General features: G+C 41.7%; 3 non-coding genes and 1 pseudogene across 3 annotated transcripts; 1 reads left to right on the top strand and 3 right to left on the bottom strand.

Moving 5' to 3' along the window:
* Positions 1-47,398: 47,398 nt before the first annotated feature.
* On the bottom strand, positions 47,399-47,470 carry TRNAE-UUC. Its single transcript has one exon. It is a non-coding gene; the product is annotated as a tRNA-Glu (tRNA).
* Positions 47,471-81,891: 34,421 nt separating this feature from the next.
* Positions 81,892-198,985, bottom strand: LOC120871634 (annotated as a pseudogene).
* Positions 190,627-190,699, bottom strand: TRNAS-UGA. The gene has a single exon. It is a non-coding gene; the product is annotated as a tRNA-Ser (tRNA).
* Positions 196,603-196,712, top strand: LOC120871674. The gene has a single exon (XR_005723097.1). It is a non-coding gene; the product is annotated as a U6 spliceosomal RNA (small nuclear RNA).
* Positions 198,986-288,358: the final 89,373 nt, after the last annotated feature.

Raw genomic sequence — 288,358 nt, 5'->3', positions numbered from 1 at the left:
AGGAGCTGCTTGATCTGCAAGCAATGAGGCCACTGTGGCCAGAGTGGGCGAAAACAAGGGTAAGAATGGACACAGGTGGCGAGGGCGAGCCTCACCCAGCCCCTGTGGGACACTGCAAGGATTCAGGCTTTTACTCAGAATGAGATGGGATGGCGTTGGAGGGTCTGGACTAGGGGGTGATGTTATAACTTCTCAGAATCACTCCAGCTTCCACACAAATACTAGAGTCTCCCGGAAGTAAGACAACTTGCCGGGGCTATTGCACAAATCCAGATGAGAGACGATAGTGATAGCGTGTGATAGCAGTGGAGGCCCATGTGATAGCAAGGACCTGGACGTCTGAGCAATGAGGCAAAGGAGGCATCAAGGTTTTTGGCAATGGAAAGGATGAAGTAACTTAACTGTGATGGGAAAGCTGCGAATGAAGCAGGCTTAGATATTAATGTGTGTGTGTGTATTAGTTGCTCACTTGTGTCCAACTCTGCAACGCTATGGACTGTAGCCTGCCAGGCTCCTCTGCCCATGGAATTTTCCAGGCAAGAATACTGGAGTGGGTTGCCATTCTCTACTCCAGGGGATCTTCCCAACTCAGGGATTGAACCCAGGTCTCCCACATTTGCTGGCAGATTCTTTACCATCTGAGCTAATATTAATAGTAAGAATCTAAGTGGGATGTAAAATAGTCAGCTGTATGTATGAAGTACATTCCCATGGTCTCTTCCATTTCTGAACTGGAGATAGAACCACCAGCATAGAGTGGAATTTAAAGCCATGAGGCTGAGTGAGATTACCAAAAGATGGGCAAAGATTAAGAATATTGACAATACCAAATATTGACAGATTCCTAAGAAAACACACATTCTCATATGCTCTCCATCTAAATCAAGATACACCATTCTGGAAAGCAGTTAGCAACATGTATCAAAATTCAAACATGCATATCTTTTTTTTTTTTTTTTTTTTTATTTTTAATTTTTACTTTACAATTCTGTATTGGTTTTGGCATAGATTGACATGAATCCACCACAGGTGTACATGCGTTCCCAAACATGAACCCCCCTCCCACCCCCCTCCCCACAACATCTCTCTGGGTCATCCCCGCGCGTCAGCCCCAAGCGTGTCATATCCTGCATCAGACATAGACTGGCATTTCGATTCTTACATGATATTATACATGTTTCAATGCCATTCTCCCAAATCATCACACCCTCTCCCTCTCCCTCTGAGTCCAAAAGTCTGCTATACACATCTGTGTCTTTTTTGCTGTCTTGCATACAGGGTCATCATTGCCAATTGAAGTATAGTTGGTTTACTATGTAGTGTTGGTTTCTGCTGAACAACAAAGTGATTCAGTTATATATCTGTTGTTTAGTCGCTAAGTCATGTCAGACTCTTTTGCAATCCCGTGGAGCTCCCATGGAGCTCGCCAGGCTCCTCTATCCATGGGGTCTTCCAGGCAAGAATACTAGAATGGATTGTCATTTCCTTCTCCAGGGAATCTTCTTGACCCAGGGATCAAACCTACATCTCCAGCATTGGCAGGCAGATTCTTTACCACGGAGCCACCTGGGAAGCCCTCAGTTTTATGTTTGTGTTTGTGTGTGTGTATATATATACATACATATAGATATAGTTTTATCTGTTTATGTATATATAAAACTATATATAGTATATATATACTTAAACAGATAAAACTATATCTATACATATGTATATACATACATACACACAAACATATATATATGAAAACATATATATATGAAAATATATATACATTCTTTTTTAGATTATTTTCCATTATAGGTTATTACAAGGTATTAAATACAGTTCCCTGTACCATACAGTAGGAACTTGTTGTTTGTCAATTTTACATATACCAGTTTACATCTAAATATGCATACTTTTGACCCATCAATTCCAGTTTTTAGGAGTTCATTTTAAGGAAGAAACCAAACAGGTAAGTAAAAGTAAGGATGCACCAACCTAAATGTCCAAACAACAGGGAATTCATTATTGTGGCACACACATGATCAATACTCTACAGAAAAACATAAAATATAAAGATTTATATTTATACACATGAGCTATCATACCCATAATTACTAAATATAGACTACTTTAGTGAATTTAGTATAGTACAGATATGCATGGGAAGGTCCTTTATAGTTTAGGCTACACCCCAGGAGGAGACAGTTATTCTAATCAGGAATACACACCCTGATGTCAGCTAGCATCTTATCAGAAAGGCCACACTCCAGAGGCGATTATTAAAAGCCCTTCTGTAATCCATGTCTCTAATGAACAAGAAATGGTTCTGCTAATTAGCATACTGAATTTCAGAAATGGATTTTCATAGGGGAAATTAATGGCTTATTAATGAGCATAATGGATATTAGAAATGGGCAATCACTGGTGAAATTTGTAGAATTCAAATTTGTGAATTGGCTAAAATGTTTTAGAAACACCTCCTCTCTTCACACAGAGTAAAAAGTAACTAGAGTGGCCTAAGGCTAGATTTTCAGGGATGTTTCCTGAGTCTTGATTCTTAAATACTCCTGCATCCAGCTACCAGTTTAAAGATTTCAAGGTGCCTACTCAGACAGTAAAGCATCTGCCTGCAATGTGGGAGACCTGGGTTCGATCCCTGGGTCGGGAAGATACTCTGGAGAAGGAAATGGCAACCCACTCCAGTAACTTTGCCTGAAAAATCCCATGGACAGAGGAGCTTGGTACGCTACAGTCCGTGGGGTCGCAAAGAGTTGGACATGACTGAGCGACTTCACTTTCACTTTCACTGATGAAATTAAGGGTGAGAGAAGGTTGTCTCGAGAATTCAATGGGGTGTCAAGTGAACTTTCTATGGAAGTATTGGTTGGTGACCCTCAAAGAAGAAATTACAGGACTTCAGTGAATTTATAGGTTAGATGTATTCTGTGGGTTGTTTTTTTTTTTTTTTTCCCTGCTTGCTAACAAGCAGGAAAGATCTTATTTGCAGAAGATCTTCATATTTGGTAGAATTAGCTCTGAGATACACTTTCATAGATAACATGAGATCCAAATCATGAGATGTAACTAATGCTCACCCCTCTCACTTTTCAGATGGTCACTCTTTTTCACCCAGAAAAACCCAAGGGTGGTGCATGGTTCAGACAAACAGATGCCAGGGTCACAATTCAGAAAGGGATATGACACACACACCATCTGCCCCAAGACTACAGAACTGGGATCCCTGGGACAGGAAAGAAAAAGGCTGATTCTTGGATTATAGTATTGTAATCAGGTAAAAACATAAAGCTCAAATTGTCTTTGAAAATAAGAGGTCAAAACAAAATGTTCAAAGACAAAGAGAAGGGTGAGAAAACAGCCAGGAAATTCCATCAGCTTAGTTCAGTTCAGTTCAGTCACTCAGTCGTGTCCGACTCTTTGTGACCCCATGGACTGCAGCACACTAGGCTTCCCTGTCCACCATCAACTCCCGGATATTACTCAAACTCATGTCCATCGAGTCAGTGATGCCATCCAACCATCTCATCCTCTGTCTTCCCCTTCTCCTCCTGCCTTCAATCTTTCCCAGCATCAGGGTCTTTTTCAAAGAGTCAGTTCTTCACATCAGATGGCCAAAGTATTGGAGCTTCAGCTTCAGCATCAGTCCTTCCAAGGAATATTCAGGACTGATTTCCTTTAGGATTGACTGGTTTGACCTCCTTGCAGTCCAAGGGACTCTCAAAGTCTTCTCCAACACCACAGTTCAAAAGCATCAATTCTTCAGTGCTCAGCTTTCTTTATGGTCCAACTCACATCCATACATGACTATTGGAAAAACCACAGTTTTGACTAGATGGACCTTTGTTGGCAATGTCTCTGCTTTTTAATATGCTATCTAGGTTGGTCATAACTTTTCTTCCAAGGAGCAAGCATCTTTGAATTTCATGGCTGCAGTCACCATCTGCAGTGATTTGGAAGCCCAAGAAAATAAAGACTGTTACTGATTGCATTGTTTCCCCATCTGTCTGCCACAAAGTGATGGGACCGGATGCCATGATCTTTGTTTTCTGAATGTTGAGTTTTAAGCCAACTTCTTCTCTCTCCTCTTTCACTTTCATCAAGAGGCTCTTTAATTATTCTTCACTTTCTGCCATAAGGCTGGTGTCATCTTCATATCTGAGGTTATTGATATTTCTCCCAGCAATCTTGTTTCCTGCTTGTGCTTCATCCAGCCTGGCATTTCACATGAAATATACTCTGCATAGAAGTTAAATAAGCAGGCTGACAATAAACAGCCTTGACATACTCCTTTCCCAGTTTGTAACCAGTCTGTTGTTCCATGTCCAGTTCTAACTGTTGATTCATGACCTGCATACAGATTTCTCAGGAGGCAGTAAGCTGGTCTGGTATTCCCATCTCTTGAAGAATTTTCCAGTTTGTTGTTTTTTTTGTTTGTTTGTTTGTTTGTTTTTTTATTTTTTCTCAAGAAAAATATTTATTATTCTTATGTTTTGACTTGTTCTATAGATTCTTTTGGATTTTTTTCTTTATCTTTCCCCCCCTGTGTTGTAGTTATTGATTTTATTGGCAGTATGAAATCTAATTAAGATTTTGAACTTTTTTTTTCTCAGTCACATTTTTTATTGTGGTTATAAACCTTTGCCTCTAGGTTGGGCTTTTGCAGCTCTGTTTTGTGATCCACATAGTCAAAGGCTTTGGTGTAGTCAATAAAGCAGCAGCAGATGCTTTTCTGGAACTCTCTTACTTTTTTGATAATCCAACAGATGTTGGCAGTTTGATCTCTAGTTCCTCTGCCTTTTCTAAATCCAGGTTGAACATCTGGAAGTTCATGGTTCACATACTGTTGAAGCCTGTCTTGGAGAATTTGGGGCATTACTTTGCTAGCGTGGGAGATGAATGCAATTATTTGGTAGTTTGAACATTCTTTGGCACTGGAATGAAAACTGACCTTTTCCAGTCTTGTGGCCACTGCTGAGTTTTCCAAATTTGCTGGCATATTGAGTGCAGCACTTTAACAGCATCATCTTTTAGGATCTGAAATAGCGCAATTGGAATTCCATAACCTCCACAAGCTTTGTTCATAGTGATGCCTCCACTTGACTTGATTTCTCATTCCAGCCAGCTCTAGGTGAGTGATCACACCATTGTGATTATCTGGATCATGAAGATCTTTTTTTTAATACAGTTCTTCTGTGTATTCTTGCCACCTCTTCTTAATATCTTCTGCTTCTGTTAGCTCCATACCATTTCTATCCTTTATTGTGCCCATCTTTGCATGAAATGTTCCTTTGTTATCTCTCATTTTCTTGAAGATATCCCTAGTCTTTCCCATTCTATTGTTTTCCTCTATTTCTTTGCATTGATCACTGAGGAAGGGTTTCTTATCTCTCCTTGCTATTCTTTGGAACTCTGCGTTCAGATGGGTATATCTTTCCTTTTCTCCTTTGCCTTTAGCTTCTCTTCTTTTCTCAGCTATTTGAAAGGCCTCCACAGACAACCATTTTGCTTTTTGCATTTCTTTTTCTTGGGAATGGTCTTGATCACTGCCTCCTGTACAATGTCAGGAACCTCCATCCATAGTTCTTCAGGCACTCTGTCTATCAGATCTAATCCCTTAAATAGCCAGCTGGAACTGGACATTTCACCCCATTCCTATTTCTGTTGCTCCCCAATTTTTTTCAGTAGTAGCATTTAGGTATCAAATTACCTAGAAATTTTCTTCTCCATTTTTGCCCTGTCTCAGGAACAATCATTATGTCCTAAGTGACCAAATGCATTTGGATATTCATGAATCTGACGTATTTACTCTAGCTCTCCTACTCTGACTCTCCTCCCATGGGTGGTCAGCAGTATTGATGAGTTGGTTACCTATCATTAATTTTAAGTAGCAAGCGTTATTCTTGGTTGTTCAAATTACTAACATTTTCCATCAGTTCTATTTTCCCTCCTTCCTCTCTTCCTTCATTAAGATATTCCTGATTTATTTCCCCTTTTATGCATCCTTTCCTTCCTCCCACTCTCTCTTCTTATTCCTAGTCTCTAGCGATCCCAGGTACCTCAAGAAAATAAAAGTAAGTTAAGAAGCAGCCTGGTGAGTACAGGTCCCCAAGAGAATTTCATGGGGTGGGTAATACACCCTCAACATTACAGAAAGGGAAAATTTTTATAAACCCACACTCAAAAACTTGTCCTCAGTGAAACTGGAAAAATAGTAATTAAATGATAAAAGTTTTCCAAAAGCTTTTCTCTGGCTTTCTAAAGGCAGAATAGAAACAGATATAGGTGAGAAGACAAAAATCACAAAACCAGAGAACGCAAGACTAAGAGCACTCTGATAAGAATCTCAAGAAACATTATTTCCTCTTCAGATGACATTTTAAAAAAAATACTATTTGATTTGAAACTCACCAATCTATGTCTGGATGAACATATGTTACCACACGATTATTCCCTTCTTAAGATCTCCACTGCCCAAAACCCAGCAGGAAAAGGGAATGTTCTGACAGTGGGTGGGCCACGACACATGAGCGGCCTGACCCTTTTAACTGCTTTAAGCGGCTGGCTGTTTCCTCTCTGTGTATCTTTTTTTTCCCCTTCTCCTGCTGCTACGACTATTGTTCCTGCTTTGCAAGGACATGTCATTTTCTTATCACTCTCTCTCCCCCTTCTTAATTGGCCTGCAGTAAAAATACAAATTGCACTACTGTACTTTATCGTGAGCCATTTGATGGGCCAAAAATGCCTCATAAGTACCGCCTAGAGGATATGAATCAGAACTGCTGACTCTTCCAAGCACCCACTTTTTATATCTTGACCCCCGGATGAGGCCAGGGGATGGTAATCATGCCCACTCCCCTGGGAACATTCAGTTAGTCACTGCCTCTCCATTAGCAAAGACAGCAAAAAGGTGTGGCCTCTGTCCGGCACAAGACGAGTCCACAGCTCAAATCTCTCCTGTCCGTTAGGTTTAATGCCTGTTGTACTTTATGAACATGAAAAGCCTGTCTCAATTTTTCCTCCCTCTCTCTAAGTAATAGTGCATGGAATGAATGTCTGGATCCTAAAATGGCAGCTAAGCTTGGTAATCTTCTTTAAAGTCTCATAGCCTGGCAAAGACAACCTCCTTTCTTGGAAGCAAAATCCAGGAAACCTGTAGTCTCAAAAAGGCTGAAAAAAAAAAAAAAAGTGAGGTTCTAGCTAGACAAGCATAAGAAGCTGTCTCATGAGGTATTGTCTGCTTCGCTGTTCCCACCCTGTATGTACAATTGTATGTTTCACCAGGGAATGCTTATTGAAAATCTGCTTATGTTATATGATGATACAGGTTTATTGTAAGATTTCTCAAAGCTTGATTCTTTGTGTAAATCTCACCACAACCTTCTTGCATCAGATACCTTGGAATTCAAATCACTGTGCATACACTGAAACATCAGAAAGGAAAAGTAGGTTAAAAAAAAAAAGTGTTCAATGTGATTAAAAAGCAAAATGATACAAAAAATAAACTGACTATGATCTAATAATCTCTGTCTTAACTTATTCACGCAGTAGCTAACTTACATACTGTAACTATGTTCCTCTAGGGCAGAAGCTATGTGCCAAAAACACATCTTTACTTACTACTATACCTAATAGTATATGCCTATATGCCCATAACTCAGAATGGATTATGCTAGGACTTCAACTTCATATTTTTCCTATTTTAATGCATTATTTATAATTTTCTCTAAGGTTCTGTTTCCTCTACCTCAAGGCCATTTCTTCAATATCTCTATTTCCTGTTTAGAAGTTTTCAAGAGTTCCAGTGTTTTGTAGCCATTGTGATTTTTTTAAAGGCATTCAGCTCCACAGGGAGATCTCAATGCATTCCAACAGTAATTATCAGAAGAGCTCCCAACATAGTCCTTGCTTTCTGATGTTATTGTGCTTTCTGTTTTTATGTCAGAAGCCAACACATCACTTATTGATGCCTCACTCTTCTGCCTTCATGATTCTTCCAGGTCAGTTAATGTTAAGTTTAGCAAACTGGAGGTTTCATGCTCAATTCCTCTCTAAAAAAAATCACCTCCTCTCAGACAATGAGTCCACAGGGAACAGGTCTGGGAACAGAACCCAGGAAACACTAACATTAACTCACAAAGAGAATGAGCAGGAGCAGTGAACAAGAGTGAGTGCAAAACAGGAGAAAATGGCATCACAGAAGCCAAAGAAAGAATTAAGGAGGAAGGGCGCCATGAGGAGGACGTGCAGAGGGCCAGGGGAAGATGAAAGAGGAGGCTCTCTCCAAGCCAAGGGAAATGCCACAGAAAACAGAGGGTGATGTTCAAGTCCATACATGAGGCAGTGTAGCTGATAAAGCACTTGTAGGGAAACACCATGACTATTATTTCCCTTATAACCTAACACCTAGCACAGCGGTGCCAGATAGAGGGTTCAGGTCAGTTCAGTCACTCAGTCATATCCGACTCTTTGCGACCCCATGAATCGCAGCACGCCAGGCCTCCCTGTCCATCACCATCTCCCGGAGTGCACTCAGACTCACGTCCATCGAGTCAGTGATGCCATCCAGCTATCTCATCCTCTGTCGTCCCCTTCTCCTCCTGCCCTCAATCCCTCCCAGCATCAGAGTCTTCTCCAACGAGTCAACTCTTCCCATGAGGTGGCCAAAGTACTGGAGTTTCAGCTTTAGCATCATTCCTTCCAAAGAAATCCCAGGGTTGATCTCCTTCAGAATGGACTGGTTGGATCTCCTTGCAGTCCAAGGGACTCTCAAGAGTCTTCTCCAACACCACAGTTCAAAAGCATCAATTCTTCGGTGCTCAGCCTTCTTCACAGTCCAACTCTCACATCCATACATGACCACTGGAAAAACCTTGACTAGATGGACCTTAGTCGGCAAAGTAATGTCTCTGCTTTTGAATATGCTATCTAGGTTGGTCATAACTTTTCTTCCAAGGAGTAAGTGTCTTTTAATTTCATGGCTGCAATCACCATCTGCAGTGATTTTGAAGCCCAAAAAAATAAAGTCTGACACTGTTTCCACTGTTTCCCCATCTATTTCCCATGAAGTGAAAAAAAAAACAAAAAGAGAGAGAGAATAGAGGCATAGATAAACTATATACAGTGAGCATTAAGTAGTTTCCAAGGATACATTCATATACTTTTCTGCCTGAAACACAGGAAAATATAATTCAAAATGTAACTCAGCCACTATGGAAAATAATATGGAGTTTCCTCAAAAAACTAAAACTACCATTATTGTTGTTGTTCAGTCACTAAGTCATGTCCAAATCTATCATATGACCCAGAAATTCTAATTCTGGGTACATATCCAAAACCAAGGCAAAAACACTAATCTGAAAAGACACTTATACCCCAATGTTCACAGCAGCACTATTTACAAGAGCCAAGATATGGACGCAACCCAAGTATCCATCAACAGATGAATGGACAAATAAGATTATATATTCAATTACATATTCAATGTATAATTGAATATTACATGGACATAAAACAGAGTGAAATTCTGCCATTTGCAACAATATGGATGCACCTAATATTATGCTTCGTGAAATAAGTCAGAGAAAGACAAATATTATGTATAACACTTATATGTGAAATTGAAAAAATAAAACAGATATATATAACTAAACAGAAACACCCAGAGATGTAGAAAACTAGAGGTTGCCTATGGTGAGAGGGAAAGTGGGGAGGGACAAGATAGGGGTAGGAGATTAAGACATACAAACTACTATGATTAAAACAGATAAGCAACAAGGATATATTGTACAGCACAGAAAAAGACAGCCATTATTTTTTAATAACTGTTAAATGGAATATAATCCATAGAAATATTGAATCATTATGCTGTACACCTGAAACTAATGTAATGTTATAAATCAACTATACTTCGATTTGAAAAAAAGAAGAAAAAAATTTAACTCATTCACAGAGTGATCCTGGTATTGCGGTTTATTCGCTTAGTAGTCTCTGACTCTGTGACCCCTTAGCAGACCGCCAGGCTCCGTGGGATTCTCCAGGCAAGAACACTGGAGTGGGTTGTCATTCCCTTCTCCAGGGGATCTTCCTGACCCAGGGATGATCAAGCCTGCATCTCCTGGTTGGCAGGTGGATTCTCTACATTGGGCGACCTGGGAAGCCCTTCTCACTGATTAGTGCCTCCCACTATACACTCTCTCCTTCTTTATTGGTTATTCCTTTGTTGTTCAGTCACTCATTTATTTCTGATTCTTTGCAACCCCATGGACAGTGGCACGCCAAGCTTCTCTGTCCTTCATCATCTCCCGGAGCTTGCTCAAACTCATGTCCAGCGAGTCGGTGATACCATTCAACCATTTCGTCCTCTGTCGTCCCCTTCTCCTCCTGCCTTGGATCTTTCCCAGCATCAGGGTCTTTTCCAATGAGTCAGCTCTTCACATAGGGTGACCAAAGTATTGGAGCTTCAGCTTCAGCATCAGTCCTTCCAGTGAATATTCAGGACTGATTTCTTTTATGACTGACTTGGTTTGATCTCCTTGCAATTCAATGGACTCTCAAGAGTCTTCTCCAGCACCACAGTTCGAAGGCTTAATTGTCCAGCTCTCATATCCGTAAATGACTAAAGGAAAAACCATAGCTTTGACTATATGGACCTTTGTAGGCAAAGTGATGTTTCTGCTTTTTAATACACTCTCTAGATTTGTCATAGCTTTTATTCCAAGGAGTAAGCGTCTTTTAATTTTATGGCTGCAGTCACCATCTGCAGTGATTTTGGAGCCCAAGAAAAGAAAGTCTGTCACTGTTTCCATTGTTTCCCCATCTATTTGCCTTGAGCTACCCTAATTTGAGAGTTTTATCTGTATCCTGTTATGTATTGCTGGGTTTGAGGGGCCAGGGGGAAGGAGTGTTTTTAAGCCAGCTTGTTTGATATAAACTAACATTAAGTTAGTAAAATGAGGCCTACTGTTGTGCTTTGATTTTTTTTTTTTTTTAAGGTTGAAGTTCATTATCTGCTGTGCTCATGGAGCAGTCCAGTATCTTACACTCACCTACAATGTCTGAAAGACTGTAATTCTTGGTCTACACCAATTCAAATCTTGATCAGATTTTATTTACTAGAATTAAAAACACAGCTAAAAGTCTAACATGACTTCAAGAATAATTTATCCAAATCATATGATTCCCCTAAAAACGCATGCCCTGTGGACATAGTATGTTTTGTTTACACCACTTATTTTGAATTGTTGCTTATCAGTGGCCCTCAAAGGGCTATTCTAATTTACCACTCAAGAGCATATCAAAGAGGGCAGCTTCAGACAATGTTACCAGATCTTCGTGAATTCGCAAAGAGGAATGACCAAACCAAGCAAAGAAGCAGCCCTCAGCCAGATGTATTCAACCATTCTCAGAATTTCTTTTTAGTATATTTGATTTATAATGTGGTATTAATTACTGCTGTACAGCAAAGTGATTCAATAATACATATATTATGTTCTTTTTCTCATATCCTTTTCTATTATGGTTTATCATAGGATACTGAATATAGTTCTCTGTGCTATACAGTAGGACCTTGTTAATGCATTCTAATATAAAAGCTTACATCTGCTAACCCCAAACTCCCAATCTATCATTCCCCAACCTCTCCCTCTTGGCAGCCACCAGTCTGTGCTCCATGTCCGTGATCTCAGAATATGTTCTAACTCCAAGAGCAGTAGCTTTCAAGGAAGTGACACCACCAGCTCGCTTGAAACATCCTTTTTATACTGTCTGTCTCAAAGGAATTTTTTCCTTGACCTGATTTTATAATCACTTTGCTTAGCAAGCCCCGTATTTGGAAGTATGAAGGTTTTGCTTTCACAGTAGCTCCTGAAAATAGAGATGTTCCTCTTATTCAGTTACAGCCAGTGTCTAATTCTTGCCTCTAAAGAGTCTAGGTTAATTGTCTCACTTTTAATTGTCTCACGTAATGCCCCACACCAGCAAATTCTACAGCCTAATTCTGTGTTACACTAGAGAAAATTCCCTTTGCCTGAAACTGGGCCTCTAAGTTAAACTAAATGGGGGAAGAAAACAGGTGTTAAGAATGTACCTTTCCCCCAAAATCAATGTTATCTCGGTTAGTGGTCTCTGGAGCAAAAGCAAGCGCATCTCATTCTCCATGAAGCCAATTCAGCGTGTACAGGCATGTACGATCGCTTCATTTGTGTCTGATTCTTTGTGACCCCACGGACTGTGGCCCACCAGGCTCCTCAGTCCATGGGATTCTGCAGGCAAGAATACTGGAGTGAGCTGTCATGCCCTCCTCCAGAGGATCTTCCTGACCCAGGGGATCGAATCCGCATCCCTTGTGTCTCCTGCATTGGAAGGCAGATTCTTTACCACCAGCACCACCTGGGAAGCCTCCAACATGCGCGTATCATCCAGTAAAAGCTGGCTCTGTCAAGCATATACAGAGAATCTTATATCTCTGTACATAAAGCACGTCTCTTCCGAGTGACAAGTTGTGTCCAGGCAAAGTTTATTACAAATTCTGTTTGAAATCTCAAGAAGAAATAGGAAAAAAATAACAACAGCTCCATGGAGCTATACTGAGGAAATGACTTGAACTCATCCCAATTTTAAAGTTCCATTCTAGACAGCAAGCAGCTCAAACCCCATTTTCTGAGGGAACTGCCCTTACAGGGAAGGTGTGGCAAAGCCATCTGCTGCTTTATAGTGATGGTTTGCAGCCTTGTTTTTCTGATCCAGCTATGAAATTGCACTAATCACAGAAACAGACTGTTTGGCCAGGAAGCAGTGAATGCCAGATACAAGTGAATTTAAGCCCACATGTACTGAAGCTGCAAGCTTAGTTTGCAATTTATGGGCAAGTGGTTTTATATTTATTGATCTGGACCAAGTGCAGGTCCTATAGGGGAAATATGACAGATTTCATCTGTCTGACAGCCAAGTCTAATTGTATTTTCAGTCTGAAATGACCAAAGACAAAAGTGCACACGTCGAGAGCCCTCACTCTGGTGCCATATGGAGTATTAGATTCAGGGCTGTGGTCCCTGTAAGTGTTCATTTTAATAACTAGTTGCATGCAGCATCCTGGACAGCTAAAACAGAGAGGTGAGAGTTTTTAATTCAAATCTGAATTAATAGACCATCTGATTCTGCCTGAATGTGGGTGAGCTGTGCAAGCATGCCTTTTATAGACCTGACTGGGGGGAACTGAAAAGATGTGTCATATATTATTGATTCATCTGGTCCAGGAAACTTCCGAGCCAAAAGTCAAATACTTCCCACAGTGGTTGTCACTAAAATTATAACCAGTACTTCTGGGAAGGCCTGGCATCTTAAAAATCAAAACATTTTCTATATGCTTACTTTCTAGTCAGGAAGACAAACTGTGCCTGTGAGAACGGTGAGCCGTCATTTCTCTTTTTCTGACTCTGTTTCCCTCTCTTGCCTCTCTCTGTCTCACACACACATACCATCATCATCACAGAATAGACACTTCACTGAAGCCCTTACACAACTGAAGAGACCACCGACAATGAAACCTACCTCAAAAGAGAACTGCCAATACCCAGTGGCTGGGTTCTAATGAAGCATCACTCGGTATTCTGAATCCTGATTGGCTAATCTTTTATGAGTAATATTTGACCTGCTTCTTGGCTTCTCCTAACTACGCACATGGTGTAGAAGAGGACTTACTGGCTCTTAGGTTATGGGATAGTTACTTACTTTCTCTGACTCTGTATTTATCATCTTCAAAAACAGTTCCAACACTATGTCACAATGGTTAAATGGGAGGCTGTTAAAAGTATTAAATTGTGTGTGTGTTAAGTCACTTCAGTAGTGTCCAACTCTTTGTGACTCTACCCAGGGACCGAACCTGCGTCTCTTACATTGAACTCTCCTGCGTTGGCAGGTGGGTTCTTTACCACTAGCTCCACCTGGGAAGCCCAGGTATTAAATTACTTAACATATATTTAAAAAAATAAAATATACTTCAATGCCTGATCAAATTAGGTGCTCGGTGAATGCTAGCTTACCTTCCCTCTTCTCTGACTGTCTCAAAGAAAATTTTTTTCTCTTCACTGCTTCCGCACCCATCTCAATCTTTGGATTTCCTTTGCAGCTCAGATAGTAAAGAATCTGCCTACAGTAGAGGAGACCTGGTTCAATCCCTGGGTGAGCAAGATCTCCTAGAGAAGGAAATGGCAACTCACTCCAGTATTCTTGCCTGGAGAATCCCATGGCCAAAGAAGCCTGGTGGGCTACAGCCCATGGGGTCGAAACTGAGTGACTAACACTTCCCACTTCAATCTTCATCCTCCAGAGACACATCTTCAATCCCAACTTTTCAGCCATTATTCACACTTTTAACATAATTATTATCTGTTTATCTCCAAGTTGCCCCAAATCCTAGTGCTCCAAGTTCAAGGGCTCTTCCAAGTTCATCATCAATAAAACCAAATTCACTTTTAATTCCACCCAACCATGCTGTCCTGCAGTCTGCTGTCCACTCAGCTCCCCTTTCTTTCTTCCTCTACTGTTGAATTGAATCACTATCCTCTCACTCTTTCAGCCTCAAAACCCTTAAATGGGGGACTCCCCTCATGGTCCAGTGGTTAAGAATCTGCCTCCAAATTCAGGGGATGCAGATGTGATCCATGGTTGGGGAACTAAAATTCTCATATGCTGTGGGGCAACTAAGCCCACACAGCAACTACTAAGCCTGCATTATGCAACCAAGACCCAATGCAGACAAAAATAAATAAATAAATATGGGGGGGTGTGAACTCTGTAATGTCCAAGTCTTTGCAGCCCCTTGGACTATAGCCCACAGGCTCCTCTGTCCACGGGATTTCCCAGGCAAGAATACTGGAGTGGGGTTGCCATTTCCTTCTCCAGGGGACCTTCCAGACCCAGGCATTGAACCCATGTCTCCTGTGTCTCCTTCATTGCATGTTGTGGGGAGTGGGGGACCTTAAATGATGGAGCTGCTTCTTTGTCCTTCACAACCAGCCAGTCACTGGAGCCTGCAGCTTCTCATGACCTCTCAGGTTCATCCCTTCTTCTCTTCCCAGTGTCACCCAGCCCCTACCCCGTCTATCAGGACGGCCACACTCACCCCAGCTGTTCCTTTACCTCTCATCACCCAGAGTGCACTCTAAGCAGGAGCACTTTTGACCTGCAAGAATGAGCTTTGATATTAGCTTCCATAGTAGTTTCCTGTTCTGTAGAACCACTTGCCACAAACTTAGTAGCATAAAAATGACATAAGTTTATTATCTCACAGTTCTGGGGTCAGAAGTCAGAAGTGAGTTTCAGAGGGCCAAGGTCAAGGAGTCAGCCAGGCTGCATTGCTTCTACAGGTGCTGGAGGATAATCTGTGTTTTCTTGCCTTTTCCAGAGTCTAGAAGTCACATGCATTCCTTGGCTCCTGGCTTCCTCCCTTCCTCTTCAAGTCCAGCAGTGTAGAATCTTTGGTATCTCTCTTCTGTTCCTTCTTCCTCTCTCTCTCTCTTTCCCTCTCTCTCGATAATCTATCATTTCTTCCACTGTATCTTCCCGGTCCTCCTCTCCCCTCGCCTCCCTCTCTCCTTTTTTCTCTCATTCTCATATTAATACATTATCTGACCCATCCACATAATCCAATCTCCCTTCTCAAGATCCCTAACCTTAATTACTTCTGCAAAGCCTCTTTGCTGTGTAAGGTTCCAGGAATTAGGACATGGATATCTCTGAAGTCATTATTCTACCTGCTGCACCAACTTTGCCACAATTATCTCATACAATTACCCCATATGCTTCTATGGGTTCCAGCCACAAATGCATGCATGCATGCTTAGTCACTCAGTCTTGTCCTATCTTTGCAGCCCCATAGACTAGAGCATGCCGGGCTCCTCTGTCCTCCACTGTCTCCCATAGTTTGCTCAAATTCATGTCCATTGAGTCAGTGATGGTTTCTCATCATCTCATCCTCCAGTGCCCCTTTTCCTTTCATCTTCAATCTTTCCCAGCATCAGAGTCTTTTCCAATGAGTTGGCTCTTTGCATCAGGTGGCCAAAGTATTGGAGCTTCAGCTTCAACATCAGTCCTTCCAATGAATATTCAAGGTTGATTTCCTTTAGGATTGACTGGTTTGATCTCCTTGCAGTCCAAGCGACTCTCAAGAGTCTTCTCCAGCACCACAATTTGAAAGTATTAATTCTTCAGTGCTCAGCCTTCTTATGGTCCAACTCTCACATCCACAAATGACTACGAAAAATCATAGCTTGGACTATACAGGCCTTTGTCAGCAAAGTGATGTCTCTGCTTTTAATATGCTGTCTAGGTTTGTCATAGCTGATCCTTTCACAACCTCTGTAAATTTTTAGCCAGAACGTTCTTTAATGCCACAAAGGGGAACTGTGAACCTCAGACAAGAGGAAAGGGGATTCTGAGGTATGAAACAGACTGCTGGCCTCCCCCGAGAGGAAAAGAGAACTCAGCAAAGGGCAGAGACCCTGCTAGGTCCCCTCTCTTCAACAGCACTTGGGAGTCAGTCCCTCTCCTCCCTACCCTCACCCCTGCATCCCAGGATAAAGAACAGTCAGCAGTCGTACTGGGTTGTAACCCTACTAATAACCCTACAGGATTGTTAGGTAACTTTTTAAACTGGGATGGTTAAGTCTTACCCAGACTGTGGTGATGTACAAACAAATGGGACAGCAGAAACTGGCACCAAAGAGTTTGCAGAGGCCTCGGGAGGTCTCTGAAAACTTAGGTGAGCTCAGCACAGGAGGTGGAAGAAGACAGAGAAGCTCTAAGGTAACTGTGCTGCTCTGGCCAAGAAACCAGATCAAGGGACTTAAGCAAGCCAAGATCTCAGCAAAGATAACCCAACATCTAGATGTATCTTCTAAGGAAGCAGACAGAGGAAGGGTAGGGGAACCCAGAACCCCAGCAGTGCTTCAGGAACCCCAGAAGTACCAACCCAGCTGCTTTAAGTCAGTTGCCTGTTTTAGAGCAGCAGCAGGAAATAATTAAGCAAATTATTTTTGGATTCACACAATGCCCAGTTCCTCCCTGCAGTGGGAAGAACCCAGAATACCTTCAGATCTCCTTCCAGTCTTTTCCCTTTAAGTCCACATCCCTGAGAGACCTCAAAGGGATTTTCAGAAGCGAAAAACCTACCTCTCTTCCAAAAAACAATCCCATTTACCAGCCAGGAAATGGAATGTGGAAGAATGAACCCCACTTTATCCTATGACAGTCCCAGGGACTCTTCAGAAATACTCTATTCAACTGCTCTATCAAAAGACCTAAGGTGGTACTGATGTTTAACTTGGAATTAGCCATAGAGGGAGTTTAGGAATCCTGCTTAATACTTATGTTCTTTACTATTTCAATTTCAGCCTATAGAGGTATATCCTTTACACATAGAAGTCACATAAACATTCTCTATAGGAATTCATTTAGATTGGAGAGAAAAAAATAAAATCATGGAAGAGATCAAGTTGAGCTTGAAGTTTGAAGGATGGGTATAAATTCAGAAATGGAAGGCAATATTCTAGGTTAGAACTTTGGTCCACACAAGTAACAGGAAGCATTGCCTCCAAGAAATCCTGCTGATGAGTTTGGAAGGTAGGTTCTTGATGGCCAGCTCAGGAATTTGGATATTTTCCTAGCGTGCAAGGAGAGCTAGCTGTAGATTTTTGAGCAGGAAATAGCTTGGAAATTTTTCTCTTACCACAAAGGAAATTTTTACCTCTAGCAAAGAGAAACAATACCAAATTTATAAAGCATATCTACACATCAAGGAAGAAACTGATTCTGAGCATTAATAGATAAAACTGTTTATAATTTGCATTTAACTTCATTGGATTTTTACCAGGTAGTCAAAGTTAGCCAGTCAAAATGCTCATAGTGGAATCAAGCATGACTTTAACAAACAATTTTAAATTAAAACACAGAACTCAAGGATCATTCATGAATGTGTTAGCTTTTCTTTCCAGAGCTATTGGCTGATTTTAGCCATAACATATCAATTTTCAAAGAAATGAATAGTACCTAGGACACTCCCTTGTGTCTGGGATTACCGTCAACTCATTGAAATAAATTCTAAGTTCTGCCTCTAATGCTTCTTTTCACAGATTGAAAGGATGCACTTTGGAGTTTTGCACTGTTGGACATCCAATTTATGTGGTTGTGAAGAACTGCTAAGCAGTTTATCTTCTATCCATTTTAACGATCAAAACTGAATTCCGATGAAGCCCTTCTACTATGACTACTGTACTATTCTGTACTGCCTGTTGTTGACAAAGTGACCATGTGACAAATTGACAGCCAGCTTTAATAAATGTGGTTGTAAGCAAACTATCCTGCATAAAGCCCTACAAGTTGAGTCAGGCTTTGGGGACAAAATATGATGAAGCATGAAACCAGACTGTCTAAGCACGGGTATCTTCCAAGAGATTCAAAACATCAGAATAAACAAGTGAGAATAGCCTCTTCCGATTCAACAAACCTAAGCCAGACTAAAGGAGGACGTGGGCATCATGTGAATTCAAAATTAATTGGCTTTATTATTTCCTGCTGCTGCAGGACAACAAACAGCTGACTCCTTTTTTCAGTTTCTAAAAGCAAAAAAGGTTGGTGCTGGTTGTCGCCATGAACATCCAATGACTGGTTCATTCTTGCACAAGTGGAACCCATGGGAAATGCTGCCAATAACTTGGTTTATTCCTTATCTTCTGTTCTCAGCAGACAACAGATTCGTCTATATTTTTGTGAAGAGGCATACGTTTTTCAGTTAGTATGCAAACAACAACACTATGTGATTCCTTTTGGTCTCAGTCCTCAGGGCTTTGGGGAAAGGAGAAGAAAACCAAAGCATCTGGAGCGTGAGCGTGGCTGGACCAAGCCACTCATAGCCTCCTGGGAAGGCCCACTGCTTGCGGGAAGTCCCGCTCAGAGACATGCATTGAGCCAGGTAACTCTGACGGTCTTTTCCCACCTCAAGGCTATCGCAAAGAACTGGGACACTTAGCTATGTTCGCCCACAAGGCTCTCTGAGGCCAAATGAACCCAGTGTGTGAGGAAGCCTGAATGTGTGTGTGTGTGTATCTCTTTCAATCTTGAGCAAATTACTTCACTCATATGTGATAATGGGGCTTCCCTTGTGGCTCAGCTGGTAAAGAATCCACCTGCAATGCAGGAGATCTGGGTTCGATCCCTGGGTTGGGAGGATCGCCTGGAGAAGGGATAGGCTACCCACCCCAGTATTCTGGCCTGGAGAATTCCATGGACTATATAGTCCATGGTGTCACAAACAGTTGGACACGACTGAGCAACTTTCACTTTCACTTATGTGATAATGAGAAAATACCTTCCAGGATTCTTGAGGTCAAATTATACACCAGTAAAAAATGCCTAACATATACTATATTTAAAATGGATAACCAACAAGGACCTACTGTATAGCACATGAAACTCTGTTCAATGTCATATAGCAGCCTGGATGGGAGGGAAGTTTGGGGAAGAATGGATACATGTGTATGTATGGCTGAGTCCTTCACTGTTCACCTGAAACTATCACAACATTGTTTGTTAATTGGCTACACCCCAATACAAAACAAAAAGTTGTTTTTTAAATATGCCTGGTGTAGCACTGTATCTAGGATATTCTCAACAAATGTCGTCTCTCAACCTGCTTTATATTTCCATGTGACAAGGATCTCATGGCAAGGCGAGCCTCCATTCTCCCCAGAGCACAAATGTAGGAGTTACCAGCATGCTTATCAAGTCCTGGTTTCAACCCTGATTTTGACCTAAATTCAATCCCAGTTAAGGCCATCCATACCAGCCATCCACAAACAGATGCATCTGAATTATAGAACACCAGCCTCAACCTTATTGAGATCCAGTGTAAATCCACCAAAGTGGCCAGAAAAATCTTCTCTATTATAGGGTTTCCCAAAGAGTAAAAAAACTGGGCCCTCTAACTTGGTAACCCTACAACGGGACTGGCTATGAATTAATGAGATGCCAACGAGAGCTTTGCAACTCCCCTTTGCTGTTAGGGAGCCATTATGAAGTATTCATAGAGGCAATACTTTTAAGCTTCCCCCACCCATCCAGACTGCAAAACCCAACTTCCTCTCCCTTGTATGCACGCATGCTAGGTTGCTTCAGTCGTGTTCTACTCTTTGTGACCCTATGTACTATAGCCCGCCAGGTTCTTCTGTCCATGGGATAGTCCAGACAAGAATACTGGAGTGGATTGCCATGCCCTCCTCCAGGAGATCTTCCCGACACAGGGATCGAAGCCACGTCGCTTATGTCTCCTACATTGGCAGGTGGGTTCTTTACCACTAGCGCCACCTGAGAAGCCCTACCTTACAACCTGCCTTACCGTGACTTTGCCCCCGAACCACTAAGAGAACAACACTTGAATTCACATGAGGACAATATCACCTGCTTTTCCCTCAGTCTTAAGGTTTAGAGCAAGTATACTTTCGGCAGCCACACTAAACCTCTCTCTCCAGACTATCTGCTCTCCAATCAACCTTTTCCCAGCATTACACGCATTTCAGTACTTTTTCCCTTCTCGAATGAAGAAAAGCATGCTTTCTGAGACACGTTTTTGAAGCAATAAACAGCTCACTTCTTTGTGGGAAAATAGGCAATTTTCAAGTAACCTTTGGAAGCATCTAAATAACCCACACATATTTATGGCTGAGTGACTCTTTGGATGGAAGAAACTTTAAGCCTGTATTTGCAAAGATTTCCATTAACATCTTTGAGCCACCTCTCATCTCATTTTAAAACAAATGGCTCACTCAACAGAAGAGAATCTGGGTTGTCGTTTTTTTTTTTTTTTTCCCCTCTCTCTCTCTCCTCCCTGGCTTCCTAAGCAGAGATTTGATGTGTGCACAAAACACATTTAAGTTCAATTGGCAAATCTTCACCCAGAGGTCTCAGGGTCCTGGGAGTGAAGACAGAAGCCTTCATGGCATCCAGGGTCAGCCTTTATGTCCCATTTTAGATGAACCTCCATTTCACCTCACCCTGCCCCCTACTCCTTCCTTCTCACAAGAAAAATTCCTCAAGGAAAAGGGAAAAGGCTCTCATTTTCCCACCACCCCCACACTGCAGCAGAAAGCCCTGTTTATAAAGGGTTTGTTCTCAGGAGAAAATGCCATAAGCTATATTTATCTCTAACTAATCCATTTCTCTCTACTCCAAGATTAAGGAATTAATGACTGCTACAGCTGCTGTCCTTAGCACATTAATTACTATAAATTGGCTACAGCCTCAAAAAAAAAAAAAAATCCACTCAATGACAATGGTGAGAGGGCAAGGTTTATGCATTAGATATGCATTAGATATCTAACCTAAATAGTAAATCAGTGTAGCATGGAGCCCAAGAAGTTATATACCAGCTTGGGCACTGGGTTTCCACCCGCAGGCTGTAAGCATGAAGAAGGGGTAGCGGTGGGCAAGAGAGGGAAAAAAATACATTGTATATACACAAACTTTCCTCAAGACAGATCAAATACTAAGGAAAATTGCTCTTGGATCCATAAAAGCCTGTATCATTACAAATTTCCTTAGGTCATTTTTTGATACATGGACTATTTTGACATTTCCTAAAATCCTTGCAGACAGGACGATGAGTATAGATGTTCAGAAAGACTTGTCTGTCCTGGTTTCCTTGAAAATCCCCATTCCAAGGCTCACACACTTTTGTCTTCAAAATCGTCTCATCTTCCATTTTCTCTCTCTGTGACACATCTTCCCCTTCTCTGCCCCTTCCCCATCCAACGTTTCACAGTTCTTAGCCTCAACTCAATGTCACCTCCTCCAGGAAGCTGTTGGAGTTCCTCTAGCTGTTACAACACACTTTCGTCCCCCAGACCCAAGGCCATGAGCACCCTGAGGGGACTTGGGTCATCTGTATTAACACACAGTTGCTCCTCTGCAAGTCTCAACATCCCCTTGCCCCGCCCCCCCAGCTCTCTTCCTTTTCTTCATAGTCAAACTCCACAAACGCCCACTCCTTTCCTACCTCACTCCTCTAGATTCTGGCTTCTTGAACCCATCACTCCAAAAAAAAAAAAAAAAAAACCAACAACTCTAATACCAGCTTGCTAAATCCCAAGGCACACCACAGACACCAACACCCCAAGTCATAAACCTAGTGTTAGGCGGCTTCAGTCATGTCAGACTCTTTGCAACACTGTTCATATGCTGTAGCCTGCCAGGCTCCTAGGTCCATGGGATTTCCCTGGCAAGAAGACTGGTGCTGTGTTTAGTCGCTCAGTCGTGTCTGACTCTTTGCAACCCCATGAACTGTAGCCTGCCAGGTTCCTCTGTCTGTGGGTTCTCCAGGCAAGAATACTAGAGTGGGTTGCCATGCCTTCCTCCAGGGAATCTTCCCCACCCAGGGATCTAACCCATGTCTTCCACACTGCAGGTGGATTCTTTACTGTCTGAGTCACCAGGGAAGCTCAAGAATACTGGAGTGGGTAGCCTATCACTTCTCCAGGGGAACTTCCCAACCCAGGAACTGAATTGGGGTCTCCTACATTTCAGGCAGATCCTTTACCAGCTGAGCTACCAGGGAGGCAAGAATACTGGTACTAAGTCACTTCAGTCATGTCTGACTCTTGCGACCTCATGGACTGTAGCCTGCCAGGCTGCTCTGTCCATGGGATTCTCCAGGCAAGAGTACTGGAGTGGGTTGCCATTTCCTTCTCCAGGGGATTCTCCTGACCCAGAGATCGAACCTGCGTCTCCTGTGCTCCTGCATCGGCAGGCAGAATTTTTACCTCTGAGCCACCTGGGAAGCTGCAGAGCGCATTCTTAACGTCATTGTCGCCTTATCCCCACTCTAAGTGACAACCAGGCTGACAGCTCTCCTTTCTGCAGAGCCGAGAGTCTGTTCCACTTCTCCCTACCCCTTCTGCCACCACCCTAATTTGAACCTCATTACCTCCTCACAGAACTGCAACACCCTCCCAGCTGGTCCTTAGCTTCCAACCTTGCCTCCCCCTACTACAGCCCCCAAGCAACCCCTATTATTGATGTCCTCTACTTAACATTCTGACATATTTCCCCCTTTGCCTCAGGATAAACTCCCAATTCCTTTAACATGATTTACTAGGGTTTTCATTGTCTTTCTCTTTAGTCTTCATCAATTTTAACTCTCTGTCTTCATTTCCTCACTATAGTGCTTAGTAACTGCCCAGCTTTTTGCTTTCTATTCCACTTTGTCTGCAAAGGGCAAAGATACCCTCAAGCCAAACCAAACTGGGTGGAATTTATTGTGAGGATGCAGGGTACCTCACACCAACTGACAACATGAGCTTCCCAGGAACTGGAACACAAACACCATCAGAAATTGAAGCCTTTATTGCCATCACCCCCTAAGAGACCCTAAGGTCACACATCTTTTCTCCTGTCTCTACCTCACTCCCATTCTCTCTCTTCCAGTCAGCTGCCCCTACTTCAGCTCAGCCCACAAGCCCACCCCAGCCTCACTATGGGACTTAACTCTTACAACATTGCCTTTCATCTTCCGCCTCTGGTGCTGGCAGCTGCCATCTCTCAGCTTTCCAGTTCCAAGTTCCTGAAGGAAAAATGTGATTGGTCCCTCTCATCTTGTAGTTCTGTGTCATGCATCTCTGTGGATGCGTGCCCTTGATTCACCTCTGGGACACCCCTCTTACGCTGTATCTCCTAGGAGGGAACCACACTTTCATTGTTACATACTCTATGCCTAGCAGAGAGTCAGACATGGGGAGTCTGCTGAGTAATGGCCTACTAAACATTCACCAGTACTCTCTATTTAGAAGACCTACCAGAAGTCTTTTTCCAGTTAGACCAGGCAAGGTAAGAAAATTCTGTTCCTTTAAGGGAGTTGCCCAGATAATAAATATTTTCTGACTCTTAACTTCCCTTAGCGTCCAACCTGCCACTTAGCTGATAACAGCCCCTAGTAGCTTTAACCAAAACAGCAATAATCTTTTGTAACTTCAGCCTGCTTGTTTGACCTCTTCTTAAAATAATTGCTGACTTGGGCTTTAGAAGTCTAGAAAGAAATCAGATAAAAAGAATAAACAGGATTAATGCAACATTTTAGCACTGGTATAATAACAATTGCCTCAAGATCTGACCAATTTGCAGTTCACCTCTAGACTCCAAAGATTTACAAGGCACTGGGTACTTAGTGTGGCTTCTAATGTAGGACAGATATGAAAAGCTCCATCTGAAGTCGGGTTTTGTTGTTTCTTTTTTTTTTTTTTCTTTAAACAATCTGGGTTTTCACTCCTTATTACACTTTGAGATTCCTGTTTCTCTTTCTCTGTATGTCTCCTCTGTATTCCTCTTCCTCTGCCCCTCCCTGTCTCTGTTTCTCTCTCTCTCTCCCAATCCTGCCTTTCACTACTCAAGCCTGTAAGCATCTGTTAGTCACTCAGTCGTGTTCAACTCTTTGAGCCATGGATGGATTGCACCCTACCGAGCTGTTGGGTAGTTAGAATAGGATAAAGGAGTCCATAATGGCAGTGGCTAAAAGACAAAGAAAGGAAAAAGGCCGCAAAAATAGCACAAAGGAAGGTCTGAAGCCCAGAGTGGGAACCTCAGGTGAAACAAACAGCTATCCTGGCTAGCCCAATTTAACAGTGCAGGCTCAGGGCAAGGAGAAAAAACATATGAAAAGAGGAGCCAAAATTGTAGCCTGGGGTTTCTCTTCTCTTCACATCTTTTGGGTCGGCCCACCCTCACACCACAAGGATGTATTTTCCTCTGCTTGCCAAATAAAACTGAGCTGTAACCCAGAACTGTAACACTAGTCCATCTGTGACTTCACATTTTTGCTGCCATGAGACAGAACCCAGGAAATTACAAACTCCCCTGATATAGCCATGGAATTCTCTAGGCAAGGACACTGCAATGGATTGCCATTTCCTTCTCCAGGGGATGGATTGTCATTTCCTTCTCCAGATCCCTTCCTGACCCAGGGATCAAACCCAGGTCTCTTGCATTGCAGACAGATTCTCTACCATCTGAGCCACCAGGGAAGTCTGCTACTCAAGACCAACCATTATTTCCAAAACTCTGTAGAAACCAATAATCTCCTAGAGACATAAAGGAAATAAGGAATGAGTTTATGAGGACTGAACACTCACAAAGTCTTTTTGGATGAATCTATTTCCTTGGCGGGGGGGAGGGGGGACAAAAAAAGAAACACCTTAGAGGTTTGTGAGCCTGCAAGGGACCAAAAACAGACCTTAGAGGCACTAAAGGTGAAACGAATGCTCAAGCGCTCTGGGCCCTGCCCACCAGCCTTTGCCTTTAAGGTCCTGCCACTGAAGAGCACAAAAGAGCAGAGTGTGCCTCAGACTTGCCTCAGCATAAACACCACCCAAAGGGATTGCTAAACAAACCTATTCCTGGAAACTCCTGCCCTGACTGAATCTCTAAGAATGATACTTGAGAATAAATAATTAATGAGCGCCTGGACAATCCTTATGAACTGACAGACTTGGAAACACTGGTCTGCATGATATCAGTGGGTCTTCCCAAAGTGTGTTCTGTTTAGGAAGGAGTTCTCATGCCCAGTGGAGTCACCCAGAGAACTTCTTACACTAGCCAACACCCTTACCCAGACAATTCAGTCAGAAGCTAGAGGGAGGAGAGCCTGGAGGTTTTAAGTCTCACCCACACACTGAACACATTCTTATTCAAATCGGCAGCCATAGATGAAAACTACTGGTACAGCACCAGCTACGCAAGATGCTCCATGAAACACAAGGGTTCTCAAAGGTAGGATAAGTAGAAAAGACTGTCATCCATCCCTCTTCTAGATTCCCAGTGCAATCAGTCACATCAAAGAATCTGGAAGTCCTACCACAAAAATTCCAATTTAATTTTATTTAAATTTGTTTAAATGTATTTAAATTGCTCTCAAATTTTAATTGGAGAAGGCAATGGCAACCCACTCCAGTATTCTTGCCTGAAGAATCCCATGGACGGAGGAGCCTGGTAGGCTACAGTCCATGGGGTCGCTAAGAGTCGGACACGACTGAGCGACTTTCACTTTCACTTTTCACTTTCATGCGTTGGAGAAGGAAATGGCAACCCACTCCAGTATTCTTGCTTGGAGAATCCCAGGGACAGAGAAGCCTGGCAGATCACAGTCCATGGGTTCGCAAGAGTCTGACATGACTTAGCCACTAAACAACTTGGTGTTACCTAGTAGATGCCATCCGCAAACCCCTCTCCCACATTGTGGCAATCAAAAATATCTCTGGATATTGCCAAATGTCCCTCAGAGGCAAAACTGCCCCAAGTTAAGAACCGCTGCTCCAAGGCATGATTCCTGTTTGTTAAACATTATGAAATCCAACCACAGAGTGGGAAATAAAAACTTAAATCACAAATGTTTTTTCTGGATTATTTCACTGGGATTAAATAAAATATATGAGTATTAATTTTTCTAAGAAATTTCCCAAGATTTTTGTTTCCTATAAAAGGTACCAACTACATTATTTTAAATCTTCAGTTGATTGGTGGAGGGTAATGATTTTGGGGAAATGGTAAATTTCTAAGCTCAACCTAGAATATTTTTAATTACCAAGAAAGTTGGGGAATTATGAACTTACTACAAAAAAGTTTACAAGGTTGTGTTTTAAGAAAAAAATAACCCAAGTAAAAAGGGAAACAACAGGCAAGAATTCAAAATACATGTAACAAAGATTAATGTCCAACATATGAAGAGTCTGCCAAATCAATTCTGTAAAAAATAGAAACCACTATGATTGTGATAAATAAGTAGCCAAAGATACATGCAAACAATTCAGAAAAGAGGACACTCAACAAATGAATAATGATGAGTGCTGGAAAATTATAAGCATCATTGGAAATCAGGGAAAACTAAATGAAACATAATTTTCACCTCTAAAACTAGTATCTTTGTAACTAGGAAGATTTTGCACTAATAAGGGTGAGATAAAAAAACATCCTCACATACTGACGGAAGAACTTTTTAAAATTAGTTTGGCAAAACTTAGTATGAGCTTTAAAAATATTCACCTTGCATAATCAATTCTAAGAAAATAATCTTAATTACTGGAAAAGCTTTAAAAATGCTCATTATAGTATTATCTAATAGAGTGAAAATTTGAATATCACCTAAATGTCCAACAAGTACATTGCAGAGGTTACTTGTGGTGATTGGCTGTAGCATTATGAAGCCACTTGGATCGCAAAGAGTCAGACAGACATGACTGAGCGACTAATAGACACAAAAGATATTTTACCTAAGAAGAAAACAGGCACAAAAATCATACTAAAAGTATGATTACAACTATATATATATTTCAAGGAGGTTGGGTAGATCCTAACTGAAAGGCTAACCCTGTTTACTCCTGGGTGTGGATTACACATGAGGCTTTTCACGCCCACTGTTTTCTTTCTGAAATTTTGGTAATGAGCATGTACTTCTTTCACAGTGGTGAACATGAACTTCACAGGAAACGATTAACTTTTCTGAAAATGCAGCTCAGTACAGTTTAGGTACTAAAAATAAACTGGCTTTCAGTCATGTTTTCTTCACATTGAGCTGTTTTGAAAACACTCCATTGTATGAAAGCTGACTGAAGCCAAGGAAACCTAATCTGTTGTGACTTCAGGGCAATCAGACCCAACCACATAAACAGTCAGGGTAAGATGGCTTCCGGGACAGCCTTAAAAAGCCTTAAGATACAGTTTTTCTTCCTTCGCTACTCACTTTTTTTTTTCAACTGAATACATCAAAGAGGCTCCTCTCCACACATCAATAGAAAAATCCTAAGCAGGGAAAAGTAATATTAAGTCAATTCATTCAGTGAGACAACAAAAATATAAGATAAAATAAATTGTGAATTCGCAATGTATCTTTCTCATCACTGAAGCCTGGTCAATGTTTATTGATTATTACTCTGTTCCCTTTATCACACCACATTCATGAGACATAAGAAAGAAGCAAAAGATATGAAAAGATCTCAACTATGAAATAAATATTAATAAAATAAGGAAGTAGAGAAAAGACATAGCTACATGCATATGTATTATATATACATATATATATACATATATATATATATATATACACAATTACTTATTTGCAGGTCAGAAATTCATAGAGTTTAGGATTGGAAGATACTTTAAATACAACTACTTCCACTAATTTATTTTGTATATGCTTTTGTGTTGAAATAAAGAAGACTGCTACAGGAGGTCATTGTAGACAGATATCAGAGCAGGCACAATGGTGGGAAGATCCTTAGAATCAGAATCTTAGATTAAATTAAGATACTAAATTAAATTAAGCAATTAAAATTGTTATATAATGCCTTTAGTTATCAAAAGCAGAATTCTTTTCTACATTCCCTAATGAGGTCGAAATCCTTTAAGAATTATCACTGATGCCTTTATCTCCATACCAAACTCCAGGTCATACGAATTTTAGTTTGCAAACATCTTTTCCATACAACTGCCCTCTCTACACTCATCAATTAGATGAACATAGTAAGAAGAGGATGGCATTGATCCAGGCAAGAAATGAAGATCTGGGCTGAAGTGGTGACAATGAGAACAAACAGAATAGGATAGACAAGATATACTTTAAAAGAAAGTGCAAAAAGAGATTGATGACTCATTCTATAAATATGGGGACCAATCGGACACGACTGAAGCGACTTAGCAGCAGCAGCATGTTTTCTGAACCAAAAATAATGGGCTACATGCCCTGACAATCCTGAGGGCACTTTTGAGATAAATGGGGCAAAATATTTGCTCTCAGCACCAACTCAGAAAATCCATAGAGGGATTTTTTTTTAATGAGTATGGCTGGGAGTTACAGAATGAAAGTCAGGATGAAAGAGTGGGGAGCCAGCAGAAAGAAGAAAAGGAAGCCCTCCGTAAACTTTAAGGACTGGAATATTTTCTTTTTCTATTCAAGCATGTTCTCTTCAGCTGAAAAATGCTGTGTTAAACGGATCCGAGGTCGTTTCCATCCTCATGAGAAATCCGATGCAGTATTTCATCCTAAACATTATAAAACTTGGCATTAAAAGCTTCCCAAAGTCTATTTTGCCCTGGAGTCAGGTACCGTTTGTCATAAGCTCACATTCCTTCTGGCAGACTGCTTTACGATGATTCCCATGGGCAGCTGAGGAGCTGGAGCATCCTTCACACATGACTTTCCACTGAGTCTAGAGGCCAATGGACCCAAGTAGGAAGCCAACTCACCCCAATATGGATGGCGCCTGCCACAGAGGGCACACGTGTGTTGTCTGCTCTCCTTATTGCCCACCTGGGTTTATAATGTGCCATCAGAAAACAGAAGCTGAAACCTGACAATAAGTTCTGTATTAAAGTGGTCCTCCCTAGGAAGCATTGTTCTTTTTGAGTGCTTGCCCAAGCCTATCCGGTCCAGAAAGACTGGGAGTAGAGAATATACTCTCAGGGTGAATATAGAAAGATGGTGGAAAAGGAATATGAGCAGTATTTTAACCAGAAATATGGTGACTGCATTTTCTGAGGAACAAAAAATGTGATTTATAGTCTGAAAAAACATTTTTATATTCAATACAAAGAAGGCCAAGAAAAAAATCATTTTGAAATTAAAATTGAAAAATCTAAGATGTTGGTCACTGTAGTGCCACAGACACATGGAGAGCAGTCTTTTTTTTTTTAACCTTTGATAAAAGAATTTTTTAAAATCTTAAGTTCTTAACTTTAGAAGGAATACAGGGAAGGAGGGCTTCCCTCGTGGCTCAGTGGTAAAGAATCCACCTGTCAGGGCAGGCGATGCAGGAGACAGAGGTTTGATCCCTGGTTGGGAAGATGCCCTGGAGGAGGGAGGGCATGGCAACCCACACCAGTATTCTTGCCTGGGAAATTCCATGGACAGACAGCCTGGTGGGCTGCAGCGCATGGGGTCGCAAAGAGGCGGACACAACTGGAGAGCCTGAGCACGCATACGGCGCAAGCGCGGGAGGTGGATATCAGAATATATAGGTATCATACAAATTAAATCAGCAAATCACTATTAAGTACGTAGTCTAAAAGAGGAATTTTTTGGTCCATAACACAGCTCTCTAAATATTTCTTATCTATAGCCTAAACAAGTCAGAATTTGTAGGAAGTGTATGCACTCATTTGCTTCAGTTGTATATGAGTCCTTGTGACCTTATGAACTGCAGCCCTCCAGGCTCCTCTGTCCATGGGGTTCTCTAGGCAAGAATACTGGAGTGGATTGCCATGCCTTCCTCCACAGGATGTTCTCCACCCAGGGATCAAATCTACATCTCCTGCACTGGGGTGGATTCTTTACCCATTGAGCCATTAGAAGATACATTTTATTCTTACCTTGTTGACAGGAAGGAGTATGGTGCAGAGAGACTCTAGGAATAAACCATCCTAAAATGGCAGCCTTTTGGTCCTGTGGCCTTGATGGTGGTCTGTTTTACCCTCAGAAGCCATTAAAGTTAATGACAGTTATAGAGACACAAGAAAACAGACCTCTAAGTGGGACTTTTCCGGTGGTGTCTCTGTGAATATGAGATGAAGTTTCTGGTATCTATTAATGTTATTGATTAAACCACATGCTTTTATGTATCCAGAATGTAGTCTGTGTTGAAAATCTTTCTTTGACATCTTTTCTCTACCTTCCAACTCCCCCATCTGTAGGGGAAATTTTTCTCCGCTCAAGGGGCAATCATGATGTAAAAATGCTCTCATCTCTGGATACAAAAGATGGGGGGACTCCTGAACCACAACAGCAGGCCTCCGTGGTAGTTAAAACCAGACCTACACCTATAACACAGGTCTCTCCCCAGGTAGCTCATTCTGTGGTGACAGACGTCCCCTGAAGAAGATGAGCTGGCAGCAAGGGCCCCACACCCACAGCCCTAACAGACCTCAGGAATGGCAAGGTCAGTGTTTGGGCGTGGGCTTGTGTACCACATGCTGCTGCTGCTGCTGCTGCTAAGTCGCGTCAGTCGTGTCCGACTCTGTGCATCCCCAGAGATGGCAACCCACCAGGCTCCCCCATCCCTGGGATTCTCCAGGCAAGAACACTGGAGTGGGTTGCCATTTCCTTCTCCAATGCATGAAAGTGGAAAGTGAAAAGTGAAAGTGAAGTCGCTCAGTCATGTCTGACTATTAGTGACCCCATGGACTGCAGCCCACCAGGCTCCTCCGCCCATGGGATTTTCCAGGCACTATGATCCCTGATTTCAAGGAAATGGAAAGAAACTCCCACCTGGGAGGGAGTGAGAAGAGAGAGAGAAAACAGGTTGTAGACTTAGAGTAATCCATTTTTAAGGGGAACTCCTGCCTCTTGTGAGGACTAAACAGATCCCACTGAGCCCCAGACAAAACCAGGCATATTCTCGAGGTCTCAAAATTCTAGGCAACCGACTTCTCTGGGAGTCCAGTGGCTAAGACTCTGCACTCCCAATGCAGGGGTCCCCAGTTTGATCCCAGGGAACTAGATCCCACATGCCACAACTAAAGATCCTAAGAGCCACAACTAAGACCTGGGGCACCCAAATAAATGAATAAATAATAATAAAGTTAAAAAAAAAAAACTCGGCAAGATCTAAGAGAAGGCTAGTATGACTCATTCAGAACCGTAGTCATCCGGGTTGTGTCCACACACAGACAGGTTTATGTTTCACCTGTTGAGTTCAAACAAGAGCTCATATAGATATTCTAGAAACTGTCATATAACTTAGATCTGTCTTTAAATGATCGCAAACATAACTATCAATAGCTTAACCTTTGTAGAGGGCAATTCGGCAATACCTTTCAAAAGCCTTTATAATGTATAATGTATAATGTATAATTACCTAGACTCAGCAATTTCTCATTCAGGAATTTGTCCTAAAAAAAAATATGGACTTATGCAAAGATATAGATATAAGGATATTCAATCTGTATTTGTTTATAATAGTAAAAAACTGAAACAACCAAATGTCCAGCATTAGGGGGCTGAATAAATTTTAGTATGCTGGTATGAAAGGCACCATTTAAAAATATTGCACCATTTAAAAGTAGTGTTTTAATGAGGAAATATGGTAAATGAAAAAAAAATTATAGAACAGTATCAATAGCATGGTTCTATTTTAGGAATGTATTATAAAAAATATGAGTAAGCAAAATTATGAAAATCAAAATCTCCATTGACTTGTTAATAGTTTGGTGTAGCTTCTAAAGTTTGTAGGAGTATGGGTTATTTAAAATAAAAAATAAAACAAAGTCTTTTAATTGCTACTTTTAAATTTCAAACAATTAAGTATGCCTCAATAATAATGATCAACCCAGCTGCTGGGAAAGAAAGAAAAGAGAACTAACGTGAGTTGTTTTTACATATGTTACTTTGTATTCAATATCATCCAAATGTAGGGTCAATCCAACTTGAATTGTCTCCTTCTGGTAGATGTAAGATAATTAGAATGTGTATTTTCTATAAGAGGAGGGAAATGCCTTACTTTTTCTTTGACTCCTTTATCATTAAAACGCTATCGTTATGATTGCTTCCTCTGTTTACTGAACTGGATGAGTTCTAAGGCTCTTTTTTCTGAGGTGAAGATGTTAATTTGCATTACCTCTGATTACTCATTTGAAAGAATGAGCCAGGTTGCATCTGCTATATATTATGCAATGAACTGTTGATTATCTGTGGAGACAAGAACAGCACAAATAATAAAAATCCACAGAGAATACCCAAACTTCATTTTAGCCAGAAGTGTCAACAGTTTGCCAGAGTTGTTAGCAAGGAACAAAGCTGATTTGAGTTTTATCTCCCAACTCCCTTCCATCTGCTAGAGGATTATGCTAATAAGAAGTGAAATGACCAGCAGCAGAGGCAGCCCTAGGTAATTCCTAGTCAGGAGAGTAGGTTTCTGATTAATCAAGATTTGGCTGAATTGGAGCAGGGACATACAACTCCCTCCCAATAAGGATCCTAAATATTCTTTAACTATTCATCATCTAAAAATTTCCATTTACTTGATAACATCTTTCTTTTTTACTAGAGCTACATAAAACTTGATTTTTATAATACCCTATTTCAGCCCTACCTGAACTCTACCTACATAGAATAAACAATGAACTCATTTCTCTTTGTTGTACTACCCTACTCAACTATCCAATTAAAATTTCTAAATAGGTGTTATTTATAGCAATTACCATTCTGTATTCCAGATCAGTCTATTTAGGCAAGATGCAATTACCCTAAAACTCAATAGCCTAAAATTATTAGTCGCTAAAACTTGGAAGAAAAATATGTCCTTCTGTGACCTTTCTTTAGTCAGTATCATCTACAGAAATTCTACACTCCTACATATTTACACATACATAAGCCCTAGCAATGTCCATAATTTGAATTAACAGATGCCTCTGACACTCCATATGTCCACGTATCTCGTTTTAAATTTGAAACTATGAAAGTTAAGATAGGCCTTTTTAGACCTTACGAGAAATACCATTTCTCCTAAACTGCTTTTCTTTGAGGGAGTATCATAAATTGACTGACAGGGACGTTAACTGCATTAACTTTTTAAGATTCTTTTAAGCCTCTGTCTTTTTCAAAGTGACTGTAAATTTAGATGAATGATTCAGATGGCTTTTCTCCCCCCACAACAAATAAGATAAATTGGACTAAAACTCTTTTATGCTTTATTGAATAACAGTCGGTAACAAGGCAACCTCAGAAAGAAGACTTTAATATCAGATGCATGGCATAGCTTTAAATATCTTCTATTGCACTAGATAACATATTAAAATCTGTCCCTTCAGGAGATTCAAAATGCCTCTTCTAGACTTTTCATCAAGAACATTTGGTCTTTCCTTTCTCAAAGTAGTAAGACATTTTTTTTCCCCAGCTGTGCCGTGTGGCATGCAGGATCTTATTTCCCCAACCAGGGATTGAACCCATGCCCCCAGCACTGGGAACTTAGAAGTCTTAACCACTGGACCGCCAGGCAAGTTCTGTTAAGACTTTTTTCACACAATTTGTGTGCCCCTCCGTCTTTACCACAACCTAAGAAAATACGAGGCATTCTGAAGAGAAACTGATTTAGACGGATTTATTGCCAGTTTTTAGCAATATAACATTCCCTTTGTTGGGAATACTGCAAGTCATTGTCACCAAGTTTAAAGACAAACCTGAGCAATCACCTGCAGGAATCCCTATTGCTTTTAAGTTCAAGAAGCTTCCCAGCTTCCTAAAAATATAAACAGGAATGTTTTTTAAAATAAAAATTCAGGAAAAAATTCCAATGTAAATCTTTCTTGGCTTGTATTATTTGCTTCTTGACTCAGACTTTTTTTCCTTTAAATAATTAAACATCCCCCTCAGAGTCTTGAGGAATAGTGGTTTTATTCTGTGTATGTGACTATTGCAAATCAAGTTCCCTAGTCACTTTCTCAGTGTTTTCCACATGAAGCAGCAGAAAGGAGAACCAACCCATTAAAATAACGCACAATGATTTCTGCACACTCATTTCCTGATTTGGGGGTAACTTTTCCCAAAATTTCATTAAAGTTTTAAAAAGATAAGTGTATACTTTCACAACGTGATCAAACTTCTTACAGTATTTTCACATCCCATAAAATTCAGCTTCAACATTTATTGAGCTTTTGGGACCTCAAAATGTCCCTGGTATTTTTCAAATATGAAAATTTCAAGAAGTAGGATTGAAAAAAATAGCATCCACCTAAATATGAATGAAGGCGCCATATATAGACCACATATTCATTCACCAGGCATTCAATAATTGCTTACATTAAGTAAAACAGATTCTAGTGGTAACGATAGGGAAAATTATGCCCTCTATGATAAAAATATGATGCCTTCTTTTATGACTCAAATTTTTCCAGAATTGGCAATGTGCTTTTTTTCATTTTTATTTTTAACACTTTCCTTACTCTTTTACCTCATTTCAACTCATTGGCAGTAGTCCTGGACACTGAAAGCTTAAACCCCACTGTGAACACATATGCTTATTCCAGAATCCACCTGAACTCAGTGTCAGATCAAGGACTGATTCCAGCCCACACACACACAGAAACCCAAGTCCCCAAATATTCCTCCCTTCCTCCCCCACCTTGTTCCAAAAATTAACTTCCGGTTATTTTTTCTCAATCATGAGGGGTGGGAGGAAGAGGTGAGTTAGAGAATGAAGAGCTGTGTTTATTCCCCTAACACAATCAGTGTTTGCAAAGTCATTTCATTGAGAACACTGAAAGTGCTATGCAGTTTAATAATAAAGGGAAAACAAACAAGCCAAAAATATGGAATATGTGGGTCTCATATCAACTTTCATATAGAAGCTGAAAATTGCTCTTTTAAAAAATGAACTAATCAAATGTGGTTTGTGAGTTTTAAAAAAATGCTTTATACAACTAAATGTTGCCTTAGGTTAAACATCTATTACGTCTTTAGCTATTATGTGATACTAAATTCGTTTGTATCACATACACTCATTTAACTAAGCCAGGTCCTTTATCTCAGTTATTTTTAAAAATTCAAAAAATGTCCAGAGTAAAGAAAAGATAATTTCACAAATTCCTGTGAGAAACAGTCCTAGGCTGTGTTACAAAGCCAAAGAGAAATTGGGAATTGAGCAACGTGCTTTATTGACTATGCCAAAGCCTTTGACTGTGTGGATCACAATAAACTGTGGAAAATTCTGAAAGAGATGGGAATACCAGACCACCTGACCTGCCTCTTGAGAAACCTGTATGCAGGTCAGGAAGCAACAGTTAGAACTGGACATGGAACAACAGACTGGTTCCAAATAGGAAAAGGAGTACGTCAAGGCTGTATATTGTCACCCTGCTTACTTAACTTATATGCAGAGCACATCATGAGAAACGCTGGACTGGAAGAAACACAAGCTGGACTCAAGATTGCTGGGAGCAATATCAATAACCTCAGATATGCAGATGACACCACCCTTATGGCAGAAAGGGAAGAAGAACTAAAGAGCCTCTTGTTGAAAGTGAAAGAGGAGAGTGAAAAAGTTGGCTTAAAGCTCAACATTCAGAAAATGAAGATCATGGCATCCGGTCCCATCACTTCATGGGAAATAGATGGGGAAACAGTGGAAACAGTGGCTAACTTTGTTTTGGGGGGCTCCAAAATCACTGCAGATGGTGATTGCAGCCATGAAATTAAAAGATGCTTACTCCTTGGAAGGAAAGTTATGACCAACCTAGACAGCGTATTAAAAAGCAGAGATGTTACTTTGCCCACAAAGGTCCGTCTAGTCAAGGCTATGGTTTTTCCAGTGGTCATATATGGATGTGAGAGTTGGACTGTGAAGAAAGCTTAGCGCCAAAGAATTGATGCTTTTGAACTGTGGTGTTGGAGGAGACTCTTGCGAGTCCCTTGGACTGCAAGGAGATCCAACCAGTCCATCTTAAAGGAGATCAGTCCTGGGTGTTCATTGGAGGGACTGATGTTGAAGCTGAAACTGCAATACTTTGGCCACCTCATGCGAAGAGCTGATTCATTTGAAAAGACAGTGATGCTGGGAAAGATTGAAGGCAGGTGGAGAAGGGGACGACAGAGGATGAGATGGTTGGATGGCATCACTGACTCAATGGACATGGGTTTGGGTGGACCCCAGGAGTTGGTGTGGACAGGGAGGCCTGGCATGCTGTGATTCATTGGGTTGCAAAGAGTTGGACACAACTGAGCGACTGAACTGAACTGAACTTCTGATTTTATTAATTGTATAAGCTATTTGAAAAATGCACACTAAATTAAGTCTGTTTTTTCTTTACTAGCAATACTTTGGGGCCTGAGATATCTAGATATCAAAATTTTGCTTTGCTTTTACATGCAAGCCTAGCCTGAAACACTATAATTAAAAACCTACCTTGCTCCTTTCCTCTGCAAATAAGTGTCTCTAAAAAATCCAAAGGATTTCCTTTCCTGCTGTTTCTCTCCTGTATTACACACTAGACAACCCACTTCTGCCCCTACCACTCCCTCCAGCTGCTCTCTCTGAGTTACCAGTGACCATCCAATTGCTAAACTTTTAAAAATACCTTCCAGTCCTTATCCTAGTTACATAGGTTGACTCTTTCCCCCATCACTCTTCCTTGGAAACTGCGTGAGTATGACTTCCTCCATGAAGCCTTACCCAACTCACACCCCAGAGCACCCGGGCACCCCACTCTCTGTGCTCCTGGATCAGCTTTTCACATTCTAAGTGATTTTCCATGCAGCTGAAACTGCAATACTTTGGCCACCTCATGCGAAGAGCTGATTCATTTGAAAATGAATTTTTTTGTCTCCTCCACCAACTGTACACAGGAGGGATTCAATTTATCTAGCTATATACCCACATCACCTACCTAGTGTCCAGACTTGGCTGGCAATCTATGCAACTTTTTCCACCTCAGGAAGTAGAGCAGAGAGCCCTGGCTACACAGCCTGGTAGCTCTCTCCCATGGCATTTAGATGGAGAGGTTTTCATAAATGCTGGAAAGAGTGTGAAGAAAAGGGAACCCTTCTGCACTGTTCATAGGAATATAAATTGATACAGCCACTATGGAGAACAGTATGGAGGTTCCTTAATAAACTAAAATTAGAGCTATCATATGATCCAGCAACTCCACTCTTGGGCATATATCCAGAGAAAATCATAATTTGAAAAGATACATGCACCCCAAAGTTCATTACAGTACTATTTAAAATAGCCAGGACATGGAAGCAATCTAAATATCCATTAACAGAGGAATAAAGATGATGTGGTACATGTTTACAATGGAATGTACTCAGCCATAAAAAAGGATGAAATAATGCCATGTAAAGCAACATGGACAGACCCAGAGATTGTCATAGTGAATGAAGTAAGACAGAAAAGGATAAATACCACACGATACTGCTTACATGTGGAATCTTGAAACATGGTACAAATGAACTTATTTACCAAACAGAAAGAGTCACAGATATAGAAAACAATCTTATGGTTACCAGGGAGAGAAGGAGGAAGGATACACTGGGAGACTGGGATTGACATATGCATACTATTATATATAAAATACAGCTTCCCTGGTGTCTCAGATGGCAAAGAATCTGCCTGCAATGCAGGAGACCCTAGTTCAATACGTGGGTCGGGAAGATACCCTGGAGAAGGAAATGGCTACCCACTCCAGTACTGGATAGCTAATAGAACCTATTGTATAGCACAGGGAATTCTACTTGATACACTGTAATGATCTATATGGGAAAAGAATGTAAAAAAAAAAAGTGGATATATTTGTATGTATAACTGATTCACTGTTTTACACAGCAGAATATAACACAAGATTGTAAATCAACTATACTCCAATAACAACATTTTTTAAGAATGGACAGATTTTGCCTAATTTCTTTCTAAGCACACTCCAGCAACGTTCTCATCTACTCATTCCTCATCCCAAGCAAAAAAGATGTTCTTTCAGCCCACCGTGTCATCTAGCATCTCAGGACTCCCTCTAACCCTGAAATGGAGCCTGAACAGAAGTGAGGTGCATGGTGGCAAGAGGGCAGGGAGGACAGCAGAAGCCTCAAAAGTTTTCAAAATGAACTCACTTTTTCTGCCTCCCTCGCTTCTTCTGCAGCTTCATCTCTTTCAGAAGCACTGACACCTCCCAGCCATCTAATCAAGACAAATCTTTCATGCGTTAATTAAAATACAGCTCATCTTCAAGGGGAACAGAAAAACAAAGGCTGAAACAATTAGCTGACTGTGCCGAACAGCATGGTTCACCCCCTCCCGCCCCGACCCTCTCCCCACTTCCTCCAATTGCTTGCTTTTAAGTATTTTCACTGGAAGGAAAATTTCATTCTGCTGAAAGGTAAGAAACTGCACAGACATTCAGACTCAGAGATAGTTTAATTGAATTTCATATGAAAAATGTTTAAGACTATTTAAGACGAATGTCAGGTTCCCTGCTTGGCTAAAAATGCCTTATGCAAGAAAAGGAGTCAGAGATACTCACTAATCTGTTATGCTCAGGTTAGAAGAGAATCTTGTATTAGCATGCAAAAGGACACAGTCTGGCAAGACAGGGAAAAGACAAGCTTCCCCAGAATGAAGACTGCAGAGGAGAGAGGTAATTTGTAATAACTCAGAAGGTGGAAAATGAACTTGTAAGACTCCTAAGTCTGTGTGCCTTGATTACGTAGCACTACTGCAATATTATACTGTATATTCATTTCTATTGTATTAGTTTTTGAATAGTCCAGTGTTTTACTTGTCTCTCTGAGCCACCTGTCTTTTCTGCAACATCCCCTACCAGCACATTCAAGCATTAGCATTCAGGTTTTCTAAAATCTTTTAACCATTGATGACTGCCAGCCATCAAATTAAATTCAAAGGATTCAGTGGAGCTCCAGCTTTTAGCTATATAATTTACTAAGAAGGCCCAAAGCACTTGCAACCTAATTTGCAGTTCAGCAATGAATACCATTTCCTAACAAAAATCTGCCTGAAATCTCTTTTTGAGGCTCCAGAAAAAAAATACACCTGTGACACCTGTGCATCTTCCTTCTGGCACCCACTCAAAAAAAAAAAAAAAAAAAAAAACAGAATGCCATACCTCATTTAAGATGGCAGAGGAAAAGTATCAAAAGCATGGATTTATTTTTATTGCCAGGCTATCTGGGCCAATATAGTCAAAGCTATGGTTTTTCCAGTAGTCATGTATGGAGTGAGAGTTGGACCATAAAGAAGGCTGAGCACCAAAGAATTGACGCTTTTGAACTGTGGGGCTGAGGAAGACTCTTGAGAGTCCCAGGACTGCAAGAAGATCAAACCAGTCAATCCTAAAGGAAATCAGTCCTGAATATTCATCAGAAGGACTGATGCTGACGCTGAAACTCCAATACTTTGACTACCTGATGCAAAGAGGCAACTCACTGGAAAAGATGCTGATGATGAAAAAGATTGAGGGCAGGAGGAGAAGGGGATGACAGGGGACAAGATGATTGGATGGCATCACCGACTCAACAGACATGAGTTTGAGCAAACTCTGGGAGATAGTGAAGAACAGGGAATCCTGGCTTGCTGTAGTCCATTGGGTCTCAGAAAGTTGGATATGACTGAGCGACTGAACAACAACAATCTGGGTCAATACAGTCACTCTATATTTCTTTTTTAAATTTAAATTTTTTTCTATATTTTCTAAGTCCAGTGTTAGCAGTATATTCATTACAGCTTAACTGGCAACCCACATGCATGCTAAGTCACTAAGTTGTGTCTGACTCTTTGCGACTCCACAGGCTGTAGCCCACCAGGCTCCTCTGTCCATGGGATTTTCTAGGCAAGAATACTGGAGTGGGTTGCCAGTTCTATCTCCAGGGGCCAACATAGGCTTAACCAAAGTCTTGGCCCTCTGATAAATAGATGGAAAGATACATGATAGATAATGATATGTAGATACCACTGCAGACAACCCCAGAGTCAATCGTTTCCTTATCTGTACGGAAGTAGATTTGACCTCTCTTCCAGAGCCGGGCCAGAGTATCAATTCCTAATACTGGTGCTAATTTCACTTCTATCGCCTAACCCTGAAGCACCACTGCTTGTGCCTCTATTTCACTCTTACAGAAGGGAAATAAAGCAGAATAACTTTAAACTGTTAAAAGTCTATAGCTAACTTATAATATTGTTTTGTCTTATAAAAAGATGGCCCTCTCTCACCTGAGGTTACGGCATGAGGAATCCTTGAAAACCATTGTGAATCTTCTGGGAAATTGAAAATACAAAATGTCATTTACCTTTGATTCTTAAACTTTATTTCTCTTCCTCTCCCTGTATTGAGGAATTCCAGTTCCTCGCCCTAATGACAAAGGAGCTAGGGGAAATGCAGCTAACTATCGCCAAGTAAAATCTGAAAGCTTTCAAGTTTTCCTATCACAGAGATGGTACTCACCACTAAAAGACGATCTAGAGATAAAATCATCAGGCTGATCTAATTTAATTAATAAATGGCATAATTTGGAAGCCCGTTAGAGAAGGCAGAATGGCCAGCTATACCCACAACAGTGTTAATCACCATCCAGCCAACTCAGTGAAACTCTAGACATTGAACCATTAAAGTACAAACTGGAAAAAGCCTAGTTCCTGATGACTCTAATAATCTAAATCTGGTTCTTGACCACTCTCCTTCCATTTCTCCCTCACCAGCCCCCATTATACTTTATAATAGCCAACTCATTGGAAAAGACCCTGATACTGGGAAAGATTGAGGGCAGGAGGAGAAGGGATGACAGAGGAGGAGATGGCTAGATGGCAAACTCAATGGACATGAGTTTGAGCAAACTCTAGGAGGTGGTGAAGGACAGGGAAGCCTGGCGTGCTACAGTCCATGGGATTGCAGAGTCGGACACGACTGAACAACTGAACAACAAAAGTTTATAAAATGTGAAAATACTAATGGAAAGCATTTGAAGTGTTTTTTAAGCCCACCAAAATACCAGCTTTTATTAAGGTTAAAAGAGGCACCTGAAGGCAAAAGGAGCTGAACTAGAGCGAGTGCTTCCAGCCGCGTCATGCTTCCCATCCCAAATGCTCACCCTCCCCAGACTTTGGAGGCTGCTTCCTGTCCAAAACTATGGCAGAAAATGAAACAAAAGTGAAGGCCGCAATATTTTGATGTTTGCATTTTTATTACAATGGAATAAAAAACATAACTAACCCACTTCATAAAAATGAAAATGAATCTGCTTTTCAAGCATCACCTTGCTCCTCGCTCCTGACAGCACCCATCTCCACCCACCTCAGCTCATAACAAGCAAGTGTGTTTGTTAGTGGCACACCAGACAGAAAATTAATGTAGTCAGCCATTCGCTTGCCAATTAATTTAGTGAAGCAGCAACTAAATAAATCCAATTCTCTCAAGTCTGAACATAAAAATATCAGCTGCATAGCTGATCCTAGACATAGGAGGAGGAAGAGAAGTAACTAGCATTTGTAAATATCCATACCTTCTACCTTTTAAATATCTTCAAACACATTGATAGGCCCTGACACGCATTCTTTCACGTCCAACCTTACAAGAACTCTGCAAGGAAAGAATTACTATCTCCATTTTACATAAACTCGCTTTACATAGGGAACTTAAATAACTTCGCCCAAATCACAGAACAAGTTTGTGGCAAAGGTGGGATGTACCCAAGGTCTTGCAGATGCCTTGAATTAAAACGAAAATGAATGAATGATAAAAAAAAATGATGGCACTTTATGTATACACTAGATGAGGGTTTGTACTTGGTACCTTTAATAATTCTGTTTGAGGTTTTTTTAACACATATATTTTTTCAGATTCTTTTCCATCATAGGTTATTACAAGATATTGAATATAGTTCCCTGTGCAATACAATAGGTCCTTGTTGCTTATCTATTTTACATATAGTAGTTTATATCTGCAGCGTACATCATGAGAAACGCTGAACTGGAAGAAACACAGCTGGACTCAAGATTGCTGGGAGAGATATCAATAACCTCAGATATGCAGATGACACCACCCTTATGGCAGAAAGTAAAGAGGAACTAAAAAGCCTCTTGATGAAAGTGAAAGAGGAGAGTGAAAAAGTTGACTTAAAGCTCAACATTCATAAAACGAAGATCACAGCATCCGGTCCCATCACTTCATGGCAAATAGATGGGGAAACAGTGGAAGCAGTGTCAGACTTTATTTTGGGGGGCTCCAAAATCACTGCAGATGATGACTGCAGCCATGAAATTAAAAGATGCTTACTCCTTGGAAGAAAAATTATGACCAACCTAGATAGTATATTCAAAAGCAGAGACATTACTTTGCCAACTAAGGTCCGTCTAGTCAAGGCTATGGTTTTTCCTGTGGTCATGTATGGATGTGAGAGTTGGACTGTGAAGAAGGCTGAGCACCGAAGAATTGATGCTTTTGAACTGTGGTGTTGGAGAAGACTCTTGAGAGTCCCTTGGACTGCAAGGAGATCCAACCAGTCCATTCCGAAGGAGATCAGCCCTGGGATTTCTTTGGAAGGAATGATGCTAAAACTGAAACTCCAGTACTTTGGCCACCTCATGAGAAGAGTTGACTCATTGGAAAAGACTCTGATGCTGGGAGGGATTGAGGGCAGGAGGAGAAGGGGACGACAGAGGATGAGATGGCTGGATGGCATCACGGACTCGATGGACGTGAGTCTGAGTGCACTCCGGGAGTTGGTGATGGACAGGGAGGCCTGGCGTGCTGCGGTTCATGGGGTCGCAAAGAGTCAGACACGACTGAGCGACTGAACTGAACTGAACTGAACTGAATCCAAAACTCCTAATTTATACTCCAGCCCATCCCCTTGCTGGTGGTTTAGTAGCTAAGTCGTGCCCGACTCTTGCAACCCCATGGACTGTAGCCCACCAGGATTTTCTATCCATGGGATTTTCCAGGCAAGGATACTGGAGTGGGTTGCCATTTTCTTCTCCAGGGGATCTTCCCAACCCAGGGGTCAAACCTGGGTCTCCTGCACTGCAGGCAGATTCTTTACTAGCTGAGCTACCAGGGAATTCCCCCCATCCCCTTCGGTAACCATAAATTTGTTTCCTGTATCTGTGAGTCAATTTCTGTTTTGTAAATAAGTTTATTATATCTTTTTTTTTAGATTCTACATATAAGCAATATAATATTTTTCAGTTTGGCTTTGCTGTTATCTTATTGTTAACTTATTCTTGTGCTGTGTTTAGTCACACAGTAGTGTCTGACTCTTTGTGACTCCATGGTCTATACCCCACCAGGCTCCTCTGTCTATGTAGATTCTCCAGGCAAGAATACTGGAGTGGCTGCCATGCCTTCCTCCCGGGGAGCTTCCCAACCTAAGGAACAAACCCAGGTCTCCCTCATTGTAGGTGGATTCTTTACTGTCTGAGCCGCCAGGAAACTTATTCTTAGATCTAATCATTTACTTCTTCGAGACAACTCCATCTGTATCCATTCCTTCCCTTGCTTCATTGTCATCTTTCCTTTCCTTGTTGACTTGTCTATATCTCCCAGAGATCCAGACAGGCAAGATGACTAGATGGGAAGTAACGAATTGTGTTTAATGTAAAATTAATTCTGAATACGGATTCTTTGTTACATTTTATGGACACTTCTCATGTGCATTTGGGATCGGAATAACTTTACAGAGGATTAAGGACCAATAAAATTGCACAAGATATACAGTGTGTGTGTCAGACATCTAAAAATTCTTGAGAAAGCAATTATACTGAGTGCTGTCTAATAATAAATCCAAATGGACAGCTATGATCTGAACATTTCCTAACAACACTACCCCCACCTGACTCTGCATTGCAATCTTTGCTCGACTTTCTGCAAAAGAACAGATGTTCTGCTTTGGGTTGAGAAATCAACAGTTACCATTCATATGTTCCAAAAATTCAAGGGCCTAGTGCTGCTGTTTTAAGGATGCTAATTAATTCCAGCCCTTATGCTCCAAAATTCTTGCAGTTTTAATCAATTGTATGCTCACAGGACCTTGGTCCCCAGATCTGCTTTGAAAGCCCCTGGGGATAAACAACTAGGAAATGGACACTTCACTGACCCAGGGGGAAGAAAGAGATTAATCTAACAGGCTCTGATTTTGTCTGTTTCTTTCAGTGTTATCATCACCATCCTCTCTGTTGAATCAATTTGAACAGGTAAGCAGAGCCCAGATGACAAATTTAATTGAAACAGTGCCTAGAGATGACTTTGGTCATATTTTTCCCCATTTATTTACCATTTAAACACAGACTAATTTTGAAACAAGCATAGCAAGATCTATTTCTGAATATGTTTCTGGTTTTTATACTGTTTGTTCATTTGTTTGTTTTTATATCTACTGTTGATTATACATAATATCCAGGTAGGAGCATGGGAGGAAAAGGAAATGGCAACCCACTCCAGTATTCTTGCCTGGAGAATCCCATGGACAGAGGAGCCCAGCAGGCTATAGTCCATGGGGTTGCAAAGAGCTGGACACACCTTAAAGACTAAACCACCACCACCAGGGACATGGTAAAAAAAATGCAAGTTCCTGAGCTTCAAAGTCCATAGATCAGTGGATCTGTGAAGGCACCAGGTCTTTAAATAAACGCTCTATTCTGAAGCAGATGGTCCAAGGACCTGATGAAATGCTGTGTTCAACCAAGTGCACTCCTGAACATGGATATTAACAATCTGTGTGACCTTTGCCCCAGATGAGAGCACTCAAGCAGAAAAAGAGCTGTGGTCAAGTGTGGTATAAAGTCCCATCGCATTTACACTAGCTCTGCTCCAGGCCCCGCAGACGTCCTTCATACCAGCCTTTCCCATCATCTACTATGCTTGTATAATCTGGAGAGATGACCACCGCTGGGTCCTGGGACTTGCTTTCTTAACAAGCACCCCAAGTGACTCTTACAAACCCTTAGGTTTGATGTGTGTGTGTGTGTGTGTGTGTGTGCTCAGTCGTGTCCAACTCTTTGCAGCCCCACAGACTGTAGCAAAGAGCCAACTCATTGGAAAAGACCCTGATGCTGGGACAAGAGGAGAAGGGGGCAACAGAGGATGAGATGGTTGGATGGCATCACCAACTCGATGGACATGGGTTTGAGCAAACTCAGGGAGACAGTGAAAGGCAGGGAAGCCTGGCATGCTGCAATTCATGGCATTTCAAAGAGTCGGACATGACTTAGTGGCTGAACAACAGACTGTAGCCCACCAGGCTCCTCTGTCCATGGAGTTTTCCAGGCAAGAATACTGGAGCATGTTGCCATTTTCCTACTCCAGGAGATCTTCCTGACCCAGGGATGAAACCCGTGTCTCTTACATCTCCTTCATTGGCAGGCAGGTTCTCTACCACTAGCACCACCTGGGAAGTCCAAAGTTTGATGAGCAATTACATAAGACCAAAGCCAAGGAGTCAGACAGACCTGGCTGGGAATCCAAGATATTTTGCTTATAACTGCTTGACTCCCAAATTTCTTAACTCTGACTTAGTCTCTCTGAGCTTTGGTTACCTCTCTCTAGTTTGGAACAATGATGTTAACCTTCAATTGTAGTGAGAATTAAATATGATAATGTATGTCAAAATATGTGCACAGGGTAGAAATTTGAAAACAGGAGGAACAAGCAGTTTCTCCTTTGGGTGTTGCCCACTTGTCCGAGGAGCAGGACCTGTTGTAACTGAGCAGGACTGAGGGAGCCTCCTGGGAACAGACTCCCTGCCATGTCCTTCAGCTGCCTCTTGTCTGTAGGAAAACTTTAGCCTCCCAGGCCTTCCCCAAGTTCCAAAGAGTAAATTTAATCAGAGAAGTGAGAAAATGCAGAAAGAAAGAAAAAGAAGAAGGACAAAATAATCATAGTTCAGCCATTCAACAAAGTCAAGGACCTTTAATATGTCTTCAAGGGTTATAGATAATATTCTGAGCCAAATCCTTTGACCTAGGGGTCCCCAACCTTCAGGACCTAATGCCTCATGGTCTGAGGTGGAGCTGATGTAATCGTAATAGAAATAAAGTGCACGGTACATGTAACGTGCTGAATCATCCTCAAACCATTCCCCTCTCCCCGCCTGCGGAAAACTTGTCTTCCACGAAACTAGTCCCTGGTGCCAAAAAGGTTGAGGACCACTGCCGTGAACCGTTTTACAGAAATTGAAACCCCCACCACGTGGAAGAAGTAACTGTGCAGTGGTCACAAGCATGCAGACCCCAGACGGGTTGGAACCAGAAGCTGGATGATGTTGACTCCCGATTACGTCACTGCCAACCCATCAGAAGAATGTCCATGAGCTGATCACAAACCCCACAACTGCCCTCCCTCACCCAGTCTTTAAAAACCTTTCTCTGAAAGCCTTCCAGGAGTTTTCAGGTCTTGAGCACTAGCTGCTCCTGCTCCGGACCCCTTGCTTGGCGCCCTGCACTAAACGCTGCACTTTTCTTCACCACCACCTGCTGTCAGTAGACTGGCCTTGCTGTGCACCACTGTGGCCCTTTCCCACAACCATCTGCAGGAGTTGATATACAGGATCCCTTTGGTGTTTTGCTGAAGGAGAGGAAGAAATGCTATTTTTTGTTATAGGGGACTTTGGGAGGGGGCTAGGGAAGAGGAGGAAGAAACACAGAGAGGGTGATCGTGGGACCTGTCTGGATTCTCACATATGACTTCAGACTGTCCCCAAGACAGGAGCAATTAGGGCTATGGTCTGAAGGAAACTCTTTCTTTCTTCCTTCCTTCTTTCCTCCTTTCTTCTTTCTTCCCTATTTCTTTCCTTCCTTCCTTCTTTCCTTCCTTTCTTTTTCTTCCTTTCTCTCTTTCTTTCTGAATTTTGGCCATGCCACACAACTTGTAGGATCTGTTCCCTGGCCAGGGATTGAACCTGGGCCACAGCAGTGAAAGTACCAAATCCTAACCACTAGGCCACCAGGGAACTTCTAGGAACTATTTTCTTAAGAGACATTTTGTGACTGCACACCCAGGTTACCCAGACTGGATGAGGGAGGGAGCTGTGGGGTGTGTGATCAGCTCATGGACATTCTTCTGATGGGTTGGTGGTGAGGTAATCGGGAGTCAGCATCATCCAACTTCTGGCTCCAACCCGTCTGGGGTCTACATGCTTGCAGGCAGTGCACAGTTACTTCTTCCACTTGGTGGGGGTTTCAATTTCTGTAAAACAATTCAAAGCAGCAGTCCCCAACTGTTTTGACACCAGGGACTGCTTTCATGGAAGACAATTTTTCCATGGACCAGGGCAGGGGGTGTTTTCAAGATGATTCAAGCACATAACATTTATTGTATTATTATTTGGTGTGCCCAAATCATAAAGTGAAGCTAAGAAACAGGGAGAGAGCCATTCTGCATTTCTGTGGGGATTTCAATGCCACACAGAAACCTAAAGATGGGGCATCGTTAGAAGAATCAAAAGACAGGACTTGACTTAAGTATCAGTGACTTCACAGCTGCCACCGTTCAAAACGGCAGTGGAGTGCTCCCCCAGATGGGGCAGAGGGCTGCATGTAAGGGATCATCACAGAAAGCAAGGAAAGCTTAATTTCTAAAACTGAAAATTCAGTTGTCAGCACATGCCAGGCTTCCCTTGGGAGCCCCACACACCTGGAAAGGTCTCTGGGGACAGTTCCATGCCCCGCAGAGCAGAGGAGGGACAGGAGCAGGAACCCAGGTCCTTGCCCTCCCCACACTTTGCTCTGCATCTACAGATGGATAAGAAGTCACAGTAACAATTTTCATCATAAATGCTAGTTGTTGGTCCCAAGGGGGACCAGCCAAGCAAGAGCAGAGAGAAATGAAGGCTTTTTTCTTTTCCAGGACTAAATGCCAAAGTAAAAGCTCAGAGAGCAGTAGGTAGCAATCATTTCTACATGGGTTTGTTTACTGCTGATCTCAAACTCTTCTAACACACCTGATGCTGTCTCCCCGTCCGTGTGATAGTCTACTTGACGGAGATTCCCAAAATTTTGATATATGAAGATCAAAAGAGCTCAATATGGTACAGAGAGCATATAAAAGCACACAAAAATGAAAGGTTTGGTCTATACCTGACGGTCAAATAGCACAGCCATCTGTGAGTTATACATTATTCAGACGGGTGGCAGAAAGAATGCAGTAACTCTTTGTGAATTTGCTAGGTCAATAACAAGCTGAGTGACCTTGAGCAAGTCTTTTAAACGCTGTAAGCCTCACTATCCACCTCAGTAAAGGGAAAGGGTCTGTAAGGTCTATTTCATGACCCTAGGGTTCCAGATAGAAGATGCCAGGTCTTGACAAGCATAGTTTAAAGTACCGTCTCCTTGGAATGCCAAGGGAGTTACATCACCCTGCGCTTACAAGCATCCAAATGTTGACTGAGATCTTCTGTAAGCAAAAAGAAACACTGAAAAGCCTTGTCAGGCATTTTGTAGTCATTTGGCAACGCAGATTTGAATGTGTCTATCTTGAGCATTCCCAGATGTTTATGCCATTTGGACGTGTGGTAAAAAGTTAATGTTTCACTTAATGAGATGCATCCAGGCCCCTTTCTGGCATTAGAGCTACAGTGAGAGGTGGAGGAACAGGGCAGCGGGCCTTCGTAGTGAGAATGACACACTGTAGTCACCAGTCAATTGATGACATTGGCTGTTTGAGTTTCCTCTGGGTTCATTCATTGGTTCATCAATCAACAGTGACTGTTTCACTCTCCTAAGCGAAGCGCTGTGCAAAGACGTGGGAAATGCAAAGGTGTTACCCCTGCCTTCCATGAATGTGAGATCTAATTTTGAAGAGTTAGGCAACTGATTATAAGAAAGATAATATACTGTGAGTGTCAGTCACATGATTCTAGGCAACACATGACGCTTATCTGGTGGATTTTAAATGTATTCTGTTTCTTTCTTCAGCTGAATAAGACATCAGTTCTAGATGGAGCGCGCCAAGGTTTTTCCAGTGGGAGTGGAATTTGAGCTGCACGTACTGGGGGGATGTACAGAAAGGAATGAATGGGAAAAGGCTCCCTCCCGGTAGGGAAATTAGCATAAACAAAGGCACTAAATGAGGAAGTCTCAGAAGCAAGCAGAATAGAGCAGATCAAATCCTGCACTGCTGCTCAGTATGACAACTACTTTCAGCTCGTCTTCACTCAAACTAATCCTTATACACAGCAACTTGACTTAGAGCACTTGTTTCTCTAACCAGAACTACTCATTTCATTAAATTAAATGGTTAGTTGCCGGACTCAAGTTTAGAGATCTGTAAATCCAATCTTTCCACTAACACAAGAAAAAAATACATATCTATAGACCTTCTCATTTTTGCTCTCATCCAGCAAGAATGGAGAAGGCAATGGCAACCCACTCCAGTCCTCTTGCCTGGAAAATCCCATGGACGGAGGAGCCTGGTGGGCTGCAGTCCATGGGGTCGCTAAGAGTCGGACACGACTGAGCGACTTCCCTTTCACTTTTCGCTTTCATGCATTGGGGAAGGAAATGGTAACCTACTCCAGCACTCTCGCCTGGAGAATCCCAGGGATGGCGGAGCCTGGTGGGCTGCCGTCTATGGGTTCGCACAGAGTCGGACACGACTGAAGCGACTTAGCAGCAGCAGCAAGAATAGACCAGCATGTAGTCCTCTCTGCCTTCTTAACTTTAGGTGGATCTTCCGTGTTTAGCGACTCCACTTGTTTTAATCCACAATAAAGCCGTTGGGACATGTCGGGAGCATAAGTGCCCAAAAGCCAAACCATGAGGCTTTCCAGTGGAAACCATGTTGATAAATACCCAGACATATCTGGGTTGAGCAGTATAACATCACTCCACTGAGCATGGAAGAAATCCTGTTAGCCATTAGCCATCAGGGATACCACAGCCCTACCATAAACTTTCTTTGCAAATCAGAAAGATCTAAAACACAACATCAGCACAGCTGGTGCTGGAAATAAACTCAGGACTAACACCAACTGGACACATAAACACTGGAAAATAAAATACCATCAACGAAAGAGACAGCCTTTATGTCACACACTTCACCATAACCTACCTCCCTCACAACTGAGTTGAATTCATCCTATTCAATAAGTATTAGCCTACAACAATCCTGATGATTTTTTGTATTTTTCAGCACTCTGAGTACTTTAAATTACAAAAGGCTTTTTACAAATAAATTATCTTCATTGCAAGATTTCTACATCAATTACCTCCTGTAACACAGCAGGTCTATTATTTTAAAGTTTGGTATTTGTTCTGTTACCTGATACATTCCACCTTTGACAAGTTTCTCTCCATCTGCAGTTTCTATTTATATTTCCACATATTAGTATAACAAATTTAAATAAAATCCTCCACTTGTATCATTAATTAGCATTTGGCAATGGGCCTAATTAAATGCCCTTGGCAGCCAAATGATTTAAGTATCTAAAAGGTTATTTTTATCATTTATTAAGAAAGCCTGTTAGAGAACTCTTACCACCAACTTCCCAGTAAGGGGAACTCTTCGGAGTCTAGAGCAGCTTTCAATGCCCGCGTCAGGGCTGTGATGAGTAACCGGCAGTCGGCATGTCCCAGTTTTTCCAACAGAGGAAAGTTTGTCTAAATGAGAGGAAGTGTAAATGATTTTAAACCATTTAAACTAATGACTAATAATTTCTCTGTTAATCTATGCTAGAACTTCAGGAAGCAAAGTTTTCTCCTCGTTAATGGTAATTTAGGGAAATGTGAATTGAGGTTTTTTTTTTTTTTTTGAAGTATAGTTGAGTTACAATGTTTCAGGTGTACGGCAGAGTGATTCAGTTACTGTAGAGCAAAGTGATTTAGATATACATATGTATTTCTTTTTCAAATTATTTTCCATAATGAGTTATTATAAGATATTCAATATAGTTCCCTGTTCTATACAGTAGGTCTTTGTTCTTTATCTTTATATAGTAATGTGTATCTGTTATCCCACACTTCAAATTTATCCCTCCCCACCCCACAACCCCTTTCCCTTTTTGTAAACCATAGCTTGTTTCCTATGAACCTATTTCTGTTTTGTAAATAAGTTCATTTGTATAATTTTTTTAGGTTCCATATAAAAGTAATACCATACCTGTCTTAGTCTGACTTGCTGCACTTAGTAAGATCATCTCTGGGTCCAGAGACCCACTTGCTGAAACTGGCTTTATTTCATTCTTTTTTATGGCTGGTAATTTATTTAACCAGAAGTCTTAATCCACACTCTTCTGTGAAGCCAGATGTACTTCTCCAAACAGCCTTATTGAAAACAGACTGCACTGGGCCTCCAACACCTTTGCTGTCTGACTGGGCTCTCATCCACAGGGCCCCTGTGCACTGCTGTGTCTCAAGCAACTAGCCCAGGGCCTGGCACATAAGTACTCCAGAAATACACGTTATGAAAACTACTAGTTTATATTACACCTTTTAAGAGAGGATGGCAAAAAAAAATAAAGTGGATTCCCTTTTTTTTTTTTTTTTTTTTTTTTTGCAGATGGGGGGCCGGCCCCAGGCTTTATTGAGCAGATTCGGGGGAAGGGTGGCCCGGCAGGCCCTCACCCCAGCCCTGGAGCCTCCTCTTCTTGCCTTTGCTGCCCCCCTCCCATTTATTTTTTCACTTGTTTGTGATTCCATTTAAACATCAGACATAGCTCTAAGAAGGGAATAATGTGGAAGAATATTTGAAGCAAGCAAAGCAGTAAATCTTGGAAAGTCAGCCACTGCAACAGTGTTATCTTCCCCCTTTCATGAAATGGTCTAGGTAACAAAGAAAGAAGGAGTAGGGGTAAGAAAAGAGGGAAAAAAGAAGAGAAATCCATTTTTACTTAGCATAGGAATATACAGTATTGTGCTTAAATATTATCACTTCAGTAATCTATTGGATCAAGATCCTCTGAAAATTAATATGTATTGTATAAAATGAGTGAAAATGTTCACTTGCTGTCAGTTTTCCAAGTACAGTGTTGCCTGGTTTTCTGACTCATCAGGAGAATTAGAAACAATATCCCATGATGAACAATGCTTTGGTGACTAGAATATAGACAGAACGCTGCAAATGGAGCAGTTGACTTACTAGAGAATTTCCTGGGCTTTTGCATATGAGTAAATATTTGCTGAGCAAAGAGATTTAAGATATAGAGACTTCTTTCAGAGAGCTTAAAATCTGGTTGTCTTCAGGAAGAATCTTAGGAGGAAAAAAAGAAAAAATATAAAGAGGAATCTGTGTTTCAAGAAAATCTTCAAGAATGGAATAAAAAAAAAAAAAAAACTAGAAACTTCCAGGATAGGATATGAGAGGAAACTACAAAATATAAGGCATATAGCACCTGAAAGAACCCCAAACTCTAGGAGAAAAAAAGCTCAGAAATGTAATCCACCACCACCTTCAGTCATAGGTGCCCTGTTATTCAATTTTAGCAAAAACTTTAAATAGACATATATATACATTTATAAATTATATATATATAATTTATATATATATATATAGGAGGAAATGAATATAAATCTAAGCTATATTGTGAATAAAATATTTAGCCATCAAACCAGTTCGTAATCAGAAGCTGGCTACTTTTCAAATACAATTTAATAGTGAATGAGGAGAATTTTAGATCATGTGTAAAAGAGGCTTGAAATAATTCTCTGAATAGCAATACTAAGTTTTATAAACACAGATAATACACTGTTCAGTAGACTGGGTCCTCTCCATCTTGGGAGACTTCCCCTGCATTATTTGCAGCCCCTTATTCTTCTTAAGTTTCCTTGGCACTACTAAAAAGTAAACAACCCCAAGAAGGGTCCCTACCCTTTTCCTTGGAACAGTTATGGCAAAAGCATCAGACCAATAGATTGACTGGTATAAGCTTACTCTCTGTTGGAAGAGAAAAAGATAAGAGTAGGGTTGAGGGTTTTCTACCTGCCAGGTACTAAATGAAGGATATTATTTGTATCCTCTCTTAATCCCTATGACAACCCTGCAAATTTGTGTTTATAGCAACATTATTTCTATTTTGAGATAAAATAATTAAGAATCAGAGATTTACTAGTTTCCACCATGCTAACCATTAGAGGAAGTAGGATCTGATCACAGGTCATTGGACTGAAAATATCTGTGTTCATCCCACTGACCCATGCAGCATCCTTTACTAGAGAAAGTTTTCCATAAAACCACCGCATCTCCATTCTGGGCTACAGGTGTGCATTCAATCCCGTCTGACCTCTATCACGCTTAACTGAATGACCACTACCAGTGACTTGTACTTGGTGGTTTCTACAACCTGTACTCTAGATACAGTCACACATCCACACATGCTTCTTGGGTGTACTTTTTAGGTAGCTCTCTGATGAAACTAACATTGCCTGTTTTATAGATATTACATTTGTTTACTTGTCTTACTCTGGCAGTCAGTTCCACCACCATCATCGACAATATCAGATTGTATCTGCAGCCCCCGACACAGTGCCTTGCAAATTACTGGCAGTAAATGGGTGCTGAAGTAACTGAAATCTACTGAACTGAGTTGGATTATTCTGAGTTATAAGATCAAGTTGTATAACCCACATTATATTTGATTCAAATAATTATTGAGCACCAACTCTGTGCCAGATGATATTGTATTTTGTAGCACTATCCATGGTATTTAGTTTTTCTACAGTATCTTTTAAATAGTAAGTGAGACCTCATTGATTGTGATATCATTATGGATCGCTGTGTCTTAGAGATATTCTGGTATTTGATATCTTCAAATTTTGCCATTCAGAGCTGTAGGTCAGTACTGTAAACAAGTCTTTCTATGTGACTTTCCCCTCCATGGGTAAAGCAAAAGCGTGAACATTTCACCCTAATTTTTTTATGAAAATTCTGTTCTTGAGTGAAGTGGGGGCACTGCAAATTTGAAGGAAGGTGAGGGACCTGAAACAATATCAAGATGCTTTTGTGATTTAGTCCCTCTCCTGCTCAGATTTCCCCTCCACCTTTTGTTAGAGTTCTGAGAACCACAGTCCCTGAGTAATGAAATCCACTGGTTCCTGATCCTTCTCACTTTTCTGTCTGGCCATTCTGATTGTTAAGATATGCCATTTTCTGCGTGGCCATTCTGATTGTTAAGATATGCGAATCCTTGGGGACGTAATTAAAGAGACCCTGAGATGCTTTCATCAAAGGACAGTCCGTCTGCTGCAGCTCTACTGCTGTTTGTGCAGGCTGACTACTTGGCAGTCCTTTCATGTCCTGGAGTCAATCTGTGTTTAAAGGATGGAGGTGAGTGGGCAGGACAGGGCAGTTTATCTTTGCTGCCTTCTCATTTATTATCACACGGCTCTCACATGGCACTACCTCAGCTGATCAAGATCAAGGACCACATATCACCAGAGTTGTTGGGATGAAAGGCAAAAGACATTCTTTGTTCAGTCTACATAAAGAGTATTTAAAATAATCATGGCAATAAATCTGATGGAAATACCCAAACATGAACATGGCTTATTCATGACAGGAATTCAAGAATACAGGAATTCCTGTATTCATTCAAGACAAGAATTACTGTCTTCCTTTATTTTATTTTATTTTTATTTTTTTTGCTTGCTTCCCATAGCACTCTCAGACACCTTTTCAATATATGAATATTCTCAATTATCAGATCAGCCTGAAAAATTGTGTCAGTCCGAACACTCTGGCTGCAGCCAGCACATGTGTGCCTGATTTCAAACAGGGAATGGCCAGTTAACAGCAGGAGAAGCTCATCTCTATTCTCCTTTCTGACATAAGGCCATAACCCTTTGAAAGACATCAGAATAAAGAGGTTCCACTAAAATAGCATTCATCCAAATTGTGCCTTCTCTCTCTCCCTTCTAAAATTCAACACAATCCAAATGTATTAGGTGCCTATCATGTTCCCATAAGGTCAAAGTGAGGAGCCAGGAAAATAAGAATGGAAGAGACAGAGGCAGATAAGAACTTAGAGAGATGAAAGAAAAGCGGCTGCAAGGAAATTCTGAGGATTCTTCAAAATACCAGCAATCAGACCACTGAAATCAAAGAACAAAATTACGAAAGCAGACATTTTTTTCCACCCATTGAAAAGCCATGAACAGTCAATCAGCATAAGTGTGACAGCTCAGGACCCTGAGCACAGAAAACTTGAAACCAAATTCTGTGCCAGGAAGACAGATGGAATTCATCATTCCTTTGCAGTTTGCTGAGAAAAATGCACAGGGGTCTGCATACTGCCCCTTTGAATTATGACAGTAACATCATTTAACACAGCCATTAAATGCAAGAGCTGTAACACGTATAATAACCGTGTGTAGGTGACGGAAGTCTGCTGAAAAATACCCAGGACATTACCAACTTAGCTGGCAGACTGAACCAAGAAAACCACACAGGCCTCCCCCGCAAAGCTGAAAACCTGTCAGTTCCAACTACGTCTATTGAGGAGACACTGCATACTCCAACTAGCATCATTCGATAAGCACGTGACCAGAAGTGTGAAGAGAGGCAATCCATGCGCCAAGTTCCCACTAGATAGCATAGGCGGTGGGTGTCAGAGGACAGTGGGGGAGGTTTGTGTGACCTATCCACTTTGAAAACAAGATACGGTTTTTCTAGGGGTCTCTGGCATAGAGCGTTTTTGCTGCAGTGAAATGTTATCTCCAAACAAGCCATTCCAGCACACAACAGCATGAGCTAACAAAGCCTGACGTCCAGTGGAGGCCACCTCCTCATTCTGTTATATTATCTGAGGCCAGTGGCCAGTGTTGCTATGACAACTTTTCAAAGTAGCCTTACCAGGGACCAAAAAATAAAAAACCACCTTCCAAGCACAGATTATGTCTACAGGACATGAAAGAGGAGGTCAATTCAGTGGAGGGTAAATAGTCAGGACATTTATTTAGAGAACCTCCACCCCCAGTTTTGAACATTGTCAGAAATCTTCACTTATGCTCTCAAGAAAAGTATGGAGAAATTTCTTTATAAACCTTAATAAAATAATTACATAGGACCCCAAAAGTTTGCCCTTTCTGATTCCTAGGATCAAATGTAATTTCCTCTGTTGCAGTACAAGCATCCCCCATTGCAGGAGACTTTTATAGCCCACTTGATATTTGAACCTCGTAAGAGAAGAACTCTGATGCAGAGAAGCAAATGGGAAAGGGAGACAAGAAAGTTCCTGGATCACAGTTCCTCCATGGACAAGGACAAGCAAAACAAGACAGAGAATGAAGGACTTTTTCTCTGTTTCTGATTCTATCAAGGAAAAAAATTACTTTCCTTGGTAATTATTTATTTTCCAGTTTCCACACGTGGTTTCTCGTGATAATTGCTAACTTGGTGAGATGTTAGAACACTGACAGTTCTGTAAAGCAAAGTGCCTTTTGACATTTATGAAGTGCTGATTCTCTATAAATATAGAAAAGTGGTAATCATCACAAGGACTACTCAATGGAAGAGATCAATAGTAAAGACGAATACTCCTTTCATTGAAATTCAGAAGGCAGGGGAAAAGTCTACTTTTTTATCTCTTTGATAAACTGGCACATTCTGTGACTTGCCAAATAAGATTTAAGATCAGAGCTATGACACAGGAAAATTATAGGAAAGGAATCACAGGTCAACTTGATCTATTTCCCGTCCTCATAGAGATCTATCTATAGATAGATGTATGTGAACACCTTTGGAGAGAAGATAGTGAACGCTATACTGTCACTCATGTTATGATCTTTATAAAAAAAAAATCAACAACTGTAGGTAGCTTGTAACAAAATAATCAGTGATATCTATCATAAAATTGCTGGAAAAGCAGATAAGCTGCCAAGAGTGATTTGAGGAATATTAAGTGTAAAATGTGCCTCCATTTTCAAGGGACGTTTCTTTTCCCTCAGAACCACAGGAGATTGCTGGAGAAGGTACAGTGAGGCTTGACACCTCCATGAAGAGCACACCAAGCCCAAGTCAGAAGCTTCTCAAAGGGCTGAAAGTGGACACTGCGGCGTACATGGCAGTCAAATCCCATTAGGCTTACCTGCAGGATGAGTGGAGACCTAATCTCTGCAAACCAGAGAGTAGGCACCACACCAGCACCAGTTGTGTCCATCTCCTGACCTCAATTTGAATGCTGGGTTAATTTTAGCATCCGACAAATCTAAGATGGCTCTCTGACCCCTCCCCGATCACACTGCTGCGGCTAAGTCGCTTCAGTCGTGTCCGACTCTGTGCGACCCCATAGACAGCAGCCCACTGGGCTCCCCTGTCCCTGAGATCCTCCCATCATATTTTAGTGTCTTAAAAGAATCAGGGATCTGATTGCTATCCAGGAATTCCAATTCCCACACTGGTGATATAAGTCTCTGAAAATAAACCACGTGGCATCATTCACTTATTAAACAAATAAATATTTGTGGAGCACCTCCTCTACAGAAGTGTGGGGGATAGCAGTCCAAAGCATGGACCATGGAGCCAGGCTGCCTCACACACTCAAATCCTGGCTCTGCTATTGGCTAGCCGGGATGGCCTTGGACAAGTTAGTACTTAACCATTCCATGACTTAATCTCTTTATCTGTAAAATGGGCATAATGATAGTGCCTGCTTCAGATGGATCCTAGGAGGCGGATCCTCCTAGGATACACGTAAAGCACCTCAACAGTGCCTGGCATACACTGCTGTCAGCTCTCAGGTCTTAGCAAGCACACGCTGGTGTCTGATAATGAGATGAATTAAGAGCCCCCAGTTTCATACATCTCATCCAGTCTGTTCTATTTGATCTACTTCTCATCACCAAAGAAATAAATCAAGTAAGACATTGTTCTATTTTTTTCCCACTTAGCCTAAGATATTCAACTAAGTGTTAAATTGTTAATTCTGCCTCAGTCTTTCCAAAACCATTTACTATAATTAATCTCATAATCCCTTAGGACGAACTGAAAAAACTAGTTTGTTTCAACTTCTAAAAGGAAACACTCTAACGTTTCTATTAGCATTGCAGGCAGATTCTTTACTGTCTGAGCCATCAGGGAAGCCCAACAATACTGGCGTGGGTAGCCTATTCCTTCTCCAGAGAATCTTCCCCACCCAGGAATTGAACCAGGGTCTCCTGCATTGCAGGCAGATTCTTTACCAGCTGATCTACCAGGGAAGCCCATTATTATTTATACCTACCATTTATTGTGTATTTACTGTATGCTAGGCAATACGTTAAACATTTTATAAACTTTACCTCTTTCAATCCTTACCAAAAAAGTTCCATTAAATGAGCATTAGTTGCCCCAGTTTATAGATGAGGAAAGTGGGGCTGACAGACTCACAGAAAACACACTAGTAGTTACCAGTGGGGAGAGGAGGGACAAGATTTGGGTAGAGGTTTAAGACTATTAAGTATAAAATGAGCTACAAGGATATACTGCACAACACAAAGAATAGAGCCAATATTTTGCAATAACTATAAATGGAGTATAACCTTTAGAAACTGTGAATCACTATACTGTACACCTGTAACAATATTATACAGCAAATACACTTCAATTTTTTAAAGCCTGAAAAAAAAAAAAAAACCAGCTAACAGAAACACACACAAAAAAGAAAGTAGATCTGATAAGGACCGTGTGTCTTGCCCAATATCTCACGTGTAATAGAGGAGTACTAGCTTCTCTAAAAGGCTACCTGGTGGTTCAGATGGTGAAGAATCCACCTGCAACGTAGAAGACCTGGGTTCAATCCCTGGGTTGGGAAGATCCTCTGGAGAAGGGAATGGCAACCCACTCCAGTGTTCCTGCCCGGAGAATCCCATGGACAGAGGCGCCTGGTGGGCTACAGTCCATAGAGCCACAAAGAGATGGACACGACTGAGTGATTAAGACATCACTTCACTTCAGCTGCTCTAGCAAACCCCCCAAATCTCAGGGGCCTGACAAAGCAAGACGCTCTTGCGCATGTCTCCACCCGATGTAGAAGACACTGTGGGGTGGGCGGGTAAGTAGGCAGCGCTGTAAGAAGCCATGCCAGGACCCAGGCAGCTTCCATTTTCTCAGCCATCCCACAACCCCCCAAGTCGCCATTCAGGTGGCAGAGGGGGAATGCAAGCGAGCGTCACAGAGGATGGAAGAGCGTACTTCTGGCCCAAGGCTGAAAGTCCCTCATTCTACTCCCAGTCTCTCCTTCCAGCAGTCAGAACTCAGCCACATGTCACACCTCAGCTGCAAGGGCGGCTTGGGAATGTGACTGGTCTGTCTCACCGGTGCTCACTCTCTTTGAGAAGCTGCCAGAGCCCACCGATCCAGGTCCTGAACCAGAGCCAATGGCTCCAAAGCCCCTACTCTTTTCTTTTTTAACCTTATGGTTTTTGTTGTTTGCTGAGCGACTGAACTGAACTGAACTGAACTGAAGTATAGTTACTTCAACATGTGCCACTTTCAAACATACAACAAAGTAATTCAGTTATGTGTGTGTGTGTGTACACATCCTTTTTCATATTCTTTTCCATTACTATATATTACAAGATATTGAGTAAACTTCCCTGTGCTATACAGTAGGTCCTTGCTGGTTACCTATTTTACATATATTTTATCAGTTCAGTTCAGTCACTCAGTCATGTCCGACTCTTTGAGACCCCATGAATCGCAGCACGCCAGGCCTCCCTGTCCATCACCAACTCCTGGAGTTCACTCAGACTCATGTCCATCGAGTCGGTGATGCCATCCAACCATCTCATCTTCTGTAATCCCTATCTCCTCCCTCCTTCAATCTTTCCCAGCATCGGGGTCTGTTCAAATGAGTCAGTTCTTCGCGTCAGGTGGCCAAAGTATTGGAGTTTCAGCTTCAACATCAGTCCTTCCAGTGAATATTCAGGACTCATCTCCTTTAGGATGGACTGGTTGGATCTCCCTGCAGTCCAAGGGACTCTCAAGAGTCTTCTCCAACACCACAGTTCAAAAGCATCAATTCTTCTGCACTTAACTTTCTTTATAATCCAACTCTCACATCCATACATGACTACTAGAAAAACCATATTTTATAGTAGTGTATATATGTTAATCTGAAACTCCTAATTTATCTCCCTCCACTCTGCCCCCCACCCCAACTACCTCCTTTGGTAACCATAAATTTGTTTTCTCTGTCTGTGGGTCTATTTCTGATTTGTAAATAAGTCCATTTATATCATTTTTTAGATTCCATATATGAATGATATCATATAATGTATGTCTTTTTCTGTCTTACTTAATAATATCTAGGTCCATCCATATTGCGGTAAATGGCATTATTTCAATCTTTTTTATGCAAAGCACTTATTCTTGCCAACAACACCATTTATGTCTGCACCAGCCTCTCACTTCCCCTGCCTCACTCTGCCAGCTGACTTCCCAACAGACTGGAAGGCCACCTCCCTCGATCTATAGTTATACTTGTGAAATTCCTTCTTAAATTTCACACATTTATCTAGCTGTAAACATATTTACTTAATATGGTTTAGTCAATTCATCATGAAAATAGTCAAGAATACTACATGACTTTTATCAACCCACCTCAGTCTCTCACCAGACTTTGATTCCATGACAGAAACCATCTCTGATTGAAAGAGTACAGCCTCCACAGGGATCCTGAATTATTGCTGTCTCTTCAAAGTCCATATCAAAATATCACTATTACTAAATTTGAATTTGTGACATATGAGATTCCAGCTCTGTGTATGACTTCTGTTTAATCATCCTCATGCACATATTCACTGGATTCTTGCTCTTGAACTAAGAAAATAAGACACATTGATGACCCACCTGCTCAATATGCAATAAACATTATGAAAAGCCTTTAAGAGCAATATCCAAATTGGATGTGTTGATGCTACACTCAAAAAATTTTGATGACATATTTTTATAGTCAATGCAGAGCTAAAAAATGATTAAACATCAGGGAAGGCTTGAGGTACATACTAAATAGCACCATTTAAGTCTTACATATAGCCTAAAGATAATCAGAGTCTTGAATCTGATTGGCTAACTCTGTTCCATGAGCTGCACACTAATGAAAATCAATTCAAGAAACCTATTAATTCCCAACAATAGAAGTCTTTATGGTCAACAATTGGAAATTTGTTATTAGCATCATTATTTCCATTCACCAAATACTTTCAGCCTTTTATCTTCTCAGCACAGTGTAGGGAGGCATTTCCCCACCGTCTTTGAAGATAGGCATGGCCATGTGACTTGGTTTACGAAATGTGAGTAGAAGTGACAACTGTCATATCCAAGGAAAAGATTTAAGAAGAACAGGCAGACCTAGTTTTATTGCTCTTCATTTCATTGCACTTCACAGAAGCTGCATAGTTTTACAAATTCAAGGTTTGGAGCAACACTGCATGCATTCTGTTTTACAAATCCAAGGTTTGGAGCAACACTGCACCCATTCTATCAGCACCACTTTCCCAACAGCATTTGCTCACTTCATGTCTCCATATCACTTTTTTGTAATTCTCACAATATTTCAAACTTTTTCATTATTGTTATAGCTGTTACAGTGATTTGTATCAGTGATTTTTAATGCTATTACTATGATTTGCTGAAGGCTCAGATGATGGTTAGCATGTTCTAGCAACAAATATTTTAAAATTAAGGCATATACATTGTATTTTAGATATAATGCTATTACACATTTAATAGACTGTGTAAACATACAGTATGATGTAAACATACCTGTTACATGCACTGAGAGAATAAACAAACTTTATGTGACTTTATTATGATATCTGCTTTATTGTGGTGGTCCAGAACCAAACCCCCCGCGCCTCTGACGTCTGCCTGTACATGATTTGCCCCAATCCCATTCCCCTGCTGTGGTGAATTTAAAATGGTCATAAATTCTCTGTGGTTTCTTCCATCAGCAGGTGGAGTCTTTTCCCTTCTCAGGGACCTGAGCCAGCCCCATGACTTGCTTTGACCAATAGAATGTGGTGAAAGTGACAATGTGGGCAGCCTTGCAACTTCACCCTTCACCCTTTACTCTTTATCAAACAATGAAACCCAAGATAGCTTCGTTGAAGATGAGGGCAGGTGGTTAGAGAGATCCAGCCACCCCAGCAGCTCCAGGAATCTCAGTTGAACCCCAGACGTGACTGAGGCCAGCCCATACAGTTGGTGAATAGGGAGAGTTGCAGAGGACCCTTCCTCGTGAGCCTCAGTTCAGTTCAGTTCAGTTGCTCAGTTATGTCCGATTCTTTGCAATCTCATGGACCGCAGCATGCCAGGCCTCCCTGTCCATCACCATCTCCCGGAGTTTATCCAAACTCATGTCCATGGAGTTGGTGATGCCATCCAGCCATCTCATCCTCTGTCGTTCCCTTCTCCTCCTGCCTTCAATCTTTCCCAGCATCAGGGTCTTTTCAAATGAATCAGCTCTTCACATCAGGTGGCCAAAGTATTGGAGTTTCAGCTTCAACATCAGTCCTTCCAATGAACATTCAGGACTCATCTCCTTTAGGATGGACTGGTTGGATCTCCTTGCAGTCCAAGGGACCCTCAAGAGTCTTCTCCAACACCACAGTTCAAAAGCATCAATTCTTCAGCTCTCAGCTCTCTTTATAATCCAACTCTCACATCCATACATGACTACTGGAAAAACCATAGCCTTGACTAGACAGACCTTTGTTGGCAAACTAATGTCTCTGCTCAGTTCTTGGTAAAGACACAAAGAAGAATCTGAGGTCTTGCTCATGGCAAAAACAAGTTTATTAAAGAAAGAACACCTCAAGGGACAGGTGGATCAAGCCAAGAGAGGCACTGATGTTAGAATGATGAGGTATGGGACTTTCTAGATAGGGCTTTAACATATTCATCTAGGCCAGCATGGACAGACAGTTTTGACCGACAGTTGCAACTTGCAACAGACTCTATTGCACATGTCTTTTCCACAATTCAGTCTGTTATAATCAGATGTATGTATAGAATATTTATGAACCCTTAATAGGCTCCCGGCTGCCTAAGGTCATTTGAGGACACAGCTGTGCCTCAAGGGTACATGTGTTGGAGTTGGAGAAGTCTCTGTGGTTATTTTGTAGCATGTATCTGTGAGCTCTCCTGGGCCACTCTGGTGCCCTAATCACCTGGTGTCTCCTCTTCAATGAATCTAGCCTGGGTTTCCAAAATGTTGTGTCTGGGGTGGGGTTTAGAGATCAGCTTGTATCTTTTTCAGCTAGGCCACCCCTTGGTGCTCATACCTAACTTCCTACCTAGTAGTATCAGCTATCCCCATCAACCCACCAGCTGACTGTGGCTGCAAAGCCATCCCAAGCAAGAACAGCAGAACCACCCAGTTAATCCCACCCCAAGTTGCAAAATAATAAGCAACTAGGTAATCGTTTAAAGCCACCAAGTTAGAAAGTTGGTTGTTATACAGCAATAGGTAACTATGACATCACCCTGAGCAACTGTAGAAACAGACAGGGAGTTTCTTTCAGCCTGGATGTCAGGGTGAGGAGGACAGAGCAGCGTCCCTCAAAATACATGCTAAGAATAAGAGATCATCCTTTGTCTTTTAAGTCACTGCAGTTTTGAGGTTGTCCTTTACTACAGCATAACCTGGTCAATCCTGACTGATTCAGAAATTGGTACCAATAAGTGAAATTCTACCCTACCAGAAGGAAACTAAAAGGTGAGGTCAGTGAACAGACAAAAGGAAAAACAACCATCAGAGGCTGCAAGGATGACAATCTCTACCACACAGTGACATAGTATCTAGTAAAATGTTCACCTGTGAAAACTCCAAAGGCAAAAATGTACCAAATGAATATGGAGCTCCAAGAGTGACATGGTCATGGAACAAAGTCCCACGGCCCCACCCTTCAATGGGCACTTAGCCTGAGCAAGAAATAGACCTCCATCTTTAAGACACTAAAATGCTTGTGGTTGGCTATTATCAGGACATGTCCTGACAAACACAATCTCTGAGCCCTTCCTAACACTAAAGTGGGGTCTGTCAGCACTGAAAGAGGAAAGACACCCAGTCAGAGCCTTACTGTGATTCCACAGGGTAAAGTTCACCAACAAAGTGAGCATGGGAAATACTGAACTTGAATGTTAAGCATTTCGTTCCATAATATTGGGAAATGGAAACAACCAGCCAATCCTTCAAAACAACTCAACCTTCTTGAGTAAAACCATCAGGTAGCCTGTGCAGTACAGAGCTGCAAGTAGGGAGAAGCCCAATGAAAGGAGAAAAAAAAAAAGTTTATTTGGGATTTTCTCCTCTTTTAATAGTCTTATGTCCTGACAGTTAGGAGTTCTTTGTTACAAGTGACATCACTGGAAAAAACATAGCCCCTCCCCCCACCCCCACCCCCCAAAAAAAAGCCTAATCTGTAATTTTTACACACTGTAATCAGTGTGTATGGCTGGTACAACCAAACACATAGTTAGGTATTATGTAGAATGTGAATCAGCATAAAAGAGATGGTTTTCTTTTTTTTAGTTGGATTTAGAGTTAGTTTTTGAGAAATGTGATTTTTGCAAAACTGCAGGACACAGAGGAGCTGGTAAAATTTTACAGTGATTCTTTAGACCTACCCAAAGCTTTCCTCTGATATTTTTATAGACCTGACCTCCACGCAACCTTTCTTCTTTCTGGAACTGCAACCACCATACTTGAAGTGTGCAAAAGAGGACTTAGATATCAGCAGGAACTCCAGGTGGGAGAGTGAGATTGAAGTGTAATTGATATCAGGCATCAGATAAATCTCAACCAAGGGAATGAGTCTGTCCCTTCTCGAGCAGCAGGCTTGCACATGCCTGGATCTAGGATTGATAGATGTGTGCCGCTGTTTCATATACACCAAGGTGACCTCATTCACTCAGCCAGCCATTGCAGTGATTCTTGAATAAATGTCCCCAACTGAGAAAGAAGTAGAAAAAGTGATTCTAATGAGCCAGACTCATCATCAGAATCAACATCTCTGGGTTCCAATGACTGAACCAAACCAGGCCGGCCCTGGGGAGCCCAGGACTTCATGCAGCAACAAATGAGAATTTCGCCTCCAAAGCCCTGCAGATGCTTGTGGAAATGGACTCCCCAATATTAACACCAGCTGAGCAGCTAATAAAGCAAATTTCAGTTTTCTAAGAAGGCCATTAGTATCGGCTACAAGTAGAAAAAAGAGGCAAGAATGAAGGAAATAAATCCAAGGGAGGGAAAATGTAACATCTCTGAAGAACAATGAGCAGAATTGTTGTTATTTAGTTGCTCAGTCATGTCCAACTCTTTTTCAACACCGCAAACTATAGTCTACCGGGCTCCTCTGCCCATAGGATTTCCCAGGCAAGAACACTGCCATTTCCTTCTCCAAGTAATCTTCCTTCCCAACCCCCAGGGATTGAACCCATGTCTCTTACATTAGCAAGCAGATTCCTTACCACTGAGCCACCAGGGAAGCCCATGAGCAGTATACATAATGCTAAACCATTTGAACATTTAACTGGGAAAGAGTTGAATGAAAGATTACTGAAACTTGAAAAATGGTGCATTTGATTTGAAGGTATATTTGTTTTCCCAACAAAATGGGCACCAGCACAGAATCCTAAATTCTCCATTTAATGCAGATTAGAGAGTACCATTTGTTTGTTTTTTTTTAAAAAAAGCATTTGCTGAATCACTTTCCTGGCTCTAGGAATGCCTGTAGTTGAGAGATGTAAGATTCATTGATGTTATATAGTTACCAACTTGTGAAATACCTCATTCTGTAACTTACCATAGCTTTCAGAAATTTCATGCTGCAATAATTTTGACACTTGGATTCTTTGCAAAGGTGAGATTAAATATAAATTATAGATAAACTACTATATTCAATAATATAATAATAGCATATCTAGTGAACTTGTAGGCTCAGTGAAAAACAGAATGACTTACTCCTAGGGGAGAAATATATTAACAGCTTTCTGTCCAAAGACCCCTAAAGCCAACAAAAAAGGTATACAATGCCTTAAAACAGGTTTTTATTTGTTTGCCTGTTTATGTAGGTTTTTTCTTCCAGCTTTATTGAAATGTAATTGACATAGAACACTGCATAAGTTTAAGTTATAGAATGTGATAAGTTGATATATGTATATGTTGCAAAATGAATTCCCCAGTAAGATTAACTAATACATCCACCACCTTAAAAATGATTTTAACTATATTTATCCTACACAGAAAGAATTCAAAGAAAAATCAAACAAAACCATTTTTAATATCAAACCAAGTAATATGATGAAATTTTAATGACTTAGTTTGGCAATATCTAGGCATGGACTATGCAGATAATAAAATATCAAGGGGATATTTTTCTCGCCCAACATTTGGGCTCTGTGCTCTTCACATCATGGTAGATACCAGTTTCAACAGACAGATTTTCAACCCATGGTCCACCGTTTTACCACAGGTTGAAAAATAAATCCTAGGTTCTAAAGCAATCTCTGCAGCCTTGTGTTCCCACGCACCCTTACAGATCACTCCTCATTCTCCTATGAGCCTGTCTCACTAGACCGCCTGACATTTCCCAAACATGCCAGACTCTTTCACAACTCCCTGTGCTGGTCTCCATGCCTGAAATGGTCTCTTCTCACTCCTTATACAGTCAAATCCTAACCAAACCCAGTGGCAGTTACTCAACGCGATTTCCTCTAATAACTCCTGGCCAAATGAATGGAACTCTCCTCCCCATCCCTAAAAACTTTGCTCCTGTAGCCACTCTGGTAATCACTACAGAAATATATGCTCCTTAAAAATAGAAATCATAGCCATCATAATCCCCCAACCATCTATATAATAGAGTGATATGTTAGTTATCTATCACTGCAAAAAAAAAAAAAACAAACTCCAAACTTAGTGGCTTCAAGCATCATTTATTATTTCATAGTTTCTGTGAGTCAGGAATCTGGGCAAGGCTTAGCTGGTCTCTAGGCTCTGGATCTCTCATAGGCTGTAAACAAGCCATAGGTTGGCGGGGGCCAAAGTCTCATCTGAGGGCTCAGCTGGGAGCAGAACTGCTTTCCAAGCTCACTCCAGAGGTTGTTGGCAGGATTCTGTTTCACATCAGCTGTTGACTGGAGGCCTTCCTCGGTTCCTTGCCACCTGGGTCTCTCCACAGGGCAACTCACAATGTGGCATCTGGTTTCATCAGAGCAAACAAGTAAGAAGAAATGAAAGTGCCAGCAAGAGAGAGCGAGCTAGCAAGAGAGAAGTTAGTTTTTTGTCATGGTAGTGATATCCCATCACTTGTGCCATATTCTCTTTGTTAGAAGTGACTCACTAGGTCCAGCCCACACTCAAGGGTAGGGGGAAGGGAGGTATTACAAAGGACATGAGTACCAGGAGTTCAGGTCATTGAGAGCTGTCAGTAGCTCTGTCCCAAAATGTGTTCTATAGTAAGCACTCAGTAAGGGTTTATTTATAAAAGCAGAAAAGATATGTGACATTTTCTTCAAATATCCTTACTTGTGTGATCAACTCCATTAACTTTAAGGTTATGTAATAATAGAAATTATGGGCTTCCCTGGTAGCTCAAGTGGTAAAGCGTCTGTCTACAATGTGGGAGACCTAGGTTCGATCCCTGGGTTGGGAAGATCCCCTGGAGAAAGAAATGGCAACCCCCTTCAGTATTCATGCCTGGAAAGTCTCATGGACCAAGGAGCCTGCTGGGCTACAGTCCATCGGGTCGCAAAGAGTCAGACACGACTGAGCAATTTCACTTCACTTCACTTCATGCAAAGCCTGTGCTCAGAAACACATTTTCAAAATAAGCATCTTGAAGGCAATGTGACTGTATCATTTTAATAAGTAATACTAGCCGCTATGGCTAACAAACCCAACAACTCAATGACTTCACGTGATAAAGGTTTATTGTTCACTGTTGTCATAGTGAATGGAGGGCAGCTCTCCTAAATGACTCTGGTCCACACAGCAGGATCCGTCATCTCCAAAACCCCAGAAGGAGAATATATGTGGGTGATTATAAAGGGATGTTCATGATCAAGACTGAAAACGGCATCCATCACGTCCCTTCATATCCCACTGACACCCCTGAGATGGCCCCAGCTCAACTGTAAGCAAGGCTGGGAAATGTGGTCTTTCTGTGTGCCCAGAAAAAGGAAACTGACTGGTGAATACCTAGCCGATCTCAGACAGAAGGATGCTGTCACTCCAGTTACTCGTCTTGTAAAAGAAAAACTAAACCTTCTTTAAATAAGATTATTTAAAGCTGCATCAGCTTCCTGACAGTTATTAAAGTACAGGTACACCAGCTCTCGAGCTGCCCTGGTGGCTCGGGGATAAAAATCTGCCTGCCCATACAGGAGGTGCAAGAGACACAGGTTCAGTTCTTAGGTTGGGAAAATGCCCTGAAGATGGAAAAGGCAACCCACTCCGGTATTCTTGCCTGAGAAATTCCATGAACAGAGGAGCATGGTGGGCTACAGGCCATGGGGCCACAAAAAAGTCAGACACAACTTAGTAACTAGGCACACACACACATCAGCTCTCAAGTCAGTAGTTCAGCAATGAATTCCAAGTCCTAGTTCAAGTGCTCAGTGCACTGCATTCAGCTAGTTACATTTAGGCCTAAAGAGCATCACAGTGTTTAAACAAATTCAGATATGCTGTCATCTCAGGAGGTTAAAGTCAGTCCAATTCAAATGTCTTCATCCAGATGAGACAGAATTCCATTTGGAGCCTAGCTCTGAAGCAAATCTTTTATGCTTATATGGGCTAAGAATATTTTGCAAAGCCAAAAGAGAATTCAATCTCTATTTATGAGAAAAGTAACCATTATTTGCATTCTGGGTCCAAACTCTCTCTTATTTGTACCAGAGATTCCAGGCGACCAGGAAGCAGGGTGGAGAGGGATAGGAAGATGCAGGGACAGAGAAAGTGTGAAAGGCAAAAAGCAGAAGAATAATTAGAAGATCCATTCAAATTTCTACTGGTCTGTTAGCTAATGGGTTGTCATTTTAGCCCAGATGCTTTAAGAGACTTTTAAAAATCTAGAATTCTCCTATAAGAGAGTCGGTGGGAGAAAGAAGTGTGAAAATCATGCTGTATCTTTTTTATATTCTTACAATACAAACCGCCAAAGCAAAAAAACTCGTGTGTGTGTGTGTGTGGTATGTCTAACAGGAAAAATCCTGTCTGACCATACCGAACAGATTGGTATAAAAAGAAGAGCCTATAGATAACCACTCTACCTTATGGATGGTCTGCATTAGCACAACGGGAGAGAGGGACTCTGTGTCATGAATAATGTATACAGCATACGGAGCAATGCAATTTCTCTTTAATTGTTAGTATCTCTTTCACCAACAGAAATATCAGAGACAAAACTCTAGGACTTAATAAGCACATATTTTGTTACACATGGAGGAATTTGAGTCCAAGGGTACTATGAAAATATTAACTATGTTTGTCCCTTCTCAACATCACAGTCATAAGACAGAAGAGTTTAGCATGAGGACAACTGTAATGACAGCAGAGTCACTGCCTCACACTGGAGCATGAATTCTTCATGACCATCTAGGTAGGATGCCTGGGTTTAAGAGGCTGAACACCAAGAGGGTTTCAAAGACCAAAGGGCAATTATTTCTTCTATATTTTTCTGTGCAAAGCATAAACTGGGACTATTTTGCTATAACTCAGCAATCCGTTAATTTGCAAGAAGAACAAAAAAGATATCTTTCTGTTTAGATTATGATTACACTCATGCTATTTATGTCTATCTATTTCAGGAATGAAGGTACATAATTAAGAAGACTCTTGAGACATTAAAAACCAGGCTACTTACCCACCAGGTCCCTAACACTCTCCCAGACTTCTGAAAAGCTTCACTTCATCCTTATGCTTCCCAAATTTCATTTGTTAGAGAAGAGCTTTGTAAATCCATAAATCTCCTGAAATGGCCTGCTAAAATGTGCAATTCTTGCCTGAGCTTGTGACATTTTCCTAGGGACAGTGGCTAGAGCTCTCATCAGATTCCCAAAAGGATCTTTGAGCACACTAAAATAAAGGCACTGGACACTTCTTTGGTTAATAAGCTCTTCAAATGCAAATTGCCCTTGGAAGGTTAGTGATGCCTTTTACACAAACAGTTCCCAAAGGCTGGTTAGTGTGTGGCCCATGCTGGCAGAAATTTTTTACCAGTCTGAAGCCTCTCTCTTAAGTACATTTTTGATGACTCCAGGTTGGGCAAATGGGGCACCCAGGTTGCACAGACCTGTGTGCCAGGAAATGCCACATGGTGCTTGCTCTGTAGTCTGGTTTTGGAAATTTTGCTAATCAGATGCCCTGCTCATTGCTTAATTTCTCAGATTTCTCATCAGTCCTACAAAGAGAAGTTGTGAAAAAGCAATAGAAACTTGAGGGCAATCATTTCAGAGCTCCTCTTAGTTCACCTAGAACATTTCAAATTGATGTGAACAAGTTAAAAAAACAGAGCTCACAGTTTTGTCAAGCTCCTCCATGTGAAATTTGATATTTGACAATGACTATGCTAAAAAAAATAAAGTTCCACAACATGACAGATGATCTTGATCTCTTGATATAGATTGTTCAGTTGACAATTAGACATGTGAAATTATAAAATAAAGATGAATGTCATAATTTTATTAAATTCTTTTAAAAATACATTCTATTTTTTTGACATGTCAGTATGAATTTGCCAACTCTCTGTTAGGCTGAACTATCTTTTATTGTAAGATTATATCCATTCTAATTTGAAAGTATTAATCTATCCTTTATTTTAGAAAATCATGGTGATAGAAGTTGAATAGAAAAGGTGGCAATTCAATTTTTTTAAATTTCCATTATTCCTAAAATCCAAAACCCTATCATTGATTTATACTGTAATATGAATTTACTTATCAACTTGATTTCCTACCTAGAAAAGGAGGAATGCTTTAAGGATGTGAAGGCAATGGAGAAAAGGATGAAGAGAAGTAGAGATGTCCTGAAGCTTAGAACCCTATGGAGGGTTGACATAGGTGGAAATTCTTATGGGTTGGGAGAGGTCAAGGTCAGTATGAGGGATCTGAGGACCTAGATATGAAAAGGGACGTAGGGAGGCCCCAAAACAAACTCTGCCCCTTCTGTCATGCTGTCAATGGCCTTCCCAAGCTGTCAAGGTGCATCTGCGGTAATCACTGCTAAACAAAGCTAAAAAGCAAATGTCGGCACTCCAAAGACACCTTGGAAGTGTTACATTTTATGTAAACATAAAAGCCGTACTTGGAAAAGATCTCTTGATATGTGTTTTTATAGAGAATTCTGCATTTTTGTTTTATTTTACTTGTATAGTTCTACCCTTCTAGATACATATACAGATGTCACTTACAGTCAAATCCAATAGAAACCTACAGTCAAATCCAATAGAACCTCTACAGTTCACCTGGGCCCAGCAACATGGCCACGACTGCATGGCCATAGAGATTCTTGCCTTTCTGAAGATTTTCTCAAATACCCCTTCACTGTTCTGCAAATATTTCTTTGGAATCAGTGAGATACTTCCACTCCATCCAATTCAACTGATTCATATTCAGCAGCCAAATAAGGATGTCAGATTTTTAAGTACTAAAGGTCATATTTATATTAAATGGGGGAAATATATATATATTTTTTTTAATTTCTAAAAGCCCTGGCAGAAGCCTGGCTTTTTTTTCTTAAGAATTGTGACCATCCATCTGAGAAGTGATCGCTCACCCAGTGGCTTGCTATTGAAATCTCTCTGGGACACTCAGGGCCTTTTGGTTTACAACAAAGAAAGATTCATTCTGCAGCTATATAAAAGGATCTTCTAATAAAAAAAAAGCTTCTTACCTGTCTCAAAGGAACATCAGATGGATGATTTAGGTAATGCCTTCAAAAAGGCACTTTTAAACGATGCCTTAGAAATAGAAGATGCTATCACTATTGTCATTTTTGTTATAGATAATAATGTTACTTGTTTTTCTTGGAAAAGCTATCTTTCCATCAAAAAATTTAAAAAGCCAAAAAAAAAAAAAACCAAATATCCTTAAAGTTGCCATTTGGTAGATTTAAAAATGTGTTTACAGCTAGATGGCTATTTCCCTTCTCCCTTTCTCCTCTCTGAGCCCAAGCAACCCCATCGAACCTGAGATTTCTGTAGTCAACGTTGGCGGAATTGAGACTGACAATAGAAATATGTAAGCAGAAAACAGCAGAGAACAAAATTATAGAAAGTTACCATAAGAGGAGACATTTGACAGCATGCAATTTAGACTCTGCTATACTAGTGGAAGACATGGACCCAGAAAACTTAAGCATCATTCCAAACATTATATAGCTAGTTAGGAACAGAATCATGATCGTCCTTAAACATAACCAATTGATTAGAAGGAGAAAAGGAAACCCCCGCCCCCACCCCCCACCATGCCTGTTTTAGCATCACCATGGTCCCAGAAGCTGCTTCATACTCAAGCCCATCAAGAGGGCACCCAAGTGCTGATGCGCTACAGCACGGAGGTTAGGAACTGGAACCTCCAACTCTGCCGAGGTTCTTTCCTAAGCCCACCCTACTGCCTAGCTCAGGGACTTTGAGCAAAGTCTCTCTCCAAGCTTAATTTCCCTCAGCTGTAAGGGTGGATATTATCAGTACTTACTCACCAAAGCGTTGTTGAAAGGATTAAATGTGATTACACAGACATATTTAACACAATCTAATAATAACTGTTGCCTTTCATATCTCTAGACAGCAAAATTAAATGAGGATTAAAAGAGAAATGCATATAAAGTGCTCAGCTCAATGTTGGACACCATAAGTACTCAACACATTTTGGGAACCATTATAACTCTGATTCTCAGGTAGCAGTAGTGGTAAATAACCCACCAACCAAAGCAGGAGATATAAGAGACATGGGTTCTATCCCTGGGTCGGGAAGATCCCCTGGAGGAGGGCATGGCAACCCACTCCAGTATTCTTGCCTGGAAAATCCCATGGACAGAGGAGCCTGGCAGGCTACAGTCCACAGGGTCATAAAGAGCCAAACACGATTGAAGTGACTTAGCACGCACACACGCATTATGACTCCATAGTCCTGCACAGGGATCCATTCAACAAGAACTTGAAGAGTCCTTCTTTCCTGTGTTTGTTGCTCAGCCATGTCTGACTCTTTGCCGGGAATGGTCCTGTGTCCCAGGATCCCACCTGAACTCAACTGCTGACAGTCAAATGGGAAAGATGGATGTGTGGTTGAATAAGAGCTCTACCTCCGAGCTGGGCAAACACAGCCCATGGGCCATATCCATGCCTCTTTTTGTATGGCCCACAAGCTAAAGACGGTTTTTATACTTTCAAATGTTTGAGAGGAAAAAAATCAAATGAAGAAGAATATTACAGGACATCGAAAGAGTCCATGAAATCCAAATCTCAGAGTCCATAATTAAATTTCATTGGGGCACAGCCGCGCTCATTCATTTTGATATTGTCTATGACGGATTACACCCAACAGCCAAATTGAATTTGAAGAGTTGCAACCGACACCATATGGCTGGCAAAACTGAAAATGTTTACTATCTGGCCCTTTACAGAAAACCTGCCAACTCTTGCCCTATGCCTTGGTAAATATTACAATACATATGTGTGAGGAAGGATGCTACGGAAGCATGTGGTAGGGTGTGGGGGTGCCTAACTGTGTCTGAGAACTTGTGGAAGCTTCTCTAAGGCACTGAGTCTTAAAACATGAGTAGGAGTTGCCAGATGGAAAAGGGCATATGGATGCATAAAGGTTCAGAGTCATAACAGAGCAAGAGAGGTTCTGGGAAAACAGCAAGACACGACACTGAGTGCTTCTGCAAGTTACCTCTGACTTCACTGTCCTAACAGCATCCACAGAGGCCATATTCTACGTCCCTGTGCAAGAATGCATTAGGTCTTCAGCTGTCCGGTAATCTCCAGAACATTGTCCTTGATGCCAGAACAATTCTCTTCTCTGAGAAAAATCACATAGAACTTTAGATCCCTCAGAGGTTTTTCAGTTTCGAATAGAAATGAGATTGAATGGCCTCATTATGAATATGCTCTTTCCTTGTGTCCATGCCTGGTGTCATTAGTACGTGTCACTGAATTCATCAGTAACTGTGACTGGTACTTATGGCAGGTGTGAAAACCATACTTGGCCACAGGTTTAAGGAGCACTGAGACATGTGATCCATGGATTTAAAAAGAGTAGAGGAAAAAGAAAATAAACAAGAGCAGTGCAGGACTTAGCAGGTGGCACCAAAATGACACCTGGTAACCGGGGAATGGCTGGTACAGGGGATTAGTATCTTCCAATCCTGGGGCCAGAAAGTGAGCAGCACAGACGGCCAGAGACATTCCTGAAACTTGGGACACAGAGGAGAAACAAATGGCAGATGCAAAAGTGACTAAGGTCACTAAGATCTGTGACTGGAACTGACTTCAATTAGTGAAATCAATTGAAGGCTCTGCTCTTATAAACTAAGAGGCTGCCATAAACTTAAAGTCACATGGTAGAAGCTAAGAAAGACAGAATACAAATCTGAAATGCTTACCAAAACAGAAACCAACAAGCCTCAAAAACAAGTATCAAGCTCACTTCTGACTTGGAAGGGTTGATTGGTTGGTCTACCATTCAGGACAGCTCTACTCGCCAGCCCTTCCTGTTTCCATACAAGGTCCAGAAGCTCATCCCAGCTCTTCCAGGCACCCCAATGCAGTCTTGAGCATCACTGCCTTCCTCCACCAAAATTCCATCCATCCAACAACAGGGTGAATGAGTTCCGCTAGGAGGCAGACCTATACAAAGTGCTGGGGATACAGTAGGGAACAAGACAGAAGCCAGTTGCCTCTCAAGGAGCTCTGTGCAGAGCGGGGGAAAATGTGATGGTCGATGAACTGAATTCTCTAGAATGAGACAACCAAGGATCCTACTAAAGCCAAGTGAGCAGTGGTCCACAGCGAGGAGAGGGAGAATGGGCTACCCTACTCTGTGGAGAGTGCTTGTGTCCCATTGTTTAGGAATGTTGACCAAACAGATATGACTTTTGCTTACAGCCATGAGGGCAGAGACGTGCTGAGGAGACAGATCCAAGCCACATGCAGTACACAGCCCTCAAAACATCTCTACCTGCTCCTGAGTCAATCTCTCTCACCTAAGATGGTGGTTTCCCAGAAGTCTCCTAAGTCCCTCCGAGTGTAGACTTCAGTGGGCATCCCCTCCAGGTGAGCAGAGGCTCCTGGAAACATCTGCACACTAGAAGGAGAACCAGCTTGTGTTCTTTCTTGGGAAACTACACAGCCCCTAAGAAAATGAATTGAAATTTTCAATTCATCCAGCCCCTGGTTCATTAGCTATGTTGGACACGCCTGAACCACACTTAGAAGCAAACCAGTACCCAGCTACAGGCAGACGAATGTCACTTACTGAGTGACCCTGGATGCAAAGAAATTGTGCAGTTTGGATTGCTGGGATCAACACTGAATCCACATTGCATATTTATCATCCTCCAAACAATGTTCACACTATAAATCAAGCCCTAGCTCTTTGCAAAAATGCTTTCAGGCACAAAGTATCTCGTTGTTACGTCCCTCATCCACAAACAGTGTATTTTCTTAAACAGAGCCAAAAGCAGCAAGCCATTCAACTAAACAGGAAAATGCTCTTAATGCAACAAGTGTTCTCTACCTGCCAAACTTCAATAAAGTCAGAGGGAAAATACATTTTCTTTGCTCTCAATAGAAGGAACGTAAGTTTGAGAAAAGCTGAGGGACCCACTTCTAACCTCTCTCACAAAAGCAATCAAACAAACTACCTGCTTTTTGTAAAGAATGACTGCATATAAATCTGCTACAATCTATGTAACATTATTATGTTAATATTTATGTATGTGCCAAAGTATACATAGCCTTATACAATAAATAACTCTACAAAAAAAAAAAAAAACACACAGTAAAATCTCTGCCTAAGGATCTTTACAATCAAATGTGTAAATAAAACAAGAAGGCAAACCTCAGATGAAATCCAGAGCTGGAAATGGGAATTCGAGTCAGAAACTGCCTCTAGTTTTGAGAATGTAAAAGGAAAGACTGTTGTAGAAAGAAGGACAAAGAAGAGAATAAAAAAGAGAAAGGAGACAGTAAGTATCCACTTCGAGAGTGAAGTGCTGTCTCTCCCCCTGGGCTCCAACACTTGGTCTGATGCTCAATTCCTTTCCAAGGAGAATCAGAGCAAAGAAACTGCAGCAAAGAGCATGAGTGTCAGGTGGCAGTTGAGAGTGAGGTCTCTGAGATAAGACTGGGCCCAAATCCTGGTTCTCAGAGGTGTATGATTCAGATCAAGGTCCTTCTTTAACTCTGTAAGCCTCAGTTTGCTTATCTGTAAGGTAGGTAAGCAGTAGTAACAATCGCTTAGTAGAGTCAAAGCATTTCAGAAAGATTCAATGACATAATGCAGAAAGCACAGTGCCCAAAATACCCCCAAAAAATTCTAAATAAATCTAAAGCACAGTGCCCAAAATACCCCCAAAAATTCTAAGTAAATCTTATCTATGCTGACTTTTTAGTAAATATATTAGTCTTCACCTTGAAGAGGAAAGGAAGTGGTTGAATGGTATGGTGAGGGACCCACTGGCTGGTGCCCTTTAGCCTTGGTTTTGGTATCACCAACAGGCAAATCATCTCACCACTCTGAAGCCAGTTTCCTCATAGAAAACAAAGATGTTGGACTAAACTATTCTAAAACTTCCTTATATGTGCAAAAGAATTCTATGAGAACTGTTTGAGATTAAAACCAACAAGTTCCTATCTAACTCATGTTTCTTGCCAAGATGCCAAGCACCATATGGGCTTTCTTGCTCTCTGTAATCTGGACCCAGTATTGCCACAAATCAAATCATGTCTCTTGAGACACCAATGACAAATTTAGACTAGAGTGTGGGCGTATGTCTTGTTCCCCAATAAGAGCTACAAGAAGGGTCAATCTCTTTCTTCCTGTACTTTAACATCAGTCACAAGAAGCAGGCTCTCTTTATTCTGAAAGCCACTTGACTTTGGCATTTTTCCAGGGTTGAGGTGACAACCATTACCTTCATCCTATAGGGAAAAAAAGAAAAAAGCCAAGACCTGGAATTATAGAAATAGATTCAATTTACTTTGTAAAGTTTCCCAAAATCTGGTATCATGGAAATACAAAATACAATGATTACGCTGAACAATAAAAATGAGGTTAAAACAGTATTGAATACAGCAAAAAAAATCATGGAAATATATCTTTCCTAAGAAAATATCTAACAATAGGTGATTTCTGAAACCCAGGGTTGTGGTACTGAGTGGCATACATGCAATTTTGAAATATCTCTTTGCTCCTGTTTCTCATAACCATCAATGCAATACTCTTGCTCTTTTGATAAGAGACTAGATATCATTTCATTTCCTTAGTGTTTCACAAGCATTTTGAAATCCTGTAACAAAGGGTGATGTGAAACGGATATATGGGATTTATCTGAAATCCAATTGTGCTTAAGCAGAATACTTCTTACAGAAATCCCCCTTGTATAAGATCATATGTGATATAGTTACACACCAATAGACAGTAGTCATAATAAATGATGCTAGTGATTACTGAAGCTGCAGGTATTAATGTTGTCCTCTTCTTCCCTTTTCTCTGGCTATTTGAGTCCCTTTTAAGCATAGCTCATTTCTATGTAATCCACATCCCTTTGGTTGAATGTGCTGCTTCTCTCATATAAAAATTAAATTCCCTAACAGCTAAAGATAGTACATAAACCAGAGAGGACAGATTCCGTAAGTCTCTATTGTGTTTATAATAATAGATTTTGATTTTTTTGTTGTTCAGTTTCAATTACTGAAGAGCAGCTCCAATTTTTGAGATATAGTACCGAAAATAAAAAATAGTTCTGTCATATCATACTTTATCATAGTGACAACCTGATTGGATGGCATGATATTGGTAAAAGAACATGGGTATAAGCCAAAAAATCTGGGTTTGCATCCTGACTGTACCATTTATTATGTGTGTCTGAGACTCAGCTGGTTCATCTGTAAAGTGAGAGACAGGATACTCTCCTCATAAGACCATTATGAGGATGAAACAGAGGAATTTAGATCAATGAAAGACTGCTATGCAAATATTAGCTGTGATTCTGATTTAATCAATGCCATCTCAAATCCTTTGTGAAAAGAGGTAGAATGATTAAATGATAGAGATAGACAGATGATAGATAGACAAATAGATAGGACAGTGTTTGAGAAACAGAATGTACCATTAATAATAATTCCCAGTATACGTATGACATTCTATCATTACAAACTAAAATTTTAGAAGTCTTGGAGTCTGTGCACACAGCTGTTGTGTGTGCACAGACTTGTGACCTGTGTGTGTTTGACTTGTGTGTGTTTGACTTATGACCTGTACCAGAGCACCCACCCAGCTAAGAGGATGAGTCGGGAACCCACACTTCACTCAGGGCAGATCCTGGGGACAGGACTGCGTCTGCCTGACGGTGGGAACACCCTTTTCTCATCCTCACAAAGCCCTCCTCACTAGCAGCGAGCCTGATAAGAATAACTGTATTAAACCCTCAAAAAATTCTGAGAGATATCATTGCGCCACTCTTACAAATTAGAAAACTGAGGCTCCACTTAAATGAATTGTCCAAGGGATTGACGCATCAGTCAAAGTCTTCTGACACCCAAGCCATCGCTCTGTTTAGTGCACAAGGAGACCAGAGAGCCAACCAAGTCAGTGCTAGGCTGTCTGACACAAAACGGCTGACAAAAACTCAGCCACAGGGGTTACACTTTACACTCTGCTCATCTCCACCTTGCCAGGTGGTGCTAGCGGTAAAGAACCCGTCTGCCGATGCAGGAGACATTAAGAGACCCAGGTTCGGTCCCTGGGTCAGGAAGACCCCCTGAAGAAGGAAATGGCTACCCACTCCAGTATTCTTGCCTGGAGAATCCCATGGACACAGGAGCCTGGGGTCGGGGGTCACAAGGAGTTGGACATGACTGAATCGACTTAACACAAACATCTCCACCAAAAGATCCTAAACCCACAAGAGAGAGAGAGATTATGTCAAGAGCTCAAAACACAAATCTTCAAAAGACAAACACAACGTCCACCACATACAACACACACACAAAAAAAAACAATTCTTTCCACCAAATATTTTTACTAGAAGCATAGGAAAAAGACATAGAGCTAAATAAACACAATGAACTACTTATTGATAGGAGCCATGGTAGAAACACAATGTGTTTTCCAGTGTGTATCTCTAAACTGATGGAGGGTTCACATAAATGCTGCCAGGATGGGGTGGGACTGACTGGCAGCTGGGAGGGTGGCCTGGAGTGTGTGATGATGAACTCTCAGTGGTGAAACTGTCAGGACAAACTGGCTGACCTGGTCACCAAGGGTGAGGCAGCAACCACAGCACCCACAGCCTGGGATGGGCAGAAGACTCAAGAGGTAGAAGATGAACGCTGAACAGAGGGGATCAAAGCATGTAAACTTAGCAAGCTTCACTGAGTGCCCATCACTAATATGTAGCAGTAATAGTATAGAAGTAGCAGTGGTATCATGTAAAATAGATCACTAGTGGGGAGTTGCTGTATAGCACAGGGAACTCAGTTCAGTGCTCTGTGATGACCTAGGAGGGTAAGATGGGGAGGGGGACGATCAAGAGGAAGAGGATATATGTATACATATAGCCGATTCACAGTGTTGTACAGCACAAACTAACACAACATTGTAAAGCAATTAGACTCCAATAAAAAATTAATAAGAGGTAGCAGTAGTAGCGGCAGCAGCTGACACTTAGCACTTCTATGCCACACATTAGTCTTGTTCCGTTGCTAAGTTGTGTCCAACTCTTTGTGACCTCATGAGCTGCAACACGCCAGCTTCCCTGTCCTTCACTATCTCCTGGACTTTGCTCAAACTCTCATCCTCTGTCGCCCCCTTCTCCTCCTGCCCTCAGTCTCCCCCAGCATCAGAGTCTTTCCCAGTGAGTCAGCTCTTCACTCGGTGGTGGCCAAAGTATTGGAGCTTCAGCTTCAGCATCAGTCCTTCCAATAAATATTCAGGGTTGATTTCCTTTAGGATTCACTGGTTTGATCTCCTTGCTGTCCAAGGGACTGTCGTAAGTGTTTTCCAGCACCACAGTTCCAAAGCATCAATTCTTCAGTGCTCAGTTTTCTTTATGGTCCAACTCTCACATCCATACATGATACTGGAAAAACTATAGTTTTTACTATACTAACCTTTGTCAGCAAACGGAGGTCTCTGCTTTTTAGTATGCTGTCTAGGTTTGTTAAAGCTTTTCTTCCAAGGAGCAAGCATCTTTTAATTTCATGGCTACAGTCACTGTCCACAGACTATTCACGAGACTTCAAAATGATTTAACCTTTGCTCCCTTATGAGCACTCCTATAGAGGAGAAAACCGGGGCACTGAGAGGCTAGGTTGCCTGAAGTCATTCAGCTAGTGAGTAGCACCAGCAGGGTTTAGATCCAGCCTCTCTAGACCCCGGGTCCATTCTCACATCCGTAACATGATAACTGCTATATTCATCCTGGTTCTCTGCCAGCTCCCACAGCTATAATAAAACTTGCCCCCTTTTTCTAAAGGAATTTGCCATCCAATAGAAATTTTGGAAGACCAGTAAACAGGACCATGGAGGCAAAGGTCCCATGTAAAGCTTCAGTCAGTCACAATTTTCCTGGGTAGACCCAGACTTTCTTGCCCTCTTGGATCCTCCCCATGGAGAGCTTGCCAATTATAGGAGCTTAACATTCATCAGAGGGAGGAGAAAGAATCAGACCTCCCCAAAAGTTCACTATCCTTCCAACAATAGATCCCAATTATGCACATTTGGTTTGAGCTCTTAGCAGGTATCTGGAATCTCTTTCTGGTTCATTTGAATTCTTCATCAAAAAAAAAAAAGAGTCTAGAATATCCTATAGTTTGCCATCAAATAAATATAAGCCTATACCAGGAAGCTGTTTGTTGTACTTACAGTGTTCTCTGTGAGAGTTAAATGGTCTTTAAGAAGAAGCTCTGAATATTTGTATTAAAGATTATTTATAAGCAGAACACACTATAAGTATACTGTTAACAAGAGTGACACGGTTTCCAAAAATGTGCAGAAAGTTCAAAGGCATTCAAACTGCTTTGTTTCCAAAGCCAGTATAATTGTTTCACTGATGGGCGCTGGAGCTCCCAGCTTCAGCCTGTACAGAGCCCAACAGCTCAACCCCATATGTGTTTGGCACACTGATGCTGTAAAACACTGCTGCTGAATTTTTTGTTTTGTTTTGTTTGTTATTGTTTTGTCTGAGTTTTACAGTTTTATTAACACAAACAAAATGTGCAAAGGAGCTGCCTATTCATTTTCTTAGCTGCACAGTCTGGCGTTGGGATTGGTGACTCCAGTGGGCAGGTGGGCTGCCCTTTCCACAGCAGCTTTGTGGGTCTTGGAGGAGATATTGTGAGCAGTCTCAGCGCAGTGACATGTGTTGTACATCAGTAGTACTTCAAGCTCCTTGATATTGTGGACCAGGAACTTGTGGAAGCTGCTGGGCAGCATGTGCTTTGTTTTCTAGCTGCTCAAGTAACTGATGTTGGGCATCACTGAATCTCCTGCACACCCTATTGTCAATGCCTCTTGGTTTCCTCCAGTTCTGCTTAAATGTGCACATTATCGGTCTGACAGATGTCAGATGAACTTTGTGGCCCTCTTTTTGGTGATCATTGGACTTCATGAAGGGTCTGAGAGCAGCCAAGATGTGGAGTTGGAGATGGCTGCCAACTTCACAGGCATCAGCCAAGGAAGAGAAGTTGCTAGAGTTTTATATTTTCTTTTTCTCAGATTTTTATTTTATTTTTTAATATAAATTTATTTATTTTAATTGGAGATTAATTACAAGATTGTATTGGTTTTGCCATACATCAACATGAATCCGCCACAGGTATACACGTGTTCCCCATCCTGAACCCCCCTCCCTCTATATTTTCTGTAAATAAACTTTCCCAGTTACTTACTGCTACATAACAAACCACCTTAAAACACACCAGGTTAAAGCAACAAATAAAACTTATTTGAGGGACTTCCCTGGAGGTCCAGTGGTTAAGACTCTGCACTTCCAGTGCAGATGGGGGCAGATTCAATCCTGCAGGGAGCTAAGATTCACAGCCTCTGGACCAAAAAAAAACAAAACAGAAACAATATCGCAACAAATTCAGTGAAGACTTTAAAAATGGTCCACACCAAAAAAAAATATAAAAAGAAAAAACAAAACATTTTGGCTCATGAATCTGCAACCTCAGCAGTGCTCAGCAGGGATGGCTCATCTCCCACTCAGCTCCATCTGATTGGATGCATCTCTTTATCTCCATCACATGGTCTTTATATTATGGCAACTTCAAGGTGCCCAGACTTTTCATATGTGGGCTCCAGGCTTCCCAGGCATCTGTTCCAAGAAAGAGAGCCAGGTGGGAACTGGGTTTCCCTTTACTGCTTTGCCTTGGAAGTCATGAAGCCTTACTTCTGCCAGGTTCTATTAATCCAGGCCAGCAGTTCCAAGCCAGCCCAGGCTGAGGGAGAGGGGGAAAGAGACTCCACCTGTTGAGTGGCAGTGAAGAGGTTTTGCAAAATCAGGTGGGTTGGAAAATATGGCTCCTATGATTTTTCTATGCAGTCTAGTATATGAACCCACAGGAAGAATCTGTTTCAGAATCTATACCAGGAATTAATGTGATGTTAACCAACCAAATGTTGGCTGAACTCATCAAGCTATGATTCTTGTTTCTCTTTCTTTCCATTAGCTTCCAGAAAACTCAGTGACAAATGTGTTGCCTTCCTCTAGTCAGATCCCTCGGTAAACTCCATATTTAATAACTTACCTTGTCTTCATTTTATTTTCCTACCATTAGTTTCCCTCTGCTTCAATTTTCTGACTTTTAAAACACCCTGTTTTTTGTGTGTATTTTCCTAAGCTGTCTTAAAGTGAGAAATGAATTTTAAAATACTCTAAGAAACCAGAGAGCCCACACAATAGGAAATACATCAGTTTAAAAAAAAAATACCAAGAGAGTTCAGTTCAGTCGCTCAGTCATGTCCGACTCTTTGCGACCCCATGAATCACAGCACGCCAGGCCTCCCTGTCCATCACCAACTCCTGGAGTTCACCCAAACTCATGTCCATCGAGTCAGTGATGCCATCCAACCATCTCATCTTCTGTTGTCCCCTTCTCCTCCTGCCCTCAATCTTTCCCAGCATCCAGGGTCTTTTCAAATGAGTCAGCTCTTCACATCAGGTGGCCAAAATATTGGAGTTTCAGCTTCAGCATCAGTCCTTCCAATGAACACCCAGGACTAATCTCCTTTAGGATGGACTGGTTGGATCTCTTTGCAGTCCAAGGGACTCTCAAGAGTCTTCTCCAACACCACACCTCACTAATAAAGAAGTGCATATTAAAACAAATCATCGTTTTTTTAATTCATAATTTAATCTGGGTCCTAACTCAAGGCTTAGTCCTTCACTGGTGAATTTTCAAAATAATTTTCTTCCCTTTTGTCAGGGATGTAGGCTGGCACGTGAATAATGACATTAGCACTGATATGTGCACCTGAGAGCTGTAAACCTGCACAGCTGTTTTCACAAAACAATTTGGTGACCCTTATTAAATGCCATAAACTCTGATCCAGGAAGATTTCTTCTAAGGTCTAAAATAAAGAAATAATCCAAATTCTGGGAAATTTGTATTACATATTCAGTTCAGTTCAGTCACTCAGTCATGTCCAACTCTTTGCGACCCCATGAATCGCAGTACGCCAGGCCTCCCTGTCCATCACCAACTCCCAGAGTTCACTCAGATTCACGTCCATCGAGTCAGTGATGCCATCCAGCCATCTCATCCTCTGTCGTCTCCTTCTCCTCCTGCCCCCAATCCCTCCCAGCATCAGTCTTTTCCAATGAGTGAACTCTTCGCATGAGGTGGCCAAAGTACTGGAGCTTCAGCTTTAGCATCATTCCTTCCAAAGAAATCCCAGGGCTGATCTCCTTTCAGAATGGACTGGCTGGATCTCCTTGCAGTCCAAGGGACTCTCAAGAGTCTTCTCCAACACCACAGTTCAAAAGCATCAATTCTTTGGTGCTCAGCCTTCTTCACAGTCCAACTCTCACATCCATACATGACCACAGGAAAAACCATAGCCTTGACTAGACAGACCTTTGTTGGCAAAGTAATGTCTCTGCTTTTGAATATGCTATCTAGGTTGGTCATAACTTTTCTTCCAAGGAGTAAGCATCTTTAGGATATATGTATTTCCTATACGCACTGGGATACCATCTCAGCTTATTTTTTTTAAAGCTGTGATAAAAAATATACATATACTTTAACTAATTTTAGTTGCACAGTCAGTGGCATTAAGAAAATTCTCACTGTCGTGCAACCATTACCACTATTCGTATCCCGGACTTTTTCATCATTCTCAACATAAGCTCTGTACTCATTAAACAATAACTCCCCATTCCCTTCTCCTCAAGAGTGGTTAGCTCCTGGTAACCACTATTCTATTTTCTGTCTCCAAATATGACTAATCTATGTACTTTACATAAGTGGAATCATATTTGTCCTTTTGTGTCTAGCTTACTTTATTTAGCATAATATTTCAGGTTTGTTCACACTGTATCCAGCGTCAGAATGCATATAATATATATCATATATATGTCACATTTTGTTAATCCATTTATTCATTCTTGGGCATTTTTTTTGTTTCCACCTTTTGGTTATTGCAAACAACGCTACTGTGAATGCTGGTGTACAAGTATCTGTCTGAGTACCTGCTTTCAATTCTTTGGTGCACATATCTAGAAGTGAAATTGCTTCTAACCTATATCAATGAAAAATTAGAAGCAATTGTCAGGCACAAAAATAAGGGAACTGCTAACTAAATTATGGCATGTGCCCTTGATATCGTGTCTCCTTTTCAAATGAGGGCTCTAGAGGCCTCGCAGGCCGCCTACCCAGGCCTCCTGTTCGCCACGCCTTGCGCTGCTTCCATCACAGCACCTGTCCTGCCATGCTGATTGTTTCCGCTGCTAGAGCTCTGTCAGGATACAGATTATGTCTTCCATCTCTGGCTGCTTGATAAGCGTTGATTAGGTGAACGAGAGATTAGCTGGAAATAGGACAGTCAAAAATCACCTCATAATAAATTTGATTCAGATGGCTGTCAACTAACTGTGAAAACTTTATCAAGGACATGAACCTAGACTCTAATTTGGGGAATACAAAGTGAAGATTCTATAATGAATAGGAAAGTCTTAGGAGGAGTGTGATTATATCTAGTAATTCAGGGCATGAAAATTGGTTCCTTTACCTGAGTATTTAATATACAGAGAGAGTAAGATTCTTGAAAAATCTGGAATCTTTCAGGAGGGTCCAATGAATCTTTCTTACATGGAAGCATTCATACTTACACATTACTCTTTCCATTCTAGTCCAATGAGTGTACATACAAATACACATGCCTGCGTTTTGAGATAATATATATGTCCAATATTCTAAAATGCCAGAGCTGATAAATATTTAATAGCCATAATATATCTAACCCACTAAGTCTGAAGAAATAAACTGGTCTTTAGTAATACACATCAGTAACCCCAAATCTAACTCATTCTAGATCTTCCCTCTTTTCACTTAATAATGTATTCTCTTGAGAGTTGAGTCAGACCTTTATTCAGCACAGTTCCTCTGAGAAGTCTTCCCTGATACCCTTTCGTGGACCACATCCATCACTCTCTCCTTCCTTCCACTGCTTTACTTACTCTTCAGGTCACTGATTGCCATCAGACATGCCACTTGTTTAATGTTTCCTTTATTTATTTTCTCTCCCTCATTTTAGAAGATACATTCCTTGAAAGCAAAAGCTTTTATCCACTCAGCACCTAAGCAATACCTAGAATATAATATCAATTCAATAAAAATTTATGAAATGACTGTACACAAAAAAAAGGAACATTTCATTAAAAAGTTAGGACCTATAGAAGAGATCATAGGCAAAACATTCTCTGACATAAATTGTACCAATGTTTTCTTAGGTCAGACTCCCAAGGAATTAGAAACAAAGACAAAAATAAACAAATGGGACCTAATCAAAGTTACAGGCTTTTTAGGAAAAGAAACGATAAATAGAAAGACAACCTACAAAATGTGAGAAAATATTTGCCAACAATGCAACAAACAAGGGCTTAATTTCCAAAATATACAAACAGCTCATACAACTCAACAACAAAAAAACAAACAACCCGATCAAAAGATGGGCAGAGGACCTAAATAGACATTTATCTAAAGAAGAAATACAAATCGCCAATAGGCGCATAAAAAAGATGCTCAACATCATTAATTATTAGAGAAATGCAAATAAAAACTACAATGAAATATCACCTCACACGGGTCAGAATAGCCATCAGTAAAAACTCTACAAGCAACAAAGGCTGGAAAGGATGTGGAGAAAAGGGAACCCTCTTATACTGTTGGTAGAAATATAAATGGGTGCAACCAACATGGAAAACAGTATGGAAGTTTCTCAGAAAACTAAAAAAGAGAATTACCATATGATCCAGCTATCCTACTCCTGGGCATATATACAGACAAAACTCTAATCTAAAAAGATACATGCAACCCCTATGTTCATATCAGCACTAACAATAACCAAGACATGTAAACAACCTAGATGTCCACTGATAGACAAACTGATAAAGAAGATGCATACATATTTGCAATGGAATACTGCTGCTGCTGCTGCTAAGTCGCTTCAGCCGTGTCCAAATCTGTGCAACCCCATAGAGGGCAGCCCACCAGGCTCCCCCATCCCTGGGATTCTCCAGGCAAGAACACTGGAGTGAGTTGCCATTACAATGGAATACTACTCAACCATAAAAAAGAACAAAATTATGACATTTGCAGCAACATGGACGCAACCAGAGATTATCATGCTAAGTAAATAAGTCAGAAAGAGAAAGACAAACACTATACGATATCACTTATATGTGGAATCTAAAATGTGACAGACATGGACCCGTCTATGAAACAGAAAGAGTCATGGATATAGAGAACAGATTTGTGGTTGCCAGTGGGGAAGGGGTTGGGCAGAGATGGCATACAAGCTTAGGTTAGCAGATTTAAGCTACTCTACATGGAATGGATAAACAACAAGGTCCTACTGTATAGCACAGAGAACTATATCATTAATAAATATCCTATGATAAATCATAATGGAAAAGAATATTTTAAAAGAATGTATTTATATGTATAACTGAATCACTTTACTATAGAGCAGAAAATAACACAACATTGTAAATCAACTATATTTCAACTATACTTCAATAAAAAATAAAAGTTACCATTTTGATTTTAAAAAATTCAGGACCTCAGTTATATATATATATAACATATATACAACATTGTGTGTATATATATATATATAAATATATATACACACAACACACACACACACAAATTACATGTAAACACCTCAAAAGTAAAAATGACATCAAAACTGTAACATTAGTGAAATTGTGACTGATTTTTTACTGTATTCTAAATGTCCTAATGTAACTGCATTACTTTTTTTGTGGGCTATCTGTCTTGGTAGGGCGGGGCCAAGATGAGAGTCTGCTACCAAGAATCTTCATATTGGTACTTCAGTGAATTCATACTTCTCCAGAATCCTTTCTCTCAAATTTGCAAGCTCAACTAATTGATCTTTTTCATAATCAGAGAGTAAGCAGATCATTCTTCAATGGATACACTCAAATTAACCCTGCATACAAATGACTAGTATATAAATCTAAACGCAACCAATGTCTTTAAAGCAAGAAACTTAACTGCCAAAGGGACCTCAAGTTGTACCCTGTTAACTTAGTGATCATAGAATTAAATCAGCACCTCTTGTCTTTAAGTCCTGATGTTTAATGGGATTGATTGTTCTATGTGGGGACCTGTTAGCTGTGTCACTTCAAAAAAGCTGTTCTTGTCCCCAGAGAGATGAAGTCCACAGGCCAGGAGAACTTCTCTTGGGCACAGCTGGGATGTTAGGGCAAGTCAGCTTCCATAACTTTACAGACTATTACTGATCTCTACTTTCTTTTCTGACTGACATGTTTTTTCTTATAATGTATTAATTCAACTTCATTCATAACTTTCTGACATGCTAAAAGAGGTACTTTAGTATTGCATTTCCTGCTTCTGGATTTGAGCAATATTTATATTTGAGCCCTGATTTGCATATATTCTAATATTGTTATTATGCTTCGATTTTATAGATAATTCTCAGAGACCTCTGGAGGAGGAAAATGGCACCCCACTCCAGCAGTCTTGCCAGGAGAATCTCATGGACAGAGGAGCCTGATGGGCTACAGTCCACGGGGTCGCCAAGAATTAGACACGGCTAAAACAACTTACCACACCCAGACCATTTCACCAAATTTGAGAAGGCTGAAATTTCTGAAGACCAAGTGAGAACAAATATATAGAAATACTGCTTTGTAATTGTTTCTACCATCCCAAGTTTTACCAAGGTAGATGTGACCTGGAAAATAATGTTTACATGCCTAAAAATTAAGTTTCAATGGGCTAGAATCCTTTCACTTATGGAAAGTGATTCATTCCCCAATGAGAGAAGATCATGTAGTTAGTCACTATGATTCCTAGTAAAATCAAGCTATATGCAACTTTAAAAAAGGGTTATGAATTTGCAAAAACAATTTTAATGCCAAAGAATAAAAACAGCATTATAAATACCCATCTCCACCACCCAAAATAAACATTAAATATTTTGTCCTATGTGCTCCAGACCTTAATCTTTTAATAAATAAAGCATCACAGTCAAGGAAACTGTCCCCTACATTCCCTTCTCCATCCTCATTCCATCCCAAGAGGAAGTAATGGATGCAATTTTTGAATATATAATAAATAATGTAGCACACTGTTTTTTAATATAAAAATACATGTACCCCAATGTTCACAGCAGCATTACTGACAATAGCCAACTAAGTGTCCATTAACAGATGAATGGATAAAGAAAATATGATATATATTTTCATATATACATACAATGGAATATTACTCAGCCATTAAAAAGAATGAAATTTTACCATTTACAGCAACATGGTTGAACTTGGAAGGTATTATGCTCATTGAAATAAGTCAGAGAAAGACAAATACTATCTGTATCACTAATATGTGGAATCTAAAAATACAACAAACTAGTAAATACAGCAAGAACGAAACAGACTCTCCAGTGGTAAAAAAAAAAAAAAAAAAAAAGGAGGGGCTGGCAGGATTGGGATAAGGGATTAAGAGGTACAAAGTACTATGTATAAAATAAATAAGATACAAGGATATATTGTACAGCATAGGGAATATAGCTAATATTTTATAATATTACAAATAGAATATAAACTTTAAAAATTATGAATCACTAACTTGTATACCTAAAATTTATACAATTCTATAAATAAACTATGCCTCAATAATAAAAAAAACAGTAGATAAAATAATAAGCAAAAGTATAAAGGCAAGGAATGGCTATATCAAGGTAAATTTTTAATACAAAAGATAGGAAGGTAATATTTTACTCTCCTTACAATTGCTATAAACTGAAACAAACCTGATTTCTTTCAAATTAAATAAAAAGTAATTAAGAATAGCAAAATACTTTACTGAAAAGTATAACACAGCCATAATCTCACTCTTCCCTTTCAGCTGAGTGTGAGAAAATGATAGCAGAATGTTGAGAGCTGGGAACCAGAGATAAGATAGTGTTTGCTCCTTCCAGCAGTTCTTCCTTTTTAGAAACTGAAAGAGGAGGAGACTAGGAGAGGCTACAGTGATTTCTGATCAGTGAGTAGCCGGAGGCACCATGATGCCAGCCAAGCCTAAAGGATAAAAACCCATGTCTGGGCACGGCTTTTGATTCCAAGCTAAGAAATTCAAGGTAAACTACAAAAAGCATTGTAATCATGGACTACAAGTGTTTGTTTACAATAAATAAATAAATCTAAAATTAGTTTTAAAGTTACCCAATTTTTCCCTAATTTTTCCATAGTTTTGTCTGCCTTAAAAGTGACTATAAAGCTTTAAGTATATAAGTCATTAAAGGTATTTCAATGAGGTTTTCAACTGAAAAGAAAAATAATGTACAAATTGGGGCTTACCTATCAGGGTCAGATTTCTAATCAAACAAGAAGATTAAACCTTTTATTTATTGCTGATTCTTACTAAAATCCAACTAATTATAACATTGTGTGTGTGCTCAGCCATTCAGGTGTAGCTGATTCCGACCAGGCTCCTCTGTCCATGGGATTCTGCAGGTAAGATTACTGGAGTGGGTGGCCATTTCTCACTCCAAGGGATCTTCCCAACCCAGGAATCGAACCCACATCTCCTGCACTGACAAGCAGATTGTTTACCACTGTGCCTCCTGGGAAGCCCCCATAATAACATTAAGGGAATAAAAATATATTCACTCCCAAGTTCTCAGAGTACGAGTGGGGCTTAGCAACCGACTCTAGACTGTGGGAGAGAGTACAGGTCACCCGAAAGGCAAACCGCAGGAAACAGGAGGGCAGAAAGGAGCAGAAGAAAAGTAGCAACACAGTTGTGGAAGCTGGAAAAGATGTGGACTTGAGGCAACTGAATAGTCAAAGGGAGAAGGCAGAAAGTACCACAGCGGGGAGTAGGGGGAGGAAGATAAGAACTAATCCCTTCATACCACAGAATTCTAGAAAGATTCAGCATTTGGAAGTGCTGAGAGACAAGGCTGACAAACAACACCTCTCTTTTTCTCAGTTGAATATACAACTGGTTAAGACACAAATGTGGACTTCCCAGGTGGCGCTAGTGGTAAAGAATCCATCTGCCAGTGCAGGAGATGCAAGAGAGATGGGTTCAGTCCCTGGGTTGGGACGATCCCCTGGAGGAGGGAAGGACAACCCACTCCCGTATTCCTGCCTGGAGAATCCCATGGACAGAGGAGCCTGGCAGGCTACAGTCCATGGGGTCGCAAAGAGTTAACACGACTGAGAACACACTATTGTACCATTGCATAAGACACAGATGCAGGACCAGGGCAGCAAGAGATCAAAATGTCACATTTAATGTGAAACCCAGGATTGGATCCTGGACCAGAAAAAAAGATTTACGGGAAAACTGATGAAATTCAAAAGATCTGTGGGTTAGTTCATTGTAGTATATTATGTTCTATCTCGGCTTTCTAACTCTGTCCTGTGGTTACATAAAACATTGACTTCAGGGGAAACTGGGCAAAAAGAATCTAAGAACACTCTGTACTATTTCTGCAACTTGCCTGTACGTCTAAAATCATCACAAAAATTAAAACTTTTTTAAAAGTTAAATGTTTATTACAAATAAAGCACTTCTTAGAAAACATGGCTTATTATGCCTGAATTAGACAAATGTTCTGATTCCACTCCTGGATTAGACAGACTTATCCAATCAGAATCACAAGCCATGACGAGCCAATTCAAGTCTCATCAAAGGACAGTGCCACAGGCCCTAAGGTGACCACCATCAGAGGGTGATGAGAACACATGCTCTATTACACACAGGCAAATCTTACGTGTAAGAACTGAGGCTCGTGTAAAGTAAAAGTGAGAGGAAAGGGCTGAGCCCTACCTCCCCAGTTCTTCTCCCAAACTCTTCAATTAAGTCGCTCTTGTCACCTAGAGAGGAGTGAGGCCAAAGAAGAATCCAAGAGTACTATTCTAATTCAGCGACTTCAGACATTTTGATCTCAAGACCCCCTCATACTATTAAAAAGTATTGAAGACCTCTAAGAACTTTTGTTCACATTGATCATATACTAAAAGTAACAGCTTTTGGTAAGTTTATAGGCCAATATATATTTACACATATGAGTGAAAATGTTAGTTGCTCAGTCATGTCCATCTCTTTGCGACTTCATGGGCTGTAGCCCACCAGGCTCCTCTGTACATGGGATTTTCCAAGCAAGAATACTGGAGTGGGGTGCCATTCCCTTCTCCAGAGGATCTGCCTGATCCAGGGATTGAACTCGGCTCTCCTGCCTTGCTCTCCTGCCTTGCAGGCAGATTCTTTACCATCTGAGCCACCAGGGAAGCCTTTACATGAGTGTGTGTGTGTGTGTGTGTGTGTGTGTGTACATACATACCTACTTGGGCTTCCTGGTAATTCAGTGGTAAAGAATCTGCCTACCAGTGCAGGAAACCCAAGGTATACGAGTTCGATTCCTGGGTCGGGAAGATCCCCTGGAGGAGGAAGTGGCAACCCACTCCAGTATTCTTGCCTGGAAAATTCCATGGACAGAGGAACCTGGCAAGTTACAGTCCTTGGGGTCACAAAGAATTGAATGTGACCGAGCATGCACACACACACACATACACACACACACACATATATATTTACCCAAAACTGATACTTTCTGTATTTATTTACTAACTGACTTAACAATATTAATAAATCCAGTACATGGTAACACGAATAACACACTTTATGAAAGATAATCGTTTATTAAAAAAAAAAAAACAGTGAGAAAATCAGCTCTGTTGTACATTTTTACACATCTCTATAATGTTTGGCTTAGCAGAAGATAGCCAGATTCTCTTACCTGCTTCTGCGTTTAATCTGTTGTGGTATCACACATCATCTCACCTCTGGAAAATTCTCCCATATGCTCAAAGGAGTATATGAGAGAAAAGGGCAAATTTTATCTTAGTATCATTATAAATTCTTTTGACCTTCAGAAGACCCCGAGACCACACTCTGAAAACCAATGTTCTAATAAATGCCCCTCAATGTGCAGTAATGTCAAGGTACATGTTCTCCAAACAGGAGACATGAAGTGCTTGTGAAGGCTGGAGGGAAGGTGAGCCTCAACCAGAGCATCACTGTTTGAAAGTCTTTCTATGAAGCAGTTAAACCCTCATCCTAAGTCCCCTCCATTAGCTGGTGTGCATCTGGGTGCATGCTAAGTCACTGCAGTTATGTCCAACTCTTTGCAACCCTGTGGACCGTAGCCCACCAGGCTCTTCTGTCCATGGGATTCTCTAGGCAAGAACACTGGAGTGGGTTGCCATGCCCTCCTCCAGGGGAGCTTCCCAACCCAGGGATCAAACCCACATTTCTTGTGTCACCTGTATTGACAGGTGTGGTCTTTACCACTAGCGCCACCTGGGAAGTCCATTAGCTGGTACAATCAGGTAACTGTCTGTCTCCCTCCATGTTAGCAATTTACTGAAAGCCTAAACCCAGACAAGCTCCAGATTCAGGGGTGCCAGCAGGGCTGAGGAACACCCCACTAAGGCAGGAAAACCAGGTGAAATTGTGCACAAAGTGTGATGAGATTTCCCACCCCACTTACCCGGCTCTGCTCTTAGAATCCTGAAGCCTAGTTTGTTATCTGTCCCCCAACATACCCACCCTAAAACAAAACAATCCAAGATGGGGGAAAGAGAGTTATAAATACTAAGTTGAGATATCTATCAATGAAAGAGCACCAACGAATTACCCTAAATTAAAGCCCAAGTCTTGACAATCCCTGCCTCTGAACATATAGTTCCAATCAGCTTTCATGCATCATTCTTCAGCACTAATATTTCAATTTCACTAAATCAAACATTCTCATAAAGCATCCAATGGGGGGAAAAAATTAGACAAAATGATAAAAGTAGAATGGAAGGACAAAGTGTTCAAAGAGAGAGAGAGAGAGAGAAACATTCATCAAACAACAAAGGAGTTCTTAGAAGTTAAAAATATAAAAGCAGAATTTTAAAAATCAATAAAAATCTTGAAAAATAAAGTTGAGAAAATCTTTCAGAAAGCATATCAAAGAAACATTGGTAAAAAATAGAAAGTATAATACAAAGAAAAGCAAAGAATCAATACAGATTAACCATGTAACAAATATGAACCCAGAAAGAGATAACTGAGAAAATTATCAATAAATAAAAAACTTTATTTTTAATAAATGAAAACTTTACAGAATTGAAGAGCTTGAGTTTCCAAATTGAAAGAGCCCATCACATATCCAGGACAATACACAAATGTATGAAGAAGAAAAAAAAATCCCACACACAGTATGAAACTCCAAAATACAAGGGATAAAGAGAAAAGTCTAAAAGTTTCAAGAACACAAAGACAGGGAGTACACAGCAATAAACATCCACAATGGCATCAGACTTGCCAATAATAACTCTGGAAACTACACGGTAAAGAATAAAGCCCTCAAAATTCTGAAGAAAAATGCTCTCAACCTAGAATTCTAAACCAAAACCCTCATTCAGGGATGAGGACAGATTAAAGACAAGTTCACAGATGTAACATCTGAAAAAGATTACTTCCCAGGCAACCTTTTTCAGGATGTCACCAGAAAATGTAGCCCACCAAAAGAAAGAACATGAAATCCAGGATAGAAGATATGGTAGCCAGTCTTCAAGGTGGACCCAATGAGCCCCTCTCCTGGTATCCACACCCTTGTACAGCTCCCTCCTGTGCTGGACAAGGGCTGGTCTGTGAGACCAAAAGAGGACGGCAGAACTAGCAATCAGTTACCATTCAAAGTAGGGTCAAAATATTACTGCTGCTGCGGCTAAGTCGCTTCAGTCGTGTCCGACTCTGTGCGACCCCATAGACGGCAGCCCATCAGGCTCCCCTGTCCCTGGGATTCTCCAGGCAAGAACACTTACTACCCAGCCATAAAAAAGGAATGAAACAATGCCATTTGTAGCAACGTGGCTACAACTAAAGGTAATCATACTAAAAGAAGTCAGACAAAGAAAGACAAATATCATATGATATGACTCATATGTGGAAACTAATTTTTTTAAACGACACAAATGAACTTATTTACAAAATAGAAGCAGACTTACAGACATCAAAAACAAACTTATGGCTACCAAAGGGAAGGGATAAATCAGGAATTTGGGATTAACACACACACATAAGATAGATCACCAACAGGGACCTAACTTATAGCACAGGTATCTCTACTTAATATTCTGTGACAACCCAAATGAGAAAAGAATCTGAAAAAGAATGAACATATGTATATGTATAACTGATTCACTTTGCTGTACACCTGAAACTCACACAACATTGCAAATCAACTATACTCCAATAAAAATGTTCAAGAAGGAAACATAATTAAATCAAAAATGGTTGCCCAACTATGAACAATATTTACAAAATCATAATAGTGATTTTATAACCAATTTATACCAAAACTATAAAAACCTCCCGAGAGTATGAAGTAATCAAAGGTTGTGTAGTAGGGAAGATATGGTGGCAGGATGTGCAGAAAACTGAAATCTAACTTCTAGAGGAGGAAGTAAAAAGATAATGTGTAGACAGAGAAAACAGACCTGTGGTCGCCAAGCAGGAGCTAGATACGAAAGGGATGGACGGGAGATTGCGATTGACAGATGCAAACTATTATACATTGAATGGATAAACAACAAGGTCCAACTGTATAGCACGGGGAACTATATTCAGTATGCCATGATAAACTATAATGGAAAAGAATATTTTTTTAAGTGTATATGAATAACTGAACCACTTTGCTATATAGTAGAAATTAACATTGCAAATCAACTATTCTTCATTTTTTTTTAAGATATCTAAAACACAAAGATCACAAATTGTGGTGTAAGTATGCTATTGAGAAATTCAAAGATTAACACCAGAATAAGAGCTAAAAGAATTGATAGTGCTTGACACTGGGGAGCAGAAATTCAGAGTGGAGAGGAACAGAGTCATGCAGCGTTCTTCCACTACAAGCCTTATCATTCTGTCTTAAAAAAAAAATCCACTTTAAATAAAATATTAATTTAACAGTCTGTACCTATCATAGGACAGAATCCATAGATAATGTCTCATATTTAACAAATCATAAAACAGAAAATTTCTTCGGATATCTGTTAGTAGCCACTAGAAGATACCAAAAATAGAAAGGTCAAGTGTGTTTCCTCTGGGAGGCAGGACGGGGAATGGTCTTCCTGTAGGTATTGCTATGTTACAAACTATGTCACAGTTTAGTAACTTAAAAGGAAAAGAATAAAATAATCCAGACTTAAAAACAATGCAGTGCTTGTATTGACTGAAAAAAGAAAACAGACAATGTGAGAGGTATGAGGTCAGTTATATCTGGGGACTTACTAAGGACAATAGCCAGGGAGACAGCCTCTCAGAGAGCTCCGAGGAATGACTCCAAAGAGGTGGACGGGGAAGTCAGCACATATATACAACTTGCTAAAGGAGGTACATGCAATCTAGAAAACATTTTAGGGGACTTTCCTACCAGTCCAGTGGTTAAGACTACACTGCCAATGCAGGGGCATGGGTTTGATCCCCGGTTGGGGAACTAAGATCCCACACGCCACACAGCATGGTGAAAAAAAAATTTTATCTTATTTTAATTTAAAAATGTCTCAAAAAAGAAAACATTTTGGTAAAAAGTTTCTAGTCACGAAGAGCAGATTTCTCTGTTAACAATTTTAATGCTTTCCCAGATATAAGAAGATGCAAAAAATATCTAACTATTTGACGGCCTGTTCTGCCAGTTTTTTCCAGAGGACAGAGGGCCTCCTTCTTGATCTTCACCATGAATTCCTTTCAGGGTGTGCTGGTCAGCAACTGCAGTGACTAATGGCTAACTCTAGTAGAACCAGGTGGCAAGTAACATTCTTTAGTTGGCATGTGGTAGATTTGTCTCTGCTCCACGCAGAGGCACCTGGGATAACTCAACTGGAACATAAATGATCCTCAGCCCAAATCTTGCACAGTAGCCACACAGTCTCCAATTGCCTGGTCTTAAATCCTGACTCCTCATGCTCTGCTTAAACCCATACTAAATTTCATTCATTCAGTTTTGTAAACTTGTTGTCAGCCCCCAGGAATATGAGAGAAAATCACCAAGATTAAAGAGAAAGTAAGGGCATGGAACACACGTAGATTTCTGCCTGAAGGGAAAAATTTCTTCCCAGGAACTGAGGGCTAAAAAGTGGTAGGAAAGTTGAAGACATTAGTTATTAGATCGTTCTGCTACCCTGAGGGACCTCTCGTTGCTCAGGTTTCCTCTCTGAGATACAGAGATGGGCAATTTACTCTACTAGTCCCCAGTCTTTTTGGCACCAGGGACCAGTTTCATAGAAGACAATTTTTCTACAGATGGTGGGTAGGGGGAGGATGGTTTGGAGAAGATTCAACTGCATCACACTTTTTTCTCAGGATATTCCCGCTTGACTTTAGTGTTAGGGTCCAAGTTCCTTAGAGAATCACATGCCACCACTGCTCTTACCGGAGACGGAACTCAGGCAGTAACGCAAGCAATGGGGAGCAGCTGTAAATACAGATGAAGCTTCACTCACTCACCTGCCACTCACCTCCTGCTGTGCCGCAGTTTCTAACAGGCCACGGACCAGAGCTGTCCATGCCCAAGGGGCTGGGGACTTCTGATTTACATGTTACAGGGTGTTGCTTCAAACGAGGTGGCAGGTGGCTGCGGCCGGCACACTAAGCATGGCCGAGAGGAGCTACCCCGGGTCCGAGGCCAGGGTGACCAGGAGGAGCAACCCCACACCCGAGACCAGGGGCGGCGGCTGGGAGGAGCAACCCCACATCCAAGGAATGGTGGCTGCGCAGGCGCAGGAGGGCCTAGAGGAGCCATCCTACGTTGAAGGTCAGGAATGGTGGCGGTGAGGAGATACCCCTCATCCAAGGTAAGGAGCAGCGGCTGCGCTTTGCTGGAGCAGCCGTGAATAGATACCCCACGCCCAAGGTAAGAGAAACCCAAGTAAGATGGCAGGTGTTGCAAGAGGCCATCAGAGGACAGACACACTGAAACCATATTCACAGAAAACTAGTCAATCTAATTACACTAGGACCACAGCCTTGTCTAACTCAGTGAAACTAAGCCATGCCCGCAGGGCAACCCAAGACGGGCAGGTCATGGTGGAGAGGTCTGACAGAATGTGGTCCACTGGAGAAGGGAATGGCAAACCACTTAAGTATTCTTGCCTTGAGAACCCCATGAACAGTATGAAAAGGAAAATGATAGGATACTGAAAGATGGACTTCCCAGGTCAGTAGGTGCCCAATATGCTCCTGGAGATCAGTGGAGAAATAACTCCAGAAAGAATGAAGGGATGGAGCAAAAGCAAAAACAATACCCAGCTGTGGATGTGACTGGTGATAGAAGCAAGGTCCGATGCTGTAAAGAGCAATATTGCATAGGAACCTGGAATGTCAGGTCCATGAATCAAGGCAAATTGGAAGTGGTCAAACAGGAGATGGCAAGAGTGAACGTCGACATTCTAGGAATCAGCAAACTAAAATGGACTGGAATGGGTGAATTTAACTCAGATGACCATTATATCTACTACTGTGGGCAGGAATCCCTCAGAAGAAATGGAGTAGCTATCATGGTCAACAAAAGAGTCTGAAATGCAGTACTTGGATGCAATCTCAAAAATGACAGAATGATCTCTGTTCATCTCCAAGGCAAACCATTCAATATCACAGTTATCCAAGTCTATGCCCCAACCAGTAACACTGAAGAAGCTGAAATTGAATGGTTCTATGAAGACCTACAAGACCTTTTAGAACTAACACCCAAAAAAGATGTCCTTTTCATTATAGGGGACTGGAATGCAAAAGTAGGAAGTCAAAAAACACCTGAAGTAACAGGCAAATTTGGCCTTGGAATGTGGAATGAAGCAGGGCAAAGACTAACAGAGTTTTGCCAAGAAAATGCACTGGTCATAGCAAACACCTTCTTCCAACAACACAAGAGAAGACTCTACACATGGACATCACCAGATGGTCAACACCAAAATCAGATTAATTATATCTTTGTAGCCAAAGATGGAGAAGCTCTATACAGTTAACAAAAACAAGACCAGGAGCTGACTGTGGCTCAGATCATGAACTCCTTATTACCAAATTCAGACACAAATTGAAAATAGGGAAAACTGCTAGACCATTCAGGTATGACCTAAATCAAATCCCTTATGATTATACAGTGGAAGTGAGAAATAGATTTAAGGGCCTAGATCTGATAGATAGAGTGCCTGATGAACTATGGAATGAGGTTGGTGACATTGTACAGGAGACAGGGATTAAGACCATCCCTGTGGAACAGAAATGCAGAAAAGCAAAATGGCTATCTGGGGAGGCCTTACAAATAGCTGTGAAAAGAAGAGAAGCGAAAAGCAAAGGAGAAAAGGAAAGATATAAGCATCTGAATGCAGAATTCCAAAGAATAGCAAGAAGAGATAAGAAAGCCTTCTTCAGCGATCAATGCAAAGAAATAGAGGAAAAGAACAGAATGGGAAAGACTAGAGATCACTTCAAGAAAATTAGAGATATCAAGGGAACATTTCATGTGAAGATGGGCTCGATAAAGGACAGAAATGGTATGGACCTAACAGAAGCAGAAGATATTAAGAAGAGGTGGCAAGAATACACAGAAGAACTGTACAAAAAAGATCTTCATGACCCAGATAATCACGATGGTGTGATCACTCATCTAGAGCCAGACATCCTGGAATGTGAAGTCAAGTGGGCCTTAGAAAGCATCACTATGAACAAAGCTAGTGGAGGTGGTGGCATTCCAGTTGAGCTATTTCACAACCTGAAAGATGATGCTGTGAAAGTGCTGCACACAATATGCCAGCAAATTTGGAAAACTCAACAGTGGCCACAGGACTGGAAAAGGTCCGTTTTCATTCTAATCCCAAAGAAAGGCAATGCCAAAGAATGATCAAACTACCACACAATTGCACTCATCTCACACGCTACTAAAGTAATGCTCAAAATTCTCCAAGCCAGGCTTCAGCAATACGTGAACCGTGAACTTCCTGATGTTCAAGCTGGTTTTAGAAAAGGCAGAGGAACCAGAGATCAAATTGCCAACATCCGCTGGATCATGGAAAAAGCAAGAGAGTTCCAGAAAAAGATCTATTTCTGCTTTATTGACTATGTCAAAGCCTTTGACTATGGGGAACACAATAAACTGTGGAAAATTCTGAGAGAGATGGGAATACCAGACCACCTGACCTGCCTCTTGAGAAATCCGTATGCAGGTCAGGAAGCAACAGTTAGAACTGGACATGGAACAACAGACTGGTTCCAAATAGGAAAAGGAGTACATCAAGGCTGTATATTGTCACCCTGCTTATTTAACTTCTATGCAGAGTACATCAAGAGAAACGCTGGGCTGGAAGAAACACAAGCTGGAATCAAGATTGCCGGGAGAAATATCAGTCACCTCAGATATGCAGATGACACCACCCTCATGGCAGAAAGTGAAGAGGAACTAAAAAGCCTCTTGATGAAAGTGAAAGAGGAGAGTGAAAAAGTTGGCTTAAAGCTCAACATTCAGAAAACGAAGATCATGGCATCCGGTCCCATCACTTCATGGGAAATAGATGGGGAAACAGTGGAAACAGTGTCAGACTTTATTTTGGGGGGCTCCAAAATCACTGCAGATGGTGATTGCAGCCATGAAATTAAAAGACACTTACTCTTTGGAAGGAAAGTTCTGACCAACCTAGATAGCATATTCAAAAGCAGAGACATTACTTTGCCAACTAAGGTCCGTCTAGTCAAGGCTATGGTTTTTCCAGTAGTCACGTATGGATGTGAGAGTTGGACTGTGAAGAAGGCTGAGCACCGAAGAATTGATGCTTTTGAACTGTGGTGTTGGAAAAGACTCTTGAGAGTCCCTTGGACTGCAAGGAGATCCAACCAGTCCATTCTGAAGATCAGCCCTGGGATTTCTTTGGAAGGAATGATGCTGAAGCTGAAACTCCAATACTTTGGCCACCTCATGCGAAGAGTTGACTCATTGGAAAAGACTCTGATGCTAGGAGGGATTGGGGGCAGGAGGAGAAGGGGACGACAGAGGATGAGATGGCTGGATGGCATCACCGACTCGATGGACGTGATTCTGAGTGAACTCCGGGAGTTGGTGATGGGCAGGGAGGCCTGGTGTGCTGCGATTCATGGGGTCACAAAGAGTCAGACACGATTGAGCGACTGAACTGAACTGAACTGAACTTTCTTCTGTTGCTCCTGCATGTTTTCAGAGAAACGACCTGCAGCCAACCCTGGCCTCCTACCTCACATCTCTTTAAGACCCCAGTTTCATGCTTCAACAGCCAGATGGGTGACAGAGAAGGTCATGATTGTAGAGGCTTGTAGGTCATGATGTAGAGGCTTGCTAAGACTGAACTACTCCCAATCAAAAATGAGGAAAGAAATGCCACTTCAGGACCTCTTTGAAATGTCCCAAGACAGAAGCTTGACTCCTTCATGTCTAAAGTAAAGTGACTGAGTCTAGCTGGGTGACTTCCACAGTTGGACATGGGTGACATTTTTAAGGGTTGTATCTCAGAACACTCCATTGCTTTGACACTGGTTAGTGAACAGGAAAACAGCTCAGGTGTAATGGGTCTTTCTTAGTGAGAAAATAGCCATTTCCAAACAATTTTACTTCATGTGAGTTATGGTGACTTGGAAAATTATTTCTTTCTATTTTTTTTTTTGGCTTTGCTTTGCTCTTTTGTCTAAAATTCTACTATAGTAATAGTATAAAATGTAAATTAGGCTAAAGCTTTTCTATTCCCTATGTAAGTAATTACAACTGGGAAGAAGCAGAGGTTTTCTCTATTATCCAAAAGTAGAGCTATTCCTAAAAAAATTTCTTATAAGCCAAAATGGCATAAAGCAAAGAAGCAAGTATCTTAGGACACATCTTGCTAATGATGCAAAAAATAAGTCTAGTTAAAGCACAGACACTCACACAGTTCAAAACCATAACAGCTTGATGCTGAGACGCTGAGTGTAGTTCTTGGGGAAGGAGCTTGATGGTGCCACTCTTGCTGCTCAGGATTCCCACTGCTTCTAAACCAGCCCCCTGTGAAACAAACACTGTTTCTGCTTCTCAGTTGAGTTCAGTCACTCAGTCATGTCCAACTCTTTGCAACCCCATGAACCGCAGCACGCCAGGCCTCCCTGTCTATCACCAACTCCCGGAGTCTACCCAAACCTATGTCCATCGAGTCGGTGATGCCATCCAACCATCTCATCCTCTGTCATCCTCTTCTCCTCCTGCCCTCAATCTTTCCCAGCATCAGGGTCTTTTCAAATGAGTCAGCTTTTCACATCAGGTGGCCTAACTATCGGAGTTTCAGCTTCAACATCAGTCCTTCTTTTTTTCAGAAACATGTAAATCTTCTTTGGATTTTTACAGATTAGTGAAAATCGGTATCAATGTTAAGTCTTTCGTATAAGCAAAGTGGAGCAAAGTGAACTTTCAAAAAATGGAGGATACCTGTACAGCAAGGACAAAGGCAATCAACAGATAATACCAGACCTTAGCCTCTTGCTCATGAAAGTCTTTGTCTAGACAAACTAATATTCTATCTGCCAAAAATATGTACATGTAACTAAAATGACTTTAAAAAATGCTTTCAAGAAGACCATGTATTTAAGACTTACATTCAGCTTGTGTGTGCTCAGTTGTGGCCAACTCTTTTCAATCCCATTGGCCGATAGCCTTCCAGGGTCCTCTGTCCATGGAATTTTCCAGGCAAGAAAACTGGAGTTGGTTTCCAGGGATTGAACCCATTTCTCCTGTGCCTCCTGGATTGGCAGGGAGGTAAACTTTACCACTGTGTCATCTGGGAAGCCCCCACCATAAGCTTAACTTTCCTTTATTCAGATCTTGTGAGTTGTCTATTCTCTTATATATTTATTTAAAAATTCAACTGGAACTGCTAACCTGAAATTTCTAAAAATACAAGGGGATATACAACATGTAAATTAATTAATCAAGAGTTGCCATTAGAATAAAGAAGACTAAAGGAAGTTTCTAACCAGAAATCAGGATACTTTTCACCTGAAGAGCTCTTCCTCTTATGCATTAGCCTTGGAAATCACTTCTGTCAAGAGCCATAGGCCTGCCAAGGTTCAAATGGAAAACCATAACCCTCCCCAACACACATATCTTGATGGAAGACTGTCAATATTACATTCTAAGAAGACAGGCAATCTTGTAGCCATCTTGGAAAACTCAATCTGTCACAAGAAGTAAACAAAAAAAAATAAAGTCTCTACCTCACACACATATGTTTAGGAGTGGGAGGAGCCTGGCAATTAACAAACCCAGAGATAAATACAGGAAATATCAGATGATGATAATTCTATGAAAAGAATAAGGGGAAAAAAGGGATATTGAGAGCATCATCTATTTTATGGAGGGTGGTCACAAAAGGCTTCTTGATAAGGGACTATTTAAGCAGAGATTTGGGAGCAGCTGGGGGCTTCCTAGGTGGTGCTAGTGGTAAAGAACTCGCCTGCCAATGCAGGAGACATAAGAGATGTGGGGTCGATCCCTGGGTCAGGAAGATCCCCTGGAGGAGGGCACAGCAACTCACTCCAGTATTCTTGCCTGGAGAATCCCTTGGGCATGGGAGCCTGGCAGGCTACAGTCCACAGTGTCACAAAGAGTCGGACACGACTGAAGCAACTGAGCCCGCCCTGGAGCAAGTGAGCAGTAGCGCCATGCGTTGCAGGTGGAAGAAACGGCAGCTGTGAAGATCACAAGGGGAGAGAGTTCTTCCTGTAGGCAGGGAATGACTGGTGAGGAAGCGTGGTGGGAACCGTGGCAAAGACTCAAGAAGCAGGCAGAGAGGTTGCTGGGGACCAGTCTTGAAGGGCTTTTGGCCACAGTGTGGGCCATGGCCTTTGCTCTGAGTGAAAATGAGAAGCCACGGGGAGGTTCTAGTGGGGAAATGGAAAACTGACCTGCATCTTAGAGGAAAACTTTGGAGCCCAGGAGCCACATCTAGGGAAGAAGTGAGAGACCAGCTTAGAGACTTTTATAACTATCCAGGTGTGAGGTGATGGTACCTCAGGTGATGTATTAGTAGAGGAGGTGGTGAGCAGTGATCAAATTCTGATGCTAAAAATACCAAGTTAACCTTCAGATTATAAACTGTGTTTATTGATCTAAATATTAAAACCTTGGCTCAAACAGTAAACACTGAAAGATAAAAATGCATCAGTTATCACTGGGTTGTGTATCACAAGCAAATTTTCTTTAACATAGCATTATAGATTATCTCTAACACTTCAGAAAACTTTTCCTTCTATAGCTTTACTATTTTTGCATCCTGTGACATAGCCCAGTCCTCATCTCCAAAGTGAAATGCAAAATTAAGGCAATCAGCAATGAGGCCTAAAATCATTTGACTGAAATATCTAGGCAACTGGAGAAAAAGCATTTTAGGGGTCCATAGGATTTACATGGTTAGCTCAAACTTTCACTTTCCTTTACACAAGCAGATAACAGTAGAAGCTGAGTTGAAGAAAAATGTCACCCCTGTGAAGTAAGTGGCGTTTTGTAGGACAAGAGAGTAAATCACCTTTCAGGGTACTAGGTGCCCTAAAGGAGGTCATTTCCTCCCACACATCAGATCACTTTATTCCCAGGGAGTTTTACGTTCGTAGCGGCTCATTGACCATGCAGTCAGGACAGTTAGGCAGCTCTTAATAGATTAAGGGTTATTTCCTTATTATGTTTGCTAAATGGTGGTGCAGCTAATCATTTTTACCATGTGGGGAAATTTCATGAGGTCTCTCTGGCCAAGCCAAATCCCAAAACAGGATTCCCTGTTTATTCCCTTATGCCGTAACTAAAAGTTAGCGGAACCAATTAAAGAGTACATAATAAGCCAATTAGTAGTTCCTTATTTTTCTTAATGAGTGGATAATGTGTGCCTGCTCAAATTACAGCTCATTTGAGAAGATTCTTCGCCATGTTGCTACTACAACTTGGCATTATTTCATTTCTTTCAGTATCAACAGCATCAATTCAATAGTTGAGATCCTCCTTTGAGATTCCATAGGAATTGAGCTTGTCCTTACAACCATTCACCCTTCAAGTCCAGCATCGTGACCAGCACTCTGAATGACTGCATCAGGACACCTCAGCAACACTAAGGTAAAGCCAAACCACATCCAGAAGACGGGGCACTTCCTAGAGAATCAGTTGACTCTTGGGGTATAAGGGCTATGGGTCCCCTATTTTCAAACTTACAGTATTGTCTTGCTGCCACCAGAGGTTAATCATTACATTGTTAGGTTCTTTTTGCCTTGATCCATGCATCAAGATCAAGCATGTAAAACAAGCAAAACAAATCCAAGGCCAAGGCCGAGATCCTATCCATGGATGATGTGAAAAGATAAACTCTTGGATTATTGCAAAATAGCCAGCTCCAATATCCAAAAAGAGGACAACAATGTTTAAAAAAAAAAGAATAAAAAAGAAAATTTTGTAACTTTGTCAACATTTATTTTCACCAAACAACTCATTAAATCACTATAAAAGTCAAGGCATATGGTCGGTTTTGACAGTTTAAATTCCAGAAAGAGTTATAAGTCAAGTTAAACTCAAATACATAATGTAGTCTGGGTGTCTCATCCATGAATTATAACATTTTTATTATATTCCAACTGTGAATTACTAATGTCTTCCCTGTCCCGCCAATCTCTTGATTAAATGGGGGACTATTCAGTGTTATGAACATATATTATGGTAAAGGATGACTCCATCAATTGTCTCAGTTATCTCAATATTCTTATTTAAAGCTCCATCACTAAAGCAGCTGGCCCAACCTGAACTGTGGATTTAAAGAAACGAAAGCAGGGGGAACAAACAAACAAACAAAAATTGGCCAAAAAATGCCCATATTCCGTAGTCATTACCTTGCTGTGTCTCATCATATTTTTCGGTAATATCTGTGTTCCTTCAATACTTTTGGTGTCCATTTTGATCACTTTAGTTCCTTCTCTTCAAAGTTATTCTTGCTTTACAGGTCTTATTCCCATAGGTCCAACTGAAGGGTATTTTATTCTGTGTCTTACACTGATAATGGGGCAATAACTTGTACCCATCAAGTCTCCTCATAAAATGGTTTAATGTCTTGAAGCTATGCCAGTATGTCAGCTGAGGGAGTGAATCAAGTAGATACCATTTCACATTTATTGGAGACCCACAGAGCATTAAGTCCTTAGAAAGAACTTGCTTAAAAATTATCCTCTTTTAGAAGTTTTGATTCTAAAACTATAGGACACATAAATATTTCAAAATATAAATAATAAGTTGATCAGTTTTAGTATTCTTTTATTTGTATTCATTTTGGATTAAGTGGTTTGTTCACTTTTTGCTAGTTGCAAATAAATACACATTCACTACAGAAAATTTTGAAGATAAAAATTATTTTTAAAATGAAAACAATAATCACTCATAATCTCAGTACCCAAAATATGGAGTGGTAACATTTTACAGTTTTCACAATTAATTCTGACTTATGTTTTCCACTTACAGTAAAAGAGAAAAAATAGTGCAGAAATTTCTCAAGGAGAAAATCATTTTTGTTTAGGAACATACCTATATAGACATGTTTCATTACAAAATTGAAACCCACAAGGCTTGACTTGAGTCTTCTAAAACAAGACGAAAGAAAATCTAGTTAATTCCCACCCACTCCCCTCGCCAGAAATGGACAAGAATTCTCATATAGAAGGAGAGAGGAGGAATTAAAGGAGAGAAGGGCAACCCTGGCATGGTAGAAGAAATGACCAGTAAGTTTTAAAGCAGATCTATCTCAAGAGTAGAATAGTAATGCCTAATATGCTTTTCTGTTGGTAGTATCAATCAATTCTGTAATATTTTCTCTAATATGCTTTAATAGAATCAGTGAATACAGACCCTCTAACCCTCTGGATTGACCACCATCAACCCCTAAGTCTTCCATAAAGTCTGTAATACATAGCAGCTTAAGTTGGTGGGGCTTTGGAGAGAAAAGATGCTGGATAAGGGCAATACACAGCAGGATAATACCATGCACGAAAAGAAACAACATCCAAGAGGGCAAATGCAGAATGGAAACTGGATCTGGAACCAGAGCAGAATCTCACAACCAGAAGTGATTATGAAAAATGTCACTTCCCTGGAATCCCAAAGATAATGGGAGAAACATTGAATTTCCCACTGGAATGGAGACAAAAACCAAACTTTATTTAAATATCAAGGATAGATGACCCCCAGTTAGGTAGTTTTAGACTGATGTCTGCATTACATTTTCAAGAAAATACTGGAAGCTTTAGATGATGATAATGATGGAGAAAATGATGATGCTGATGGTGGTGCTAACATCCTGACAGGTGGATGTGATGAAAAACACCATGGACGTGCTCTACAGCTGTTCTGTCAATCAAGTAACCAAATAAAATTCCAGAATTTGCCAAGCACTTTCAGAGACAGTTTGCTGAGGGAGCTAGAACACAACTCTGATAGAGCACCATCTGATTGCATCAGGTTTCACATCTGGTCCCGTTCAGTTCAGTTCAGTTCAGTTCAGTCGCTCAGTCGTGTCTGACTCTTTGCAACCCCATGAATCGCAGCACGCCAGGCCTACCTGTCCATCACCATCTCCCGGAGTTCACCCATCTCATGTCCATTGAGTCGGTGATGCCATCCAGCCATCTCATCCTCTGTTGTCCCCTTCTCCTCCTGCCCCCAATCCCTCTCAGCATTAGTCTTTTCCAATGAGTCAACTCTTTACATGAGATGGCCAAAGTATTGGAGTTTCAGCTTTAGCATTAGTCCTTCCAAATAACACCCAGGACTGATCTCCTTTAGAATGGACTGGTTGGATCTCTTTGAAGTCCAAGGGACTCTCAAGAGTCTTCTCCAACACCACAGTTCAAAAGCATCAATTCTTCAGCACTCAGCTTTCTTCACAATCCAACTCTCTCATCCATACATGACCACAGGAAAAACCATAGCCTTGACTAGATGAACCTTTGTTGGCAAAGTGATGTCTCTGCTTTTGAATATGCTATCTAGGTTGCTCATAACTTTCCTTCCAAGGAGTAAGCATCTTTTAATTTCATGGCTGCAATCACCATCTGCAGTGATTTTGGAGCCCCCCAAAATAAAGTCTGACACTGTTTCCACTGTTTCCCCATCTATTTCCCATGAAGTGATGGGACCGGATGCCATGATCTTCGTTTTATGAATTTTGCGCTTTACCAACTTTTTCACTCTCTTCTTTCACTTTCATCAAGAGGCTTTTTAGTTCCTCTTCACTTTCTGCCATAAGGGTAGTGTCATCTGCATATCTGAGGTGATTGATATTTCTCTCAGCAATCTTGATTCCAGCCTGGGCTTCTTCCAGCCCAGCGTTTCTCATGATGTACTCTGCATATAAGTTAAATAAGCAGGGTGACAATATACAGCCTTGACGTACTCCTTTTCCTATTTGGAACCAGTCTGTTGTTCCATGTCCAGTTCTAATCCAGTCTCCCTACCTCCAGTTAGCATTATGGAGAATCTCTGGAATTGGTTACATGGTAACGAGGGAGGTATACAGAAGGCAAGAGAGAATGGGATCAGCTAAGTATGAATCTATTTGCATAATCACCATGTGCACTGCCCTGAATCACAGATAAAAGGAACTACAGGAAAATAACCTTGAACTCACAAATAAAACCACATGGGTGGTACCAAGTACAATTCAGTGATCAGATAACAGAAAGTCATCAGAAGTTAGAAGAGTCAGGGATGTTTGGTAACTGAAGTGAAACTTTAAAGAATGTATAGAATGTTGGTGGGAACAAAGAAAGAAAGGGAGAGAGATAGGAAAGATGGAAGGAATGGAGGGAGGGAAAGGGGGAATCAGGACAGAGGAAGAAGATTAAAAAAGAAAGAAGATCAAAAAAGAAGAAAGATGAGGGAAGATAATTCCAGGCCAGACAAGGGTTTGCTACAGCTTGGGATATAGTAGATAGGAAGACAGTAACCCAATCAAAACAGCAAGTTCAAGGTCAGGCTAGAAATCCAGAGTAAGATAAGATTTTGAAAACTAAAAGAAATCAGTTTATTAGGAGACGGAAAGTCAGTGTCAATTCTTGATCAGGAACTGCCATGATAAAAGGGGCATATTAGTAGGAAGGTCAGTTTTATCCAGTTAGAGGGGGGAAACATAGTTTGGAGAACACAGAGGAGGTTGCCACAATCATACAGATTTAAGTAAGAAGGGATATGGCTGCGTGGGCTCAGTAGTGCCAGCTTCGTATGTGCAAATGGCTGCATTTACTGGGCACCTGAGAGGAGTTACACAGAAGAACAGGAGTTTAATAAGTACCTATTTCTATTTTATTATCTAAAACTCCAATGGATTAACAAAACTAATACACCTCAAAGCACAAGACAGAGAGGGAAGAAGAGGAAGACAGAGCGGGAAGAAGAGGGAGACAGTGCGGAGTTATTGGAGGAAAGCGTTTGGGTAGGAAAACAAGCAAACGCAGTGTATTCATTTCCTACTATTAGTATAACAATTCCTTTTCTGCCTTTTTGTTTTATTTTTCATCCAGATATTTTTAATACAACTATTAAAGGTTACACAGCATTTACAGTCACTAATTTTGTAAAAACTTACAAAATATTAGCTATATTCCCCATGTTATATAATACATCCTTGTAGCCTATCTTACACCCAATAGTTGGTACCTCCCACTCCCCTACCTCTTTATTGCACCTCCCCCACACACATTGGCAACTACTAGTTTGTTCTCTGTATGTGAATCTGTTTCTTTTTTATTATATTCACTAGTTTATTTTTTAGATTCCACATATAAGTGATATCATACAGTATTTGTCTTTCTCTGTGTGGCTTACTCAGCATAATGCCCCTCAAGTGCATGCATGCTAAGTCACTTCAGTCATGTCCAATTCTTTGTGACGCTATGGACAGTAGCCCACCAGGCTCCTCTGTCCATGGAATTTTCCAGGCAAGAGGACTGGGGTGGGCTGCATGCCCTTCTCCAGGGGATCTTCCAACCCAGGGATCGAACTCACATCTGCCTGTGTCTCTTGCATTGCAGTAAGACTCCCTACCTACTGAGCCACCTGGGAAGCCCATGTGTGTGTGTGTGTGTGTGTGCGTGTGTGTGTGTGTGTGTGTGTCTGTGTGTGTGGTGTTTGCGTATACACACTATACTCACACACATCACACACACACATCTTCTCTATCCATTCATTTGCTAGTGGACATTTAGATTGCTTTCAGACCCTGGCAATTATAAATAGTGCTTCTATGAACATTGAGGTGCATGTATCTTTTCAAATTAATGTTTCTGTTTTTGTTTTTTTGTATGTATACCCTGGAGAAAAATTGCTGAGTTACATGGTAATTCTATTTTTTAGGTTTTATGAGAAATCTCCATATTGTTTTCCAGCAGCTGCACTGCTGTAACAAATTATCACAAATTTAGTGGCTTGAATAACACTAATTTATTACCTTATATTTCTGGGAATCTATAAATAGCATCCTCTATTTACACTCACTGGGCAGAACTCTGTCATATAGTCACACTCAGCCAGCAATATCTATAACATCCCATAAAACTATTTCCTTTGTAGAAACAGAAAGTTTCCAAATGGAAACAAATCATTGCTTCACAGTCACGCACCAAGAATGAGAAAAAGAAGGGTGAGGAAAGAGAGAAGGAGGTAGAAAAGCATTTCCTCCTAGAAAACAACTTCTTGATATTTGATAGTATTTATAGGACATCAGGAGCTATTTCCGAGGGAGTTGGTGGTATGCTTTTCCCTGGAGAAATTTAAGGATTTTCAACTGCAATCAAGTGAATGAAAATAGTTTATAATTTCTCTCTTACCAGAAAGCAAGGAAATTAACCATAGTCCTCTGAGTTGCCATTTAATCCCAATCTGTTTTTATGTCATTTTTGTTTTCTATCTTCTCAGAACTGTTCAGGAAAGTGTTTCTGGCAATAAACTATAAGCTCCAAGTACAGAAATGAGGCCAAGAGAAAAAAAAAAGCCAGATTTTTAAATGATACTGAAATATTCCCACATTAATGTTGTGAATGGTTTGATATGTCATCTTGTGTTTGAACAATAATTTTCTAATCAATATTACCTGTCCTGTGCTCAGTCGCCACAGTCGTGTCCAACTCTTTGCAACCCCATGGACTGGACCAGGCTCCTCTGTCCATGGGATTTTCCCAACAAGAATACAATATTACCTGTAATAAGTCAAATTACACACAGGAACTTCCTCCGTAGCCCAAAATATGCAAATCTGAGACAGAAGTAAAAACAAAAATCATTAAATCTTTTAAGAATCTAGTCACTTAAGAGAGAATATTATCACCCCAAATATTTAGTGGAAGTTATCCAATTGAAAGAATGTGTATATGTGTGAGTGTGAGTGAGTATGGGTGGTGGCAGGGGGGAGATGGAGGAAGAGAATTCAGAGACAGCAACAGTAAAAAGAAATAGAAGTGGTTTTCATGAATAAAACTCTGAATACACTTCACTCCACCTATGCAAGAATTATGGAGAGCAGCATTATTTTGCTGACCCAGCAAGATACTTGCTTAGCAAATCTCTTGACTACCTAAGAACACTCTGTCAAATTATTTAACTTGTTAATAACTTCTAAAAACAGAAAATTCTTGGCAGCCTCTTTGCTAAGAGGCATGGCTCTCATTTCAGAGCCGTCTTCGCTGCTCTGGCTGCAGTTACTACTCCCCCTCCTTACGCTCTTCAGTCTTCCTCTTCCCACTGTTGGCTCCAAATCCCAATCTATCTATTTCTCTCTGTTCAGGAACCTGCATCACAGCCCTTCATTCTCATGTGTCCTTGCCCAGACTGAATATATTCAGTGGTTCCCTCCAATAAGCCTCTTCTCTCACCCCCTATAATTTATGAAAAGGAATTCTGTGCAGGTTTAAATGTGGTCGTTGCCATAACCAATTTAATTCAATAAATATTTATTGAGGGCCCGCCTAGAATTGTGTTCTACACTGTGTGGAATATAAAAGAAATATATAGCACAGTCCCTCCTGTCAAGGAGTTTGCAATAATCCTGGGAATAAAGCTTGGATGCTGAAGTAATTATAGGATGCAAGATAGAATAGAGCAACGCAATAAAATTATGTAACCAAGACCAAAATATCAGGCACAGACAACATTATGTTTGGTCAGGGCTGGCAGGATGGAGCTATGGGGAATTGTTCGTAGAGAAGATAGAACTTGAGCTTGTCCTTAAGAGATGCATGGGTTCGGCTGGGTACAGTGGTGGAAAAAGGCACTTCAGACAGCGTGAATAAAATCAGAGAGCAAGAACAGCAGGCAGAATATGTAAGAGGGAATTTGAGAGGCCAGGCTGACTGGAGAGAAGGGGATGGAGGTCGCAGAGTTGTGTTAGAAAAAGCTCCATGGAAAGAACACAGTGAAGCCACAGAATGCCACGAAGGGCACAGTAACAGATCTGGACGTGAACTATATGCTCTTCATTTCTCTCTGTCTCTTGATGCTGATGCTTTCATTGTCATCAGAGAATTCACTCATTAGCAACCAGCATGATGTGTTGGGAAGAACATGGGCTATGGAATGAGAAAACACTGCTCCTGCCTCCTGTATGACCTTAGCAAGGTCATTTACCTGCTCAAGCTTCAGTTTCCACAACTGTGAAAATGGGAATCTCATTGCCTGTCATAGGGTCATATGCCTGTCATATCTTTATTTTGAAAAATAAAGATAATGTGTGCAAAGTACCTTGTGGGTACAAATATATGGAATACGTTATGCATTATATTCACTCAGTAACTATCTATTATTGAACATCTACTCTGTACCAAACATTGTGCTCAGCACTAGGGATTTAAAACACATGGTAACAGTGCTTATTTTCAAGACATGAACAGATACAGTTTAAAATGACAGAAAGAGCAGCGCCGTAAAGTCACATAAACTTGCTGGGTTTTCAATTGGGGGAAACTATGTCATTAGTCTGAACCTCGATTTTTTCATATGTGTATGTGTTAGGTGCTCAGCCGTGTCCAGCTCTTTGATTTCATGGACTGTAGCCCAGCTAGTCTCCTCCGTCCATGGGATTTCACAGGCAAGAATACTGGAGTGAGTTGCCATTTCCTTCTCCAGTTTATCATCTGTATAATTGGTCTAATAGTATCTACCTTATAGGCAGACTTGAGAATTAAGTATAAATCTGTAAAGAAATTAATATACTGCTTGATAATCAGAGACAGTAAGTGGTACTTCTTTTAAAGGGAAAAGCAGACATGAAAAATCATAACAGTATTGGTAGGGAGTTAGAGAAGTTTTCACAGATGACAAAGTCCCTGCACTAAGACTTAAAAATGAATAGTATTTGCTGAATGGGCATGTATTGAGATGACATTCCTGGAAGAGGAAATAGCATGGAAAAAGTGCAGAGACATTAAAGTGACTGGCATCTTCTAAGACATGAAGGTATTTAAGTATTGCTAGTTCATAATCTCAAGGAAGGAGAGAGTCCAGAAGATGACAGTGGTCAGTAGACCCGTGTCAAATAATGAAGAGCCTGGAGCATCACAGGCAGGGGTAGAGTCCATCTCATAGCACTGGGGAGATGCTGAGCAGTATGCTCGCTGTTGAGTAGGAAAGTATGATGACCACATTTGTAGGTAGGACACCTCTTTGCAGTATGGAGAAACAGGGCAGGAAAAGCATTAAGAAGTCTACTGAAAAATCCAGGTGAAACAAGGAGATGGAGAAGATGGGATGGTTACTTAAGATGTTAACAAGTTGGTTCCAACAGAATTAATTTTAGTTGGATTTTGGAGGAGGGTAATGCTGTGAAAGTGCTACACTCAACAAGCCAGCAAATTTGGAAAACTCAGCAGTGGCCACAGGACTGGAAAAGGTCAGTTTTCATTCTAATCCCAAAGAAAGGCAATGCCAAAGAATGCTCCAACTACTGCACAATTGCACTCATCTCACACACTAGTAAAGTAATGCTCAAAATTCTCCAACCCAGGCTTCAGCAATACGTGAACCGTGAACTTCCTGATGTTCAAGCTGGTTTTAGAAAAGGCAGAGGAACCAGAGATCAAATTGCCAACATCCGCTGGATCATGGAAAAAGCAAGAGAGTTCCAGAAAAACATCTATTTCTGCTTTATTGACTATGCCAAAGCCTCTGACTGTGTGGATCACAATAAACTGTGAAAATTCTGAAAGAGATGGGAATACCAGAGTACCTAACCTGCCTCTTGAGAAACCTATATGCAAGTCAGGAAGCAACAGTTAGAACTGGACATGGAACAACAGACTGGTTCCAAATAGGAAAAGGAATATGTCAAGGCTGTATATTGTCCCCCTGCTTATTTAACTTATATGCAGAGTACATCAGGAGAAACGCTGGGCTGGAAGAAGCACAAGCTGGAATCAAGATTGCCAGGAGAAATATCAATAACCTCAGATATGCAGATGACACCACCCTTATGGCAGAAAGTGTGAAAGAGAGTGAAAAAGTTGGCTTAAAGCTCAACATTCAGAAACCGAAGATCATGGCATCCGGTCCCATCACTTCATGGGAAATAGATGGGGAAACAGTGGAAACAGTGTCAGACTTTATTTTGGGGGGCTCCAAAATCACTGCAGATGGTGATTGCAGCCATGAAATTAAACGATGCTTACTCCTTGGTAGGAAAGTTATGACCATATTCAAAAGCAGAGAGATTACTTTGCCAACAAAGGTTCATCTAGTCAAGGCTATGGTTTTTCCGGTGAGGTATGGATGTGAGAGTTGAACCATAAAGAAAACTGACCGCCGAAGAATTGATTCTTTTGAACTGTGGTGTTGGAGAAGACTCTTGAGAGTCCCTTGGACTGCAAGGAGATCCAACCAGGCCATTCTAAAGGAGATCAGTCCTGGGTGTTCACTGGAAGGACTGATGCTGATGCTGAAACTTCAATACTTTGGCCACCTCATGCGAAGAGTTGACTCATTGGAAAAGACTCTGATGCTGGGAGGGATTGGGGGCAGGAGGAGAAGGGGACGACAGAGGATGAGATGGCTGGATGGCATCACCGACTCGATGGACGTGATTCTGAGTGAACTCCGGGAGTTGTTGTTGGACATGGAGGCCTGGTGTGCTGTGATTCATGGGGTCACAAAGAGTCAGACATGACTGAGCAACTGAACTGAACTGAAAGATGAACAACAGATCTAGGATGTTTTCTTGAGATTGAGAATGCAGATGGAAGCAGGTTTGGAATAAAGGTGATACATTGTGTCTGGGACACGATGAATTTGAGGTTCCTATGGAGCATGCAAGTCAAGATCTGGACATGCTGTTCAGGAGTGGAGACTGAAGAAAAGAGGTGGCTGTTGATGTCAGTCCGGAGGTCACTGACATGGACGGATGGATGGAAACAGCCACGAGGGCAGACTCACCCAGGGCAAAGGACAAGAAAAGCGGCAGCCCCCAGTCAGGCCTTCTCTGCTGCTGCTGCTACTGCTAAGTCGCTTCAGTTGTGTCTGACTCTGTGCGACTCCATAGATGGCAGCCTACCAGGCTCCGCCGTCCTTGGGATTCTCCAGGCAAGAACACTGGAGTGGGTTGCCATTTCCTTCTCCAATGCATGAAAGTGAAAAGTGAAAGTGAAGTCGCTCAGTCATGTCTGACTCTTTGTGACCCCATGGACTGCAGCCTACCAGGCTCCTCCATTGATGGGATTTTCCAGGCAAGAGTACTGGAGTAGGGTGGCATTGCCATCTCCACAGGCCTTCTCTAGCTAGCCTTAATAATTGAGCTGCTCAAGGAGATGACACTCAAATCCTTTAGGGCAAAGACCTCAGAAATAGAGTAGGCTTAGGTATGCCCAAGGTCAAAAACATCCATTTTCTGGCACACCTTTCCTCCACATGGTGTAAGTTTCATTTGTCTGAAAATAACCAGAGGGAGCTCATGAAGAGAAGCTCTTGGATATTGAGGGACTACATACAGGATGACAATTATAAACACACTGTCTCTAGAAAAGCACTTCATTTACAAAGCAGATTTGACAGCTCAAGTTGCTTTTTTGGCAGAGCGATCGGCCTGGCCCCTGAGCGACCTGGTGAGCTTCGATTACAGCTTTGATGCTAGCTCCACCACAGAGACCCCGTAAAAGGGGAGTGATAGATGAGGTCCTGTCAGGCTTCATTCCCTGGGTGGCCTTGAATCTCTGCCGTTATCTGTTACCCTGCCAGCGCTGACAGTGATGAACACAAGGCAGGCAGCTTACGACACCCCGATTCATTATCCAAAAAGAAGGGAGAGCAGAAATAAAGGGAAGGTGACTGCCATGTCGAAGCTTCACTCACATCAGTGCCATCTTCCTCCTACAGGGCTGAGTGGTGAAGAAATGATGGAGACCATTTGTCCCAAACAAGGGCTACTCAGAACAGAACAAGTCACAGTGACACTTGCCCAGGAAACTGTGCCCCGGCTTCTTCATGGCTAAGCTCTTCATAGACATTTCAGGCATAAGAAAAAATATTTAGAGGGCCTGAATTTTTTTCTCAGTCCACTTGCACTCTGGAAAAAACATAAAAGAATCAAAGATACATAAAACCATCGATCTCTACTGCTTGCCCAGGCTAAATTGTTATTCATTCCAGAAGAGTATAGTTTCTCTCTGTACAATAGTATTAAGCCTGTGAGTCAGCGATAGCAAATATTTTAGGCAGGCCTAACCATTGCTTCTCATAATAGACATTTATATCTTTAAGTGGTTTCTCCCTAAACAATATTTCATCAAGATTTTTTGTGTCAACTGGTTTTTTCCCTGACCTGATGGGAAATGACTTTTTTACTTACTTTATTGTCTCCTTTTTCTTATTAATGGGATTCTTGTGATACCTAAAGATATGGTTATATATTCAATAAATACAACTTAAATTTAATGCCCAAAGAAGGCAAGATTTTCCATCTTAATTTAATCTATTTTAATCTAGAATGTTAATCAGAGCACTGGTTTAGTGGGACATTAAGGCAAAGGAAGTTTTTAAAAAGAAGGGGAAAAGTTTCTGGTCAAATAGACTTGAAAAACCCTGGGTTTACTACTTTGCTGCAGTTTCCTTCCTACTGGACTTCTTTTAAGACTCTTTAATATAGAAATGTGCATTTTGACTCTCCTAAATAAAATACAATCTCAGTCTATATTTTCTTGGAATATTTGTATGGGATATACATCTAGACCAACGTTACCTAGAACCACACTTTAGGAACTCGTGGTCTAGACTTGCCCACAAACTCCATCTTCTTGCTCATTTACCCCAGCAACAAAATCAAACGATTGTCAAGCTAGATTCTAAGTATTTGGCAGACAGAGACAGTCTATGGATGGAATAAACACTGAAGAAGGTATGGTTTCTGCCCTCAAAGAATGCATGCATCTTGCCCTATAGCCTACCTTCATCATTCCTGCCCTCTGTCCTTGTCTTCCCTGTCTAAAAGAAAGCATGGGGCAAAGAAGATGCTGAAGCAAAGGGAATGACAATAATCTTAAATTTGGAACAAAGGCAATGGAGGTGATTAATACATGGGTTTTATCCTTGTTCTTTGATAAAGATCAAATTTTCTTTCTAAAAACAGTAGCACAGACACTATCATTTATTTGGGGGAGTGCTCCAGTTTTTCACTATAAGTATGAATGAAAGTGGTCAGAGCTCCAGAATACCTAAAAACTACAGCATAAGTTAAAAAACAAAAAAGTACCAAATCTGAGAGTGAGCACAAAAGGATAATTCACTTTGATATTAGACGACATATTATATGTTTTTTGTTAAGCACCATGTTTCTTGTTATGTGAGACATATACACATTGGCAGTATTTCTCATGTTGGCTGTTCAGTTTATTCTAATAAAGGAAGCCACTAGTTATGTTCAAAATAACTGAAGAGAGCTGAAGTCTGGGCTTCAATACAAAACTAGAAAGTGATAGGAACTAATTGGTTTTGTTTATGAATGTTTGTTTGTTAATCAAGCCATGGAGTAAAGAAAAAATTGAAAACAAACTGAAATTCTTATTACCCAAAAAATTTTAAACTAGTATCAAAAGCAGTGTGTAAGCTGCAGACTTGTAAAGGCTAGAAATGGACTATACAGCCTCTGTGATCTTTTTCATCTTCAAAAAGCAATCAGGATTCAGGTGGGAAGAAGCGATCATCCAAGAACTAAAGTAATATCTGGAGGAGATGAAACCATCATTATAAATTAGAAGTAACCCATCATTCATTTTTCTGCTATCCTCTCTCTAGAAGAAAACAGACTCTGAAAAAGCTAACTTCATTCTTTCCTCATGTGCTCTAGGAATTTAAAAGCCAATCAGGATGTTTTCTAAATAAAATGCCAAGGAAGGCACTTCCATTTTTTACCTGTTGTTCCTAGTGGCAGATTATTTGGATCCAGATGTCATGGAATTTACCAGAGATAGGATGACAATAATTCTGTGGCTTTTAACAGAATGAGCTTTCTCTTTCCACCATTTCATGTAAAATTCTCTTTCCAGTTTCCTACAACCAACTGTGTGCCTTTTACTTTTCCTGCAAAGGCATTTATTTCTGTCTGATCAATCTGAATTGTTCTGTTGCCTTGCTACCCACCAGTGACAAATGTACTCCTTATTTCTGAGTTCTCCAAGAGCTGGAGGATTGATGGGTGTGAAGAAAGAACTGGGATCACCAAGGCAAGGGAGGAATTCATCTCATTAGTCTCTGATCCAGGTTAACCACCAGGGAGATAATATTTTAAACTCCAAAAGACTTCTTAGAAGTTTCCAGAATTTCTCCAGAGACACAGATCAACAGACCAGAATAATCAAGAAAAGGGAACGAGTTTGCCAAACGCCACTCACTTGGTAGATTGTTTTACTTGAGTAAGCAAAAGACTTTTAATGGAATTATTTCAACCCAGTCAGAAAAGGAGCAGATCAACCCTCAAGGGAAGTACCTCCAAACTGCAGCTGAAGATAAAAAAAAAGAGTGACATTTTAATTCCAGTCTTCAACCCTCAACACAGGGATGCAGGCGGCACTTGTTCTGGATGTGGTTCAGTTGATGAACAGCTTTCCCAGAGCACTGAGCAATCAGTGTTGTGTCCACTTAAAATAATGCACAATGATATGGGGGTCCTGGGCCCCATAATTCTGCAGATGACTCCCCTTCTCTTTCGGCTAGAAGTAACTGAAAATGAAAGCTGCCTGATTACGGTGAGGGCTCCTTTGGCTTCTTTGATGTTTAAATATTAGCCCCAGGGCTCAGAACTAACCGCTCCCCATCAGCAAAGCAGAGTCATCTGCCCCTTATCCTGAAGCAGGGATAAAAATTCAAATATTTAAAAGCAAGGCCAAACTTCTAAAAACAACAAAGGAATTATACAGGGTAGAGTCTGAGTAACAAGTGAACCTCCAGCTCCCAAGAACATTTCCCAAAATGGCTCCTTTATCTTTGTTCATTGTAAAGCGGAGACATACAGGCTCACGGGATTTCTTCCTCTCTAGATGCCCCCGAGCTTGAAACTGAGAGTTCCGTCAGCCCCTCCAGCTCCCTCAGGGCTCGGCTCTTTCCCAATGCACTTCTGCCTTCAACTTGATAAGCTCTTCTGTTCTCACCCCGTCTCTCCTCTCCCTGCTCCATCTCTTTCTCTGTTCCTCTTTACTCCTGTTAGTCTCCCTCCAGGAGCCTCTCTTTTCCAGTTATGGCAGCCACGGAAGCATCCATAGGTGCCCAAACTTAGCTTAGCTGGCAGGGAGCCACGGAGGCTGCCCAAGAGAAGGGAGACCCAAAGAAAGTGTGAAACTCCGAGCTGGAACAAAGCATTGCTTTACCTTGAAGTCAAAAGCATTTTCCTTAGCCCTTGCTGCATATGCTGTATTGTTACCTTATATCAAAGGGGTTCATATCTCGGGAATCACGGGAAAGTTTCAAACATGACTGATGGCTGGTCAAAAGAGCATCCTCAGCGCGATAAGCCACAGAGAGGGTCTGCGCTGAGCCAGTGCAGGGCTGCCCGGCTGTGCCTTTCAAATTCCTTTCATCGCAATCGGCGACTGTAAGCACTGCAGGGTGAGAACAAGCCAGGACTTTGTGGAATATTCTTAACTGCTAATATGTAATCCATACAGCCAGTGCTAGCAGCCCGAGGATAAAAGATTGAAAGAAATGGAGACACAGGACTGGTTTTTTTTTTTTTTTTTTTGAAAGGCAACTTGGAAGGAAAAAAAAAAACAGTGAGAATAGTAAGATTTATGTTAACCCATTGGGAGCACTCTGGAAATCTCTTTGATGAAGGATTGAGATTGCTTTGAAGTTGACTTTATTGAAGCCAAAAGTAAGTGTGGTGCCCAGGGACGCAGGTTGACTGGGTCACTTATCAGTCTTCTGGACTTTGCGTTTCCTTTTTCTTGCAAATGCTGCAAGCTACCATACTCCTAAATGCAGCCCTACCAAAATATTCTCCCTCTGAAGAGGAGGCTTTATTTAGCCTTTGTAATTAGTAGAAACTTAACCAGCGGGACATACGTAAAAAGAACCCAGAAAAGAGAATACACAAAAACGCACACATCAATATAACACGCAAGAGGCTACTAGAAACCCTTAACACTGTTACCCATATCCTTTCTTACTCTGAGCTCAGATTTCAAGCATTACACTGCAGGAGCATGGGGATAAACCCAGTGGATATCACAGGGAGGCGAAAGTGGTTAGCAGTTTCCCCTGATAGAAGAATCATGGCGGGGCAAGTATGGTTTTAGGAGTGATAAATAAAGATGGTGTTGGCTAGAAAAAAAAAGACAACAGAGGGCTTTGAACCATCAAAGAATTTGCCTGGAACCGGGAATATAGAAGTATTTGTGTTAGTCGCTCAGTCCTGTCCGACTCTTTGCGACCCCATGGACTGCAGCCTGCCAGGCTCCTCTGTCCATGGTATTCTCCAGGCAAGAATACTGGAGTGGGTTGCCATGCCCTTCTCCAAGGGGATCTTCCTGACCCAAGGATCAAACCCAGGTCTCCTGCATTGCAGGCAGATTCTTTACTGTCTGAGACATCAGGGAATATAAAAGCTTCTCTTAAACAAGTAAGAGTGCCACTTTAGGGATCATGGGAGAAAGCCTTAAATTTTTTTTAATGAAAGAGGAAAAAAACAATGAATGACATAATGACTAGAAAAGGACATGCAGCTGATGATTAAGGAAAAGCTAATACTCTGGATTGTCCTTTCTAGCACGAGTTATTGGCTATAGCTGTGCTAAGATGTTATTATAAATATTCTTTTCTATCCTTGTCAGTTGTGACCATAAAGAAATGAGGCTGATATTTTCTTGGTAAACAAACCACAGCTTCTACATTCAAAGAGTGTTGATTTTCAAAGAGATCAATACTCCTGTTCTCAGATTTTAAAGTCCCTGATATCAGCAAACTATTTTCTTTGTGACTACTGTTTTGCCTTTGAAGGCAGTTTCCAAAGGGAAGTCCCAGAAATGTTTTAAACAATCACGCATGAGCCTCCGTGGTATCACTGGAATTAGTGCTGAGCCTTCCCAGGTAATTCTTTAGAAAGACAATACTAATCCAGGGATACAAGCTCAAGAACAATAGTACAGACATCAGGCTCTGGTCACAAAATGAAGTCATAGAATTACTGGAGCAGGAGGAACTAGTCCTCCTCTATAGCCCTTTCCACAGATACTGAGAAATATACTAATAGCAATCTGGTTCCACTGACCAATCAAGAAACTGTAGTAGAAAATATGAAAGCAAGTACAGCAGAGAATCCACCTATTCAATCAAGATAGCTCATAAAGCAAAAGGAAATCACTATGCTGTCATTTGTCCTGATAAAGACATATAAACACAGCATACTCTCAGATGTTTAGCAAAACAGATATGTCCCAGGGAGAACCAAAGACTCAACACTATGGCCAACGTGGTTCCTAGGGAAATTGATAATAGCACTAAATGGGCAAATGCTGAAACCCACTGCCTCCCCTTAGATTTTCCACAAGAGGGCAAGAACACTTTAAGACACAAAAACTTCAATATCTTAAATGAATAAATGTCTAAACACAACTCATCCTTTCCCTATAGAAGGAAGCAGTCCGGGGACCTAACAGTAAACAGACATATCTCCTCTGCAGGAGGCTGAGCAGCACAATCCTACCCACCCTCCAAGAGTGTCAAAATGACAAATATCTTGTTGTTTTATAATATCTGGGCCAGTTTCATGTATTTTATTACAATGTCCATCCACCACTGTTGGAGCTCCTTAGGAGTTGTCGACTCCAGCGCCTTAGAATTATGGTATTCTTATGTGGTCTATGGGAAAATAAAAACAGGAAACACATAAACTTGGGAACAGTTTTTTCCCTACTATTTGCCACTCCAAACCCAGGTCTCCTGCATTGCAAGCGGATTCTATACCATCTGAGCCACCAGGGAAGCCCAGTAAACTTATTGGTTAGCTGAAGCTCTTCCTCAAATGTGAAGGTAGTAACTCAGTGTAAAATGTTGAACTGGGGCACTTAGAAGAGACCCAGAATTCAACACAACAGATTAACATGATGGTAAATGTGAAGAATCCGATGTTACATCACTTTTAAGGACTGAGAGGGGAGCAGGGCCCCAGGAGGGGAAGTCCCTGTCACTGCAGGGGCCAGAGTCAGAAAATTATCATAGGTGATTTCATACTTGAGGATAAATCACCAAAGTCCAAGAAAAGCACTAAGAATTATTTTGAGCAAGAAACGGTGTCTTTACCATCACTGGCCAATTTCTCTGATAAACAAAGATGATGCTTTCAGTTCAGCCTAAATGGGTGTGCTCTCATGCACCCATAGAGAAAGAACAGGATGAAACAGCCCTGGTTGAGCCTCCATCATGTGTCAGAAACTTTACATCATAATGACCCGGTGTGAGAAGAATCATTACCTCGTTTTATGCACAGGCATCAGCTGAAGACTCCGAAGCGAAGTGATTAATCCAGTCACAGAGCTTGCAAATGGTGGACCCAAGATTCAAATCTGATATCTCTCTGCTATGTAAAGCTAGGTACTTTTCACATCCCCAAGCTCAAGTGACATCTAACAAGGGGTCTTGACAGTTGCTTCTTGCTTTCCTGAAGTCTGTACTTTGAAAATCCAGTTTTACAAAACACTTAAATTAGGAAAAAATATATATATTTTAAAAATAATTTGCCATTGAGCTCCTTCAGCAAAAAGCTCACGTGGAATATCTTAAATAAAAAGAAGTTGTGTCTTGCATGGAATGGTGTATTTGTATAAACAGGGTCAATTTTCCTGATGCATCCCAAGTTTCCTCCTCCCTCTATCTCCTTACCCTGTTCCCAACAGCAACACTACCAACAGCCCCCCAGTAGTAACAAGCATTTAATAAAGGGTGGTCCTCAGGGGAGCCACAGGGCAAGGCATTGAAACAGGTGAAAACAACTGAGGAGCAGGCACTTGGTAATAACAGGGCAGGGTATACCTCCCCCACGTCAGGCTCCCTTCTACACTATTGCTTCGACTCCCTTCCCCAGCCTCCCACTAGAAAGTTACACAGCATCCATTTTTCAGTATCAGGCTATCATTAAATGAAACATAAACTGTGTGCTCCACAGGGCCAGGATTGGGCTCCAAACAAAATCTAACGTGCGAACAGCTCTTAAGGGTCTTTGGTTGCCATTCTGTTACCCCCATCACCAGCCTGTTTCAGATGCCTCATAACTTGTCCTCTCCGCCAGTGACTTGGCTGCAAAGCAAGTTGTTTAGAGCAGCAGATAACAACCTCCCTTGAAAGAAACTAGTGCAGCATTTTAGAAAATAGGGTCTATAGTAAACGTGGTCATAGAATCACACAGCAACCTCTCAGGACTCGTTTCCTTCAGCATCGCCCTAATGATGCTGCTTACGGCCTAAATGATAGAGAACGGCTCTCCCACACCCTCTAAGGTCTATGATGCCCCAGTATTTTCTGATATAGGGAAAACTGAAAGGATGACAGCACCAAAGAACTTTCTCCTGGTTAAGAGAGAGAATTTGAGGTCACCTGGAGAGGGGCAGTCTATTGTAAAGATTCTTTGAACAGTAATGAGACTTGAGAGATTGATCTGCCTTCAGGCAAAGACTCCCCTAAACTACCCAGGATGAGACACTGGCCTATTTTAAACACCTCCTAAGAAAGGAGGTTCTTAACTCTTCCCTCTGTACAGGAATACAGAGAGAAATGGAAAGGAATTCATTTACATCTCAAATCTGTACATGTGTGAGTCAACAAAATTGGCCAAAGAAAATTTGATACCACGATACCAGGTAAGTTATCCTTAAATCATTCATCATGAAAGTCCTTTCCTATCTATTGCCTAATTATAGGATCTGAACCAAGGAAATCCTACCAAATAATTTCCTTGATCAAAATTCTTCTATGGCTCCTTGTAATTTAAGGAATCTCATGTAAAGGAGAGTGAAGACAGAAATCCCTTTTACACTTACCAGGCACGCTTTCACTTAGGGCTTTACACTTTTCATCCCCAGAAAGCCTATGGCTCATTCCCTCACTTCCTTCATGTCTATAAACAAAGGGCATTTAAACCTTCTATCACTATCCCATTAACTGCAACACACACACACACACACACACACACACACACCCTGTACCCTTTCACATTGTTTCTCTATAGATGTGTCATCACCATCCAACACAGTATGTAATTACATCTTTTTTATTGTCTATCTTCCCCTATCAAAATGTCAGCTCCAAGAAAAAAGAATATTTTGGTCCATTTGCTCAATATGTTTGGGATCCATAGCTATTAAAATAGAGACTGATCCTAATACATAGTAAGTGCTCTAACATGACTGGTGAGAGAACTGAATGAACATGTAGCTTACTGCAAGACTTAGAGTCTTAGAGTTTTGTATAAGCTAGCAGATGATTAGCTTTCTCAAACAGGATATGAACTAATAAATATGCAACAGCTATTCCTAGTTAGATTTCTTACCTCTAATTCTCTTTAAGAGCCTGAAGCGGTGGGTTTGCAGCCATGATTCCTGGAACCTTGGTGCCCCTCGAAGACATGCCCTCTTCCCCCCAAACCCCTGTTGTAGAGCCACAAGAGGGAAGACCAAAAAGCCAAACATCTGGCTTCCTGCTTCAGTTATCTGTCTTATGCACTGGCATTTTCTGTTAAGATGCTACCAGGGAGGAAACTGTCCCATCACTAAAAACATAGAAAAACTTGAGCCTGGACCACGAGACAGAAAAACATGAAAAGACACTGGATAGAGTGTCACAGAAATATGAATATTTATAGAGCATCTATTGTGTTCTCAGGTGTGATCTGGACATTGGGAATAGAAAAGCAGAACATAGCCAAACTCACATTCAACCACGTTCATATAACAAATAATATTTTCTGAAATTTTGGAAAATCAAAGGATCACTGAGGAAGGATTTCAGGGATCTGTCCTTCCAGAGGCATCTGCTAGTCTTTTTCCATTGAAATACAGCTGAAATAAATATCGTCTTAGTCTCAGGTATGCTTCGTAGTGATCTGACATTTGTACGCCTTGTGAAAGGATAACACAGTAAGTCCAATAACTATCTATCTCCCTGCAAAGCAATTACAACATAAGTGACCATGTTCCTTATGCTGAACGTCACATCCCCATGACTTATTTATTTTATAACTGGAGGTTTAAAATCCCCTTCACCTATTACACCCACCTTCTTAATCCCCTTCACCTATAACACCCACCCTCCCACTCCCCTCATCTCTAGTTACCACCCATTTGTTCTCTGTATTAATGAGTATGTTTTTGTTTGGCTTGGTTTGTTTCTTAGATTCTAGATATAAGTGAAATCATATTTGTCTTTGTCTGTCTTATATCACTTTGCATAACACCCTCTAGATCCATTCATGTTGTTGCAAATGGCAAGATGCCATTCTGTTTTGGCTGAGTAACATTCCATTGTATGCATAAACCACATTTTCTTTATCCATTCATCTGATGGATACTTAGGCTGCTTCCATATTTGGCTACTGTAAATAATGTTACAATGAACATTGGGGTACATACATCTTTTTGAATTAGTATTTTTGTTTTCTTCAAGTAAATACCCAGAAATAAAATTGCTTGATTATGTGACAGTTCTATTTTTTATTTCTTCAGGAACCTCCAGTGATATTTTCCAGTCTGCTAAGTTTTAAGGACAGTTGTTAGGCAGGCAAAGCATAAAGAAGACTGACTTTCGCTTTGTGACTTTAAATAAGATTTTAATCTCTTTAGGAATTAGTTTCTCCAACTCTAAAAAGAGAGGCTTCAAAATTAGCTATATGTAAAATCCCTACAAAATTTAAGACTATGTATCCAGCTTCTCCTGCTCGTCCTACGACCAGATACCAGGAATCATTCATTTCAGGGAATATTGCTGAACATCAAATGTTTTGGCCAATTCATCTGAACATTGAGAAAGTATGTGGCACCTTATGAAGATCAGTTGTCCCAAGGACAGTCATTTAAACTAATTGATGTTTTCTTCTATATATGAGAGATTTGTATTGCATTGTCCAGATTCAATTTCAATAATTCCATTATAACTATCCTAAATATCAGTTACAAAGTTATCTTAAAGTAAGTATGGAATTAAAACCTTTATTGTTCACTATTAGCATCAAGTTTGTTTTTACATTTAAGATAAGACATCCTTTCACATTTAACATATTGAACAAGGAAGCAGAGCTCTCTAAATCTGTTAAATTTGGAACTAGGGAAAATTTCAAGACATTTTACTCCTCCATACTTTCAAATCATAACTAACATGTCAGCCAGGAATTTTTTAACTGTCAGCAGCTACCAAACTATCAAAAGTTAACAGGTTGGCATGACGATAATGAGTGGAATTCCAAAGTATAACTGCCTAGGGAATGTCTGTGTTGAGTCTGTAGATGTGTGTAAATCTCGTTACATTCATGGTGCCCAAGAACCATGTAGTCCCTACAGAGAAGCATTAACAAAAATGACTTAGTGGCAAAGAAATCAAATTAATAGCAATACTTCTAAACATAAATACTAGGTTGTCCTTAATTTTAAGAGAAAATAAGGAGAAAGTGAAAAAATATGAAAAGAGATGTTCTTATATTATGAAGTATGAATGGATTTAATTTACAGTTCTAGTGATGTCTGGCTATATGACTGTGAATAAGGACTGTTTTATTTTAGGACTGTTTTCCTCATTTATCAAATGAGAGTAGGGGACGACAGAGGATGAGATGGCTGGATGGCATCACCGACTCGATGGACATGAGTTTGAGTGAACTCCGGGAGTTGGTGATGGACAGGGAGGCCTGGCGTGCTGCAATTCATGGGGTGGCAAAGAGTCGGACACGGCTGAGCGACTGAACTGAACCAAACTGGGGAAAACCCAAATGTTCACCAGCTGATTAATAGATAAACAAAATGTGGCTTATCAATAAACAAAATAAGAAATGAAAGTGGAGAAATCACAACTGATATCACAGAGACACAAAGTATCGTAAGAGAATGCTATAAACAGTTATGCAAAAAGCTGAACAAACTAGAAGAAATGGGTAAACTTCTGGAAACACACAATCTCCCAAGTGTGAAAAAGGAAGAAACAGACAATCAGAACATACAAATCACTGGTAGTGAAATTGAATTTCTAACTTAAAAACTCACAGCAAACATAACTCCAAGACCACACAGCATCATAGGGGAATTCTACCAAATATATATTAAAAAAATAGATAATATCCATGCTTCTCAAACTATGCCAAAAATATTGAAGTGGAGGGAACACCCAAATTCCCTCTATGAGGTCACAATTACCCTAATAGCAAAAGCAGGAAAAGAAAACACACATAAAAAAAGAAAATTAGAGGCCAATTTCTCTAATGATTATAGATGCAAAAATTCTCAACAAAATGTTAACAAATCAAATTCAATTATATATATAAAGGATCATATACCATGATCAAGTAACATTTATTTCAGGGATGCAAGAATGGTTCAATATCTGCAAATCAATCAATGTAATATACCACATTAACAAAACGAAGGATAAAAAACCACATGATCATCTAAATAGATGCAGAAAAAGCATTTGACAAAATTTAACATCCATTCATGATAAAAACTCATCAAAGTTGATATAAAGATATATACCAACTTTGATATGGCATATCTCAACATAATAATGTCCATTTATGACAAACCAACAGCTAACATCATACTCAATGGTGAAAAGCTGAAAGTATTTCCTCTAAGATCAGAAATAAGACAAGGATGTCCATTCTCACAACTTTTATTCAACATAGTACTGGAGTTCCTAGCCACAGCAATCATGCAAGGAAAAGAAATAATAGGTATCCAACTGAACAAGAAGTAAAACTGTTACTATTTGCAGATGATATGATGCTATTTAGAGAAAACCCTAAATTCTCCACCCAAAAACTGTTAAAACAAATAAGTGAATTCAATAAAGTTGCGGGATACAAGATTAATACACAGAAATCAATTGCTTTTCTATACACTGATAATGGACTATTGGAAAGAGAAAGCAAGAAAACAACCCTGTTTAAAATTGCATCAGGACTTTTCTGGTGGTCCAGTGGTTAAGACTCCACACTCCCACAGCAGGAGGTATGCAGGGTTTGATCTCTGGTTGGGGAACTAAGATCCTGCATGCTATACAATGCAGCTGAAACTAATTAATTAAAATGGCATCAAAAGAATAAAATATCTACGAATAAACTTAACCAAGGAGGTAAATGACATATTCTAAAAATAACAAAACACTAATGATGGAAACTGAAGTCAAAACAAAGAAATGGAAGAATATCCATATTCATGAATTGGAACAATTAATATTGTTAAAATGTCCATACTACCTAAAGAAATGGATATATTTTATGTGATCCCTATCAAAATACCCATGCCATTTTTCACGTAACCAGAAAAAAAAATCATCCTAAAATTTATGTAGAACCACAAAAGATCCCAAATAGCCAAAGCAATCTTGAGAAAAAAGAACAAAGCTGGAGGTATTATGCTCCCTGGCTTCAGACTACACTAAGTGTGTGTGGATGCTCAGTCCTCAGTCGTTTCTAGCTCTTTCTGACCCTACTGATTGTAGCCGGCCAGGCTCCTCTGTCCATGGGATTCCCCAGGCAAAAATCCTGGAGCAGTTTGCCATTTCCTCCTCCAGGGAATTTTCCAGACCCAGGGATCAAACCTTGGTCTCTTATATCTCCACTTTGGCAAGAAGATTCTTTACCACTGTTCCACCTGGGAAGCCTAGATTATACTACAGACTACAACAATCAAAATAATATTATACTGGCACAAAACAGACACATAGATCAATGGAACAGAATAGAGGCTCAGAAATAAATCCATGCACTTATAGGCAAATAAATCCAGTCACTTATAATCTATAACAAAGGACGCAAAACTATACAACAGAGAAAAGACAGTCTCTTCAATAAGTGCTGCTGGGAAAACACAGCTACTAGAAGACTGAAATTAGAACATTTTCTCACACCATAAACAAAAATAAACTCAAAATGTATTCAAGACCTAAATATAAGATACAGCACCATGAAACTCCTAGAAAAAAAAACATAAGCAGAATACTCTTTAACATAAATTACAGCAATATTTTTTAGGATCACTCTCCCAAGGCAAAAGAAAAAAGCAAAAAATTAACAAACTGGATCTAATTAAACTTAAAAGTTTTTATAAAGCAAAAGAAACTAACAAAATGAAAAGAAACCTACTGAATGGGAGAAAACATGTGCAAATGATATGACTAATAAGGGGGGAATATCACAAATATTAATATATAAAACAGCTCATACAACTCAATATCAAAAACACACACAACCTGATTTTAAAAATGGGCAGACGTTTTTCCAAAGAAGATATACAAATGACCACAGGCATGAAAAGATGTTCGACATCACTAGTCATTCAGGGAAATGCACTTCCAAAGAACAACAAGATACCACTTCACAACTGTCAGACTAGCTATCATCAGAAAAACCCCACAAATAACAAATGCTGGCAAAGATGTGGAGAGAAAGAAACCCTCGTATGCTGTTGATGAAATGTTAATTGGTGCAACCATTATGAAAAACAGCATGCAAGTTCCTCCAAAAACTAAAAATAGAACTACCATGCCCTGAGTTTCTCAGTCGCAATCAACTCTTTGGGACCCCAAGGACTGTAGCCCGCCAGGCTCCTCTGCCCATGGGGAATATCCAGGCAAGAACACTGGAGTGGGTTGCCATGCCCTCCTCCAGGGAGAACTACCATATGATCCAGCAATTCCACTCTTAGGCATAAATCCAAAGAAATCAAAAACCCTACAATTTGCTCCCCAATGTTCATAGAAGCATTATTTACAATAGCCAAGATATGGAAGAAGCCCAAGTGTTCATCAGGAGATGAATAGATAAAGAAAATGTGAGAGAGATAATCAGTGTACTCAGTCATTAAAAAAGAATGAAATTTTACTATTTGTAATGACACAAATGGACCTGGAGGATATTATGCTAAATGAAATAATCAGACAGAGAAAGACAAATACTGTATGATATCATTTATATGTGGAATTTTAAAGATAAAACAAGTTAATGGATATAACAAAACAGAGTCACAGAAACAGCAAACTAATGGATAGCAGTGGGGAGGGGCACGGTCAGGGTAGAGGGTCAAAGGATACAAACTGCTTTTGTAGTCTGTATAAAATAAATAAGCTACAAGGATATATTGCACAGCACAGGGAATATAGCCAATATTTTATAATGACTATAAATGGAGTATAACCTTTAAAAATTGTGAATCACTGTACTGTACACCTGTAGCATATAACATTGTACGGCCACTATACTTCAATTTTTAAAATCTCCCACAAAACTATGTGGTACATGCTACAATATGGATGAAACTTGAAGATATTATACTAAGAATTTTCATTCACAAAAGGCCACATAGTAAAAGGAAAAAAAAAAGGGCCACATATTAATGATTCCACATGTATGGAATGTCCATAAAAGCCAAATCTATAAAGGCAGAAAGTAGATTAACGGTTGCATAGGTTGAGAAATAAAGACATGGCGAAGTGACCATTAATGGGCATGGGACTTGGGGGAGGGGTAATGAAAATACTCTAAAATTGAGTGTGCTGATGGTTTCTCCCCACTCCATGAACATAAGAAAAACCACTGAACTGAACACTTCAAAAGGTAATTGAATGCAGCCATAAAAAAAGAACAAAATAATGCAACTTGCAGCAACATGAATGGACCTAGAGATTATCATATTAGGTGAAGAAGTCAGACAGAGAAAGACAAATATATAATATCACTTATATGTAGAATCTACAAAAAGGGTACAAACAAACTTATTTACAAAGCAGAAACAGAGTCCCAGATGTAGAAAACAAACCTAAGGTTACCAGGGGTTAGAGGGGGAAGAATAAATTGGGAGACTTGGATTGACATATATACATTACTATTTATAAAATAGATAACTAATAAGGATCTACTATATAGCACAGGGAACTCTATTCATTACTTTCTAATGGCCTATATGGATAAAGAATCTTAATAAGAGGTGATGTATGTATAACTGATTTACTTTGCTCTACACCTGAAACCAATACATTATAAGTCAATTATACTCCAATAAAAATGAAAATAAATAAGAAAAAAAGGTAATTGTATGTTGTTTGAATTATATCTCAATAAAGTTATTAAAAAAAATAATACCAGGACATCTCTGGTGGTTCAGCGGTGAAGAATCCATCTTGAAATGCAGGGGATGCGGATTTCATCCCTGATCAGGGAACTAAGATTCCCACATGCCTGGAGCAGCTAAGCCTATGCACCACAGAGCTCACAGGCTGCAACTACTCAGCCCATGTCCACAACTAGAGAGTCCGAGGGCTGCAACAAATGATTCTTGAAGAAACACCTGGATCCCACATGCTGCAACTAAGACCTGAGGCACCCAAATTAATTAACTGAAAAATAATCCCTATCAGTTTTGTTGCAAGGAGTAAACGATGTAAGATATATGAAGATTTGTTGCAAGGAGTAAACGATGTAAGATATACGAAAGCTCTCCACTAAGAACATTCTATGTTATGCTAACCACACGACTGACTACATTTCAATTTTCCTTGAAAAAGGTTTTTTGATGCCATCCTGTCAATCCAATGATATTTAAGAATAAGCCTAAAACTTATCAAAGCAGTCACTATCTGCACATGTTCTTAAATTAACATATTTAACAAACCTGAAGCCTGGCCCCAAGATACAGTGGTATGCCAGGAGTCTGTCCATCTCACTAACATCTTGTACTCCATCTCCAATGCTAAAATTTGGGGCAGCAGTCACTTTAGACTTTGTCAAATTTCTGAAAGGCTCACTACTTGATATCTTACTCTGAACATAAGCCAATAAACAGACAAGGATAAATGTGCTATAAGGTGGTTTTGACATAGGAAACTTAATGTGCAGAGGGGACTAGGTGTACATAAAGCAGAAAAGTTCAAGAGAGATTTTTCTTGTGACATAACCATGTTAATTCCAATTCAGAAGCCCATTTTCCCTTGAATTTGGAGTATATCCTGGCAAACACAGCTTTCTCTTGTTTCACTTAACAACTGCTGTTAAAATTTTAGTGACAGAATGAGAAAGCCATTCAATGGAGATTGCCAAATGTCTAATTAAACGATGCTGAAAATCAAAGGAGGAGAATCCAACTGCTAAATATAATAAGCTCAGGCATAAAATCGTTGATGAAAAAAGAAAACAGCACCTTCACTTTGTCAAGATGGGGTGCATGTATTAGATATTTTCTGTGATTCTCCATTGACTAAGTTCATTAGGACCAGTATTGACTACCTTAGTTTCAACTCCACATTGATTTCACATCTGATCAAGCTAAGATCCAGAATTACTGAAAACTCATTGTACTAGAGGAAGAAAAGGAACTGAAACTGTCTTCCTAAAATTTAAAAAAGAAAAACCATAAAATATAAATTAAATTGGTTACCTGAAAATTTTAAAACTACATCTAAACAAAAGACACCTAAACAAATTTCAAAGACAAGAACCAGACTGTGAAAAATATTTGAAACAAATATTAAAGACAAAATGCTTATATCCCAACTATAAAAAGAACTTCTAAACATTGATAAGAAAAAGGTGATCCAGTAGGAGAATATAATAGGCAACTGGTTGAAGAGGAATGTCATTGTTCAGTTGTTAAGACATGTCTCACTTCTCGTGACCCCGAGGACTATAGCACGCCAGGCTCCCATCCTCTACTATCTCCTGGAGTTTGCTCAAATTTATGTTCATTGAGTCGGTGATGCTATTTAACCATCTCATCCTCTGCAGCCCCTTCTCCTTTTGCCTTCAAACTTTCCCAGCATCAACGTCTTTTCCAATGAGTCAGCTCTTCGCATCAGGTGGCCAAACTATTGGAGCTTCAGCAACAGTCCTTCCAATGAATATTCAGGATTGACTTCCTTTAAGATTGACTGGTTTGATCTCCATGCGGTTCAAGGGACTCTCAAGAGTCTTCTCCAGCACCACAATTTGAAAGCATCAGTTCCTCAGCACTCAGCCTTCCTTACAGTCCAGCTCTCATAGCCATACATGACTACTGGAAAAACCATAGCTTTGACTATACAAACCTTTGTGGCCAAAGTGATGTCTCTGCTTTTTAATATTCTGTCTAGGTTTGTCATAGCTTTCCTTCCTGGGAACAAGGGTCTTCTAATTTCATGAGTTCAGTCACCATCCACAGTGATTTTGGAGCCCAGGAACACAAAATCTGTCACTGCTTCCACTTTTCTCCCTTCTATTTGCCATGAAGTGATGGGACCGGATGCCATGATCTTCGTTTTTGTGAATGCTGAGTTTTAAGCCAGTTTTTTCACTCTCCTCTTTCCCCCTCTTCAAGAGACTCTTTAGTTCCTCTTCACTTTCTGTCATTAGAGTGGTGTCATCTGCATATCTGAGGTTGATATTTCTCCCGGCAATCTTGATTCAAGCTTGTGCTTCATCCAGCCCAGCATTCCACATGATGTACTCTGTATAGAATCAAATAACCAGGGTGACAATATACAGCCTTGACATACTCCTTTCCCACTTTGGAACCAGTCAGCTGTTTCATGTCCAGTTCTAACTGTTGCTTCTTGACCTGCATACAGGTTTCTGAGGAGACAGGTAAGGTGTTCTTTAAGAATTTTCCACAGTTTGTTGTGATTCACACAATCAAAGGCTGTGTGGAAGAGGAAATACAAATGGCCAAGAAGCATATGAACATAAGTTGGCCCTCTCTAATAACCAGGGATATATAAACTAAATTACTAGGGATATTTTATAGTGATCAGATTAGGAGAAATGTTAACATTTGAGAATACCCAGCATTGGCAAGGTTTTATAGACAGAAGGATTTATTCACCAGTGGTAACCTTGTGAATGAGAACATTCACTTCATACCACCTGTTAAAATTTTAAATGTTTATATGGGGGATATTAACATTAAGAAACCCTAACCCTAACCCACATGTTAAACATTAAGATATCAAAACCACAATGAGGTACCATTTCATGCCAGTCAGAATAGCTGCGATCCAAAAGTCTACAAGCAATAAATGCTGGAGAGGGTGTGGAGAAAAGGGAACCCTCTTTCACTGATGGTGGAAATGCAAACTAGTACAGCCACTATGGAGAACAGTGTGGAGATTCTTTAAAAAACTGGAAATAGAACTGCCTTATGACCCAGCAATCACACTGTTGGGCATACACACCAAGGAAACCAGAACTGAAAGAGACACATGTACCCCAGTGTTCGTCACAGCACTGTTTGTTTATAATAGCCAGGACTTGGAAGCAACCTAGATATCCATCAGCAGACGAATGGATAAGAAAGCTGTGGTACATATACACAATGGAGTATTACTCAGTCATTAAAAAGAATACATTTGAATCAGTTCTAATGAGGTGGATGAAACTAGAGCCAATTATACAGAGTGAAGTAAGCCAGAAAGAAAAACACCAATACAGTATACTAACACATATATATGGAATTTAGAAAGATGGTAATGATAACCCTGTATGTGAGACAGCAAAAGAGACACAGATGTATAGAACAGTCTTTTGGACTCTGTGGGAGAGGGAGAGGGTGGGATGATTTGGGAGAATGGCATTGAAACATGTATAATATCATATAAGAAATGAATCGCCAGTCTAGGTTCAATGCAAGATACAGGATGCTTGGGGCTGGTGCTCTGGGATGACCCAGAGGGATGGTACGGGGAGGGAGGAGGGAGGGGGATTCAGGATGGGGAACGTGTATACCTGTGGTGGCTTCATGTTGATATATGGCAGAACCAATATAGTATTGTAAAGTAAAATTAAAAAAAAAAAACACTCTAGTACAGGCAAAGATGTTCACTACAACAGAAATCATGGAATTGTTAAATAAAATTGATGTATAGTTAAGATGTGGAATATTATATTGTAGATAAAATGAATAGACTAGAGTAAATAAACTGATGTGTGTGTACATCACCATTGATGGTTTTCCTTTAATGTAATTTCCATAAAATACATAAAATATGTGAATATATTATATATAATATAAAAATTTTTCATGTTATAAAAAAATACTATACATTTCACAGAAGTACATATACATGTATGTTAGTGCAAAAGCAACCATGTGGAAGAATATAAAACAAACTCATGATTATGAACACCAAAAAGGGACTTCCACTTACAAGAGGGAGGCAAGATTTAAATGATCATCAAAGAGGACTTCAGCTCAATCTAAAACGTTTTCCTAAAAAAACAAAAAAGGAAAATACAGTCAAGTGTTTCTTGGATATTATTTTAAGAAGATGCTTAGGATAAAGCTAGAACAGAAGTCTATCAAAATGTTCAAGCACCTTGCTTGATGATGGATACATTTGAGGCTGTTATTTTCACACATACAGGGGTAGTGGGTGCTGGGAGCTGGGTATGTGTAGATGTGTTTTCCAAATCCCTCAAGTTTAAAGAAAAGAAGGTAGAAAATGTGACTACTATAGTTTGATATTCAGTCATATAGAATAACAAGCCCAACTGTAAGGCGGGCTTAATTTCAATGTGGTAAAAGCACCCTGCATATTATAACCCACTAACTAATCCACTATTATCCATTAGATTAAACATTGGATTAAAAACTTTATTAAGTTTTAAGCTTTCACTTTAGAAATCAGAGAACAGACCTTTAAAGAAATGAGCAGAACCAGTAGATTTTTTGTGATTAAATATTACTACATAATTTGTCTTAAACACTTCTCCCTTTTAAAATGTCAAGATAATTATATGTTAAATATTACCTTAATAAGCCCTAGAAATTCAGATTTTAATTACAGAAACTTGGAAAATGTGAGCGTCTAGCCTAACATCATTTAACTCTGGCCTCAAGGAATTTGCAGGTTACACCAGAATCCTTCATTACCTGGTTACACACTAGTGGACAATATGACATTTTGCTTGGAAATGATATAGGATAATATGATGGAAAATAACTGCACTTTCTCTATTGTGCTTCTCCTGTAAGGCTATAAATAAGTTGAATTGTGCTCCCTTGATTTATGTTTATGACTATTATTATGATGATTTATTTGAGGTTGAGTGCTGACAGTGTGCTGAGTGCTATACCAGACTCATAAGAAGAAATGGTTATGCCCCAGAGGCTTACATACCAAGACAAACAATTCAGCCATAAAATACACCAGCTAAGAGATGCTTAATCTCAGCAGTGCAATGCTTCTTGGAGTTTATACGTAGGTGGAGAAAATTCTCTCCAACTGGGGGAAGGAGGTTAATGCTCTTTAAAAGACTTTGAGGGCCAGTTTTCAATAGAGATTTCATATGCGGGTAAAGAAACATCAAAGTGCATGCTCTGAGAGCATAATAAAGGGGATAATCGATGGAGGGTTCCCCAGCAAACAAAGAGTTTTAGGTATTGAGTTAGGTATGGTGGATATAAGACTGCCCTTCAAGGACCTCAATCTAAAGGGCATACTCAACTGTACGATTCCAGGTAGGTTCAATGTACTGTTTTTATATTACAACCATCTTAAATCTTTTCTGGAATAATATTGGTTATGGACATCTAACTCCCCAGCCCAGTGTTTCAAAACATATATTTTTAAAGAACACTAGATTTAGAGGATGTTTTTAGGTAGGGCAAAGTTTGAAAACCTGTGGATAAACAAACTTGAGAAATGCTGGGTTAAAGTGAAACAAGTATCTCTATTGCAAGAATTCTCAGAGTCATCATCAAATCTGTGGATCTCCGAGTTTGAGTGCAACATAATTTTGGTAGAGTATTTCACAGGATTAGTACTGTGGAAAATACACATCGGGAAATACCAAATTGGTGGAAGAGAGAATGAAAGAAGGAATTAAAACATTTTGTTTTAACCATGATGGTTGTTGTAGTGCTTTGTTTTCTGGTTCACTTGCTCAAAAGACATAAGGTGCCCCAGTGTCTCTTCCAGCTCAGCTAAACAAGGCACAGTGCTTTTCATCACTTTCCAAATGTGGTTGGAAGGATAACAGGGGCAGAATAAGGCACAATAAATAGATCTACACATTTGCGGTAGCCAGCCTCCAAGATGGTCCCCAATAATCTCTGCCTCCTGGTATCCGACCTTTGGGTGGTCCCCTCCCACAGTAAATAGGGCTGACTTCTGTATGGGGATTCCCAGGTGGTAGAATGGTAAAGAATCTACCTGCAATGCCGGAGACGCAGCTTTAATTCCTGTGTCGAAAAGATCCCCTGAAGGAAGACATGGCAACCCACTCCAGTATTCTTGCCTGGAGAATCCCATGGAAAGAGGAGCCTGGCAGCCACAGTCCATGTGTCACAAGGAGACGGACACAACTGAAGTACCTGAACACACCGTGTAATAGAGTACTTGGAAACAATGAAGTGCAACCCCCAAGGCTAGGTCATATAAGACATTAAATCTTCTAACTTGCTGTTCTGGGATCACTTGCTCTAGGGGAAGCCAGCTGCCATACTGTGGGAACACTCAGGCAGTCCTATAGAAAGACCTATGTGGTGAAGCAAAGAGTTTCTACTGACAGCCATGTCAGGGAGTCCTCTTAGAAGCAACAAGTCCTTCAGATAACTGTGACCTCAGCCAACATCTTGACTGCGTCCCTATAAAAGACTCTGAGCCAGTACCGCCCAGTTAAACTGTACTCAAATTCTTGATCTACAGAAACTGTATGAGATAATTAAAGTTTGGTGTTTTAAGCCACTAAGTTTTGGCGTAGTTCATTACAGAGCAATGGATAACTAATACTGCATCCAGATTTTTTATGATTTCAAATATTCTGTCCTGTGTGTCTTAAGTTGGGGATTCAAAGAATTTGATCAATAAAACTATTGCTTTCCCTTCATACAAGGTTACAGTCACTGAATCTCAATCAGTACCAAAACCAAAAAGTTCTGTATGGCACTCTAGGAACATTCTATCACTACCCAGTTCACCAAAAAGTTCTGTTTCCTAGATGTGAGTGTATGCGTGCTCAGTCGTGTCCCATCCTTTGCAACCCTATGGGCCTTAACTTGCCAGGTTCCTCTGTCCATGGGATTTTCCAGGCAAGAATACTGAAGCGGGTTGCCAGTTCCTTCTCGAAGGGATCTTCCCAACCCAGGGATTGAACCAGCATTTCCTGTGTCTCTTGCATTGGCATGCAGGTTCTTTACCACTAGCACCACCTGGGGCAGGGCAACTTCTTGAGGAACTGATAAAATCACAGAGAGAGCTATTAAGACTTTTGGGGAAAACAGGCCCCCTGACCAGGTAATAAGAGTCAGGAAGTGGCCTCTACTATGGGAGTCGACACTGGTAGTGTCTAAACTCCACTGTGGGGTAAAGCGGAAGGATCAAGTTGAGCAAGTAGAGGTAAATCCAGCTCACCCCTGTGGAACTGAAAAGTTTCCAAGAATGAGGGCAAGACTGGGAGAAAGAGAAACAATACAAATGATCTGAAGAGAGTGGTTCAGAGACACAAAAACACGATACAAGGCAAAGGGGGCTGGAGCCAAGATAACAAGAATAGAGAAAGTAGGCACAGAAGGGCCTGGCTGAGGGCATCAATAGGAGCCCTGCAGATGATGCGAGTTTGTAAAGGATGCGAGCAACTTCAGATAGACAATAATCCAACTCAAATATGTGAAAATCTTCAGAATGTACAAGAGAAGCAGGCTAACCAGGAAAAAACAGATACGTGAATTAGGCAAGGTTTATGGAGTCCCCTCAGAGAAACATGTCCAAAAGAGGCTGCAGCAGGATGCGTGCACCCAAAAGAGAAGTGGAGCCTTAGCAGAGGTTCCTGTCTGAGCTATGACCTTGATATGTGTATGTGTGCCCTTGTGTGCTAAGTCATGTCTGACTCTTTGCAAGCCTGTGGACTGTAGACCACCAGGCTCCTTTGTCCGTGGAATTTTCCAGGCAAAAATACTGGGGTGGGTTGCCATTTCCTTCTCCAGGGGATCTTCCCCATCCATGGATAGAACCCTCATCTCTTGCATCTCCTACGTTCACAAGCAGATTCTTTACCAGTTGATAACACCCAAAACAAGTGAGGGGCAAAGAAAGGAGTAGGGGGAGGGAAGATACACAGAAGTGTGTAGACTTCTTTGCTGGTGGCAGCTACCACACTCCTTGAGGAAGCTGGAAAACCCTTACTGGGTTGTCTAGTTGAGCTTGGGATTTCTGGGTGAAGACGTGAAACATCTGGCCCATGGGCACCTCTATATAAGAGTGTGTGGTGCTGAAGTGTGTGTCAGGCTCCTTTTGCAAAACTGGCAATCTTTGGAGAAATTCTGCACAAATAAGTTGGAATTATTTCTTCCCATTGCACTGAGTCCAGAAATAGTCCATGACCGATGATCCATTACAGCTGCCGGTAGAAATAAATTTACTTACAACTTTGCAACAGGCTCAGAACACAGTCTTGCCCATGGAAACGCACGTAGCAGTAATCAGTATTCCTCTCCGGCTCCAGACCTGGTGGATAATTACAATTAAGCTTCAATGGATTAGCTGCCAGCAGGACAGTAGATAGTGGTATTTTACATCTGTACTTTTTCAGCAAACTTGGGTATGTGAGTTTTGTTTTTTTTTTTTTCCTTCTCCATGGAAAACAAAAAGTTATTTCCAATTAATTCAGGAGACCATCAAAATTACTGAAAATTGTGTTGTCCCCGTGATAGGATGAATGAGGTATAGAATGACTCTCCTCATTGTGTTAGAAATACAAGGGTCACTCGCATTTCTTACAGAGCCCCTAGTTTACATTTTTCAATTAGGAGATAATCAGTGTGCCATTATGAGTAAAAATTGTTGGAATGACCTTTTGGCTGTATGTTTTAACCAGCAAATCTTTGGGGAGGATTTGATTGAAAGCATGACAGGAGAACAAGGCAAGTTATACTGATGATAAATAAGAACAATTATCACACCTATTATCTGATAAATAATTTATTGTGATTTGCCATTAATCCATTTCAAGCCACCTCCTGGATAAAAACACACCCCAAAGACTGACTGAATTCAGCTTGTCCCACATCCTGTCAGAAATTCTTGTCTGAAAAGCACAAAGGAAGCATTTACCTAGAATATAAAGAGCTGTCACTGTATACTTGATCATTTTAATCAGTGCAGATAAATTATGCCCCTTATAGAAATGGTAAATCAGTACTTCTCTGTCAGTTTAAAACAAAAACAAAAACAAAAAACCTCTGAGAAGGTGTTTTAAGGAGAAGCCATAGCTCAACACTTAGGAGTCTGTTTTGTTTTTAAATCTTGTCTTCCATTCTTGTTAAAAGCCATTGGCCTATGCATTTTCCATCAAAGCCTACAGCATATTTCTAATTTCAAAGTGTACATACTATTATTATAGGATAACTAAATTCTTTACTCCATTAGTCCAATTGGTAAGGATTGGTGGAATATATAAAAATGATTCTCAGTGTTGGAGTTTAGTGGCAAATGTTGTTTCTGCTACTGCGCTCTTCTTCTTGATAATTCCAACAGGCATATATATATATTATTTTTAACCCTGGTGCCAGAAAAGTAATGTGGACCTTTTGGACATAAAGATCACATTTGTCTATAACTTCCCTGGTGTCTCAGATGGTTAAAAATCTGCCTGCAATGCAGGAAACCTGGGTTTGATCCCTGTGTCATGGAGAAAGAAAAGGCACCCCACTCCAGTATTCTCGCCTAGAGAATCCCGTGGACAGAGGAGCCTAGTGGGCTACAGTCCATGGGATCGCAAATAGTTGGACACAACCGAGAGACTAAACACCATGGTCACTTAACATCTTGAAAAGAATTATACTATTTTCTCCCTTTTGCACTTGCATGAGGCATGTATGACCCCATGGTGTCTCTTGTTCCAAGATCAGGTTTTAATTCTACTTTTTCTCCTCTTTTGTAATTTTTGTTCCATTTCAAAGATGAATTTTTTCTAAGTAAATTAGACTTTTTATTATTTACCTCTGATGTTAAACATATGTTATTTGTTAGAGTTTTTTCTCCATGCTTTATTCTCTTGACTTTTTTGGTTACTGTTTTACTATTATTTACTTAGTCATCCTATCAGCTTGGATTCATTTCATAGGATTCCAGAACATTTTTTAATCAATAGAACATCAATGTTGGGCAGAAATCCATGTACCATTATCAGAAGTTACAAACTGTCATGGTTTCCCCTACTAAAGAATTGAGTTATAGACCTAACATCAAAGGGTTCTGTCTTCAGCCTCCAGGTATCTGATAGAGATTAAAATAGTCTTTAAGGTCTGTTGAGAATGTGATTATACAACTATTCAAGCAATTGGATATCTTCAGCATCAGGAAATTCTGCCTCAGAGCAAAGCCCTCCAGCTACAATAAAAGCCCATTTTAAACCTGACTTTAGGACTGGGTGACTCAACAAACTCCTGTATTTTACAGATGAGAGGACCATAGAAAAGCAGACACCACAGTGTTTTATGGCCAACGTACCCTCTGCAGTGAATGGGGGCAGGGAGGGGGTTAGTAATGGTGGGGGGAGGTCTTGACAGGCATTCCCTACTCACAAACAGAAGGTCTTTTATCCACCATCATGATATGAGGTGGGATCAACTTCATCAGCCTCAACCAGAACAGCTCTGAAAGACCCCAGCCACAGGAGCTTTACAGAATAAAGCAAGAGAACAGAGAATTATGAGTGCCCTTCATGACATTATAGTTTTAAATAATGGGGGAATTCCTGGATTATACTCAACTTAAGGACAAGGCTATTTTTCCTAATACACTCAATTTCTAATATATCATACAGATGACAAGACCTCTCTCCATGTGAAATCATAGAAACTGTTTAAGATAAGCTAAAAAGACCAGAAAAAAACCTGTAGTGCTTTCTCTTGCCTGACACAAGAAAGAGATGTCACTAATGTAAATCAGTACAGCTGAAAGTCTGATGATAATGCAACATTCAGACTTTTCATGCCAATATCGTGAGAATTAACAAAAGAGAGATTTTTTTTTCTCTTTCTCTCTCTTATATCTCCCTGTTATACATATCTATGTGCCTATCTGAATGTGTGTGTGTGGCTCAGATCCCACAGATACAGTACCAGTGAAAAACAGATGACATGAGAAAAAAAGGTTTCTATTCTCTTTCAACCAAAATTAATATGAGTTTCTTACAGGTGTGTTTCTCTTTTTAAAAGACAACCCACTTTGAAAACTGATGATCATTCAATTCTCCCCATCTAGAAGCTCTCAGGGAAATTAGGTAGATGGTGTTTGACTTATAAAGGCTAGCAGATTTCTTTTCTTTGAAGAAATTCCAGATATGGCCCTTCTGTGAGGATACTCGTGACAGAACATTCCAGCACTCCCTACCAAGCAGAACAAAGCTCCCATTTCACACAATTCCAGATATCCTCAGGCCTTCTAAGTTACCACCTGTGGTTGGATCTGAGCAAACAAAAACCTAAAAGAGGAGACAAATCATCGGTAAATCTCTTAGGTACCAATCCACAAATACTAGGAGGCAAGGGAAATAACCAGGAAGGTTTTGAAGTGATGCTCAGGAATTATGATCTGGTTGGCATCATGGGAACCTGTTGGGATAAATCAAATGACTGAAATGTCAATACTGAGGAATGCAATCTGTGAAGAAGAGAGGAAAAAGAGGTGGGGAGAAAGGGCTCAAGCTACAGATCAAAGAGTTGGACTTGCGATGAAATACAGATGGATGATAAAGGAAGTAGCAGTGCTGAAGCTTTATGAGTTAAGGTAAAAGAAATATATGAAATAAAGGGGAATTAGCAGTACGGGTCCTCTGTGCACTACTAAATCAAGATGAACTCCCTGATAAATTACTGCAGAGGGACAAAACAGATACCCATGTCCCCATAAATAAATAAAATGTAGCATGCAGTACCAGTCTTGGCATAGATGTCTCACCTCTCTGTTGCTGTCCACTAAAATGTTCCATGCTCTTCTCCGCCTTTTCCTCCTTCTGACTCCCAGACAACCGTGGGCACTAAGACCTCTGCTTAACTTCCTGCCTTTGAATTAATGACGATATTCTGGGTTTCATTTCTTTAGGACCCTTAGGTAGACAGTGACCACTTGGAGTTTAAAGGCACAGTATAAATAAACCAAACATAAGTAAAATGCTAAATGACAAGATCACAAAACTTGCTACTCTAGATTTCAGTTACTGAGATATTTCTTAAGGGATAATAAAGAGAGCAAAATTCAGGCCATCTGGGAGTTTTTAGACCTGTGTTACTATTAGCTGCTTGTTTCTAAAGTGGAAAGGGCAGTGAGAGGTGAGGCAATTTGAGCCTGCTCATGAAAACCAAGGAAGGAACCATCAGGAATCTGGAGGTGAAGGGCACTTGGGATCATAACCTGATTCCATTTGCTATGCTGAGAGGAGGCTGATTTGTGCAACTTCTCCCAAATACACAAAATGAGAAAAAGGTGAAGCCATAAGAGAGAATTCTACCCTGAAAGTTAAAACTCACATGGGAAAAATCTGTGAAGCAAAATTACACTGTGAAATGTCATTCTCTAAAGGGCTTAAACAAGAAGTGTGATAAATGTTATTACTCTGCAGTGCCATACGGGTGTTGAGGACTCAATCACTGCTCTGATTTTGCCCAACAAGTGCAAGAAGGCAGTTAAAGGAAAACAGACCCTGTTCCAAAGTGCTTTCAGGTTAAAGGCTTCAGGGAGAGAAGCAAAATGGGAAAACCACTAATACAGCCATCAAGCTCATAAATAACTTTGAATCATCACTGACTAGTTGCCCTCTAAGGTTTAAAGGCACCTTAAGGTCAGGATAAGCAAAGAATGAATAGAGTTAAAGGTCAGAAAAGTTCAGAGAAATTCCACTTAAGAACCAAAGGAAAACCAGTCTAAACCAATCTTTAAGACTGATTTTCTTAATGATCTCAGCAAAACAGTTGCAAGAAACCCCCTAATGTCATTCCAAGATCAAGCAAGTATGTCTAAGACTGGAGAACAGCTGCACTTCTAATCTGGGATACAGATAAAAGAGCATCTAAACAGTTAGAAATTAACACCCACAGGGATGATGCCCAGATATGTGAACACAGAAATTGTACAAAATGTGTGCATGCATGCATGGATATTGAGATATATATATGTGTATGTGTGTTTGTGTGTGTGTGTATTATGTCATGTAATCATGAATTCTAGTTTCAGTACAAAAGAGATAGATTTCATTAATTGAAAGTGTCATTTTAAACTTTGTTTCATATTTAATTTTGACCTTTGAAATGAGTCAACATTACACATACATAATATATAATATAAGCTATATTATCCAAGTTGTGATCAAGTCTTCCCAGGCTAAAAACACCCTGACGACATCTTCCATGAAGAGCCAATAAATTAAGCATCTGAGGATGCCATGAAAGAGAAGAGCAGAAAGAGCCAAGAATCAAAAGAAAGGAGTTTATTCTCCAAACCCCATTTGTGTGCATGAACAAAGAATGTTCTCTCCCAGGGCACAAGGCCACTTTCAAGTTTATCAGTAAACCAAAACTACCACCAAAACTAAGATCAAAGACTTTGAGTCAGAAAAATACTTTGGGGTTTAGGCTTTCCCAGAAAGGATGCCAAAAGACTACCCTCACATACCTGCATAGCCAGACAGGGAAATATATCAATGACATATTGAATTTTTTTAAAAGAAAGTTATAAAGCAAGACACATGGTATAATCTCATTTTTATTAAAATACAAACACAAGTTATAAATGCACATATTTTATGAGCATAGTAGGAGATCTGAAAAAATATTTTAAAATCTTTAATGATATTTGCTCAAACAGAAGTGAAAGTGAAGGGCTGATTTATATTTTGAGAATTCACTTTCGTATTATAGTAATTGTGTCTGATTTTTATAATTTTGTAAAAGTGAAAGTGAAGTCGCTCAGTCATGTCCGACTCTTTGTGACCCCATGAACTGGGGCCTACCAGGATCCTCCATCCATGGGATTTTCCAGGCAAGAGTACTGGAGTGGGGTGCCATTTCTTTCTCCAGGGGATCTTCCTGACCCAGGGATCGAACTTGGGTCTCCCACATGGTAGGCAGATGCTTTACCATCTGAGCCAAAACCAACATTAATATTCTCAGAAATTAACCTTGAGATTTCCTAGCTGTCTTCTATGACTGTTTGTTAAAATAAAGTAATATGTGTCCATCCAAATTCTATAAAATCTCTTAAAGTCAAGAACTGACATTCTCTTAAAAGACAAAAGTAGTCAAATCACCTATATCCATAATAACTAGTTGAAGAATACACAAAAAGATATAAAATATGATGTGAGAAATGGTAAACATGGGGATGGGGAATTAAAATGTAGGGTGGTTAGAATGTGTTCAAACTTAAGATATCATCAACTTAAAATAATTAGATATAATATATGTTGTTATTATGAAACTCATGGTAATGGTAAATCAAAAACTTAAGATACATGCACAAAAAAGAGAAAGGAATCCAAACATAAAACTAAAGATAATCATCACATCACAAGGTAAGAGAAAAAATAAGAAGGAAGGAAGAAAAGAGAACTACTAAAACAATCAGAACACAATTAACAGAATAGCAATAAGTACATATCTATTGATAGTTACCTTAAATGTACATGGATTAAATACTCCAATAAAAAGATATAGGCTGAATGGATTTAGAAACAAGACCCATATATTTGCTACCTATAAGAAATTCACTTCAGATATAAAGACATACACATACTAAAAGTGAGGAGAGCGGGGGGAAGGTATTCCCTCCAAATAGAAACAGAAAGCTGGTATACTATCATGTAAGAAACGAAGTGCCAGTCTATGTTCGATACAGGATACAGGATGCTTGGGGCTGGTGCATGGGGATGATCCAGAGAGATGATACGGGGTGGGAGGTGGGAGGGGGATTCAGGATTGGGAGCTTGTACACACCCGTGGTGGATTCATGTCAATGTATGGCAAAACCAATAAAATAAAGTAAAAAAAAAAAAAAAAAGAAAGAAAGAAAGAAAGCTGGAATAGCTATACTTACATTAAAAAAAATCTAGATTTTAAAACAAAGACGGTAAGGAGAGACCATGATTGATATTACATTAGAAAAACAGACCAAACAAAAAGATAACAATTGTAAATATACATATTCCCAACATAGGAGTAAAATTAACAAACGTAAAGGGAGAAATTGACAATGACGCAACAATAGGAGAGGACTCTAACACCCACCTACATCAATGGACAGGTCACCCAGACAAAAAATCAGTAGAGAAACACTGGCCTTAAACAACAAACTGGACCAATCAGATGGATTTAAAGGTATATTTCATTTCAAGCAATCCATTCAAAATCAGAAGAACACACAGTCTTTTCAAGAGCACATGGAACTTTCTTTGGGACAGATCACCTGCTTTGCCACAAAACAAGTCTCAATATATTTTTAAGAAGATTAAAATCTTATCAAGCATCTTTTCTGACCACACCGGCACAGGACTAGAAATCAACTACAAGAGGGGTTGGGGGGTGGGTACTGCAAAAAAATAAAACAGATACATAGAGGCTAAAAGTATGCTACTAAACAAACAATGGGTCATTGAAGAAATCAAAGGGGAAATCAAAAACTACTAGAGACAAATGAAAATGGAAACACAACAATCCAAAATCTATGAGACACAGCAAAAACAGTTCTAAGAGGAAAGTTTATAGCAATAAAACAGCCTACCTCAGGAAACAAGAGAAAATAAACAACCTAACGTTAAACCTAAAGGAACTAGAAAAAGAACAAACAAAATCCAAAGTTAGCAGAAGGGAAGAAATCACAAAGATGAGAGCAGAAATACATGAAATAAACACACACACACAAAAAAAACAGAAATCAATGAAACGAAGAGCTGGTTCTTTGAAACTGAAAACCTTTAACCAAACTCATCAAGAAGAAAAAGAGAGAGAGATGATCTGCCCAAATAAACAAATCAGAAGTGAAAAAGAAGTTACAATGGACACCAAAAAATACAAAAAAATCATAGTTGATCACTATGAACAACTAACTGCTGATAAAGTGGATAGTCTAAAGGGAACAGATAAATTCCTAAAAATGTACAATCTCCCAAAACTTAATCAGGAAGAAATAGAAAATGTGAACAGACCAATTACCAGTAATCAGATTGAAGCAGTAATTTTAAAACTCACAACAAACAAAATTCCAGAATCAGATGGCTTCACAGATGAATTCTACCAAACATTTCAAAAAGGGTTAACACCTATCCTTCTCAAACTATTCCAAAAAACTGCAGAAGGAACACTTCCAAACTCATTATATGAGGTCAGCATCACCCTGATACCAAAATCAGACAAGACATCACACATGAAAAAAAGAAAATTACAGGCCAAAATCAGTGATAAATCCTCAACAATATATTAGCAAATCAAATTCAACAATATAGTGAAAGGATCATACATCAGAATTAAATAGGATTTATTCCAGGGATGCAAGGATAGCTCATTATCTATAAATCAATCAATGTGATACATCACTCTAACAAAATTGAAGAATGAAAATAATATGACCATCTCAATAGTAACAGAAAAAACTTTTGACATAATTCAACATTCATTGATGACAGAAACTCAACAAAGTGGTATGCAAGCACGATACCTTAACATCATAAAACATCATATGACAAACTACATCCAACATCATACTCAGCAGTGGAAATGTGAAAGCATTTCCTCTGAGGTCAGGAACAAGACAAGGATATTCATTCTGACCATTTGTATTTAACATAATACTGGAAGTCTTACCCAAAGCAATTGCACAAGAAAAAGAAATAAAAGGAATCCAAATTGTAAAGGAAGAAGTAAAACTGTCAGTGCTTGCAGATGACATGATACTTTATATAGAAAAAAATGAGGATGAAACCCCCTCAAAAAACCATTGAAACTAATAAATGAATGCAGCAGAGTTGCAGGATACAAAAGTAATATTAAAACATAGGCAGGACACGCTCTAACATCAGCTTTAGCAGTACTTTTTGGATCTCTCTCCTCGAGTGAAGCCAACAAAAGCAAAAACAAACAACTGGAACTAGTTCAAACTAAAAAGCTTTTGCACAACAAAGGAAACTATCAACAAAACAAAAAGGCCACTTACTGTACAGAAGATATACAGATGGCCAACAGGCACATGAAAAGATGCTCAACATCATTAATCATTGGGGAAATGGAAATTAAAGCCATGAGATAACACCTCACACCTATCAGAATGATGGTTTTCAAAAAGACAACAAATAACAATTGTTAGTAAGAATGTGGAGAAAAGGGACCCCTTGCACTGTTGGTGGGATTGTAAACTGGTGTAGCCATTATGGAAAACAGAATGGAGGTTCCCCAGAAAACTAAAAGTAGAACTTCCATCTGATCCAGCAACTTCACTTCTTGGTATTTATTCACAGAAAACAAAAACCCTAATTCGAAAAGATATTTGCACGCCAATGTTCACAGAAGCATTATTTATTTATAATATCCAAGATATAGAAGCAACTTAGGTGTCCATCAATAAACAAATGGATAAAAAAGATATGATATGTATAAGCACATATATATACACACATATATATAAATATATATATGATATATATGCACATATATACACACACTATATGTATGTATATACACAATAGAATATTAGTCATTAAAAAAGACATCTTGCCACTTGTAACAATAAGCATGGATCTAAACAGTATTCAGTTCAGTTCAGTTGCTTAGTCTTGTCCGACTCTCTGTGACCCCATGAACCGCAACACGCCAGGCCTCCCTGTCCATCACCAACTCCCAGAGTTCACGCAGACTCACGTCCATCGAGTCAGTGATGCCATCCAGCCATCTTATCCTCGGTCGTCCCCTTCTCCTCCTGCCCCCCATCCCTCCCAGCATCACAGTCTTTTCCAATGAATCAACTCTTCACATGAGGTGGCCAAAGAACTGGAGTTTCAGCTTTAGCATCATTCCTTCCAAAGACATCCCAGGGCTGATCTCCTTTAGGATGGACTAGTTGGATCTCCTTGCAGTCCAAGGGATTCTCAAGAGTCTTCTCCAACACCACAGTTCAAAAACATCAATTCTTCGGTGCTCAGCCTTCTTCACAGTCCAACTCTCACATCCATACATGACCACTGGAAAAACCATAGGCTTGACTAGATTAGCCTAAGTGAAAAGTCTCACAAAGAAGGCCAAACACTGCATGATCTCACTTAAATGTGGAAACTAACAAACAAAATGAAAACAGTCATAGATACAGAGAACAAGCAGGTGGCTGCCAGAAAGGAAGGAGGCCTGGATGTAGTAGAAACAGACGAAGGGGATTAAGAGGTACAAACCTCCAATTAGATAATAAATAAGCTACAAGAATATAATATACAGCATGAGAAATACAGTCAATAATATTGCAAAAACTTTGTTTGGGGACAGACTAGACATTCTGGTAATCATTTTATAATGTATGTAAATGTCAAATCATTATGTAGTATACCTGAAACTAATACAGTATTGTATTTCAACTATATTTCAATTAAAGAAAAAGAATTTACCTTCACTATGACAGACAATAAGATTGAGCTGATGTTCCAGGATAATGAGACAAGAAACATGATAACTACATATAACACATAAGCCTGGTCTGGGTCTGAACCAAAGGAAGTTGCTTTTTTTATTGTCTTACTTTAAAGGACATATTCAGTCAGTTCAGTCACTCAGTCGAGTCCAACTCTTTGCGACCCCATGGACTGCAGCACATCAGGCTTCAAATTTGAATAAAGTCTATAGGTTTAATAGTGTTGTCAGTTTAATCTTGATGTTAATAACTGTACTATGGTTAAGTACATGCTTAGAATATTCACTGAGGTATTTAAGCATAAGCGGCATCTATTTTGTCTTTCACTTACTTTCAATTGGGTCAACAAAACATAGATATAGATGGAGAGAGAGAGATGACAGCAAGCACGGTAAAAATGTTAATATTGGGGCAACCTTTATACTATTCTTGCAACTTTTTATAAATCTGAAATATTTCAAAATAAAATTTTTTAAAAGACAGAAGGAGGGAAGAAAGGGAGGGAGGACACTTGCCTTACCTTCTACTCCTTCCTCACAAATGATGGTGCAGTAGCCTTCTGTTTTGTTTGTTTAGTTGGTTTTATTCATTTACACAGTTTGATCTTGTCAGAGGAATCTGATATATCTTCAGAAGCAAATCGAGTTTTCACAAATACTCGAGACTAATTTAGCTAATAAACATCTCAAGGTATTTCAAAAGTAAATGTTTGATAGCAAGAGTGATTGACCTTACTAACAGGGCAGGAGATATAAGGAATTTAGACAAAGTCAGAGAATGTCAGTAGGAGGACTGAAAACAAAAACCAAGTTTCCAAGTAGCTCATTCAGTATGATTTTTTTAAGCCAAAATTTTGTGATGCAGCAGCTATTCTACAGTGGAAAACTGCCCCTGGGAAGAAACAAGAGTTCATCAAAGGCAGAGGGTCAGAGTCCTCCGTCTGCTGTGGAGAGACACTGGTCATATTGCTATGCACCCCATAAATCACAAATAATAATATCCTGAGGCATTCTTTCCTGTATTAAAAGATAAGAACTCTGTTTTTGTTTCCAGAACCATTGCTCTCCTTCCCCGCTTCACACAGCTCATGTAATTCAGAAGATAGACTTCATTCAAAGAATGAAAAATAGTTAAGTCTGAATCCCGGTGCCTCTCTTCATCAATTCAGCAACTGCAGAACGTTATCTGCCTTGTAAGTACTCAGCTCCCTCTAACAAGATGAATTTCTTTCCTAAAACAGGTTTGTACTTAGGGCTTCACCACCAGCAATGTTAGCACCACTCTGAGAAAAAGATGCGTTGCTATATATGGGCTTTATAGATTGCAGGTAGACCTCAGCTTTGGAGAAAAAGAGATACACAGTACTCAAAAATAATGACTCTTCACCAAAAAATGAGAAGGAGGCATTCTCCATGAATTCTGGCAGAATCAGAGAGGCAGGCTCCAAAACCATCACCCAACTGAAGATGGCTTCAGAGGCTTTCTGCAGGCAGCACTGTCTACACAGTCTACCCAAAGTGTGGTCCATACACAAGCAGCTTCGGTGCCCCCTGAGAGCTTGTGAGAAATGCAGAATCTCAGGCCCCTCCATGGTTATGTTGAATCAGTATGTGCATTTGCACAAGATTCACAGTATATTTGTATGCACGCTGGAGTCTGAGAAACACCGGACTAGAGGAAATTATGCAGTAGACAGTTTGAGCCTAGAAGCTAAAGGAAAACAACTGTGTGCACATGCGCACACACATGCGTGCGCGTGCACACACACACACACACACACACACACACACACGCTGGGACCGCAAAATGGGACCACAAAAGGACACCCCATTCTAGCCTGAACCACCCACAGGCTGGTACCCAGCATTCTGCCATCTCTCATCCCTCCACCCCACCACCCCTCCCATGAGTCTTGGATCCATGACCCGCAGTCACCCTAAGTCAAGGACAGGTGCTGAGAAGCCTCACACCCTATTATCCCAGAAAGATGATCATATGATTATTATCTTTCATTCTATTAATGTGATGAACCACATTTACTGATTTGCATGTGTTGAAATCATCTTTGCATCACAAGGGTGAACCCCTCTTGACCATGGGGTATATAAATCCCTTTAACGTGCTATAAATACCATTTTGTTGAGAATTTTTGTGTCCATATTCATCAGGGATATTGGCATGTAGTTTGCTTTTCTTATAACCCAACTGCTTTATTTTAGTTGTCTGGGAGACAAAAGGAAATAAAGGGAAACAAGTACACTTACTGAGTGACTACTGTGTAACCAGGCCCTGTCCCTATGTCATCTCATTGCTTCTAACAACCATGCAAAGGTAACAGCATTAGCTCTAATTTACTAATTAAAAAACTGAAGCTTTGCCCTAGATCACACAATAAGAAAATGTTGAAGTTGGAATCCCACTCTGGATTGCAAGTTCTATTCTTTCTTCTGTATCACAATGACACAGAAACTGAGATTTTTAATCTTATTTCTTAAAGGGAAAAAGGAGCCAGTTCTATATGACTCCACTTTCACAGGAAGCTAGATTCTGTCCACGGCAGGATATGTGGTTTCAACAAGGCCAGAAATTGTTCAAGTTGTTCTTGAAGATGGGAAGGAAATTTATGAAATGTGATGAAATCTTTGTCTGACCACCTTCTAAGCACCTGTAGAGGTCAACCAAGCCAAATATGTCCCAGAGCACACATTTCCCTTAAAGCATTGACTTGAATGACGACATGAAGAGAAACCCACTTCCCTCAGAAGGTACCCATTCCATTTAAACATGTCACCCTCAAATGGAATCAAGTAGGTTTCAATTGTTTCTCGAAAGCCACACAGAATATTCCATACCCCTTTCTTCAACCACCCTGTAAGAACTGAAGACAAAAACCAGGACACAAACAAAATAAGAATTTCTCTTCTTCCATTAAATACACTTGGTCTTTACTCTGTTCCTCAGATGACAGGATTTTCATTCCCTCTTCCATCCTGGTTCTGCCCCCAGGCACACATCACACCCCACATGAGCACCGGTACCTAGCCCATCTCACAATTACGGCCACCTTGTGGCTGAGGCAGAGCCACTTTCTTCCTTTAGTTTCACCCCATCTGTCTCTTTCCATTCTGATTTGACCCAGCCCCTCACACACAAGCTGATCCAAAATGTCATCCATCTACGGAGGAGCGATGTTGTGATAACTGCACAAACGCATTAACCCTCCGAAGTGTTTCACCAACCCACTCACCCACCTGCCTCCGGAGACTCCCGTTTTGAAGTGGCAATGTGATCAATCAAGTCGGTTTCGTGTTCCACAGCCCACACAGTACGGAGAAAAAATTAATGACACCGACTGTTCTTGCTCGAGAAGCAACTCAACTAGACAGCAGCCTTCATGACAACAGGAAAGGAGCTCTTCACTTTTAGTCATCCTGTAAGAAAAGAAAAAAATACACGGATATGGGGAGGCGGGGGTACTTGATGTATAGATGAGATAAAAAGCCATTTGCCCAAAGGCCACAGCAGGACATGCTCTACTGGCCCAAGTAGAAACTAGGATTCCTCTTCTCACTCAGTGCTTAAGCATTTCACAGACACCAAAGGCAATGAAGGCAGAGACTTGATTTAGAGTCTAAACTCAGCCCCTGTGGTTTGCAGATTGGGACTTCCAAAGCAACTCAGTGGAAATGGATAGACTACAAGGACAGGAGAGTCCCCTCCACGCCATCCATCACAGTCTCCCAGCAGCTCCGCTTCATTTCCTGCCCACCAGACCCAGGGAGTACAGGCCCAGGCTGGCTACATTTCTCTCTCTCTCTTTCTCTCTCTTATTCTTGCTCTTTCTCTCTCTCAGTCTCTGCCTGCCCCTCATCCCTGTTTCAAGACAAGCCCAGGAGCCAGCCTCTTCATTGTAGAACTCACATCCACCCCTTGCAGGGGTGTCTAGACCTCATCTGGTCAGCTCTACACATGCCTGCCAGGCCTCACTCTCCCTCTCACCATCCTCAGGAGGACAGATCCTCTCCATCCTCCTTATTTCTATCTACCCAGACCTACTCAGACTTCCATACTCTTCCTTACACTTTTGTTCTTCAATTAGATTTCCCATTACCAGCTTTATTTACATAGAAACAGCATAGAGTGGTTCAGAATTTGGATGTCAGAGAACTAACTAATTTGGATGTTTAGAGCAATGGTTTTCCACCCCTCTCCAGCAGAGACCTGGGGCATTTCTGGAACCTTCTCAGCGGCCAAAGGAATAGCCTCCAAAAGGGTTTTGGACTCCCTCACCTTTCTCACATTTATATCTAGGAACTCTCTGTGGGGCTTTTCTTTGATAGGAATACTCTTCCACTCAAAAGGAGAAAGAAAAAGAAACGCAACATTAGTACAGGGAACCATATTCCTTCCCTCACTTACCACCCTACAAACCACAACACACACCCCCACAGGACGATGAGCGCCTTCTTCACCCGGCCATGGAAGAGAAGGAGCTAAGGAAAGCCTTCAAGCTGGACACTAAAAGGCCACCAACGAGCAGAATGCTTCTGCTTCAATGTCTCACAGTGCTCAGAATGCACAATACTAGACAAAGCGGGATCACCCGGGGCCAGCTGTTCATTATTCAGATGTGAAAATGGAAACTCACAGAGGTTAATGGCTTGCTTTATTAACTCAGAAGCGAAGTCACTACCACAATTTTTTCACATGGGAGACACTCTGTGTTGAAAGAATAAATGTTTACATAATGAATGTGTTACTATATACCCGACTCCTTCCAGAAAAGAGTCCACGTAGTTTTCAGAGACATAAAAAACAAAAAAGGGTGGTATTTAACAGGAATGAACAAAGAACGAGCGGCTGTGATTAGAGTTTTCCTTGTCTCAAATTCAAGCTCCAAAAATTTGCTCTTTGCTGTGACAAGTACTCCAGACTTTGAAATTTTACATTCATTGCACTTTTCTAGGCTGCCCTAAATTTTGAGTGATGAACAATTTCCTACTGAGAACTTTAAATAACTAGTGAGATGCCAATGAGGACTTGCAGGCAAGGAGGTGTCTTCACAGGCCATGTGTTATATTTAGGTGGATCCTGCCTTGATTTCATGAAAATGTGTTTGCTCTTCTCTCAAGACCAGACGCTTTCTACTTGCATTTGCTATAAGAAACAGGATCATGTTGTGACAAAGAGCAGGCCAAACCGAGGGCCTAACAGGCCACGGAGATTGACTGGAGCTTCATGTGCAGGTCCCTTACAGGATGAGGCCACCGTCTCAATTCTCCGAGGTTCACCCAGGGACCAGGGACAACAGCATCCCCCAGGGGCTTCGTTAGACTTGCGGGACCACTGATTCCTCCCCAGACCCACTGGACAGGAATTTGCACTTCAACAAGATTTCCAGGTGATCTGAAGGCACGTTTAAGTTTGAGAAATAGTGATCCGTAGTACTCCTGGGCTCTCAGGTATGGACACTCACAAGGCAGCCAGAGAATAAATACAGCTTGACCTGCACGCCTGGAATGGACACATCAATGAGAGATGGTTATTTTGGGGGCGGGGAGAGGGAGGCTGGTTTGGGTTTTGTTACTTTTGGAGCTTCTCTGTTGTCATCCTGGTGGCTTGCTCTTCAGTGAAAATATCAAATGAAAGTCAAATGGGAAAAAGGTGGGGTTTTTTTTGAGCCAATTTGATTAGTCATACCTTGGCACATGCTGACAAAGGGATTCACCCCCAGGAGGTACCATTGTTCTTGAGGACTGACTTTGTTGAAGAGAAAACTTTTGTTTCCAGAGGCACAGGCTACACAGCACGGAGTGGAATAGAAATATGGCGATTATCCAGTTCATTTACTTGCTGTACACAGTCAGACAAACCAATCCAGGTAGTACGGGCTATAAAAAACATTCAGAGATGCCTGAGTTATCTAGGTTCACTGCTAACATTGTTCCAAGGCACTGGATGACAGCCAGGCTTGCACATCACTTTGTGCTTTTAAACATAGTACCAGGGGAACCTATACCAGCAGACTTAGAAAAGAAGGGGCAGGCAGAGGTAACCCCTAGACCCAGGTGGCATCTGATGGGGGTGACATTAGGCTTGGCAGAGCTCCGGCTGCACTGTCTGCAAAGCACTTGTCACATGGAAGGCAGGGCGGCCTGCCAAAATACAGACACCGGGACCAAGCAAAGGATAATTGCTATAAATCCCATACAGAGAGCGAAGACAGAGATGTCAGCAAAACACGTCTCCTGGCTGGATAGCAGCACACACAGGACTGCAGGGTAGAGTCGGACAAGAAAGGGAAGATCTTTGAAAAGGCCAAATTTGTTCAAAGCAGGTATGGCAGGCCAGCTGGAAGACATGTCAGTCAAGGACTAGACTTTCCACTCCAAGGTATTTCTGTCACTTGGCCATGAGAGCTTCCCGAAACTAAATATACGGAAAAATTACAACTAGATTTCCTCCAGGCCTGGTGTACACTGATTGCAATTTCGGAAGAGTTGAGATTAACCAGAGTTTGTTCAGCCCCTCATAAGTGCCAGGTCTCTTTTCAGTCTTACAAATGTGGTTATTTTGGTGGAGGAGGGGTTTAACCAAGGGATCACCACACTTTTCTTTTTTTTTCACCACACCTTGAAACTTGCTGGATCTTAGTGCCCTGACCAGGGATTAAACCTGTACCCCCTGCGGTGGAAGCATGGAGTCCTAACCACTGAACCACCAGGGAGGTCCTGGGACCACCACCCCTAATGGGTTCTTGTTTGGACTTTAGGGATCCCTGAATTTCCTAAACTTGTATGAAAATCTGATCATGTATCTTTTTCCCCTGGGAGCAGAGACCATCACTTTCATCAGATCCTCTAGGAGGTCCATGACCACAAGGTGAAGAATTACCACTAGCTGGATGAAGGAACTAAGACCTATGGAATATTCTCTATGCAGCCTTGTACTTGGTGATATCATTTAATGTGCCTACAAACCCTAAGGTAACTGGCATTATCCCCATTTTATAGCTAAGGGTAACTAAGGCTAAAAAGGACAAGAAGCCTTACCAGAAGAAGCCTTACCTAAACTCACACAGTAACTGTAAGAACTGAAAGATAAACTCAGACTTATCTAGTCCAAAATCCATGCTTTTCTATGAGACTATGGGCTTCCCTGGTGGCTGAGTCGGTAAATAATCTGCCCGCAATGTGGGAGACCTAGGTTCAATCCTTTGGGTTGGGAAGATCCCCTGGAGGAGGGCATGGCAACCCACTCCAGCATTCTTGCCTGGAGAATCCCCATGGACAAAGGAGCCTGGCGGGCTACAGTCCACAGGGTCACAATGAGTTGGACATGACTGAACTACTAACACAGATGACATGCTTCTTGAGTGCTTTATGGGGAGAGGGCTGCGGGGTGAAGAGGATAAGAATTAATGAAGGGGGATTCCCCTGGTAGTCCAGTGGTTGAGACTTTGCCTTGCAATGCAGGGGGTGCGGGTTTAATTCATGCTCAGGGAGCTAAGATACCACATGCCTCCAGGCCAAAAAACCAAAACATATAAAACAGAAGCAATATTGTAACAAATTCAATAAAAAGCCTTTAAAAAAAATACCCACAGCAAAAAAAAAAAAAAGGAGAAGAAGAATCAGTGAAGGGAGGCAGCAAGGAAAACCAATCTGACATTTTAGCTGGCTCTTGAAGAATGAGTTGAGCTGGAACATCTAGAAGTATCAGGTTGGCCAAAAAGTTCCCTCTGGTTTTCCGTGAGATAGTATAAAACCCAATCCTTTTGGCCAATACAATAGAAGGAAGGAAATCCCAGGTGGAGGGAGCAAGGTAAGAGTCAAAGCAGCGAGAAGGGGTTAAATGTTGGGGGCAGGGGGGCACCCTCCCTCCTATCAGATCAGGAGCTTCCTAAAGGCTCAGGAACCAACGAATAGTCTCAGGACCAAGCCCCTGTAGGGGTTAAATATCTGGCTCCTTTAGTTTTAAATTTCCTGTTACCCAAACTGCAGTGCAACCAGAGGATAACCCTCCCTGCTGGAGTCCCTGATACAAAGTCCAGGAGCCGCAGCTTAATGCCTGGCATCCATTCAAACAAGTGCATTTTGTTTATTTCTAATGTGTCTGAGCCCAGCGAGCAGGTTTACAGCAGGTCAGGAAGATGCCAAGACCTCTTCCAGGGCCACCGGAGCCCACGCATAACACACAGCCTCTCTGGAAGCAAAAGATCATCCGTTAAGTGTGTGGCTTTAATGCAGCTCCGTTCCCCCAAGATGCTCCTGTTTCAATATAAATAATATCCTGAGACTAAAATATTCCATGTGTACCCCCAACACATTTAATCAGGCTTTCGGATGCGCACTGACTCTACTGCGGGCTCCTGCTGCCTTCTGAAATGGAAAAGGCACTCATATTAGCATGGAATCCCATGTAATTGAATTGTGGCTTTAAATTCTGTGATTAACAGATGGTACCGTCTTGTCCCAGTGTGCTCGTCTCCATCTCCCTAACCCTGGAGACACAACACACACCCCTTTGGATCACCACCAGCAGCCACGCTTTCTTTAGCCCTGGTGTTATTTTATCACTTAACTCTCTTTTATAAAGGGGCCATCTCACAAGCATTATTAACGCTCAGGTAACAACTCCTACCAAATCTTCTCACTGGCTTGTAAATGAATTTAAGTGCATCACACCGCAAACCTCTTCAGGCTCCCTGGTTGGGAATTCTTGAGACTTTCTTCCCCAAAAGTGAAAGTCAAAAAATATTAAAAGATAAAGGGACATGATTCATCTTGGTTCAGCAGATCATAAGTTCCTCGAGGGCAGGGAGAGTTTATTCGGCTGATTGATTTAATATTTATTGAGTCATAACTAGCTTCATGGACCATAGAAATAAATCTACTGATGCGCTTCATTACAAGAAAAAGTGTTGCTGTCTCTAGATAGGACCAAGAAGCATTCACTTTGATGATTTCTTTCCTTTATACTGATTAACAAACTTGAAAGAGCAGCTCCTGCTCTAAAAAATATATGAGTAGAAAATACTGCGTTCTGTTGCATAAAACTGGAATAAAAGATTCTCCCTTTCTGAAATAGCTATGTGCTAGGAAACAGGATGACTGCTGGAAAGGGGCAGAGGAATTCACCATCCCTGAAAACCTTTCACTTTCACAGCACACCATCTAAGAATTCCTGTATCGTTATGAGATCTCAAACTTAGTATTTTTTTTAAACCATGGTTTCCACTGGAATGAATGGGCTGCACAAGGAAACTTTAAAATGTTTAAAGACATACCCAAAAAGCAGACAAACTTCTACCAGAGTCACTATCGAGGCCAGGAAACGTGCCTGTAAATGCATTACTTACTTGTGCCTGCCAACATATCTCCTAAAAGTGCTATCTTTAGGCAGGGAGGGGAATAGATACAGAAGGTGGCTGCGGGTTTACCCACTCCAATAAACAACAGGACCATCTACCAGAACGGCACACCCCAGGGCTCCCGGATAATTGTCAGACCAACTTTTGGCAGCTCGTTATCAATTCAGTGTGGGTGCTGTTTTGTAAACACATCTAATTTGGTTTTAAATTTTAATCCATAAAGTCATTACTAAAGGACTCCAGGCTGCTGAAATGATGAACCAACTGCTTCCAAAGCAGACAAAAAGGCACCAGCGCCAGCCAGGGCTGCCTGTCCTCCCTTCTTTGCCTCCGGATTCACCTTGGTCTCCTACTCAGTGAAGATTTTCTGTTGCTACCCAAATGTTCTCTCTCCCTGTCTCTCTCTGTGTGCATGTCTGTCTGTGTGTGCATCTGTCTTTCCCTGCCTCTCAGTCTCTGTCTTTCAAACAGACACACACACATATATATATATATACACCTGCACACAAGTTGTTTGTCTCTTTCTGACCCAGTATTCCAATCCCTGCCTCCTCTACTCTTCCAATTTAATCTACTTCTCTAACATAAAAATTGTTCTTTAACGAAAAGATCAGTTTGAAGGAAAGAAACTGTCTTAAAGAGTTAATGGCAGGGAACATAGCTGACTAACACATGGACTGACCAACCAAATGGGCCCCCAGCAACTCAGATATTGCCCTCCTTTGAGAGTTAGTTCTCATGGGTACTTACCCACAAGAGGAGAGGGTTTTTTCAATGTAAAGATCAAACAGTGAATCGTTCAAAACATGGCGTATGATAAAATCTGGTTTCTTGAACAAATTATGTATCAAACCTGGTTCTTAGGAACCGATAGGTTTTAACCCATTATGTTCACCCTTCATAACAACCTTGGGAGGACAGTATTAAAGCTCCTCTCCCCTGTTTCACGGGAGACTGAAGCACATAGAGGTCAAGTAACTTGCCCCAAGTCACACAACTAGAAAGTGATTGTCAGGATTTCCACCCAGATAATTTGTCTCCAGAGTCTGCTTTTAACCACTACTCTCTGCTGCTGCTTCTTTGAATGACTGCATTTTTATCTAATTAACAGAGAGGAAATTTTGCATTCACTTTTTATGCATTCTACCATTAGAATTTCTCTCATTAGTTTTCTCTAGCAAAGAAAAGCGATGACTGATTTACCTAGTGGCTAATTATTACCCTATTTACCCTATTAAATAAATATTTACTCTGTTGTGCAAATCAGTAATTGCTCACAACTCCTGTTTATGACTCCCCACCATTAACTAGAGATATTCTAGTAAACCTTTCACCTTCCTTCACCTCACTCCTTTTGACAGTCCATATACCTAACCATGGGGCTTCCCTGGTGGTTCAGATCGTACAGAATCTGCCTGCAATACAGGAGACCCAGGTTCAATCCCTGGGTCAGGAAGATGCCCTGGAGAAGGGAATGGCTACCCACTCTAGTCTTCTTGCCTAGAGAATTCCATGTTCAGAGGAGCCTGGCGGGCTATAGTCCTTGGGGTCACAAAGAGTCGGACACAACTGAGCAACTCACACACACACACACACACACACCCCTTCAGTTCAGTTCAGTTCAGTCGCTCAGTCGTGTCCAACTCTTTGCGACCCCTTGAATCGCAGCACGCCAGGCCTCCCTGTCCATCACCAACTCCCGGAGTACACTCAGACTCACGTCCATCGAGTCCGTGATGCCATCCAGCCACCTCATCCTCTGTCGTCCCTTTCTCCTCCTGCCCCCCATCCCTCCCAGCATCAGGGTCTTTTCCAATGAGTCAACTCTTCACATGAGGTGGCCAAAGTACTGGAGCTTCAGCTTTAGCATCATTCCTTCCAAAGAAATCCCAGGGCTGATCTCCTTCAGGATGGACTGGTTGGATCTCCGTGCAGTCCAAGGGACTCTCAAGAGTCTTCTCCAACACCACAGTTCAAAAGCATCAATTCTTTGGTGCTCAGCCTTCTTCACAATCCAACTCTCACATCCATACATGACCACAGGAAAAACCATAGCCTTGACTAGACGGACCTTAGTCGGCAAAGTAACGTCTCTGCTTTTGAATATGCTATCTAGGTTGGTCATAACTTTTCTTCCAAGGAGTAAGCGTCTTTTAATTTCATGGCTGCAGTCACCATCTGCAGTGATTTTGGAGCCCAAAAAAATAAAGTCTGACACACACCACTAACCATATCCAAATCCCTTTCTGAAAAGCAGCCTATTAAAGAACAATTCTCAAGGACTTCGCTTGACTTCTAGTGAGGGTTAATAGCATGTCAGAGCAACCAAGCAAATATTGCCCTGGAGACCCAACACTCAGGCCAGGCGGCTTCCCTGGAGAAGAATCTGTGTGGATCTAGAAATTCTTCATGTGCTGTGCTGCTCTGCAATAGCCTACCTCACTTCTTTGAATTCAAAGTCAAAGTGGGCAAAATAAACTCTCCACCACTTGGGAAAGCTGGGAGACAGAATACATTCTTTTCTGTAATCCTGTTTTCAGGGCTTCCCTGGTGACTCAGTGGTAAAGAATCTGCCTGCCAATGTAGGCGACACAGGCTCGATCTCCGATCCGGGAAGATCCCACATGCCAGAGAGCAGCTAAGCCCATGCACCTCAGCTACTGAGCCTGTGCTCCAGGGCCCAAGAAACGCAACTACTGAAGCCTGTGCTCCCTACAGCCCGTGCTCCCAGCAAGAGAAGCCTCCACAATGAGAAGCCCTGCAACGAAGAGCAATCCCTGCTCACCGCAACCAGAGAAAAGACTGGGCGGTAATGGAGACCTAGCACAGCCCAAAACACATAAATAAAATTATAAATGATAATGTTTTATGTTCTGCAGGACTGCTGTTTTTCATGCCGTTTTTTCCAAAGTATGCTTCGTTTTAGGATCTGAAAACCCAAAGGCCCCAGGATTTTTTTTTTTCTTCTCTTTTAAAGATGGATGGTTCTGCTTTTCATTTAAGGTGCAGTTTAGAAAGAAGCAGCCTGTGAAACCAATTAACTAATTGGAAATCACTTAATGACTGTGGCAGCATTTCGGATTTCTGGCATGGGTTCACAGCAGTCAAGAGAAATTGCTTTCCAATATTATGATAAGGTAAGCTGTGGAGGTCTCACCGGGGGTGGCTGAAGGCTGCTGTGAGCAACAATCAGCTCTAATCTGCCCACCAAAATAATGGAGACATTATAACACGGAATCCAGTGATTGGAAAGTAAGCACGACATAAAATTCCAAAGATATGCGGAGATCTGCTGAGAAGAAATGTGCAGCTGTAGTTCCTGGCTATGATGTTTGAGAGCTTCCAATCTTCATGCAGATATTATGCGTTTGAAATGGCTCTCAGAGAGACAGCCAGACATGTGGGGAAGGAGAGGTGACAGGAGGAAAGGAAAAAAAAAAACAGTAAATGTTCACCCTAACACAATTGTCCAACTAATTGTTTTAGTACGAAGAGAATCATTGTTCATATTAAGGAAATAATCCAGTTAATTGCTCAAGAGTTAACAGAGCCAGAGAAAATAAATTACCCCAAACACAATATTTTATCCATTTGCCATTTGCTTGTTCCAAGGTAGTAAGTTCTCTTAGCATATATCTTAATAGCAGAGTTCATGAGAACCAATCTCATCAGTGTTGAAAACAGTATCAGCCATCTCTAATAGTATATCTATTTCCTTTCCCCTCTATTTTGAAAGAAAACCACAGGCATACACATAGGCCTCGGTGATTTAAAATTGCTTTGAGGTGGACCGCTGGTTTCATGTCTCCTGGGCCTCAGAATTGTTTTGTGAGTATGGCAAATCTCTTTACCTCTCTTTGCCTTAGTTTACTCGCCTGTAAAATGGCCTGACATCTATTCAAAGAAACAGGTATTCAAATGATGGGTGAATTCTGCAAACATAGAGCCAGGCTGCTGTAAATTCTTCCAGCAATAACAAATGTTCACTTTTTCTCTCACACAGATACCATGAGTTTGGGCAACAAAGACTCTGTCCCAGAGATATTCACTGTTGATTTCATATACAACAGAAATTCTCTATACACGCTTGTCACTCCACTGTCAGCATGGGGGCATCACCCAGACCCTGGCTTTATTAATTTAGTAATAATGGCCCACTGGGTAGTGGCTTAGATGCATGCTTTGTATGTGGCCATGACTCAAAGGAAGGAAGATGTTCTCTTTTCAGGCAATAGAATCAAGAAAAACAATGCCACTCAGACAAATCGCTGTGACAACCATTAACCTGTCAGACAGCAGGACCAGGTTAGCCCTGTTCTCACACCTGCTGGGATACCAGGCCTTTGTTCAAAGCACGCTCCACTTTGTAGACCCTCATCCTTGGAGGTTCTTCAGCCACAAAATCCCCAGGGCAAGGAGAGCAACATTAAAACTATAACACTGAGGATTATTGTCACCCGGCTTATTTAAATTATATGCAATGCTAGGCTGGATGAAGCACAAGCTGGAATCAAGATTGCCAGGAGAAATATCAATCACCTCAGATATGCAGAGGACACCACCCTTATGGCAGAAAGCAAAGAAAAACTAAAGAGCCTCTTGATAAAAGTGAAAGAGGAGAGTGAAGAAGTTGGCTTAACCTCAACATTCAGAAAACAAAGTTCATGGCATCCAGTCCCATAACTTCATGGCAAATAGATGGGGAAACAATGGAAACAGTGACAGACTTTATTTTGGGAGGCTCTAAAATCACTGCAGATGGTGACTGCAGCCATGAAATTAAAAGACACTTGCTCCTTGGAAGAAAAGTTATGACCAACCTAGACAGCATATTAAAAAAAGAGAGACATTACTTTGCCAACAAATTTTCGTCTAGTCAAAGCTATGGTTTTTCCAGTAGTCATGTATGGATGTGAGAGTTGGAATATAAAGAAAGCTGAGCACTGAAGAATTGATGCTTTTGAACTGTGGCAGTGGAGAATACTCTTGAGAGTCCCTTGGACTGCAAGGAGATCCAACTACTCCATCCTAAAGGAAATCAGTCCTGAATATTCATTAGAAGAACAGATGCTGAAGTTCTAATACTTTGGCCATCTGATGCAAAGAACTGACTCATTGGAAAAGACCCTGATGCTGGGAAAGACTGAAGGCAGGAGGAGAAGGGGAGGACAGAGGATGAGATGGCTGGATGGCATCACCAACTCGATGGACGTGAGTTTGAGTGAGCTCCAGGAGTTGGTGATGGACAGGGAAGACTGGCGTGCTACAGTCCATGGGGTTGCAAAGAGTCAGACATGACTGAGCGACTGAACTGAAACCTGATGATTCTTCCTTTAGAACAATGCTTCAAAAATAAAACAAAACAAAAAATGCTTCATTCTGACTTGGGGGGAAAGTTGTTTAGCTTATTGCCTTTCTTAGGATTTCATTTCTAATCTGCATTCTAGAAAATGACATCCTACTAATACCAAGATTATATCAAGACAATAGGGCTGATAAGCTAACGTTAATTACCAGTGAAGATAATAAGTAAAACAGATCAAGGAATGTAAGGACATACCAGCGAAGCCACTGCACACCAAGAATTCTCCGGATGTGAGCGGAACTCATGAAAGAGAGAAACATCTTCATCTTCATAAGAAAAGAAAAACCTCCAAAATATCAAAGGAGAAAAACCCTGCATGTGAACCTTTCAGATTGACTCATAACATTTTCCAAGAGGAGGAACCTGAAAAAACACGGGATGCAGTTGATAGAATTCAAAGCTTCTCTGTCCCACTTATAGAACGTTGCTCGAGGACCCAAAGGTGAGGCTCTACCCACAAAGACAGGCTGACTGCCAACTTGAACAGCCTCATTTGCAAAGCTCAGCACTCTGGAGCTTAAATGTCCCTGCTTAACAAATGGTGAGCAATTTAGTCCACCACGTGTAGGCAAGACCAAGGCCAAAGTCTAACAATAGCTCCTCTCTCTCTAAGTCCTTGAATTAGCGAATGCTATTACAAAAAGAAAATATACTTTTATCTAGGTTGTTCCTTTTTCCCTTGGCTGTCTTCTGTGGCTTTGCCTATAAGCTCACAGTTTGTAGTTAAATTGGACAATTACTGGGCGAGAAGTGAATAATTAATGAACAGTCACTGTAGATGTTTGGGAAACTGTGACCCAATCATCGAACAAATAGCTGAACCACTGAAATAAATGACTTGTTCCACTCATTACCTGATCGGCATTTGTTTAGAGGTTCCTAGGTGCCCTATCAAAATTCTAATCAGTTCTATTTAAATTACATTTTTTGCAATGCATTGTTATAAATGCTAATTTATGCCTAGAATGGAACAGCTTTATTTCGTACCTCCTGAAGAAACGGATGAATAAAAACATACTTCTACAGGGCATAAAAGATTATCAAGGGTTCAACAACTATTGGATTTGCACTTGCCAAAACACATCCTGAAACTCAGAGCTGAAGCTTTAGGAGACAAGGACATTTGGATCCTCCCACCACAAAGCTGTCCCCATTATGAGGCAGAGGATTGTCACAGCAGCATCTGCAACCACGACAAGGGACTTCCTGCCGTGGGGACGAGAGCAGCTTTCAGGGTGAGGGATGAAAAGCAGGGGACATTGTCACTGCTTGAGAATACTGAACCCCACATCTTGAAAGCAGATGGTTATTTCAGAATCTCTAGGTAACTTCCTCGAACTGAGTAGAATTTCTCCAAACCTGGTACCCCATCTGCTTTTTAAAAGATGTCCATCTCCACCAGCTCGCAGGAGGTGACCAAGTTATCATAGCAAATGGTAACTCCACATCTCCTTACAATTAGTTTGGCCTCCCAACCTTAGTACAGAGTGCCACTGTAAGCAGTGAGATATGCTCCAGCCAAGAGGAGATGAAGCACAGTTTTTTTCAGGGGAAACCCTAAAACCACCTGCCCTGGCTGGGCAAGAGAATAGCCACTTCTGTGAATTGTTATTGCATGAAACTAACTATTGTTAGTTTGTTACTCATTGCATGAAACTAACACGCTACCGCTACCACCAATGGGAAGAATTCGGGAAAGGTCAAGAGGAGAGAAGAGCTGCCAGCCCACATGTCCTACTGACCTCCCAGATTCTTTCTCGCTGGCATCCATCTTGGCTGAGCGATGTGTACACCACCAGGAAGGACCCTGAGTCAGAATGACTGGCCAGCGACAACCTGGAAACCAACCCCATCACCATAAAACCCAAGACTGTGAGCCACGTGGCAGGGCAGTTCTCCTGGGTTCCCTTACCTCCTGCTCTCCCCCCGGGCACCCCTTCCCAACACATCTCCTTGGACAATTCATTTCTGAGTGTGAGATAAGAGACCACATTCGGGCCCCGCAAGGGGTTCCCCCTCCTGCAACAGTTTTACACTGACGTAGAAGCCAGGCCCAGAGAAGGCAATGGCAACCCACTCCAGTACTCTTGCCTGGAAAATCCCATGGACGGAGGAGCCTGGTAGGCTGCAGTCCATGAGGTCACTAAGAATCAGACATGACTGAGCAACTTCACTTTCACTTTTCACTTTCATGCATTGGAGAAGGAAATGGCAACCCATTCCAGTGTTTTTGCCTGGAAAATCCCAGGGACAGGGGAGCCTGTTGGGCTGCCGTCTATGGGATCGCACAGAGTCGGACACGACTGAAGCGACTTAGCAGCAGAAGCCAGGCCAACTTGTGACCTACAGGTGACCAGATGGACCCCAAGTCATTTGGGATATAGAAGACCTCAGGAGAGAAAGGAGATTGAGAGTGGTGCTCTAGAAATAGCTAGAAATCTCTTAATGAGACCAAAACAGTCCTACTTGTAAAACTACTTTGTTTTGCTGCCGGGCTCGTGGGATCTTAGTTCCTCAAGCAGGGATTGAACCCCAGCCCCCAGCAGTGGAAGTGCAGAGTCCTAACCACTGGACTGCCAGGGAAGTCCCTTGTAAAACTACCTTGATAAATAACACAATGCACCCCACTCACTCAGGCCAGGAGGCTGCTGGAAGTCAGAGAGCCTGCCAGTTGCCCTGCTGGGAGTGGGAGGCATCAAATTCAGAATTCACTGCTAGAAGTTTTTCATAAGCTGAGGAATTACCTTGAGAGGATTGAATTTCCAAGTGCAAGTCAGCAGCTGCTAGGGAGGCTGAGACCACCTCAATCATCCTGAACCACGAGTCTCTGGCAGAGAGGGGGCGAGGCAAGGCGGGATCAGCCCGGCTTAGGGCTGTCTGGCCGGGTGTGGAAAACACAGGTTCACACAAGCATTTAACCTCTTTTAAGCAGTGCAATGTGGCTGAGGCTTAAAACAAGGTTGGAACATTTTCTCGCTTATTATCACCTTGATAACCTCTTCTTGTAGCTGAAGGAGTGTAGTTGGGTGGGGCAGGGGGGGCTCACATGGGGAGGAGGGAGAGCTGGGAGAGGAGGGGGAGGGATCAGGCACCAGAACAAGCTGCTATTTTGTTTTCTGAAAATAGTTGGGAAAAGGTGAAGGAAATTTGCTCTCTAAATATTTCTCCTTTTGAACAGAAACGGTATTTTCCTGATTGCACCGGTTAATCACTTAATGGGAACAGAAAGAAGAGAATAGCTTTTGATCATCTTCCATTAAATCTATCTATTAGTTTGAAAGCAAGATTTGTCTAGGAAATACTGATGTAAGGGTGGTGTTTCTAAGAGAAGTAAGGGCAGGGGAGTGGGAGAAGTGAGGCAGAGCAGGAACACGCGTTTGAGATCATTGTCCAGGAGAAGATGTCATCACCTGAGACAGAGTGGCCGCAAAGCTTTTGCTGATGGGAGTGGTCCAGCACACCTCCCGCTCCAGGACCGAGACCAATCCTAAATGGAGTCTTTTTAGGGAAATTAAGCTGCACAGTGATGTTTCTCACTCTTGTTTAATTGATAATAATTGATCAGGTTATTTCTAATATTCATAAGAATCTCTCATTCTCATTTAAAGTGCTTTGAACTAATCCCCAGTCAAAGCTATAGGATAGGGACTTCCCTGGCAGTCCAATAGTTAAGACACCACACTTCCACTGCAGGGGGCGGGGGTTCAGGCCCTGGTTAGGAAACTAAGATCCCACACACACTGCAGGGAGGCCAAAAGATAGGGGGGAAAGGTGAGTTCACCAGGTAGCATTAGTGGTAAAGAGCCCGCCTGCCAATGCAGGAAACCTAAGACTATTAGGTTGTATCCCTGGGTCGGGAAGATTCATTCCCTGGAGGAGGTCATGACAACCCACTCCAGTATTCTTGCCCGGAGAATCCCATGGACAGAGGAGCCTGGAGGGTTATGGTCCATGGGGTCTCAAAGAGTGGGCCAGGTCTGAGCAATTTAACATGCCTACAGAGAACAAGCTTGTGTAAAAGCCATCCCTACCACCAGATGACTCTGCAATCCACCCGCCATGCTCCAGCCTAAGAATCTGAGCCCTAGATGCTATTTCTGGCCAAATCCTTGTTATCGCTAACATCTGAGTTATAGAATTTCAATTTTCCAATCTGAAAAAAAAGAAAATTGAGTCACTAAGGGAATACATACTGTCTATTTATTCCTAAATTTTCACAGATGGTGATACTTGATCACCACTGTGATTATCTTCTTATTTTCATTGCAGGAATTTAACATTAACTGAATGGCCACAATTTTCCTGACTCTAACCAGGATAAATGATATGTGAGTTTCATAAAATCATCACTACCATTGACTCCAGGCCAATAATTTGACTTTTTATTTTCAAAGGTGATGTCCTCCATCAAAATGTTCCTCAGATTAGACATATGGGCCAAGAGGTCAAATGAGAAGATATATTCCATCTGTGAGGTGATTCACCTTTTTAACATATCAGTTAAGTCTCCATCCGTATCAGTTATAAAAATATTGAATAAATCCAAAGGTGGAGAGTCCTGTGACATGTAACTGGAGACCTCATTCCAGATTAAAATCAGTAATTAATCAATATTACATATATCTTATTGTTCAGCCTTTTTATCAATTACTTAAAAGATGAAATAGAAGTATATATTAAATTTGAACATGGCACAAAGCTGGGACAGTTAATATTTCAGATCCCACATGACTCAAAAATCCTTGCCAGTCTGGAGCAATGGGGGAAATTTAATATGAGATATCACAGGAATAAAGGTAACCCTGCACTTAGGTTCAAAAAGCCATTTTAGGTATTAATACACTTTACCAGCAATTATGTGAAAAATCAGTGAGGCTCTTACTTTGCTATAACCCAGTGTAAGCCCGCGGGATATGGCTATCCCAAAATGCCAATTATATTTTAGATGACATTAATAAGCATCTAGCCCAAAACAAGAGAAGTAATAGGTCTTCTGTTTAGTGGTCAAACATCACAGCATGAGGGGAAAAAAGTTAATACAATCTCTTTCACCAGCTATGTGAATTTGAACAAGTCATATGATTTAAGTCCTAATGTTCTCATTTGAAAATGGAAATAATAACAGCTGACAATATGGCAGAAACCAATGTAATACTGTAAAACAATTGTCCTTCAATTAAAAATAAAGTCTTTAAAAAATAATAAACATGCTATCATTCCATAAAGTCATTATAAAATCAAATTAGAGTTTCCATGAAAGTGTTTTGAAAATGATAATGCATCATTACACTGGAAGTCTACTGTTATCCAAAACCATCCACCTCTTTCCAATAGATGTAACCCAACTCTCCTCTGGGGAAACCCACGCCCTTACCATTCTTGCTGTGTTCAATTCAGTTCAGTTCAGTCGCTTAGTCGTATCCGACTCTTTGCGACCCCATGAATCGCAGCACACCAGGCCTCCCTGTCCATCACCAACTCCTGGAGTTCACTCAGACTCACGTCCATCGAGTCAGTGATGCCATCCAGCCATCTCATCCTCTGTCGTCCCCTTCTCCTCCTGCCCCCAATCCCTCCCAGCATCAAAATCTTTTCCAACGAGTCAACTCTTGCTGTGTAGTGGACCCTAATTCGCTGAGGCCACAGGAATTGGTTTGGAAACGGGCATGTAGCCTAGTCAGGGCCAAGGAGACTGTGCTATAACTTTTGACCGAAAAAAAGCTCTTGTTCCTTTGTTGTATTTGGTCATATAAGTGAGTCTTAGATTGCATCCTACCACCAGGAAGAAGTCCACCTGAACTTGAGGCTGATACCCAAGGAAGGAAGAAATGAAAGAGACAAGAAACGAACATCCTCATGTGACATTCTGGCTCAGACCCTTCCCCCAGATGAACCCAGCATTCCTCTGGATCACGCTATATTCTAAGTCCATATATGCCATTTTTTAAGTCAATCTGAGCAAGGTGTTTCTGTCACTTGCAACAAGAAGAATCCTATGATTGTGCATTCATTTAAATGTCTTGGAAAACCTAGTTATTCAAATAAATGGAAAAAAATAAATGGGAGAGTTTTCAAATGGAGATGTGTATGTATTTTCATCCTAAAGGAAATCAGTCCTGAATCTTCATTGGAGGACTGATGCTGAAGCTGAAACTCCAATACTTTGGTCACCTGATGCGAAGAACTAACTCATTTGAAAAGACCCTGATGCTGGGAAAGATTGAAGGCGGGAGGAGAGGGGGACGACAGAGGATAAGATGGTTGGATGGCATCACTGACTCAATGAACAAGAGTTTGAGTAAACTCCAGGGGTTGGTGATGGACAGGGAGGCCTGGCACGCTGCAGTCCATGAGGTTGCAAAGAGTTGGACACGACTGATCGACTGAACTGAACTGATGTATTTCCAACAAAAATAAAGTCTGTGTTTAGATTGTGTTAGACCATTAAGATTGTTAAGAGTCTTGTGTGAGATTGTTTTATTGCTATGCTAGACTGTGCTTCCCAGTACAAGCAAAACTTCATTATTGAAGTTTTATGCCTTGGGTCCTAAGTCTTATATAAGGAACTACATGAAAATTTTGCTCTAAAAAAGAATTCTTTAGCATTCTGCCTCTGGAAAAGCCAATTTCCCAGCCTACCCCATCTTGTCTTCCTGCTGAGCTAATAGCCAGATCTCCAACTAAAACAGCAGTGCCCATCTCTGATTAATAGGACCTTTCTCCCCACCTTTTTTAATGGCTTCCTCCCATTGTGATTTCAATCAGAACATTGCTGGGAATCCCTCCTGGTGCCTCTCCAGGACCACTTCTATTGCCATCTTTTGTATACTCCTCCTAAAGAAGAGAAAACTCAAAGAACTGTCTCCACACTCCAAAGCTGAAATCAGTGTGGAAGGTGAACAAACGGTAGCATTTTTCTAGCTGGAAGGGGCTTATAGCCATCAGCTGGTCCAAGGATCAGCCACGGGCTCAATCTAACCCACCTGATTTTTCTTTACAAGTGTAATTACAAATAACACTTTATTTGAATACAGTATGCCTATTTGTTACATATTGTCTATAGCCACTTCCTTGCTACAAAGGCAGTATTGAGCAGTCAAAGACTGCAGGGCCCCTAAAGACTAAAATATTTACCATCCGGCCCTTTATAAGAAAAGTTTGCCAACTTCTTATCTAGTCCAGTCATTTAGTTTTTAAAAAGAAGCTTAGGTTGAGAATTCCCTGGTGGTCCAGGGGTTAGGACTTGGTGCTTTCACTGCCGGGGTCCCAGGTTTGATCCTTGGTTGGAGAACTAAGACCCCACAAACCATACAACACAACCAAAAAAAAAAAAAAAACCACAACCTGTAAAGGCTAGTGAATAGAACATGACAGACCAAATCCAGATTTGTTCCACGTGGTGGTGTTTTCATGTCTAGTCTTATCCATCTATGAGATTACAGGTGCCTTGTAGGCAGACATTGTGCCTATCTCTGTGGTATCACTAACAATGGAGGCTGAATACTGAAGTCATCCTGAAAACTTGGAAACGGATTGAGAAAATAAGGGATTCCTTCAGAGATTTCTCTTCTGTGTGACCCATCTCCCCTCCTGTCTCCACAGCCTCCAAGTATCTGTAGCCACAAACCTGTCCTCCTCCCGCTGGACATCAAGTTACTCTCTGTAAGATCATCTTGAAAATGACATAACAGTATCCACTCACCAGAAATGAGCCAAAGTGTGCAAAGCAGGTAGCACTGTGCTTGGCACGTGTTAAACTCTCAAAGAATAATAGTGCAGCAGCAGCCTCATAATTGGAGGCATCATGAGATGTGCCTGGATATTGGAGAAAATGTTATTACTGAGCTGGCTATTTCTTTTAGATCCCTCTACAGGTAAAGCGAAACATACAAGAAGGTGGGATTCCGACACTCAATTTCTGCAAACAGTTGAATCCAGATTTAATTGCCATCACTCAAGGAAGCCAGAGCATTAGTCAGGGACCATTTTCCCAGATCTCAGCAGGACCTGTGGCCCTGGAAGGAGAGAGAAGAGTCTTTCCCTGAGGCTAAGGCATTTTACCACTGTGTGCTCAGTCACTCAGTCATGTCCAACTCTTTGTGACCCCATGGTCTGTAGCCACCAGGCTCCTCTGTCCATGGACTTCTCCAGGCAAGAACACTGGAGTGGGTTGCCATTCCCTTCTCCAGGGGATCTTCCTGACCCAGGGATTGAACCCACATCTCTTGCATTGGCAGGTGGATTCTTTACACCTAGCACCACCTAGGAAGCCCAAGGCATTACAAATGTCAAGACATAGACTAAGGAAGGACTTAGAAGTGTATCAAACAGCATATGTATAGTATAGACCCAACTGTGGCTGAGGACATTTGTCCTGAACCTCCCCACAGTGAGAATGGTCCCACCTGATACCAACAGGTCACTGCCTAATCTAACTCTTCTTTAGATTTTATGACTGTAACTCTCTCTCAGTCAATAGGAATTTGTTGTAACTGTTCTAAAACATACTTTAACTGTGGGCAAAATATCCTTGTCATTAATTCCATCCTTTTGCCAAAGAATTATGCTCATGTTGTTATTTTGTATTTTGATAGTGCCTAACAGGGATGTTAGGGATGGGAAAGATTGAGGGCAGAAGGAGAAGGGGGCAACAGAGGACGAGATGGTTGGATGGCATCACTGACTTGATAGACATGAGTTGGAGCAAACTGGGAGACAGTGAAGGAGAGGTGAGCCTGGCGTGCTGCAGTCCATGGGGTCACAAAGAGACAGACACGACTAAGCAATTGAACAAAAACAACAAAACAGGGATGGCAGAAAGAAAAATCAACCTCGTGCCAGAGGAAACAGCCAAGTATCCCTCCACGTCCCCCTCCTCTTTCTGGTCTAAGAGGGCAGATAATCCCCCTTTAGATCAATACCCCTCTAGGACCTAACAGGGACATTGCCAGCAATGGGGTCTACCATCTCCCCTATCCAACTGCTTTTTGTAATGCTCATCACAAGGAATAAAAATTGTCCAGGGCTGCTTAGCCCTTATAGGGAACTGAATCCAATGTGGAGCCCTCTGTGATGTACCCTTGGCAGCCAGAAAACATGACCAGGGCTAATAATGAGTAAACTCCCATATTAAGAGGGCTTTTCCCACCCCAGTCCCCACCCCTACTGCTGCCATCTGTGTATGACTTTTTGCTCTATAAGAATTCAAACTGGGTGGGGAGCTGTGATTTTTTTTTAAATCTCTTAGTAGCATCTCTACCCAGAGCTAGCCTCATCACAATTACCCTCACCAGACGAGGCAACCTCACATTGAGAATGGATATGGTTTGCAGCCAGCACCAAATGTTTCCCCTTCTGCCTTTTTTGTCTTCCCTATCAATCAGAACATGTGAAACTCCCAAATGAAGAGTAAACACACAGCCCAGGTTCCTTTCATCTCCTAACATATGTCATGAAGGGGAAAAGAAAAAAAAAACCCTATTCCCAGCTTCAATCAGCCATTCGTTCTCTGCGACTTGAACCTGAGACTGAACGGGATGCGTGGGGGAGTGGTGGAGGAGGGCAGCTGTGGGCTGACTCCTTGCAAGATAATAGGAATTCGCCGCATACCTGAGTCTTGGAGTCATTATCTCCCCTGCGAGCACTTCTGTATTTATATATAATGAGATCATTACCAGGCAGCTATTCCAATTTTATTCAGACTTTAATATTTCTTGAAGAAAAAAAAATAGCATACAAAAGGGTTTGTGATGCCAACTCAATCAGACGTGCTGTTGATGGAGAATTATTCAAGTGCAAGCCAGAACAGGGGGGAAAAAAATCATTTCAGAGAGGTTTCTGTCAAAGCCAAGTTCGCCTGTGATGATGTTTCCAGTGAATGTGCTGAAGTGTCCAGAGGTGAGGAAGGAAAATAACAACTAACAGAAGACGGGGCTGTGGACAGGATTAAAAACCAGGAGTGTTTCAGCCTAAGCGCTCAAGCAGGCAGGGCAGGGTGTCCTGCCGAGCGGGCTCCCACCCCGGCATTCAGTGGGTAATTAGACCAAGGAAGCAGGCACACGCAGCCCGCTCGCCCAGTTTGGCAGGAGCAGTCAGGTGTTAGCAGTTAACCCTTGTGTGGCGTTGTCTCCTTTTGTGATTGAACTCAGGTGGCTGGCAAGGTAGGCGAGACAAGTCCTTTCTCCTTTCACATTTAAAGAAGGGACTTTCTCACATCCCAGTACCCTCTTCAGGAAAGAGAAGTGGCAGGATTTGCTTTCTCTTTGTCGCCATTCAGACACAACGGCTAGACTTGCAGTGCCCCCGCTAATCAAATATCCTGGCTGAGGTTTAATAAACCATCCTCTGTTTTCAGCAAATGAGAAAATCAAATGAAAGAAATCAAATACAGAAACCGAACAAAAAGGACTCTCTCTTTGATAATCCAGGCGGCCCCTCGGGATCAGTCTAAGCCTTGGGTGACAATTACGAAAACTGTTCATCACTGCCCAGCACTTTTAGAAACACACTCTGCTAATATGAGCTCTCTGGAAGTTTGAACTTTGGATAAACATGAACTTAAGTGTTCATGTCTAGCATCTACAATTTATCCTGAGATTATAAATATAAAAGGAGGATCATCTTAGCTCTTAGCTCTCAGTCCTGAACTGCAGATGAGAGTTAGCAGGGAAAGCAGGAATGAAGGCTTGTCATCAGGATCAACATGAAATTAAAGGAATGTGGGTCATTTATGGTGATTATAAAGCACCCATAATTTTTCCCCTAGAACTTCCTAACAAACTAAACCAAAATAACATTGGAAGAAAATTTTCGAAATGTCCATGCTATCCACTAGGCCCCCAAGCCTGATGCTAGCATAGAACTGGTATATTTTTTATTTGTATTATCCTACCTTAAAGAGATAGCTTGTAATGTCTACAAGTTCTTGTAAAATCATTAAGGCTATTTTATAGATCCTAGTCTTGGGATGTACTCAAAACTTAGAAATCAGTTTGCAAGAGAAAGAAAGGGAGGGAGGGAGGGTGGTGATCTCCTGTCTTCATGAAATACAGCCAGCTCCACAACAATCTATAATCTGCATTCTGTAGGCAAAGGATTGCACCAAAATTGTCCTGATTTAGAAGAGACTTAAATAGAAAAATGGGAACAATTTTCTCTCCCTACGTAAATCCAAGTCATAGCAATCATTTGACAATTTACTCCTTGAAAAGGGAAAGAATCAGCCCAAGTAAGAATTACTAAATTTCTATTGTTCACTATTTGTGTGTGTGTGTGTGTGTGTGTGTGTGCAGGGGGTGGGGGGGAGAGAGAGAGATTTTTCATTTACCATTAATATGGATTCTCCTGAGAAGCGTGACGACTTGGCATTGCTCCTCCATCTGCCTCCATTTTCCTGTTATCCACCTTTTTGGGGCTTCCCTCTCCACCTTCAGAGACAACTGGTCTCTTTTTCTCAAAAGCCACTGCCCCTGCAGCATCCACCCGCAGCCTTCACTGGTCCTTCCTTCTGTCATCAAATATCCTTATGCTCCTCTTCTATGGAAAATGGCCCCAAGGCTGGGGATCAGGTGACGTGGGTTCCAGCCCCTGCTCGTCTATGACTCATGTCACTGGCAAGGCTGCTAGGAGTATCATTCCGCCTCATGCTGTTTTCATGGCTCGACTTTGCTACTGCCCACAGATATAGCCTTATTTTCATCCTTTCTTTAACTGCAAAATCTTCACTACCTTCGTATATTCTTCCCTCAAACATCTTACAGACAGCCTTCCCACGCAGCCCACCACTGACCCTTAAAGATCATCCAATCCAGCCTTTTTGCCACGTCTGGCAGTCTATAAGGACTCCTAATCCTGTGGGTGTTTGTATAAGTCTGACATGACGGAGGAAACGCTCTTTATGAGTTCCCCAACATTGTCTGTTCACCTCTGCCTCAACTCTGTCTGGTCCTGCTGACCCCACCTGTTGGCTTTAGTCAGAGCTGAGCAGCAGTAATATGTCTGAGGGCTTCAGAGAGGAGGAGACAAAGTTCTCCAATCCAACAGTCCCCACCACTTCCCTACACAGAGATCTCCTCTACATCAAATATGTAATTGAAAAGTCATCTCTCTGGGTTAAAACCCTGTATCTCACAGAATCTTCTGTTTGAAAAATAAATGCCTTTAAGAAGACTGTACACCAATTCATCACCTATTAATAAAAAATAATTTCATAGATCATTAAATGTTACCTCAGAAATCAGAAAGTAACATGTTAAAAAAATGCAATATAAAAGGAGTCCATTTTGAAGGCATGACAACTGTTGTCTGGATAGACCCAAATGAAATCATGCTCAAGAAAATAAATATATTTTAATACCTATAGAAGCACTATTCACATAATTAAAACAATATAAACATTTCCATAATTGAGAACTGGCAAGGTGATATCCTAACTTCCCAGAACTCTGATTAAAGATGACAGATTTGATGCCCCGCCCCCAAGAGAGTCAAAGCTCTACAGTAAGGAGGATTCTGGGAAAATTATCAATATTTGTCTATGTAGCTCCTGAAATAATGTATTTTACTGTCATCAATGTGAGAGAACACAAGAAACTACAGTCCATGTCCTATAATAAAACAATGAAAAAAAAAAGAAATATGGGAGAATTTTCCTTTTCTACTAAATGTTGTGATATTCTTTTAACTGTCTTCCCCTGCTCTAACCAGGGGAAACTAGTCACAGGTTTCTGCTGAGACCACAAAGAAGTGATGTTTTTTCCCAAAATACTTACTTTCACACATGCTCTGTAGGGAACAGTAAACCCTGGATCACCAATAAAGTCTGAGAGCCTCACCTTAATGATTAGCTCACTACCATTTAGACTTGTTGGCACTGTGTTTTTGTTTTTTTTAATTAATTTATTTATTTTAATTGGAGGCTAATTACTTTACAATATTGTGGTGGTTTTTGCCATACACTGACATGAATCAGCCATGGGTGTACATGTGTCCCCCATCCCAAACACCCCTCCCCCTCCCTCCCCATCCCATCCCTCAGGGTCCAAATGTCTGTTCTTTGTATCTGTGTCTCTTCTGCTGTCTCACATATAGAGTCATCATTACTATCTTTCTAAATTCCATATATATGCATTAATACACTGTACTGGTGTTTTTCTTTCTGGCATACTTCACTCTGTATAATAGGCTCCAGTTTCATCCACCTCATTAGAACTGATTCAAATGTGTTCTTTTTAATAGCTGAGTGATATTCCATTGTGCATATGTACCACAACTTTCTTATCCATTCATCTGCCAATGGACATCTAGGTTGCTTCCGTGTCCTAGCTATTGTAAACAGGGGCACTGTGTTTTTTATAAAGCAACTGACTGTTTATTTGTCAGAGTCCACGCCCTAATTTTTGCAGCTTCCTAAGATGCTTCTTTCCTACAGTCCCAGAATCTAGATCAGTGGGTAGGAAATAAATTGCCTGGATTCTGTATGTGAAAGTGGCCAAGATTAAATTTCTCTTTTCTCTGCCAGGAAAATGTACTCTGGTACCAAATTAATAAGATTAAACCTCCACTCTGGAGCAAAGTGCCACCTTTAATCATCTCCAGAAGGGGAGCACCTGACCTTCCACTTGTTGGGTTCAGGAACAACAGGAGAAAGATCATTGAATGGTGTCAAAACCAAAAATAGCTTGTCTCTGAAGACCTTCTCCTCATGAAGCACCCTAGGACTCAAAGCAAAGCATATCCAGCTGCTATTCCATGGACAGGAAGAAGAAAAATTGAAAACCCCTAGCGAACTGTGCAACTCATGCCAATATCAGAACCAAACAGCATTTGCAGGTAATATCCCTTATCTTGTACTCTGACATTATGAAATGAAATTCTAGGACAGTGTGGATCTAACTGTGAGGTGATTCTTAGGTTTTCTCTTTGTGAACCTAACTGGCTGTGTGGTAGAGAAAGCAAGCTGTGGTTGGGAGAAAAAAAGAGACTCTTGCCCTGCTACTTGAAAAGTCTACCACGAACAGGGTCTGAAGATAGGAAATGTGTGCCTAAAGGAGACATTTAGTTCTTCTTTCCATGAAAAATGACACCCGTTTCTTTACCTACACGAACAGATACCTTCCTTGAGAAACCATAGAACAGGAATTCTTAAATTCCCTCTCTCAGGAGTTGACAAAGTACAGCCCACAGGCCAAGTAGAGCCCACTGCCTATTTTTGTAAATAAAGTTTTATTGGAACACAGTCATGCATATTCATTTCCATATTCTCTACGGCTGCTTTCTTGACATGATGGCAGAGGTGAGTATTTGCAATAGTACTCTTACATCATGCAAAGCCATAGATATTAACTATTTGATCCTTTATAAATGAAGTCTACTAACCCTGCCCTATATCCTCTAGAGCAAAATTTAAGACAATTATCATAACGGCCAATGTTTATCAAACTTTTCAGCATGCAGTGCAGTTACACACGTATCATGAAATAATCTCCATGGTAGTGCTATGAAGTAAGTATTTTGCTTTCCCCATTTTAAAAGTGAAGGACTCAAGGCTTAAAGAATGAAACAGATCCCAGAACTAGGAAGTGAAGGCAGAATTCGAAGCCTATCAGCCTGACTCCAGTGCCCACTCTCTTTACTTGTAAACAATATTTCCTCTCATATAATAAGAACAGCTACCATTTGCTATGTACTGTACATTAGCTTTTGCACATACTGTTTTTAAAGCTCACCACTGCCTATGTTTGTACTTTCCAAAGATCAGGGAACAGGAACCCAGACTGGTTAAACAATTTACCTAAGATCTGACAGGTAAGAGTAAAAGAGAAAAAGATCAGGTGCCACAGTTTTTCAAATATATGCCACCTCGTAACAGAAAGGCATTGAAGAGACTATATAATAAGCATTAGAAACAATGGGGCTTTTTTCTAATCCTGTCTAGAAAGACTGTGGTTCCCCACACTCAGGTACCAGCCCTCACTGTGTCATTAGTTAGCTGTGTGGCACTTGGCACATCACTTAACCCTTTCAGGCCTCAGTTTCCTTGTTGTTGGCATAAGGAGGAAGCAAAGATTGGATGCTCTCTGAGATCTTCCAGCTCGAATACTCTCTAAACGTCCCATTCTGTCTCCTCACAGAATTACGGTCACTTTTGCTCTGTATCTGTGTGGTCCTGGTAATTGCAAACTATCAGAACCAGTCAGCTGTTTGATTTAAAGCTCCTCCCTTGGGATAATCTCTCATTATGGATCTTAACTGCTTTCCCTTTAAGAGAGAGAGGCTGAACTCAAGTCAACTCCAGTAGTCACTTATCATCATAGGGTGGCTCAGGGAAATGGCTGCTTCTCTGGAATACCACGAGGACCCCAGACACGAATGACTCTTGCTCCTTTTTCATTCATTTCCTTGTTTCTGAGTTGGGATATTTTGGCTAATTTATTAAACAGCCAGTAAGATCTAAATCCTGAGGATCTGGATGGATCAAAATAGTAAATGTACATTGAATATTACGTGATTTGGTGGGAGTGATTGTTTTCTTGTATTATAATATGTTAAATCACTACCATCAATCTAGCAAGTTAAAACCGTAAAACTTATAGCTGTTCATAAAAGGTAGGACTTTTCCAATTAGTTGTTTTATCTATATCTTATTTCCTAATCCTATTATCTTTCTCTGTGGATTATCAAACTTTAAGGACCACTGAAGTCACCATACAGATGCCTTCATCATGTTAAAAATGGCTTCCCTAGGGCTCCCCTGGTTGGTAGTCCAGTGGTTAAGACTCCACACTTCCCATGCACAAAGTGCAGGTTCCATCCCTGGCTGGGGAACTAAGATCGCACATGTTGCACAGCATGACCAAAAATTAACAATAAAAACAGCTTCCCAACCAAAGCCTGAGTTCTAAAACCTGCCGTATAGAGTTTCTCAAATGGTGGCTCTTCTCTGCCTGAATGCCTTCATTTTGACTGGGGGTAAAACTTCAGGGAATACTTCTGTTGAGTTTACTTCTTTAAGTGACTTGGTTTTTGTTTTTTTTTTTTTTAAAGGGGGGGGGGGGCAGGGAGCCATCTTGCCAGTGATCCCTCTAAGCCTTTTTAATTGCAAAATTCTTTTTTATGGTGTCACTGACCTAGCCTTAGCAGAGTTCATTTCAGAAATGTGCTGAAGTGGGTACCAGCACTGACAGCAGAGGCTGAGAAATGTTTCAAGTATCACGACTCTACATTTTTCTCCTGTCTGTGGGTTCAGGGATTCATCCTGTCTGAATCATGCCTGCCCTTTGTTTATGCATGAATAAGATATTTTAGACACTTGAGGACAAAGCATAGACAACCAGCCCTTCCTGGAAAAATAAGACCTAGACCTCAGCTCAGGGTGAGAACACAGACTGTCCCCAGGGCCAACTAATTTCCAAATGTGAATAAAGATACATTGGTTAGCAAGCTTCTCCAATTCTCCTATTGACCCCTAACCTTTAGCAAGACAAAAATGTCACATATAATGGATCCTAAAATTAATGGCACATTTTACTTTTCAGTTGATCAGATCAGCGAGAGTGAGGTCAATGTCTTACCTCCTCAAGATAAGAGGTTGTCATTGTTTGAGTACATTTAACAGCATCACAGACACTGGGTCTCAGAAAACATCAGATAGCTTAGAAGATCAGAATATGGATCAAAAAAAAAAAGAAAACCTGCAAAAAGCCATTCAGCCTCATTCCCTAACCCTTGATAGGCCCACACCAAAAGCATCCTGTTGCTGTATCACTGAGGAAAACCTCTTCTTTGCCAGGCTTGGCTCGTTCATTTACTAGATAACCATTTACTAAGGACCTGCTATTTACAGAACACTACTCTAGGCAATAGGGCTTCCCAGGTGGCTCAGTGGTATAAAGAATCCTCCTGTCAAGGCAGGAGACACAGGTTCAATCCCTGGGTCAGGAAGATCCCTTAGAGGAGGAAATGGCAACCTACTCCAGTATTCTTCCCTGGAGAATCCCATGGACAGAGGAGCCTAGTAGGCCACAGTCCATGGGGTCACAAAGAGTCAGACACGACTAAGCACACATTCAGTGGAACACAATCCTAGGCACTGGGCATGCTCTGAACACAGCAAAGTCCATATTGTAATAGATCTTACTGCGATTCATGGGGTCACAAAGAGTCAGACACGACTGAGCAACTGAACTGAACTGAACTGAATACATTCTGGTAAAAGAGACACAACAGAGTTCCCAACCTGGAGATCTGGCAAAAGGGCTGACAGCACCCAGGGAATTTGATTTTGGAAGCCAGTCGGATTTGATTACAGAACTTCCATAGGACTGGGAAAACAGACTCTTGGAGGGCACAAACAAAACCTTATGTGTACCAGGAACCAGGAGAAAGGAGCAGTGTCCCCACAAGAGACTGAGCCAGACTTGCCTGTGAGTGTCCAGGAATCTCCAGTGGTGGCGTGCGTCAACAGTGGCCTGCTGTGGGATCAGGGGCACTGAATACAACAGTGCCTGCGCAAGTCCTTTTGAACGATGTTGCCATTATAGTCATTACCCCATCACAATTTGACCTCAGGCCAAACAACAGGCAGAGAACACAAGCCATCAACAGATAATTGGATTAAAGATTTGCTGAGCATGGCCCCATCCATCAGAACAAGACCCAGTTTCCCCACAGTCAGTCTCTCCCATCAGGAAGCTTCCATAAGCTTCCCATCCTTACCCATCAGAGGCCAGATGGAATGAAAGCCACAATCACAGAGGAGAAGTTTAACCAGAATGAGCACATGGATCACATCCTTGTCTAACTCAATGAAACTTTATAGTTTCATGCCATGTAGAGCCACCCAAGACAGATGGTCATAGTTGAGAGTTCTGACAAAATATGGTCCACTGGAGAAGGGAATGGCAAACACCTTCAGTACTGTTATTGTAAGAACCCCATGAACAGTATAAAAAGGCAAAAAGATAGGACACTGAAAGATGAACTCCCCAGATCAGTATATGCCCAATATGCTACAGGAGAAGAGTGGAGAAATAACTCCAGAAAGAATGAAGAGATGGAATCAAAGCAAAAACAATGCCCAGTTGTGGATGTGACTGGTAATGGAAGTAAAGTTTGATGCTGTAAAGAATATATTTCATAGGAACCTGGAATATTAGGTCCATGAATCAAGGTAAAAGGAAGTGGTCAAACAGGAGATGGAAAGAGTGAACATCGAAATTTGAGGAATCAGTGAACTAAAATGGACTGGAATGGGTGAATATAATTCAGAAGACCATTGTATCTACTACTGCGGACAAGAATCCCTTAGAAGAAATTAAGTAGCCCTCATAGTCAACAAGAGTCCAAAATGCAGTACTTCGGTGCAATCTCAAAAATGACAGAATGATCTCTGTTCGTTTCCAAGGCAAAATATTCAACATCACAGTAATCCAAGTCTACGCCCCAACCACTAAAGCTGAAGAAGCTGAAGTTGAATGGTTCTATGAAGACTTGGGGACTGGAATGCAAAAGTAGGAAGTCAAGAAATACCTAGAGTAACATGCAAGTTTGGCCTTGGAGTACAAAATGAAGCAGGGCAAAAGCTAACAGAGTTTTGCCAAGAGAACACACTGGTTATAGCAAACACCCTCTCCCAACAACACAAGAGCTGACTCTACACATGGATATCACCAGATAGTCAATGCCGAAATCAGATTGATTATATTCTTTGCAAACAAAGATAGAGAAGCTCTATATAGTCAACAAAAACAAGACTGAGAGCAAACTGTGACTCAGATCATGAACTCCTTATTGCCAAATTCAGACTGAAATTGAAGAAAGTAGGGACAAACACTAGCCCATTCAAGCATGACCTAAATCAAATCCTCCATGATAATACAGTGGAAGTAACAGACAGATTCAAGGGATTAGATCTGATAGAGTGTCTGAAGAGCTATGGATGGAGGTTCATGACATTGTACAGGAGGCAGTGATCAAGGCCATCCCCAAGAAGAAGAAATGCAAAAAGTTAAAATGGTTGTCTGAAGAGGCCTTACAAATAGCTGAGAAAAGAAGAGAAGTGGAAGGTAAAGGAGAAAAGGAAAGATATACCCATCTGAATGCAGAGTTCCAAAGAATAGCTAGGAAAGATAAGAAAGCATTGCTCAGCAATCAGTGAAAAGAAATAAAGGAAAACAATAGAATGGGAATGACTACAGATCTCTTCAAGAAAATTAGAGATACCAAAGGAACATTTCATGCAAAGATAAGCACAATAAAGGATAGAAATGGTATGGACCTAAGAGAAGCAGAAGATATTAAGAAGAGGTGGCAAAAATACACAGAAGAACTGTACAAAAAAGTCTTAATGACCCAGATAACCGCGATGGTGTGATCACTCACCTAGAGCCAGACATCCTGGAGTGCAAAGTCACTTAGGAAGCATCACTACGAACGAAGCTAGTGGAAGTGATGGAATTCCAGCTGAGCTATTTCAAATCCTGAAAGATGATGCTGTGAAAGTGCTGCACTCAATATGCCAGCAAATTTGGAAAACTCAGCAGTGGCCACAAGACTAGATAAGGTCCATTTTCATTCCAATCCCAAAGAAAGTCGTTGCCAAAGAATGTTCAAACTACCATACAATTGCACTCATCTCACATGCTAGGAAAGTAATGCTCAAAATTCTCCAACCCAGGCTTCTATAGTATGTGACCTGAGAACTTCCAGATGTTCAAGCTGGTTTTAGAAAAGGCAGAGGAACCAGAGATCAAATTGCCAACATCTGCTGGATAATAGAAAAAGCTAGAGAGTTCCAGAAAAACATCTACTTCTGTTTTATTGAGTACACCAAAGTCTTTGACTGTGTGGATCACAACAATCAGTGGAAAATTCTTGAAGAGTTGGGAATACCAGACCACCTTACCTGCCTCCTACGAAACCTGTATGCAGGTCAAGAAGCAACAGTTAGAACCAGACATGGAACATCAGACTGGTTCCAAACTGGGGAAGGAGTACATCAAGGCTGTATATTGTCACCCTGCTTATTTAACTTATATGCAGAGTACATCATGCAAAATTCCATGCTGGATGAAGCACAAGCTGGAATCAAGATTGCCAGGAGAAATATCAATAACCTCAGATATGCAGATGACACCACCCTTATGGTAGAAAGCAAAGAGGAACTAAGGAGGTTCTTCATGAAAATGAAAGAGGAGAGTGAAAAACCTGGCTTAAAACTCAACATTCAAAAAACTAAGATCATGGCATCCAGTCCCATCACTTCATGACAAATAGATGGGGAAACAGTGGAAACAGTGGCAGACTTTATTTTCTTGGGCTCCAAAATCACTGTAAATGGTAATTGCAGTCATGAAATTAAAACATGCTTGCTCCTTGGAAGAAGAGCTACGACCAACCTAGACAACATATTAAAAAGCAAAGACGTTACTTTGCTGACAAAGGTCTGTGTAGTCAAACCTATGCTTTTTCCAGTGGTCATGTATGGATGTGAGAGTTGCACCATAAAGAAAGCTGAGTGCCAAAGAACTGATGCTTTGAACTGTGGTGTTGGAGAAGACTCTTGAGAGTCCCCTGAACTGCAAGGAGATCCAACCATCCAATCCTAAAGGAAATCAACCCTGAAGATTCACTGGAATGACTGATTCTGAAGCTGAAGCTCCAATACTTTGGTCACTTGATGCGAAGAACTGGCTCATTGGAAAAGACCCTGATACTGGGAAGGATTAAAGGCAAGAGAAGGAGGGGACAACAGAAGATGACTGGGTGGATGCCATCACCGGCTCGAAGGACGTAAGTTTAAACAAGCTCCAGGAGCTGGTGATGAACAGGGAAGCCTGGCATGCTGCAGCCCATTGGGTCACAGAGAGTCGGACATGACTGAGCAACTGAACTGAACTGAGTAAAAGAGACAGGCAATAAACAAATACACAAGAAAAAGTGTAGGGTAGTGGTTAGTGCTATTTTGAAGCTAAAATAGGATAATATAATACTTCGTAGTTTAATTACTAAGTATGGCCGACTCTTTGGGGACCCCATAGGCTGTAGCCAGCCAGGCTCCTTTGTCAATGGGATTTCCCGGGCAAGAATACTGGAGTGAGTCGCCATTTCCTTCTCCAGGGCATTTTCCAACACAGGAATCGAACCTGTGTCTCTTGCGTCTCCTGCACTGGCAGGCAGATTCTTACCACTGAGCCACAAGGGAAGCCCAATCAATATAATACTAGACTACTTTCATTTGCTTTAGTCAAAAAAGATTCTCTGAGAAGTTCACTTTTGGGTTGAAACCAGAATAAAAACGATGACATCCTGGGAAGACCTTGGTTAGGGGAAGAACAGTCTGGATGCAGAGAACTTCTAAATGCAAAGGTCCTAAGGTGGAAGAGAACTTGAAGTTTTCCAGACACAGCAAAACCAGGGTGGGGGAGAGGAAGAGAGGTGTAAGATAAGCACAGACAGGCAGGCAGAGGCCAGATTGCATAAGGTCCTGAGGACTTTGTTGGAAAGCTTCATTTGACATAACTATCATGGGCAGCTATTAAAGGTTTTTAATAACGTGGGATTCATGACCAGTTTTTTTTAAGGTGCCCTAGCTGTTGTGAGAGGAGTGGATTTTGGAAGGCAAAAATAAACGCAAGGAAACAGCTTACGAGGTGACGGCAGGGGCCCAGGCAAGAGATAACGGAGGCTTTGTCCGAGGTCAGGGGCGGTGCCCGAGAGGAGCTACCCCACGTCCGAGGTCAGGGGCGAGGGCCGAGAGGAGATACCCCGCGTCCGAGGGGTGGTACTTACAGAGGAAGCAAAGAAATAGAAATTTCAGAGAAACGTTATGGAGCTAGAATGACAGGATTTGCTGATGGATTTGATGTGGGGAATAAGGAAGTCAAGAACACTGCTACAATCTGGGGCCAGCTCAAACACATGGAACACGTTTGCTCCTGTGGCATCTGAGATTGAGATGTTTCAGTCAAACGGTGCCAGATGCATAACCAATTGCCCTGTAGAGATGAAATACACCAGAGGAGACTGGTATATTTTATGAATTATCATTAGAGAAATCATCACTGTTCTGATTTTCTCCTACAGAGCAATTTTGCTCCTTGGAGAGCCTCTCTGAGCTTGCCCGCCTAAGAGTCTTATTCTTAACTTATACAAAAAGAGTGCATTTCTTCATTTTGCTCTGGTAGCCAGGAGGCACATGAAATAGACAGTGGGCCAGGGATCCTGTGCTTTGTTAAAATGAAGGGAAAATCAGCACCAGGATCATTAGCCGTGGCAGTACACAGGATTGCTCAACGGTGTATGAAAAGAAAAACCAGTCATCTGAATTGAATTTTCAGCTGGAGCCTAAGAAGCCAAATTTAATCATCCACCTAAAATTATCACACAAGTCAGTACTTCCTCCCCTCTCCTTGCAAAGGGAGACCGATGCTTTATTTTTCAGTCAAGCAGGTGGCCTTGAGGCAGCTTACCAGCTGGTTGAAATCTAAATACTTTCACCAAGACAAAAGCCAGTAACATGATTGATTATCTTCTCATTGTAGAAGAGAGCCTCTCCAGCCAACCAGCGTGCAGAACTGCTATCAGATTATCACTGAACAAAACTAGACTCGGAGCTGATAAACAAAGCTGCCCAAACCACACACCCTGATTGGCTGAGGCTTCATCTACCAGCTCAATTCCATTTAACGCATTGATTTCTAACAAGGTTCAGTTAGTTTCTTAGTTGTTAAGCCCTGGCTTTCTTTTTTCAGGCCCTGAATAGGTATCCACACTCCCGGTCAATCATTTCAATATATCTGCCTCAGAGTTGGAATTGGTCTGGCCCCCAGAGGGAATGCTCTTCCTCTAAACCTCTCAGAAGTATAGAGTTGGAAGCAGCAGACGGATTTCTCCCAGACTTCTTTCTATGTCTTCTGGGAGTGAAAAAAACACCTTGTGTACATCCCATTTAATTGGAAGCCCACAGTTAAGATTCTATCTGACCATGGTGTGTTCTCCTGCATCCCAACACCTAGAGAACAGGATGTACAATGGCTGATCCAGGGCATCACACCTGGGTTCTTTGTACCAAGAACCACCAGGTAAGGGTAGGGTGAGGCCAAACTACCTCAGGGAGGTAGCACTCCCAAATCTCTGTGGGTCTCCTGCCTCTGTGCTGAAATTCTCCTGGACGTCTTCACTATCTTTTGATCTCAAGCCCAGCAGGAATAGGAAAATTGAGACTAACAGAGACTCTATCATAAAGCACAGCTGAACAAAGGTTTCAAATACCACTTGCTCCTTGAGACTTACCAAGCCTATCAGTACCTCAAATTCCTTATTGGTAAGATGAAAAGGGAAGTCACAAAACAAAACACTTGACCAGGGGGTGGGGGGTGGGGGAGGTGTAAGAAAGAAATTAACCTTCTCCTGAATGGAAATTCCATTCAAGGGTCAGAATAACTCCTCCTGACACCTTGTAATATAACCGCATCCCTTATTCCTAAGAAAATTGGAGGATGTCCTTTACTCTTCCAGCAAGCTTCTTTTTTTCCCTTTGAGATTGCCGGTGTTACGGTTTGTAATGCTTGCCACTAGCCTTGGTATTCACACTTAAAAAGCTCTTGTAGACAGAAGTTGTCATAGAGGCAAAAGAAGCCAAGTGCCCATTCCCCTAAAACCTCCTTGCACAACAAGCTCAGGGTGAAAACTAAGGTCTTGCAGCAGCACATAAATCTTTCCCCTCCCAGCTCAAGCAGGTCATTTTCCTCCTCAAAGCCAAACATCAGACTTGTCAAAAATGTTTCCTTATTGATCAGACAGAGACAGAATATTGATGTTAGAGAGAGATTTGCTGAACTAGGCCTCCGCTTTCTGGGAAAAGCTGAAACTGTAATGGTGCCCCTGACCGTGAGGATTGTAATGGAGGCTCTGTCATGGTGGAGGCTGCACTGAGTTACAGGCACGACCCCCAGTACAGACATATAAGGCTGATGATTAAAGGCAAGAATACCAGCCATCAGGCAACCGTCACGGGCGGAGGGCAGAAAGCCACGTGTGAGCTTGGCGCCCCTCCCCCCAACCCGGTTCCTGTTGCGGTGAAAGCACAGGCAAACCAGAGCTGCTTTCCTTCTATGCTTTTAGAGAGAAGCACAGAAGCATCTTGAGAGAGATTTAATAGCAGCGGCAGGAGAGACAGGCTATTTTCCAGGAATCGGAGAAGCCTCAGCTCCATCCGGAGGGTCCCTGCAGCGCTCTCTCCCCTCTCCCCCTCCCCCCAACTCTCCCGGATCCAGGCTTCTCCCCAGTCCGGCAGCAACGGTGGGCATCTTTAAAGTGTCTCCTCCCTCGGGGTGATCCTAGCTCAGTTAGGGGTCTGTTTACAGGAAAGGGAAGGTAGAGAACAGACGGTCTGTGGTTCTTTTCCACATTAATAATATTCTTTATATTCGGTGGCTTTTTTATTATAAAGAGATAAGTAAATGAGGAAGAAGGAGTGAGGCAGAGAGGGAGAGAAAGAGAAGGAAGGGAGGGAGCAAGGAGGATTTTTCTGAACTTTTTCTTTTGTATTGGAGTATAGCCGATTAACAATATCGTGATAGTTTCGGGTGGACAGCGAAGGGACTCGGCCATACATATTCTTAGATCCATTCTCCCCCAGATTCCCTTCCCATCCAGGCTGCCACGTAACACTGAGCAGAGTTCCCTGTGCCATACAGTAGATTCTTGGTTACTCACTTTAAATATAGCAGTGTGCACATGTGTGCGTGCTCAGCCGCTTCAGTCGTGTCCGACTTTTTGTGACCCTATGGACTGTAGCCTGCCAGGCTGCTCTGTCCATGGGATTCTCCAGGCAGGAATACTGGAGTGGGTTGTCATGCCCTCCTCCGGGGAATCTTCCCAACCCAGGGTTCAAACCCGCAACTCTTACATCTCCTGCACTGGCAGGTGGGTTCTTTACAACTACCGCAACCTAGGGAGCCTAGCGGTGTGTACATGCCATCTTAAACTCCCTATCTGTCCCAGGAAGGGAGATTTTGAAAGAGGTTAGAGGACACCTTTTTATTTATTTAGCTGTGCGGGGTCTTGGTTGCCACCTACGGGAGCTTTAGTTGAAGCATGTGGGATCTAGTTCCCCAGCCAGGGATTGAACCTGGGCCCCCTGCATTCAGAGCATGGAGTCTTAACCACTAGACCACCAGGGAAGTCCCAGCGGACACTTTTTAAATCAAAAGAAGTGACAATGAGTATGCTGATACATCATCAAGCACAGCGCCCATGGGCACCAAGTGAAAGAGTGAGGGTCCTCATCGCAGAGGGGTCACACGGCAGCAGCAGGGGTGGGGAGGATTACCTCCCAGAATTGCCTGAGCAGCTTTCCCAAAACACAATTCTCCTCCTCCCCCTAGAGATTCTAAGGGTGACCTAACGGCTCACAATTCAGAGAAATGTCCAAGATGTGTTAAGTGAAAAAGACATGATGCAGAAGAAGAGTCTGAGTAGTAAGACTCCGTTTTTGAAAACAACACAGACATAATTACGTGTCTTATTTGCCTGTGTTATTCTGTGCCTAGAATAACATGGAAGAACATATGACTAATGGAAACATCTCTAAGGGATGGTGTTATGAGGGGCTTTCACTCTTAAATTATCCATATGGGGTATTTCAACTGTATTAATCAGCACGTGTTCCTCCCTCTAACTAGACTCACAAAACGCGATGCTGGTACACTGGCATGAGTGGCACATGATAAGAAAAACGAGGCAAGTGATTGATTTCAGGCAGCAAGATTCTGGCATATGCTAACAGAACAAAAGTTTAAGGCTAAGCAAGACAGGATGAAAAGGCTCCACAGGCCAAGCAGAAGAGGCAAGACACCACCAGGGATTCAGAGGGTGACGAGGAGAGGCTGCAAGCCCCACCTGAAAAGGTCGGAGGACTGAATCTCTCTTGGCTTCTGAAAGCAGCACCCTGACGGCCCCCGCCCGTCAGGGTGCAGGCGGCTGACAGTGGCGGAGCTCTCTTCTCCTTGCCCACAGTGAGGTCCACCCATGGCTGAGGTTGGTGTGTCACTTAGAGATGTCCACCTCGAAGTGACACTGATCTACACCCCAAGTCTCCAGCACCACCCCACACCTGCCTCCCCACCCACCTCCTGAGGAAACTCCTGGCATCTATTCCAATGACACATCTCCAAGCCACTGCCTGGCCCCAGATCATGCAAGATGTGAGCCTGGAGGCTGGTTCCAACACAAGAGGGGAGGCCTGCTCTGGACAAGGATGGAACTAGATGGAGCAAGTGTGAACTCAGGCAGCCAAGATGGCAATGGAAACCCACCACCCCTGTTCTGCGAGCCTTTCACAGCATCTCCATTGTACACCACATGCAGGGACTCCCTCTATGATGAGAAACGGGTTTTAAAAGAATCCAGTGTGACTCAATATTCACTTTTCTCAAACCTGAACTCAAATTTAGCTCAAGACATTCTTCCCATCAGCTTTCTATAGGGCAATTATATGTCAATCCGTGCTCTGAAGACACCTTTCCCCGTCCGCAGGTAAACAAGCCAGTGTGCACATACACACACACCACACACACGTACCACATACACACCACATGCAAATCACACACACACCACACACACACACAACCCACATGCCACGCACACCACGCACACACACACACAGAGTTGTGCTCAGTCTCTCTATCATGTCTGACTCTGTGACCCCATGACTGTAACCCACCAGACTCCTCCGTCCATGGGACTTTCCAAGCAGAATACTGGAGTGGGGTTGCCATTTCCTTCTCCAGGGGATCTTCCCAACCAAAGGATCGAACCAGCATCTCCTGCTTGGCAGGCAGATTCTTTACCACTAAGCCACCTGGGAAGCCCTAACACACACACACACACACACAAAGCACACACATCTCTCTCTCTCTCACACACACACACACTTCATGTAGTCCCTCTCCCTTCCATTTGCACAACCAGGCTGCAATATCATGCCTGGAATACAAACCCTTCCAGCCGTCTCGTTGCCTTAGTTATTAAATGTTGACTGAAATTCTCGCGGCTTCTGAAAGCAGCAGCACTGTTTGACAGTCACTTGGCGTGCTCTTGTTTGCCCTCACCCCATGTGAATCGGGCAGCAGTGTTGAGGGCAATTAGTATTCACCCCACAGTCACAGCCCACGACTCACCATTGCCCACTGCCTCTGATACAAGATTGGAAATTAACTGCCCCCTACCAAAGATTATCACCCACTAATAATCCTGGACTTTAAACATTGTTTCCAGAATGTACACTTTCATACTGGAAAGGGCTTTTTACTATTTCCTGGTAGTGGCGGTAACAAGATTCCATCAGTCTCCATAGATTGGCAGATAATGATGATGCTAACAAGTGACATCCGCACAGAATTTTATAGTTGACAGAGATCTCTTCACACTTGGTTTGCACTTGTTGCTGTTAACTCAGTTGGGTCCAACTCTTTGTGACCCTATGGACTGCAGCATGCCAGGCTTCTCTGTCCTTCATCATCTCCCAGAATTTGCTCAAACTCATGTCCATTGAGTGGATGATACCATCCAACCATGACATTCTCTATCACCCCCTTCTCCTCCTGCCTTCAATCCTTCCCAGCCTTAGGGTCTTTTCCAGTGAGTCAGCTCTTCACATCAGGTGCCCAAAGTATTGGAGCTGCAGCTTCAGAATCAGTCCTAAATGCTAAAGGTTTTCACTTACAGAATCTCATTCAGTCCCTGAGAAATGAGAGATAGTAGAATAAGACCCCTTCTGCCTCCATTTCAACTGAGATGCTACATTAAAAAGGTACCTGATATGAAGATGCTTGGGACAGACCGCTCTCAGCAAATTCACAGAGATGTCCCCAGCACCTCTTCTACAACTCCTGACCCCTGGTTACTGTAAGGATGTGAAGAGGGTAGAGAGGAGCAAGAGTTTTGTAACAGATTGGGATGAGAATATCTGTACAGCCTATCTTCTGAGATAGCCACACTGCTGCAAATCCTGTGCACCTTCACCAAACCCCTGTGGAACAGTGGAGGTGCTACCCCAGAGCAGAAGGGGACTCCGGGAACCAGCAGAAAAGCCTTCCCTCTGTCCTTGCCTTCTGACCAGAATAAGTAACTCTCAGAAGAAAGACTGGCTTAAGTGCCATCTGCCCTGCATTCAGCTTGCTTGCTGAGTGTGACAGCCATCGGAAGGTCAGAAGATCGAAAGGAAGTGAACTTGGCGGGAGGAAAAACCAGTAGTCAGCTCCGCCCCCTCCCCGCTGGGTCTCTGGTGGAAGGAGGAGCCAGGAGCCAGCTCTGCCCCCTCCCCTGTGGCGGGTGGGTGGAGTGGGGGGGTGGGGGTCTCTGGAGGGAGGAGGAGCCAGGAGCCAGCTCCTCCCCCTCCCCAACAGGGTCTCTGGCAGGAGGAGGAGCCAGGAGCCAGCTCCGCCCCCCTCCCCCCTGGGTCTCTGGTGGGAGGAGGAGCCAGGAGCCAGATCCGCCCCGTTCCCGCTGGGTCTCTGGCGTCAGCAGCTGGAGAGGAGGCAGGAGTCCTGGTTCTGCTGTGTTCGCATCCCAGCTTCCAGGGCTCAGCTGTTGGGAGGCACATGGTACATCCCCCAGGCTTGCCTTGCAGTTCCACATCACTGAATGGGTATGGATGCAGCCCAAGGAGACAGAACTGTTCCTTATTTGAAGGTCAGGACCGTGATTTACCTTATCTTGGAAGGGAGAGATAAAACCTCTTTGTCTGGAGAAGAAGGGCAGGGAAGAGAAGGGGGATGGAAGGATGGGGAGGGAGGTAAGAAGTCTTCTGGAGTATCAAAGAGAAACCCAAAGCCCAGAACATACCCATCTGCTTCCTTATATTGTTCTATTTCTTTTAAATGTTTTTGTTTGGTCACACCATGTGACATGCAGGATCTTAGTTCCTGGACCAAGGATCGAACCTATTCCCCTTGCGGGGGAAGTGGAGTCTTAACCACTGGACCCCACCAGGGAAGTCCTGTATTGTTCTATTTCTGAAAATGAAGTTTGACCACAAAACACATTAGTGGGAGAAGAAACACTTCTCTCACTTCATTAAGAGTTTCCACTTTGTTTCTCTCAGAGTCAAAATGAACATGTGCCGTGGACATCCCTTTCCTAAGTGAACAATGCAAAGAAATAGAGGAAAACAATAGAATGGGAAAGACTAGAGATCTTTTCAAGAAAATTAGAGATACCAAGGGAACATTTCATGCAAAGATGGGCTCGATAAAGGACAGAAATGGTATGGACCTAACAGAAGCAGAAGATATTAAGAAGAGGTGGCAAGAATACACAGAAGAACTATACAAAAAAGATCTTCATGTCCCAGTAACCACAATGGTGTGATCACTCACCTAGAGCTGGCTGGAATGCAAAGTCAGGTGGGCCTTAGGAAGTATCACTACGAACAAAGCTAGTGGAGGTGATGGAATTCCAGTTGAGCTATGTCAAATCCTAAACGTTGATGCTGTGAAAGTGCTGCACTCATTATGGCAGCATATTTGAAAACTCAGCAGTAGCCACAGGACTGGAAAAGGTCAGTTTTCATTCCAATCTCAAAGAAAGACAATGCAAAAGAATGTTCAAACTACCACACAATTGCACTCATTTAACATGCCAGCAAAGTAGCGCTCAAAATTTTCCAAGCCAGGCTTCAACAGTACATGAACTGAGAACTTCCAGATGTTCAAGCTGGATTTAGGAAAGGCAGAGCAACCTGAGATCAAATTGCCACCATCTGTTGGATCATAGAAAAAGCAAAGGAATTCCAGAAAAACATCTGCTTCATTGACTACACCAAAGACTTTGACTGTGTGGATCACAACAAAATGTGGAAAATTTTAGAGATGGGAATACCAGACCACCTTACCTGCTTCCTGCAAAACCTGTAGGCAGGTAAAAAAGCAACAGTTAAAACCAGACATGGAACAATGGACTGATTCCAAATTGGGAAAGGAGTACGTCAAGGCTGTGTATTGTCACCCTGCTTATTTAACTTATGTGCAGAGTACATCATGTGAAATGCCAGGCTGGAGGAAGCACAAGCTGGAATCAGAATTGCCAGGAGAAATATCAATAACCTCAGATATGCAGATGACACCACCCTTATGGCAGAAAGCAAAGAGTTTGAACTAAAGAGCCTCTTCATGAAAATGAAAGAGGAGAGTGAAAAAACTAGCTTAAAACTCAACATTGAAAAAAGAAGATCATGTCATCCCGTCCTATCACTTCATGGCAAATAGACGAGGAAACAATGGAAACAGTGACAAACTTTATTTTCTTGGGCTCCAAAATCACTGCAGATGGTGACTGCAGTCATGAAATTAAAAGACGCTTGCTCCTTAGAAGAAAAGCTATGGCCAACCTAGACAACATATTAAAAAGCGGAGACGTTACTTTGCTGACAAAGGTCTGTGTAATCAAAGCTATGCTTTTTCCAGGGGTCATGCATGGATGTGAGAGTTGTACCATAGAGAAAGCTGAGTGCCAAATAATTGATGCTTTTGAACTTTGGTGTTGGAGAAGACTCTTGAGAGTCCCCTGAACTGCAAGGAGATCAAACCAGTCAATCCTGAAAGAAATCAATCCTAAAGGAAATCAACCCTGAATATCCATTGGAAGGACTGGTGCTGAAGCTGAAGCTCCAATACTTTGGCCACCTGATGCAAAGAGCCAGCTTATTGGAAAAGACCCTGATGCTGGGAAAGATTGAAGGCAGGAGGAGAAAGGGATGACAGAGGATGAGATAGTTGGATGGCATCACTGACTCAATGGGCATGAGTTTGAGCAAGCTCCAGGAGTTGGTGATGGACAGAGAGGCCTGGCCTGCTGCAGTCCGTGGGGTCGCAAAGAGTCGCACACAGCTGAGTGACTGAACAACAACAACAACACGTGGGCCTGCACTAAATATGGGACGGCTAATTAGCATTATGGAAACCAGGAAGACACCATCAAACTCTGGAAAAGGAAAATATTGACTGAGAAAATACCTCTTATTTATGATACATAGTAAAAAAAAAAAAAAAAAAAAACACAAATCTGTTAAAAAATAATTGTTCCAGTGCTTGCTTTGGCAGCACATATACTAAAATTGCAACAATACAGAGAAGCTTTATGTGGTCCCTACACAAGAATGACACACAAATTCGTGAAGCATTGGTCCATATTTTTAGACAATAAGCTCCTACTGTGTAGCACAGGGAACCATACCCAATTCCCTGTAATAAACCACAAGAAAACCACATGGAAAAGAACATGAAGAAGAATATACATGTATAACTGAAACGCTTTGCTGTAAGTAGAAAATGATACAACACTGTAAATCAACTATACTTCAATAAAAATAATAACTGTGCTTACATTGAACTTTGAGAACCTTGGTTGATTTCTCTGAAAGGCAGCAGATTGTCTCCATTTTTGTCATGGAGATTCAATGATTTTTATCCTTCTTTTTCCAACCATAAGCTCACAAGTTCTCTCAAGTTTCTGACTCTGCAGGGGCGGTCCAGAAGCAGATTTTGGAATGTGACATGTACAAAATATAGGACTTAACATGTTCTCTCCATGCCGGGCCCTGAGCCAGATCTCTGTGCTCTTCTTTAACAGAGCAAGTAGATTGAGATGCCAGGTGCGAGGCCCGCGAGAAGGAGAGAGATACAAGACCACCTGCCCTAGTCCAGATCCAAGAACTCAATCTAGAGAATTAACGGGGAATCTGTAACACGTAGGAATTTCAAAGGAATTGCAACACAACACCAAAGTTAGTCTGAAGTGTGTGGATTTTTTGGTTTCGGTTTTGGTTTTTTACCTAATCTCACATTGTGCACATGATAATCAACACATAAAGACTCGACCAATACGGTACCAAAAGGTGCGTCGTAACCAGGAAATTTCAGCCCTTTGTGTTGCGTGGCACTGCCTCCAGAAAGGACCAATATTAAGAATCAACTGAGACATCAGTGAATATACTGTGCTATGTTTTCAGACGGATTCCGCTGTTGATTCTCTCATTTGGCATTTGTTTAAAGTTCTGTCATTCCTCCTCCCCAGGCAACATGGAAGGCTCTAGGATGGGAAGAGTCAAGGCAAAAAAGAAATGTATTTCTATCCCACCAGTATTTTATTCTTTTTTTTTTTAAATTTATTTATTTATTTATTTTTAATTTTTACATTACAATTCTGTATTGGTTTTGGCATAGATTGACATGAATCCACTACAGGTGTACATGCGTTCCCAAACATGAACCCCCCTCCCACCCCCCTCCCCACAACATCTCTCTGGGTCATCCCCGCGCGTCAGCCCCAAGCGTGTCATATCCTGCATCAGATATAGACTGGCATTTCGATTCTTACATGATATTATACATGTTTCAATGCCATTCTCCCAAATCATCTCACCCTCTCCCTCTCCCTCTGAGTCCAAAAGTCCACTATACACATCTGTGTCTTTTTTGCTGTCCTGCATACAGGGTCATCATTGCCATCTTCCTAAATTCCATATATATGTGTTAGTATACTGTATTGGTGTTTTTCTTTCTGGCTCACTTCACTCTGTATAATCGGCTCCAGTTTCATCCATCTCAGCAGAACTGATTCAAATGTATTCTTTTTAATGGCTGAGTAATACTCCATTGTGTATATGTACCACAGCTTTCTTATCCATTCATCTACTGAGGGACATCTAGGTTGTTTCCATGTCCTGGCTATTATAAACAGTGCTGCAATGAACATTGGGGTACATGTGTCTCTTTCAATTCTGGTTTCCTCTGTGTGTATGCCCAACAGTGGGATTGCTGGGTCATAAGGCATTTCTATTTGCAATTTTTTAAGGAATCTCCACACTGTTCTCCATAGTGGCTGTACCAGTATTTTATTCTTAAACTCACTCTCAGGTAAATACTTTTTAAATGAAAGAAATTAGTCTCTGCTTTTCCCTTAACTTCCCTTCCAAAAATGAAGGAGATTTTCTGTAAACTTGCCTCTTTAACCTGCAGATTCTGTCTCCATGGATCAATGAGAAAACGGTTTTGACAAGTCAAATGTTCACTTTTTAGGGGAAAAATAACCTTCCCTATCCAGGCTGCCAAGACTATGGCTTACGTGTTCTCAGTCCCTCAAGCTATCAATCGGCATCTCGCCACAGACATTGCCCAGATGTCTTGGTCAGCACACGTTAAAGGCTTAGTTTTGCAGGCTTCCTAAGAAAGAGATTTAACATTAGCACATGTTAGATGTTAAGGAACATCCTTCTCCACTGAAAGAGAAATTTTATTTCTCAGGGAGAAAAAAATACAACATGTAGTCACTAGGATGCATTATGAACCTGTTATTGCGTGTGGGATTTATGATCAAGGTCTCTCTCTTCTACAAGGATTCTTCAGCTAAGGGCGGAATTACAGATTTAAGGGCCTACCCGAAAATGTTCCACGGACCTTTAGCGCCATCTAGTGGCTGTAGCCTGTCAGATCTAGCAAATGTTTTCCTCTTGAAATTTGAGGCGCATGAGAGGCTCTGGCAGTGAAGGTTCAGACTCAACAGGCTTGGCAGAGGGCAGAGTTGGCCGACACGGGAACTGTTGTGCCTCAGTACCCTGTGCTAGGGACATGGCATTTCCCCATAGATTCCGGAGAGGGAGCTGCACCCGGATCTTAACGGCGATTTGAAAGGAGCCATTTTCAAAGCAACCTGGAAAGGGCTTTTGCTCTCTCTGCTTAGTCACCTGCTTGAAGCACCCCTTCTGGAACGCACAGGGCGTGTGTGTGGCGGGGAGGGAGCAGCACGGAAATGCTCGGGGCTTGTGCTGAGCTCTGCAGTGCCAACTGGCATCAGGAAGGGACATATGCAAAAACCACACCCCGCGTGGCCTCTAAATTTAGATAAGCTGTCAACATCCCGCACTGGGGGGACCTTCTTTCTCCACGCTCTGGTTTAAAGGCTTAAAAACAGAAGCCAAGCTTAGCCCATTGGAAAGCACAGGCAGTTCACCGTGCTGTCCAGAAGGATGGCGACTAGCCGCTTCTTGATGGAATGTGAGCGAGATCCCACCTGCCTCGCAGAGGCAGCGACTTGGGTTCGGTGCCCTCGCCCTCCTCAACCCTGCACCTGCCAGCAGACACGAATCAGAGGCGTGGGAGAGGTCCTTCGAGCTTTTTCTTCTGCCCCCTCCACCCCTCAGGAGCCAGGAAACTTGCAGAGTAAACACGTCAGGCATTGAGGGAAACCCAGATTCTATTGCATCCAGCAAGTGTGCATTCCCGGTGGGGAGAGGGTGACTGGAGATAGGGAAAAGGTATCATCAACCCCGTGGGGCTGAGAATGGCCACGACACAAAACTGAAGCGACCCATCTGTCTTACTAATGTTCTCAAGAGCCAACCAGCGGCTGGGGATGGATCTCAAGACGATGTCAATCATTTCTACTCACGTCCACCCTGGAATGGAATCATCTCCACTCGCCTCCAGACCAGCAATCCAGCCATCGTTGCTCTATTTTTTTTTCCCCTGCCCTATTTATCCTTATTGCCCTATTTTTTAAATCATTTTTACCTGCCAGTAGGGAATTTAAAATGTGGGTAGGACAGAAATACGCTTTCTGGATTCCCTTGTCTATTTAATCCCTGAGCAGAATGTGTGCCTCACCATCAAAAAGATATCGGTGTCCTCATTAACCCCCTTCCTGCCAAGTGGAGCTATAAATAGTATCTGCCCCATTGGGTTATTGTGGGAATTAAGTGTGTTCATGCATGCACAACCCTTGCCACAGCGTCTAGGCTCCGGATCAACTCCAGCTATCGTCACTACATTCCAGCAAGTCAAATGAGCAAGGCTTGGGAGCCAGAAGACATGACTTGCTCTTCAAAAATTCGTTTTGTGTGTTTCGTGACTCTGTTTGTTCTCAGGAAATGCAAGAGTCTTCTTTCAAAGATCTCAAGCTCCTTACAGAAGAGATGGCATTAACAGGTTCTCTATGGGATTCTGCAGCCTCTATATTCCATCCACACCTCCAGAGACAAAGAGAATTTGAATGGGAAGATGTGGACCCTTACTGCCAACAGGCGCCTGGGGGCACCTCCTTGATGATCATACTAAAAGGCCTTGGGGACTCTTCAGAGAAGAGGGCCCCACCATCAGCAGCTGTGATCACCTGTCGAGGAATTTCTGAAAACCCTTAGGAAGCATTATAGATGCATGCTTCAACGTCCAGGGCAGACTTGGAATTTTAATTCAATGAAAACTATCTGAACAGTCCACTCAGGAGAAAGATTGACATACTGCGGGTGGGAAAACACTAGTTCATTATTCATCCTTCCTGAGAAGACAAGTAATTTCAGCCTGACAAAGCAAAAATGAGGAGAGACAGACAGAGCAAGCAGGTGAGACCAAGGGAAAGAAAGGCGGGTGGATGGACAGGCCGAGGGTTGGAGGGATATATACGTACAGATATGGAATGATAGGTTTCCCCAGTGGCTCAGTCAATAAAGAATCTGCCTGCAGTGCAGGAGACGATTTGAGCCCTGGGTCAGGAAGATGCCCTGGTGGGGGGCAGGGCAACCCACTGCAGTATTCTGGCCTGGAGAATCCCATGGACAGAGGAGCCTGGCGGGCTACAGTCCACGGGGTCACACAGAGTCAGACACGACTGAGCGACTTCACTTTCACTTCATCTGTGGAATGACAGACACACAGACCCGCAGGCCACTGAAGGAGGCGGAATGGGAGACTCACTGAAACAGCCTTTTTGTTCCTCGCCCAAGAAATGTAATGCCATCCCAGATTCCAGTCTGTACACTGCCCCTTCAAAAGCTCATTGAGGAGTTCGGTCATGATCCTGTCCTTATCCCAGTGCTCTTGGGAAACCTTGCCATTTCCTCTTAAAATTGCCGCACCTGCTCATTCACTCTTGGGAAAATATCAAGCTCTCTTTTCCTTTTGTGGAACAGAGGCTACCGTGAAGGCACTTTTCTTTTTCTGAGACTTTTTTTCAGATGGGTTTTTTTTTTTTCCTTCTTCTGCTACGATTCCAAAGATTTTCTTTGAGCCCACAATGGAAAGCACAAAGAGGCATTCAGCTCAGCCTGCAAGATTGCTAGAAAACCCTTCACATCCCTCGAAAATTAGAGAGGCAGCCGCACTCATCAGCGAGGGTGTATAAATTTGGAAGGAGTGATTTTATAGAATCAGACCATTTGAGAACCAGGAAAAGCATTAGTCCACCCTCCTTGTCTCGAAGATGAGGGGACAGAGGACGAATTTGGGATATAATCTTTGACTACTCACTGCCTTGTTTTTTCTCATCTGCAGAGTGGAAGAATGAGAGCATGGTGGCTAAATTAACAGCAAGTTGATATTCAGGGCTGTGCTTCTATTAAAGAACCGGTTGTCTCTTTTGAAAGCCTGAGCCCAGGCTGCCTTCTCCATGCCCCTGAACAAAAGCAAATCTTTCCCCCTTGCAGCCCCAGCCCAGGCCTCCTTCACCCCAAGAAGTAAATGCAGGGAGAGGTCCTGGCCAGTCCCAGGCCACCTGGTGGTTACAATTCTGTGTTATTTACTCCAAGATCACATGAAACACACACCTGTGGTGGGAAATATTTAATGCAGATGTTGGGAAGCAGCTTTGCCAAAATTGTCAGAAAAGCACATGTGAGGAAATTACCTCCTGGTCCCTCGATGGGAATAACGTCTTTTATAGTCTCCGTATTTTGAAGTATTTTCTTTTTTAAAGATGCAATTGTCAAAGACCGCTCCTTTGAGAGCAAGAGGAAGGAAGGAGCAGAGAGAGAAGAAAACAGAGGAAGTAACACAAGACAGGGGCCCCCACCCACAAGAACCTGAGTTGGGAGATCTGGACCCTTCCACTCTGCTCCATGGGGAGCTGTGAACCAGACGCCCAGCTGGGGAGGACAGGAGCTTGGTGTGAGGAGAAACTCCAAGGAATCTTTGGAAGGAGGGAGGGGACGTAGAGCTGTGGTCCCCAAACTTTTTGGCACCAGGGACCAGTTTCATGGAAGACAAGTTTTCCAGGGAACTTGGGGTTGGGGGTAGTTTGGGGGATGATTCAAGCACATTACATTTATTGTGCATTTTGTTTCTGTTATTATTACATCAGCTCCACCTCAGAGCATCAGCACTAGATCCCAGAGGCTGAGGACCCCTGACATAAATGATGTAGATTCCTGCAAAGCGAGCGAGGCTCTCCCCGTGGGGCCAGGCTGGATCCGAGGGGGAGGGTCTGTGGGCTTAAAGTGGCAGAAAAGGATTCTGACATTCAACCAACGTCAAATCAGCCTTAAGGACTGGGCAGTGATGAGCAACTAGCAAGCACAGCAGAGCAGAGAAAGCAGGCCACAGAAGAGAGGAGGCCTTCCATGGGCTGGGGTCTTCCCAGAGGGCTAAATGAGGAAATGTTGAAGGAACTGTAAATGCCAGTGTAGGATGGGCCAGACTTCTCTAGAGGAGAAAGGCAAGCGAGGGTTATTTGGACCAGAGTCTGCAAGACCATCACAGGAAGGCGGAGGGAGCTGGAAATTGGTAAGGGAAGATGAGCTGCAAGGAGTGTGTGCTCCACTCCCCACTCTCCAAAGAGAGGTGTCTTATAGATGAATCAAAGTCTTCAATATTAATAGGGCCTCAGCGGCTACAGCATGGAGCTATCAGCGGGGCAGTAAATAGGGTTATTTCTTTTTGGAATCGCTCACATCTTATAGGGAAGACAGCCTTCGGGTGTTCCCTCCCGAGAGCTACCCCCACCCTAGGAATGGCCCAGGAGTTGGGGAGGGGAGCGCACAGATCACTGTCTCTAGCCTGGGAAAGTGAGTCTGTTTCACTCAAGCTGACCAACAGCTACTTTGGGGCTCAGGGTATAAACCAAATAGCAAGGGAGAGTATCCTCTGCCTGACTCTGTGCATATGATTTCAGGGGTGACAAGGGAGTGGACGTCATGAGAGGAACAGAGCCTGTGCAAAGCGGTTCCCAAGAGCCATCCCAGGGCTAGCCTAAGAGTCCCTACCTAGAAAGGTAAGGGAGGAGGGTTAGGAGGACCAGCCAGCCCATCCATCTGAGCAGGCCAGGCAGCCTCCAGCCTAATCCGACCTGGGGAGCTAAATCTGGTCACATAAAGTGAGAAGGATATCCAAGCACACCCCAGAGGGACTTCCCACACAGTATAGGAGAGGCAACATGGAATTATGAATTGTGACTCACGGCCATGTGAATACATAAGATGCCTGGAATCTGCTACGTCTCTGTGTGTTTCTTTTCCCTTGGCGAACATCCTAGGGGCTCTTGAACCAGATGCCCCACCTGCCCCAAGAAATAGGAAAGCTAGAGAAAGAACCCCCCCACTCTGCAACCTAGACTGAGAAATAGAAAAGTCCCTAAGGAAAAGCAGATGACAGCTCAGAAGAGGAGCAGCTGGACCTCCAGAGCGTGCATGGCTCAGTAACTGGAAGCCAGTTGTGGGGCTTGAGGAGGGACCTAAGGAGCAAGAACTTAGCCCCGAACTGTGAGTGAGGAGCCTTGAGTGCTGGTCTCAGCTCTGTCAGCAGATCTTCTCACCCCTCTAAGTCTAGTGTGATCAGGAAAGTAGGAACTGGCTCCTTTACTAAGAACTTGCCGGAGCAGAGACGTACCAAGTGGGGAGGGGGTGGTCTGCCAAAAATAAAACTGACCCAGTTTTATTATTGCTGTCACACAAAGGCAATTGGAAGCAATGTCTGTGCAAAAAAAATGCCCCTCCTTGGCAGGATATTTTATCACAGAATCACACACACACACATCTGTCTGTAGGCTACGAGGCCCGAGAGTCCTTAGTTGGCAGGAAGTCCATGGAAGAGCTTTCAAGGGCCACTCAATAATTACAAATGATTGGTGCTATACTAACAGTGAAACACTGGATTGCTGAAAAACTTGGGAGGTGGTACAGTAGACCAGAAAATGGCCCCAAAGATATCAGGACCTAATGCCTAGAACTCGTATATGTTACCTTTGATTCTGTGTGTGCATGCTCAGTTCTGTCTGACTCTTTTGTGACCCCATGGGCTGTAGCCTGCCAGGCTCCTCCGTCCATCGGATTTTCCAGGCAAGAATACTGGAGTGGGTTGCCGTTTCCTTCTCCAGGGGATTTTCCCCACTCAGTGATCAAACCCACGTCTCTTGCATCTCCGACATTGGCAGGCAGATTCTTTACCACTTTGCCACCTGGGAAGCCCAAATGTTAGCTTACTTGGCAAAAACTTTGCAGACATGGTTAAGCTAAGGATCTTAAGATGGGTGATTATCTCAGATTATCTGAGTGGACCCTAAATTCCATCAGAGGGTCCTCATAAGAGACAGGCAAAGGGAGATCTGACATAGAGAGAGCAGGTCACTTGGCTGCTTTGAGCAGTCATCAGAAATTAGAGACAAGTAACAAATGCCCACTCAGAGCCTCCGGTGAGGGGGACCCGGTCGCTGCCGACACCTTGATCTCAGCCCAGGAAACTGATTGCAGACCTCTGGCCTCTGGACTAGTGAGAGAATACATTTCTGTTGTTTTTAAGCCATCAGGTTTGCCGTCATTTTTTACAGCAACCGTGGCAGACTAACATAGGCAGTAAGGGGTCGGTAACTGCAATGGTGGAGACCATCTTCAAGAGGAATCACAGTCCCTGCAGAAAGGACTCCCCCAGCTCCATCACTCGCTTCAATCTGTACCATCTTCCTGGACCCCAACATTCCAGGTCATCAGAGGGTAGCAGGATGTACCAGAGACGAGCCCAAAGTCAGAAAAACAGCTTCAGTGGCTCCACTGCCCTGCCAGTTCGCTTTGTGTAGTCGCTCAGCCATGTCCAGCTCTTTGTGACCCCAGGGACTATAGTCCACCAGCCTCCTCTCTCCATAGGATTTCCCAGTCAAGAACACTGGAATGGGTTTGCCATTTCCTTCTCCAGGGGATCATCCCAATCCAGGGACTGAACCCATGTCTCCTGCATTGCAGGCAGATTCTTTACCGCTGAGCCATTGGGGCCAGTTGGCCTCTGGCAAATCCTGACCCAAAGAAGGCGGTGCGTCCACCATTGCTGCTATTGCCTCTGGGACACTGTATGAACTTGCCACCAGACCAGAGTTCCTGCAGCTTATAGCTCCAAACATCCCTACTGCAGTGACATCCTGGGCAATTGCTGGAAAGCGTCCTAGGCTGGCCAAGCCTCTCGCTCTCAGTCTGGACCGTCTCTGGTAAACATCCTTTGTGTGCCGTTTGGATTGCAGATCATTTATCCAGTGCATGAAGCATTTCATTAGTGACCTACTTTCTCACTCACACATCACGGAAAGTAAAATCCCTGCATAAGGGAAGAGAGAACAGAGTCACAGTCCAAATAAAAAAGTCATGTCTTAAGCCCCAATGGGCAGAAGTAAAACAGTAGGCTCACCTGGGCTTAATGTCCCCCTCGAAAGAAGGCAACTTCAAAAGCAATCAAATGCCTAAGAATTAAGGATGCAGGCCAGTTGATAAGCTTAGTGAAGATGAGGACTGGGCTGTCACTTAACCCAGCTGTGCCTCACGTTTTCAGGAGGTGTTATGCTAGAAAAAGCCCTATCGGTAATGCATTTCTCTGAACCAAAACACGCCTAAATACAGGGGAGGAAGAGCTGCTCGCTAAAGAAATCTCCTTGCAAGTTCTTTCATGATGTGAATACTCCATTTTTAATTTACTTTTGATAAAAATCTGGATTCTTCTCATCATATTTGCTTAAGGAGAGGTGCAGATTTACAAGTACAAATTCAAGTGAGTTCTGCTCCAGTGCCAAGGTTAATTGCCATCCTTCCTTTGAGGAAAACTGGGATTCTAAGCCTCAACTGTGCCACTTCTGCAAGCATCATCTCTCCTGGCCCCAGAAGAGATTCCCTACCCATTTCCAGACCTCCCTCACTGAATCAGAAAATCACCAAGGGTCCCAAAATAAGGTCCCATCTCCTGAACACAGGAGCAGGGGGAGCTTTTAGAGAGCAAACATAAAGCGATATTGATATTTGTAAACAAGAGGATAAACTCAAAATACAGTAATTCTATCATATAATTAGAGAAATAGAGAGAAATAGAGGGAAAGAATCTCAGAGGAAAAACAGAGCAAAGAGGAAAGGAGGGACAGCCAAAATAAAGCCAACAAGAGAGTTAAAAGAGGTAAGTTAAATATTAGGGGAAGAGAAGGGAGGCTCTGCAGAGAAAGGTAAGTGGGTTCTGAAATTTAGAAAATTGCCTTTATCACTGGGCCTGTGAATTAGAAAGTTCCCCCTGGACTCCTCACAACTTCCATTTGCACAGTTTTATAAATTTTCAAACAACCTTCCTTTTGATCCTCACAGCATAGTGATGAACACAAGCCTTTTAATACTGGAGTGAACAGAGGCTGCTTGTTTCCTGCTCAACATCCGTGCTGCAGTCACAAGTGTAGCGCCTGCCTTTAAAGCCCAGGCCCCCTGGTTCCCAGCGCAGTATCTTTCCCCTTATTCTCCTGAAACTCAAGTGGGTGTACAAAGCACCCCAGAAGCCTCACATGCCCTTTTGATTGTGGGCAGACTAAATAAATACCTTGAAATCACCCCCAACCTATTTGTACAAAATTATGCTCATAATCTGCCTTAGTGGGTCGGGCTGCTGCAACAAAATACCACAGTCTGAGTGGCTTAAATAAGAGAGTTCTTACTCACACCCCTGGAGTCAGAGAGTCTGAAACCTAGGTGCCTCTGACTCGGGGTCAGATGAGAGCTGGCTTTCCCATCTGAGATGCCGCCTCCTCCATGTGAGTTCATGAGTTTTCTCCTCAGTCTGTGCCGGCTCCTGGCGAGAGCTCTCCGGCCAGTTCCTCTTGTTACAAGGGCGCTGATCCCCTCTTGGGACCCCACCCTCATGACCTCATTTAAACATGACCTTCCAAAGGCCCCATTTCCCAATACCAAGGGCTTTAGGGCTTCAACATACAAATGGGGACGAGGAGTAGGGAAGACACAAACATTCGGTCTCTAATATAACCCAAGCCACAGAACCCAGGGCCCGTCAGAAGTTTCATTAGCAGTGAAGTTGTGCTGTGCTTAATCACTCAGTCGTGTCCGACTCTTTGCAACCCTGTGGACTGAAGCCCACCAGACTGAATCCATGGGGATTCTCCAGGCAAGCATACAGTAGTGGGTGGCCATGCCCTCCTCCAGGGGATCTTCCCAACCCAGGGATCAAACCCAGGTCTCCCGCATTGCAGGCGGATTCTTCACTAGCTGAGCTACCAGGGAAGCCCTGTAGTGAAGCTAGGTATTAGCAAAGACCACTGGCTGAGGTAACCTGGGGAGGGATGGAGAGCTTGTTGGGGGGGTGGGCAGAAAGCAGAGAAGAGTAACCCTGGAGGGGCCCCCTCATACCCCAGCCTGCCCCCAGAGAGAACTGCAAAGCATGGGGGTTTATCCTGGATCTTCCCATCTCTCTCCTTGGAAGCTTCATATCCCCGGATAGCATTCCCTCTCCTTCCAGGAAGCCTACCCCAGCCTGCCTGCCCCGTTGGTTTATTTTTTCCCTGCTATGGACTGAATGTTTGTGTCCTCTCAAATTTTATGCATTGAAATCCGAGTCCCCAGTCTGACAGCTTGGAGACGGGGCCTTTGGGAGGTAATTCAGTCTTGGAAGTGGAGTCCTCTTGTTGGTATCAACGCCCTTATAAGAAGAGACACTAGACAGCATTCTCTTCCCTCCCTCTCTCTCTCTTTCTTTCTCTCACAATCTCTCCCCTGCCATGTGAGGAAAAGAGGAAAACAGTCCTCAACAGAACTGGACCATGCTGGCACTGTGATCTTGGACTTCCCAGAACTTCTGCAGAACTGTGAGAAATACATTTGTTGTTTAAGCCAGTCAGGCTGTGAGAAATCACATTTGTTGTTTAAGCCATTCAGGCTATGGTATTCTTGTTACAGCAGCTGGAGCTGACTAAGACACTCCCCCAGCATAAAAACAAACATCGTGCTGACCCAGCACGCAAGTCCAGATGCCACCACCCCCTCAACTCCCTCTCCCCGCCGCCGCCACACACACAGAGTGTTGTGCCAGTAAATGTTCATCAACCCACTTTCTAAAGCAGAAGAAACCCTGATCTGTAGGGTTTGCCATTTCAGTGGCATAAAAACTGCCATCAGGGCTCATTTCAAGAAACCAACATGAACTCACTGACCAACTGGAGCGTTGCTGAAAGAGCTGGACATCGGCACATCCAGCATCTCCACCCCATAGATATAACAGATGCAAAGAGCCTCAAAGCACAAACTGGTGTTAAATGTAGTAAAAATAATCAGGAAAGGGTGAGTACTGAGTTTGATTTTTGTTTCTAATAATAATTTATTGAGTTATGTTCCCATAATTTAATTCTTAATAATGACACTTGGGTTTAACAACCAGCTCGCAAATTTCCAGGAAATTGAACAACTGGCTCTCTCTGGCTGTAGGGGTTGGCTGCAGCCAACAATTGCCCCGCGCACCCCGCAACACCACCCCCCAGCCCTCCTTCTGGTTTGCTAAGGTGACTGCCAATCGGCGGCATTTACTATGTGAACGAAAGAGCAGCTACAAAGGCTGAATTTCAGGTAACCTGGAGGGTCTATGACGGATCTGTATCTTGGTCATTTCTCAAAATCTGTGTTTTCCAGTGGAGACTCCCCCCACCAGCTAGACAACAGCCCCATGCGCTGTGGCTCTTGGTGGCTGCTGCCCCTGCACTCTGTGTCAGCTGGAACACACACCCACGAACTAGCGCGGCTCCCACACATAGGGATGAGGGTGAAAACCCAGTCAGCCATTCGTCTGGGCTGCACCTCGCCAGAAGACTGGTATAGCTCCTCTGTTTTTCTCCTCTGAATTGACCAGGGACTCTGGTGTTGTCTAGACAAGGCCATATTCTTCAAAACAGCCATGCATGTAGCACCGATCAAGTCCTTTCTGAAAAAGGCTCCTACAGCCCTGAGATTTGGTGCGGGGGGGTGCAGCCAGCTGCCAGCTCTGCTCCAATGCCCTTGACTAGAGGTTTCGCTTCCTTGCTCTTCTTTCCAAGCACACAATATTTGAAACAAAGGACAGCAGAGCCTGCAAATCCTCTCATCAAAGAGGCATTGACTTTTAATTTTACAAATGTGGCTCTTTTCCATAAGGAACAGAGAGAATTCATTAGTAATCTTACTCAGGAGACTTATTCCACCTGCATGCGTCTTTCTTCTGGCAATCATATCATTACACCCCAGATTTCTGATTACAGAAACTTTTCCCCTTAACCTCTCTACAATGCTAGAACCTCTTTTTCCAGTCTCTCCTTTTCTAGTCTGCCTTTTAAAAAAAAGAGGGAAGAGGAAATCAGCAAAGATAAGGTGTGATTCCTCCCTATCAGTTGTGCTTCATCCACAGATAAAAGTAGCGGGTAAGAAAGCTATGCCAGTTGGACCATCACCATCCCTAGAAAACAATTCCAATGTCGGTCCTTCCTTCAAGGCGGGGGAGCAGAAGCAATCTGAACACCACCCTCATGTTCAAATAAGAGGCATTGGGAAGGAGCTCATTTGAAACAGCTGACACTACATTGACCTGTTCATTGCCATGTACAGCGGCCTTGTAGATATCTCCACCTGTCACAGTCGGTCCAAGGCATAATTTGACCATCAGCTGAAATGCACAAAGAAAATTACATGAATCAACAGCCTTTACGACTTGCCTCACCTACATCCCTCCCCTGTTCTCCTAAGCAAGGCCATTTCCAAAGTCACTCTCTGGATGAACTGGTCCCCAGTATGAGTGCCCCAGTGAGTCGTAGTGCCAGGAGAGGCATGGGGGTGTGAAACTCGGGAAGAGTCACTAATTCGAGAAGGAGGCAACATCTGACTGGCTCCTAGCTGCGGTGGCAAATGCTTAGGTCTGCTAGATGGGAGAATTCTCAAACAACGAAACATCTGAGCAGTTACCATGTCTCTCCCCTACTCACACACTCATTTCTTTTCAGAAAGAAAATGTCTCTTTAGCTCTGTGTTATTAATTTCCAGTGATGAACAATAGGTTGGAAATTCTGAGAAAACAAACTGCTGAAATTATTATTCACCCCTTGCTCCAGATTGCTCTGTGAGCTACAGAATACATGTTCTGCATTCGGTGACGAAGGCCCCGTCCCATGTGTTTTCCCAGTTCAATCAACTGTGCTAAGAACTGTCACAATAGCCCTTGACGACAAGAAAATAAAATTTCGGGTAGAATGGAAAGCCTGACTTGCATTGTAATTCTTGCCTGCACCTGTTTTCCAAACCCCCCACCACCACCCCCCGGCTTTATTTTCCCCATCATTGACAATGTTTGGGAACCTTTTCATCCACCTTAATGACAAAGGGAAAGAAATGGGTTATTTTTCCAGTTTGGATAATTGCTTCTGAAATGTTGTCACAATCTTCCAAATGACTATATTTCTCTCATGTCATACCACTGTGGTTTCTGCCCCGTGCAGGTTGCGATTTTGTTAAGGGTTCTGGTCTGCTGAGAGCCTTGGGAGTCTTGTTTTGTTTTTCTGGGTTTTTTGTTTTTTAAGAAAAAGACAAAGCCGAAACCAAATAAGTCACCATGATAACTTATGACAGAAAAATCAACATCTGAATCAAATGATAATACAGGAGCCGGGCGGCGGGGAGAAGAGGCGATGTGTGCCAAGAAAAGAAAGGCCTGGAAAGTTATTTAAAACTGATCGAAACCCACTAGGAGTCACAATCCCATCACAGTTTCCCTTTGGAAAAGCAGTTTTCAGAAGCCCCAATTAACCTTAATTGAATTCTGCCTTAGTCATATCTGAAATTTTAATTGACTGGGAAGTTGATCATAAATCTCTGTTCATAACGTGGCTTAGCCATCAGTAAATCCCTCGATGGCACAGAGCCTTGTCATGCAGGGGACTGTCTGTTCTGCGGAGGAGGCTGGTTGATCATAAGACAAACATTCAAAAGAGGAAGCCCCGCACTGTCAGAGCCAGGCTGAAAGCGGATTCCGACGAAGCAGGGGTTCACTTTTGTGTTGCTGGTGTCCGTGTCTTCCTAAAACACAAACTGTAGCTCCAGCCCCCAATTCCCCCAAAAGAGAAATTATCCTTCCAATCATTTAGGACAAATGTAATACTATTCTTGTTTTCGCTTTTAGAAAATCAACCATCGGTTCACTCTTTTTTTTTTTAATTAAAACTGCTGAGGCCAGGGGACTATTTTAAACCTTTCAAATTACCTTAACATGGCTATTTAACTCAAAGATTCTCAACAAGGGTTGGGAAGCCTGTCAGAATGATCTCGGTGCCTTTTCAGAACTCCAAAGGCATATCCAAAACTATGGGAAGAAGCCTGAGCATCTGTGTTTTATTATTTATTTATTCATTTATTTGTCTGCACCAGGGCTTAGCTGTGGCATGTGGGATCTAGTTCCCTTACCAGGGATCAAACCCAGGCCCCCCAGTTTGGGAGCAAGCAGTCTTAGTCACTGGACTTCTGGGGAGGTCCTAATCATGTATTTTAAAGAAAAAAAAAAAAAAGGTAATTTCTCTGGTAGATTCTGACTTGGAGTTCTTTATTGCCCCCTAAGACCACCACTTCTCAGGTTGAAACACCATGGTTTTAGTCAAATGACAGGCTAACTCAGTCATTCAGACGGATTGATTTTTGCTTCACTACACTGAACGGATGTTTGAATGAACAAAAGTTGCCAGTTATTCTGAAATTGCCTAGAAACAGTACGAATGCGATTTGACATTGTAGGAGAGCCCTGCACTCCGATCAATGAGTTCCTCTCTTGTTCCTCCCTGTTTTCACTCTCGCGTTCTGATCCCTCTACCATGGAGAAAAATCAGGGTATTTCCCCTGGGGAGCGTCCTCCTTGCATTTGTTTTACGTTCCAACAACAGAGCCTGTTAAAACTTTTTTTAAAAAATCATCAACAGAAGGGGAAAAAAGTTCTGTATAACCAAGCGGGGAAATGAGTGAAAAGGTGAATTTAAAGAGCCCCTCTTGGCCATGAGGAAAATTACTCACTCTTCTAAAGATTCCTAACTCTCTCCTCACTTCAATGATGGCTATTTCTTTCAGGCACTCCTGATTTATCCAGTGGTGAAACCGGTCAGGCATGAAGTATGGAAACTGGCGCCATGCAAACACAGACAAAGAACAGGGTCACTGCCTCGAGTTCTAATTCACTTTCAAACTCATGAGGAATCCGAGAAGAAACTAGACTACAACAGCTAACTTCCTCTCCATACCCCACACAGATTTTCCTGAAACTTGAAATTTTGAAAAAGAAGGAATAGTGGTAAACATTACTTTTTCATAAACTTACAAACCCTCCCCTACCTTTTTTTTCACCCAGTATAACTACCTCTCTCTTTCTCTATCTCTTTCTCTCTCTTTTGTGTTCTCTCTCTCTCATTTTCTCCCTTATCCCCATCTTTCTCTGTCTTCAATACACATTTTGAAGCTTCTCATCCAAACCACAGGTATCAAGAATGACACTGAAGAAAGGGAGACAGACCTAAGGAAGGAAATCTAGACATCAATTAATTTTGCCCTCTACCTGCTGTGTAACTTTTCAAGCCTCCTTGGTAAGTAGGAATGAGAATGTCAATGCCTGATGAAAGTTAAAGAAGATATCTACAAAACAGGGCTCTCATTCTATTAATTCCCTCAATATACCTCACTTAAAAGAAAACAGAGGGTATTGCATTTAGTAAATCTGGCATCTACCTGGCATGAGTATGGGAGATTGGCATTCTCAATATCTTGATATTTGTTTACCAGTTGGTCTATTCCAGGAATTGTTTCCAATGACCTGTAATTATGGGCCAGTCACAGAGCAAGACCAGAAAGGGGGCGTAGACTATTTTAGAATCAATCTTTAATATTTAGGCCAATATTTCCAAAGTGCCATCAGTGAAGGGCATGCCTCATAACTATCCTGGGCCCTTATTATCAATGTATACTCCCAAGAGACTTCCCTTGTGGTCCAGAGGGTTAAGACTACATGCTCCCACTGCAGGGGGCCCAGGTTCGATCCCTGGTCAGGGAACTATTAATAGAGCCCACATACTGCAGCTAAGAGCCCACAAGCCACAGTGACGATCCCTTGTTGTAAAACGAAGACCCGGTGCAGCCAACATATACACTCCTAAGTTTAATATGCTCCTAAGCCCCTCTCTAGACCTACTGAATCACATCGCTGAGAAGAGCCCCAAGAATACTGAGGTTATATTTATGCTCATTAAAGATTGGAAATCACTGATGTAGACAACAATAATTATCACTTATGAGGAATTTTCCTTTCAAGATTAGTTAAAGTGGTGTCATTGTTTAACAATTGGATTCGGAGAAATTTTCCCCAGATCTATCATTGAGTCCACAAACTAAGTCAGGCTTCTTTTTTGTTCTGTTTGAAAAATATGAAGAAATCAGGCTTCTCTGGTGGTACGGCAGATAAGAGTCTGCCTGCCAATTCAGGGGACATGGGTTTGATTCCTGGTCTGGGAAGATTCCACAAGCTATGGAGCAACCAAGCCTGTGTGCCACAAGTACTGAGCCTGTGCTCTGCAGCCGATGAGCCACAGAAGCCCATGCACTGAGTCTGCGCTCTGCAACCAGAGAGACCATCGCAGTGAGAAGCCTGGACACCACAACCACAGAGTGGCCCCCACTCATCACAACTAGAGCAAACCCTTGTGCAGCAACGAGGGCCCAGCACAACCAAAAAAAAAGATAAATATTAATATATAAATAGTTTTTTAACAGTAAAAAGTTGAGGAAACAAATTTAAACCCTTTAGGGCTGGGAAGTGATAGACTGGAGTGACAGAATAGCTCCTTGAGTCTTGAGTCCTTTGGGTCTGATATGGCTGGGAAATCCACAGTTGAGAATATTGTTGAGGGGTCCATCAAGTAACATGGTGAATCAGAGTTTGCTACTTAACAGACCACTCCAAAATGCAGTGGTGGAGATTCCCTGCCAGTCCAGTGGTTAGGACTCCACACTCTCACTGCAGAAAGCCTGGGTTCAATCCCTGGTTGAGGAACTAAGATCCCACCAGCCTTGCAGCACAGCCCCCAAAAAAATATATATATGTATATATATACTTTTTTTTTTAATTCATTATCTTGAAATAACAGTCATTCATTTGCTCTCAATTCTGAAGGTTGGTTGGGTGGTACTTTAGTTGTGACATGGCTCAGGTGAGGCTAGGTGGTCTGGGATAGCCTTGCTCACATGTCTGGAGACTCTGCTGATGCTGGGTTCAGCTCAGCTCCCCAGGGTCTCCATCAGCGGGCTCACCACGGGCTCCCAGCATGGTGGGCACATGTCTAGAGAGCAAAGAGGAGGATTAGAACTGGAACAACATCACATCAACAACATTAATCATGGTCAAAGACAGCCCAAATACAAAGGATGGGGAAACAGACTCTACCTCTAAGAAAAGAGATGCAAAGAATTGCAGACCATTGGCAATTATAAATTCATAGTGAACCTTCCCTGGTGGCTCACTGGTCAAGAATCTGCCTGCCAGTTCTGGAGACATGGGCTTGATCCCTGGGTCGGGAAGATTCCCTGGAGGAGGAACTGGCAGCCCACACCAGTATTCTTGCCTGGACAATCCCATGGACAGAGGAGCCTAGCGGGCCACAGTCCATGGGGTCGCAAAAGATCTGGACTTGACCGAGTGACTAAACAATGACAACAAACAAGGGTAGACTGGAAGAAAGGTGGGAAGATTGGGAGCATTGCTGGTGCTGAAAGGATCAGAGAGCACACTACATCTGTGCGCCTCACACACTGGGCAACATCACACAGCAGGGGGCCCTTCGCCTAATAATATTCACTCTCTTCATATCCTTCCCAACTGAGGTCTCTCTTCCTTTTTGTTTTCCCCTTTCCTTTTTAAAAGCAATGAATCTTCTTTACAATGCTAATATTATCCGGACTGGAAACCACAACGATGGTAATACTATTCTCCAAGCTGTTCAGCCTCAAAGCCTGAGTCACCTCTGACTTGTCCTGTGCCCTCTTCCCTCACAATGGTGTATTGCCCAGCCTTGCAGACACCATCTCTGCTGTGGTTATGTCTCCAGAGCATGCCCCCTGCTGAGGACTCCTACCCCATCACCCTTCCGCGGGCTCACATTACTTCCCCACCAGTGACTAGTTAGGACACCATGGGCAAACTCCCTTTCGGTTTCTAGGCCTCTGTGTCCTCATAATGGGAACAATAATGTACTCACCTGTCAGAGTTGTTGTGGGAAGTAAAGGTATTCCCCTTGAATACTTAGCACAGAGCCTAGCACATTTGCAAATGTTCATTGAAGGTAACCTGTTACTCTCACCTGGCACAATTCATCCTTCTTATTTACCAGATAGTTTCCCCATTTCAAAAAACACCAATGAGTACCCTCCTCCCTGCCAAGCCTTTGAAATAAATTCCTCAAGCAAGCGTTGCACACTTGAAATTATATCTTTCATCTTTCTCACTCTTCCCCTCAAAATGTCCCATTCTTTTGAAGACTCTCACCCTTCCCAACTACCTAAGTCACGCTCACGCTCATTTTTCAAGTCGTGCACTCACAATCACACAGTGACCACCTACCTGCCCAGGCTGTCAGTGTCCTCAAGGACTCAAACAGCCCCCTGCCTCATCCCTGACCTAGGAAGTTCACTGTCCCCTCGAAAGTCTTCTTTTACACTTTTTCTCATTCTCCATTCCTCAGCCCCAGCTTCCCATGAACCTTTCCTGCTCTGAACATCCAAAATAATATATGTGCACTTTTCTTGTGGCATTTTTCAATGCCTTAATGCTATAGTTCTGACTAATCTTACATACTAGATTGCAAGCTCTTAGAACCTTATCTTATCATCTAACTTCTGCACCTGTGTTTAATCCAATTCATGCACATAACAGAACCTCAATAACCATTTTCTGAATTAAGAGAAGGGACTAACTCCTGCTTTACCAGCATCTTAGCCCTATATCAGGCTGTGAGGGTTATGTTCCAACCCATAATTTAGCTGAGCTGATAAAATAATGCACCATAACCTTACTATGTTCTGGTGTACTTAGACAACACACAAATGTGCCTGCATATCTTCTCATATGTTTTTGAAGAACTTATGGAAGCAAGAAGTTCTCAAAACTCTCACTTGCTCTTGATATTTTTGCCCCTTTTCATAGGATCTGTGAGTGAATTATCATCTGTGACTGATGGTATTTTAAAGTGACCCAATGGTATCTCAGTTTATCTGCTGGCATTTTAAATTGATCTAATTTATTTAATTGAATTTAATTAAACATCATCTTCACTTAATCCCTAATCTGATGCCATTTAAATTTAAGCCATTCTAGTAGTTCATCCGAATCAATAAAACTGGTTTAGGGCAGTGGTTCTCAAAGTGTGGTTCCTATACCAGTAAGAGCATCAGCATCACTTGAGGATGTATTAGAGATGCAAATTCTCAGACCCCTCAATCCAAACCTACTGAATCAGAAACCCAGGGGGTGGGTCCAGTGGGCTGTGTTTCAGCAAACTTGGGTGACTCTGAGATGCAGGCTAATGTTTAGACCCACTAGTGAAGGGACAGAGTGAGATCATTTCTGGGCAAATAAATGCAGATTGGAAGATGGGAAACAAGTTTTTGGGTGAAAACGAACTACTCCTGGGATGTGGTTTGCATAGAGGTGCAGGAGACCAACAGAGAGAACAGATGAGTACAGTGGCTGAGAACCAGCATCTGTGATTGGCCAAGGCACAAGATACGCATCTGTTTACTCTGGAACTAAGGGGCTAGAGACTGTGTCCTAATTGACATTGGCAGCACCTAGAGTTATTTTTAGTGCTGCTTTTTGTTTCACAGGTGGAAAAAGAAAAGTTTTAGAATGTTTCCAAAGAATGCAGTATCTAAAACTTCTTAGAATTCAGGTTTTCTTCTCATCACGCGAGTCAGAAATAAAGGGGGCAGCGTGATTGATTGCACTGTGGCCCATTTTACAGTGGAGGCACCAGCTTCATCTGCAGGTGGCCTAGCATGCAAAGCTGGGGGAGCTGTGGGGAGCCTCACCTGATCCCCCTGAGATAGCAGCTGGGGGCCCATGTGCTGTCTCACACTCTCTCACGGGCAATAGGATTACCTTATCAACATCCACGACACCCGAGGGCCAAGCAACTCAGGTCACGTTTTGCTACATAACTACTTCTTATCTTCATTAAGCCTGGTGACAGCTTTCCTACCAGTAGGGAAACATGCCTTAGCCCACATTTGAGGACTCCTTGCTAGGTCAAGTTAAGCAAAATCTGTGACTTTCTGAAAAAATACATAGTATGAGCACGTAAGAGTTGAAAATTCATTCTATATGGATTGCTGCTGGCTAAGTTCCTTAATCGAAGGATTTTCAGTGATTTCTTAGAGAATCAAATTGACTGCGGAGATGTAACTGTCTACTTAGAGATGTGCAGGAGAGGTGTAGAGAGAAAGAACAAAGAAGAACAAGAAGCAAGGAACTTCAATGAGAAAAGAATTTTGCACAGAATACGTAAGTTTTTTTTAAATCAGAGTGTAAGTGATAAGAACTAACAACAGAGTTGGAAGTCAAGCTGGAGCTAAAATCAGAAGTTGCTGCACAATATTAGGATTATAAAGCAGTATAGAAGTGTGCACAATTCCACCCCAAACTCTCTACTATCCTTCCCCTCACCGTTCCCCCCACCCCACCCCCGGCAACCATAAGTTCATTCTCTAAATTTATGAGTCTCTTTGTTTTGTAACTAAGTTCATTTGTATCAATTCTTTTTAGATTCCACATATAAGGGATGCCATTGAAAATGGATAACCAACACGGACCTACTGTATAGCGCATGAAACTCTGCTCAATGTTATGTGGCAGCCTGGATGCGAGGGGAGTTTGGGGAGAACGGATACGTGTCTATGTATGGCTGAGTCCTTTTGCTGTTCTCCTGAAACTATCACACATTGTGAATTAGCAAATAGAAAGTTAAATATAGAAAATAGAAAGAAATAGAAAATAGAAAGTAAAAAAAAAAAAGCAGTATAGAGACAGTAAACTATATTCTGCATCCAAGGCAGGTTCTATCTGACTATTTACTGGCACTAGTGTGTATAGAGAGTGATATTCACTGACAACCAGACATACCTTAGAGCCCCGCAGTCCCAATAATTGTTTTCTGTTTTATTGAGGTACAATTGACAGATAAAATTATAACACATTTCAAATACACAATATAGTGATGTGATATACATAAACAGTCCCAGCGGTTTTGATAGGGAAAGAGCCAAAGGACAAAGTAGGTAACTAAGTAATTAATCCCACTAGGGGATCATAAGTAGAAAAAATATGGGAGACCCCTATAAGTTAATGATTACCCAAGAAACCAGGTTGCTTAACCACAAAATCAAGCAGGCTTCTTTAGCAACAAAACTGCACAACAGAAGCCCAAGACGCACCTCAAAACAATAGAACAACGGTGGCGTGAGACCCACATTCCTGCCCAAGGAGCTCAATAAATTAATGATCCCTAGGATGGAAAGATGCTCATTGTACACAGACTGGAAATAGGTTTTACAGTTCTGGCTTGACCAGGTAGGGACCAAAAAAGTCCCCTGCCCAACCTGGAGGAGGAGTTGATGATGAAAGCATGACGTCTACTCAAGAATGAGGAAGAACGTGGTCTTTTCCCCCCTCTCCACTTGTCCTTTGCTTATAAAACTGTAGCCCACTAAGTTCTCAGGGGCAGCATCCTCTTGCTCACCCAGTTGTAAGCCTCACAAGGTCCTAACCTGATATATCACTGATCTATCACTTCACCTCTCACTGAATTCTTTCTACACTGAGACATAAAGGACTGGAGCTCCCCAAAACATCACACAATGGTTTCAATTTTAGAAGGAACTGACTTTATAATGTCCCTCCCCTTCCCCTGTTTCCCAGTCCCACTTCTATCAAAACCTGAAACCCAAGAACAAACACAAATACCTTCTAAAAAAGAGAAGAATTTCTCACCCTTGGCCAAGCTGCAGAAGAATTATCAGTATAGAATTCTTCCTCAGACCCTCTGCCATCCCTTCTCACTTTTCAGATTCAGGGTATTTTACTCAGTAAACAAATATTCATTCAGTGCCTAATAAGTTTCAGATGCCATATGATAAACTATAAAATCCCTAGAACACATTCCAGGGATTTACAATCAAACGCAACAGGCACAGCTTTAGTCAGAATCAAGGTGCTTGTTGAAATGTGAATTCTTAGATTCTGCCTCAAATCTTCACCAGAATCTCTAGGGGTGGAATCAGATCTGTGGGCCTCTGCAGCCACATGAGAGCCCACTGGTCTGTGTTCATAGGGAAACCTTTCTACCCCTCCTGCCAGTTAAGGTGGCTTCATCCTCAGGCAAGTGACTGCTTCCATGAGAGGAAGGCTGCCTGCATGATGGCTTCAAGGAAATGTTTTCTCCACTCTGGCCTTACACAGAGACCCCCAGATTTTAGCCAAAGCAAATGGGCCACTAGGAAAAGTGTTACCAAGCGAACTTCAGTTCACTCACCCCCATGCAGTTTAGCCAATCAACTGTGGTGAAAGAAAGTGCAGTACTTATTGTAAGGCACCAAGGAGAACCAGTGACTTGTGACAGCTCATGCTCAGAAAACCCAAATTCACCTGAGGGTTTCAGCAAAACATTCTTAAAGGCAAAGTGAAGGAGAGGCATCCCAGCATGTACGATCAGCTCGTGCATAATTCTCTGATTGATAGTGAGGTGACAAGGCGGCGTCACAGGGGTTAATGTTATCAATCCATAGGCGCCAGAAAGTCTGGGGGCTACATGCCCATGATCCTCCAGCAGTTAATTTCTTATGTTTGGTGGGGGTTTCAGCATCTGTAAAATAACTCAGGAGATGTGCACCAGATACTGTTATCTAGGTGCTTCAGAGAGGCACTACAGCAGAGACTGTGGAGGAGGGGTCTCTCCTGGGAAGGCACCACAGGGTCACAGGGTCCTGCTCGGTTACAAAAGGTATGGTCCACTTGGCCTTTAGCTGAAGCTCTGAACCATGAAGAAGGTCTCAGCAGAGGTGGTGCCTCTCGAACTGGATTGTGCTTGGTATATGTGCTGGGCTGGAATGGGGGTTCCAGTGACTCAGCAGAATTAGAAACGGGAGACAATGATTTGTCTCCAATTTAACATCAGAATGTTTAACTCAAGGGTGACAGATCTATATTTCTAGTTTTATATCCCTTGGATTTAACATACTTGGACATGAAATTTCAAGATTTGATTGTTGAACTTTAATTTCTCACTAGGAATTGGGCCATGGGAGAAACTTTATATCTTCTTCAGGGTATCTCTATGCAGTTGGCATTTTATTACTAGATCTTGGCATCAGTAATTTCCTTATAGTTTCTCCAAAATGCTGTGCTGAACAACAGGGCTGTAGGGAACAGGGTGCTTTTTCCTGGGTCCTCTATGTCTTCAACAGCCTTGTGGTACAATCAGTGTTTCTAAACAGCAGAAGTTTGCTGCGTGTCTGTCAAATGCTTGTTCCAACTGGGGCCCCTGGAAATTAAATGTCTCTGACTTAAATGGTGCTAAAAGACATTGAGAGAGGCTGGGACTAGAAAACTGGTAATTCAGTGGTTCTGTGGAATCAAATAGATTTATACTTAAGTACTAAAAGGCAAGACCCAGAAGCAACCATAAGCAGTATTTGGAAAGTGAGGTTTCAAATGTTCTCAGACTGCCGTCAGAGTAAAACCTCAAAATGGGACCGGGACCCAGAGAGTCCAATTGATGGTTTTAAACTGCTGGTTCTCAAAACATGGAACTCAGAATAGCAATATCAGCACCACCCAAGAAGTTATTGGTCCTCTCTGTGTCTAGTCATCAGTAGGATTCTAGAAAAATTCCTTCTATGCCAACGTGCCCCATCTCATGACTCAAAGATACAGAGCTAGAGGTCACAAAAACATGCAATGGTCGGAGGGCTAGGATGCCCTTGTAATCTCTTGTTCAAACCAAGTGAGCTAGCCTAAAGGATCAGGTTGTCAAATTATACTCACACAAATCCAAGACTTTACCCCAAATCAACCTGTACTAGTAATTTTAAGGATACAGGGAATCAGGAGGCATAGGTAAAGCAGGGTGATGCCCTAGTTGACACCCCAGGTCCTTCCTTTCCATATCAGACACATGCCCTCTGGACAGAATGATGATATATGGAGGCCTCTAGATGAGGCTAATGTGTCAGCTTACACATCAAGGGGATTTTAGGTCATGAAACATCCTCATTTTTATACTCAGATAATTGTATAGATAACATGATCTTCTTCAGGAATCACGCCTTATAAATCTATAACATCCAGGTTTGTTGACCCTAAGTAACCCTAAATCAAGGTTATCCAACTAAGAACACTCCATATGTAAGGACTTTCTTATCAAATATCATTGGTCTACCAGGAGGTCTGGTTAAGAGCATGTTTGGTGGTGGTTTGCTTGCTAAATTGTGTCCTACTCTTGCAACTCCAAGGACTACTTAGCCTGCCAGGCTCCTCTGTCCATGGGATTTCCCACGCCAGAATACTGAAATAGGTAGCCATGTCCTTCTCCAGGGGATCTTCCTGACACAGGGACTGAACTCAGCTCTCCTGCATTGCAGGCAGCTACTTCACCACTGAGCCACCAGGGAAGCCCAAGAGCACGCTTCAGTTCAGTGCAGTCCAGTCACTCAGTCGTGTCCAACTCTCTGCGACCCCATGAATCGCAGCACGCCAGGCCTCCCTGTCCATCACCAACTCCCGGAGTTCACCCAGACTCATGTCCATCGAGTCCGTGATGCCATCCAGCCATCTCATCCTTGGTCGTCCCCTTCTCCTCCTGCCCCCAATCTCTCCCAGCATCAGTCTTTTCCAATGAGTCAGCTCTTCGCATGAGGTGGCCAAAGTACTGGAGTTTCAGCTTTAGCATCATTCCTTCCAAAGACATCCCAGGGCTGATCTCCTTCAGAATGGACTGGTTGGATCTCCTTGCAGTCAAGGCACATAAAACCAGGCCACTTTCTTTCTTTTCCAAAAGCATTCCCCCAGGAATTAGAGGACCCAAAGATCACAAATGAGCTGATTTAACTCCTTCCTCCCCACCAGGACATTTTTGAGAGGGCAAACAAGAAGGGCCCTGTTAGTAATTACTCCAGGACAGCAGCTATGAACTGGGACTGACCCAAATAAACCAGAACGTATTGTCACCTGCCCTATAACACCCAGAACTGAAAGTATGTGGGTTGCAGGAGAGAAACAAGATTTGAAATGTAGGGAACCAGAAGCTAGTCTGTGGGAAATTATTTTAGCCTTCAGACATGTAAAATTGTAACTGGAAGATTCAGTTCGGTGGAAGGCTACTCAAAACAAAAGTTTCTGTCAGAAATAGATGCAACAGTGCATGGTATACAATTATAGGTGCAGGAGATATTTTTTTCAAGAACTGTGCAAAACAGAATGTAACATAATTCCTTTATCAGAGGCCAAAATTCTATAGCTGTACTAAACAAGTTTGTCTATGTGTGACATCACAGGATTCATGCATTCTCAACTCTAATTTTTTAGAAAAAAAAGATTTGATCACTCAAGCTAAAAGAAGGAATGAATTATCTTTCTGTTGCCACAATAGAAACTGATATTACAAAATTATTGTTATATAAAGACTCAATCAAAATGTGCTGCCAAAAATGTAGGGGGAAAAAATAAAAGTATCCTACAAAATAAATTAATAAAAATAGTTCATTATTTTCTGAATTTCATGAGGTTTGTAGTATCACTCAGCTTCTTTTTCACTTCTTTTTTTTTTTCCCCCACCATACCACATGGCTTGTGGGATATTAGTTCCCTGAGCAGGGATTGAACCTGGACCCTCAACAGTGAAAGCACCAAGTCCTAACCATTGGACCACCAGGGTATTCCCTCTCTCAGCTTCTAGAGCTGCCACATGGTGAGGAAGGAAAAATAAAAAAGGCTGGTTTGAATCCCTGCCCTCCCATTTACCAACCACAAGATTTTGGATGAGTCCCTTTACATCTAGTGCCTCAATTTTCTCATCTGGGAAATGGAGGGAATAAGAGCGGCCTAATCACAAGGATGGACTTCCCTGGTGGCTCAGATGGTAAAGAATCTGTCTACAGTGCAAGAGGTGCAGGTTTGATCCCTGGGTCAAGATCCCCTGGAGAAGGGAATGGCAACCCACTCCAGTATTCTTGCCTGGAGAATCCCATGGACAGAGGAGTCGGGCAGGTTACAGTCGACGGGGCTGCATAGAGTTGGGAATCACACACACACACACACACAATCACAGCGATAGAGTGAAGATTAAACTGCATACAAAGTGCCTACAATTTGAACCGGTGCATAAAGGCTCCATTGGTGTTAACAATTGTGTGGGCAGGTTTCTTAACTTCTCCGAGCCTCCATAACCTTCCTTATGAAATGATGAAAATAATACCCGTCTCACAGGGTATAGAGGTCACTATGCAAGGATTAGAGGTCACTAAAGTCACCGGCATTTAGTGGGTATCCACAAATTAGGATTATTGGCCTTGGAATAACAGTTCCCAGTGAGACAATGAGTCCTCCTGACAGCTTCCAGAGAAGTTCTGGGGCCAGGGATCCCAGCCCCTGACTCACCACTTCCCTCTCTGGTCCCGAGCACTCTCTCACAAGCTGGTGACTCTCTAAAAGCAACCTCGTTTTAGACCTTGGATATTGTGGTTACCTTATCCTTTGTTTTGAATAAAAGCACCTAACTAGCCTTAGGGCAACAGGATTTCTGCCTTTTACATTTTATTTCATGGTTTTTCTTTTTTGTCTCTCTCTTTTCAAATATACAGTGTTTACTTTATTACACTCTATATGAAAAAAAAAAAGCATTTGTTAATTGGAATGCCTGGGATCTGCCCATGCCCAGAAATTAAACGATGCACTTGCATCCCAAGAAGAAATGGGTATTGATTCCACTTTAACTGTCAGGGATATTCTCTGACTCCCAACACCCCCTCTGTTCCCTCATTCCCCCCACACCTCTCCACCATCCTCAGCTAGAAAACAGCATATTTTAGGAAATGCATCTTGACTTAACTAATGGAACATCTTGAAGTCTTCATTTAAAAAGCAAAAGCACTAAACTCACAGCCAGAAATGAGGTCATTTTAATGTTGTACTTGGAGGAAACTCTGAAAAACTTGACACTTTCACTGAGCTCCAACCTCAGGTGTGTCGGTTGAATCTACTCCTTGATTTGTATTCATTCATAAACCACTGAGGCCTTGTGCGTTCCTCTGATAGGCTCTCCTCAGAGACATGGCCAAAGAGATGAATTTTACTGCTGAATATCTGATTTTACAAGCCTGGGTGTTCAAGAGACACAAGATCTAAAACTAAAAAAGGAAGCAGGGGAGACAGAGGAGGGTGGGCACCAGCTCCGTCTTTGCCAGCAGCCATCTCTGTGTCTGAAAATAAGAATACGGCCAGCTCTGGACCCACCCTCAGGACTCATGCCCAGGTAAAATTCTGGTCTTTTCAAATGAGAGAGACTCTGGTAGAACCACAACTCTCAAAGAAAGAAAATTACTCATATTATCCCAAGTAATCGCAAGGCATCATCGTCTTAAACTACTGAACCTATAAATCCATGCTTTACTCCCTTTAAGAGCCTGACTGCTGTCACACTGCACGCAGATGGGCCTGCAGCGCCGTCTGGCTGTCCCTGGCCCCCAAGCTGAGCCTTCTCCTCACTTCTCACTTTGCTTCTCAACCTATGTCGTACCTTCTGGATGGCTGACCATGACCTCAACTCACTCCAGAATACTGACACTCAGCATCTCTACCAGCACCAACACGTTCAAGAAAGAGAGCTCAAAAGCTGCTACAGAAATAAAGTTGAATATCATTTTTGTAAAACATATAATCTAAACATGAGTGAGTGTGTGTGTGTGTGTGTGTATATACTGATATAAATCTGTATTTATATATACATATATGTATGTATGCATTTGTGTGTGTGTATATATGTATATGCATATATATAAATATATATATATCCAGGCAAGGATACTGGAGTGAGCTGCCATTTCCTTCTTCAGGGGATCTGTCCAACCCAGGCATTGAGAGTCCCTGCACTGGCAGATGGGTTCTTTACCACTAGCACCACCTAGGAAGCCTTATGTACAGAGCCAGATATATAGGCATATAAGCTTAAATATCGGAGAAGGCAATGGTACCCCACTCCAGTACTCTTGCCTGGAAAATCCCATGGATGGAGGAGCCTGGTGGGCTGCAGTCCATGGGGTTGCTAGGAGCCAGACAGGACTGAGCGACTTCACTTTCACTTTTCACTTTCATGCATTGGAGAAAGAAATGGCAACCCACTCCAGTGTTCTTGCCTGGAGAATCCCAGGGACAGGGGAGCCTGGTGGGCTGCCGTCTCTGGGGTCTCACAGAGTCGGACACGACTGAAGTGACTTAGCAGCAGCAGCAAGCTTAAATATTAACTGAATCAAGTTGTTTAGGTAATTTATATATTCATAGCGCTAGTGGTAAAGAACCTGCCTGCGAATGCAGGAGACATAAGAGACGTGAGTTAGATCCTCGGGTCAGGAAGATCCCCTGGAGGAGAGCATGGCAGCCCACCCCAGTGTTCTTGCCTGGAGAATCCTATGGACAGAGGAGCCTGGCCAGCTACAGACCTGAGGATTGCAAAAAGTCAGACATGACTGAAATGACTTAGTACACACACATATTATATATTCTTTCTTTTCTTCCTTCTTTCTTTGTTTCTTGCCTGCTTGTTTTCTTTCTTTCATCTGTTTCAGGCCAGAATCTCCAGGACATGATCTCTACTATCATATAGATAAACACACACAGACACACACACAGCCATATATGTAGGCATATAAGTTTAAACAGTAACTGAATTACGTTGTCTAGGTAATTTATGTATGGATGTATTATATATTTTTTCTTTCTCTCATCTGTTTCAGGCCAGAAGCTCCAGGACACTATCAAATACAATATACATCAAGAAGTGATACAAACTCCTGAACAGGCTAGAACTCTTCCTGTCTAAGCTGTCCCAGAATTTTAGGACATCCAGGCTCAAAGACACGTCACAAAGGAGGACTTTTGATTCCAACTGCAGTCCCAAAAGTAGCCCCAAGCTTCTTGAGATGCTGAAATAGAGTCTACAGATTCAGACACAGACAGAGGGCTGTTTTCTGAGGATCCCCTGAGGTAGGTTAACTACAACTAACTCACTGCTAGTCAGGAAAGTATCAGACTAGCTTTAGAATCAAACAGACTTGGGTTACACTCTCGGCTCTACTACTCCCTAGCTCTGTGACCTTGGGCTAAATAACTTCTCTTAGCCTCCATTTCCTCACCTGTAAAATGGGGATAGTTCCCTCTACCTTTCAGGTTGCTGTGAAGATGAGGTTGCAAAGTGTTCAGCCAAGCAGTGCCTGGCTGTATAGGCGCTCAATCAATAGTACTAATCCATCTGAGGTGTTAGCTGCTCAGTCATGTCCAACTCTTTGGGACCCCATGGGATGTAGCCCACCAGACTCCTCTGTCCATGGGATTCTCCAGGCAAGAAAACTGGAGTGGGCTGCCATGCCCTCCTGCAGGAGATCTTCCTGACCCAGGGATCCAACCCGGGTCTTCTGCATTGCAAGCGGATTCTTTACCATCTGAGCTACCAAGGAAGCCCCTGATAAGACCTGGGCTTTGAGCTTGCTTTTATGGTGAAGCAGAACACAAGCAGTCAGCATCCCCCCTTACAGAGGTCTGCTTGCTCTGGTAGACATTGACAAAGGGGAGGCATCAGTCTCCTCCCTCCTGAGCTCTCTACTGGCGTGCTCCCTGCTGTGAGACCTGCAGGTCACCACTGACTTTGTGGCTGGTCCCTGCCTGGGACTCCTGGACACAGACTTCAGATACCTGCCGCTGCTTCCAGAGAGGCCGCAGGCAGCCAGCACTTCCTTTTACAGTGCTTTCCCTTTCTTCTCTGCATCACTCAACCTGAGGCCACAGAGGGATGCGTAGCAGCTTCCCCTAAAAGGCTGAGAATTAAAGTGAAGTCCACGGGGCTGCAAAGAGTCGGTCACGACTGAAGCGACTTAGCAGCAGCAGCAACAACATACATTGGAAGAGAACAGAAAGCTCTGTGCCAAAGACGATGTGCCCCACGGTCGAGGGAGAGAGGTCACTCCTGCTCAGCGAGGGGCATATCCACTTCCTAACCCTGCTCTTCGGCCCTCAGGTCTGTCTTCCCCTCAAAAGCATGCCTTTCCTTAACCTCTGCAGCAGGGGCAATGCTAGCTGTTGCCCAATCTTGTTTCATTTTCCTCTTCCTGGCCCACAGGAAGACTCCATTCTCAACCTACTTTGAAGTTATGTTAAGACATATGTCTGAGTTCTGGACGATGGGACAGGATTGAAAATAATGTTTGCCATTTCCAGACCTGGTCATAAACTCCCCCTCTCACTTCTTGGGCTTCCCCGGTGGCTCAGACGGTGAAGAATCTGCCTACAGTGCAAGAGACGCAGGTTCAATTCCTGAGTTGGGAGGATCCCCTGGAGAATGTAATGGCTACCCACTCCAGTATTCTTGCCTGGAGAATCCCATGGCACAGAGGGGCCCAGTGGGCTACAGTCCATGGGGTCACAAAGAGTCGGACACAACTGAGCGACTAACACTTTCACTCTTCATCTCTGGCTCTTGAATTTTTGTAGACCTCCTGTTCCAGACGGCATGGTTACCAGATGGAGGAGGGCTGCCCATCCACCATGAGTGTGGGCTGTGAGTGAGGAGTAAATCATCACTGTGATGAGCCACTGAGAAGCCAGGCCTTAAGTGGGGGCACATCACAGCAGTAAGCACACATATAATTATGCAGACTCAGGTTCTTCATCTACCCTTCAAAAACCCTACTGTCAGGGGTTAGTCTTACTCCATGGCTATATGAGACAGCCATGACTCTGAAATCATCAAAACTAAATTTGACGCTTATTTGAGTGGGTATTTTGAGGCTTCCAAACATTACCAGGAATCTAAAATTGCATTCTGCAAAATTCAATAATCAAATTAATTGAAATAAATCAACCACTAAAGAAGACAAAGAGCTTCTGAAGTCTCACGTTTGCCTCCCCAGCTTCTGTGTCTCAGACTCTGCCTCCAGGGCCATCTTCCTCCTCTTTCTGACCCTATCAGAACCTTCCCCTTTAATGTGGAATCTTCGGAGGATCCAGAAAAACCCTAGATAAAATCCAGATAAACAAACTTCTTATGTTCCCTGACCTAAGGCTGAATTTGAACCATAGTTAGTGTTTCCGAAAGTAACTGCGTAACCCCACGGGTTTGCTAAAGAATTTAACAGAGTTATCCAAACCTACCAACCTTATTTCCTCAGATCTATATCCACATGTGTGTTGGTGAGGGTCAAGCCAAACGTTGAAGGAAACTAGCCCTATGGAGACATCCTGGGGGAGATTAGAAAGCAAACCTCTAAATTGACAAAAGGCCTGAGCATTTGCTGAAAAACCTCCACCGAGCAACTGCAGCAGCCTTTCCTAAGTCTGTTGCTGGGAACAAAATTCAGGCTTGCGCACAAAAATCTGATGAACCTGTTCACAACTACTGTAACTGAGTTCAGATTATCTTTAAAGAAAATTCTGGTCTTCCTGCAGATGTTAGTTCCATTAGGGTTGCCTTTGACCCCATGTTTATTAATGGCTGAACAGGGATCATTCTCTTTTAATTGAAAGGGCCCCAGGATGAAAGGGAGAATGAGGTCCACTCCAGCTTTAGTTAATTTAGAACCAAATGTTTCCTCTTCTGTGGTTAATATTTTGTTAAAAAGATTATCCTTCCTGGAGAACCCCTCTTGAATTTCATAGTGATTGGGGAACGCTTTACTGTTCGGGTACTTCAACAAGTCTGACTGGCCAGTTTTACACTTTCACTGTGTGTACCATCCTCAATCCTCAGGGTTAGTTAAATGTACTATCAGCACTATTAAATCTCAGTTGGCAATCATAGAGACCCTTCAGATACCCTGGCCAAAAGAATTGCCATTGGTCCTTCTAAATTTCAGGTCCACCTCTTTGAGACCTCATAAACTCTCACCCTTGGAAATAGTCACAGGGTACCCAATGAACCCAGCCCTGCTTCTTTTGATCCACAGCTGATAAAAGGAGATATACTTCAATATTTTAAAGACCTAACTGCTTCCATTAAAAATAATCATGCCCTGGCCAAGCAATCTTTCCACAGTAAGCTCTTGGGAAATAAAAGCCTTCGGCATCACACCTTTCAACCTGGAGATGTTCTCTGTTGGAAAAGATTCCAAAAAGACTCTCTTCAGTCTCACTGGAAAGGCCCCTATCAGGTACTGCTAACCAACACTTGTACTGCCAAACTCCAGGGAACAGGCTTGTGCATTCACATCAAACCTTCTGTGACCTGAAGGCAAAGGTTTCCCAGAATTGAGGCAGGTGACATCGGATGAGACAGCTTTCCCAAGATATCCAGACCAGGCCTGCTGGAAGGTTTAGAATTCACAGAAGTCTCTCTTTCATCTAGATCAAAAATTGACTTTGGATTATTATCCAAATTCATAGTTTCGGACCTTGCAAACTACAGGCTCTATTATTGATACAACATTTGGTTCCAAACGGTTTCTTTTGAGAACAATACTGCTTCATTACGTCATGTCTATTCCTGCACTGTCTTCATAAAGCATTTGTTTAATTCCTTCAGTTTTGAGGGCGCCCTTGCTATGTCCACAGTTCTAAGACACAGACTGCAGGTAGGAAATGCCTAAAAGTTTTCCCTCCTACGCCTCCTTGTTACTCAAATGTGACCACAGGAGTTTTCCAATCTGTGTACTTTACCTCTGACATGAGTCGCAACACCCAGAAAAAGTCCACTGAAGGACAAAAAGGCCACTGCATACCTGTTTTAAAAGAAAGGGGAAAAAAAAAACCCTAAAACCTGACTCTTGATCAGCAATGCTTTATGAGAAAGATTTTCATCTAAAAAGGGGAATGTGAAAATTAGTAAAGGGAAACATCACTAAACTAGAGTCAGGAGTCCAGAAAGGGGAGCTCTCACAGACGTACCACTCACACACATACAGATTCCAACAGAAAAAGACATGTCTTGTATCTTTGGTAGGAAGTGACACCACTATCACCAGCAGGAGGAAGAAAAAATTTCCCCTTGCCTGGCAACAGCTCAGTCGATGAGAGACTGTCACAGCTCAGCCAATACAAAAAATCAGCCAATACAAAAAAATCACTATGCTTTGAACTCCCAGTTTCCTCTAATTGACATTTTGTTTATAATAGGCCCTCCCAACTTTTCCTTCTCCTCTATTAAAGAGTTTCCTCTCCGTTGCTTTATGGGACGGGCGTGTAGTTCATATGCCATGGTGGCATGTTCCAAACTGAAATTTTTTGCTGCTCTCAAATAAACCTATTTTGCTGGTAAAAAATTACTTATTGTTTGGGTTAACAGTTTGCAAGACTGCCTCTCTCACAGTGAAGTTAATATCCTATGTAATTATGGAGACCCATATCTGTTATTCATCACCAGTCCTCCCCACGCCCAAATTCAAATCAGATTGTGTCCCAGTGGTCAGCTGGAAATAAGAATCCAACCCACTGATAAGTCATATATATATATATATATATATGTCAAGATGTGTGTGTGTGTGTATAGATTACATCTTCCTTACATGCACCAAGGCCTGCTCAACTTTTAAAATTATTAAAATTACTATATGCAAATGCAAAGACTCCATTAAATGCTTAGCTAGGGACTGCCCTTGCTCTATCCTCTCTGGAGAAAGAGAGAAGAGGGCCATTAGTTATTACAGCCTCACACTGAGCCCCCTCTCTCATCCAAATATCCATGGCCTACAAATGTGAAATAATGTCAAGAATTAGAACTATTTTGTGTGTGTATGCCTGTACTACAATTTTTCTGAGAACAAGGCTAGCTAGCTTTTAGAAGGATCAAATAGAATTCGAAAATCACCTTACTTTACGTGGCAAGAGCTTTAAGAATATCAAATATTTCTTACCAAAGAAAAGCATTTGCAAGCAAATGGGTCAGAAGATTTTCCACGATTATCTCTTCCAGAATAGAGCAGTTTGAAACCAGAGAAAACGGGTGTTGCCAGGAGGGGAAAAAAAAATTGCTTTAAGAGTACAAGAAAGCCAGTTCCTGAGAATCTCAGAAATAGAAATGGAATAACTTTCTCCTACCACACACATGAGCTCTGAGCACAAGAGTGGCTGCATTTCAAGCAGAAAGCTGTTTTCAAAGCACAAATGTTGGGAAAATAGACGAAGACATCGGTGCGGTCTAAACACAGCTGTGTTTGTCCACACCCACTCCCTGCCAGGCTGTGTTTGATTGAACCTGGCTACCCAGGGCCTCCCACATTCCATCATTTAGTCTCTGGGACTCCTCTTCTCCCCGCATCATCACAATTAACGTCAGACATAGTAAACTGACTCTTATTAAATGTTGCAGCCAACAGAGAAGTTTTGATAATCTTTGGACTTTCATATTAAATGTGTTTAGAGGGCTGGGACTTGTGTTTATTCTGGGAAGGAAAACATCCAGTCACCTGTTCTGAGTGCCATGGGTTGTTCCTGCTGGGTTGACACACTGCCTCTGAGTCACAACTGTCCCCAGGAGAATGTATTTATTAGTATTGGGGAAAAAAAAGAAAGAACACCAGGACAGAAGATTTGCCAATCAGTTGAGCTGGGTAAATTACAGAATTGGGCAGATTATTTTGAGAGTTCTAGGTCACCCGAGTGAGGAAACCACAGAAGTTGTCAGGGAAGCGTAAAGCCCCAGGTTGTCATCGGAATAATGGCTGCACTGCTTATCTCAGACCTGCATCGCTGCATCCCGAGGCTGCGGACGTTTAGGAGAGAAGCTGATGGTGCAGTGTCAGTGTGTCCCTAGTTAGGGCCTGAGGGTACAACCGACTGGGCATCAGCATCCAATAGATAACAACAAAAGCCATTATCTCTCTCTCGGCTGGGCTGCCAAGTGCGGGGGCCAGGATTGCCTGGTGTTTGCAGTTTCCATAGCAGCGCTGTTTTGTTCTAGCTGGCAAAGTACACAGAGAGGACCGGATGAGCATGGCGGGAAATGACACGAACGACCCCAAGTACTGAGCCTGGGATCTCTTGGCAGGCTTTTTGCCCTTTCTGAGTCAGCGATGGAAGTGAGGAAGGGTGCCTCTCCAGAAGTGCCTGGAAGCTAATAGCTCCTTCAAGCACAATGCCCAGCTGAGCATGGCCAAGCATTCGGAGATAGAGCTGTGGGCCGGCCTACTCCACTTGCCAGCACACTGAAAGAGTGCGCCATACACTCAGAGTGCTGTTAAAAGGGTGAGAGAGCTTCTGCATGGGCAGAGTCAGGGGTGGGAGCAAGGCGAGGATACTCTTTGAGGCCCCAGATTCTTTAAAGCCTTTGCTCCTCTTCCACCTGAGTGCACTTGGCCACTCACACGGCCCCGGGGGGAGGACTGCAGAGGGGCTCTGAAGCTGTGGTCACAACTTGGAGCAGTCTCCCCTACGCCTCTGCGTGAGTGGCTGCAGGGGGCCATCACCTTCACCCCCGCCATGGAGGGCGCTATGGAGGGCGCTGGGGAGGGTGCTGGGGAGGGCAGGGGCAGGGTTAGGGGTTAATACATGATTGGGAGGATCCACTGTTTGCAGGACACACAGCTGCTGTTTACCACGAAGGAAGGAAGGAAGGGGGTCCCAGCCTGATGCATGAACTCTGCAGTGTGTAATAGTCTGAGTTGCTTTCACTTGTTTTCATCTACTGGGTGGACGTGCACTAGCTATCTCAGAAAAAGAAACAAGAGTTATTTCCGACACTAAGGAGGTTTAGCAATTTGTGATATTACCACATCAAAGCACCTCAGCAGTATCTTTTTTAAGTGTTAAAGCCCTCCAATCTAAGATTCTTCAGAGGCTCCCCTGGTGCTCGGTGGTAAAGAATCCACCTGCCAATGCAGGAAACACGGGTTTGAGCCCGGTCCGGGAAGATGCCTCAGAGCAGCTAGGCCTACGCATCTCGCCTACTGAGCCTGTGCTCTTGTGCCGGGAGCCACACTACTGACGCCCTTGCCCCCTGGAGCCCATGCCCCGCAGCAAGAGAGGCAGGGAGAAGCCCTCACATCACAACTAGAGAGGAGCCAGCCCTCGCCACAACGAGAGGAAAGCCCACACAGCATTGAAGAGCCCACACAGCCAAAAATAAATAACTAAAATTATTTTTTAAATAAATACTAAAGCTTTTTCATTATCTGTATGACATCCTCTGTCATCAATATCTCAATCTGACAAATGGTAAAAATCAGAGGTCCGGTTATGTTTTATATTTATAAAAGGTCATACACCTCAGAGTAAGGGGAAAGAGGTCCCGAGCTCTGACTCCCAGTCACAGAGTCATCTTGCCAGCCTGGCGACACCCCTGATCCCTGCCCTACATGCACACAGTGGGCAGGATGCAATTAGATTGGCTGCCTCCATCCTCCCTGCTCGAGGATGTGGCCGCTCCAACGGTACTTCTCTCACACACGGATCCGGCTAACTACATCCTTGTGTGACCTACAGTCCATTCCTGTCTGAAAGTCTATGCGCTTAGATCTTCAGGTTAAATATCTCAAATGGCTTTCATATAGGTGAGCCAGAACAGAGTATGGCCTCGGCTAAATCTAAAATGTTGAAATTAAACTGGGGCTCCATGACAACCTAGAGGGTGGGCTGGGCTGGGAGGTGTGACGGAGGTTCAAGAGGGAGAGGACATATGTATACCTGTGGCTGATTCACGTTGATAGGCGGCAAAAAAACATCACAATATTGTAAAGTAATTATCCACTAATTAAAATAAAACAAAATAAAATGAATTTTTTAAAAAAGAAGTAGTCTAGTTCAGACTTTGCTCTGATGGTCAAGCTGGCAAGATCTGCTGAAGGACTGGACTGCATCTGTAGAATGGTTAAACCCACCTGAGGCTCACCTGCTCAGCCTCTGACCTGCTCCAGCTGAGTCCTCGGAGAGCCCGACCCACGGGGAGCCCCTGAATGCTCAGGTCACTGAGGTATTGCTCCTGACAGATGCAGGACATGACTTGCGGGAAAAAGAGGCAGCAATTTCTACCCTCGTGTTCCAGCCCATTTTAATTATGAGGTAAGATCAAGAATTCATGTCTCAGGGCTTCCCTGGTGGTCCTGTGGTTAAGATGCGTGCTTCCACTGCAGGGGGTGTGGGTTTGATCCCCGGTTGGGAACTAAGACCTCACATGCTGAGGGGCCAAAGATAAACAAACACATTGAGGGGAAAAAAAAAAAAAAAACTTCTTTGAAAAGAAAAAAATACCCGTCTCTCTGCCATCCCTTAGGAAACAAGAGAGTCACCATCCGCATGCCATGTTCACAGACACTCTGTGTGTGACTCTGCACAAAGTATGTTCAAGACTGATCTGGGGGAGAAAATCCCAACAAAACAACAAGCCCTGACACCTGGCGTTTATAGCCCAGCACAAGCCACCATTCAAGGAGTACTTAGTAACTCCCACACACCTGGCCAAGCAGGTCCCTCACATCGGATTCATTCTTCACACTTGCCAAGCGAACTGTCTCCTCGTTTTCCAGGTGGAGTGACAGAGCTCAGAGAGGTGACATAACTTGCCCTGGACCACACATCTAGTCAGCAGTACAGACAAAACTGGAATCCAGATTTGACTGACCCCAAATTCCAGGCATCTGCTTTTTAATCCCAGGGACTGGGGAGCCTGGTGGGCTGCTGTCTCTGGGGTCGCACAGAGTCGGACACAACTTAAGCGACTTAGCAGCAGCAGCAGCAGCTCCAGGCTGAGGCAAGAGCCAGCAGATGTGCTACAGAAATGATCAGTGAGGCTACAGTGTGTTCAACCACCACTTCCAAGATGGGCAAGAGGGGAAAACCCTGGAAATGCTTGGACGTTTTTCCAATTTTTCTGAACAGGTAAAAGATTTACAGGTTTTAAAAACCAATCTTCAGAGGTGCAGAGTGATTATCTGTCTCCCATCTTCAATCAGCTCTTTGAAAAGATAACCACTTTATCGAATTTTTACAGAGTTCCTTTATGCAAATATTAACACAAACCAATAGGTGTTTTTTCCTCCGTGTTTTTCACAAAAATCATGCATTCTACATCCTATTCTGCACCTAGTTTTTTTTTTTTTTTTTTACCATTTAACCAAAGATTTTTCAGTATTTCCATGCCAATACATAGAGACTTTTCTTTTTTGCCACAGTATAGAATTGCCTAACATTCTGTTTGATCAATGTGTTGTAATTGATCTAACCAGTTCCATGTTGATAAACAATTGGATGGTTTTCCAATCTTTTGCCATTAAGACAAATACTGTAGTGAAGATTGAACATATACCATTTCATAAGTGTGCCAATAAATCTGTATGATAAATTCCCAGAAGTAGATAGCTGGGTGCAAGGATATGCACGTTTGCAATCCAGACAGGGATTGGCAACTTGCCCTCCGTAGGAACTCCAGTGATGAGTCCTAGCAATATATAAGGGTTCCTATTTCCCCATCATCCTTGACAAAAGAGGGCTTGTCAAAGCCTGGGTCCACCCAATCTGACAGGTGAAAAATATGCTCTCTCTTTGTAGCTTTCATTTTCTCTTATTACGAGTAAGTCCCAAATCCTTTCTTATATTTTAGGGACTATTTATTTCCTTTTAGGGAGCTCTCCTTTCACAGGCTTTGTCCACGGAGCTATTATTATCTTCCCGTTTTACACGTGAGAATGCTGCAGCACAGAGGACCATGCATGCCGCAGGAAACAGCCATGAAGCCAAAACCTGGACCAAGTTCTGTCCAGAACCTGAGAGGTTAGTCACCAACCCATCCTCTCTCTTATTATTTTAAAAAGAACTATTAATAGAGTTGTTTGTTCAGAAAGGGTACAAAAATGAGATTTCAATTGTCTCTTAATATGTTTTACTGAGCTTCACATAAAAGATCAAAGATGATGTTTGAGTTCCATCAGATTCGTTTTTCATCATAAAAATTCTAAAGCAACAAAAGACTCACGGATGGAAATTTGTGAGGCTGGTCTGCAAGGCCACAGTTCACTTAACCTGCTCTGTACTCACTGGTTATGGTGCTTTAGGGTAAATATTTCAAGAGTTCTGTGTAGTCCTTGACTTCAATAAGCATAGACTTTAATCAGGAAGGGCCTACAATCCACACATAAATGTGAAAGGATCAAAATTGGACACAAACATACTAATTTTACTAAGGATGGCTAAAAATAGAAAGGATGCTAACTCGCCAGAACCATTCGCTCATTTATGCAACACATATTTTTATTTCAGAGGTAGGTAAACAAGGATGGGCTAGAGTTAACAAAGGTTAGGTGAATACTGGTTTCTGTTTAGGAATCCATGTGGCTCTAGGAGAGCCAATCCTATCCCAGGGACAGAGCCTCAAGCATGGTTCACACCTCTCAGCACCCTTCAAGCCCCTGGTCAAAACAACAGACTCAGAAATGAGCACCAAAGCCCAGGCACAGCCACCAGAGTGACTCATGACTTTGCTTGGATGTCTGGGATAAAGTTCTTCTCTATTCCTCTGGAAAGTGTGAATTAAAGTCACTTTTGTTATCATGAGGAAAGCCAGAGGAAAACAGAACTTTAAAAAAAAAAATAGCTAGCATCCTGTCGATCTCATGATGATGACACCTTTGGATCAACCTCACACAAAGCCCAGTTTACCTACAAAGTCAGAGGCATGGGCCAATAACATTTCTTTATCGGGTGAAAGAATCTGAGGGAATTTCTGTGGCTTGGAGTCAAGAACATCTATGGACGGTTTATGAGAGTGTTAGTGTCTGACTGAACCTGAAGGACGAATGGGAACCAGATGATCTGTCGGTGGTGAGAACACTCCAGGACAGAAGAGTGTTCTGAGCCAAGGCAGGGTGCCCCTGCAGTGCTTGCCCCACCTTCAAGAACTTGTCTTCAAGGTGTGACAGACATGGGGAGCCCCTGTGCTCCACTCCCAGTGACCTCACTGCCAACTAGTCATCTCTTTTTCACACTGTCTTAACTGATTAGAGTTAGTCACCATTTCTCTCTTTGCTCACTTCCATTGCTATGGATTCTCTTCATTGCTATTCTCTCTCCAGCAAATAATGCACTCCTGCGCTTCCCTCCGGCATCAACCCAGACTCTCAACTTCAAAATATGTCGATCACTGAACATGTAAACTCTCCAGAAGGGCCAAGGGCACCCGTCCTGCCTATTACCCCCTCGTTGCCTGCTCTGTGGGAGCCTCTTCCTTTATCTAACCAAACAATCCTAGTCTAATTTATAACCAGACCCAGGATTGAAACTGGTGACAATTAGCTATGTAAGTTCAATGTCATCACAGTTTATTTTCACTCTGTACCTGTCTTTCAGATTTATTGGGCTTCCCTGGTAGCTCAGCTGGTAAAGAACCCGCCTGCAATGCGGGAGACCTGGGTTCAATCCCTGGGTTGGGAAGATCCCCTGGAGAAGGGAGAGGCTACCCACTCCAGTGTTCTGGCCTAGAGAATTTCATGGACTGTACAGAAAGTGAAGAGGAACTAAAAAGCTTCTTGATGAAAGTGAAAGTGGAGAGTGAAAAAGTTGGCTTAAAGCTCAACATTCAGAAACGAAGATCATGGCATCCGGTCCCATCACTTCATGGGAAATAGATGGGGAAACAGTGGAAACAGTGTCAGACTTTATTTTGGGGGGGTTCCAAAATCACTGCAGATGGTGACTGCAGCCATGAAATTAAAAGACGCTTACTCCTTGGAAGAAGAGTTATGACCAACCTAGATAGCATATTCAAAAGCAGAGACATCACTTTGCCGACTAAGGTCCGTCTAGTCAAGGCTATGGTTTTCCCAGTGGTCATGTATGGATGTGAGAGCTGGACTGTGAAGAAATCTGAGCGCCAAAGAATTGATGCTTTTGACCTGTGGGGTTGGAGAAGACTCTTGCGAGTCCCTTGGACTGCAAGGAGATCCAACCAGTCCATTCTGAAGGAGATCAACCCAGGGATTTCTTTGGAAGGAATGATGCTAAAGCTGAAACTCCAGTACTTTGGCCACCTCATCTGAAGAGTTGACTCCTTGGAAAAGACTCTGATGCTGGGAGGGATTGGGGGCAGGAGGAGAAAGGGACGACAGAGGATGAGGTGGCTGGATGGCATCACTGACTCGATGGACGTGAGTCTGAGTGAATTCCGGGAGTTGGTGATGGACAGGGAGGTCTGGCGTGCTGCGAGTCATGGGGTCGCAAAGAGTCGGACACGACTGAGCAACTTTCATTTTCACTTTTCAGATTTATTCTAAATAGATAGAAAGTCTTAGTCCAGACAGTCCAATAAATTTGCCATTAAGACCTTTAAGTTGATACCGATGTAGCAGGAAAATTCATTCAACTCACTAAAGAAATAGTTCAGTTTTCTACAGGTCTATGGAACAGAGAAGGAGAAAAGAGGGGCCATAGTTATTTATTACTGCGTGTTATTTATTACTGTGTGAGCTTCCCAGGTGGCTCAGTGGTAAAGAATCTGCCTGCCAGTGCAGGAGGCACAGGAGATCCCCTGGAGGAGGAAATGGCAACCCACCCCAAAGACAAGTATTGTTGTCTGGATAATCCCATCAACAGAGGAGCCTGGAAGGTTACAGTCCACGGGGTTGCAAATAGTTGGACACGACTGAGCGACGAGCACTGTTACTGTGTAATCAAGCTACCACAAATGAAGTAGCTTTAAAAAAAAACATACATTTGTAATCTCAAATTTTCTGTGGCTCAGGAGTGTGAGCACAGCTTAGATGGGTCTCCTGCTTAGGGTTTCAGAAGGCTACAACCAAGGTGTTGACTGGGACTACTGTCTCATCTGAGACTCAGCTAGGAAAGAATCTGCTTTCAGTTTCACTTAGGTTACTGGCAAAATGCAGCTCCTTATGGTGGCAGGACTGTGGGCTTTTGTCTTTTGCTGGCTATCAGTTGAAGGTGGCCATCAGATTCTATAGGCCATCCGCATCTCCTTACCGTGTGGGGTTACCCTACATGACTTTTTGTTTCTTCAAAGCCAGTCAAGGAGAAAGAGAGACTTCAGCAGGATGGGAGCTACAATCCTATGTAACAGGACTGTGTAATCACATACACACAAACTCAACATCCTGTCACCTCTGCCATAGTGCATTGCTTAGATGAAAGTCACAGATTCTACCCACATTCAAGAAAAGATGGGGTCTGAACCAACCAGGAAGTCGGGGTTATGAAGGGACCACTTAAGAGTCTGTCTGCCACAAACTGGCAGAAGCCTGTACCTAAAATTAAAACAAAGTATCCTTCTGAAGGGAAACCTGCACTGATAGAGGGAGCTAGTGACTGGGAGGTGGGGCTCAGCAGGGGAGAAAGGGAACCGGCAGCCACACCTTTCACCCTGAATTTTCTACATCTATGAAGTGTGATTTCCAAGAGGCTGAGTATTCCCAGGGCCTAGAGCAGGACACTAAAAAAGTCTCCTTCTAAATAGTCCAGCTTACTTCAGTCTTGAGCACTGAGACATCCGCTTTCCCAGCAGACTCCTAAGTGAAACCAATCAATCAAAGAATACCAATACCAGTTCAATAACCCACTTCACCGGATGCAGCGAGGCCTAACTCACCACCATCACTGCATGCTCATCCACTCTGCCTGCTCCCTTCAACATCTCAGCGCTCATCGCAGTGGTAAGAAGAAATTGGATCTGTTTGCAGGCCCCAGGGAGAGAGAGGCACTCACAGGGGAGGCATTTGCGTGTGTCTGTGTGTGGTGCACACTCCAAGGCTGGTAACAGAGATGATGGATCCCCACCGAAGAAAAATGACAGTCGGAATGAGAAGGCGAAGCCAATTTGTCACTTAATACAAAGTCTGATTGTGCCGCAACAACAGCCTGGCACTGGGATTGATTACAAACAAGATGAGACTTCCCTGTGGGCTGCCTCGCCAGTTATTATAAATAAATACCATGCGTTTTAGCATCTGCATGAGTGCAGAGGACAGATTAAACCTCCTCACCTTAGGTAGACAGTAAATATCCAGGGAGTACAATGGCCTTTCTCGCCCTACAACAGGAGTTTTGCCTCATGCAACACCGTTTCATAAATAAAATAAGGTTATTGCACAGCGCCGTGAGAACAGAGAAGGAACGCAGAGTCTGAGGATATTCGGGACTCATCTGCATGCAGGGCACACTTTAAAGCGCAGTCGGTTTTAGTTCCAAACGGCCTAGGGCCCCTCAGCAGCCGTGCAGCGTTTTTGATTGTTGGCTGGCAGCGAGGTCCCAAAGAAGCGCTGGACTCCTGGGAGCATTTCCTGCAAATCAGAGTTCGCTATTCAAGACGGAAATAGATCTGTTGGATTTTTCAAATATTTTCCTCACTCTTGTCTGAACGGTTCCAAATCTGTCCTCCTAGGATTTCCAAATAAAGAAGTTATTTTAACCAAGGAATTATGGAACTTGTTTTCTATTTATTTCCTTGTGCCTGGCTTCAGACAGGGTTGAATTTGAGCCCCCGGTGAAAAAGACATTTTTGCATTTCCGTGCCTGTCCACTTGTTTTCTATCTTCCTTTCCACCTCTTTTCAATTCTCTTAACATCTTTCCCTCCCTAAACACAGGCGCCGCAGCCTCCGTTTTTGATGTAACACGAGCGCCCTCTGCTGTCCAGAGTGTGAACAGCTCGGCATCCGCACAAGTTCAGAGCAGATTGAGAGGACGGGAAGAAAGCATACAGACGTTCTCCCTTCTCTGGGCACGCACTGGAAGTATGGTTGAAATGAATAATTTATTAAACCACAATTGTTTATTGACTGCCCTTTCTTTATTTACTTTTCAGTTATTAAACACACTCGGCGGAGTGCCTGGTGTCAGCCCGTAGCCGACTGGCAGCTTCTCTCTGAGCCAGTGATGTGCCCAACCCCCTCGCTTCTCTCCACACGAGACATTTTCGATCTCTTTTGTCAGGTCAGGGTCAAACTACAGTTGTTCTGTGATGACTTTATCAATTCTCATTTGATAGACTCTAAATGAAAAAATGCCTACTGCTGCCTCCTCGCTGCTTAAGAAGGAGAGTTATTTGTGTAATGTTCTGTCAGTCCAGCAGGGTCTGTGACAGACACAAGGAGTCGAATGAAATAAGGGAAAAGATGTTTTGAATGCCTTTTATTAGTCTCTCTTCCTTATATCATGGAGCAGATGACATCCATCCTACGCTGTCCTTCTCAAGTCAAACAGGGTAGGGAGGAAACGTCCTCCCACCCCATTCTGAATTGAGATAATAAGCCAGACCTGCTTTAAGTAAGCATGCTAATTACTGCCCTTCACCTTGAGCGATTCAAAGTCAAAAGCACAGGTGCAGCGGGGAGGAAGCTCTTTCCCCAAGAAGAAAACCCTCTGAATCTGGATTTGAAAGGAAGCATCAGTATGTTGGCACAGTAGTAAAGAATCCACTTACCAACGCAGCAGGTGCAAGAGACATGGGTTCGATCCCTGGGTCCAGAAGATCCCCTGAGGTAGGGAATGACAACCCACTCCAGTATTCTTGCCTAGTAAATTCCATGGCCAGAGGAGCCTGGCAGGCTACAGTCCATGGGGTCGCAGAGTCTAATAGGACTGAGCCTGCGTGGATTTACACACACACGCGCATCAGTGTGTGCCTAGGGGAGCCCCTGCTTTGGAAGGGCAAGCACATCTACCATCCAGAATTTCAGGAAGATGTGCTATAACTTCTAAATAAATGAATCACTAAATAAAACTTTCTTAGGCAAAGAAAGAAGCAGAAACTCCCAACTGAATGGGAGGTTTTATCCTAAAACTCAAATTTTAAAAACTTGACATCGATCCTGCACACAAGCACAAGAAAGCCTTCAGCTAAGAGTTTTCACGCAGCAACTAAGACCTGGTGCAGTCAAATAAATAAAAAATAAATAAATATTTTAAAAAGAAAGCTTTCACACCTCCTCATCACCCCCCATATTGTCTGTCCTCCTGAAATAAGGCAGACTGTCCTTTCCAAATAACTTGTTAGAGATTTATGTTTGAATCCAAAGAGACTTATTACCAAATGTTGGGAAAAAAGAAAAGCCCTAACTGTAAATAAAATTAGAAATTTCATCAAATTATTGCTTTCCTCAAATTAAATATGACTTTCAAGGAAGACTCTCATCTTGACATTTTCCCTCCCAACACTAATATTTGCAGCCTCAGCATCCTGAAGGTTGGGGAGTTTCCAGGGGACCCTACCAGCAAGTTTGCATAAACCAAAGCACTGGGACGGTTAGTCTGTAAGAACCAGTACTTTTCAGTAGTTATGAGTATGAAATTTGAAGTTACTCTTCTGACCAGCGGTGGCTCTGCCAGGCTATGTGATTTGAAGATGTCCCATAAGCTGCCTGAGCTTCAGTTTCCCTGTTTGTAAAATAAACTGATGCTTCTTTCTTCATGAAATTAAATATGAGCATCCATAAATGCCATGGACATTTAAGTGCTTAGCATAAGTAGAGGTGCAAGAAAGATGTAATATGTATAAGGCACCCTTAGCTTTCGATTTTCATTCCAAACACCAGAGGGATGGCGTGGGGAGGGAGGCGGGAGCGGGTTCAGGATGGGGGGGACACTGTACACCCGTGGCTGATTCATGTAGATGTATGGCAAAAGCCACCACAGTACTGTAATTAGCCTCTAAAATAAATTAACTGATTTTTTTTTAAAAGAGTAAAGTGTTGTCTCATTTTAAAGCTTCCTAAATCTTGCCTGCCTCTGTTTATCCAGCAAACATGTACTGAATCCTTACTGTGTTCCAAGTACAATGCTAGGCTCTAAATTCTCAAATATGAAAAACAGTGTCTTCACCTTCTAGGAAGAGAACACCTAGATTAATTACCTAAGTAATGAAACTTAGTCTCTATTTGTAATGTCAAATGATCATCAGTATCAAGGCTGCAAAAAAACAAAGAGCTTTTATTTGTGGTCTTAAGAACTGCAATTCGACAGACATAGATTTGGGTAACACCAAGTTTCCGGAGAAGAGAAAGAGTCAGGAGATTATAAAGGCAAACGTCACGAGGCTGTACTGTGACACAGGAAAAGAAATATTTGTCCTTAAGGGTTGGCTGTCATGAGTTATTTTAGGGCAAGTGTAAGATAAGTATCTCAAGTTTCTGGCATTAAAAGGTCAGATTCCATCCAGGCTGAGACGTGCATAAGTCACGCTTTTTCAGTGGCCTCTCAGCTTCATTTTAGAGAACTGTCTTAGCAATACCAACTCTGTTTTGATTTTTCCTTTCACAGTTACTGGCACAAAAATAGTTGGTGTCATATATGGCCATGGGACATAGATAAAATTCACTTTAGGGGAAGATGTTTGGGAATAGAAAAGAACTTTTTTTTTTAACTGTATTTTTTAAATACAAAGTAGTTATGTCACATCATCCATTCAGAGTAACACAAAATGCTAAAAGCTTAAATTTATAAATCTATGTATTTTGAAAGTTGGCACAATTGTACAAACGGTATCGAAGCCCCAGGATGTTCATATGGTTTGTTTGTTTGTTTGTTTGCAATCACCTGTTTTAATTTTCCTGTTTTTCCCCCTGTGCACTCACATAAGAAATCATGAGAGGGAGGGGAAAAATGTCATCTTGATTATAAATAAACTTATATCCTCACCAGTGACAGGTATGAAAATTTGAGAATTTCAAGAGTCCAAAAGTCCAAGTCTATCTTTTTCTCTTTCGTGTCCCTAATTCCTAGTCCAAAATCTGACACAGAGTAGGTGTTAACAAATCTTTTCTAACAGAAAGAGGTAACGACATAAGGACTGATCAAGGCTCTTTGGGGAAGCATTCACAACGGTTCACATCCAGCAGAGGCCAGAGGACCAGGTGCTCTACTGAGACGTGTAGCATCCCCCTGCCACCACCCCACACACACACAAAAGCTGAAACCAGTGCAAGGAGACACCAGTGATGAACCCAAGGGACACACTTGGAAGCACCTAAAGAGACATGCCACACAGAGAAAACACAAATAGAATTTCAAACGAGCTCCAAATTAATTATTGGGAATTTAATACACATCCAAGATCCAAAATTCATCTCCATGGTTAAGCACTAAAATGCAAGGGATAGACTGTTCCAGTGATAAAGTCAAAACCAATTTTGACCTTATCATCCAGAACCCAGACATTCAAAAGATAGCAGCAGAGCCTAATAGTACATTTTTTAAAGGTGCAGACAAGAGAAAGTCATAATTAGCCTGTGGATCCGGTCATTCCCTCCAATTATTTCCATTTGCATCCAAATGTCTGCAGCAAGTGTATTCTCTCTATATTAGCAAAGCAGGCACACTTATTTTTTTGATCAAATTGCTTTCTACAGGAGCTCTCCCGGCCAATACTGATTTCTATCTGTTCCACCTAACAGAACGAAAAATGGAGTATGTAAAGTACTCTAAATTGGAAATTATCTCTAAATTAATTCTGATGATTTTATAATATCACTACCATTGAAATATTTATTTCTAATCTTTCCATTAAATTTTAACAAGGATTATTAATTGTGCTGGTTCAGTTCAGTTCAGTCACTCAGTCGTGTCCGACTCTTTGCGACCCCATGAATCACACCATGTCAGGCCTCCCTGTCCATCACCAACTCCCTGAGTCCACCCAAACCCATGTCCATCGAGTCGGTGATGCCATCCAACCATCTCATCCTCTGTCGTCCCCTTCTCCTCCTGCCCTCAATCTTTCCCAGCATCAGGGCCTTTTCAAATGAGTCAGCTCTTCGCATCAGGTGGCCAAAGTATTGGAGTTTCAGCGTCAACCTCAGTCCTTCCAATGAACACCCAAGACTGATCTCCTTTAGGATGGACTGGTTGGCTCTCCTTGCAGTCCAAGGGACTTGCAAGAGTCTTCTCCAACACCACAATTCAAAAGCATCAATTCTTTGGCGCTCAGCTTTCTTCACAGTCCAACTCTCACATCCATATATGACCACTGGAAAAACCATAGCCTTGACTAGACAGACCTTTGTGGGCAAAGTAACGTCTCTGCTTTTTAACACGCTGTCTAGGTTGGTCATAACTTTCCTTCCAAGGAGTAAGTGTCTTTTAATTTCATTGCTGCAATCACCATCTGCAGTGGTTTTGGAGCCCCCCAAAATAAAGTCTGACACTGTTTCTGCTGCTTCCCCACTATTTGCCATGAACTGATGGGCCTGATGCCATGATCTTAGTTTTCTGAATGTTGAGCTTTAAGCCAACTTTTTCACTCTCCTCTTTCACTTTCAACAACAGACTCTTTAGTTCCTCTTCACTTTCTGCCATAAGGGTGGTGTCATCTGCATGTCTGAGGTTATTGATATTTCTTCTGGCAATCTTGATTCCAGCTTGTACTTCCTCCAGCCCAGCGTTTCTCATGATGTACTCTGCATAGAAGTTAAATAAGCAGGGTGACAGTATATAGCCTTGACGCAGTCCTTTTCTTATTTGGAACCAGTCTGTTGTGCTGGTAATGCCAGGTAATACATTTAGTTACAAAAAAAAAAAAAAGGCAAATATAATGGTTGAGCCACAGTGAGGCTATTATGGAAAATGCAAAGAGAAACCTTAGAACAGTTTGAAGGGCGGAGAGGGGAAAGAAGAGGTAGTTTTCTTGGAAGACTTGATTGAGGCATAAAGCTTCCCCTCCCCCCACTCCATTTCCACCTTCCTTTCCATTTATATCTGGATACACACATATGGACTTCCCAGGTGGCACTAGTGGTAAAGAATCTGCCTGCCAGTGCAAGAGACATGAGATGTGGGTTCGATCCCTGGGTCCGGAAGATCCCCTGGAGGAAGGCACGGCAACCCACTGCAGTACTCTTGCCTGGAGAATCCCATGGACAGAGGAGTCTGGCAGGCTACAGTCCACAGGGTCACAAAGAGTTAGACAGGACTGAAGTGACTCAGCACACACACGCACACACATATGTGACCGTTTTGAAAGGAATGAATAAATCTGAACCCTGAATATATCCAAAGCCAAGGAAGGGACTTGGTATTTGAGAACTTCCAAGCACTTCGAAGACTGCTCTGTTGTCACGTGGAAGCAAACTGAATGATCAAAGCATCGATTTTCAACGTATTTTTCTATTGTGAAATATTTCAAAATATTTTCAAAGGAAAACAAGAAAAAAAGAGGAAGAGACAGAGAGGGAGAAGAAAGAGATGATGAAGTCTCCCCAGGGGAAAGGAGCTGGAGATATTTATACAAAGAAACTTTCTTCCCATAAATGTATCTGTCCACCCTGATCAGAATTTACAGAGCTTATCATCCTAAACCCAAGCACTTTTCATTATTTTTATCAGAGAAATGGAGGGTGCTTATACTGGTAAGAACTTCCAAATTTCCCAAGCAATGATGCTGAGTGCTGCTGCTGCTGCTGCTAAGTCACTTCAGTCATGTCCGACTCTGTGCGACCCCATAGACGGCAGCCCACCAGGTTCCCCCGTCCCTGGGATTCTCCAGGCAAGAACACTGGAGTGGGTTGCCATTTCCTTCTCTAATGCATGAAAGTGAGAAGTGAAAGTGAAGTCGCTCAGTTGTGTCCGACTCTTAGCGACCCCATGGACTGCAGCCCACCAAGTTCCTCTGTCCATGGGATTTTCCAGGCAAGAGTACTGGAGTGGGGTGCCATTGCCTTCTCCAGCTGAGTGCAAGGAGGTGTTACTAGGTCCCCTTGCCTCCCTCTCTGGTTTATAAGACACTCTCAGGAGAATCGTGAATGCTGGGAATGGATTAAAATGATGTGAGGTCAAGGAAAATGGTGGGTATAAACGAGACCCATGTCATGCTTTAAAAAATACAGTTCACTCTAGCTAGCAGAAACCAAAGAATGTTTGATGAGCTTGGAGAGAGTGAAGGAATACGACTCTCTGACAATAGCCTGAGCTTTCTTCTGCACCTTCTATAGGGACCTATTAAAGAAACAGGAAATGGAAAGAGAAGCTCAGTGTGTGATGAATGTCAGTTACTATTACTTTTTATGAAGTTCTGCTGAAAGGCCTTGGGTATAGACTGGTATATAACAAGGAAAATCCATAAATAAACAATCACCTGCATTCCACGGTTATCTGCCGCAGCCCTTGTTGTGAACTTGTTGAGAATTGGTGAGATTACGAGAGAGATTCTCGACAGAGGGTAATATCAGCTTGTCACTGCACCAATATGCTGAACAAAACAAAAAAGATCTGTGGCTTCTGTCTGGGAGATCTGATGGATTAGGGTATTAAGAGTCTTCGCTTGTTGGTAGGGGAAAAAACGAATACTCAAATCCCCCTTGCCTCAGTGCTTGCTTCTTGGCACTTTTATGGATGGTTTCGCTCCAATTTCGAAAGTCACTGAAACTCAGAGCCTCTACAGGCCAGTGATGGGTCTATGAGAGGCCACACGTGGCCTTGCTTATAATAAGCCATGTTGATCTATGTGTCACCAGGGGAGAATGTTGGGTAACAAAACACATACTTTCCAGCAAGTGATAATAGTGCCTTATGCTTGCTTGCATGGTGTCTTTTTTTCTGGACGCGTCTTCAAGCATTTTACAAACTTGTATAAAGGGTCCCTCACCAGTCATTGGGATGCAGTCGTATCTAGGGTAGAATAAAGACAGCCGCTCTGCCGGGAAGCCAGTGTGTTTTCAGGAAGAAAGGTTATTTTCCTGGTGTGCTGACAAAATTCTCTAATTGTTTTTTTTTTCTGTGGGCTAGTGAGCATGGGGTTCAGCACTATTCCTATGGGAACAAGCTGGGGCTCACGACCTGCTGCCCTCGCCCTTCACTGCGCCCTACAGACACTGCTCAAATGAGCAATGGTGCATTGAGTTAAATATCTTCAGTTCAGTTCAGTCGCTCAGTCGTGTCCGACTCTGCGACCCCGTGAATCGCAGCACGCCAGGCCTCCCTGTCCATCACCAACTCCCGGAGTTCACACAGACTCACGTCCATCGAGTCCGTGATGCCATCCAGCCATCTCATCCTCGGTCATCCCCTTCTCCTCCTGCCCCCAATCCCTCCCAGCATCGGAGTCTTTTCCAATCTTAGCCAGTTGGAAATATGTGTGCATGTTGGGCAGGAGGAGTTGGGTTGCAGAGGGGGCAATATTCTTTGCAGATATGAAACCATGCCAAGCGTCTCCAGTCTTTCATCTCAGCAGCTGACAGAGTCAAAGTCCCTTTCTTCTCCCCAGCAGCCTGGATCCCTAAACCACTGCCCAGACCGACTCCAGCAGGAATTAGTATGGGGTCTCCAAAGGGCCAGCTTCACGGGCTGTAACCTGAACAATCACACAGGAACCTCAGATCAAAAGGGCTTCAGGATGATTTTATGCTTCATTATTGCCATCTTAAAATTCCTAACAATTTTATCTTTGAACTTGTGTTTTGTAATTGAAGTACAATGGAACACAAGGAGCAGAGAGAGATGCATGCATGAGGGTTTACATCACTGCTCACCGCCTGCTAGCGTGCACCATTTGCAAGGACCCCTGCATAGAGCTCCAGTGTTCCCACGATTCATGGGAGTCTAACAGGACTCAGTGTTTACAGCACAGCTGAGTTAATAGTGCCTTGACAGCAACCCCTCACTCCCCAAAAAAGGAGAACACACTTTTCATTCGAACCAGCTTGACCTGAAAGAAGTCAATAGTGTCGTCAGCAACAAGAACCACCAAGAAATCTTATCAAATCCTTTTTGACTTGTTACATCCATGTATTAGCCAGCCACACTGAAAATGATGACACAAAAAGGGTGCTCCTTCCTCCCTTTCCTTACTCTCAAAGCAAGAGGAAGAGAGTGTCAGTAGAATGTGTCATATCAAGGCAGACTTTTCCGTGGACTGGAAAAAGCTGGTTTGAGTTCCTAATTGCATCATACTTTTAGAACTTCTGCATGTTTTTTTTTTTAAGCACCCAAAATGTAAAGGCAGTTGACAAACAGATTGAAAATTATTTACAATATTTATGACAGAAAAATAATAATTTCCTTAATATTTTAAAAGCTCTTACAAAATAATAAGAGAGATAAACATTCCAATAAAACATGAGATTAGGACACAAATAAGCACGTCAAGAAAGAACTTCACATGACCAAAAATACGCATTGTCAAATGTTTTAAAATTCATGAATAAAAGAAATGCAAACAAAAAAAAAAATGACATACAAATTTATACCCAGAAAGTTAGAAAAGATAAAAATGAACTATCAACAACTGGTACAGGCTTGAAGTGAAATGTAACTGAAAGATTTAACTGCACAAATCAATATTAAATAAGAATGCCTTTGATTTAGCAATAACATTGTTAGGAATCTACAAAAGAGATAATAGACAAAATATATGTGAATATGCAAGATTGTTCACCATAGCACTACAGCATATCTAAAAATTAAAATAATTTAAATATGTATCTATGGGGTATAAATGTAATCAACTATGGTATATCCATACTGCATATACAGATGTTAAAAAAGAATTAGATAAAGTTTATCTGTATAAATGTAACATATATGTGAAAAATGTACACAGTGTATTATGAAATTTTTTAAAAGCAAATTATAGAACATAAATTCATTCCAACTGAAGAAAAATGTACACATAAAAGCTACACATATTCTCATAAATATTTCTGGAGGAGATCATGTTTTAGGACCACCTTGGGAGATGGCATTAACTGGAAAAAAGAGAAAATAAATGAGAATTTTACACGCTTTTGCAATTTCAAGAAAAAAAATTTGCAAGTATGTGTCTTTCTTAGAATTTTTAGAAATTCAAATGTTAAGATAATAAATTAAAATCACCTAGTGCACACCTCTGGTGCTAGTGGTGAAGAACCCAGCTGCCAATGCAGGAGACCCAGGAGATGCAGTTTCCATCCCTGGGTCAGGAAGATCCCCTGGAGGAGGACATGGCAACCCATGCCAGTATTCTTGCCTGGAGAATCCCATGGACAGAGGAGCCTGCAGGGCTATAGTCCGTGGCGTCACAGAGAGTCGGACACAACTTAGCAACTAAACAACAAAACAACACCTCCAGTCTCTACAAGAGAATATCAAGTAGCCATTAAAAATGAGGCTGTGGATCTATACATTTGAACCTCAAAATATGGTCAAAACAAATAATTCACTTGTATAAAATTTCATGCCTTTTAAGAAAAGAAACTCAGCTGCCTGGAATGATGTTTATTAAATGCTAGCAGAAATCATATTTGGGTAGTGATTTTTTTCCTTTATTTTTTATGTTGTATAATTTTTTTTCACAGTGAGTATGCATTCTTTTGTTAATCAGAAAAACACACACACACACACACACAAAGCTCTTTCCATTTTGATTTCTCCCAGTATAAGCTAGGAAAAAGAGAAGAGTAAGAAAATTCCAAAAAAGGAATAAGAAGGAATTTCTTCTTCATTCCCATGAATATCCCCAGAATCAGCAAGAATGAAGACTAGAACCTAAATATTTTCTTAGTTGATGTATTATGGCCCAATTTTGCCAACTTTACTGAGAACAACAGGTCAAAAAGCTCCCCAGGTACAAGTTCATGACTGACTTACCTATTCAACAATACATTTTCAAATGTAGCCATGCGCTAAGATGGTTTTACTTCTAAACTAGCTGCTTCTTTAACTTTTTCATTTATCTCTTAAGCATTGTATTTAATGCTTTATTTAAAAAAAAAAAAAAGCACTGATCTGACCAAATATTGGTGCTCCATTAATGTGCAGGGGTCTTTTCCCAATTTCCTCCTGATGGCTGTAATTATTCCAGGACCTTGCTAAGTTTCACTTCCTTATCAGTCTTCCCAATAATTCTCACCAGGAAAGATGGCAGTTTTGTCCTTCTTTTCAGCACAGACTTAGAGGCCAAGAACTGTAGTGAATTCTCACCCAACGAAGATTTTATTGCATTTTTGAAGATATACTGCCCAACGTTTACTAGTAGAGCATGAAGTATTTATCACCAGTAATTAAAATGAAACTGTTATGCTGTAATAAATGCACAGAGTCAGAGACGTAACACTATTATTTTTATTATTTATTTGCTCTTGGTTTAATCTAATATAAAAATTTCTTTACTAATATGCTAAGATTTATTTTAAGGCTAATGTTAAGCACACCTGCTTGCTTTTTACTAACAAAGGAAGGAAAAGCATTGGAAATCATAATAAAAACACTTCTAAGGCAACAGTGCAAAGACCCAGGAATTTCTGTGTACCACTGGCGGTAATAAATGTAAATTGGCTTCTTTAAAGATAAGGTAATTTGCAAGATGGAAGAGTCCTAAAAATGTTCACGCCATTGACCCTAAAACTTCCACTTACAGTTTTGTCCTAAAGAGCTCACCATGAATATACATGATGTGAAAGCTATGAGATTGTCCAACCCTGAAAACTGGGTTTGAAAACTTTCCAAATGACAAAAACACATTTATGCCGTCAAAAAGTATGTTGTGGAACAATAACCAAAACATGGAAGCAACCTAGGTGTCCATCAACGGATCAATGAATAAAGAAGATGTGGTACCTATACACAGTGGAATACTATGCAGCCGTAAAAAGAATGGAATACTGCCGTTTGCATCGGATAGACCTAGAGACTATCACGCTAAGTGAACTCGAACAAAGACAAATATTATGTCACTTATATGTGGAATCTAAAAAATAGTACAAATGAATTCATTTACAAAACAGAAACAGACTCACAGACATAGAAACAAGCTGTGGCAAGGGAAGAGTGGGGTCACATGTAAGAGAGATAAACAGCAAGTATTATAGCACAGGGAACTATATTCAATATCTTATAATAACCTATAATGGGTTACATATATTTATATAACTGAATTACTTTGCGATATACCTGACACTAACACAGTATTGTAAATCAACTATACTTCAATAAAAAATTATGTGGTAGAAGAATATTTAATAATAAGGAAAAATGAGAAAGAGGAAGTTTATAAAATGTTATGCACAACATGATTACAGTTTAGACAGACAGATAGATAACAAAACTAGAAATATATCAACCAAATATCAAAAAAATCACCAAAATATGAATGCTGAAATCTCTGGATGGTAGAACTATAGATGGGGTATATATACATATACTTCTGTGTGCCTATCTCTACTTTCCGAATTCCTACAGTGTACGTGTACTAGTTTTATGACAAGGAAAAGCTCTTTATTAAGAGATAGTAATCACTTTCTAAATATTTGTAGAATGAATGAATCCAATTTACCTTATGCATTTCTCCTGCTTTGAGGAATCTCAAGTTATGGAAAGTTGGAATTTGGGAAGGAAAATTTTAGGTGTAATTCAAACCCAGTCTCATTGAAACTCAAACCACGAATTGCCTCAAAACATCATCACACACAGGCACGTACACATGAAAACTGAGTACGTCACATTCTGACATCCCAGCCGAACAAGGTCAAACTATGGCTTAGAAATAACGGTTTGAGGACAGCCACAAGTCACCCAGTCGCACCCAAGACTAAGACCTATTTGAGTATTCTATTAAATTCCAAGCTTATAAACATAAAAATTTAATAAGCATGATACTTTTGGTGAAACCTCCCAACCCTTTTTGTGTGTATGTATGCAAATCAGAGCTCAGGGTTCTGGCAAAATGATGGCACATATCACTCAAATATGCTGCAAGTCTTTGCTAGATGTGCTCTAGGTTCCAGTGTATTGACCCACAGACTTCTAGGAAGTAAAGAGCAAGTCAGTTCACACTTGAAATTTCAGGCCTATACTTCATTTTTGTCATTTGGGGAATACTGTTGTTTTGGAAATGATGGGGCTGTGAATTACTTTAATACCTAAAATGTTTAAGCTGGGACTTCTGTGGCAGTCCAGTAGTTAAGACTACACGTTTCAGCTGCGGGTTGGATCCCTGGTCAGGGAACTAACATCCCACATGGTTCATGGCCAAAAAAAAAGTAAAATGTTTACATCACTTAAAATGAAATATGGTTCTGGAATCCTGGCCAGCTCATACGCCCAAAGCCAATATATCCAGGAAACCACCAACATGCTCCCTATTTCCCTTGGCAGTTTTGAAGCTGTAAAGAAGTTTTGTGATTTATGGGGCACCTATGGTGTAAAATTCATGAGAGAATTTAAACAAAGCAGTACCACACTAACTTACCTTGTTATCCAGTTTGAGAGAATTTTCCTGTAGTCAGCCTTCTGGAATAAAGGGGGGTGTGCCAATCACCCATGAAACACTGTTTCAGCCTAAAAATCTGAACAAAAAGAACTTCCTATCATAAGTCAATTATATTTCAATTTTTTTTAAATCAAAAGGAAAGAAAAAAAGAATATCCTTTACCCAAAGTTAATTCTTTAAGTTTCCTTCACCTCGGCCATCCAAATAAAAGGACCACAAGTACATTTCATGATTGAAAATAGCATTTAAATCCCGAAAATGAAACTAAGTCAATTACGCTTCCTTCACACTCTAAGGGTCTTTTTCTCAGGGAGTGTTGAGAGGTCTGGGTGGGGGAGCTGCTTGCATTTCTAGAAACAGATTCACATGCAGATACATCTTCAGCTCTGTCCTTTTCTGGGGAAATCATTTCAGAGCAAGTCGGACTGCTGCCCAGCTGCGCACCTGCACAAATCCCTGAGCCACAGGGCTGAGAAAAGAAGACAGCCAACTTCACTCCTCTTTCCTCTAATGAGTTTTAAAGGGCTTCTTTTCACCAAAGAAATAATGAGTGCCTTTTGCAGACTGGGGTGGGGGGGAAATGTCCTATTTGAAAGTAATTGAAAATGTATTTTGCAACCACTTCACAAACTTTTTTCCAAAGAGCTTTCTTTTCTAATTAACTCACCACAAGGCTTACTCTGAAATTCACTGGGTAGAGAGTGACATCTAGTGGGCGATAAAAGAATTTGAAATTCATACGTTTGGGTTAAGAGCCTAAGATCTAGGTTTATAACTTTTTTTTTTTTGGTGACGCCCTGTGGTATGAGGCATCTTGGTTCCTTCCCCAGGGTTCGAACTCGTGCCCCCCCTGAGGTGGAAGTGTGGCGTTTTAACCACTGGACCACCAGGGAAGTCCCAGGCCATAACTGTTGTTTATTTAATATTTATGTATCTGGCTGTGCCATGTTGCAGCATGTGAGATCTTTAGTTGCAGCAAATGGGCTCTAGTTCCCTGACCAGAGATTGAGCCCGGGACCCCTACATTGGGAGAACAGATTCTCTGGCCTGCATTGGGAGCACTGAATCAACAGGAATCCCCAAACCATAACCTTTAAATGTTTCAGTTCCAATACAATAACTGTAAGATGGAAACGCAAGGCTGGTAGTGTGAAATTTCCAAGAAGATCTGAAATTAGGAAAGCGATTCTTTTCTCTTTGGCTATTGAGAAAATCTGGGGTGTTTTAAGGCACATTTTGTCTAAAAAAAACATGCTGGTCCTGAAAGCAATTTTTATGGGACAAGGTAGGGTCATAACACCTTAGAGATGAAATATGGCAATTCTCTGAGGTCAGAAAAGTAATTTTCACTTTAAAGTAAAAGTGAAAGGGATCAGTGATGATCGCCCTTGAATAGTAGTAACTTTTCATCAAGGGAAATTTTCCAAGCTGGGCAGGTAGATAGTTCAAACCTAAAGCACTGCCAATGAATGCCACTCACTTGTGCAAATGCCTCTCGTGTGTCAGGTTTGTGCCATGCCTGTGTGGGCAAAAGAAAGGAAGTGCCTTACTCAAAATGTACATGAGGTGCTGATATGAGGACTCAACAGAGGAGGCGATCCCATAGAAGGAAGAGAAGCGATTTGGTTGAGAGGATCAAATCATGAAAAAAAATTTTGACGCATGCAAATGGGAAAAAAGGGCATTCCAGGCCAAGGAAACCCTGGAGCAAAATTACAGATCATGAGCAGTTCTGAGCACAGTTCTGCTTTTCTTGAACAGCAAGTAGTGCATTCTGACCTCCTTGCAAGGTAAAACACAGAGGAGAAACAGAAGATGACGTTAACTTGTGTCATCTTGGACCGACCCTCACAGGCTGATGGAGAAATTTCCATAGGATTCCTGGTGCCTTATATCACTGCTCTTTATCAGGGATGCATGCCTGCCTTCTCTGAGCCACAGAGCCCACAAAGCAAAGCATAAAGTTTGCTGGACCTCTGACAATTAAAAGAAGTAAAGCCAGCTACATTACTGTCAAGGTCCTTGCAGAGCCCAGGTGTCTGCTGTTAACATTTATCACCGACAGCAAGCAATCTACAGGGAAGTTTCCTCCCCCACGCCCACTCCCCATCTCTAAGTTTAAAGACAAAGATACTCCACAGGAAGAACTTGAACATTTCTTCACAGAGGAGACGGTCATCTTTGGTCTTATCTGTTCCACCAGCAAAACTCTTTCTAGATACATCGTCACCCATGACTGGACCATATCTGCTTGCTCAAGTACAGATTGGTTGCTCTTGTTTAGTCCCTGAGTCATATCTGACTCTTTTGCGATCCCATGGACTGTAGCCCACCAGGCTCCTCTGTCCATGGGATTTCCCAGGCAAGAATACCGGAGTGGGTTGCCATTTCTTTCTCCAGGGGATCTTCCTAACATTATAATAATTCCCTGTTCTCAAGAAGCTCTCTCTCGAAGGGAGAATTATTGACCAAAGCTGGCCCCTGTCACATCTTTTTGACGTGTATTCTCCAGTTTCAAAGGATAAAAGGCCCTTTGAGGTAGTGAAATAGGACATTTGAAAGCTGGTATCCAAATCACAAAATAAGGGTCTTTGAGAGATCCCCAAATCTAAAATTAGCCTTGGACTGACTACAACAACTGACTACCTTTCCAAAGTCCAGGTAACTTTCCCCAAGGGCAAAGCCTCTATGCTAAATTCTTGTAATTTACTCCGCATCTGAGGTGCTAGTTACATTGAAGCAGCTCCAAAGATTCAGGACATATAATACTTTGTCATTCTACTGAGAGGCATGCTTGAACTAAGCCTGCTGTGAGGTTATCCTGTGGTTCTCTGCATGTCATCTTACTCTCTGGAACCGCAGAAATTTAATCTCTAGTTTTTGGAGGGGAAAAGGCAAAAGATAAGAGAGGGGAAGAGGTAATGAAAGTTGAAAAGCAAGTTTTAGGAAGCCCAACGGGTTTACATTTGGAGAGTCTTCTATAAGAAAAAGAATTTTAAAATTAAAATATTACTAATATGAAAATAATATCTACTTGGTACCAAAAAAGAAATCTCAAAAAATTATAAATATTTTCAGTCAGTTCAAAACCATCATCACCAAAATAGCAAAATAATTTACTAATTAATTAAACATTTCTGGCCATGCCACATAGCTTATAGGACTTTAGTTCCCCAACCAGGGATCAAACCCGGGCTCCAGGCAGTGAAAGCACTGTGTCCTAACCACTAGACCACCAAAGAATTCCCCTGACACACTTCTAAAATACATTTTTTGTTACATTTTTTTTTTTTGGTTACATATCCTTTGCCTCTTCATTATCATGAGATTTTATTAAAACTTTCTATAAAAGAATAAAAAGATAAGTCAGTTCTTCCTCCACTATAACTGATAAAAATGTGTTTTTATTATTAAGAGCTTAGAAAGATTTCTTTTAGCTTCACAGCTCATTATTGAAGCCATGTAAAATGTTTAGAATTGTTAACATTGAAAGCACCTCAAACCACTTTCATTCATAAATGAGATGTAAAATTTCAGGGCATTTCAGGTTTTCTTGAGCAGTAGCTAGTCTTAAATAGTGACTGACTCATTGACATTTCATTAAGTAGTTTGTCAGCAATATCCATACTAGGAATTTTATATTATATCAGATACACAAAAAATGTAAATCTTTTCCTAATGTGTTCATGTGATTTGCTCTTCTTCAGCAGTTGTGTTATCAAATGATCTAAGTCCTTATTCATTTTTTTATTCAAAATTTACTTCTTCCTCCCAGTGTACTACCACCTTAGACATGATTTGAAAATTTTTATTACAGTTCCACTCCTTGATATCTGAAAACTTTCTGATTTTGCCATTCCTCTTCATCACTCGTTTCACGTTCCATTTATTTTTCTCATAATTCTTTTTTCTTTAATAAAAATATTTAATACTAAAGTAGATATCCTTTATGTAGATCCAAATCAAATCTGTAATTTCTCAAAAGTGTTAAAATATTGCAAAATCTCTTTCCAAATTCACTTCTTTCAATAGCTTCCTCTTACAAGCGTTATGAAAAACAGAGTTTCATGTGAACACATTACTAGGAATCTCACAGAGCCTGGAACAGTCCATATAAGGGAGTGGCCCCAAAGCTTTAAGGCCTATTTGCCTCATAGCTAAGTTCATTTCTGTTGAAAGGACAATTAGGTTGGGGTTTTGAGGATGATGCCAAAGAAACCCTTAGTTCTTGCAGAACATGTGCTCCAGGAGAAAACTCAAAGCATGCCCAAACGTAGTCATCTTAAAAACTTTGGGAATCCTGAAAAATACTAAAACATATCACAGAGGAGGTCAAGAGTAGATTTAGAACTGAAGAAACAACGATGATATTAACATTTTATAAACCAGCCTACAGAGAAAGAGACACAGACAGAGATTTATTGCAAAGACTTGGCTGAAAAAATTGTGGGGACTGGGCAGGCAAGTCAGAAATCCAGAGAGCGAGCCAGTAGGCTCGAAATTCACTACAGTCCTCATGGAAACACCAGGTTTACCCTTAAAGACTTTCATCTCATTAAATTAGGCCCATCACGTATCAAGGACAATATCCTAAAAGTCAACTGATTGTGAACATGAAAAGATACCCCACATCACTAACCATCAGGGAAATGCAAATTAAAACCACAATGAAATATCACCTCATACCTGTTAGAATGGTTATGATCCAAACGACAACAAATAGCAAGTGTTGGCCAGGATTTGGAGAAAAGGGAACCCTCATATACTGTTGGTGGGAATGTAAATTGGTGCAGCCACTATGGAGAAAAGTATGGAGATTCCTCAAAAAGTTAAAAAATAGCCACATGATCCAGTAATTCCATTCCTGGGTATTTATCCAAAGAAAACAAAGCTACTAATTAGAAAAGATACTGCATTTCTATGTTCATAGCAGCATTATTTACAATAGCCATATTATGGAAGCAACCCAAGTACGCAGATGGATGGATTAAAGAAAAGATGGTACATACATACATTGGAATGTTACTCAGCCATAAAAAAGAATAAAATCTTGTCATTTGCAACAACACGGATGGATCAAGATGGGTATTACACTAAGTGAAATAAGTCAGACAAAGACAAATACTGTATGATTTCATTTATATATGGAATCTAAAAAAAAAAAAAAACAAATGAATGTAATAAAATAGAAACAGTTATAGTTACAGAGAACAAATAGGTGGTTACAAGAAGAGGGAGGCAGGGGGAGGAAAGAAATGGGAGAAGGAAAATAAAACGTATAAACTTCTAACTGGAAAATAAATGAGTCACAAGTATGAAATGTAGTTTGGGAAATATAATCAATAAGTAAGTGATATCTTTGTATAGTGACATATTGTATCTAGACATATTTTCATGACCATTTTGAAACATAAAGAAAAAATTTACTATGTTGTGTAACAGGAACTAACATAATGTTGTAGTTCAATTATATCAATACTTCAGAAAACAAACAAACTCATAGAAAAAGAGATCAGATTTGTGGTTACCAGAGGAGTGGAGGGGGGAATTGAATGAAGGCAGTCAAAAGGTACTATAAACTATAAACTTCCAATTATAAGGTAAGTAAGTACTAGAATCATGGATCCGGAGTTTGGGATTAGCAAATGGAAACTATGATAAACAACAAAGTCCTACTGTATAACACAGGGAACTATATTCACTATCCTGTGATAAACCATAAGGAAAAAGAATATATATATATATATATATATATACACACACTAGTACTTATATATATATTCTGTTCATCCTAAATTTTTTTCTCTTCTTTCAGTTTTTTTGAGATATAATTGACATACAGAACTGTATAAGTTTAAGCTATACTGCACAGTGATTTGATTGACATACATCATGAAATGATTATCACAGTAAGTTTAGTGAACATGTGTCATCTCATTTAGGTATAAAATTTAAAAGATAGAAAAAAATTTTTAACATGATGCAAATGGCAGTGTTAATTATATTTATCCACCTTAAACTTATGCAGTGTTTTATGTCAATTATATCACAATAAAACTGGAGGAAAAAAATGAAGTCAATGAATTGTCCATGTTAATCAGATCTACAAAATTCCTTCACAGCAACACCTAGATCAGCCTTTGATTGAATAACTGGTTCTATAGGCCAACCTAGTTAACACCTAAAACTACACCTAGTTAACACCTAACCATCATACATTTGTTAACTTCTACTAAATGTTAGAGAGTGTACCAAAAAGCAGACTGCAAAGATAGAAAACAAATACCTTTAATCCAGTTTTGGTTCATGGAAGCATAGTAAAGGTTAACTGGTGTGGGCTCAGGGGTGGGGAAACCTCATGCAACATATTGGTCATGAGTTCAATTCTGGAGTCATCTCCTGGGTTCAAATTTTGGCTCTGACACTCATTTCCTAAGTGACTTCCTCCTCCCCCCACCCACCCCCCCCACCTAGCTTGCAGGATCTTAGTTTCCCCACCTGGGACTGAACCCTAGCCACAGCACTGAAAGCACTGGGTCGTAAGCACTGGGCCACCAGGGAACTCCTCTAGTTCAGTCCAGTTCACTCACTCAGTCATGTCCAACTTTTTGGGACCCCATGGACTGCAGCATGCCAGGCCTCCCTGTCCATCACCAACTCCCAGGGTTCACTCAAACTCATGTCCATTGAGCCGGTGATGCAATCCACCCATCTCATCCTCTGTCATCCCCTTTTCCTTCTGCCTTCAACCTTTCCCAGCATCAGGGTCTTTTCAGATGAGTCAGTTCTTTTCATCATGCGGCCAAAGTATTGGAGTTTCAGCTTCAACACCAGTACTTCCAGTGAATGTTCAGGACTGATAAAGGATGGATTGGTTGGATCTCCTTGCAGTCCAAGGGACTCTCAAGAGTCTTCTCCAACACCACAGTTCAAAACCATCAATTCTTTGGCGCTCAGCTTTCTTTATAGTCCAACTATCACATCCATACATGACTACTGGAAAAACCATAGCTTTGACTAAATGGACCCTTGTTGGCAAAGTAATATCTCTGCTTTTTAATATGCTATCTAGGTTGGTCATTACTTTTCTTCCAAGGAGCAAGCATCTTTTAATTTCATGGCTGCAGTCACCATCTGCAGTGATTTGAGGGAACTCTTCTAAGTGACTTCCATATGCCCTTGTTTCTTCAGTGGTAAAATAAGGATAATATTAATACTTATCTTATACCTGTTGTGAAAATTAAAAGAGATTAGATCATTTAAAATGTAAAAATGCCTTCCATGGTAGCTCAGCTGGTAAAGAATCCTCCTGCAATGCAGGAGACCCCAGTTTGATTCCTGGGTCAGGAAGATCTGCTGGAGAAGAAGACCTGTATTTTATCCCTGGGTTGGCTGGCTGGAGAAGGGAACGGCTACGAACTCCAGTATTCCAGCCTAGAGAATTCCATGGACTGTACAGTCCATGGGGTCACAGAGAGTTGGACATGACTGAGCAATATTCACTTGACTTCAAACCATGTAAAGTGCTTAGAACAGTGATAGGCATATAACAAGGGCTTAATTATTCGCTGTCATCATTATTACTAGTTGCTATGAGACTTAAAGGATGAGTAAGACTAGTCCTGAACAGGAAGGGCATTCTAGGCACCTGAAACAGTAGGAGCAAAGGGACAGGGGCATGAAAATACTTGTCACACCTGGAGGAGTGGAATTAATACACTCCACCCAGGGCTTGGAGGGTGGTAAGGAAAGATTAGATGTGAAGAGGTGGTAGGAATCAGCCTTGAGAAAGTGAGAAGCCTTGAATATTATGTGAAAGAGTTTGCACTTGATCCTAGCAACAAGGGTAGACAGCAAGGTTTTTCCTATGCAAAATAATAATAACAACATAAGTCTGTGAACAGACTTCCCAGGCTTCATTTGCCTAAGAGCATGAATGAGGCCACATTTGAATAATTACCCCAGGTCTTAATACTCTTGAGTAGTCACTGCTTGAGTAACAGGAAGTCCAGTCTTTTCCCAGAGTTCCTCTTCCTATATATTTCCAAAAACCCTCCAGGGTTGTTTACATGAGTTTTTCAATCAATCCTGGTGGTAGCTTACTACCACCATGAGTGATGGTGAAGGAGCCCACACATATTCAAGGGAAGACTCTAGGACCATAAAAAGAGATCTGCTGTAACCACAGCCACCTCGGTCCTGGACACTAGAACCAGGAGGTCCCCTCCAAAGAGAGAGAAATTTCAATGCAAGGTTGTCCAACAGCAAAATCACCCAGATCCCAAGACATCATAATCCTACTAATTCTTATATACCCAGTGTATCAGAGCTGTCCCCCAAAGCCCATCCTCTCCATCTGCCAAAATAGCAGAGTTATAGGTGCATATATACATAGCCCCCTAGCTAGGAATTACGTTTCCCAGTCCTCCTTACAGGTAGATGAAGCCATATGACTTCTCACCAGTGGAATTTGGGCATAAATGATATATGCCATTTTCAGGTCCAGGCCTTAGAATATTGTAATGTATTCCCTCCACCCGGTCTCATCTGCCCTCCAGTTAGAATATTGACTAATTGTGACACAGTTCCAATCATGTAATTGGAATTCAGGATTTAGGAGAGAGAAGAGAAAACTGGGGTACCTGAATCCCTGAATGAATTTACAGAGCAGAGCTCACCTTGGACTGTGGCTACCAAAGAGATAAACTTCTATCTTCTTTTAATCCACTTGTTTGTTGTGAACCTCTTTATTACAATGGTCTAGTTTTACCCTAAATAATACATTCAGTTCTTTCCCCCAGAACTCATACATGTCACTGGGTAAAGCTTGCAGGTGGAGCCATTATCCAAATTAAATGCTTAGTCCTTGACCGCAGGATGGCTCACTGTACCGGATTTCCTATCAGGAACTCTAATTCAGTGTGTGCATACGTGTGTGCGTATCCGTGTGTGCGCCAGTACGTTTCCTACAATCTGGTTCATGTCCGAACTTCCTGACAAGGCTGGACAAGGTTCACTTTTGGTTTGGTTTGGTTTCTTGGGAGAATTTGTCCAGCCCTTGAGTAAAACAATAAATATAAATGAATGCCTGGGTAAGGAAAATGTCTACTACCTCTTCCCAGAAGCACCTCAGTCCCTGCTTTGCTCAGCCACAACTTCCAAGACCCAAAACTCCTAAGATACCTGAGAGACGATGATTACTGTAAGGAGAGTTGACTGGAAAGGCAAGCACAAAGCTAAATGCAGGGAGAATGTTGCAATTATCCAGGCGAGAGAGCTTGAGTTCCCAGCCAGGATAGCACCAGTCTATATAGAAAGAGTCAAATTCAAGAGATATGTCAAAAAAAAGGAACAGTAAGGATTGCTGACAGATACCAACTACAACAGTCACATGCACAGTTATGTACTGTTGGTAACAACAGTGATGATGATAAGGGTGGTGATGATAAGGATATTCCGGAATGACTTGATTTACACATATCTGCTTGGTCCTGGACCACACTGTGGAAAAACAAATTTTTTAAAAGCCCACAATGCTACTTTACAATTAGGTCTTCTAAGAGTTTCTTTTATGATTTAAAAAAGGGAGAAATGGGGAGAAATTCAAGTATAATAAAAGTGAGGAAGGTAAGTGACAGAGAAAAGCTTAGGACACTCTGGAAAGGGATAGGATATACAAGTTTTTAAGAAACTATCAGGCATTGCAAAATACCCCTTATTCTCTGCTAGATAGCCATGATTCACGCAACCTTTTTTAAAACCAGGTAGAATTCTAAAAAGGAAAAAAGTGACCAAGGACTTAATTACATTAACTCCAGCCATCTTATCTTAGGTTCCTTCTTTATTTGCATTCTGTATTGTTCAGGATGCTCAGTTACAAACAATACAATCTACTCTGCCTGATTTAAGCATACAAAAATGATCTTAATGACTCAGATAACCATGATGGTGTGTGACCACTAACCTAGAGCCAGACATCCTGGAATGTGAAGTCAATTCCAGGAAGGAATCACCATGAACAAAGCTAGTGGAGGTGATGGAATTCCAGCTGAGCTATTTCAAATTCTAAAAGATGATCCTGTGAAAGTGCTGCACTCAATATGCCAGCAAATTTGGGAAACTCAGCAGTGGCCACAAGACTGGAAAAGGTCGGTTTTCATTCCAAACCCAAAGAAAAGCAGTGTCACCGAATGTTCAAACTACCACAAAATTACACTCATTTCACCTGCTAGCAAAGTAATGTTGAAAACTCTCCAAGCTAGGCTTCAACAGTATGTGAACTGAGAACTCCCAGAAGCTGGATTTAGAAAAGGCAGAGGAACCAGAGATCAAATTGTTAACATTCATTGGATCATAGAAAAAGCAAGAGAGTTCCAGAAAAACATCTACTTCTGCTTCATTGACTACACTAAAGCCTTTGACTGTGTGGATCAAAACAACCTGTGGAAAATTCTTCAAGAGATAGGAATACCAGACCATCTCATCTGCCTCCTGAGAAACCTGTATGCAGTTCAGGAAGCAATAGTTAGAACCAGACATGGAACAATGGACTGGTTCAAAATTGGGAAAGGAGTACGTCCAGGGTATATATTGTCATCCTGTTTATTTAACTTACATGCATGTTTATTTTACTTACTTACTTTCATGGAAAATGCCGGGCTAGATGAAGCACAAGCTGGAATCAAGATTGCCGGGAGAAATATCAATAACCTCAGATATGCAGATGACACCACCCTTATGGCAGAAAGTGAAGAGGAACTAAAGAGCCTCTTGATAAAAGTGAAAGAGGAGAGTGGAAAAGCTGGCTTAAAACTCAACATTCAAAAAACTATGATCATGTCATCCAGTCCCATCACTTCATGGCAAATAGATGGGGAAACAGTAGAAACAGTGTCAGACTTTATTTTGGGGGGCTCCAAAATCACTGCAAATGGTGACTGCAGCCATGAAATTAAAAGACACTTGCTCCTTGGAAGAAAAGCTATGACCAACCTAGACAGCACATTAAAATGCAGAAACATTACTTTGCCAACAAAGTCCATCTAGTGAAAGCTATGGTTCTTCCAGTAGTCATGTATGGATGTGAGAGTTAGACCATAAAGAAAGCTGAGTGCCAAAGAATTGATGCTTTTGAAATGTGGTGTTGGAGAAGACTCTTGAGAGCCTCTTGGACTGCAAGAAGATCAAACCGTTCAACCCTAAAGAAAGTCAATCCTGAATATTCAATGGAAGAACTGATGCTGAAGCTGAATCTCCAATACTTCGGCCATCTGATGCGAAGAGCCAAGTCATTAGAAAAGACCTTTATGCTGGGAAATATTGAAGGCAGGAGGAGAAGGGGATGACAGAGGATGAGATGGTTGGATGGCATCACCGACTCCATGGACATGAGTTTCAGCAAGTTTCGGGAGTTGGTGATGGACAGGGAGGCCTGGCATGCTGCAGTCCATGGGGTTGCAAAGAGTCAGTCATAATTGAGTGACTGAACAACAAATGGGCTCAGTGTTTGTGTTCCCTCAAAATTCATGTGTTGAAGCCCTAACCCACAAGTATGGCTGTATTTGGAGGTGAGGCCTCTAAAGAAGTGATTAAGGGTAAATAAGGTCTTGGGGTGGGGTCTTGTTTCCACAGGATTAGTGTCCTTTGTGAAAAGAGACAGCAGAGAACACTCAGAACTGCTTACTCTCCTGTGCAAGTGCAACCTGTCATCCTCTCTCCTCTCTCCTCTCCCCATCTCTCCCTTTTTCTCTGTCTCCGTCTCTCTCTCTTTGGACACACACATGAAGATAGGTCAAATGAGAGCACAGCTAGATGGCAGCTGTCTGCAAGCCAGGAAGAACTTCTTCACCGGAAACCAAATCACCTAAAATTTTGATCTTAGATTTCCAGCCTCCAGAACTGTGAGAAATAAGCTGTTATTTAGCCCACCCAGTTTATGGTGTCTTGTTATGGCAGCCCAAGCGGACCAAAATACACGCCGATATGGTGTCTGTTAGAGTTTTTCCTTAAAGTTAAGTAAGGTGCTACTATTTGTAAGTCATGTCATTATTATGTAAAACACTAAGATATAACGCAACTAATTACACTATGACTACAATATGTCATTGATTGTAAAAAGCATCCCAACTTCAAAGATAAAAAGAAGTGGAAATTTGTGCATATTGGAATTTGCAATATAGATAAAATCTAGTAGGAATCTGACAGACTTCCCAAGAAGACCAGGCATTCGTCCAAGACTATTGGGGAACATTTGGACATTTTCCCAGAGAAATGGGTTTAGATGCTACCAAGGCAGAAACAGAGCACCTGGGGAAACGCCCAACCAGTCGCCAGGGCTGATGCAGCGGAAACAGCACTGCCTCACTGCGGTCACTCAATACTGATAACACATCAGAAACTGCCACTGCTGCCCTGGAAAAGTTGCTGCTTTTGCCCAGGGACAGAGTCACCCTCCTCAAGTCCCAGTGAGACCCATGAGAGTGAATTAATAACTATGCCAGGACAGTAGACATAACCCAGCTGCTCCAGGAAAACCAGGCATGTGGTTGTGCTTGGTGGAACCCAAAATCCCAGTCACAAGTGAGTCTGGGAAACATTTCTAGCTTTCCTGCCTCTGTTGTAAAAGAAAACAGGCTAGAAGGGGGTTGCAGCAGGTGTTCAATAAATATTAGAGAGTTCATGGATAAAAATATTCCAAAACGATTATCAAGTCAGTATTATAATAATCACATGACAAGCCAAAAACAGCCTCAGTGTAAACTGGAAATTATTTTGAGCTGGCTTTGTTGCAGGGGCTCTTCTATTTCTATACTACAGAGCATCCTAAGCAGGGAAAAATAAATCCCTCAAGAGGACACCACTCCAACAGGGGTGATTCTTATCCATTTTTGCCACTCTGAGCTTCAGAATCCTTTTTTAAAATGTTTTCAGTTCAGTTCAGTTCAGTCACTCAGTCATGTCCGACTCTTTGCAACCCCATGAATCACAGCACGCCAGGCCTCCCTGTCCATCACCAACTCCCAGAGTTCACTCAAACTCACGTCCATCGAGTCAGTGATGCCATCCAGGCATCTCATTCTCTGTTGTCCCCTTCTCCTCCTGCCCCCAATCTCTCCCAGCATCAAGGTCTTTTCCAATGAGTCAACTCTTCACATGAGGTGGCCAGAGTATTGGAGTTTCAGCTTTAGCATCAGTCCTTCCAATGAACACCCAGGACTGATCTCCTTTAGGATGGACAGGTTGGATCTCCTTGCCGTCCAAGGGACTCTCATGACTCTTCTCCAACACCACAGTTCAAAAGCATCAGTTCTTCGGCACTCAGCTTTCTTTATAGTCCAACTCTCACATCTACACATGACCACTGGAAAAACCATAAATGTTTTAAATTGAGGTATAGTTGACATACAATATTTATGTAAGTTTCAGGCATATAACATAGTGATTCACAATTTGTAAAGTTTATATCCTATATATAGTTATTATAAGATATTGGCTATATCTCCTGTGCTGTATAATATATCCTCTCAGCTAATCTATTTTATACATAACAGTCTGCACCTCTTAACCCCTTCCCCTATTCTTCTCCTTCCCTCTTCCCTGTCCCCACTGTGTGCTCAGCCGCTCAGTCATGTCTGACTATGTGCGACCCAGTGGACTGTAGCCTGCCAGGCTCCTCTGTCCACTACAGTTCTCCAGGCAAGAATACTGAAGTGGGTTGCCTTGCCCCACTCCAGGGGATCTTCCCAATCCAGGTATCAACCCTGTGTCTCTTGCCTCTCCTGCACTGCAGGCAGATTCTTTACCCACTGAGCCACCAGGGAAACCCTTTCTCCGCACTGGTAACCTTCAAAATCTTGATGCTAAGCTTGCCCTGTTCCAGCAGCGTTATGTTACACTATCGGAATGTTTTCCCTAAGTTGGAATTTTATGAGGATGACAAATGGATTTGCACTATAATGAACACTGTGTACATAGTTATACAATGATTTGTAAGGATTACAGGGAAGTTTCTGGACTCAACCTCTAGTCCCTCCTCATGGAGGAGCTGGTTATGACCCTGACCCCAATGGCTAAGAGATTCATTCTGCTTCATCCTTACTTTCTAGTAGTTTACGTTGTTCCTGTCCTAGACTTTTGTCCTCTGGGAGATGTCCAGTTCATGCTCCGAATCCCTTTTCACTAATCACAAAGGCTTTGTTTTGTAAGGAGGTAATGTTTTGCAAATAGTCTACCTGTACATGTAATTTCATTCTTTAAATTATAAGCTCCAGAAGTCTCCTAATCCCAGGGAACATCACTGAGACTTAAAGCCCCAGAGCAAGAGGGAAAAGGGATTCAGCCTCTTTAGCAACACTCCGAGCTTGAAATACAAGTCTAGGCAATCCTGCTCTGGCAATCATGGGTCATCGCTTGCCTTTTATGTGAGATGATGATTCATCATGGGGACTATCACGGGGATTTCCCCACCTCACTAAATTCTAACAGCATGCTGCAGATAGGGGTGCAACTTAAAAAAATGCTACCAATCTTCTCCAAATGCCACATAGGGAGAAGGGAATTTCTCTGCCTGAGAACAACAAAGCTAAAAAGAAGATTTCTTCAATATCTTCAGAAAAACCACAAACCCAAGTTCAATTCGACACATCACAGGGTTCCTCTCAGTGTGTGATAAGTGAAAGAAAGCCCGTGGGCCTGAGAGAACTAAACCCAGGTTAACTCCCTCAATCCCAGCTTGCCCAAGACTGTCCCAGTTTTAGGAGCGAACTCCTGAAAGCCAGGCAGACTAAGAGTGTTGATGACACTGATTCAGCCCTGGGGCTCCCTGCCCTCCTGGGAAGGATGAGACATTCCATCTGTTCCATCTTTCCCATCCTCGCTTATGCCAGTCAGGAGGAACTGTGAGAAGAGAGGGGGAACAATGGGGATGGACAGAAAAAAGTATACCCAGGATTCCGTCTTCTTCTTCTACCCCAGACACACTTCAGATCTCTCCTTGGGGGCCTGGAGGACTTGAAAACAGATTGGTGTGAGGTGCTCAACAGCAGAGCTTCTATTCTGCCTCTTCACTGGGAAGCGACGCTCTGGTCAGTTACCACAGCCCAGTCTGGGACAGTTACAGTGCCTCATCTGTAAACTGAGGGAGGTGGAGAATTCCTCTTAGAGCCCTATTTACTCTCACATAAAATAACTCCTTTCCCTGGAGTAAGGCATGGCAACACACTCCAGTATTCTTGCCTGGAAGATCCCATGGACAGAGAAGCCTGGCAGGCTACGTTCCATGGGACCACAAACATTTGAACACGACTGAGCGCAACACACAGCAAAATAACTCCTTTAGGTTCTGTCCATTTAACTGTTTAGAACTTTTTTCAAACTCTGGAGAACTGACAGCTTAAATTTTTCAAATGAGGAGGAGTCGCAGCCATCAGGAGGGGTGAAGTAAAGGAGCCCTAAAGGTGTAGAAAATTCTGAGAGAGATGGGAATACCAGAGCACCTGACCTGCCTCTTGAGAAACCTGTATGCCGGTCAGGAAGCAGCAGTTAGAACTGGACATGGAACAACGGACTGGTTCCAAATAGGAAAAGGAGTATGTCAAGGCTGTATATTGTCACCCTGCTTGTTTAACTTCTATGCAGAGTACATCATGAGAAACTCCGGGCTGGAAGAAGCACAAGCTGGAATCAAGATTGCCGGGAGAAATATCAATCACCTCAGATATGCAGATGACACCACCCTTATGGCAGAAAGTGAAGAGGAGCTAAAAAGACTCTTGATGAAAGTGAAAGAGGAGAGTGAAAAAGTTGGCTTAAAGCTCAACATTCAGAAAACGAAGATCATGGCATCTGGTCCCATCACTTCATGGGAAATAGATGGGGAAACAGTGGAAATGGTGTCAGACTTTATTTTGTGGGGCTCCAAAATCACTGCAGATGGTGATTGCAGCCATGAAATTAAAAGACGCTTACTCCTTGGAAGGAAAGTTGTGAGCAACCTAGATAGCATATTCAAAAGCAGAGACTACTTTGCCAACAAAGATCCATCTAGTCAAGGCTATGGTTTTTCCAGTGGTCATGGATGTGGTATGGATGTGAGAGTTGGACTGTGAAGAAAACTGAGCACCGAAGAATTGATGCATTTGAACTGTGGTGTTGCAGAAGACTCTTGAGAGTCCCTTGGACTGCAAGGAGATCCAACCAGTCCATCCTAAAGGAGATCAGTCCTGGGTGTTCACTGGAAGGACTGATGTTGAAGCTGAAACTCCAATACTTTGGCCACCTCATCCAAAGAGTCATTGGAAAAGACTCTGATGCTGGGAGGGGCTGGGGGCAGGAGGAGAAGGGGATGACAGAGGATGAGATGCCTGGATGGCATCACCGACTTGATGGACATTAGTTTGGGTGAACTCTGGGAGTTCCTGATGGACAGGGAGGCCTGGCGTGGTGTGATTCATGGGGTCACAAAGAGTCGGACACGACTGAGCGACTGAACTGAACTGAACTGACTGAAAGGGTGAACAGAGGCTCTGTGATGAGCAGACCTGCCTCCTTCCTCGCCCCTGCAACCCTCTCCAGGGTGTCAGAAAAAGCCACTGTACTTATTCGCTAGGGTTGCCATAAAGTACACGATGGGAGTCAGTGTGGCTGAGACAAGCTCTCCGTAGGGCAATCCTAGAACAGCAGTTCTCAGAGATTCTAGAAAAGGTATACAACATATCAGTGTGCGCTAAGTCACGTCAGCTGTGTCCGACTCCTTTACATAACCACATGGACTTCAGCCCTCCAGGCTCCTCTGTCCGTGAAATTTTCCAAGCAAGAATACCAGAGTGGGTTGTCATACCCTCCTCCAGGGGATTCCTTACAGCCAAGCCACCGGGGAAGCCCTGTTACTACGACATATTGGTAGCATTGTGACAATAGTTTTGACCTCATAGACTCTCTGAAAGGGTCTCAGAGAATCCTGGGTGTCCCTGCACATTCCTAAAGAATAATTGTGTAAATCCCCCCCTCTGTGGGGGACGCCTTTGCTTCTGGCTGCCTTGTCCTCTACTCCTCCCTGGCCAGCCCTGGCCTTCACGAGAGGCTGGAGGGACTCCTTACCCCACTCCAAGCCCATCTCACCACAGAAACACAGAACAAGGCCCATTTTTTTATGAGCTATGCTTGCAGGCCCTGGGTCTCAGGAGACAACATAAGGCAGGAACAGACAAGAACAGACATTAAACCAAGACCAGAATGCCTCCTGGCTCTGTTCTCCACAATGAGGTCACTTCTTCTTCATATTCCCACATATTCCCATACTAGGTAAATGGTAGTAAACAAGCCTGTGTCCATTATGGTTAAGTTTAGCTGAATACAAAAACAAACAACAACAACAATAAATACACACTTTTTTTTTTTTTTACATTGGCTTAAGAGAGAAATGTATTTCTCTTTCATAGCAAAGACATCTAGGAGTGGGCAGCCCAAGACCAGTACAGTGGTTCTACAAAATGTGCAGTGACCAGCATACTTTCTTAGTCAGCTTTCTGTAAACTGAGGTGCCTAACCTTAGGGTTCAAGGTGGCCACTGAGTTCCAGCCCTAGCAATCGTATTCTACTCAGGAGAAATGGAAAAACAATACCTCTCAGGAGTTGTGTATACTTATGTTTACATTTCATTGGCCAAAACTGAGTCACATATTTACAAAGGAAATTAGTACTGTCTTCTTTTAGTTGGACAACAAAACAGCTAACCAATGAAGAAGGGGAGAGTGTGTACTGGGAGGTACTAAGCAATGTTGGGTTTCCCAGGTGGCGTGCTAGTGGTAAAGAACCTTCCTGCCAATGCAGGAGACACAGGCTCGATCCCTGGGTCGGGAAGATCCCCTGGAGGAAGACATGGCAACCCACTCTAGTATTCTTGCCTGGAGAATCCCATGGACAGAGGAGCCTTCTGGGCTAGAGTCCATAGAGTCACAAAGAGTTGGACATGATTGAAGCAACTAACGAGACAGTTAGGTGCTCTTCTCCCACAGAGAACAGCAAAGCCAAATTGCGGTGGGGGCACCTGGCAGCCACTTTTTGACTCACCAGCCAGTTGGCTCATTCCTACTCACCAACCTGTCAGCAAAATTGTGTTTCTACATGTCATGGATTGCTAAAAATATTCACAACTCTGAATGGTAGATTCTTAAATGCAGAGTCTATTTAGCATATTCTCTAAATCTCCAAATTGCACATTTTTAGAAAAAAATTATTGCCTATATTAATCCCTAAAGGAACATACACTGAAGCATTAACCCAAAAGGCTATGGAGATTATATCTGAAATGTAAAATTATAGGGCATTTTTCTTTGGAATTCTTTTTTTCATTTTTTTCTGTAGACAGAAATGTTCTCCTAATGTATATGCGTTGCTCCTATAATTAGATAAAAGAGTCGTTTCTTTTCAAGAGCCCAGACTTCTAGCCTTATCACTCATTAGTTGAGAGATTTATTTATTTACAGCCCAGAGTAGCTGAGACCAAGGATAATTTAGAAAATCTGATTTTTGAAATACCACTTTAACTCAATCCACTCTATTTCATTTCTTGCGATGTTCTTTGAATTAAATATAAAAATGACATCATGACCTTTCTTATTATTTCAAAATAATTATTTCTCATTACTTATGTCTCGTGGTTTAAACAGAACCTAAAAATAAGTGTAACAGAACAATATTTCTGAAGAACAGCCATTAAGCTACAATTAAACATGAGTCAGAGGCAGGGGAGAGTTCCACAGTTCAGACTTTGTAAGGAAAAAGGGTTTCGTTTTTTCCCCAGAAACTCTCCCAGAGGGAATTCCTCTTCTGCATTTTTTACTTTGTCATTTTCCAGGAAACTCTTTGCAACTGAAAGAGAACCCAGCAGATTTGGAAGGCGGCTGACTCCTAAGGCACTGATGGGTGCTGTCACCAGGCAGGCTGGGGACTCCAGAGAAGAGGGTGGGTCACGCTGGGCGGGGGAGCTGCAGCCCCCAAAGGTGCACAGGACAAGACCCCTGCTTCCAGAGGGAGCCTGTTAAATACTCCACACCCACTCGGTGTTGCTTTTTCTCCCAAGAAGGCATTAACTGAAAAACTAAAAGACAATGCTTGGTTTTTACGTTTGCATTTATTGTCCCTATTCCAGAGCCATAAGACTGACAATCAACCAACTTTAAACACACTGACCGTGGGAATCCCCTGCTGGTCCAGTAGTTCGGACTCAGGGTTCCATCCCTGGTTGAAGAACTAACATCCCTCCAGCCCTGTGGCACGGCGGAAAACAAGCAGACAAAACACCCACCTTGCTAGGGAAAAACACCCAAAGGAACGTGTGTAAAAGCACTAACCGCACACACGGAGAGTAGCCCAGCTACGTTTACTGAAGTCTTGGTGCACTGGGATACAGAGATAAAATAGGTCTATACTGGACTGAAGGCTCCATGACTTGTCTCAGGAAAATGAAGAGAAAGCTGATTATTGTACTGACTTGAATCTTGTCCATATCTAGCCATTAATGAGCCCAGTAAAGGTGGGGGGATCCTCCAGGCCACATTGTACAACCCACAGTAAAGCCTTCCTCCGCACAGCCCAGCTGGCATGTGGTCAAGGCACACAGGACAGTCAGAAAACATACAGAACTTTTACAATCAACAGAAGCAGATCCTCATAGAAGCTAAGGAAGTTTAAGCTCAGGAACCCTCCCTTACACAACCCCTTCATGTCCTCATTCTAAGTAAATACTTGCTTTTCCACCTTGTTCTTTATTCATCATTCCTTTCCTATAAAAAGGGTCCCTAAATTCTGTCAGCTTCAGGCTTTACAAAAATCTAGAATTCTCCCCTATAGTAAACAAAACAATAGATCATATATCCTCTTACATTTCCTAATCTTTTTAAATTTTTAATTATGGTAAAACAATACATAATAAAATTTACCATTTTAGCCCATGTTTAGGGTACAGTTCAGTGGATTAAAGTACATTTGCAAGGGTATACAACCATCTCCACTGTCCATCTCCAGAACCAAAGCTCTGTAAACTGTTAAACAATAACTTCCATTTTCCTTTACCCGCTGGTCCTTGGCAACCACCATTCTACAGTCTCTATGAGTCTGACTTCTCTAGGTGGCTCATCGAAATGGAATCATACAGTGATTGTCCTTTTTGTGAAAGTCTTATTTCACGTAGCATAGTGTCCTCAAGGTTCATCCGTATTGTAGCTTGTGACCGTTTTTTTCCAAACTAAGGCTAAGTAATATTTCACTGCATGCATATCCCAAGCTTTGTTCATCTTTTTCATCTGTCAGTGGACCCTGGTACATTTTTTAAAGAAAAATGTATGTAACTGTTTAGAATGCCATGTTCTTGCTTTAGAATTAGTTCTCTAGAGTATGCGGTAATGGTCCCTTGTCAGTTGCATCTATGTGGAGATTTGGTGAGTTTCGCAGTCCAGGTTCAGTGAGGAATCATAAAAGGACAGTTATTTTTGCATTACCAGCTTGTAAATAACCCCCTATCAAGCAACATAGCCTTCATTTCCTCACCCAGGCATCCCACACTATTTCCTGCATTTCTTACCCATTCTGCTAATCTTAAATCAACTAATACAAACGCTTAAAGAAATATTACTTCATTTTATTGTCAACCATTATTTAGCACCTTCAGTGTTCTTGGAATAATACTCCACGTTGGAAGGTAAAAAAGAAAAAAAAAAGAATAAAAGTAAATCTGAATAAGTTCACATTTCAGAGGCAGGAACAGACTAACAAGTTCTGATGCAGTGTAATAAATGCAGCATAGAGGTACAGGTACACAGTTCAGTTCAGTTCAGGTCAGGTCAGTCACAGTCATGTCCGACTCTTTGCAACCCCATGAATCGCAGCACGCCAGGCCTCCCTGTCCATCACCAACTCCTGGAGTTCACTCAGACTCATGTCCATCGAGTCCGTGATGCTATCCAGCCATCTCATCCTCTGTCGTCCCTTTCTCCTCCTGCCCCCCATCCCTCCCAGCATCAGAGTCTCTTCCAATGAGTCAACTCTTCGCATGAGGTGGCCAAAGTACTGGAGTTTCAGCTTTAGCATCATTCCTTCCAAAGAAATCCCAGGGCTGATCTCCAGAATGGACTGGTTGGATCTCCTTGCAGTCCAAGGGACTCGCAAGAGTCTTCTCCAACACCACAGTTCAAAAGCATCAATTCTTCGGCACTCAGCTTTCTTCACAGTCCAACTCTCACATCCATACATGACCACAGGAAAAACCATAGCCTTGACTAGACGGACCTTTGTTGGCAAAGTAATATCTCTGCTTGTCAATATGCTATCTAGGTTGGTCACAACTTCCAAGGAGTAAGCGTCTTTTAATTTCATGGCTGCAGTCACCATCTGCGGTGATTTTGGAGCCCCAAAAAATAAAGTCTGACACTGTTTCCACTGTTTCCCCATCTATCTCCCACGAAGTGATGGGACCAGATGCCATGATCTTCGTTTTCTGAATGTTGAGCTTTAAGCCAACTTTTTCACTCTCCTCTTTCACTTTCATCACGAGGCTTTTTAGTTCCTCTTCACTTTCTGCCATAAGGGTGGTGTCATCTGCATATCTGAGGTGATTGATATTTCTGCCAGCAATCTTGATTCCAGCTTGTGCTTCTTCCAGCCCAGAGTTTCTCATGATGTACTCTGCATAGAAGTTAAATAAGCAGCGTGACAATATACAGCCTTGACGTACTCCTTTTCCTATTTGGAACCAGTCTGTGGTTCCATGTCCAGTTCTAACTGTTGCTTCCTGATCTGCATACAGATTTCTCAAGAGGCAGGTCAGGTGGTCTGGTATTTCCATCTCTTTCAGAATTTTCCACAGTTTATTGTGATCCACACAGTCAAAGGCTTTGGCATAGTCAATAGAGCAGAAATAGACATTTTTCTGGAACTCTCTTGCTTTTTCCATGATCCAGCGGGTGTTGGCAATTTGATCTCTGGTTCCTCTGCCTTTTCTAAAACCTGCTTGAACATCTGGAATTTCATGGTTCACGTATTGCTGAAGTATGGCTTGGAGAATTTTGAGCATTACTTTACTAGTGTGTGAGATCAATGCAATTGTGTGGTAGTTTGAGCATTCTTTGGCATTGCCTTTCTTTGGGATTGGAATGAAAACTGACCTTTTCCAGTCCTGTGGCTACTGCTGAGTTTTCCAAATTTGCTGGCATATTGAGTGCAGCACTTTCACAGCATCATCTTTCAGGATTGGAAATAGCTCAACTGGAATTCCATCACCTCCACTAGCTTTGTTCGTTGTGATGCTTTCTAAGGCCCACTTGACTTCACATTGCAGGATGTCTGGCTCTAGGTAAACAATCACACCATCATGATTATCTTGATCTTAAAGATCTTTTTTGTACAGTTCTTCTGTGTATTCTTGCCACCTCTTCTTAATATCTTCTGCTTCTGTTAGGTCCATACCGTTTCTGTCCTTCATGCCCATCTTTGCATGAAATGTTCCCTTGGTATCTCTAATCTTCTTGAAGAGATCTCCAGTCTTTCCCATTCTGTTGTATTCCTCTATTTCTGTCTGGGGAGGCCTTACAAATAGCTGTGAAAAGACGAGAAGCAAAAAGCAAAGGAGAAAAGGAAAGATATAAGCATCTGAATGCAGAGTTCCAAAGAATAACACAGTGCTAAGAGAGTATATTAAGGGAAAGATTAGTTCAGCGTGAATGAGTCAAGGAAGATTATGCATAGAAGGCACATTTAACTTGGGTATTGCAAAGGATATTCACTTGGTGATGAAGGCTATAAAGGGTGTGCTCTGCAGAGGAAGCAGAGTGAACCAAAGGTTTGAAAGCAATTGTTACGTCCAGGTAAATGTAAATATCGTGGTGTCTAGCAGGCAAAATGCATTAGAAAAAGCAGCAAGAGGTGAAATTCAAGGGAGACTGGGGCTAGACTATGAAGGGCCTACGAGGCTTGCTAAGGATTTACAACTTTTTCTGGTGGCCAGTGGGAGCTACCGAAGGTGTTAAACTGGGAAACTTGGGGTGGGGGGGCGGTGGAGCAGGGAGACCATCCTTTGGTTTTGTAAAGACCATCCTTTCACCAGTCCAGCCTAGTGCAGAAACTGGAAGCATGAGCAAAGAGCAGGAGAAAAGGACGAGGAGATCTGTAAATCTAAGTGAATATTTAACCAAAAGACAATGTTTTTCCTCCGTCAGCAAAAGTCAGAGTTGACAGAGAAGGTTGTATTCAGTCATTAAAAAATTGCCTTTCTGCTCACCTCCTCATCTGAGTTTTAAAATTACTAAAATAAATAAATAAAATAAAATTAATACGTGGTTGTATGTGTGTGTATACAATGTTAATATAAGAAAGTGCTAATTATCCTGCTACCTTTGGAAAGGCAGGCAAATTAAGGACAAATTTTTATTTTCTTCTCTACTTTTATATCCCAAATGCTCTAGTCTTAAATATATTTCTTTCAGCAACAGGAAAATAATAATTTAATTGAAATACAGATAATTTATAATGCTGTATTCAAGTGTACAGCAAAGTGATAGGGAAACAATATTTTTCAAAGACCATATTGGAACTTCCCTGGTGGTCCAGTGGTTAAGACACTACACTTCCTGGGTGCAGGTTCAATCCCTGGTCGGGGAACTAAGATCCCACATACCACACAGAGCAGCCAAAATAATAAAGGCCATTTCATTTTTTGTCATCCAGAGCTCTTTCACATATTAGAGATTATCATTTGATTGTGTGATGAGTTGGAAAGGGGATCAGGGATCCTTCAAAACCCAAGCGCATTCATCCCAGTAGCAGGGAAGGGGAGAAGAGGATATATATATATATATATATATATATATATATATATACAAGAAAATATGACACTTTCATTTTTGCACAGGCAGTGTATGTACTGTGAAAAGTAAAAGAGACAGACAATGAAGAGAGGGGAATTGATGACAGAAGCGCTTGTGGTGATTTGGGTGCTCAGTGAAAATGGTAGGGTTTGTACTAGGTTATCTTTGAAGAAGAGAAAAAGTGAAGGCCAGTAAGGTGATATTCCAAGCTGTCAGAATGGTGTGAGCCAACAGGAATACTGGGGAGGGTTTGGCAGAAGGTGAGAAGACCAGGCAATCAAGAACAAAAGATTCATGAGGGCCTCAAGGTTGGACACATAGGTTTGAGACCAAGAATACTTTAGGCAATGGGGAATCAGTGAGAGTTCTGAGTAATAGTTCTGACGTAAGAAACACAGGATGTGAGGAAGATAAGTCTGGGGGTGGTAGGCGGGGGATGTTGCCAGGAAGGAAACGCAGTTCACGTTCGGCTTCCCGGCTGTCACACAGATCTAAGAGTCTGCTGCCAACACTGTATTTTCACTGATGCCTTCCAAATGGTCTGTTACTTTCTTTAAAAATAAAAACAATTTTGTTGAGATATAATCCATTTGATTTAAAGAAATAAGCGTTTTTAAGGATATGGTTATAGAAACGTCACTATAACTTAATTCAAGAACATTTTCTTAAAAGAAACCTCCAACCCATGAGCAGTCACTCCTCATTTGCCCCAACCCCTAACCCTAAGCAACCACTGGTCTTCTGTCTCTATGGATTTGCCTGTTCTGGACATTTCATGTAAATGGAATCTGACAATGGTGACCTTTGTGTCTGCCTTCTTTCATGCAGCATAATCTGTCCAAAGTTCATCTACACTGTCGCATGTATTGGTCCCTCATTCTTTTTATTGCTGTATAATATTTGTGGTGTGGATGACCACATTTTCCTTATCCTGTCCTCAGCTGAAAGATATATTCTGGGTCATTTCCACTTTGGAACTATTATTAATAATGCTGCTATGAACACCTATGTACAAGTTTTTGTGCAGTTATAGGTCGTCATCTCTGATGGGTAACTAGACTCTCTGTGTCTGACCTTCTGTGGTTTCTGATGAATCTTATTGTCTGTTTGTTACTGAAACTGGTTTATGTCTCACCCAGTATAACTGAATTCTAACCAACAAAGTGGAGTACATTTTAGCTTAACTCAGCCTTACTTGTGATTTTCAAAGCCAAGAAGGAAGTAGGTGATGGGTCAGAGCCTTCTGTTCTGCTCAACAAAGCATATCTGATCACAGAGAAAGTCATAGCAGCCCACATTCAGGCAGCCCTTGTCCCTCCTACACTTTCTTGGTGTGTGTGTGTGCACGCATGTGTGTGTGGGTGTGTGTGTGTGTCCGACTCTTTGTGACCCCATGGACTATAGCCTGCCAGGTTCCTCTGTCCATGGAATTTTCCAGGCAAGGATACTGGAGTGGGTTGTCATTTCCTTCTCCAGGGTATCTTCCCCACCCAGGCATTGAACCTAGGTCCCCTACATTGCAGGCGGATGCTTTACTGTCTGAGCTACTAGGGAAGCCTACACTTTCATGGTAAAGGAAACCAAATATCAATCTCTCTCTTGCACTCCAAAGTTTTAGTACATCAGAAGCATATTCTATGGAAGCAGATTTCAGCCCAGTCATTTTAGGAGGAATCTGAGGGTCTCAAAACTGCTAACAGTTGGAACAAAAGTGGGAGCCCAGGGACTTCCCAGGGGGTCCAGAAACTACGACTCTGTGCTCTCAATGCGAGGGGCCCAGCTTCCATCCCTGATCAGGGAACTGCACACCTAAGACCTGGTGCAGACAAATAAATATTTTTTTAATGACTTCGCTATGGAGTTATTCGTATAATGACAAAAGCAGAGGGGAGATAAATGACAATAAGTGCTAGTTGCTCAATCATATTCGACTCTTTGCAACCCCATGGACTGTAGCCCACAAGGCTCTTCTGTCCATGGTATTCTCTAGGCAAGAATACTGGAATGGGTAGCCATCTCCTTCTCCAGGGGATCTTCCCAATCCAGGGATCAAACCCAGGTCTCCTGCAATTCAGATAGATTCTTTACTGTCTGAGCCACCTGGGAAGCCTAGGTATACTTATGGCTGAATCATATTGTATGGCAGAAATCAACACAACACTGTAAAACAATTATCCTCTAATTAATTTTTTTTTTTAAGTAACATTGAAGTTTCATTAAAAGAAAGCGGAGCCCACTGCTTTAGAAATGTGTGCAAAATTAGAAATATCAAGAGATTTGGAGATTTCTTAGCATTTTAAGCAAGAAGACCTGAGAAATAAATGACAGTCAAAAATGAAAGAACAAAGACAAAAGTTTGAGCCCTTGGTCACAGTGACGTCATTTGAAATAAAACAAACTTTTTTTTGTTTTTTAATGCAGTCACAGGTAAGATAAGAGAGAGTTTTGAAACACCTTGTAGTTTCAGATTCCAGAACACATCCTCCCCTAGGAGCTGAGGGAATAGTAACCAACATCACGTACAGTGCTAGAAATGCTGAAGTGGCCAAAACCAGCTAATTGACCTATGATTGATACCAAAGGCCATCAATGTGCAGTTGCGCAAATGATTGACCTGCACCAAAAACTTGACAACAGAGGAGCAAGATGTATACCTCAATATCGTTCTAACAATACCTCAACATCTCTGTCAGCCCTGAGGGATTATAAATAGATTCTACTAAGAGTAATAAACTGACTTTCAGAATCCTGTATGTATGGGAAGTAGGGTGCCCCGGGGAGCAGACACACTGAGACAGAGGTGTTATAAAGCTTGAGTTAGGAAAGAGATGAATGTTCGAGTGCTATTGAACAAAGCAGTGCAAGGAACACTAGATGATGGCCTGTCTCCCTGTTATTGGGAGCTTGTAACCTACAAAGAAACATAATAACAAGAAACTCAACACCGAAAACAGTGAACTACCCATGTTTAAAAAGGATTTCACTCGTACAAAATATTGTACTGGCTTGTACAAAATATTGTACAAAACATTGTTAACTGGCTTGCTAATCATCAGGAAAGTGTTCTGGCCTTTGGGAAGACACCGATATGCTCCTTCTCACGTTTGGGAATCCTCTGATTCTGATGAATCAAAATGCCTCCTGGAGAAATAATTCAAAATGTCTCTTTTGAAATAGACTCAGAAAAGAATCTTTCTGGGTAATCCGCAAGCATGGAGTTTCTGCAACTCCCCTGATTCCAAGTATTGTTTTACCAGGCTTCTTGTTGCCATGTGTCAGCTGCAATTCACCTCCTATCTGAAGTTTAGCATTTGATCAGCTGGAAACGCTCCATGGGCTCTTCCTTAGCCAAGCGCTTTCTCTGTGACCCAGGCTCAGATTCTTCCATTTACCTCCTGGCTGGCTGCCTGGAGATAGATTGAGTTGTAGTGCACCTAAGGGTACTTAGAAATTCAAAAATATGCAGTATATTGTGAGACTAGCCTCTGGCGGGTCCATGTCCACTCCACATCACTGCATTGAGGTTGTCATTCGGTCGCTAAAAGTCATGCCCCACTGTTTGCAACATCATTACATTACGTATTTAATTTCCCTCCCCTTCTTTCCTGATCTGCCCACAATCAAAACTATTGAAAAGAGGGAGAAAGGAAGAAAGGAGAGGAGGAGAAGGAGGAGATGGAAGACAGGAGGGATTCAACATCTGGTGTTGAAAAGTTCACCGTCATACTCAGCAACTGACTTCAACCAATTAACAAGGCCTCCAAAAGTTCTGGGTCTTTTTTTTAATACTTAATCTCCAGTTTGAAAAACCTTACATTTAACTGAGTTCTGCTTATCCTCAAATATCCTTTTCAGCAGTCAGGGTTGAAGGCAGCTTTTCCAGGTAAGTAGCAAATTACATTGCGTGTTAAGTCATTTCAGTCGTATCGAACTCTTTGGGAACCCATGGACTGTAACAGGCCAGGCTCCTCTAAATTATGTTAATTGGTGTTTAAAGAAAATAAATATGTCATCAGTGAGAAAATAACTCCCCTGTCTACGACGGAAACATTTTTTTCCTACCTGATGGATAAAATATCCTAAATAATTTCATACACCTTGGTTGATTCTAATGTCTGCTTAAGAAAAACAGCAACGATCTCTACACTAAATAAACTACATTTGCCTCTTTTAGTAATTAACATTTTACACTACAAATATGAATTTTCCTTTAACAAAATTCTAACATTACAGAGATAGAATAAAAAGTCAAAATCTCCATTCATCTCTCTATTCATCCCCAACGGAGGCTTAAGGGGTGGGACTCATCCCCATCATATTAATCCTTGCTCAGGCAAGGTTGGAAAACTTTTTGCAGTATGTTTTTCCAGGCTTTTTCCTATGTACATGTGTCTATTTTGCACACATAGGTATTCTGAGCTCTGTTTACAGGTGTTGAAATGTGTGTTAATCATTATGTGTGTTGGACTGTACCAAACATATTGTTCTGAAACTTGCTTAATATTAAGTCAGAAACTTCTTCCACGTCAGTGTAGCTAAAATTACTTCACTCTCTTTTATAGATAGAGTGTACCATAAAATGATCTACTATTTCCTAATTGGGCTATTTTCATTAATGCAAACAATGCTGCAATAAATATTCACATACACAATGCATATATCACTGAATCAGAGTGTATGGCATTACTGTTTTGAAAGACATTGCCAAATTGCTCTCCAAAGATAGTTATAACACAAACATTCCCATCAGTTGAATGTGAGAGCATATTTTCATTTACTTGAGGGGATGAAAATAACATACTATCATTGTTTTTATTTGTATTTTCCAGACTCTTTTTGTGAGGTTAAATAACTTTTCGTGTTTCTTGGCCATTTATCTTTATTTATGTATAAATGGTGCTGCGTTTGCCCATTTTTCTTTTCATTTACTTTTTCTTGGGATTCGAAGGAATTCTTTATATATTATGGTTCTCCTGTGGTTCTGTGAAAACATGGCCTCTCTCTCTTTCTGCTGAATGTTTAGCTTTGTTTATGCATCACTCATTAAATTGAAGTTTAAAAAGATATTTCTGAGGACAGATTTGTCAATCTTTTATTTATGGCTTTTGCTATCTGAGACTTATTTGGAAGACCATCTCCAGCCCAAAGAATATTTTTAAAAACAAAACTTCCTACACTCTCTTTAGTATTTTTATGTAAATTTTTTTATATTTGGATTTTCAATTCATTTGGAATATGCTTCTGAATGTAGTTAGAGACCAAAATTCAAAATAACATGATGATTGTAGAATTTCTTTCCCGTTTCCGTCTTTAATGAGCATCTCATAATGTCTCATTATTAGGATATTTGCAGTAGTTTCTGCCTTTATCAAAGCTTATTAATAGTTCCTTTTAAAATAAGGAATGCATATTGCATTCTATCAAGTGTCTCTTCAACATCTAATGAGGTCATCATTTGATTATCCTTCTTCAATTGATTAATATGTGAATTGCATTACTGGATTTCCTAATGTTGAAATTTCATTATTTTCCTTGGAATTCTATTTCTCAATTTTTCAATGTCTCAGCTTTCTTATACAAAAAGAAATGGTATTTTTATCCCACTGTATTTTAAAAGATTTTAAAATGAAAATTTAATTATTCTGCTTTTTCAAATCCCAAAGCCATGTCAGTTACAGAGAAGAATATGTTTTTATTTTGTTTCTTTCTAAAAAAACAGGTACTCGAGTTGATGTTGTAGCATGTGGCCCCAGCATTAAATTTACTCCCTTGATACTTTTGTCTCCCTGCTGCTTTTTTTTTGAGCATTTCTTGAGCTCCCATGGGCCAGGTTTGGGACTTGCTGTCACAAAGGATTCAGAGGACCTGAGAACCAGTCAACAACATTCAATCCATTGAAGTCACATAGAATCAACAGGATATCATCTTTTATCTGTAAACTCAGAGAGTAGCCAAACGTATGCTACATAACTCATGAAAGGCACAATGTCAAATGTTCTACCAACAGCCACAATTTGTGTTGCTGTATATGAACTTCTCCGGGTACCAACTATGCATATTATCCTGTGTGTATACATAGGCGACTAATAAATTCTTATTGAAGAAAAGTTGATGATAATGATGGTAGGGTTAAAGAGCAATGAGAACCGCAGAAGCATTGCACGAATCAAGGCACTACCATATATGTACACAAGGTCATTGAAACCATCTTTGTACTCTTAGTGGTGACGTATGGATGGTTTTGAAATATCCTCAGTGACCTCTCAACTTGATCTTAGTTCTTGTTTTACTCTTTGGAATAGAATCAGGTTTTCTTTTCTGTCAAGCATTCAACTAATATTAACCAATCTGTTTTGAACTGTCAATAATTGATGATGAAACTTTCTATATTTACTGAAAACATATCTTAATAACATATTAATACATAGCTATAAATCAAATACAATTTTTCAGACCCAATCATTTTCAGCCTCAACAAAAGTTTCATGAAAACTTTTTTAGCCTTTAAAAAAACATAAATCAAAAAGGAATAATCTCTTACTAAGACTTTTTCTATAAGTCTACTGGAAATTAAATGAATGATAACACTAGAATGATACTGAAGAAAATGAAATAAGGAAATTACATTTTAAAAATAATTTCCTAAAATAAAATAAAATAAAAATAATTTCCTTTCCTACCTACATCATCTAGTTTTGTTAATAAGTATTTGTTAGAATGGCAAGAAAAGTGGAAGACTCCTCATCTTTCAAAACGAGTATACACTGCTTTTTCAAAAGCCGTTATTAATGGTAACAAATATGTAATGCTGAACTATGCGTTATTTGAGAAAACAGAATTTGCTGAAGAGAATTGTAGGAAAAAATAACTGAGGGATCATTGCTACTATTATCTCGAGGATGCTTACAATCATTCTGAAATGTTCTTTTCTTGTTTTTGTCCATGTCAGGTTTGGTTGCAGTGCACGGAGTTAGTTGCCCCATGTTGCAAGATGGATTCTTTACCACTGGGCCACCACAGAAGTCCCACTTTGAAAATATTAATGAATATATTCCTTCCAGAATGTTTTAGATTGGGAATAATTCAGTCTAGAAGAGTAAGAATATTTGCTTACAATGCAAAATCAGGTTTCAACTGAAAAATAAAGCCTATTTTAAAGCAATATCAGCAACAACAAAAGCAAAAATTCCAAATACTTCTCTGACAATTATAATGAAAGGATGTATTTATTTAAAAAAATTTTTTTTCTGGTAAAGGAAGACAATTAAAGAGATCCAGATTCCTGAAGGAACTATTATGGGTTAGGAAGAAATTACAATTAGAGGACTTCCCTGGTGGCTCAGTGGATAAGAATTCACCTGCCAGTGTAAAGGACACAGGTTCGATCCCTGGCCTGGGAAGATTCCACACACAGTGGAACAACTAAGCCCGTGTGCCACACAACTATTGAGCTCTAGGACCCTCAGCCACAGCTAGTGAGCCCATGTGCCGCGACTACCGAAGCCTGTGCTCCACACCCAGCAAGAGAAGCCACCGCAGTGAGAAGCCCGTGCACCGCAACAAGAGAATAACACCCACTCTCCACAGCTAGAGACACTGACTGGCTGCTAGTCGCTCAGTCGTGTCCGACTCTTTGTGATCCCATGGACTGTAGCCCGTCAGGCTCCTCTGTCTACAGGATTTTCCAGGCAAGAATACTAGAGTGGGTTGCCATTTCCTCCTCCACATGTAAAAACAAAGACCCAACACAGCTAAAAATAAATAAATATAGCAGTGTGTACATGTCAGAAAAAAATAGTATATTTTTTAAAAATTAAAAAACAAAAATTTTTAAAAAGAAATTACAATTAGAGGCAACAGTAAGAAGAAAAAAGTTTTTTCTTTTCTATTTCTGTTCTCAAATTGCATTTTCTCCATACCATATTTATCTTTTCCAATTGGTAAGTAATAGAGAGGAACTGGTGTAGGTAAATTGAAACTGTCAGATTCCCTTAGTTTCCAAATAATTACCTGCTTTTAAAATAGGTGCTTTTTTATTTTGAATTGGTTCTTTAAAAACTAGGAAAAATACATGCTTGTTAAAGAAAAAAATTTAATACTAATGTGCACGTAGTAAAATGTGAATGTCTTCACACCCTCATTCATTTTCATCCCCACTTCTTAGGTCTTATCCTGCTTAATGGTTTTTGTGTGAGTCCTTCTAAATCTTTTTCTGAGCAGATACCAGCACCGTTTTCCCTATAAATATAAATATGTTTATTTTACATATTGTTCTACCACTTTTTTTAATGTCAAGTTCACACAGCTGGAAAGACATAGGACTGAGACATGACTTCCAGTCTGTCTGACACTAGGACATACTTTGTTTACATCACAGAATCACCAAGAACACAGCACTAATTTGGGAAGACTGGTCTGGCAGTATTGTACAGTTAAATGTATAGCTGAAAGACATCAGTTGAAAACCAGATTCAGCCAAGACACTCTTGGCTAGAGACTTATATACAACAACCAGGAAATATTGTGAAAATTATAAAAACTATGTTGCAACATGGAAATATGGTTGTGGTAAAAATCTTAAATAAATTTTTTTTAAATTACATCTCCTGGTAAATTAGCAAAACCAGGGAATTTTGCATCAAACATAATTTGATATCTTCACCTCTTATAACAAAACAACTCTAGTTTTAATGGGAGTATCCCCTTTTACAAAAAATATTAAGGCCTATCTATCTCCCTAGGCAGAGATATCAAAAGCCTTCTAGAAATTATAAAGTTATTTGATGATTATTATTTTCCTACAGATGATAGGAAATTGTTACAGGTTGAATTGTGTTCTTCAAAAAGATATAGATACTCTAGCCCCAGGTACCTGGGAATGTAACCTTTCTTGGAAATAGAGTCTTTGCAGATGCAGTCAAGTTAAGATGAGGTTATTAGGATGGGCCCTAATCCAATATGACTGGTATCCTCAGAGAAGAAGGGAATTTGGACATGGACACACGGAGAGAACATCTTGTGAAGACACAGAGGGAAACTGTGATGACATGGCATTTTGCTGTCACAAGCCAAGGAGCATCTGAGGTCCCCAGAATCTCCAAGAGGCAGAAGGATTCTCCCCTAGAAGCTCCAGGGGGAGCACAGCCCTGCAACATTTTGTTCTTAGACTTCTGCCCTCTAGAACAGGGAGAATAAATTTCTGTTGTCTACCCAACTTGTGGTATTTCGTCAAGGCAGTCCTAGGAAACGAATACAGAAATCATTAAAGATTGATTTAAAGGGAGAAGGCGGAGACTAGCATTTACTGAGAATCCACGACGTTGTTCCAGGCTCCACGCTGGATGCTTCACCTTTTCTACTTAATTCCAACAACTGTGGGAAGCAGGCACTTGACAAATGAAAGCTGACGTTCAGACGCTGGTGTGCTGAAGTTCCTCCATCTGGAAAGGGCTGAGGTTAAGGTTCTCCTTCCAGGGGCTTCTCTGGGGTCCAGTGGTTAAGACTCCACGCTTCCAACGCAGGAGGCATGGGTTTGATCCCTAGATGGGGGAACTAAGATCCCACAAGCTGCATAGCATGGCCTGCCCCCCCAAAATTCTGCTTCTAAAGCCTGCAATGCTTCCAATCCACCGTTACCAAGGACACAGCATTGGCCTGGGAAGACTGAGTCAGCAAAATTGCACACACTGATGGGTGTTAAACCATCAGTTACCATGCAGCCTTTAGGTGAACCAGACCTTCATAGGCTCCCTGGAAGATAAGTCAACATCACTTGACTGCCAAATATTGTTGCTAATTGCACTAAAGCTTCATAATTTGCCAACTAGTAGTCAAAACTTGTTTTTAACCAAAAGTTAACTCTAATGCTGAGATTATGAATAAACAATCCCATCTGTTTATCTAAATATTAGACTTTCATATTGAACGGGAGAAGGAAAGCATGATACAGTATACCAGACTAAATGATTCTTTATCCAGCAAATACCGATCACACACAATATCCTAGTATCAAACTTAATTTTTGGTTTGAAAAGGTTTGCTTCAACTGTCATATTCTCCCAAAGTTTCAATGACTGCTAGCTGGTTAATTATAAAGCTGATTGCCAGGACATGAAAGCCCAGTACACTATTAGTTTGTAAATTCACTATGGTTTGTAGAAGAATTCCCTTCTGGTCCAGTGGGGAAGGTTAAGGCTCCGCAGGTAGCATGGGTTCGAGCCCTGGTTGAGGAAAACAAGATCCTGCCTGCCATGGGGCACAGCCACAAAACAAACAAAAACAAAACAATATGGTGTGTAGTTAAGAATTAAGGATGAAAAAAAAAAAGAATTAAGGATGGTTGGATGCTAATGTACCCAAAGACACATGCTAGGTTTCAGGCCCCCTCTCACCCCTTCAGCTGGCATCCTTGTGCAGGGCACAACCTGTACGACCATGCACTGCAACCCTGCAGGGAGGTTTCCACCTCCCCTGACTATGGGTGGTGGTGTTCTCCATGTCACACCAACCACCCAAAACATACAAGTAA

Source organism: Oryx dammah, unplaced genomic scaffold (genome assembly GCF_014754425.2).
Source record: "Oryx dammah isolate SB20612 unplaced genomic scaffold, SCBI_Odam_1.1 HiC_scaffold_12, whole genome shotgun sequence".
Taxonomy (NCBI): Eukaryota; Metazoa; Chordata; class Mammalia; order Artiodactyla; family Bovidae; genus Oryx; species Oryx dammah.
Note: the sequence above shows the minus strand (reverse complement) of the source record. Positions and strands in the feature narration are given on the sequence as shown.